The sequence below is a fragment of the Molothrus aeneus genome, chromosome 1 (assembly GCF_037042795.1).
Source record: "Molothrus aeneus isolate 106 chromosome 1, BPBGC_Maene_1.0, whole genome shotgun sequence".
In the NCBI taxonomy this organism is placed as follows: Eukaryota; Metazoa; Chordata; class Aves; order Passeriformes; family Icteridae; genus Molothrus; species Molothrus aeneus.
The window spans coordinates 105288956-105519723 of NC_089646.1; the positions used below are offsets into that span (position 1 = coordinate 105288956).

The 230768-nt window shown below is 39.9% G+C and overlaps 3 protein-coding genes across 5 annotated transcripts; 1 reads left to right on the forward strand and 2 right to left on the reverse strand.

Moving 5' to 3' along the window:
* Positions 1-23549: 23549 nt before the first annotated feature.
* GREB1L (GREB1 like retinoic acid receptor coactivator) lies at positions 23550-155018 on the forward strand. The gene is made up of 35 exons (XM_066562337.1): positions 23550-23572; positions 49920-49985; positions 79055-79155; positions 93953-94112; positions 94403-94600; positions 101626-101802; positions 104528-104704; positions 106601-106723; positions 109919-110056; positions 111912-112049; positions 112385-112504; positions 114239-114376; positions 116155-116340; positions 122541-122867; positions 123730-123858; positions 124441-124575; positions 126475-126672; positions 127524-127704; positions 129103-129295; positions 130700-130833; positions 132853-133192; positions 136181-136296; positions 136640-136884; positions 137907-138469; positions 138916-139018; positions 141856-142011; positions 142217-142356; positions 144080-144241; positions 144552-144756; positions 145441-145606; positions 146302-146529; positions 147870-148011; positions 149146-149346; positions 150826-150964; positions 152271-155018. The coding sequence occupies exons 4-35, from the start codon at positions 93956-93958 to the stop codon at positions 152432-152434; spliced, it is 5919 nt and encodes a 1972-aa protein (XP_066418434.1). The 5' UTR covers positions 23550-23572; positions 49920-49985; positions 79055-79155; positions 93953-93955; the 3' UTR covers positions 152435-155018.
* A 557-nt stretch (positions 155019-155575) lies between these two features.
* ESCO1 (establishment of sister chromatid cohesion N-acetyltransferase 1) lies at positions 155576-188575 on the reverse strand. Of its 3 annotated transcripts, XM_066562349.1 has the most exons (12): positions 188524-188575; positions 185806-185909; positions 185450-185648; positions 183495-184857; positions 182746-182857; positions 181517-181580; positions 179362-179476; positions 169908-170039; positions 162538-162627; positions 159920-160063; positions 158883-159070; positions 155576-156525 (listed from the first exon to the last, which is right to left on the reverse strand). In XM_066562349.1, the coding sequence occupies exons 3-12, from the start codon at positions 185644-185646 to the stop codon at positions 156378-156380; spliced, it is 2553 nt and encodes an 850-aa protein (XP_066418446.1). In that variant the 5' UTR covers positions 185647-185648; positions 185806-185909; positions 188524-188575; the 3' UTR covers positions 155576-156377. The 3 variants fall into 3 exon arrangements, 2 of the variants coding, with proteins under 2 accessions (XP_066418446.1, XP_066418454.1); XR_010784710.1 differs by lacking the exons at positions 155576-156525; positions 158883-159070 and adding an exon at positions 163259-163322 and having other exon boundaries at positions 159951-160063; XM_066562357.1 differs by lacking the exons at positions 155576-156525; positions 158883-159070; positions 159920-160063 and adding an exon at positions 163200-163322.
* Positions 188576-195030: 6455 nt separating this feature from the next.
* On the reverse strand, positions 195031-219305 carry ABHD3 (abhydrolase domain containing 3, phospholipase). Its single transcript, XM_066562373.1, has 9 exons — positions 219097-219305; positions 217392-217555; positions 214539-214721; positions 212788-212833; positions 209822-209934; positions 206238-206411; positions 205540-205588; positions 205290-205455; positions 195031-197112 (listed from the first exon to the last, which is right to left on the reverse strand). Exons 1-9 carry the CDS (start codon positions 219241-219243, stop codon positions 196934-196936), a joined length of 1221 nt encoding a protein of 406 aa, XP_066418470.1. The 5' UTR covers positions 219244-219305; the 3' UTR covers positions 195031-196933.
* Positions 219306-230768: the final 11463 nt, after the last annotated feature.

The window sequence follows — 230768 nt, forward strand, 5'->3', positions numbered from 1 at the left end:
TCCTTTTTCTGCAATAATCCTAATTGAATTTCAATGTTCTTCTGAAATAATAAAAAAAAGTGGTAGTTATGTTTATCCACAGCATATATCCATGATTGTTTAGGTTTTCTCTCTGTGTAAAACTACATTATCTGGGTGGAATACACGAATTATTTCGTTTGGTCATGAAACTGGTATCTTTGTTATAGTATTACTATACAGAGTTGTTGGAAATAAAAAATGTTGGGAAAAATAATGATATCAAACAAGAAGAATTACTGGACTGTAGTGACTGAAAGCTGAATCTTCATCAGAAATACATCCAGATATCTTAAAATAGTGTGTACTTCAAAGCTCCATACGTCCATATTGATGATGAGAAATAACAGCCATACTATGGCCATTCCACAATCACTACTGGTTCCTGAAATGCTTGTCTATCTGCAAGAGATGCTGTCCAGCAATCTCAGCTGAACAAACTGTTAAGCATTTTCTTCCAAAGCAAGAGAATTTGGCATCAGCCTGGATCTCAACCTGGGGTAGGCAGGATGAGTTGTGAGCTGGGTAGAGCAGCTGTTGATCCTGTTTTTGTTTCCACTGCTGCTTGCAGGGAGTTATTTACCCTGCTACACTTCATAGGCTGCTCCAAATTGCCATGAGGCTTTTCTTTCTTTCTGCAGCATTCAAGAGAGGCAGGTCTGTAAATTGTCTTCCTCTGACTACTCTGAATCACGTTAGCTTGCTCTTTTTTGTAAGCATACCCCATAGTGATAACAGAATTCAATCAGGCGGGCAGTGTTGCTGTGCCTGCCCTTCCCCATGTGCACCTACATTCCTGTGTTCACCACCTCTTGGGGAGCTCATACCAGGGAGCAGCTTTACCCCCAGCACCAGGGCAGCTCTTGGGACTCTCCTGCTGCAGGTGCAGGGAGGAAAACCCTACTCACCTCCCTCTGGGGAATGCATAGCCTGTGAGAAACCTACACAGCAGGGAGGCCATCCTCTAAGAGAAAAATCCCCTTGGACAGTTTTGTTTCTAGCTGCCAGGGAAAATACTGACATTTATCTGTGGCACTGGTGCCAAGTTACATTTAGGCTTGTTCATGCTCAGGAACTTTTTGGCTTGGAGAGAGAAGAAAAATAAAGCAGTTAGGCCACAAGGCTCTTTGCTGCCTTTCATTTTGTCCCTCTGGGCTGCTGCCTTTTTCCTTACTCCACAGCAATTCATGTGGGAGGGGAAAGAAGTGACTGTGGCAGAAAGGCACAACAGAAACTGGAAGCAGGAACCTGCATATTAGGGCACGGTGACCAGCAAATCTGCCAGGAGCTGGTGATAATACCCAGGGCACAGTAACCTACACTTACAGCTAGGAAAATTACTTCATGTGCTTCCAGCTTTGCTAGCTTGTTTGTGCTCTTGCACCTTCCTGGGAAAAGTATGGAGTTGCTGCTTGGTGTCAGTGCTGCTGGGCACCTCAAAAGAGTTTCTCCATGCGCTGAATACTTGCCTCTGGGAGGCTAAGAATTTTGGTTTGCATAAAATAGTACATATTAACCAATAATAATTTTAATGAATTATTTAATTTATTATTATAATGTGTTATGTATTTTATGTAGATATATTTGCTTCTCTAACTCTGATTTGGACTGCTGGCTTTACTTTCCCAGGAAGGAAGAAGCCTTGTTTTGGGAGAGTGTGTATCCACCCTCTGAGGAATCACCAAAGGCTTGAAACCCAGGTTTCTCCTGCACTATACAAAGTGAGGAAAATGCCCTTGGTGATTATTACCTTGGGCAGAACTGAGAATGAGCAACAAAATCTGAGGAACACAGTATGAAAAGGGGTGAATTTGTTTGCTTTCCCATCCTGGTATCCTCTTTGCTCTCTCTTACAGAAGGATGTTGGCCTGGATCAGTTTCTGTTTTTCTAGAGGGAGCTTGCCCTGGGACACTGGGGTAGCTGAGAACAACTGCTGAGCAAGGACATTCCCCACTCCAGTTTGAGCAAAACACTGTTTACCCCATTCTCACTCATTTGCCTCTCCCATTTCCCTGTTTCTCACTGGAGGCGACAGCTGCCTGAGGCATGGGAGTAACAACAGATCCCTCAGCTGCAACGGCTGTCAGACCAGGAAGGGCACAAGGAGCCCCACAGAGTGTACCCAGGTTCCTTGGAAATCTGCTCTTTGCTATATGGTTCTGTTACCCTGCCCAAAGTCCCTTACACCCTACACCCAGGGAGATGCCACTGCATGGGCTGACGTTCTTCATACACATACCCCACACTGACTAGGGCACTCTGGCATTCACTTCCAGGTGCCACTGCATGCTGTGCATGCTTATGCACAGCTGGAGAAGATCCTCTTCTTCCCACCACCCTGTCACTGCTTTGAGATACAGAGGACCCCTATGGATATGAAGAGGGATGTCTCTAAGTGTGGTTTCTGGTCTCTGGCTGGTGCCAGGACAAGTGTCCCTCATTCATGGGAAAGTACAAAGAAAGAGGCTCAGCAACTAGACCTGTGGCTGCCTGAGCTCAGAAAGTCTCAGGGTCTCAACTACTGGCACTCAGACTTGGCTTCCTTTGTATGTCTGGCCCCTTCCTGCTTACCCACAGTTCTCTTCAGTTTTGCCAGTCTTCTTTGCAGGAGAGACCAGGGGGCTTGGGCCAACAAGTTCTGCTTCCACTTGGTGACATGGATTGAGCGCTGGTTCATCAGGACTGGTTTCTGCATATCTGTAAGGTTACTTACTCATCACAGACACCACCACCCATGGTGAAAGCCCAGGTTCTCACAGTGGGCCATGAGGGAAAATACAGCTTGCCACTGCCTGGGCCAGATTTGTCAGTGGGACAACTGATGGCAACAAGAACAGGAAAGCTCAGGAGGGGGAGCCCAGCTAAACAGCCCTGGACATGGCACATGTGTGAAGGTAACTCTGACCTGCCTGCACAAACCATCCTGGCTTCCCATACTTGTGTTTTTTTGAGTCCTCCCACTCTTAAATCTGACTTACAAGATTTGCTGCACCTGTCTATGCCAGCTACATAGTGTGCATACACTGGATCCAACCCACATATCAGCAAACCTGCTGTGCACTGGCAGCTGCTGTTTGGCCTGCCTTTCCAACTGGGAGACAGATGCTTTTGTCTGTGCACTTGTGCCTTAACATGGCATTGGAGCCAATGTGCTGAGGGTTGTTTCTACATGAAGAAATTTGTGGTGGAGCCACTTTTCCCTGGAGTTGGTTACAAGACTGTTTCCTCAGATGGCGCAGAAGCCAACCATCAGAAGGCAGAGCCTTTGTTTGTCCTTACCAGCTTCTGCCACACAGAGCTCAGCTAAAGAGGCTCTTAATTTCAGTTTTCCTCAGAGACACATTCTCTGGTTTCTTCCCAGACCACAGGATCGAATAATCATTTGTTCCTTTGTTTCATAGATTCTCCCATCTTTTCTGGTTTTACTTTCATATATTTCCAACATGCACTGAATGTTGGCCATAGTTGGTTATTCCCTCACACGTGTCTTGTATGTCTGCTCTGCTACAGGCATTGACTTGCCCCCGTGTTTGGGATAGAGATTGCTATTGTTTGTATGGTCTAGCTACATGGAGATCCCCTATAGAACTATCTTAAATAAGGGGTGACAATTAGTCAAATACAAAGCCATGTAAAGCAAAAAAGGTAAGCAATTTAAAAACTGGGGGAATGAGAGGCTAGAAAGCAGTGCTGCAGAAAGGGACCTGGGGGTCCTGGTCAATGGCAAGTTGAATCTGAGTCAGCAGTGCCCTGGCAGCCAGGAGGGGCAGCTGTGTCCTGGGGGCATCAGGCACAGCATCACCAACCAGGCAAGGGAGGGAATTGTCCTGCTCTGCTCTGCACTGGGGCAGCCTCACCTCATGTGCTGGGGGCAGTTCTGGGGGCAATACAAGGAGTGCCTCAAATCACTTGGTTTGTTCAGCCTGGAGGAGACTGAGAGAAGACCTTACCACAGTCTTCAACATCCTCATGAGGGGAGGTGAAGGGACCATTATTGATCTGTTCTCTCTGGTGATCATTGACAGGACCCAAGGGAATGGCATGCAGCTGTGCCAGAGGAGGTTTAGGTTGGATATTGGGAAAAGATTTTTCACCCAGAGGGTGGTTGAGCACTGGAACAGGCTCCTCAGGAAAGTGGTCACAGCACCAACACTGCTAGACCTTAAGAAACATTTGGACAACACTCTAAGGCACATGGTGTGATTTCTTGGGTTTGCCCTGTGCAGAACCAGGAGCTGGACTCGATGATCCTTGTGGCTCCCTTCCAACTCAGCATATTCTATGATTATATGTTTCTAAATGTTCGCTCACAATTGTCCCAGACTGCTCACTCAAAGTTAAAAGGAACTTGTTGCTTTGATCCCCATGTTCTGCTTCACATATAGGGATAACAATCCTTCACTTCACTAGAATAGAAAGAAAGATGAAAAAATATATGTGAATCTCCCAGATATTATAATAGTGAGAAGCATAGAAAAGCCTAGGAAGAAGCTGATGGTTTTTCCTCTGATAATGGGACTTGGGTTAGGCAAACATTTGATGAAGAAAAACTCAGTTCTACCATGATTTTTTTTTCTTTTCCTGCCTTACATTCAGCCCATCTCCTGATACTGTGAGACATGGGAGAATGTGTAACCACATTACAGCAGAAGAGATCCCCTGTTCACCAGGGAGAATCTACTGTGGGAATCTCCAGTCAGTTTAAGTTCATGCTCTGCATGCATAAGCAGAGCAAACTTGGCAGGCTGAACAGTCTGTCTCTTGGGAATATTGACAGATGAATATAAACTCAATTACCTTGCTTTTTCATTCCAGTTGGGTTACTTGTGCTGTGTAACTAAGTACATCAGCATCTAGAGTCACTCTGAACAACAGGAGAAAACAATTTCTGGTGTTGAAACTAGAATTTTATACAGCATTTATAACTTGCAAAAAGTCAGGAGGCTGGCTGTGCTTTGTTTCCCACCATCCTGAAAAAAACAAATAAACCAAAGCCACGGTAGAAGGGTCACCATTGCCAAGGCCTGGGGTTTCTTCTTTTGGTATAGCTAAAAGGCTGTTAGCCATTTTGCCTATGAGCATGCACAACTGAAAGATGTAAAACCAGCTCCTGAATTTTCCTTACCATTCTCCCCACCACCACCATCTTCACTATCCATCAACCTGCCTCATTGCTGAAAGCTGAAAACACAAAAGTAAACATTAGTTAACGAGTTTTGCACCCGGGGGTGGTACACAAAACTGCTCTCCATGCCTGTGAGCTCTCGAAGGGAAACTCTGCTGTAGGAAAACAAATCTCATCACAGTAAGAACAGGTCTGCCTGGGGTAGGGTGTGTGTGCAGAGAATGAGAAGAATATTTTCATTTTTCTGATTTCATAATTAGGGAATGATGAGGTACAAAATCTTTCCTAAATGTGTCCCTCCAGTTAGAAAATACATACTTGCCTTATCTTTGTTTTCATTGTAGCTAGAAGCAGAAGTTGATGCTAATCTGATTCCTTACTCCTCTGTAGTTTAGGGCATTTCAAATACATATTTTTTGTCCTCAGATTTTGTCTCAAACGGAGACAATTGAGACTTTGTCTTGGACTAAGAGAATCAAGACTTTGTCTACAATGCAAAAATATGGTGCATGCTAAACAAAACAAGTCTTTGTGTATCATTGTTATTAAAACATTGTAGCAGCAGGAAATAGCTAGACATGGACTTTCCTTTGCTAGTTAACTGCTACTATAGATCTATCAAAGTTCAACTCATTATACATTTAAATCCTATTACAGTAGCTGAATACTTTGACAAAGAAAGAAACAGCCTGTAAGAGGGTTCCTTGCAAAAGAGTAGTGCATATATTAATTAAATCAGCATGTTCTCACCTTACCGTGTCCTTCATTCAGTCCACAGTTCCCTGAACGTGACTTTCACTCCTGCACCCGGGCGTGACCTCCTCCCGCCTGCCCAGTGGAGCATCACCAGCGAGCGGGCAGGAACCCCCCGGCAATGTGGCCCCCGGGAGCTGCACGACAGGGTCAGGTCCACCCCTTCGGCATCGCTTACCAGAGCCGGGCTCAGTCCCAGTCTTTCAGGAGCTCCCTGGGAGTCGTTGGTCAGAAGAAACCCCGCACGGTTTAATGCCCGGGGCAGGGTCTGCTCTCTCGGTCAGTGCTCTCCCCTCCGCAGGGCTATGGTCTGAAACAAAAGCAAGCTCTAGAAAAGCAGATCTCCCTTGTCATACATTCAGGGATGGATTTTCTCCTCTTCTTCTGGTGCTGAAATCAGGGAGAGGACTAATTCCTCTGAAGATAATGGAGCAAACCAACTCAAGTCAAAGGAGAATCAGACTGTAGCTCTAAGAAACACCTATTCCTATTACTTCCCAGGTCTTTGTTGGGGTTTTTTTTCTGCAAATATATAAATCTTTGTATTAGCTGACTTCAAAGATCATAAATCCGTAATTGTATGTGCAGACTACTAATGCAGTGTGCTGCTGATGCATAAAACACATGTAGATACTGCACAAATACACTCAGGCTGGGCTTAAATTTAGCTTCAACCACACAAAAGATATCTTTATAACTAAGAATGGTGGGAAGAAAGATCTCATTCCAGACCAGATGAACATCTCATTTTTTCATTAATCCTGGATTTGGCTGATCTGACTTAAATGTGTCCTAAGACATTTCTTAGTGCTTTGGAAATTACATCAACATACTTGGGTTGGAGATGCCAGAGTCAGAAAAAAAAGGGGGGATTCTATTTTTAAAATTCTGCTGTTCCTTTTAAAAATAGATCAGCAAAGCATAACTTTTGCTATAGCTGTAATTTTTCAGGCTAAGCAAACTCCAGTAATTTCAAAAGCAATGGGAACAAGGGGTCACCTGGGGCCAGCCAGAAAAACAAATTTAACTCCTTTGCTCTTTTCCAGCACAAGTTTTTGTCATGTTATTATTGTTGAAGAGTCAGCTTATAAATGAAAAGTTAAGCTTTTCCTTGCAAGAAAACAGAAACTGAAAAAAATTGCAGCAATAGTGATTTCAGAGCTATATGAGAACATTAATGAGGGAAGAGAAATATAAACAGGAGTTCAGCTGTGCATTTTCTCAGTACTTATCACCATAGCCAGACTAGAATTTGCTAAATGACATCTGTCACTGACAGCTGCTGTCATCAGGAGACTGCCAGGAGCTACAAACACCTTTCAGCAGCAGGAGGCTATCAGCCCATGGCAGTGTACAAGCTTTTCATGACATTGCCTTCAGTGGTGAGAGCTCCAAAGCCTTTCCCTAATAATATTGCTGCAAGTCTTCAGTTTAGAGGGGAAGAAAGCCATGGTACAGCAGCATGACCTGACTCTCTTGAAAATTTAACATGAATAGTACAGATCCTTGTTTCATGATTGTTTTGAATCAGACAGCTAGACTTCCATGACCTAGTGTTTTAGGTGATTTTTAGATGTTCCATTTTATACAAATATACAAATAACCCCTAAACAGTGAAAAACCCAAGCACAGGTCGGTAGGCTGTCCTTGCCATTAAGGTGTGTTTAGCAAAAGGATGGACTACTCATAGTCTGAATTCACACCTTTGAGCTCTGGTCATCTCAAAGATAAAATCCCCAGGAGTAAAACTCCATCTCCACTTAACCTGCCAGCTGTAGGTCAAGTTTGTTGATTTCAAGTGGAGCTCTACTCACATTTAGATAGAAGTTATTTGCCATCCTCCTGGCAAGCCATAGGGTAAAGGATTGTTTTCCCCAGATTGTTTTCCCCATGCATTTCCAAGTATGGGAATGGGGGTTAAAAAATCTATTGGTTTCCCAAGTGGCTTCCAACAGGGTAATGATAGTTTGGCACTGGAAATGCTTGGCCTCTGTAGTTTGAGAACCAAACTGGGGAAGCTAGGATTGATGTTCAGGCTTTGGAAACACCAGCTATCTTCTGTTTGTTTGTATCTACATTTGCATTGGGATAAACAGCTGTCAGAAGAAGAAAATGCAATTTAAGTATTTCAGCCAAAGTACCGCAATTATAAAAATAAGGCAGTCCTTTCCCTACCTTCAAAGCATTTGCTAGTGTCAATAACTAGGACCTGAGACCAAGTCCTGAGGCTTAAATCTCTTCTGACACTTAAGACATTCATCTCTTCCAGCTTGACAGTTAAGAGATTTACTATTATGCATTAGACATTGTGAAATGTTGCAAGCACTTTCTAGTTAGAGCTTTATTTTGTCCAATTGGACTAAGGAATAGTCACATTGCAATGATGTCACACTGCAATGATGTTTTAGACTCCTCCTTGAGAAATGAACTGCTTCATGCTGTAACTGCAGATTGTGATCAGTGGATAGACAGGACATCAATGAATCTTTAGTCACAAGCCATCCATACATCTCAGTAACACCCTCTGGAAAACCTACAGCTCCTCACTTGTCAGGGATGGTGTTGCCTTAATAAATCATACGAAAAATCCTTAATGGTATTTTAACAGCACTGAGCATGCATTGTTTCTAGGAAAAAAACCCCAAAACCACAAAAACTTGGTGATCTAAAATTGTAACCCAGGAAGGACAGCTCTGTAGCTACAACTCACAGTAGCTTCTGATGTTGGCATTGACAAAACAAAAGGGAGTCTTCTTCGATGTAACAAAGATTTCCATGAGTTGATCAGAACATACAGAACTATTTGACAAAAAGTGTCTTTTAAATAAAAAAAGTCTGCCATATTTAAGCTATTATAAAGAATAAATTTTAAGGGCTTAATCAAATAAAATTTCTTTCACAAAGGATAAATTTCTGGAGATTGAAAAGTGTAATATAAAGGTTAATTGTTTGTTTTGTGTCTGTTACTGAAAAAGTTCTGCTAAAATAATAAAAAATGCTTTAATCATTTTTTCTTCCTCTTAATTTTCAAGTTTTCTATATTTTCATTTTTGCATTTTCTCTCCAAAAAGCAGCTTAAATATTGGACCAAAATTACACTTGCAAACAACTCAAATTGGTGCGATGTAGTGGCTCAATGAAGACTGCTGTGTTCAAAGACAGCAGATGGATCCTACATGAAACACTTCCATGAAAATCTAGTCACCTCAGGCAAAGGATATTTTGAATTTTATAACCTAAATAGTGCCAGACAACCAGTCAGATGAGAAATATGCAAGGAAAAAAACTTAAGATATTTTAAGGAGCTGTCGCGTGGGGACACAGTAAATTTGGGTTTAGGACTTCCAGGATCAGATCAGAAGTTGGCAGTTACACACTGTAAAACATTTTGGAAAAAAACTTTCATGCTTTTAACAGAATTCTGTTTGAAACAATCTTAACTCTGTGCAGGTGGCACTTGGGCTTATATTGATTCTGTCAGAACAAATGTCATCAGCCAGTCTTCAGCTTCTTGTTATTTTGTTATCTGCAGGTTGGTGTGCCAGTCAGTGTCCTTTACTTTCAGATCCAAATCAAAATCTAATAATCTCTGTATTGCAGCCATTTCCATAATTTGCCACATTCTTTGTCAAAAGAATATTGCACATTCTTTTGACCTCTTCTTTTGCATCCACCCTTTGTCTCTCTCCTCATATGCTGAAGAAAGTGAAGAAACTCAGGATGATCTTGGGAACAGATATGGATTTCTATCCATAAAGAGGCACACAGTAAGTCATGTGCACTGTTTGTATTTCTCTAGCCCTGTCTGCCAAAATTCAACCCTGTCCCAGGTTGTCAGCATACATAATGATAAAGTTTACATCATGATGAAATTTACAATGCCATTTCTATGTGGATATCACAGGACAGACACCTAAGAGAACTGGAGCAGTGCAGGGATGGAGTTTTGAAGTGTGACTACAAGAAAGGAACAGATGACTTGATGCAATAGGGGGCTGCTGGTTCCTGAGGTGACCAGCTCATTCAAGGAAAGTGGGTACAATGGGATCTCGAGGGCAGACTTCAAACTGAAACTTTGAGCCTAAATGCTCTCTTATCAGAAAATAGAAAAGGATTCAAGGCTTTTGAGGGGACTGTCCTAGGGGCAGCAGCCAAAGAGTATATGGGCAGTACCTTCTTTGTCCTTGGGTGTTGTTTACAGCAGAATGTCAAAATAAAAGAAAAAGCAAAGCCAAAAAACTTGCTTCTAGCCCAAGTAAAGAAGCCATGATGTGAGCTCTCTTCTCCTTGCATTTTTTTATTTGTTTGCTTTATTTCTTTTGTGGGGTGCTTCAGTTTTCTGGGCACGTCTCCAGGGGTTGTGTGCTTTGCCAAGCGGCTGCTTCACATTGTCAGGCAGGCAACATCCTGGTTCCACCCTATCCTTAACACAGGGTGTGCTCACACACCCTCATCTGCAGTCAAGAACACTTTATTTCAGATAGATGTCTGGTGAAGAGAAATTAGACTAAATCTGCATTTCTCCCATGAACTGGCCTTATTTAGTGTACTGACACCTATAAATATGGGCTGTAGCTTGACATAGCAGTGTTGGAGAGATCCCAGAAGAAGAGATACTCCCTGAGATGTGCACAGGCTCTTTCCACAGTCGGGTTCACAATGTCTCCTCAGGCATCATTTGCTGTTGGTGCATTGTGGCATAGTTTGACTTGAGTGACAAGGGACTTCAGCTGATTAGAAACTACATGAATCACTGTCACATTCTCCAGCAGGGCAGAGGCTTCACTTGTGGACCATCGCCCACAGACATTTACTGTCTCCAGGGCTGGCCCAGACAGGGAAGGAAAAAACAGAAATGCTGTTTCTAAACAGAAAGGAAAATAGTTGCTTATCTGTGTAATAGAGGAGAAGTGCTTAAATTTTACAATACTGCCCCGGAACAGGGATAATTCAAGGGAAAGATGATAAATCCACACGTGTAAAAACTGGGAGAAGGCAGCTGGGGCGGCAAGGGGAGGGCTCAGCCCATCAAGCACATATCCCATCCCCGGCGCAGAGCTCTGTTCCCGGATAGCCATGGGCAGCGGCTGGCTCGCTCCCGCACCTCCCGCTCCCAAGGAGAGGAGAGAACAACCAGCTTGGTCAGGAGAACGAAACTTACTGCGGTGTGTGCCGCGGAGCCCTCACTGCCCGTCCCGGGCAGGCAGCGCCGGGCGGCGGCGGGCCCGGCCCGGCTCCCCGCGCTCTCTGGGCCGCTGGGCGGCGCTGCGGCAGCGCGGGCCCGGCCCCGCACCCTGAGGGGACTGGCTTGCTCGAGAGGCTGGGAAGCTGTGAAAATTATATCTATATATATAGTATAAAAAAAAATAAAGAAAGAAAGGAATGGAAAATAAAAAGGTGATTTAAAAAATTGGTTTAGGCGCAGAGGGAAGGTTCCGTGGGAGGATGACGTCCGCGGCACTACTTGCGTACGACAGCGAACCCCGGTGGCCCTGTCCCTTTTTCCCCCGGGAGCCCGGGCCACCGCCGATGCATCCATCCCCCGGCTGCCGAGGGTACTGAAGCACGTTCTCATGTGTCTCCCACACCGAGGCAGTGCCGGTGCTGGAGGGTTTGTCGCGATTTCCACGGACGGACAGAGTGACAGGCGGCAGGCAGCCAGGAGAGGCGGCTGCCATGTAGCACCACAGAAGGGCAAGGACGCCGCAGAGATGAAGAGCAGCATAAATACAGATAATAAACATTTCAGAAGAAGGTTTCTCTAAATGATGGTAACAAAGGGATTTTAATATAGTATTTAATATAATATTTAATAGTATTAATTGCCATATGGAGACAGTATATAAGTGGTAGGTAGCAGTGACATAGGGAGGGGTGAAGCTTCAAGCAACATAACAGTGCTCCAGTAGGAAACACTTCAAAGGGATTTGTTAAGACTCTGCCTCAGTTTTGACTCAAGTTTGCCCGGGATTTTTGCCTATGCACAATATAAACCAAACAAAGATTTGCAATTGGCCTGTTTTGGGAATTTCAATGACTACCTCAGTTCTGCATCTGGGAGTAAAAGCAAGTGGAATCACTGCTGTGGAGGAAGAGTGGATATGTCAAAATGCTCAGAACAACAGCCACTGATACCAGGCATTCTAACATCAGAAACTGTGTCAGCACCCCAGAACTTCCTACAAGCTGGCAGAAGCTAGTCATTAAAACTCACTTTCAGAAGACCTGGAAATCCAGGGGATCTCCACAGGGTCAAAAAAAAAAGTTCACAATGAAACAGTATTTGAAAGGTACACAGAACAACCCAGGCAATTCAGGCAGTGAAATTCTGTCCAGCCCTGACATTGCCTAGATTCTTCTTGCTCTGGGCCTGATGGAAGTCCACAGCCTGAAATGTGTGCTGCCCAAAATGACTATGTTAGTAAATACCAAGATAAAAGAAAGTATATTATTTATACTAAGTAGCATGGATTTGCAAAAAACAGATTTTGCTGAGATAATCTGGTACCTTTCTCAGAAGAGTAATACATTTTCATATAAAGCTGCTAGATGCATAAGGCTTTAGTTTTGTGCAGCTCTTTGATGGAGAGGTTATAGTATATCAGTATAATAGCTCACAATCCAGTTAACTCTATCTTAATGTTAAACAATCATTGTGCAGTATCATTCATTGTTCAGGGGTATTAACTAGTGAAGCTCCACCTAGACTGTCTCCTGGCTATTTTCCATTTTGATCTGTGGTACAGAAAAAAAAAACCCATAAACTCACCCTATGGCAACAGACCAGAGGAACAGAAACAAAAATAGGCCACTGATGTAATCAGATGGTAAACAAAAAGCAAGCATATCATATACTACCCTATAACAGGTAAACATGAGACTATATAGCTAAGAACAGAGAATGAAGGCCATAAAATTAAGATGGGAAACTATGCTTTGAAGCAGTGCCTCTGGAAAAGACTCATGAAAGAGGGACACAGGAACTGAACAGAAACTCCCCCTGAAAGAGGACCTAGAGGGATAAGGAAATTTTTAGATGTACAGGCAAGTGAATTCTTGAGTTGGGCTAAGGAAGATTTTGAGATTTGCTAGTAATCTTGCCATTATGTGGAAATATTGGGTCTAGTTCTCCTAAGTTTGCGTCTGGGAGGATGCTGTCACATTGGTGGGGGGAGAGGTCAGTGTGATTTTGCTATGTTAGACCCAAAGCACACATTAAGGAGCTCCTAATGGTCCAGGGACTTCTCTTATAGACAAGAAAATGGTGTAATGCAGCAAGCAGAATGCTGACATTGGTGAAAGCAAAGCTTTTTATACCTGAAGAATTGATTTCTGGTTGTTATCAAGTATAACTTTCCTGGAACTGAAACCATTCAATACGACTGAATTTTTCTCCTAGATGGAAGTAAATACCTTTGAGGTCAAGCTTTCTAGCTTCTACCTGTGACTGGGAAAAAAATTATGTCCCATAGGATAGTTGTGTGAGACATGAAAACCTTATGCACTTCTGAGGATAAATGTAAGACTATTTCTTTTACTGGACTTCTGAAAATAGCAAATTAAATCATAGAATCATGGAATCATTAAGGTTGGGAAAGACCACTAAGATAATTTAGTAAAACCATCAACTCAGCACTTTCAAATCTCCCTTCATTCTTTTTGCAAGGGTTTCCTCAACCTCAAGCACCCTTTCCTCTGTCCTCATAATTTGCTCTTGGACTGTTTTTGTGCAGAGCAGCCAATGTCAACACTTGCCTGTGTCCCCGTGTGAGCATTTATGTATTTGCAAGTTGCCTGCACCTTAACACTTCACCACTGTGTTATTTCTTTTCATTTTAGTGACAGGAGCACAGTGTATGCAACTAGGAGGCTGAAAGTGCCTAAAAGTGTCCTTTCTTTTTTACTGAGTCACTCTGCAGTTGCTTACTGATGATGAAAAAATGGACAACTGGAGAGCACCTGCTCCGACCCCCTGCTCAGGACAGGGCCGATTTAACACATGCTACTCTGTGTCTTTTCCAGTCAGTTGTAAATATGCCAAGGTATGAGATTCCTCAGTACCTCCAGGCAACCAGTGCTTGAAAGGACTTCCCACCCCCCCACCCCCCCCCCCCAATGTTGTGATGGAATTTCCATTCTTGTTCCCTGATAGGCAAGTAAGTGTCAACTGGTGTTTACAGGGAAGGCACTATGCTTGATGGTGATGAGATGAAGGACAAATGCAGGGAGGTGGCATTTACATTCTTCAGCTTGCTCTTGGTCTTACTGGTTGCTCCGCAACTCATCTCAGTGAAACCAGATAAGATTTGAGTAGCCACGTTGTTCTCCCAGTCAGAGGGCATTTAAACAACCAGGTAGTTGACCAAAGTGTTTGATGAAGTCAGAGCAGCTTCTGTTTTGGACTTTAATAAGCATTGTGCTTACCTGCCTCCATTTCATGTCCATCTTCTCAGGCCAGTTTTAGTTTTTTCTAGTTCCCTCCTTAGTTGCATCTCTTGAAAGATTTCATAAACTGTTCCCATTATCTGTCTGTTTTCAGCTCTGACTTGCTGACAGCACTGGACTTCTTCCTTGACTCTTCACCTCATAAGCGATGTGCTTTTTCTCCTACCCTCAGCTTTATTTGGAATTGAAAAGTTCAAAGTCTTGTGATTTTATGCTTGCACAATGTTCACGCTCCTGGTGCTGATGATTACAGCAGATGTAGACAGACCCAAGCACCAAGAGTAGTCTCTGGCAACACTAAAAGCTGCCACCACTTAGCTGGATAGCTGGAGCCACTATCTGTAAGGCATCATACAACTCATTTGGTACTTTAGGAAAAGTGTTACTCTCAGGCAGTCTCTTGAGGAGGTTCCTGCTGAGAGAGACAACAGCATGCCTTATTTTAATTTGGGGGTGTCAAAACCCAAGAAAATCTTTGGAATTTCAACTACAAAACATTATGTAAAACTGAACTTACTTATGAGGAAAAACCTTCCTCACAGGCTAGGGAAAATAGAACAAACAAACAAACAAAACCCAAAACCAAACAAGACAAAAACAAAAGCCCAATCAACTAACCAACCAAAAAGCAAAGGAAGGCAGGAATACCATATAAATTCATGGAGTGCTAAACATCATGAGTGAACATACTAAGAGACTTAAATGACTTTTTGTTAATTCAGATGAACAAAACCTCTTTTTAAATAAACTGGAAAAGCCAGAGGGATTTGTTTTGCGTAACCTGGATCTGCCCTTTCTCTGGAGCTATTGGAACACGGGCCATTCTATACAATACACATATAATAAGGGAAATGAATAGAGATTAACCCACAGCATTAATAAGTTCATGTTTTGTAGCCCTCAGGATTTTCTTGCTCTTTTTGTCTGACTGGACAGCAGCTTTTTCTGGAACTGTTTCTAACCAGCAGAGCAAGCAGTCAGGTTTCCTTCCCTGGGGACAGCAATCACAATCCTGTCTGTTTCACTGTCAGGGGGTACCAAGAAACTGGTTAAAAAAAGCAATATGGAAATAAAACATGACCTGAAACTACACATTGCAGTCATGAGGATCCAGCCGTGTCTGAGCTGGGACTGGGGGCCACAGATTGGCTGTTGTGGACTCCAGGGCAAAGCCATTCAGGGAGTTAGTGCAGCAGCCTTCCCTGCTGGGCAACCCACATATCCCAGATTGCTTTCAAAACACTAGCAGGGACTCTCCACCAACTCTCTTTCACTGATGTCACAAGAAGACCCACAGAAATCCAAAAGCTCTACAGCAAGTTGTTAGCAAAGGTAATAAACTCATTGTGCATTTTTTAGTACCATGTGCTTGAGAGATGATAATACAGTAAAAGACAGAAAATTACACTAATTTGATGAAACAGCTGGTTTTCCTGAGACACAGATGAATCTAACTCAGTATTAAACCCAGTAGTTTTGTGAGACATTAGCCTAAATTAATCTCCCATGAAAGTTACACACGGAGAAAGAAACAGAAGATGGATAGTTGGGCAAAAGTATTTATAATTAATACATTATAACTCACATACAAATTTATTTTTGCAATGAGATTTGTAGGCATATAGATACTTGTTTTTAGGTATTTAACTTGGTTTGTTTTCTTTTTCTCTTTTGTTGGAGAAACAGGAGAAACAGCTGGGAGATGAGTAACTAAAGTATTCTGTGTCTGCACACCTGCAGAGTGCAGGTTGAGACACCTCAACGCCAAGACCCTGGAAGCTGCCCAAGAGAGGGATGGTAGGCATCTGACATGTTTCTGAAGCTCTGTGGGAAACCTTCACTGTGGAAAACACAGTTGCTGGCAGGTCACACCCCATGGCACACACCCATTTTTCTTTCTGTGCTTCTAGAGCCAAGCTCTTTCTGCATTCATATATCTCTGTAAATTTTTCTGGAGAAGATGGAGATTTTATAAATATGGGAGTCAATATCTGTGTAGGCTTAGATGTTTGCCTCCACAAGACTAAGACAGCATTTGAGTCAGTTAAGATACAGTGAATGCTGGACTGAGTTCCCTTAGTGGGAAGGGAGTTTGGTCTACCATGATGTGTATGGAGCCAATAGGAAAACAGGGAGAAGAGTGAATTGCTGTTACTTCTGGCAGCTACACAAACCCAGTAACATTACCATAGGCTGCTTTAAGTAGGAATTTTTTCTCTGTAAAGGGAACAGTGACAAACCCATGAATAGTTAGGGCTTGTGAAGCCTTATCTACCTCACCTTAAAAGTATTTTCCATTTGTAAGAACCCCAAAAGCTCAAACACATCTGTGACTTTCCGGCAAAACCAAAACAAACTCACAAACCAAAATAAAAATTTGATACCCTAGATACATAAACCTACATAGGTAGTGCAAAACACTAAAAATTCTTTGCACTACAAATATTATACTTAGGCCATGGGTGACATTCCACTAAAGACATGGGTGCTTTAATTGTGAGATGACTGTTTTTCACCTCTAAAATTACCAATTTCCATGTTTTGACTCCAGTATGGATTCAGGGCCATTTTCTCTGCTATTGTTAACATACTTGTAGTTCATAAGCAGCACATCTTATGCAGTGCAAATATCTGTTTAAGAAAAGGGCAGCAAAAATAAAGTAGCAAAGGAACTAATTGCCATTTCCCAGCTGGATTCAGAATAAATATCCCAACAAATGTAAGCCAACACTAACGAGGCAAATTAAATGGAGCTCTGAGCAGCCTGGTCTAGTGGAAGTTGTCCCTGCCAATGGCAGGGTGTTGGAACTAGATGGTCTTTTATGTTCCTTCCAACCCAAACTATTATTCTATGATTCTATACCAACTTTTATGAGAGTTGCTTCTCTTAGTGATCACAACTACAAGAAACTTTGCAAATTTGAAATTTAAAAAACTAACTATTGAGCTTTACTCCTCAAACTATGTCAGTGCCATGAAAACCCCCCCACCTCTGTAAGCTCTAAATGTAAATGCTTATATGAAAATGCAACTTATCTTTTTTCTGTGTATGACTAATTAGCCAGGGGACTCACAGCCAGCCTGTGAGTGGTTCTGTTGTGCAAGTCAAATGGTGAACAACAGGGAGAAATTTCTTATATCCCTGTGGTAAATGATCAGGTGATCCCAAGGAGACAGTCTGCATTCCCCCATCATTGGTGATGTGTAGGTGCATAGACTAACCGAGGTCTCTAAACATGCTCAAAAGTCAATGAGAACACGAGAAAAAGGATTGCCTTTTGAAGGTGTTCATTTAAGAATGAGATGAAACTGCCAAGTCATTTTCACTGTCTATAAATAAAGATAGATTAGATCTCAAGTTTTATACCTCTAAAAGTTAGGCAAGACTGCCTCCTCTGTAAGTAAGCCCTATTTAAAAGGATTATTTCACTCTAAGCTATAAAATAATTTGATTCAAGTGGATGTGCTTGGCAATGGAGATGTGTCAATTAGAAGTAATGGATCTAAGTTTCAGTAGTGTCTCTGAAGGAGCAACCCATGGTGAAAAATCCAGAGCAGACTGGATATTTTATAGAATAGCCAGTATTATGAATACCTTGTATTAGGCATACCTTTTCCATTTTGTTGAGATTGCTTTTCATATGGTCTTGCACTTTGAAAACATTTAAACAATAGGTAGTATTATGTTTTATTACATACAATTAGCTAAGTAGCATTGGCAAAATTATTTTTTTTAAACAGTATTTCCTGACGAAGAAAAGACTAATCTATATCTAGATGTCCCAGGGGAAAAAAACAAATCTTTGATCTATGGGCCTCATGAGTATACTAACTATGCATTCAAAGATACACGGAAATTCTTTATAATGTAGTTAAAGTGAACAAATCCAACTAACAATCAGAAAACACTTCTTGAATAATTTCAAGCAGCCGCCATGCTTTTAATTTCCCTTTAAAAATGATGGTGGTATTGATAACATTTTGTTGTACAGTAAAAAAATCTGTCTGTATCTTCTCACTGAAAGAGGTAAAAATGGATTGTGCTAATCATATGGTGTATAAAAACCAGGCTTGATCAAAAACCTGAATTTACAATGTGATTAATTTTACTCAGCTATATTCTAAAGTAATGCACAGATTAGGTAACAAAAATGATTCCTTGATCAATAGCTAATAAAAATGATTCACTGAATAATCAGTGAATTCTGAAAGTGAAATATGACATCAAAATTTGTATTAAAAAAAACTTAAAAACTATGTAGACAGTCAGCTTTGACAAGTTCTCACTTACTTAGAGTTTTCCATAACTGAGAACATACTTTTTTGCAGTATGTGTGGTAGCACCAAAAAGGGGTAGTCCTTTTTCACTGCTTTATCTAAAACAAACATATTTAGAAAATTATGAAGAGACACACTGTCTCATGTAGTTCATTCACTGCCTCTCATGTAGTTCATTTTCCCTTTAGCTGGCATCCAGGCTGTTGTTAAGGACAGGGTTCCTAGCAAAGGAAATGGAATCCTGTCGTGCCTTTCATGATGGATGCTGTACAGTTGCCAATTGGTAAACCAGAGCTGACACTACTAAATATTTTATAGAAGTTTCTAAAAAATGGAGACTCTGTTGTAGTTTCTAGAGTCGGTGTGACTGAGATCTAAGTGATTAACTCCACAACTTTGCTACAACCATCCTTTTCTTTTTGTGATTATCTCATTAAGAGTAGTCATTCTAAATGACCTTAAATCCTATCAAAATGGAATAGAAAGTATATGCCTATCACTGACTGTGTACTACTGCTGAATTTCCAGAAAAGCCTGATGATGAGTTGCTCAATTTCTATGGAGTGAGTAATGGAAATATAAAGCAAATATGTCCTTACTAGTTGTAAGAAACACTCTTGTCTCCTCTATCTTGCTGTGCACTATCAATTTTTTTGGTAGGAGGTGTGCTAAATATTCATGCTAAAAACACGAATGCCAAAATATGGATTTTAAAAACATTACCATGAAATAATAGTGATAAGGAAGTCTAGATATGATGACTTGGAATTAGAATTACAGCAGTGTCTGAGCATCAGATCTGAATTCAGTTTACCTCTGCCCTCAGACTGTCTGCATTAAAGACACTAATTTTATGTACTTTCACACCCCATCTCTATCTCATGCTTTCTGTTTCATCCTGTCCACCTATTTCACCCATTTAGATTAAACGTTTTTGGGGCAATAGCTCATTTCATACATGCCTTGATGTTAAACAGACCAAACTGTATCGGTCCTAATCCTAATTACAATATTACAGCTAGGGAAAGATCAAAATAATAAAGGGGTAAAGTATAATGAACCTTAAAAGGTCATTGGTGCTTCATATAGAAGGATAGAAGTTATTTAGAAGGTTCAAACCAGAATTACCCATCAGGTTGGTGGGATTTGCTTTAGCCCCAAAAAAGAAGTCAAAGCAAAGTCTGCAATCGGATTTTAACGATGACAATACCAGGTCTGTGGAATTCCAACACTTCATCCAGGCAAAACTTAATACCAAAGGTTTCGTAGGCTGGATCAACTAAAACATTGATACTAAAACAAGATAGAAATTACTGGATTTAGTATGTATGAAATCAATAGTTTGCAAATAATAAGAAATTAAAGCAGAGAGTTCTCTTGTGTGACTATTTGTTTATTTCTTTGTGTTTTTTGAAACCTAATTCCTGAGGCTGGATACATCAGATTATCAGTGAATATTTAAATGTAATGGGCATGACAACAATAAATACCAGCTGCAGTTCAGAGAATGATCTAAGATGAACTTAAAACCTTTGCTTGTAGGATTGAGAAAAAAGGTTGAAATCTGTTGGAACTTTGCCTTTATGGCTTGGAAGAAGGAAATGGACTTCCAGAGCGCTATATCATAAAGGACCTTATTCCTATTGCTCTCAAACCCAGCGAATATGAAGAAAGTGAAGAGACTTTAACTTATATGCAGAGTTAAATGCAATACACAACGAAGGCTCAGGTCAGAATGATACCTATCAACTTCTGTAGTTCCACTGGGCAGTGGCCCGTCAGTCAATCTTTGCACAGTGTAGTATCACACAGCGTTCTTATACAGTAGTCCTTTACTACAGAATAAAGGTATCTTGCCTTGTGAGTATGAAAATGACCATATCCCAGCCTGTGACAATTTTCTTCAATGTTGCCTAGTCAGCAATCAGAAAATGCTGTTTGTTAGACAAGGTGCTTTTTTTGATGCTGCCTCTTTACATCAGTATTAATTGACCTTGATTCCCAAAGTGAGTCTCTAATTGCTGTGTGACTGCATATCTGCTGTCAATAATTCTGAATGATTGACTTCAATTTCTCACTGCTTGAAGTTGTGCTTTCTTTTTCCCTCAAATGTCCTTTTGTTCTTGATGTCATCATGTTCCTCCAACTGTGTGGTCTCTCCTTTATTTCACTCCAGCAGCTGCTTTGGCATTCTGCTTCTTCTGTTTCAGATACATGAGTGGCTCTGCACATTTGTGTTGTGAATATCATGGCTTGAAACCCTGAAAGACTTTTATGTCCCAAAACATTCTCTTTGCAGATTTTATCCTGCCATCTGATGTGCAATATGGCCCACAGATGGTACAGATGAAACCACCCTGCAAGCTGTAAATGTTGATAGTCAAAATAAGAAGTTAGAAGAAAACATATAATTAATGTCTCTTCCTTTTCAAAAAAGCAAAACAAAAATAAGTCCAAATAGGAAAAGAGTTACTGCATTAAAGCTACCAGAATAATTCTCACTCATTCAGTACATATCTCTAACTAAATTCAAACACAAATTTTCAGGGAATCTAGACTGCAATTACTAGGATCAATTTAGATATAATTAGGTAACCTGAGTTAGAGTTATCACAAGCTATAGCACAGTATTATACAGGCACCTTGATATGCTTTCAAATCTCTCACAAACCTTTAATAACAATAATAGTTACTATCTAAATGTGTCCAGTGCCACATGGCAACGCTATCTCAAAAGCACTGACACTGACATTACTTAATTCCATTATATTCGTGTGTAATATCAATAGCAGAGTTGACATACACAGCATAAAAATGTACCACTTAGAACTGGCAAAGTGACCAAAGTGTGATCCTGAAGCCTGACCTGCTTTGGTAAACTCTCTTAAACTCTGATTCAACTAAATTTTTAACTACCTGTTGTTAAGGGTCATATTATTAGCAACTTTATAAATGCAGAGATACCAAGATGTTTAGGCTAATGGAGGTAGCATGTCTTCAGGTAATCCATGGCAGAAGCCCAGTTCTAAGCAATTCAAGCATATGAATAGTTGTCTCAAAGACAACTGATACTGCTATTCACATAAAATTTGCATGAAATCAGAATCAAAGTAGTCAGTGAACAACCCAGTTGCAAAGCTTTATTTGGGAGGTGCCTTGGTTTTGAACATTAAATGAATCTAGCCTTTTTCTGCCTTGGCTATAGCCATGAGTTCCAGAACTTCCTTTCATTTATTCTCCTGCCACAGTTGTTCTCATTTCTGGACCAAGCAGCATTTTTGCAGTGCCACACTGTTGCTGTGCCACCTCTACTTTCTCCAATGGGTATGGACAGTTTTTTTCCCTTCCACTTTTTGATGGGAAGGATGCTGGAACTTAATGTTTTAACCAGCAAGTACAAAAGAAAAGGATGTGAGAAAAGTACTGGACTTCTTTTTCTCTATGTCACACTGCAGCAGGTTCCTGTCAAAGAAAATGAACAAACACTACCACTTTTTTGTCACTGTACATGTTTTTCTCAGGTGTTGAAGCAGAAAGATAAAACACTTTTATCATAGCATGGGATTGAGCCTATGGTCCCAAGAGATGAAAAAGACTTTTTGAAAGGCTCTCAAGAAATAAGTCCTGCAAAAAGCAAAAAGGGACATGGTTCGTACACTTAAACAATCCAAGGCAGAAGGAAGGAAATGCAAAATAATTTTTCCCCAGTTCAATGAATATTTACCCTCAGAGCACCTGGCTGTATTTCTAGTCTCTTTTCCATGCTCCTGCTATGTCTGACCTTCATCTTTGTACACACGAAGAATCCAAACCTGCTTCTTTCCCACCCACTTGGACACGGTTTACAGATCTAATTAAATGTTCCAGATCCTTCTGTTTCCAATCTCTCCAACACAATCAGACCCCCTCATCTTTACCCACCTCAATTTAATGTCAGACACAGTATCAGTTCCATTTAATATCAGACACAAATATAGGCAGAGTGTCCTTCTCCTCTTCGCCTCCAGCAACCTCCTAGCATGCTAAATCCCTTCAGCTTCTACTTCAGCACCCCTGGACCAGCTCCTTTGCTAACCAAACCCAAACACAACCTCCCGCCGAAATTTCAGCTCTGCCCACAGCTCTGACCAGCGTGCAGTGCAGGGCCGTCTCTCACAGGGCAGATGGCACTCCCAGTGCCATCTTCCTCCCTACCGGCCACCGAGCCACGCTGAATATCCGATAGGGTTTTGACATTCCTAGCTTGGCTCCTCTCAGTGCCCCTTTCCTCACAGACTGGAAGCAACCCAGTTCGCTCCGCTCACCGAGTCTCTGCCGCTACGTCCCGAGCCTCACCTGCCTCCTCCCCTCATGTCCACACTAGCTCCCGTTCCACCCCCTCGGTCCCTGACACGCCGCTGGCATCCCCTTCCCAGCCCCGCCGCCCTGGGGCACGGCCGGGGACGCTGCCGCCGGACACCTCCGCACCTGAGCGCGGTACTCCCGCGGGCACGGCTCGCTCCCCGCGCCTGGCGCCCCCCGACCCCTCTCCTCTCGCTGACAGAGCAGGAGGGGCGGCACCTGCGGGTCCGCCCCATTCTCCTCCCCTCGCCTCCCCTCCCCTCCTCTCGCCGAGAGAGAGAGCGAGAGAGAGAGAGCGAGACCCGGAGGGAGGGAGGGAGGGAGGGAGAGAGAGAGAGAGAGAGAGAGAGGGGGAGAGAGAGAGAGACGGTAGCACCGAGGGCTCCGGGAGGGACTGCCTGAGCGCAGTGCTCTGAGGCGTGAGTGGAGGGAGGGGGAAATTAAAAAGCCAAAACCAAACCCCCAAAATTTCAAATATTTAAATTTAAATAAAAAAGTGAGGGAGGTGTAGAAGGAGAGTGCTTCAACTTTTTCTCTCTCTGCCCAGCAAGGTAAGGGAGCGGCACGGGGCTTTGCTTCGCTTTCTCGCCGGTTTCTGGGAGGGCACAAAGGTAGCGGGATGGGGCGGCGGCGGCATCTCCGCTGGCGGAGTCGCGCTCGGCGCTGTCACCCCGCGGAGCGCAGCCTCGGGGGCGGCGGCGGCGGGCTGCGGGCTGCCAGCGGCGCGGCAGCAGCACCCGTGTCACCCGCGGGCTACGGGCGCCCGCCCCAGGGTGGGCTCCAGCCCTTTGTTACCGGCGTCTTGCATCGGGGCGGGGGGAATAACCCGAGCGGATGGGGCCGGGCGGGGGTGGGAGCAGCTCGGCCGGGGGGCTGCGGGAGCACAGCAGCCGCTGTGGCCGGGCGGGCGGCGAGCAGCCGAGCCTCGGGACGAGGCGGGCGCGGGGGGTGCAGGTGGCTCGGCCGGGGAGCGGGCAGTGCGCCCCCGCCCCGCGCTGCCAGGCGGGCGGCCGCCGGCAGAGGGGGCTCGGCCGCCTCGCCCTCCGCGGCCGCGGGAGGTGCGCCCGGGGCGGGGAGCGCCGGCCGTGGGTGGCCCGCGGGACGGGCGGGTTTGGGGGCGCTTCTGGACATGTGCAGGCCGGGTTTGAGGAGGGAGGGGAGGATAGGGCGCTGCCCCCCTCGCGGGGTGAGGGGCTGTCGCTGTGGCAGGGGCACGGCTGTGTTCCCGGGAGACGCGGCGGCCCCGACGCGCGGTGGCGGCCCGTGCCACCGGCGGCCCGTCCGTGATGCTTCCACCGCGGGGACAGCTGACCGACAGGGCTCCTTTGCTGTTGGGAAGTACGGGTAGAACGGGGGAAAAGCGGCTGGGATGAAGGCGGCGGCGGCTCCCCGCGGCGTCTGACAGATGCATCCAGGGGCCTTTAGGTACCGCCGGGTCCGGCCCTTCTCTCCCGGCGCTCCCCGAAACCTCCGAAAGATGAAAACTTTGTGTACACCATAGGATTTCGGCCAGCTCAGCGGGTGGGCCAAGCGTTGCTGTTTGTTTAGGCCCCAAGCCTGCAAATATTTATCCGTATTCTGAAATTTAGGAATTATCAATGGTTAGATGTGTTTGAAGTGCGGGAGACTCTTTCAGTTAACCCGTGGAAAAATATTTTCCATGTCTGCTGCTTGTCAGCATGTTTGCTTTGAATCCTCTCAAGATAGGACCTTTTTTTACATTATTCCATTTGCCTTTCTTTGAATTGGTGCCTCTTCATTCTTTTCCACTGAATGATACTTTCAGTATTATTGAAATAATACTTCATATTCTTCATACTTCATTGATACCTTGTTACAGAGAGCTTTCTAAAAGATGGAAATAAAAAAAGCTGAGAAGAAAGTGTTGTGTCTCATTGCCTGACTAGAAATTACTTTATTTTATTTAATATATTTTATTTTATTTTATATATTTTTACAATTGTTACTCTTGTTTGAGAGGTGAAGCAAATAGGTGCATAGTTCAGTTCCAGGTACAGTTATATATGTTGCTTCTGAGACAGGTAAAGCTTTCAGCACTTTTAAATAACGTAAGACACACCTAAGTTTGATTTTTATGAAGGGATATGCCCTCTAAAGAGAAACAAGGATGGGTTTTATGTTGATTGAAAAACTTATTACATATGTGCTAGTGTATTAAAAAAATCTTTACAGATTTTAAACATGATCCTGTTGAATTTGCTTGTGAGTACAACAAAAGCACTTATGAAGCTGGAGGATTAGCTTGTTAAATACCTCTTTGCAAAGGAATAGGGATTGTGTGAGTTTTCTCAGAGCTGTTGAGAAATATTTAGTTATTTGTCATTTTTAACATTGGTGGATTTTGTGCATATGCTTATTTTTCTCATGTATTCTCAAGTATTCCCAGCAAAATGCTCCAGAAAGTCAATGAATAATGCTCAATATGTGCCTACCTGTTTAAATGATTGGGTTCTGAGCCCTGAAGTTTTAATTCAACATCTGTAAATACAGATAAAAAGTACAGTGTTTCTTTCTGCTTACTGTTAGTAGTGCTTGTGCAAAACAATTTTTTTCTAAGGTGTTCAACAGGAAAAAAAATTAGCTGTAAAAAACAATCTGTACATACCAGGAATTTTTATTGGTTGGGTTTGGCTGTAGATAATGTAGCAATCATAAATAGTGAGGATTTTTTGGTAAGGCAGTTTTTAAGTCCAGGATGTATTACTAAAGGAAATACCTAGTAATAGGCGAGCTGATCACTGAGCTTTTACTGGGATAATTAAATTACGTGAAGTTTCTTAAGATGGCATGAGGACATCACAGATGAAAGGAGGGGTGATCTGACTGTGTGAAAAGTTTGTCTAGAATTCAAAAAAAGCACATTTGGTTCAAGGTCTTCCGAAACACATAGCTACTGGCATTGGTATTTGGCAGTTCAACGAGTCATGTCCCAAGTATTTTGCATATACAATGTAAAGAAAATCTGGAGTCCAATTTAGGAGACTCTAATTAGTTACTATGGGATATAGAGAATTAAGCTAATTTTTTAAGGAAAAATGTCTGTACCTTGGAGCCAGTCACACTATGAATGCTGGGCTGTTTATTCAGTGTAAAATTAGACTCAGTATAATGTCAAAAATATACTCCAGGAAACCTTTTAGTGAAAGCTAAAAAAAAAAAAAAAGATTGAATGCTTTTCTCTCTAATTTTCAGTGCTTCTAGGAAATTTGGAGTGGGCATAGGACTGTAAGGATTTTACTTTCAGTGGTGTAACCAGTTTTGTAGTACCTTTTATATTAAGCATGTGGTTTTTAAAGTGCTCTTTTTGCTTTGTACGGTTCTGTACCATATGTTTTGTATTTAATTCTTTGAATGACCACTGAAACGCAGCCAACTTTGGGTAAATGTGGCAACTGTTAACTAGCGCTTAGCAACAGTGCACAATAATCAAGACGGGAAGTGAGGAAGAATACCATGTCTAATTGAAACTATGGGGGGCATTTAGCTAGGTAGGACATAATTAACAAAACATGGAGCTTGGACATGATATTAAGGCATCACGTCTTGACTCTTGCCAAAAAAGGATTGTGAAATCAATAATGTAAAAAAACATTTCGATACTTTACACCTTGGAAGAACAGCCTCTTTGAGATGTATGTTCTTTTCCCTGTTCTTGCATAATCATTTCTTCTTGCATGTAATGCAAAAGATGCATTTTCTTTTGTTTCTACAACATAATTGTGAGCAAGAGAACTGTTGGAAAAACCAACAAATGAAGAAGTAATAAGCCTTGACATTCTGACAATCATGTCTTTTACAGAATTAGTCCTGTGAACTGGAGTTCATTAGATATAGTAAGCAATTAAGAGATCTCTAAAATCCTGAAACAGATTACAGCAGCAGTCATAAAACAACACTAAACTTTTACAATTAATGTGGGGTTTTTTTCAGAATTGTTAACTTTCCTCAAATTCTGTCTTGTCATTACTTTCCTTAACATGCTAAGAAAAGTATTTCTTGTAAGAATATATGTTCAAAATGCTTTTGCTGAATGTAGTCTTGGGTTTTATTTTTTAAAAAATCCAGACCTGATCATTTCGTTTCATGTTGTATTTTGTGTGGAGATACATTCATGGACCAATTTTATTTCTTGTATAACCCAAAAACATCTTGTTTCTAAGAACTCTGAAGATATCCTCACATAATAAGGAGAGACCTAGTGAATAAAGCTTCAGTGAGTCATTGCAAAAGCTTATCTGCAACTCTGAGCAAGCTAGTGAAAATGATCCGAAATCAAGGAGCCATTCTTTGAAGGTGCATATATTGGTGAACTATCCAGTAGCATTAGGCTCTTAATAATTAAATAGAATCATTAATGTTTTTATAATCTGGAAGTAAAAAACACAGGATATCTGTTGTAGGAATGTAGATGACAGAAATTTGGAGCAGTGTTTATTCACAATGAGGACAGCCAAATTTTGGACACTGTTGTTCTTGGCTTGGAAGTATCAAACAGAAGTATGGAGCTCTTACAGAAATTATAGGCTGGATTGATGGGCCAAGGCCAATTGTATGAGGTTTAACGAGGTAAAGTGCCAAGTCCTGCTCTTGGGTCATGATAACCCCGTGCAACAGCACAGCCTTGAGAAGAGTGGCTGGAAATGTACCCGGTGGAAAAGGACTCAGGGGTAATGGCTGACAGCCAGCTGAACATGAGCCAGAGTGTGCCCAGGTGGCCAAGAAGGCCAGTGGTATCCTGGCTTGTGTCATACTGTGGCCAGCAGGACCAGGGCAGTGATTGTTTCTCTGTATTCATCACTGGATGAGGCTGCACCTTTAATCCTGTGTTCTGTTTTGGGCCACTCAATTCAGGAAGGATGTTGAGGTGCTGGAGCATGTCCAGAGAAGGGCACCAGAGCTGATGATGGTTCTGAAAGTCCTATGAGGAGCAGCTGAGGGAGGCAGGATTGCTTAGCCTGGAGAAAAAGAGGCTCAGAGGGGACCACCTTGCTAGATGGGTTTTGATCTCATCTGCCAGGTAACAAGGGATAGGACAAGAGGAAATGGCTTCAACTTCCACGAGGGGAGGTTTAGATTGGATACTGGGAAAAATTTCTGCATGGAATGGTTTGTCCAGCATTGCAACATCTTTCCCAGGGAAGCTGCTGAATCACCAGCCTTAGAGATGTTTATAAGAAGTGTAGTCATGACATTTAGAGACATGGTTTAGTGGCGAACTTGGCAGCACTGGGTTGATACTTGGACTCAGTAATCATATAGGTCTTTTTTGACCTAAATCTTTCTATGTTTCTGTGATTCTAAAATGTAATTAGTTTTGGTTTGGGTGACTGCTGAATCCTGGTGAGTTGGTTTCTGTTGTCTTATTCTGTTACACAATAATATCACAATTTCCGTGAAATCCTTTTGGGACATGAGAGACCATAGAGAATTGTGTAAATTACTACTTTCATTGAAGTGTATTTAATGTTATTCTCATTGAGTTAGCATTTTAAGTTCCATGGCACCTCAGATGTTTAGTAAAAAACCTCCATGGACTTGACCTGAAATCTTGCATCATGTACTGTCAAGTGTTTTGATTAATTTGGATTTAATTTTTTAAAAAATATTTATATGAAATATAAAAGATAGGAAGAACTATATGTTGTGACATAAAATCACCAGAAGAGTAAGAAGGTAGGGAGCAGCCTGAGTCAGTATGACAAGATATGATTGATTAATATTGGTCATGTAAGGTTTTAGAGAGGTTATTTTGAGGTAGTTTTTCAAACTGCTGGAGCTGTGCACAGAAAACAGTGTGGGCAGACCTAAGATACTGTTACTTAAGAGATTACCAGACATCTGTTGTACTGGTTCCATGAACAAGCCTGGAGAGACTAGTTTTGTGAAATGCTGTGCAGAGATCCTCTTGTTCTCTCTCTCCTATCTCCATCGCTGCTGGTAATTAGCTCTTTTCAAGACCCTTGGTGTGATTTGATCAGAGCACTTTGAGGGAAGTGATGAAGGTAATTACTGAATGTAACAGTGGTCTGAAACAAACTCTATTCATGGTCTTCCTTTTTAAAATGAAGATTCATCTGTGTGTCTCACCAAAAGTGATAATATTTCCCTAGAACTTACAGTGTGAAGCTTCTTTAGATGGTTATTTCAAGCTGCTGAACATTTTCCTGGTACTCCTGTCCTTTTGCACCAAATTCTGCTGCACCTCCCTCTGCAGCACTGATTTCTCTATTGAATGGAGTGCACAGCACCAAAATTTCAGGGAAATCAGTAGCCTTTTTTGAAAGGCTCTGTTTATGCTGCTGTTTTTCTCTAGAGCCATAATAAATTTAAATTTGGCTTCATAAAGAAGAATTAATGTGCATATGAAACATTTTACCTCTAGAATTCTGCATATTTGAGAGCTATGATTCGTTCCTCCCCTTTCTTTTATAATGCTACCTCCAACTTCAAAACTTGCTTTCTTGTAGACTCCCAGGTCTGTAGGCATAAGGAAACCTAAGCACAATTTTTCTGAGAGTGTGATAGTTAAATTATGCTTTTAATTTGGTAGAATTCCCTTATGCCACCTCCCCTCCCCCCTCCCCTGCATTATTTCCAGCTGTCCTTTAAGATAGAGGTGGTCATATGCAATTGTAATGCCAGTGCTCAGGGAGACTTGCGTATACTCTGAGTTGTATGGTCCCTTGTGGTGTTATCACTCAGGAGTAATTGAGTAATTAGAGGAGTGTTTGGAAATTGCTGTGAGCCTGATCCTCCACAGTCTTCCTAGTAAAGAGGAAATGATCACTTATTAAAAAAAGTGAAGTGTGGCACAGTGAGATCCAAGCTCTGGGCTTAGTGAGATCCAAGCTCTTTCTCCATCACACCCACTTCAAAGAGATAGTGTAGTGGTAAGGAGCAGCAAATGCAGATAGCTGAGCTCAGCTGCCTCTGATGCTCTAAGGACTCTGGGCAGCTACCTCTTCTCACTGGAATCACTGGTGAAACAGAGGTGTTCACAGCAACATTTTATAAATATTACTGTTGCCTGCCCACGCTCAGAATGAAGAGCCTATGTGACAAAACTGTGCCTTGGTGGCTTGATTTGTGATTTGCAGAGCCAAGTGCTGTGTTCCGTGTCCTGAGCCCCGGGTCCTTTTCCTGCTGGTACAGTACTTCACTGCTATTAGTTCTCTTATTTATCTCCTTGGTGATAATGTGTTTCACAGTGTACGACTGCATCTCAGTTTTGCCATTCAGCAGAGCAAGCCATCTACTTTTACTGCTTTTGTTCCTGCCTTGCTGACCATCTCCCTGTGGCTTCTCAGGAAGTCTCCCAAACTCTGCGTTGCTTTGCAGCATTAGATGGCTTTATTCTCCTGCTCTTTTACACTTTCAGTGTACTTGGAAAACAGCTGTTCAATAAAGAAAGCTTAATCTTTTAATTTCTTTAAACCACTTATGCAGAATCAAATTCTCAGTGCAATTAGGTGATTCCTTTGGGAAGACTGCGAAATAGGTCTTGATTTTTACAACTACAATGCACTGAATCAAGAAGTGGGAAACAGCTTCCTGCCAGTCATGTTGTATGTGACATTTAAGAACATGGTGGTTTCCCATTCTTGTAAAAATTGCTTTCAAAAATTAATATGTATAGATAAGTTTTTAAGATACTGTTGTCACTCTTTTGAACCTTAACCTCTTAGAGGGAAATTTCTGGTTGTGAGAACAATTAGAAATTAGGTGGATTAGCCAAGTGATCAGTACCACCCCACAGAGGAGCAGTTATGAAGAAAATGTAGAGGAGAAGGGAAAGGCAAAGCCATCCAAGAATACTTTAATGCCTACAGGCATGCCAGAGGCACACTGAATGGGATATTTAAAGCAGAAGTCCAGAGTGAAAAATATGCATATCCTCAGAGTCCCTTTTGCAGCAGTTTTTGTAAATTTTGACAGTTAGTGCCTGCCATATTTTTTTTCAGTAGAGTAGCCATCAGTCAATTTCCAAGCCTTTTGAGCAGGATGAAGACAACTTGTCTGCCAGACTGTGGACTTGGAGGCAGAAGGTGAAATAACAATCATGATTATAGCAGATGTGGAAGGTGAACTGGATTTCAAGGGCACAAAGATTAAAACATTAGCAGTCACAAACTTTTATGTCAAGAAATGAAATGACAGGGCATCTAAACATGAAGATTGTTTTGTTTTGCTGCATTAACTTAGTAATACTCTTCTTTCTTACTACACATCTGAAAATGTTTTGGGTGCTGCATGGAAATTACATAGGAGTTGCCTTCTCCAGAGTACTCAAAGCTAGAGAGGATATTGTGTATGTTTGTGCATGTACATATATATAAATATATTAAAGAGAAGAAGATAGGAATTAGAAATGCTGAGGTCTAATATCATACTGGTCCAATACATTAGTGGGTCTTTAAAGAAGATTCTTTTTTTAAATGATTGACTGGCTGAGATTATTTATACTGGGTTTTTGTGTTGTTGACAGTTTTCCTTTAGAGACCAGAAGTTCTTAGTGGGTAGTAGATGTGCCACTAGTAATGTTATTCAAAACAGTATGCCTTGGAAGCTTTTAAACAAAGGCCACCACCACAAAAAAACAACAACCCAATTTAATTTTAAACAGCAGATGTGACCTTGTGGCAGAAAAGCCTGAGAAGGAAGGGGAAAAAAAAGGATTATTCTGGCTGTTCTCAGCTATCATAATGAACAGTGTTGCTTGTTGACTGTCCAGCTTGGCTATTTTATTGAGGGAAGTCTTGTGTCTGGTGTCTGTGCAGACAGATGCATTATTTTCATCTGCAGCACAGCTGACTGGCTTTCTGTCAAGCTTGGCTTTGGGGTGATTCCAGTTGTCACATGGATTTGGTGTAGAAGGAGGGAGGCCATGCTTGCACTAGGAGTTAAGCACTCCCCTACACAGTGCAGTGTAGGTTTTCAGCTCCATTTGCTGTCACTGTAGTAAATCCATTTCTGATTATGTGCTAAAGCCAGACAGATTAACTGCCAAGTTGAACTTGTGAAGTTGCATGTGTGTTGCCAGAGTCCCTCCTGCTGGAAAAGGCAGATCTGTATAACCCGTAGACTTCGAACAGTTGAAAATTCATCCTAACATTGTTGCTTTGATGTCTGTTTGAAAGCAAAAAAACATGTTTGCTTTTGATTACCATGTTTAAAGGATGCTGTCCCAGCAGTGTAATAAATGAGAATTGGATCTGGGACTTAGTTTCAGTAAAAAACAGTGTTCTTCCAGATGCTTTTAAATTGAATCTTCCTGTGAAAATGGGCTCAACTTTGAATTCAATAAACATGCAGTTCAGGGGTTTAGGGCTGAAAAAGACAGAGGAATGCAACAGATGCTGGGTAGTTTTGGTGCTTCTTATGTCAGAGTATACTGATACTTTACTGATACTGTTCTCTATTCTGATTCACTGTATAAACAAGAACAGCACGAACCTCAGTGTATAACCTTGACACGAGTGGATCTTTATAGGTCACTAACAGTTTGTCTAAATTGCAAAAACTGCATGTTGGGAAACAGATGAAGCATTTGCATCAATAAAATATTTAATTTCCTTTAACAAAAGCTGGTTTGTGCCTTGGGCTTTTTATTTTTAAGAAACAGACCTTCAGTCCTTGATTCATTGTACTCCAGCTGAGAATCACTGAGAACCTCACAGTTAGATTTGACAGGATAATAAGTCAAAACTATCAATGCAGATCAGCCATGAACCAAAATACATCATAATATGTGTTGTTTTAATGGTATTTCCAATATGGCCCTGCCAAGAGTGTGAGTTTGGACTGGTTGACCTTCAGAGTTCTGTTGTTTGTTGTAAAATGGTGTCGTACAAAACCCATAAAACTTGGCAGTATTACCTATTGGTAAGGTACAGCTTCCTGAAACAATTCATCTGGCCCAAGGCCTTTGCAAAAGTACTCAAGGAACAGGCCACAGGCAGCCTGAACTGTTTTGGAAACCTGCTTTCCACTTTTCTTCTTTCTGGCCATTTTTCTGCTATTTGCCAGCTGTGCTTTCTGTATATCATCAGAATGTGTGCTGGTTGCACATCCAGTCACAGGCATTGACAGAGAGACTCCATGAGTTCTGCTACTGGCAGCTCTCTGCTAGTCTTGTCACCTTGGTGGATGGCAACAGAAATGGTCTGGTGATTGAGGCATCGCTGGGCATGTGTTAATAGGAGGGCTGCAAAGCTTGAGTGATTCCCTAAGAGGTTGTTTGGCCTGTCTGGGATGGAAGATTGAGCATCAAAGGGTAATAATGATACCTGATGGATTGACATTGTTGCATTGTCTAAAATCAAGTCTGTCTAGATTCACGTTCATAATTGAATGTTTTACTCTAAGGAAACTTGGAATAAGCCCAGTAGTATTAATTTTAAACCTTTTTCAGGGCCAAAATAAAGCATGCAGAAAAAAGAGACAGTTGTTATTTCAGTCAATCACTTCTACTACTTATTTTGTTAATTAGTGAGATTTGGGTACTGCAGTTTTCAATGACATTCCCTCCAGCATCTTTCTGTTGAGTTGTATGTGTGTCCATATGTTTTATTTTTCTGGACATATTGATTCTTGTGTGATGATTCAGTTTGTGGGTGGCAGTTTCTCCTTGACATATTCTAGCTGAACACACTCCATATGTAGAGGAAAACCGGCCAAGTGTGGAAAGAAGGGGGTTGTGCTTTTTTTGTTGCAATTATGAAAAGAGGAACAGAGGCTGGATGATAAAATACCTTTTCCTGCTTCAAATGATTATCTGAATAAATTGTGGGAGATCGAGGTTTTGTAAAAAAACATAGCAAGGGGGGGAAAGAACCAGACATTTACAACTGCAGATTGAATTTTCTTTGAGAAATTCCACCTCAGGAAGAAGCTGACTGGCAAGTTAACAAGAGCCAGAAAGCAGAACTATTTTATGATTCATTGTCCCAAAGACAGAAGCAAGTGCATTTTGAGGCCATATGCCTGGAAGGAGGCTGGCCTCAGGATGAATTAATTGAAACAATTCTGTCCTCCCTGTTCTAAAGTGCAGTTCATGCTGAGAGAGACTGATAAATTTCTCATTAGGAAATGCTTGTTGAAAATGTGGTCTATTCTCTGTGTTGTCACACTGCCTTTCTGATCTGGAATAAATTACATAAACTGTGCTCCTTTCAGCCAGCATGCAGAGATAAGAGAATGCACGGGTGAATCTTGTGTCCATTCTGTCATTATGTGTGCCAGGAAAAATAGCCCCAAACGAAATATATAAGCAGAAAATTGTTTTAAGAGAAATGTCCCCTTTTAACACTTTGATGTCAACCTGGGGAGCAAATAGTTAAATGCAATGCCACCATATAGCCATATGAAGGATAATACTCAGTTTCTGATGTTCTTTGTTTTGGAAATTAGGCTTGCAATTATGTACTTGCAGTTTTTTACTGGCTTACCTATCCCTGTAGGTTATCCCTTTTGCAAATGCGTCTGTGTTTCTATGGATAAACTTATTTTTACTTAACAGAGCTTTTAACTGATGATCATAGTTCTTTAGTGTTCTATTCTTCTGCCCATCCTTTAACAAAAAGTGGTGCTATTATGATTTTAATAAGACTGAGGAATGTTCTTATGTTTTGAACACGGCCTATTGCTATTATATTTCATGGCAAAAAGGGGACTTGTTTGGATCATTCTCAGATACAAACTTTATTTTGCTGTTGAATGGCTTAGTTCAAGTTAAAGAGTCAAGTTAAACTAATTATTATAACAAACTGTGTTAGAAGACCTAGACTTCTAAACCAGCAGTTTGAGAGATGGAGAATCCAAAGAAAATCTGTTGTCATTTTCTAAGGAAAGGATACTGGAATGCAGTTTCGTCAGACCTCATTTCATAGAATCATAAAATTATTGAAAGAGATTTGAGGTAAGCTTGTGTCCTTTTACATTTCAACGACAAAACAGGCAATGTGTCTGGAAATACCGCCTTGGCCAGGGAATAGGGAAATTTCTTTGGTCACTGAAGAAAAAGCGTGATGGTTTACTTAAGAGGGAAAAGGAAAATAATCTTGCTTTCCCCTCTTAGGTGCTTCTCTCTCTCTTACCATGGCAGAGTGGTGTAAAGTACATATATTTAATGTAAGGGAAAACACCTCTTTTAAAACTATGTAAATTCCTATGCAAAGCTGTAATGTATGTTTTTCTCCCAGATGATGGTCTGTGTATTAGCAGGTAAAGAGTATGGAGCTTTTGCTACCATGGTATATTTCCCACCATTTACACTGATGCACAAAAGAAACAAAACCCTTGCAGTCCATAATTAATATAATATCTGTAGAGAAATTGCTAACTTGCATTAGGGAAGGGTTATAGTTTTATGTCTTATTTAGCCAAATTCTGAATGTGTTAGAAAAATAAGTGGATCCATTCCTGAATAACTCTGGGATGACTATCATTGCCTGCCTGATTGGAGAGACTAATTTTGGTAAAGAAATGGATTTAATCCACAGGTCTCTTGTTCAGCTGTGAAGAGGCAAAAAAAAACAGCTGTAAAAATGTTGATGTTGGCCATGAATTTACATAAATAACAACTTGCTTGTTTTCAGGTGCATACTCAGGGTGATATTACAATGTGGAATTGGGTCTGCGGAAGATCCGGGTTATTTCCAAATTCTGCCACTGAGAGATGACACATGGCTTCTACATGCCTCAGATTCCCTCCCTCTAAACCAAGGGTGTTCTTGGCCTGGGAGTTTTTGAAGCACTACAGGATAATAGTGATTTGCTGTTAAGGTCTTTTATGGCTGAGCCTGGAGGGCGGCCCTTAGTTCAAGTCTCCTGCTCAGGTCCCTGGGCTGCTAAGCTTCATGCTCCTGTCAGAAAGCTTTAGACCTCAAAGAACAAATGGTGTTCTTGGAATACGTACAAGCAGCTATTTGGCTTTTGTGTTCAAACCTTCTGTTTAATTTCAATTAACTTAATTTTAATTAATTGAATTTAGACATCACAATCTCTGTTTTGCCTGTGAAAACTATTTGCCATGTGCAGAAAGCCGGGGCGGCGTCTCCACTGAGGTGACTTTATGGTGAAATGGATTCGAAAGTCCAAGGCCTTTGGTCAGTGAAGCAGCCCATGGCCCGTGTTTACCCACCCATAGTGGTGGCAACCAGTATCTGCACTGGTGTCAAAGGAGTACATGAAATACCCAGTGAAAATAGGCTGTGTCTTGCAGAAGGTCTTCAGCTGGCTAAAGCAAGCAGTAGTTGAGGAGGGAGTAAATAAAGCTCTTGCAGACCACATGCTGTCACAACCTTTCCCCTCCCCCCACCCCCCCTTTTTCTCTTTTTTTTTTTATTGGCCATATGTTTTAGTAGTCTAAGTATGTGTCAGCAGTAATCCAGGCTCTGCTTTTAAAGGATGATTACCCAGTTTGTTGCTGAAGTGAGACTTTTTCTTCCCCATTTAATTAATTTCTGTGAGGGTTGTAACCGTAAACCCTTTTCTTTCTTTTTTTTTTTTTAATTTATCACAGATTACTCTTTGTGTGGCTAAATTTAACTCCCATCTATTTTTGCTGGCTGCCGATCTGTTCCCAGTTTGTATGATGGAGGTGGCGAGGGGGAGTCAAACAAACCGGTTTGTTCCCTGGATGCTAATCTGAATTTCAGAGGCGCTGTCCTTCACCCCCGGGCTCTGCTCCCCTCCCCCTACTCCCTGATCTCTGCAAACAGCCTCTTCGGGTCTCTTTCTCTCCTCCATCCCACCCCCCACTCCAGCCCTTCTTTCCTCCACTGGCTCACCAGAATAGTAAATGTTGATTATCCTTTCCTACTCATCCCACACCCCAATTCTCACTTAGGGTGTTTGATGTACTAGGGAATTAATGCTCCTGAAATTCAAATTATTTAAAAGCCCGCTAGTCTGTGTGTTGTATTAAAGATATCATGGTGCTTTTTTTGGGAATTAAATTTTATGGATTTTCATGGGTTAAAGCAGGTACAGGGTTTTCTGATGAATTAAAAAAAAAAGGTGGTGACCTTTTGTGAAGATGTGATGAGGGTCATCTTTGTTTTATATAAAATAGTGATTAGGAACTCCCCTCTTTAGGGAGTAATTTCTCAGGTCACCTTGGCAGAACAAGGAGGGGTTACTAACTAGCATTGGATCCCTGCTTGTAACCCGTCTTCATGGTAGTTCTTATAGCATGGATACAGTTAACCTCCTTCTTGCCTTAAAAAAAAAAAGAAACATGACTAGTGGGCATGCAGAAAGGCATTGTCCTTGCACAGAATAAACCCTCCTACCTGATATGTGGAAAATAAATAAACCCACAAACATACCGCCCTGGTAGATTGAAATGTATGTGTGTCGGGGAGGAGGGGAATAACACGTAGGAAAAGATTTATGCCTTCCTTTGGGCTGTTGCTTGGTAACAGAAAATGCCTCTTAAGCCTATTTTTGGAGAGGGGAGGGGTGAAACTTGATTCAGTGACCATCTGTCCCAAGCTGGTTGATTTCCTGTTGAGCTCTCCTTTGTTTCTGTCAAACAATTGATTCTTACCCTTTACAGATAAGAATACTGTTGGTGACATTGCTCTGAATCAGCAGGTTGCCTTGTGGCAACCACAAAACAGGCCTATTAATTTTAATAATTTTTTTAATGTTTAAGGGTTTTTGTTTTCTGGGAGGCTACTGACTGGTTTTACTGGGATTTATTTATCTGTGTTGTGGTTTTGGTTTTTAGGTTTTTAGCTCTCTGGGAATGCCTGCAGTACAGTAGGCAAGTGTAATAAATGTAACTGAAACATTCTTAGAGAAGATGTAATAAGCTGGTTTTTCACTCTGAAATTGTTGGGGGAAAGAAGCCATGGTTTGGGGCCCATTAAGCCTTTTGTCAGTGGGGGGGAGCAGAAGTTAATTGAAGTCACTATTGAAGAAATCCCCACTGCTTCTGTGAAAACAAAACCCAGATTCTTGTTGCAAATGGAATATTTGCTATTGTTCTTGCTTAATTGTCAGAAAATCATTCTCTGTTTGACTGCCTCCTGATGTTTGCTTAGTAGTAGTGTGCTGGATAGACTTGAACTTCAGTTATTTTTAAATCATCTGTTTTATTTATATTGCAGAAGCCCATATTTTTCCTTTAGTTTTATGCATGCAGGGTACAAGGCCCATGCATATGCCAATATGTGTGTGCCCTCTGTAGCTGTGATTATTTAAAAGCATTCCAATGCCACTTTCTTTCCTGTCCTGAATTTCAGCATTCAGAGAAGCATTTCATAGTTCCAGGTATCTGCTGAAAGGGAATTAAGGCATGTGTGACACAAAGAGACAGTTAATATATGCAAAAAAACTAGTGAAGTCACCCAATACAGTAGGAAAATGATAGTCACTGTTATTTCCTTCAGTCATTGAACCTCTTTCCTGGAGTATTTCCTTGATGTTGTGGTACAGAGGAGGGTGAGAAGGAAAGACTTTCAATACAAATGTCTTGGCATCTTACAGGTCTTTGCTTATTTGAGTTTAGCCTACTTGTCACTCAGTAGATGAAATTTGGAGGTAATTCCCAAAGGTCACTTCACAGACTTGGAGGTGTTAGAAAAGTTAATTTCCCTTTCTCTTCTATTTTTCCCATGTGCTTTCCAGATTGCTTCCCACAGGCAGGAGCCCTGTTGCCTGCAGCTTTCAGCATGGTCCTGGATGCATGTGGACTCAGCTCTTTTGGAAGCCAATGGCAATATGCCTACTGGACAGTGATTTCGTGCATGTTGAGTCAAGGGATACTTGAGAGATTTCCATCCTTTCAAAAGAAAGCTGCATCTGTGATTTGGCTCAGTAAGGGAGGTTCAAATCAAACCATGGGAATGAGCCTGTGGCTTGTGGTCCATCAGCCCTTGACTCCTTGTTGGTTGCCCATTTCCTCACTCCAGTCTCAACCTTTCCCCCTATTTTGCTGCTGTTTGTTTGGAGCATGGTGGGATCTGGCAGAATAAGTGATCCACTTGAAAAACAATGTAGTTTTCCAGGTTACTTTTCAGCTGGATGAATTCCTTGATCCAGTTTACCCACTAAGTGGCATGTCAAGCCTGACTGGTGCAGTGTAACACAATGGGGTAGAAGTGATAAGTACTGAGTAGATTAATTTTGTTTTTTCACAAACCTCTAGAGCCAAATGTACTGTGAAGTGGTTTTAAACATGCATTCTCTTTTAGGTTGAGAGATCCTACTTTTGGATTTTACACTGGACTAGTGTAAAATTAATTGAACCTGCATATGTGCATGCTGCTTTGTGCCAAACTTTTTTTTTTTTTTGGTTAGAAAGTGATAGGTACCACCAACATGCCTTTTGGGTATTTTCAGTCTGTCTTGAAATTACACTGAGATCAAAAAAATCATTTGTAGAACTAGTGCTAACTAGGTCGATGTTGACCTGAGATTTTAAACTTGGCAGTGAAGTAGCTGTTCTGAACTGTTTTAAGAACTGATTAAATTTTGTTTCTTCCTGCAGAGTTATTTTCATGAAGGGAAAAAAAAAAACCTGTAAATTTTATTTCAGGCTTAAAATAAATGAAAAATGGAGCCCTGGTCTAGATACTTGGAATTCATTTTTTTGTCTGACCTAGAGAAGATGATGAGTGGTTGTTCTTTTCCAGATTTTCTCGGAACCCTTTAAAGAGCATTACTAAGCTGTATGACTCAAATTGTAGGGAACTGACAAAAAGTCCAGTTCTCCCGGTATCTGGGGCAAGCAGCTGAGTCCATGACCTGTGCAGATGACACAGTTAGAATACAGTCCTGCACTTGTCTCTGTGCTTTCTCTACCTGGGTTGTACTGTGCTTCTCCCCTTAGAACAGATGTGCCATGCCCTTTGTTCCCAGATAAGAGCATCTCCAGGTATGCCAGTCAGGAGGCACAGCACCTGTGGCTTACCCTACAGACAGGAAGGCAGTAATTCTAGAAAGGGAAGTTGGTAGAAGACTGGCATCTGCTTGCATTCACCTTCTCATGTTGCTTTTGCAAGGATGGAATTATTTATGAACATTTTCTCCCATCTGAAGAGCCACTATTCAATGTCAGGGTGTTTGGCAGGGGTTTTCTTTTGGGAGGGGGAGCACAGAGGTAGGGTCATGATGAGCTGCTTCTCCATGCTGGGTGAGTTCATTGTATGTGCCTCAGGTATTATATCATTGTCATGCCAATGTCCCTATTGCAGTTCTGACTCAGTGCCATTTACAGAATTGAAGGCAGTGCCTCCCTTAATAAGAGTTTGAGAAATCTTCCTCTCCTGTGATAAAAAGGCCTATTTGTGGTTTGCAGGACAGAGTTTGGGCACTGTAGCAATGACTTTATGCTATAAGGATAAGAATTATGCAACCCTTGCCTCCCCAGCGAAAATCCCCAGCTCCAAAACCACGTGCATCAAAGGTGCAAGTGCCAAGCTTCCCTTCCAGGAAGGTATGGCCATCAGCACCACTGACAGACTCTTCAGGGAGGAAGCAACAAAGAAAAGGCTTTTAGAGAGGCTTTTGTTTCCAGAAAATAGCTTTCTGAAACTACAAAATTGAAACTTAACTTTGGGAAGGACAAACTCCATGTTCTTCAATGAAGTTACTTCCTAGTCTACCACAGCCCTGTTCTGTGTTAGAAGTTACTGCTTAGGTGGACACTCACCTTTAAAAGAGCTCCAGGCCTTGGGCATACTGGGCTGTGCCCATCCTCTAATCTTTGCTTGATGTTCTGAGGCCTAAGCTAATGTCTCAAAACCTACCTTCTGCATATTTCTGAATAAAATGTGCTCTTTTATAACCTACTGGCTCAATGTTCTTATGAGTGTGTTTTCCTTTGTAGAGATGAGCCCATTTCCCACTCAGGACTAGGGAATAGCCACTCCCATATATATCTAAAAAACATGTGAGTGGATCAGAAAGTGTTCTTCCATTTGATTTGATTTAATCTAGATCTTCTTTTTGATTTAACTCATAAATTGCAGTTGCCTGGAGATGCACTGCTGTTTTGCTCTATGATCAATGCTTTGAAAATGTAACTTTGGTGTTTACTAATAATGTTTAACATGATCCAGTCATTTCATATAATGCAGTGTAAAACCAGAGAATCTGGACTATTGCATGTTAAACAAGTGTTGCCTCTGTCTGGTATTGCTTTGTATATGTGGGTCAAGGATTGCAGAAGACTGTAAATAAGTGGAGGATGTAACTCCTACGTGTGTCTATGTTATCCTGGAATGGCAGTTTCTGTGAATAGAAAAAAAATACCTTATCAGTTGAAAAAGAAGTGAACCAATGTAAAGCAAGGCAAGGCCAGTGTCTCTGAACTACTGTTACTCTCCAGCTTTTTGCTGTAAGGATTTTTGTCATCACATGATGGCCAAGTAGACCAATACTTCTACTTTTTTTTTTTCCTTCGCTGAGCAAAGATATGTTCATTCCTTCCCCACCCTTATTCTCATGAGGTTGAATTTCTTGCTCATTTTTCCAATGGTTTTGCCAGGAGGTTTTTTCAGATTGTTTTCCTAAGTGACTAGATAGCAGCAAGGAATAAGGGGACAGAACTAAAATGAAACCAGCTAAAGCCAGCAGCTGGGAGATCTTTGTTCTGTTCGGTCTTGACCACAAGCTTCCCAACAGACATTGGTGGGGGTGGGGACATGGATCTCAATTCTTTATCTTCTTAATTTTCTTTTCCCCTTTCATGAGTAAAATGGAAATAAAGTGTTACTTAAATGAGCAGCTAAATTCTTCTTGGTGTTGAATTAACATACTCTGTAAAGCCTGTAATAAACTGTGGGCTTACAGAAATATCCTGGGAGGATGTGCTGACTTTTTTTTTGTTTTGTTTTTTTCTTGCAGTACATTTGTTTAAAGTGAATTATCTAAGTACCATGAAAGTGGGTCTTCATTTTACTCTTCTTTTTGGAATGCATTTTATTAGTGATATCCAGAGGGGTCAGCAGCATAAATAATGTTTGTTTCGAGTCATGTTGGGTGCAAAGGAGGGGGGTCCACAGTGAAGAGCTGTTTTGTTTGGTGTGGCTGATGAGGAGTGAGGCTGGAATTGCTCATAGCTGTCATTCAGGTTTTGTTTCAAAGTCCAAGGACCTACTGGGAAAAACAAAAAGCTAATGAAAGCTGACTGTATTTCAACCCAAACCCTGTGGAATCCAAAATGATGTCCTGACACTGCGTGTATTCTTATTCTCCTGCATTCCCATGGTTACTAAGGTAACAGGTTTTTAGAGGCTTTACATCTTCATTGTCAAGTATTTGCTACACTTATTGTTGCTGTTTGCAGATTAGGGCAATTTAAACAATGCCTTTTGAAATGGCGACCAAAAAAAAAATACAAAAAGAAATATAGTAGAAATAGATGTAATGAATCAATTACCTTCCCTTGTGTATATTTTCAGTGCTACATCTCAGAAGCTATGCACAAAATGTCCCACTGGTTTAGTGTAGGGATTTTAGGCAGAGGAAAATGCTTTCTTTTAAAGCATGCTAATTACAGAACTCCGAATACAGATGTGAGGAGTACCAAATGTGACTTGGTGCCTTTTTTGACTACAGAACTGTGAAGAAACTGAAGTTTGTGTTTGTGTCAGGGTATTGTCACTCTGCTTACAGTACATCTGAGACAGTGACCTGAATCTTGCAAGCTGTGTTATCTACTGCATCTGGGAAATCATACTTGAAAAATTAAACAGCTGGAGACTACTTTTTTTCTAACAAAGAAAAAGGCAGAACTCTTGTAGTTGAACACACATTATTGATGCTCCTCTGTCCATTTAGATCAAGCAGAAATATGCTCGTTCACATCTTCACTGTAAAATTGGATTATCAATGAGATGGTACAGCTTGTGAGTGTATCTCCAAGAATACGATATTTAAATTGATTTAGTACCTGCTGACTTCTTGCAAATTAGTGCATTGCTGCAGCAAAGATCTTTAGCATCTGTGCTAGGAGAATTGTTTTTTTAAAAATTTAGTGGAAGTAGTGAAGTCTACATCATGATGATTTGTGCTAGGCAGCTGAGATACGGCACATAATGATTCCACTTTGCCTGACAGAAATAAAATGTTCCTAGTTGAGAAGAATCCTGGTAGACAGGGGAGATACAGGTACTGTTCTCCCTGAGTGGCCTTGAAATGAGTCTTTTGCCATGGACTCAAGAGCCTTTTGTTGGACAAACCCTATGCAGTGGGTGACATCCCTGTGCTGCTCAAGTGAACCAGTGTCACCACCAGTGTCCATGTCTCCATCTGGGCAAGACTCAGAGTATGCTCTTAGACCACTTTTTTAATAAAGGTGGGTTATATGAAACAACTTTTTTGCTGCTTATTTGCAGCTAAATAGAGTTTCTTTGGAAGCATAAGTGATGGTGGTGGAGGGGCCCTGTTGAGCACCATTTTATTATGGTTTTGCAGATGCTGCTGATGGTGGTTTGTGCTCAGCCAGGCATTTGCCTGGTCTCAACCATCTCTACCCCCAATATCAGCAAGAGGTAACTTTCTTGAGGTAGACAAGACTTAGGAGTCTAGTGTTCAGATAAGTACAGAGCAGATTACCCCAGAAAAAGGGAGGTGACAGATGGGTGGCTGACGCCAGAGGGGTGAAGCCGAATGCAGACTGAATTAGTCCCTGCGACCAAGGACAGAAGGTGCTTGGCACGCAGCTCTCACAAGTTATCATTTTAAAGTGTTTGTAGGGAAGCCTTTAATGTGATTAGGTAATTTCCTTAATAGTTTTGTACTTGTGGTTTGTTACATTGCCCTGGACAGAAGTGTGATTTGACATCAAAATGGCTGCTAACATTTAGCTTTATAATAAGCCATTTATATATGACAAGATTTAATGTTTTTCTGGTACATACAGAAAGTTGAATTATGAATGTATATGTATGTATGAAAATAGGTATACTTTTGTGAGATTACTGAAGGAAAGGTCATCTTTCTTCCATCTCACTTAAAAATATGTATAATGCATAAGAGAAATAAGGTGTGCAACTCAAAAAATTATGTAGTGCATCATATAAATACAATTGTTTGTTAAATTTTTATTTTGTTTTTATGGGGTTTTTAAAACTTCTTTAAACCTGTTGTTATACTTTCAGCACTTCTTTAAGTTTTTTGAAAGTTGTAGAACAAGAGGGGAAAACAAATTTATTATTAGTGCTTTGCAAAGCTTTTGAGATTCAAAGCTACCAGTATTCAACATATGTCAGTTGTAAGCTTACTAGGAGGGGTTGTAAATTCCTTATTTGGGGAAAAAAGTCTCTGAAGTGTAAGGTTTTAAGGACAGGCTTGAATGCAGAAAGGTCCATGACAACTTATTTTTTAAAAAATAAATAAATAGGAAAGTCATACTGCTGTTTGCCAAACTGGGGATAATCACTGAAAACTAATGTGGCAGGAGGCTGTAGCACCCTCTGGCAGAATTTTTCCATCCTATAATAAGTATCTTCCTTCCCTTCTGGAACAAGGATGAACATCCACCCATCTCTGATGTATGGAGTGTTTTAGAGGAGTTTGGAGGAGGCCTCCACTTTAGGGAGCAGGGAGGATATCAGGGTGCTTTGTTCATGCTTTGGCATTCCAAATCTAACCAAATATAATTTAAAAGCATTTGTATGGGCCTCAAAGGAGCCTTCCACTTTGCTAATGAAAATCAATCCTGCTTCTTCCTTTTTTTGGTCTCCCATCCAAAAGGCAGGAGCAAGTCTTGCTCAAAAACATGTTTTTCAACCCATTTTTTTAATCAGTGCTACCTCTTTTGTTTTGTGGGGGTTTTTTTAAAGCATAATTTTTTCCCTTTTTGGTCAACTTTTTAGATTCCCCTTTTAATTCCTGTTGGAAACTTCTCTTTCATGATAATCTTAAGAAAGGTTTCTGTTGTATAGGCTCCTTTCTGTTCAAGAAAATTATTTCAGACAAACTGAAAGATGTTAATAAAATTACATGAAGTCATTAAGTTCATGAGTCATTTAATGAGTCATTAGGTACATGTTCTCATGTCCTTCCCTTCAACGTGCTGGTCACTGATTAGATTCTAGGAGATTCTACTGGGTGCTTCATATTAGGAGTGCCAGTCTTGACAGTGAATTTGAGATCAGAGTTTGGCAACCTTGATTTTTTTTTTAAGCATTGTGTTTGTTGTTGTTTGGTTTTTTAGTTTTGATTGGTTTGGGTTTTTTTTTTTTAATGGAAGATGTTTGCATGCCTTTATTTTTAAATAGCAGCCAGAAGAATTGACTTCTTACTTACCTCTAGATCTTTCAACAGTAAATTACTACCATTCAGTGAGGAAAAGGGTATTTACCTCAGTAAGAACCAGCTGTGGTTGAGCACCAGTGAAAACGAGAGGGGTTTCTTTTTCTGGATGGTTTGGCTGTTAAAAGCAAATTGAATTTAAACTCTTGAGATGACTTAGCTGTTTGCATTCTTATATATGGCATGCATTTCTGCAATTGTCTTAAAAGACTTTGAAGACTGAAAGTGTGGGTAAAACCAACAAGATGAATTAGTTGCTGGAATGTTTAGTGTGCTCCTGGCTGTAACAAGGGAATGACTTTTATTCTTCGTGGATAAAAACAACTTAATGCTTTAGCAGACATATAATTTCTAGACTAATTGCATAGTATTTATAACCCATAAATGGGTTATAAATTTGCATTATCTGCAGGAGATGCAAATTTTTTCTCCTGAGCCATTAGGCAGCCTACCAGTTTATTCCCATTGACAATGATGGCTGCTGAAGAGACACAGTCATTGCAGGATGAAGCTATAAATTTAATTTCTGGCACACTGGAAGCTCTTCAAAGTGTCTTTTGTTGGCAGAGAAAATTCTTGCAATATAAATAAGTATTGTATCTTGCAGCCCGCACTGAAGAGAGATGGAATGAAATGTAAGAATATTCTTTGGGTTTTGATGAAGTGGTTTTCTCTGGGAAAACAGAACAGAGAAATAATTCAAGAACCCTTCTAAGGCTGCAAGATTTAACTATTTTATATCTTCTTCAAGCAGCCTGTGCTGAACACCATTTGCTATATAAGAAACACTGACTGAATAAGTTGGGGGGTTCTCCTCAATAACCATGCAGTTATTGCATAAAAGAGAGACTGATGAAAAGCAGTACAAACCTATTCTGTTCTCATCCTCTTTTTTTCCTATAAACTGACTTTTTGGAATTTCCACACAAAATTCTTAAAGAATGTCCCATTTTTTGACATGGCAGCTCTCAAATCTGTGTGGAAAAGCTGTTGGTCGTGAACTAGACCTAAAGCAAATAATTCACTGGGTAACCTCTTCATCTGACACTTAGTGTTATAATAGAAAAATTATTATCACATCTCATTTATTCAGACTATCTAAATGGAATGTATCTAGTGATAATTAAATTGACAATTTTAAAAATGTTTGCATTAGCCTATTAATCTTTTTCTTAATTAAGTGTATGGGGTTCTATAGCCTCTGGTTAGATAGGTATTGGTTGAATAACCTTATGGGAAGAAATTTGGTGTTTTTCAGCTTTGTTTCACAAAACTAAAGTATTCCTAAGGCCAAACAAGTACAAAAGATCAGTTGCAACTAACTTTGGTTTGCAGCAAGGAAACCAGTGGAAACCAGAAGGCCAAGGGGGTTGTCTTCCATCTGTGCTGAAGATGCAAAGTCATGCTATCTATAGGAAAAGAAAGATGACATTGCCCTTTAGCCTGGGTTTAATGTAGGTCAGTTGGGTCACCAGATGACATGACTTTAATGGCCAAACTGCTTTTAACAATTGCCTAGGGCAGTGTTTAATTTCACTGATCCTTGCCAGCCTCCAGGAGAGGAGAGAGGAGAAATCCACCTTATCTTTTGGTTTTCACAGAGTGATGATTTAATCCTCTTTTGTACTGAAATTTCTCTAATGAAACTAATTACCTAGTACACACTTGTTATAGCCCAGGTTTGTATGAAATTTCAGAATGAGTTGACAAAGAGGTTTGTTTGTGTTCTTGGGCTGTTCAGCTGCCATGTTTAAGTTGACCTATGGTTTATCGTCTCTCTTTCACATGCAATATCTTCCTTCTCCCTGCAAACCACTGTAACAATCAATCATACTGTAATAACAGAAGAGGAAGGATAGAGCTGAATTCCAGTTGTCCTACTGTTTTTCCATTCTGGTGATGTACTGGAAGAGCAGTTGAGGGAATATACAATGTTCTCTTTTGGAAATATCTCAGTATATATAAATCTTAGAAAGTGCATGGATGTGTGTCAGTTTCTATAGATGCTCTGAATGGGCTACTGCCCAGAAACAGTGTGCTAACGTGCTAGCTTAATGGTCTGTACTGGTAGGGGGGGAAAGACAAAGAAAAGCAAATATTGAGGCATTAGTGGGGAAAAACAAGGAACCAAAGCAAAAAAAATTATTCTGCCATGCACATGCATCTTTAGGATATCTATATCTTGAAGGACACATGCAATTTGTCTCCTTCCTCTTGCTTCTGTGGTAGCACATATTAAGATTGAAAAAAATACAGAGAAATAAATAAGGTCAATCTAAGTGTAGAGCAACTACTATTATGTAAGGAATAACTACATTGACTAGACTTCAGTCCTGCTGAATCCTGAAGTCAGACAGCTGAGGTCCATAAAATGTTGTGGGGCAGAAGGTGAGGGCTGTTCGTATCTTCTGGAGGAAAAGAACTGAGGAGCATCAAATGAAATTAGTAGGGGCTATGCTGAATGCAAACAAAAGGTGATAATTGCCAGTGTGGGGTGGGTTATCACACTCCTTTCTCAGGTTCCAGGCATGGTACTTTCTAAAGCAGCTGGATAAATGTATGGTTCCTGTTAAATGAGCCTTGAGCTGCAGATCAGTGGAGGTTGGGAGAATATTTCAGATACTTACCACTGCAGGAACATCATGGAGTTTGTGTTCTTCTTTGAGTATCTGCTGTTGGCCACTGTGTGACCTAGGGAAAGCAGCCTCTAGTCTGACTTTTAGGTGTGTCTGCTTTTAGGTTGATCTGACCACTCCATTGTTCTTCTTTGATTAGTGTGGGTCACTGTGTTGGGTGAGGTGGGCTGTAGAAATGTAACAGGTCTGCTCTATGCTCACAGTGCATTTTCTGCAGGCAGTGAGCCAGATGAAAGCAGCATACAGGTGTCTTGTCTGCACCATGTTGGTTTGATAGGTAGTAAGATTAAGTATTAACAAGCAATTCCAGGTGTGCCAGAACTGAAGAAGCTAGTTTCCTAAAGATTTGTCTCTTTCTTTGTTAATAAACTCTGATTTAAAATGTTTTCTGTATTTAGGATGTGGTTAGGACCAGCCCTTCCAATGGCTTCCTGTTGTACTACCATTACACTGTCAAATGTCCTGCCTAACTGGCAGAGTTTCCTCATGAATATTGAGAAGTTGAAATATTTTTCAGAGCTCTGTTCCTCTGTTTCATTTGCATGGAATTGAGAGTTTAAGAGGTGGTTGACAGAAAACATGTAATATGAGCTATGTTTCTCTTGGAAGTCAGGCAAACAGAAATAGTGCGAAATAATTAGAAATAATGAAAAAAGCCAAAGAATCCTTCGTTGTACCATAAAATAGTAATAATATAGTTGAAAAATCACATGAATATAAAAATAGGTTAATGTTCATCTTTCTAAAGTATTGAGTGTAATACAGGTTAGTTTAATGCTCATGGCTGTGCACAGGAGCAGTGGGGTACGAGTGTGACATCCTATTTTTCTTACATTATTTAGTAACTGACACATGCTGTGTTCTTGCTGGTTGTTAACAGCATGTGAATTATGAGGCCAAAGGGGTCTTCCTCTTGACAATGGCTAATGTTTGCAGAAATGCAAAGGTCATGATCATGACTACTTTTTTTTAATGCCAACTGGATACCAATGACAATTACTGAACTAGACAGTTCTTAAAGGGTCAGTTTATTGACTTACCTTCCCTGCTTTGGGAGGGGTGATGGAATCAAAGCAACTGCCTGGCTTCTGTTCTGATTTAAGTGACTTTAGCCTTGGACAGTTTTCCTTCATATTCCCATGAAAAATGAGAGCAACTCTTTCACTAGGTTTATTTTTCTGTGTGGTGCTTCTTGATTAGCAATATTATTGTAATATTTAAAAGAGAAAAGAAAATTAACTTCTTAAAACATATTTTTTGGTTTTGAGATAACTTTCTTTTCCTTCTAACCTCTATAAACTTTAATGGAGGAAAAAAAAGGTGGTTTTGCACTTACAGATTGTAAGTGGTGACTGTATTGTACTTTAAAAAAATAAGTTTTTTAAACAAATTTGAATGTTGACATCTTCAAGCTAAGCCCAGGATGTTAAATAAAGCTCTTTATTTACCTATGGGTGAAAATATGTGAATGAATAGTTTTGGTTTTCTAAGAGACAGAATGTGTTTGGAGGAAATTGCAGCTGTAGGACAAATGGCCATGGGTTGTATCTTCTCTTTCCCAGCTCAGATGTTCAAAACTGTTCAAAACTGAGCTTAAAATTGTTTCTGAATTAATTCCTCTGTAATGCAGTGACCTTACATCTGTGGGAGGCTGGAAGTCTGCACTGCAGTGTGTTTAGTTACCCCTTACAGTGATTAAAAATTTGAAGTGGAGACACGAAGGCTATTATTTGTTACTTTGAAAACCATACTTTCCAGTTACTGTGCTGAGTGATTTCTGGGGTAGTAAAATACTAGACTAGTATTTTGAGAGAGGGCAGGTCATTCATCAGGAAGTTGAGTCACAGTTGGAGTAGACTCAGCACTAGGAAGTATCCTCCTTAATAGCCTGAGAAGACAAGAGGTATTAGATGACCTAATCTTTTTCCTGTGAAATTTTTGCTGTTGTGACTTTATTTTCCTGGTTGCCAAGACTAAATGTGGAGGTCATCTTTTTTCTTTTTTTTTTTTCTTTTTTCTCTTTACACAGGAAAGTTTCATCAATATACAGCTGGTTAATTTGAACCTTGCCTGAATTTATGGCCTTCTGAAGCAGGTATGGTAGGAATATGGTAGATGTGATACTAGAACTTAATTTTATCAGTTTACAAAACTGTTGATTAATGACTAAAAAGGAGACTTTGGCTTTATGATAAGAATCTTTGTCTCAAAAGAGGCTGGAAATTATGCAGTCAATGACTTTGTGTTTGGTAATAGCAAATCCGTATGAAATTTGTCTGAAGTTAAAGAAGTTGGTCTAAAGCCAGATGTATCAATGCAACAGCTGAGTGTAACCTTAAAAGTTCTTGTTTGCCTCCCTTTGGGAGCTGGGGAGTAGTGGTGGCAAAATGAAGGTTAAAAGTCTTGCCAAGGTTAAAACAGGCAGTGAAGGAAGAGTCACTTTCAAAAACAAATGACAGGAAACAGCAAATACCTTTCGACAAATGATATTATTTTATTGTTTTAAATAACTATGGGTGAAATTTATAATCTGCTGAGATTTGCAAGTGGTTTCTGTGACACAATTTAGTATCCTAGTGCTTTACCAGACTTCAGTCATATGTCTGAAATTTTGGCTTGTTGAACAGCTGTTGAAGGCTACTCTGTGCCCTTAGTTCAGCTGTTGGCAGTTTTTGGCATGAGGCACACAGCTGGAGTAATTGCTTTTCTTGCAGAAGGGAAAATACTGTGAAAACATTGTTCTTGATTGCTTTTGGTTTTTTTGTTTTTTTTTTTTTTTTCTTTAATCCTTGCTGTCTAATTACTTTGTACTTGGCAGGAGTAGATTTAATCTTGAGCTTACATCTTTGCTGTCTCTTCAGAAACTAGCCAAAGCTATGTAAGACCCAAAACTTCTAGTTTATTCATGCTCAGAAACTTCCTAGTGCTGCACTGCTAAAATTCTACCTCCCCTATGGTTCTGTTTCAGCCTGCAGCTGTACAACCTTTAGTTGTACCCCCTGATCCTTGGAACCCTTCTGAAGATAACACACTGAAGCTGAGGAGGTTTTTAAGGGTGGCTGTTGTGTGTGTGTGTGACTATATGACTTTACTGGTTGGATTTAGGCAATGCGTGGTGGAAGATGGTGAGGAAATGGGAATCATCATGGGGGGAGTAAACAAGGAGGCTGAGAAAGATAGGAGTCTTGGAGTGAAGGATGTAGAACAACTTGAGAAGGAGATTGGACTGGCCATGGAAGGGCTTGTTATAGTTGAGGGCTTGGAAACTAAAGAGAAAGCACATGTTAAAAGAAATCAAGATTGGTTGGATGAGGAGGAAGTGTTTGAGAATCAGAAAGGGAAGTGAAGGGCTGTTGAAGGCAACGCTGGGCAGTAAGACTGAGAATGTGTTGACAAGGAACCTGGGAACTGCTGAGATGAGGGCGGGGGGGAAAAGGGTACCGAAACCAAGTGTATATAAACCAACAGATTTATATACAAATAGGCAATGTCGTTTGTAATGAGTCTTGGGATGACGGGAGAGTTGCTGAATTGGGATAAAACTTCACGAGTGGGATGAAGCCCCTGTGGAATGACAAGAACTGGCAGAGTGTGGCCTAGGAAACAGGGTTTAGATTAAGGAAAGGGACTGGTCTGGAGCTTGACAAAACAGTTGGGAGTGGAAACAGTAGGGTTATATCAGAATAATACGTTTCCACAGAAATTTATCCATTGTAATGCCTAAAAAAGGATCAGGTTTTTTTTTTTCACTTTTCTGCTGTGTTTTGGGCTGACCCTGGCTGGACACTAGATACCCACCAAAATCACTCTTATCCCTCCCTTCTTGAGCTGGATGGGGGACAGAAAATATAGCAAAAGGCTTGTGGGTGGAGATAAGGACAAGAAGAGATCACTCACTCATTTCCATCAAAATAGACCTGAGTTGGGGAAATTAGTTTTAATTTATTACTAATGAAGTCAGGGTAGGGTAACAAGAAGTAAACCCAATTCTTTAAACACCTTTCCCCTACTCCACCTCTATTCTTGGGCTCAACATTATGCATCCCCTCCCACTCAGAAGTGATATTCTGTGATATTTCTCTCCCTGCTCCCCTGCAGCTGCACTATGAGTTCATCACATCTTATCTCTGCCATTCCTTCCTCCTCGGGGGAGGACTTCTCACACTCTTCCCCTTCTTCACAAGAGGGTCCCTTTTTCACAGGGTGCAGTCCTTCAGGAACAGACATCTCCAGCGTGTGTCCTCTATGGGGTCACAGGTCCTCCAGAAAATCTGCTCCAGCCTGGGCTTCTCTCTCCATGGGCCCACAGGTCCTGCCATGAGCCTGCTCCAGTGTGGGTTTCCCAAGGGGTCACAGACTCCTTTGAGCAGGGTTTTGGGTCCTCCATGGGCTCCAGATGGGTCTCTGCTCCACCATGGACCTCCACTGGCTGCAGGAGCACATCCTGCCTCATGGGCTGCAGGGGGTTCAGCTCCTGAGCCTGTGGCACCTCCTCCCTCCCCTCCTTCTGTAACTTTGGTCTCTGCAGAGCTTTTCCACGTGTTCTCACCCTTCTTTCCAACTGCAGTTGCAGTAGCACATCAACTTTTCCCCCTTCTTAGCTCTGTTATGCCAGAGGCTCTACCATGGTCACTGATGGGCTCAGCGTTCTTCTGCAGCATGTCTGTCTTGGACTCCACTGGCATTGGCTCTGTTGGATACAGGAACTTTCTAGAAGCTTCTCACGGAAGTCATCCTTGTACCCTTCGACCACCGTAACCTTTCCACACAACCCAAATACATGCTGTCAGTAAATATCATAAATCTTTTCGCTGACAGGGTCTTGCCTCATTCCTGGTGTTCCACATGAAGCACCTGACTCAAGGAGAGGAACTCCAAAGAGCTTTGCTGCTCCCAGCAGACAGGCAGACACAGGAGAAGTGAGCCACCACAGTGTTCTAAGCTGATCTGTGGGAATACTGGCAGTGCTGCTTGACTTGTGCTTGTCTGCATGAAAACAGACCATCAACTAATGGTTGCCTACCTCCTCCCCTGTTTGGGGGTTAATTATCCCCACAGATACTCACAGCAGTCTGATCACACACTGCTGGGGCCAGGACATTGGTGGGTTTGGCTTAGTTGTTGGGTCAGGCTGTGGCTGGGATAGAAAGGAGGTCACAGTCAGGGTCAGGAAAACCCAAGGTCAGAGACCAAAGAAGTCCAAACACATTAATCTTGAGGGCAAGGCAGAGGTGTGGATGCCCGGCTGTGATGTGGAACATGGGAAGGGCCGGTGTGCCAGAGTAAGCATCAAAGCCCAGAGTCTGGGCTAAGGCAGAGGCTGGACTCAAACAACACACCAGAACACAGGAATGCTGAAAAAGGAGGCTGGTGAAGCAGGATGGTTGTGAATGAGTCCCAGAGTATCAGAAAGGAGGACCAGGGATTAGATGTAGAAATTGCAGCATAATATATAGTTTTAGGAAAATTGGCAAGCCCACAGAAAACCTTCTGTTAAGATCTACCTACCACTTTCTGATGGTAGGGCTGAATTTGGGGCAGCTGTCAGGTGGGACACCACAGTGGGGGACTCCTTTCATAAGAAAAGTTCAATCAAAGCACCCTTGTATAAGTGTTTTTGTGTTTTTTCCTAACTTACTGCGGATGCCTAGGCTTCACTCTGTATGGAGACTGTTCTACAAATGTGTTTGTAATGTGTGGTGGTTTCCTTGTTTTGTCCTGGGTATGGAAGGTACGCTGGCACAGAGAGAAGAAAAATACCTTTATGGTGGAATCACATTCTGAGCTCTGATTTTACAAAGGTTTATGAAGAAGGTCCTGAGAGCACTGTTGGGAGAGTAAAATCTGTTCTCTGGGAAACAGCTAAAGCCACAAATTATTACAATTATACGCTTGGTTGTTTCAGAAAATTAGAATTACTAACTTTTCATTGAGGAAAAGAAGGAGGTGTGTGTGCAAGCTGGTCTGAAATGTTGAAAGAAGAAAATGTAATTGGTGAGGTTTCATGTAGGTGAAACCAATCTCACGAAGGCTAACTAGCCCCTCATTTTCATGACTGTAATAAACACTCATTTATTCCTGGCTGCTGGCAACATAAAGTAGCTGAACAATTAGTGTGGGATGGGCTCATCTGTGGGTGGCATGTGAAGTAATACCAGTCATTCCTGAGGAGAAAACTCATACCTAGCTACTTCTGGTTTTGCCACCAGTAGCACACTCAGTGGACTGGAGTTCTGCACCTCTTGCTCCAGTGTAGCCAGGATGGAGCAAGTGTGGGGTTTGAATCTGAATTTCCATGGGATTTTGGCTCAAACAAATCAAGTGGCTTGCACTGCCCTCTGTAAGGTGGAAGCTCAGGTAGAATTAAGCTTAAAAACTTGTATAAATAAATGCAAATTTACAGTTTTTGAGATGTGGGAATTCTGTTGACCTATTCAGTGTTAATTCAGTGCTCTGCGTGTGGAAGGAGAGTGTGGAAGGAGAGAAAGTGGAGACAGAAGTGACAGATTGTCTCAGTGTAAAACCAGGTCAGAGGAGTTTCCCAGTGGCTTTCATGCTAAATCTTGGGACACAAGAGAGGTATAATAATTTTATTTGATTTAATTTGGTTTTCCATTCCTTAAATGTAATAATTATCATTGGCTGTTTGTTTGCCTGGGTTTTTAAAGGCACACAGAAGGTGCTTTCCTACAATTTGTTTCACAAGACTAGACGATATTTGGTGTATGGACTTTGTGATTTTGTGGGTTTAGGGTGAGATTGCCTTAAAAATGTAATTTTTTGCTGGTATATCAGATTGAATCTGAGAAGCATTTCTTGTTAAATACAGTTAGCTTTATTTTAAAATATTCTTTCAATTTATTTATTTCTTGCTTTCTTTTCTCCTCCTCCCAACTCCCCTCCCTGAACTCTAGGAAAAGCCTATTCATTTGTAAAGCTTCATTCTTCTTTCAGGGCTGGTATTTTGGGAGGACAGTCATACTGTCAGTTGTAAAGGGGCACATCAAAACCTACAGTTTTTATTTCTTTTTTCTACCTAGTATGTTCATCCTGCCTGGTTTTGGTGCAGAGAGTGTAGCGTGTTGCAGAGGATGGGATGGAGAAGGGGAACAGTGACAGAGAAAAATACAGTGCCTAATTTAATAAAATTTCATTTTCTGTTTTAAAGCCTGAATTTTTATTATGTCCTTTTTGTAACACTGGCTTTAGAGAAATATTTAAAATAGTGAATCCATTTTCTAGGTTTAGAGAAGTGCTGTTTATTAGGCAGCAGTCACAGGCAACTAAAGCAATTTTTTTTGTGCCTACACACAGTTTAATAAGGTTCTAATGACAGTAAATTTTACTAAAATATTTAGTATTACTTAGGAGAACTGCCAATCCAGAAATTTCCTAAGTATGAGGACGCATAGTTGGTGCAGCCAGTGATTGTTGTATCTCCCCCTACCCCCTCCCCTTTGATTTACTAATAACTCTGATTCTCTTGAAAATTTTCTTCCTTCCCCACCCAACAACTGCTTTATAGCTGACAAAAATAAGCAATTTCCTAGCCTTATCCTCTGCCTACAGAGGTCATAAAAATTGCTAATGGAAATGCTGTTGCCTTCTGTTGTGTGATTCTAATAGGAAACGGATCACTGCAATTTATGGGGTACTTACCCTTTTCGGTACATGATGAATGGCTCACTTCAAATGATGTTTCCTCATTGATTTCCAAGTATTTATCACCAGAAAAGACAGAGCAGGAAGAACAGCATTTAAACATGAAGTTGATTTTGAAGATGTTGTCTTTTCACTACCGTGTGAATTCATGGCAATATAGCATTTGCTGTAGTAGTGAAGCAAAAGATGTGAAGTCAGTTCTTTAAGTTGCTCTTAAGATTAGGTCTCTAATTAGGTCTTCCACTTTTTGTTATGCTGTATTAGCTTTCTTGCCTGTTCTTTGGTAGGGAGAGTGAGAAGTTTACTCCATGTAGAGGTTTTGCTCACATTCTGCCTATTTGTTGCCAAGTTCTTGAAACAAGCTGATATTATATGATATTTATATGCCAGTAGTCTCTTTGCTGTCAAGCTTTTTCGGATATTTTCACTTAATTTACAGGAAAATCTATATGCAAATAAATTCCATGTAATATTTAGAAGGTGACTGAAATATTTGTATTGGTGTGGTGTTGTTTTATTTTACTGCATGAAGTATTAGAAGAGACCCTCTGAATCTATTCCATTTCTGGCTGGCTGGACTGGACTGAATCAAAATAAAAACCATCTCTTTAGTGCCTGCAGTGTTCATACAATCTATTTCTGTGTGTTGCTGCATGAATCACTGGGCAAAACCACATGTAAGCAAGGTAGGTCATGGGCAGATACAATCCCACAAAATATGTTTGTTTTTAAATTGCCAAGAGTAGAAAATTGATACATCCCTGTGCCAAGTAGGATAATTTGTTTCAATTGAGAAGCATATTGCAGTTTTGCAGTTTGTAAGACTGGCTTAAATGTCATTGACTTGACAGTCTTTGAATACTGCAAATGGTTATAGCTATGCAGTAACTAAAATTTTCATCTTTTTAAATGGTAATGTTAAAATTGTTTGCATTCTTCATTTCCAGAGAGTCCAATATTAGATAATTAGATAATATGCTAGCAAAAATGAGGCTATGTTGGTTAGAAAAAAGCGTGGAGCTTCACAAGTCACTTTGATAGCTACTACTGCAATTAGGTTTACTATTAAATGGATATAAACTGATTTTTCATTAAAGAACTATATGAAACCTTTGATGTAAAATGTACCCATTCCAGAGAACTTGTAATAATTTTAACTTTCACTGTGTAAGAGCACATATTTATACTATTCTCTTACATTATTTATCTGCTTCTCGAGATTAAAATTTTGCTCTTTCCTTTCTTATGGTAATGTGATTTACAAATTTTTAGTTTCAAATCATAATGCAAACAATGGAAGTGAAGAATAAAATCTGCAGATGATGACTGTGCAGTTTCCATTTTTTTCTCTTTTTCTGAAAGCTGTGTTGAGTAAAGCTCTAAAAAAGCTACCAGGCTGCCCATGGATGACTGACAAAAGCCACTCTGTATTGTCTGCTTCCATTGCCAAGATTTATAGAATTGGTCTTCAGATGTCTCTAGTGTAAACATACTGATGTCAAAAGAAAACAAGTGAAGACTGTCATACCTCTCTGATGATATTTGCTCTAAAATGGGGTTAGTATAATGCACAATTTCTTTCTACATGAAAAAGCACTTTTCTGTAAAACCATCCTTTTCAGCTGTCCTTTCCAAAATCGGTATTATCAAGTGTTCTGTTCTTAAGTTCACCTGTTTTCTCATGCCACACTGCAATTACTTTCAAAAGAAGAGCTCATATTTGTGAGATGTCTCATATAAAATAGCAACCAAAAACTAGTTAGTTACCAGTCTTGCAGAACACTAGATTATATGTTCATGTTCTGGGCTAAAAGTTGTCCTATAAAGGACTTCCTCAATTCTCCACAGTGCTCAAGTGGAACCACCACAGTCAGTGATTAATCTGTGTTTCCTTTGGAAGTAGATATTAATTGGTTGGACACTGAGTAATGGGTGATGGTGTGAAGAATAGGTGCAGCTTTAAATCTGTGTAATATTAGAACATAAAAGATAATTGAAATAGTATCGTCAAAACACAAAAATGGTGTCTGACTTGTTAGAAGGCAAGGAATAACAATATTCTTTATCTTGGGTATGTGTAAAGAGAAAAGGAAGGAAAAAAATATAGTTGTTTACTGTACTTCATTTCAGTTAAAAACAAGCATTATTCAATTCAATGTATCTGCTTTTCTTTGTAACTTAGGGTTTCGTGTACATGCTTGAGGGGCAGAGGACAAAATGTACTTTTTGAAGATAAGAAATGTTCTAAATGATGAGAACAACATGCACTGAACAAGCACAAATAATTCAGATACCTCTCTAAATTGCACAAGTTGAATTCAAGTGACTCAAAATTAGGTTGAAGTAACAATCTAAAAATACATAGAAGTTATTTTTTCTAAACCCTGCTTTTAGAATTTATGTTCTTATTGTACATCAAAGAGCTGTTGACGGCAAGTCTCTAAATGACTGGCCCAAATCTGAGTTGAATCATATTTTGGAATGAACTGTTCCTAGTCTTTGTTCTTCTAAACCAGCCTTGTCTCTGAAAACGATAAACATCTATATTTGCAGTCTTGCCTTTTGCTCTTGGTGGTGGCATGGCCTGCATAGGAAATCTCATGTCTGGAGATCGTGACATTTTGCTGCAGCTAATGAGCATCTGAGTCTTGATAGTCACAGAGCTGGAATGGGCTTGTTTGCAAGGCTGGAGCAATGCTGGTTTTGGATAGTGCTGGTGAGTGTTGCTAGAACATCTGTCAGTCAGGGGATTTCAAACAAGGGCAATTGCAGTAAAAAGTTGATAGAATTTTAATAAAGTTAAAATTGCTTTAAGAATGTTCAAACTTATTTAACTTGTCTTTTTATCGTATTATCTGCCTCACACTGTTAATATGTATATGTAAGAGCTGATTGCAAAAGAGATTATGTAGGTTCATGAAGTATTTTAGCAGTACTACCCAATTCTTTTATTGCCTTTGCTGTAACTCTTGGTAGAGCTTCATGGAAACGCAGACCTCACTGAAAAATATTGACCTGAATTATTAATGCCATGTACAGCTAAGAGTAGTCCTATGAAAGCTTTGGATATAACTTGGATTTTCTTTAATCAAATAATTTAAAATAATCATCTTAAATTATAAATCAGTAGTTTATAGAGAACTTTGAAAACCATTTGTATTGCTGTTTGTCTTTTAGAGCACAGGTGAGAGAGACTCATAATTGAGAGGAATCATGTTTTCTTTGGTAATTCTAGTGGGGGGTTGTTTTTTGAGGTCTTTTGTGGAAAAAGAAATTTAATAGGTGACTTTACAAAGTTGTGTTATCTCTAAAAACAATTATACTTTACTACTGGTCACGGTTGAAAGTAGTTATTTAACTGTAGTCTAAAAAGCTTTGGTTTTTTTCATTGAAGCTGAATGTTTGAACAGAGGATTCTGTTGTAAATGAGAATTGCTTATTGCTTTGAGTTTCAGAAGGGCAGATTGTATTTAACACCTGCTAGCTGTGTACCACAGAAGAGCACTCCACTGGGCTGCCTTCTTCAGGTTCCAGGTTCTGCATTGCTAGAAGGTACAGCTGTGGCTGTAAGCAAAAAGTCAGAGGAACTTTCAAAATTCCAGTTTGTTCCTTCCTACTTAGTGCTGTTAAATAAATACCAGCTAAGCCTGTTGTACGTACGGGGCTTTTATCTGTTTATTCTGTGCCTTGTTTTTCTTTCTGTGTTGTTTTCTGCTCTATCTGAAACAAGTGTTATGTGTTTGCTGTTTAGTAACTTGTAGTTTCCCTACTTTTATTTAGTGTAAAGTCAAAACTCCTGGCATATAAATGAGTTGGCAAAGAAAAAAGTTACGCAACCTGTCGTGAAACTTCATCACTGTCAGTTGCCTCTAGTACAGAAATACATTTTGTTTCCAAAAATGCAGACTAATGAGTATTTGGATGTTTAGTGCTCAGGGACCTGACTTTTATTTTTATGCATCAGAACTTAATCACAAGCTCAATAAAATTCTCTGCTCAGCTAAAGCTGCTAGCAGGTTCTTGCCCATCAGTATAGGGATGGAAAGCCAGGTTCTTTGCTCTATGAAGGGAAATGATCATATCCTACAAACAGCTGACTGGTGAAACCCCCCTCAGAGGGTCAGAATGGAGAAGATGTCAGTCAGAATATTCTTTTTCAATACTCTGAGGAGTCATTTAGCTTCAGGATGGAACTTCACTGCTGGAGTCAGCTTTTCCTTCAGTGCTCCTTCAGAGACTGATATTACACCTGCAGCTCCTGGTAATAATAGGACTGCACCTCCCTCTATCTGCAATTCAAACATCAGGATGGGAAGAAGCATTTGATCTGGTTAAAGCTTGTCATGGTGCTGTAAATTATGACTTAGAACCTTAAGCAAGCCAGAAAGTACTAGTGGAGGTTGTTAGTAAAGCAGCAAGCAAAGTCTTAATCCATAGCTTTTTCTTCACTAGAATGAATTCATTGCCAAAGTGCCCTTTGGCCTCATCTTTCCAAAGGAATTCTGTGTTTCTAGTGAAGAGAACCTCACATTCAAACTCTGCTAGCTGGTACCTAAGTGCCCAAGAGGTATTTCGCATAGGGAGGGAAATGTTTTGTACTCACTGTTGTGACTATTACTTCTAACACAAAAGGATCTACAACTCTGCTCCATGAATTTGCTTTAAATGAATGTGCATATGCTAACAATCTTCTGCTTAATATATACAGGGGAATAGCACCAGTAACAAATGCACTGCCTTCTTTTAAAGTGGCAATTGACTATAAGGAATTTCCAGTTTGTGAATGTCCTGATCCATTCTATCATCATACAGAAAACCCACAGACATGGTATTTCTTCACATGTTTTTTCAGTGCAGTGCAAAGGTACCCAAATGTGACTTTAGAGAAAGGTTGAACTGGGATAGACACTGACCCCAGGACAGCAAGGAGCTCCATGTGAGCTATCCAGTCCACTGCTCAGAACATGATGCCCTCAAAGCTGCCTGCAGCTGTGGGTGGGCTCTTTCTGCTTCTTGAGCTGCCTCCTCCCTCCAGATATCTTTGCTCTGCATGTGCTGGGAAGATACAGCCTAGTCAGGGCTGTAGGTCAGCTCTGTGGTTTGTTAACAAAAGAAACAGACTCAAAGGCATGTCTTATCTTCACAGGAGCTACTGCAGGTCCCAGTGCTCTCCCATTCCACCACTGGGGGAGAGCGACTCCTTTGTTTTCAAGAATGGAATGCAAAATTCATCAGTCAGATACTGAAATTGTTGCATTTGTGGTTAAACTTCACTTCTGACTGACAGCCACTCAGCTTGCTTTTGGGTTTTGCAAATAAGAAAGGGAATACAGACCTCTTGGATGTACAATGCTAGTGATTCTTGCATAGTTGGAGTCTCACTGAAAAATAACCCTTTGCAGTTCTCTGGTGATCTTTAATGCCCTTGTCCAGTTCCTGTGATGCAGTAATACTCTATACAGTGGCAGTAAACACTTGATAAATTTTTGCCACTGACTTGACACCAGAGAGGGGAAATGTTCAGCTGAGGAGTGGAGAGCTTTTATGGACAGAAAACTCTGTGATCTCCTCTACTCTGGGGAATTCATGTTTGCCTGGCCTGGACATTTTTAAAGCTTGCACTTACCATTTATTGATCTATGTTTTTTCCCCCTCTAATCTGACTCAGCATTCCCAGTTTTAAGAAAATAGGTGGGACTGCAATCCAGAAAATAAGCGTTACTATTTCTGAGGCAAAAAAAGATAGCTTGCATATGGAGGAAGACAGCTTTTTTGGTAGTTCAGCCTAGGGGAATGGGGAAGAAAGGAGATGGTCTTACTTGCATTTTCACATCCCTTATATGACAATCTGCATTAGTAGTGTTTGATATTTGGATTAGAGAATAACCTCAAATTTTGCAGCCTAAAGTTCCAATATTCCTTTTGTTTTCCATAGCCTTGTGTTCCACGGCCCTTTGTTCACATTTACCTTTCCTCTGGACTCAGATTGCCTAGCTTTGCTTCTCTGTGTGTCATCATTTCCAGCCTAGTCCCTTCCAGTGTAGAAAGTCTCCTTTCTTCTTTAGCAACATGCAGCAGAGACCACTTTGCTTCTTCCACCTATGTCCCTTTTGCCTCCCAGCTGGCATCCTCCCTGCATTTAACTCCAGGTCTTGGGATTTGGATGGTCTCTTCAGCCATGCCAGTGTTCCCCATCTCTCCTTCATCTATCCTGTTGGCAATGGTCTGTTGATTCCTAAATCCAGATGGGGAAACTACACAAGGAAAAGTAGGAGACTGCAGGTGGCTCTTCCCATTGTTGCCTCAACATCTGCAAGCATAAAATGCCAGTGAAGAGACAGGGAGATTTTCCTCCGGGTTGTGGCTTACAGTATTCTTGAGAGAAAGAATATGTAGTTTTTTTACACTTGCTCTGACATAAATAATATTTAACTGCTCCAGCCTGGTTGGTATCCCTTGAAATTGCGTGTAGTTTATGGCAAGAACACCATGTTCACTTTTTCAATGGCTAATTTTACTCATAAATAGTGGTAGTTGTTCTGGTATAAATGAATGAAAGAAGATTGCTTGGAGAACTGGTCTGGGCCAGATAGCACAGGCAGCTATTTTTATGGAACGGTAGGTCCTGAATGAATCAGTCAAGGTCAGAATGGTGTAGTTAAACCCAGAGGTTACCAAGTTCCTCTGACCCAGATGAAGGTCTTTTTCTTGGCAACTTCAGTAAGAAAACACTGGGTCTTGTATGGCTCTGCCTTGGTTGTTACATTGGTGAGACACAGATTGTGGTCTGATTTATATTTGAAATAGATCACCAAGAACTGAGTTGGACTTGCCCTGGCTGGCAACAGTTCACAAAGTGCCATGCCCTGGTCCTCTGTGACCTGGACTGGTTTGCTCTGTGACCAGCAATTATCAAAGAATTAGGAGTTTTTTAAAGGTATGATTAACACAATGTCCACCCTTTATGTAAGTATAGAAAATAATTAATTGTATGTATATACACTTAATATAGTAACATAGTGTTCTATGTAAATATAGAAAATAATTAACATACAATTATGCCCAAATATTTTGCTTATCTTTTTGGGAAGGTGAGGGAGATAAGAGAAACTACAAAATTTATATATATATATATAATGTGTGTATAAGAAAAATATGTATTTCTACATGCAAACCTGCAAAATACTTATATATTAAGTATCTGTTTCTGAGAAGCTTGCAGAATCTTCTTTACATCAGGACACCTGTTCTTTGGTGACACCAAATCAGTATCCTCAAAGATATGTTACTAATGTGGGGTTTGGTGTATTTTGTAGTGTATGGTATCCCCCTTTCAGGAGCCACTGTATAATGTTTTCCCCTTGAAAACTGGAATTTCTTGCAATCTTAACAGTAAGATATGTTAGAATTTGGGGTAAGTAAGGGAAGAGGAGGAAATTTCAACTGCTTTGTGAGAAAAATGATTTGAATAATTAGGAGTACCTAGCAGGCCCAGGGGGAGAAGGAAAGTGTGTGATCCTGCTCACAAGGGAGAGTGAGAAGGAACCGTAATTCAATTCAGAAAGCATAATCTGTGCAAAACTTTTTTTCTTCACAATTTCTGCTCTTTCAGTGCACAGTAATGCTGACTGTCTCTACAATTTGTCTGGATTTTAAATCGGATCAGTGTAATTAGCTAACTTTACTTATTAGCTTGAGCTGACTCTAGTGGCACAATGGTTGAATTGGTTGCCATTATATTTGTTTAACTGCTGTAAAGTAAGATTCTAACAATAAGTTCCTGCACTTAAATAGCACTGTCGAGCACTGGTGCCCTATCAATCAGTCAGACCTCTCCCTCCTGCTGTCTGCTCTGATAGACAGTTCTGCTGATGGGGGGACTCTGGAAGAAGAGATCAGGAAGAAGGGATGATGGATAAAGACCATCTCCTGTCCTGGGAGGAAATCAGAAAAATCCTTTCTTTGACTATCAACAAGCTGCTTTGTCAAGGTGTCAGAAGATTAATTATGCTCGTGCAAGAGGCGAGAGTGGCTGTTTTCCGTGCCGGTTTTGGCGTAATGGGGTGGCATTCTTCTGAACCATGGCAGAGAATTGCAAAGAAAGAGGCTTAAGAGATTTCAGCCCCCTAACATCACTGTCCTGTAAGCGTTTGTAAAGCCCTTAGGCACACATCCACAGTACTGTGAAGTTCTGCCAGTAATTGATTAATCAAAGTGTTTTGATTCCGAGTGCTGTATGGACTTGATCTCCTGAAACATTTGGTGCCAACTGCTGTTAAAGTCTGTCAGCATTATTGGTAGGTGGGACTCTTTATATAGAATAAGCTTTCAACAAAAAGATGCAGAAAACTTTTCCACAGCATAACAGTGAACATGAAAACATGCAACCACTCAATAGTTTTTGGAGTTTATAAATCAATGAAAGGGAAAATCTCCAGTAAGTGTTTGGAGTATTTCATATTGGAGCTGAGCAAATCTGCTTTGTGTTTTCTTTTATCCATCATCCTTTTGTATGTTTTTTAATAAATTAAATATAAATTATAATTAAAAATTATTGAGTTTACATTTTGAATTAATCTTTTAGGGAATAAATATAATGTGCTAGCTTTAATTCTGAGCAGATTAGATTTTGGTAAAAAAGTGGGGGTTTTTCTTAGAATAAATCTAAATTGTTGACTTGAAGAAATTCACTACTTGAAATATGAGGTCATTTTAATTAAGTCACTTGATATATTAAAAAAGTATCCTCAAAAGCTCTTTAAATTTTGAACAACCTATGTCAGTAAAAGGACTCCTTCCATCTGGTCTAATCTGTCTAACTTAATCCCATGCTCAGATGAAGAAGAGCATTTTTTGTAATCTGCTAATTTGATACAGTTTTTTTTCTTGAAAGAGTCAAGTCCTGAGTTAATAAAATGGAGAGTTAAAGAGCCACATTACTTTATTAGTTGGGGTTTAAGATGTTTTGAACTCTAGTACACTGTAGTTGAAACTGTAACAAAACCAAACATTTTAAACATGACTGTGCCTGACCTTGAAATGCTGCTGATAAAAGCTAATGCTGTTAAATTGCATGCCAAATTAACCCTCATTTCCAAATGCTTTGTGTGTGTGTTTCCTGTAGGATAGGCTTTGATCCTGCCAAGCAACACTTCTTTTACAATCAGTTATTTTTTAATGAAGGAAAATCAATGAACAAGTTTCAGTAGCTGATTTCAGTGGTAGTGAAATGAAATGTTTTGTTTTACATCTTTCTGCCACTGTGCTTGGGTGTGTTGTATCAGACAGCTGACATGATACAGCGTTTTTGTGTAGAGGTAATGGTGATTTTCATCTTGAAACTTTATTTTGATGTGTGTAAACCTTATCAATGATTACAAGTTCATGTGAGAAAGGCACAGGAAACTGGCTAATAGACTGGCCAAGGAATACTTTCTGAAGCAGTCTTTTTTTTAAGTCTTACTGAGGCTTAGCATCAGTAAAATGGGGATTTAATCTAAATCAAGAGAAAAAAAATGGTAATTGCCTCACAAGTGTTTTTTTCTTGAAGCATCCAGGTTCACATTATTTTAGCAGTTGTCCATTTTGGAGTGTTTATTTTTAATTCAGAAGTTACGTTGCAGGAGCATCTGTCTGTGCAATCCACAGGTTTTTCATTTGCATCTTTTGAGAAATATAGACTTGGTATGAGATTTCATGGGATATAATCATGTCTCTTTTTGGACCAGCAGGCCTTGTAGGTCTGGTGGTGTAAACTCCACTAAAATCAGACAACAGGCGTGAGCAGAAACTGCTCACATACAGATACTGGCTTTCTGTTAGTTCTTGTCTGTTGAGGACCTCGAGTGTTCTCCTTTTAAAATGGAAGTGGCTCTTTTTAACCTCTGACAAATGAACTGCCATCTGCATAAATTCATTTGAGGGGGACATTATCTTCCTGTGTGAACTTTGGCGGGAAGTGCTTTCAGGCCATAAAGTGAATCATTGGTCTCCCTGGGCTGGAGCTGATATCTTGGTCTCTCTCCCTGGCATCTCCTCCAGGATGTTTAGCTCCTCTTCCTCTGTTGTGTGTCTTTTTTCTTCCACTATGCACAAGCCACCCATACCATGGCTGTGTCCTGTGTAAGGTCTCTGACCTAGTTGTATTGCCTTTTCATTTGGAGAGGAAAATACCACGGTCCAAGTTTCCATCTTCACCACATCAGGACTATGTTCATTGCACTGGGCAGATGTCTCCTTATGCCTGGTCTGTGTGGCTGTTGTTTTCTGAGTGTCACCTTGATCGTGTTACCTTTCTTTTTGCACTTCTCTGCCAGCTTTTTCTTTTTTTTTTTTTTTTTGGTCTCTATAATGTTAGACCTAAGGTTTTTATCTTTTCTTTCAAGGCCCTCAAAAAAAAACCCCAAATCATGAAGGTTTTTTCTCTCTGTTATCTTCCACTTGTTCCCTTTTGTTATTGAGATATCCACCCCAGTGCCTAATGAGGCAGCTGACCTTGGTCCAGGGCCAGCTGACTTTGATCCAGGGCCAGCCCAGCACTGGTGAGCCTTGTTGGGTCCCCACTCCCTGGCACCATCTCACTTGCATGGTGCTTTCGCATATGCTGAGACATTTTGGCTGCAGGAATGGAATTGTGGCTGCATGGAACCTGCCCAGACAGCTCCTGAGCCAGGGTGGAAGAGCCTTCTCCAAGCCAGAGGTGGCCATTTGCTGTACCAGCACCAGCCCTGCTGTGGGAAGGGCTTTTCTTTCACCCTGACCTTGCTGCTGTCAGGAGAGCTGCTTAAACATCTCTGCTCTGTGGTCCTACTCTCTGGAATTGGATTTTCCTGTTAGCCAGTGTATTCCAGCACCCACTTCTCTGTGTAGTGGGGGTAACTGTATTCCTTTGTGTGGCCTGTTGGCTCATGTGGATGCTTGGGGTCAGGGCAGCCTCTTTCCCAGTGCATGTACCGCCAGGAACACAAACTATTGGAAAAGTATATTGTGCTTTACCTACATAAAGGTGCAGGCTATTTTAGAGACTTGTGGGGGTGGGGAGGTGTGAAGAGTTGGGCGCGAGTGAGCTCAGAGAGCAAGACTTGGGATTTTCCAAAGGCTCTTGTTTTGTTTGTGAGCTTTTAAAGCATCATCCCCTTTCCAACTCTAAACACAAGAATTAACACTACTCCAGCACAGGAAACTTTGGGGCACAGCTGTTTCTTTATGCAAGCTCACATGGCTTTCTGCCTACTTTGTAGGACCCTGGATTTGCTTCCAGGAAAATCCAGAGGCAAGGTTTCCAGTTTGTGCCTGGTGGTGGGGATTTGCAGGGGTGTGAATGGAAGCAGAGGGGAGGCCTTGCCTCTGGAGCAGCAGCAGATGCAGCTCGTGGGTGAGTGGATTGCTCAGGGCAGTGCTGAAGTGCTGCTGGAAGGGCTGTCTGGAGGTCCAGTCCAGCTCCTGCTCCTAACAGGTCTGTTGCCAGCATTTGTGATAGGGGAGGTTGAGAAGGTGATAGGGTATAACCAAAGATATTGTATATTATAGCTGAGAGAACCTTAGGAAATGCTAATAGTGAGAGGAAGAGGTGATGGGTTTGTTGTTGCCTCTTTTTAGCAGCATTTCTCTAAGAATTTAAGAGAAAATGAATTCTGCTGAAATGACCTTTTCTTCACCTCTTACTGGCTCTTGAAAAGCCTGTGCTCCCTGAGCTGTCCACACAAACACACAAATAATCCAAAGAAAAATCCAAGTGCACATGCTCCAAGGGATAGGTAAGCATGTCTAAAAAAATCCTCATCGCTGCTATTATGTTAGAGGGCAGTTGTTTCTGAGTAAAATTGATTTTTTCCACACTTTAATACCTTAAAAATGCTTTTAATCTATCCCTAAGGAAAATGTGATAAGTTCTAAATAACTAACTAGAAGCTTTTTGAAGCCAAGAATATCTTTGTTGTTCTCCCTGTGCATATGTTTTCCCAAGACTAAGGACTTTGTTAAGATGTAGAAATAATATTTAGAAAGAGATAAGGTATCTGATCTTGCTAAGTCCTATGCTATTCTGTAGAAATTCAAGGTAATTGAAGATGCTGTTTTTTCATTTTAAAATTGTGTGTACAGCAGATATGAAGTGAGCTTCAAAAGAGGCTATTCTGGAAAGGAAGTAACTTGAGAAAAATGGGCAATTGAACAGGAATTGGTTTTTTAGCTTTCCTTTGAGCACAAAGTGTTCCTGTTACACTTGCTGACCTAGTTGCCTCACCATTCTTTCAGAACGTACTTATTTTCTCTTTGGTATTTTTGTCTTTCTATTCTTGGAGGAGTAATGTGCAACATTTACCTGGTACCTGACAGTAGATCAGTCACATCTCTGCCTTCCCAAATGAGACTCTTTCTGTCTGATACTATTTTGGTTTTTTCAAAGAGAATAACCTGTATTTTTCTGCCTTGACAGATTAATGGCCATGAATGACACCTTGCAATAAAATCAGCATTCTGGCACAGTCCCTGTTGGCCCTTTTGTATTTGCAGGGTAGGAATCCCTGATCACCAGGTTGTTTTCTGTGCAAACACTGGGAGAATGCTGGGACCAACAAGGTTGAGCTGACCTTATGTGCTGGCCTGCTCACTGCCACTGACTGTCATGTTTCAAAGGTTAAACTAACTGTGGATGAAATGTAATCAGTAGTGCACTGGATCCTTTCCAGAGCTCACTGGAGGAGTGCAATAACCAGCATTGTTAGCTTTAGGGGAGCAAGAGACAGAGGTCATTACCTGTGTGCGTCTGAGCATGAGGAACCAACTGCCTTTCCTGCTACCTCCCACGTATGTTTATTTAAATCTTATCTGGAATTGTTATCCAACTGGCCCCTGCTTTTTTAAAAAAATATGTCTGTTTATTCTTCATACAATAATTTTCATCCTTCTGCTGCTTTCTCATAGTTGCCATGAGAAAAATGTGCTTCTCTCAAACCCTGTCATTAGATGGGATGAGAATTGATACTTGGGGAAGCAGAAAAGGCTGTGTTTTTAGATGACAGCCAAACCTAGGCCAGGGTAAACCAGACACTGCTTTTAAGACAGACACATAATGCACCAGCAGAGGAAAGATGATCATTGTAAATTTTCCCTCCTTCACTACTGGGTAGCAAGGTAAAGAGCTGGTAAAATAGGAAGCTGGCAAGGGACAGAGAGCAAGTGTGGGAGGAGGAGGCCAAACAGAAGCACTGAAGCAAAGATAGCATTTCTGAGAATTGATTTCCTGTTTCTTTCTATAGCAAACCATTCATTTTCTCCAACTCTCTGTCATTTGTGCAGTACTTTCAGTCCCCAGCATTCAGATCTTCAGCAGGAGTCTGTTCTCAGCATCAGATAAAAAGGCTTTCTGGAAGGCACCAGAAGCATATAGGATATGGTGGGGAAGTGCTGCTTGTTGTAACATTAGGAATTTCAAGGGTGACAGGCATTGAAGTCAGTTTTGTTGGGTTTTTTTTTACCTGTATAGCTTTTACACTGTCTGCCCTCTGAAAATGCCTGTAGAATAACAATAGATTTAAGTGAAGAGCAAAAAATTTTCTTCCTTTTGAATCCTGTGGAAAGATTATTTTTCACTCCATCAAAGCATTTTGTTTTCTTTATAGATTGGGGTGTGGCTATGGCCTTGAAAACCAAGACATTTAGCAGAAATGGAGACTTTTCCCTTGAAAGAAGAGAGGGACAGATGGGCGACTTCCATTTCAGAGAAAATCAGAGCTGTAGAGAGGATTACATTATCCTGATATATGTTTTGTTATACACTTGTGATTATTGGTTTATAATCAACTGGTTGGGGTATGAATGTCTTTTTCTTTCTGTATGGGCTTTTCATTTTGAGTTAGTTTATAAAGAAGCTGTGACAAAAACAGAGCCCTGTACCTGTTCATAGGAAAGTCAGCTCCATTCAGAAAAGCTCAGTGTAAGTTGGTTATGATGTCGTGAGAAGAAAATGCCATTATCCTCCTTAGCCCACCTTTATCAGTCTCTCAGGTTTATAATCACAAGCAGAGTGACTTCCTTAGGACTGTTTTTATCTGTTGCCCCCTCCTGTACTTCAAAAATAGAATGATCTTTTTTTTATTCCCAGTCTTCATGAGATCTCTCTACTTCAGTGTGGGTGAGACAGGACAAGGTATTCTCTTTCTACTTATTTTTCTTACTAAATTCCTATTTCTGAAATGCCTTTCTTTTTTTTCCATGGCCATTTTTTTTTGTTTTTCTTCATGCCAGAGCACTGGAGATGTGGAAGGACTGAATAAAAGCACTAGCAACTGTCTTTTCCTTGTGAATGCAGAGCAGTATTCTTTCCCAGTCCTGCAGCTTTCACATCTCTTTGTCTATGCTAGATTTCTGTGTTAATTGTTCAAAGAGCAGCTTGATTTCTCTTCCCACCTTGAGGTAGAATGCTTCCATAGCCACTTCTGTAAATATTCCTGGACTTCTAGCATGGCACTTCAAGCAGTGTCTGGATTAGATGTAATTTCTCTATGAATGGTTCCTAGTCTACTGGGATAACTATTCCAATGTCCAATATTTGTGGTCCAAAATTGTGCTCAAGGAAACTCTCTGGGCATTGTGCAAGTCTTCATATAAAGAGCTTCTCAACAAAAGCAGTTTTGATGTGAGAAAAGATGCAGACTTAAACTGCAGTCATAGAGGATGTAGATCAGCATGAGTAGTGAAGATGCCCTGGTCTGTTTGTGGTTTTCCTATCAGGTCTATAAGGAACCCATCCATTTTTCTATGTATGTGAGGGTCTTTCTAGAGACCTTGTGCCAGCTCTGCTGAATGACCTTAAGAACAAGAAACCAGTTTCTTCTACCTCACAGGTCTTGGGCTTTGATGGGTATGATGGCACAGATGTCCCCAGAGATGGCCATATTCTATAATTAGATGAGGCCATTACATCTTGCCCTTTCAGATGTGCTTAATGGCTGTGTATTTTGAAAAATTCACCAAGTAGCAGAAGCTGTTTGTAAAGCTTTTTCTGACAAGCCTTTCACTGAGCCAGGATTTCCAGGTCAGTGCATACCATATATTTGTGTCTGGACACAGCTGCAGGTTGTCCTTTTATGCTGTCCCCACCAGACTCTGCTGAGATATTTTTCTGGGTCTGTTTTCTCTGCATTTGTCACTGAGAGGAATCATGTGGCTGTGGATAGATATGCTACATATGTGAGATCCCATCCTTACTGATGCTAGCAGGTTCTGATGCTGTATGTGTTCAAAAACCTGGGAAGAAAAGTGAAGTGGTGTTCCAGGAAGGCTTGTTCCCTCACCATGTGTCAGCTTTCTGTGTTGTGTGCCAGCAGCAAGAGATGCAGAGAGCAAAGCCAGCAAGCTGAAATGTTCTCTGCATACCACAGTGTTCTTCAGAATATTTCTTCCGTCTTGTGAATATTTCATAGCAGGACAATTTACTGTCTTGTGAAGAAAGAAACAGACTTGTTTAGGCTTTGAGCATATAAGACAAAATTGCAGCAGATTTTCCAATTTTACCCTGGAAAGTTTTGACTTCTCTCTCTCTCTGGTGTCTGCATATTCTTACAGACTTTTGTGTTTGAGTTTTGCAGTTTGGTCGTTGTGGTTATAGTGTGCCTGGGCTTTCTTCAGAATAAAAATCCCTTTTTAAGCTTCTGCTAAGGAATATAATATGATTCTTTCCTGTGTTGATAGTAAGTGAGGCACACATGTGAGGAGATGGGGACTGGGGGGAGAAGGCAGCCTTCTTGTGTAATTATATGAGAATATTGTAGTATGTGAATTTTCTGCAGGAGACTTTTAAATACAGATGAAACCAGTGAATCTGTTCCTCAAGCCTAGCCATATGTGTTAAGTCTTCTAACTGAAATCTGTACAACAGATTTAAAAATCATTATTAGACCTTTAAAACGTCATAAAGATTCAAAGACAAAGAGGCCAGTTTGCCTCTTTAAATTATATGGCATTCAAGGATGTGTTATTTCAGGAGCTTTTCCAAGACACTGCACCATCACAGCTTCATTGCTTCAAATGTCACTTCAAGTAGGAGCAGTTTTTATAACTACACAGTAAACTCAAGATGCTTTAATGGAAATGATTTCTTCATGTGTCAAAATGACCCCTTTGTTTCTCATTTTACTCTTTTGTTGCCTGCAGCTAATCTGGTTTTTGGGTTATCAGATCCAAGCATCTTACAATGCTGACTCTAGCAGCGGCATTCAGCTGGAATGCTGCCTTTTGTTTACTGGTTTCACCAGGCCTCCAGTGCTTTCTTTGGTCATCTGGTGGCTCCACTAATGTGATTTGCACTCCCAGGCTCTGCAGGTAGTCATGGGCTTTTAAAGGGAATTAGAGGAAAGCCTGCCACCCTGGTTGCTAATGAATCCACAGGGTATTTCTTACTGGTGTTTTGTTTTTCCAGATTCTTTTTTCTGTTTTATGGTATTTTTCTTCTGTCTGCTTGGACTTCAGTTTCTAAAGTGGGTTTACCTGGCTGTGGTGTGGTGACATTCACTTTGCTTGAAATAGAAGTACCAAATCCTGTTGATTAGTGTGTCCATTTGGGGTTTTCTCAGGAACTGTAAATAAGTATGGAAAAAATAGATAGCTACACAAATACTCAAAAATTCTTTATTACAATATATATTTTACAAAGCTTGTTCTTGGTAATAGGGAATGTGGTAAAAAGAGACAAGAGACAGTGTAAACTTCCACCTTCATGAAAGCTTTATTAAAATAGCAAATGTTGGCTCATGTAGGGAAGTTGAAGTGTTTTGCTAATGAGGTGACAGTTGAAATACTGAATTTTTGCAAGCACACCAGGAGAAGATGCAAGTTTACAAACAGCCTCATCACAGTCTGAGAAATGTGAACCAGTGAAGGACAAAGTCAAAGAAATATTCTATTACAGGTTTTACAAAAAAAACAAGTTATACTGGAGAGGGTTTTTTAATATGAAAAGCCTATGCACAAAAGAGGATATATTATGAAAACATCTTCTACTCTTTTTCTGGAGCAAAGGAGAGTTTCAGACTCTGAGGAGTTAAGTTGAGTAGCATGTCAGATGCTGAGTAAGATGCCATTCCTTCTTATATCCACAACCTCTTACTTAAGTATCCTTGTGGATTTGAGTGGGGATTAATAGACTGATTAGGGTTGGTTGGGGTTTTTTTCCCCCAGATTAGTCCTGCAGTTTTGTTAGGGCCAGCATTTGGCTTGCACAAAAACAAGCACAATGTCAATGTTTTTGAAGCTTCACTCTAGTCTAATTAAGATTCAGCCTCCTGTGGCAGGATGTGCAATGTTTTTATATTTTCATAACGTATTTTTCATCCATTTCTGTTGTTTCAGAATGGAAGGGAAGAAAATCAGTGATAAAAGCAAAATCTGAATAAGACTTTGGAAATAAATGGGCACCTTCCATGCAAAAATACTTAATATTGAATCTATTCTTATTGTTGTTTCCCTTGAGAGCAAGTCTACCCAAGTCTTAAGAATTTAGACTGGTAGGAGTTGTGCCACTTATATGTGGTTTATAGGCTTGTGTCTTAGGAGTAGAAGAAAGCTTTAGAAAAGTTGAAGTACACAAACATGTTTCAGTGCCCTTGCTTTGTGCCCTTCCACAGTGTTGGTGCTGTAGGATTTATGTTTATATTATATGTGTGTGTTTATATTTTTAATATACAAACTGAATGTCACAGCATTAAATTGTGTTCAAAGAATGTCACTATTGGTTGGATTGGTATTTTCGCTTCAGAAAAAAAAACAACCCTGTAGAAATTTGGGTGCAGTGGTTTTGATAGTGGACAAATAAAGCAAGAGTGTATTGACTGAGTTTTAGTGGGCTGACAGCAGCACTCACGGTCCTCTTGATGCAGAAGTTTGTGACCCATGAAATCTCCATTTTCCTTCTATTGGTAATGTACCTTGAAGTAAAGAAGCCTGGAAAATGCATCCTGAGTGACCTAACACATTGATTATCTACAAACAGAAAATTATTTGAGCTTATTGCTAAAAAATGTGTTTAGTACTAGTAAATATAAGGGATAGGCTTAAATGAGATTGCTGAACAAGTGTTCCATGAGCACAAATTCACTAAGGCAACAGCCAGTCCTTACAGGTATGAATAAGATTTGCTATATTTTCCTTTAAAATGCTAATTTCAGATGCTTGGCCATTTTGCCGATTCAGCTTCATCAGCTTGCATGCTGGTGACCAAAAATCAAAATTTTCCCTTATAAATGGTACTTGTGTCTGATTGAAGGAAATAAAGGGCAGTAAGGAATTGAGCAGAGTTGTTTCTAAAAGGAGTAAGTATCCAAGGTTCATGAAAAGAAGCCTGTAGCACACAGGCACACCAGCAGGCAGATTTTACAGCTCTGTCCAGAGCACAGAAAGAAGATAAATCATGGCCATCCCCCTCTCATTTTTGAAATGGTTCAACCCTGGGGTTTAGCTGAAGGACTTAAGGAGTTTTTGAAGTGCAAATAGACTGGTGAAGGGTAAACCTTTTCAGAGTTTCATTTAGATGGATTTTTTTTTCTATGTGGATTTCTGGCACCAGCTGAGATCTGGAAAGCCACAGGATTGTTTTGTTTTTGATCAATCAAGCAAGCAGAACTTGCCATGGGGGTGTACATTCTCTGCATACATATTGATCCTATTGTGTTTAAAAGTAGTTAATTTAATCAGGGCTTTTTGAAACCTTCCCTGGTAAAACTTGCATTAATGAAGCTGTCATTTCAAGGTCATGTTTCAGTGTCAATAACTTAATGGTAATGACAGAAGTTACCTGTAAGTTTATTATCCATTTTTCGGTCATTCCATGTTAAACTTGCATTGAATGAGAACTGATTTTGCATACATGCATGTAAAAATGTTCAGCTTCAATTGGAAAATGTGAATCTCATGGAATGAGAGATTTCCAAAGCAGTCTAGAGTTACCAAACACATTAATGCTGGCAGTTCTGGTACTGTTCACTGCTGTTTGGATCACTACCCTTGGTCTGCCCTATTCCATATGGAGTTTGGTTCCAGTAATCTATTTTACACCTTGTCTCTTCCAGCAAAATGGTTGTAATATCAGAGGTTTTTACCAAGGCCCTTTCTAGTAGCTTTGACCTTTTACTCACATTTTGTCTTGTTTAAAAGCAGCAGCATGCAGAAGATGGACTGCATATTAATTATAAACACTTCCCTCTACTGTGATAAATATTTAGAAATAAAATGTGTAAGGCCTGACTGCTTAAGATGCCCATTTGGGTGCAGATTTTTTAAGGCAGGATACAGTTTGCTACTTTTTCATCCATATCTAATCTTCAGGTATTTTGGGTGAAAGCATTGTATATTTTCAAGCTTTTTTCCCTGTGAGGATGTTAAGTGCAGACTTCATTATTTGCTTCATTGATTTATTTTGGTTGGAAGAAGCTTCAGAAAGTTGTTCTGGACATGGTGACACTCAAGGTGTAGTGGAGTTAATGAATTCAGATACCACAGCAGAATGTCCCAGTACATTCCCCAGAGTCAATCTTCTAATTTCTTTTCTTCTTGGTAGTTGCAGTATGCCTTGAACCCTGCCAGTTGCTGAGATATGAGGTGGAAAGCAGAGTCTTGCACAAAACTTTTTCAGTCATATACCAGTAATGGTCTTCTGTAGATTTTCCTGTTCATGTTTTTCCCAACTGAAGGGGATTTTATCAAAGATTTCGGTGTCAGATCACTCAGGGGCTCAGAATGGGAGAGGAGCCCTAAAGGTGGTCTGAGGCCCAGAGCTGGGATCCTCTTTAGGAAGGACCAAAGTGGTTTTTAGTTTAATTTCTGTGTGTTGGATGTCCAAAATGGTACTACAGAATGGTATACTATGGGAAAATGGCCTATTTTTAAAAATGGTGTATTTATACATTAATTTTGCATTTACAGTCTGGTGGTTTGATGGGATCTGCTATGAGAGCACAGCAGAAACATTCTACATCAGAATAAGGACCTAAAATCATAACTCATCACAAATTAATAAATATGGCTAAATACAATCAATCAACAAATCTTAAGAAGCCCATGTTATGATTTTTCCTTGACTTTACACTGGACAGGAAATGTTTGGTTATCAGGCCCCCTATTTTATTTTACAGCTCTAACTTTACATTTGTACAGCTCACATGTTCTCAGTCTCATGTACTGTAATGATGGTTATTTCATGAATTGAAGGGTTTGGAAACTGAACATGAGATGCTATTTAAAGCTTTACTGAGAGACAGGGAAATTCTTTGTGTCTCACTGCAGAGAAGGAGTTCTCAGCTTTTGTGGTGTCACTTTTGCACGTATGTCACCAGGAGAAGCTAACATGACCTTTCCTTTTTTTTAAGTAATATTTTCTACCACCCAGGACTCTTCAACAAGTCCTGTCCCACTGACTGTATGGAGAATTTTGAGTGTGTTCTAAATCAGCGCTTTTTAGCTCAGTCTTACAGGCACAGAGGGCCGATTTTTGTTTAGGAACAGGCATCACTCTATAGCTGGATATGTGGGTGTTGGCTGGAAAAATCTATCATTCTAATTTAATTTTTTTTAAGTGATGCATGCTCAAATGTCAAAACACTGAGGAGTTTTTACTTACAGATTACAGATTCATCAAGCAGCTGTGACATTAAAGTAATCTTACTCTGGTTACAGTATGCATTTTTCAAGGGCACAGGCTTGCATGGTGATTCTGAATTCCTGTGGAATTTAACTGAGCAACAGCTGGTCTGTAGGATGTGTAGATTTTAACAAGGTAATGTCTGTGTTTTGCCAAAGGACTTGTGTGACCTTCTGCTGAAGCTGTTGCAAAGTGCCTTCTTCCTCCATTCAAGTCTGTAGGGGTCCTGAAACAGTATTTGTGTGAATTTTCTCCATTCTCTCTTCTCCTCTTGATTTTATCACAAGTAAATTCTACAAAATTCTTCAATGGGGTATTGGGGGGGGGGGGGGGAAGAAAATAAAAAGGTCATCAACACCACTAACTACAGCATAGGATGGAAAGAATACTCTTTTTGGCTTGTAATTGTGTCAGATTCCTTTTCCCCACAGTTGTTGGTTGGGGTTTTTTTCACTTGAGAGAGGTTTATGGTGCTGTCTCTGCCAGGATAACCATGTCTCAGGGTTGAAGTTGTATTTCTCCCGGAGTTCCTAGAGGTGATGTTATCTTTTGTTCACTCAACAGTATGGTCATTCCTGAGAGCATCTGTCACTTTGGGCATTGTAAGATGGATGAGTCTCAAGTGAACTGCTGGTTGAAGCAAATGGTAAAAATAAGAAAAGACGTGGGGGTTGGGGGTCTTCAGAGGGGACAGACAACAAGGAAGCACTGTTAAAAATCAAAAGTAAGCCAGACCATAGTGGAAGAAAGAGCCAAGATGTGGGTCACGTTAGCAGATCTCACAGGTCTTGGCAATGAAGATGAGTGGTTGATGAATTCTGAAGAGATCTTCTGCATCTTGGCAAAAATGCTGTTGATTTGTTTTCTATTTCGTTTGCAAATAAGGGAGGATAAGAAGGAGATGACCTGAACATAAGATGCAAAACATTTTTTTTGTCACGTTATGTTATATGGTCAGGACAAATTAATGTTGCCAATATTCAGGAAAAGGGTCAACGGTATTTTGTATGTCTTGAATATTGTGTGATTATCTGTCATTTCTGAGTGGGCACATAACAGTATAAAAATCAGCAGTTTAGCTTTTGGAAGAAAAAAATGGAAACTTAAAATTCATAGTTGATGGTATTTCAGAAGGTACTTAATATTTTTAAAAGAGATAAGGTTCCTTACAGCATCTCTGATTTAGCTGTACTAATTGAGTTAGACTTTTTTACAGAGAGAAAGTGGTGCAAAACCACATAAACCCCAAGAAAACTCCTTTGAATGCTCTGACAAGCAGATCTGCACCCCCCAGCCCCAAGCTGAGCAAAGGTCTGTGTTTGCAAAAGCAGCCAGCAAAGGACAAAAGGCACTTACAGCCCAGTGTGTGTCAAGGTTTGGGAGGGGTCCAGGAGGATCTTGGCTTGAAAAATTATTTTGTCACACTGTTGGCATTGGTCCATAAGGGGAAGCACTGGTTGAAAGGCGAAGAAATTAAGATGATTAGAAGCTTTAAAGCTTCACAAATGGTGGAGTATCTCTCTTCTCAATGGATATAAATAATAGATGAAAGACTGAGAGTGACAACAAAGGCTCAGGGCCTTTAAGAGAATGTGTGCAGCCTGAATAGAGGTCTGTGGCCTAGGGCCAAAGGTCTTAGCTTTGAGTGTAATTAGAAGAAAATACAAAAATGTCATTACTAGCAGGTGAAATGTTCAGCACGTGTCTGAAAAATAGCAATTTCAGAGCCAGGAGCAGTTGGAATTGGATTACTGACATTCTGCAGTGGCTGCAGGCTGTGCAGAGCCCTACAGTTTGGTCGGGGGCTGCTGTGTTATCCCTGTTGTCCCTGTGCTCCGGAGCCGCTGCCAGCGTGGCGGGGGCGCGCACGGGCGTGGGGGCAGCATCGGTGCTCCCTGGCAATAGAGCTGTTTAGTGCCTTCCTTCAGGACACAACAATCCTGCCCAAAACCTTCCCTGAGCCAGAGGTGAGGGTTACAGCTGCTCTCTTAAACAGGCTGATTTTTAAAATTGAGAGGAGGGGGAGGAAGCTTTAAGGGCGTTAAAGCCTGGAGTTTGAATTTGGGGTGTGCAGCTGAGTTCTGGTTTTGCAAGTGGGCCTGTGCCTGTAGTCCCGGCTTTAAGCCTTAAAATCCCATCTGCAAGCACCAGGGAAAACTCCTTTAAATCTTTTGGCAAAATATGGTCCGTTGCTATTGAGAAACCAAACCAGTTTGTCTGCCTAAGAAAGTCTTGTCAAAGTCCACTCAATGACAACTTAATTTAAATCTTTTCCTGATGTTAATTGGTGTTCTGTACAGCCCTAGGTATTTTAGGAGTTATTCTTTTGCTTGCTCCTTGCTACACCATTTTTACCATTCCTTGGGATATTTCAGGTGTATTTTCTTTTATTAAGTGCAATTTCTATTAATAATGTTTTCCCTTCAATATTTTTATGGAAACCCAGATAGGAGAGCAACCATCTAATTCTGATTTAATTTTGAACATTGATCTCCAGGGTCTCACTGATCACCCATTTATTTTGTTTCTTTATAAATAGTAAAATAATTACTTCTGCATTATCATATATTTTTTAATGGTTCTACAACAGTTAACTTTGTCATATTAATGTGATAAATTCCTAATCTGTCATATAGTAACTTCAGTGCCAAAAATGTGCAAATTCTGAGTTTGGACTTCTGGTAGAATATAGAGAAGCAACCAAGCACTTTCAATCAAGTATTCCTCTAAAGAAAAATGTGCTTTTTATAGTCACTGGCACTCCTTTTTTCACCCTAGACCAGGTTTCCACAGGAAGGTTTTTTTGTCTTGTTATAAACTATATGCTGGCATGAATAATACTGATTTTTTTCTCCCTTTTTATTTTGCAGGTGGTCAAGAGTTTTAAACAATGCAGCAAGGCTTCACAAACTCTTAGCTGCATCCTTTAATCATGACTGCATTTCAAATAGGTTGAAAGGAATCTGAGAAGGTACCGTACTTGCCTTTCCTAATAGAAAATACCCTGTATATTTGTGATCAGCATCTCGGCTTTCATTTCCATTGACTGCATTTTAGGAGCTGTGTGGACTTCAAATAACGATTTTATTTTTAGTTCTTAAAAAAATCATGAAATCCAGTTCATATAATCAAAAAGCCTTCAACAGAGGGCTGATTTGTGCTGCCATTTTTTTCTTATATACCCACAATGAGGTCAACTTCATTATTTAATGACACTTCTTTTGAAGCTGTAACAATCTTCTTCTGCTGTTTTACTTAGAGGCTCTGCAAATACCTAAGCAACTAGCTAAATATATGTTTTATGCACTTGGAGGGTGAATGTTTGTTTGTTTATTTGTCCTCTCAAAGGGTTTAAAACAAATGGGAAGAAGAATGCAGATCTTGGTAATGATTGGGGTAGATTTGTGCTTCCAACTGAGATTCTCACAGGTCTTTTTTTCCCTGACTTCTGAGTGGGGGGAGGCTTGCCTCAGTACACAGTATTGGGCTCACATAGTTTCTTGTTGCATTTAAATAGCCAGGGTACCCAGAAGGCTGAAGATCTATTCCTGCTTTATGACCTGTTGTATCCCTGGGGGCAAGGGCAGCCCTGGGCAGAGCAAGGGGGTCATGGCCACAGCCCAGGTTCTGAACAGCCCTTGGGGACTCCCAAAACCTCCCCGCAGGAACATTCTGCTTGGCAACATCTGGAACGTGGCATAAATCTGGAAGAGGGGGGAACCTCCAGGATTTTGCTTCACCAGGTGCTAGGAGGAAGCAACATTAGCCTTTTCGATGGGGGGGTGGGGGGAGGCAGATTCTGTGGCCCTGAAGTTAGGCTAAACAATTGCAGAGGTCAAAGGACAGCTGAGTGCGGTCAATGAGACACCCTGGGGTGTATTTTGTTACTTAGTAAAAGGAGCAGCATCCTAAAACCCTCAAGGATTCTCTTGAAAATCTGTGTTGTGAAAAGGTTTTATGAGTCTGATGGCAAAAAGTGCTGATTTAGCTAAGGAATGCTTGCTTTTGTCTAAATGAAAGGCTAATCCTTACCAAATGTTGGCAGCTATTATAGTGTAGTCAATGCAGGTCTGAAAGGACAGTTAGAGTAGAAGTGTACTTTGGGATCCCAAATGTTTATCATTTTAATGGTTCTGTAACTGAAAAGATTTCTGAAACTTTCACAATTTCTCCTAAAATTTAAACCATGAACAAATTATCTGAAAAAGTAATAAGTAACTCTTCACTTATAATTTAAAAAACTGTTCATAAGGGAGCTGTGCCTGCCTGGTTGTTCTTTATTCCCTGACAAATTTGCTTTAGATTTTCAGGGTACTGCCTGGCTTAAAGTGTAACTTCCTTTAATCTGCTAACACTTATTAATTGGCAGGAAAAAAGTGTGGTTTTTTTCTGGTCTTGAGTAATTTTTACTGTTCTTGTTTCAATGCTCAGGACAAAAAAATAAAGAATACGTTTGGGGTAATTAATTCCTATAATTTGTTTAGCATTATCTTTCTTTAAAAGGACAGCTTATTAACACTTAACATTTGTCATAGAAACAGATAAGAAATCAATGTCAGAGCCAAGACCTTGTAAATAACCCGAAAGGAAATGTAATAATGGCCGTCTTCACCACAGAGGTGGTGGGGGAAGGACTGGGCATGTGGCAGAAAAGGTTCAGTGCTTTTTGTTTTCCTTTGGAAGGGGGGGCTGCTGCAAGGCATGACCCAGAGCCTCTGACTCGCTGGCCCTGCTGTCTTACACAAACACTCATGGTTGTATTAGGAAGAAAAAGGTACTTGGGAGCCAGTGGTGGTGGTGTTTTTATAGTGACCAGCCTGGTGTTTCATCGTGATCTGTAGAAGAACTCTGTAAGAAGAGCAAAAAAAAAATAAACTGCATAATTTTCAAGGTGCGGGGAAGTGAACAAAGAAGTTGACAAGTTGGTTTGCTTTATTTTTGAAAGAAACCTTCTTGCAAAATAGAGCTCTTTGTAGAGTTTAACTTTTAAACTCTTCAGAAGTACTCCATACAGATGCCTAACATTGATTTATGTCAAGGTTAAGGCACCTTTAAACAAATAAAGTCGGGAATGGATAAACCTACTAAAATACAAATCACCTATTAAACACAGAAGATGTTTGTATAGCATTCAGGTTGCCACAAAACTGACACATGTCCAGAAAGTCTCCTGATAACCCCTTCTAAACTCATCAGGAAATGATGGCATGTGTTTGAGGGGTACACAAGGGAGCAGCCAGAGAGGATAGAGATGGAAGGTCAGGCTTTAGCTTTGACTTTCCAGGCTTTGGCTTCATGCTTTTGCAATAGGGTGATGGCAAATGAAGAAAGGATTAAGTGATTTATTTATCAATGAGATTGTTCTGGCTTCTGCTGTAGGAATTCAGTGAGAGGTCTGAGACTATTTTCAGCTTTATCCCTACAGACAATGACTATCACATTTTACATATATATCTATGTGGAATTAAGTGCTATATCTGTATAATTAAACTGCTTAGAAGAGTACATATTGGAGCTGTAATGCTTAATTTTGTTTCTAACTTCAGAATTTAACTACTCAGAGTACATAAAATAGGTTTAGATGTGTTATTATATTTTTTTTTCTCATCTACTGGAGAAAATTGTTCTGTGTTTATAAACTGTTTATTTAGCAGGGGTTTCGGTTTTTAAAAAAAATTTAAAGCAGATTTTCACTCACAGTGAGAATTTTATGGATAGTATTTATATTCCACTGTGGCAACAGTCACAGAAAAATATTTTGAGTATTAGTTTCTTGAGTGCCAGGATTTACTGGAAGTTTTATGTGTGTGCCATCAAGAATGTGTAGAACCTGTAAATATTCTGTGTTGCTGACTCATTAAACCATAATAGCAGCTTTGGGAATCAAAATTGCCTGTACTAGCATGCTTATGTTGCATGTAAATTAAGTCCAGCCTGTAAACATCATTAAGATTTTGGGGAGAAAAGTACAGAAGTGTATCTAATGCCTCCAACAAGTCAAATATTTTATTACAATTTTTTTTTTTCATGTAAGACACAGCTGCCCCTCCTCCCCCACCCAAATTTATCATAGTGGTTGATGAGTTGCATTACAGAACAATATAAGCATTAGAAATTGAAAATTATTTCCTTCTCCTATTAAGTGTTAATAGTATGTGATTTGAATTTTTGGATTTCTGTTTTGAGTAAAGATAAAGGTGGGGTTTTTTTTCCTAATGGTGTTGTATAAATGTCATTTGTGGACATTTATCCCACAAACAACTTTTGAGATTCCTAAGTACCTAGAAAAGGTAGCTTGAATGTCAAAACTCTTCTTTTTTAGCCCTATCCCTGGATCTGGTGTTCAAGTGTTGTTCTGTTAATTGCCTGTTTCTTGAAAATTTCATCCTAACTAAAATCTGGGGTATTGCAGATGGACCAACAGTGATGTGCATCTTTGATCTCAAACAGTGTTGCCTCTGGTAATTTCGGAGATTCTGGACAGAAATTTGTTTATTTTACAGAAGAATTTGTGGTATTCTGGGGAGGGAAGAAAGTAGAGTCAGCTTTGAGCCGTGACAAACATGTTGTGGACAAGGAAGAACTCTACAAAGCACTCTGCACTTGAAGTTCATTTCCACTAAAATTATCTATGAAAACTTTGGACACAGTTTCCCACCAGCAGGGAAGTTGCAAAAAGTGTCTGATTGATATTAAATTTACATTACTTGTGGATTTAAGCTGATTGTTTGGTTTTGACCTAGAGAGGGTTTTCTTGTCTGTTCAGAGCATTGTTTTCTGCATAAAAATGGCCATGAAAGCAGCTGGCTTTGCTGTGTTGGTCTTTTCTTGTCTCTGCTGAAAATGAGCTGAAAATGACTGCAGAAATGTAGGATGTGCCTCTCTATCTAGTGACTACATGGGAGTTTCAGATAAGAAAAGTCTTGTTCTGTTCTAAAACATATTTTGAGTCCAAAAGAGCAGAAGCATGATCATTTTGACTTATTTGAAAATGGTACTTTTGGAAAAGCTGTGCAGGTACGTGCTCTGAGTGAACTTGACAGACATTTTGGCACAAGCCTCTGCGAAAGAAGAGGGGCTCATTTCCACCTTTGCTGTTCCTTTTTAGCGATGACTAACCCTTGTAAAACTGAGGAGAACTCTTGTTCAGGCTTGCCTGTTTTCAAACTGGGCTCTGGACAGGAAAACAGCCCTTTTTTGGAGGATGTGAGGAACCAACAGCTTACTTAACCTTCTATCCAAGTGCATTAGTGAAGGCTAGTTTAATTACTTAAGTCTGACTTTATTTCTTGATTAAATTTTATTTTTAAATCTAGAAATCTGTGTTAGGGATTCTTTCAATAATCTATCTGAAGAGGGAGAGGAACAAAACTTGATGGTGCTTTTGGCAGAATTATGCACTTTACAAGTGAAGGAGAAGGGGGAAATGCCATGTGTGAATCACTTGGATGCAGGGTGTTACCCTTTGTAGAGAGTCAGAGACATGTTCTGGCTGCAGAGACTTTTTCTTTTTCTTTTTTCTTTTTTTTAATTGCTAACCCTGAAATTACTTTCAAGTTGCATATTTGAAGAAGTGCCATGGTACATCTCCAGCTCTGCCAACTTCATGGGGGAAAAAAAGTTTTGCTTGCAGCAAAGGAAAGGTTGAAGTCAACAAAGTTTTACTCCAGGGCTTTATTTTTAGCCTGTTGCAGCTGTCAGAAACCAGAGCATGGATCAGATAAGATGAATATGGTGGAAAAAGAAAGTATTAAGTGGGTATTTGTGAAGAATTGGGTCATCTTTGTTTGGAAAGTTTTAAGAGCCAATGTAATCTGTATTACCATTATGGCTATTATTCAGAAAGTTTTATTTTTATTAGTGTCAGTTTGTATGTGTTTCAGGAACTGAGAACTTTCAGAACCACTAATGTCTCTGTGAAATGAATAGCGATTTGTTTATATTGCTTGGCAATAAAAATATCTCTTCCTCTCTTATTTAGCAGCGCTTTCACGTGAGAAAACTTTAAAAAAAAGAAAAAAAGAAAAGAACATGGGGAAAACCACTTTTATTGTTGATATACATATCTGAAATTATCTTTATTAAGGATTTTCTTTTTAATGCTGTACAATCTGATGCTGAGATGTGTCAAAATGGATTACATTTTAGCTTCTATTTTCTGTATCTTAATAGGGATTTTTTTTGCTGTTTCCTATCAAGTAGTGTCATCTTGGTGAGCAGTCTTTAAAAATGTCAAGCATAAGTTCCTACGCAAATGGTACCTTCTGCCTACAATAAATAATTAGCATAAGCTGTGATGTTTAAAACTTTAAATTTTGCAGCCCAGTGACCTGAGCATTTACAATAATTTACATACATAAATAAATAATACATAAATGTATGCTAAGCCATAATGCACAGTCCTACTCCATAGTCCTACTGAAGGCAGCACCAGGCAGGTGAAGATGAACAGTACTGAGTTCTGAAATCAGATCAGGACAACTGGTGTAGAGACAACTTGCAGGAAAAAAATGAAACACAAACAAGCTGAACAAACTCAGTGGCTGGAAATTACTTCAATATCATGAGCTTCATATGGGGGTCTTTATTAGTCCAGTTGTGTTGAAGAGTTGGTCCACAAACTCAGTTGATAAGGCATTCGAAGTATGCCTGGGATTGTAGGCGAAGTGCTCAGCTTCCAGGTGCCCCGTCCTAAAGTGCTTAATAGATGATCATTCCTCTCATTTTCACGAGCAATGCCAGCTGAGATGCTATTGTGATTGCTTCTTTTTATGGCATTACAAGGCTCTTCTGAAACATTGGTGACCTTGCCTTTCAATTTCTCAGGATAGAAGCAACTGGGAAAAAAAAATCCAAACAAAAATCCAAACAAAAAATACAATTCATAAAAGTCAGCAATTAGTGATAATTACCAGCATTAAAATTGGTGACAAGCACAGACTTGTGTTTATTTAGAAGGACCATTCACTGAGTTCCCAGTTATGGATTTTTTTTTCTATTGGTGGAATATTAGACAGTGTTCTCTTGAAATGAACACTAAATCATAATTAGAAACAAAGCTTTAAATTAATGGGTGCATCTGAGAGTATAATTTACTTCATAGATTTTTGTAAACTACCTAAATAGATTTTATATCTCTAATGTTTCTGAATAGTTTGTTTTAATTGGTAAATACCAAACATAGTTGTTAGCTAATAACTTACAATAAGATCTGTGTATTAACAGAATATATGTTGTTAGTGACTAAACGCATATATGGAAAGTATATAAAAATAACCAAGTTTCAATTAAAATGTATTGGCTTTGGGAACAGTTACTGAGTTTGAATACATTATTTGAGGAACAAATTTGTTCTTATTTTATTATGTTAATTGCCTACATACTATATTAATTTTATCTGCTGTGTTATTATGAGTGGTAGCTAAATGAATTCATAGAATCATAGAATGGGTTGAGTTGGAAGGGACCTTCAAGACCATCTAGTTCCAACCCCAGAGCCTCACCACCCTCACAGTGAAGGATTTCTTCCTAATACTTACTGTAAATCTATATTCTTTCAGCTTAAAGCCATTTCCCCTTGTTCTGTCACTCCTTGCCTTTGTCAGAAGTCTCTCTCCAGCTTTCTCCTAGGCACTGGAGGTCGGCCTGGAGCTTTCTCTTCTGCAGGCTGAACAGCCTCAACTCTTACAGCCTCTTCTCACAGAAGAGGTGCTCCAGCCCTCTAATCATATTCATGGCCCTCCTCTGGACCTGCTTTACATCATTCTTGGTATGATGGAGACCCCAGAGCTGGATGCAGCACTGCAGATAGGGTCTCACCAGAGCAGAGCAGAGCAGAGGGGCAGAATCCCCTCCCTTGGCCTGCTGGCCACACAGCTTTTGACAGAGCAGGATGTGGTTGGCCTTCGGGGCTGCAGGTGCACATGGCTGGGTTGTGTTGTTCTTCTTGTCAACCAACACCCCCAAGTCCTTCTCCTCAGGGCTGCTCTCAATCCATTCCCCATCCAGCCTGTATTTAGGCCTGGGATTGTCCCAGCCCATGTGCAGGACCTACATGAAGTTTTCATGGGACCACTGAGAAGTGGTGAGATCCTGTGAAGCCTGGAGAAGCCTGTGAGATCCTTCTGCATGGGATCCCTTCCCACAAGTCTCACCCCATTGCAGAAGATTACCAAATTTTCAGGCACAATTTGTCCTTAGTGAAGCTGTGTTGGCTGTCACCAGTCACCTCCTCATTTTCCATGTGCTTTAGCAGAGTTTCCAGGGGGATCTGGTCCATGATCTTGCTGGGCACAGAGGTGATTCAAATATAACTGCTTGACTGTGCGAACACGCCAGGTTGTTAGAAGAATAAATTGTAATTCATGTCTGCTACTAATTGCAAAATCAAAATTACACAGCAAAAAAATGCCTTGATCCTATGGCTAGGATTAAGCATTGTTGCTGATTTGGTTGCATTGCACTGGCATTAATAATGTGGTTAATAGTCCTGTTGATTTAGGACAGAAAACATAAGTGAGGAAAGCTATGTATGAGCATGCCTGTTTTAAGGAGGCAGCCTGGGGTTTTCAAAAGTGCTCCTTGGTGATTTATTTGTGCCACCCCTGCCACAACTGTGTGAGCATATACTCCTTTTAAAATAATGAAGTCTTTTAACAATACCTAAACTTCAAAATCAAAAGCGATGTTTGTAGGTTGATAGCCCTTTTTTTTGCACCTGAAGGTTTTTCTATTGAAAGCAAAGTGTATCCCTTTTTTTAAGGGTGCATAGCAATGTTCCTTTTCCTATGTATACTGTGAAAGATCCCTGCAGCATAAAAGGATTTGCTCCATCTTCTACTAATTTATTTAGAAAACCCTACAAAACCTCCACAGTAACTTATCTGCTCATTTCACAACCATTTGAAAGGACTGCAAAAGCTTTGCAGTCAGAATAGGCTAAAGCCACATAATTAACTCCTGAAAGCTTTTATATGTTTTCCTTCATCTGCTTATTACATCTGTTTTTTTAGGAAATGGCATCAAATGAAGTTTGGAACATGCTTAATCTTAAATCACCTCAGTCCTCACTAGAGGAATGTGTTGGTGCACTGGCAGCATCAGTTTTTCTCTCACTGTGTTGCAAGATTTTAACCCATCCAGAATGCAGCATTTTTTTTCTGAGTGGGAGCCATAACCTGGAGAAAAGTAAAGCCAGGGCCATTTTGTAAAACTTGACTTGAGCTCAGCTTGCAGTGCCTTCTGTAGCATTGTGTCTCTCAGTGTACTCTGTGTTTGATCGTGGTTGCAAACTGCTCTTTGTGTGCACGGCTCAGTGGATAACACTGTTAAAAAGAACTAAAGAAACATTTCAAATTTGAGGTAAAAGAGATGAGATGGTGTTTCAGTGCTATTTTTTGGTGGTTTTCTTTGCCAGCCTCAATGTCACATCACTAGTGGTTTATCCTGTGAAGCTGAAAACTCCCAGGTCACTGAATTTCTAAAACTGCAATTCAGATCTAATTTTTGCTTTAAATCACTTGGAGGTGATTTGAAGTTCATTCATGTAAGTTCAACTTAGTAACACCATCCTGCATCCAGCTGTTAATTTTACCTTTAGTACGTTTATTGTTTTGTGAGCTGATCCTGAGGACTGTAGGAATAGTCTTGGGGTGGAAGAGATGGAGCAGTAAGGGCATAGCAGTCTCCATATTAAGACCACTTGTGATTTGCTTTCTGTTTGATGTTGTGGGGAAACAGCTGCCCTCTTCCACCACCCTGCATGTGGCTCTGTAGTAGATGCATTTTTCTGTCTCTGTGCAAGGAATTGTCCAAATCCCAGATAATCTGATGCAATACACCAAGTACAGATACCATTAATTGAGCAATAAGAGAAAAAAATCTTGTCAGGAAAAAATATATGTTCTTGATCCTTCCCATTACTTTTACACAGTAGTGGCAACATTAGACTGAATGATGAGACTCTAAATGGTATTGGATGCAAACAATATTTTCTTAAAAATAAAACAAAAAATAAAGATGAGAGGAAACTGCACTGCAAATAGGGTAAATCCAAACCAATAATTCATTTTTCTTAAAAGACATTGTGAATGAGTTATTTATCTGTCACTTGCTACATAAGATTGTAAGCTCTTTTACAGTTGAGTTTGAATATCCCTAATGAAGACAAAACAGGGTTTAAAAGACCTTGAAAAGACCTTAAAACCTTAAAAACCTTTCAAAACCTTGAAAAGACTGTGAGGAGGGAGAAAAAGGTATCTTACTGTGATTATGAAATAAGGCTTCTATTCCACCTTACAATCTTGTTTTAAGTCACACATAAATCTTCCCCACTGAATACTACAGTTGATGCTGTACATAGACTTTTGACTTTGAAGTCTGCGCTTTTAGTGAGTGTATATATTTGTTATTGTCATTATTACCTGACATTCTTTCTGCTGTATGCATGTTCAGGGTACATCCTAGTGATGCTCTAATGGGGAAAAATAATACTCCCAGAACATGACTAAGAATGATGTAAACAATCAAAACCACTAGCTGTACCTGAAACAACCAGTTCAGTTTTTCTGCAGCACAAATAAATGCCTGGTCTCTCTTTGCCTGAGATAACCCTTTGAGATACAGAAGCTGTGCTGGGCCTGGCAGTGCCTTTGTGGAGGAACTTGCTTTCTTTTCCTTTGAAGAGAAACTTCTCTGTGGGGTAGGCCAGATCAGAAGCCAGATTATGTGTTTTGGAGAACACAATTACATTATTAGGTTAAACACAAAGTAAGGACTTGATAGAGCTGACTTAATGGAGGGTGTTTGCATCAGATTCATCATTCGCTATCAGGTAATTGTGAAATTGCTTTAAGCCATAACAACAACACTCACCCCCTCCCTCATCCTCCCCGCTCGGTTCCTCTCCTTTAAAGTCTCTGGGGTCATGACCCACCTGGAGGCCAAATATGTGGTATCTGGTGTACTGAATGATCTGACTATATTTTTACTAGCAGAGCCTTCAACTCAATGTGCAGTTCTGGCTCCCAGGAGTTATTGAGTCATGATCCACTTTTCAGAGGTGACTTTTATTTTTGTTTGTTTTAATGCAAAGAAGCATAGTCACCTTTTTTTCTATCTAAAAGTGGGTAGTGGTTACTGTACTTACACACTGCTGGACCTGGGCTCTGGTTTTTCTCAAACATCCCATGTCATGTTTCTGCACAGATCTTTTGAAACCTGGGTGACCACATGGAACAAGATTATTTGCTTGAATTGACAAGGTCTTTTTGTAAATTCAGCTTCTGGCTTTGAAAGAGTGATTAGAATTTCCCTGAGTCCTTCACCACACAGCGAAGTGTTGCAGTGTTAAATCAATTCTCTTTGAAATTTTGTTTTTGTTATTTCCATTTCTGTCTGCTTTGATAGAAGCTCATGGCAATTGTAGCTTTGCTTTCCACAATGAATGCCCATATTAATTGTTTTATTTAAAGCTATAACAATAATCCTCCTTTACCTGTGGTCAGGTTAGAGGAATTTCCCAATTGCTTTGTTCGTGTGTCTTGGTAAGGAGACAGATGGAAATGTGAGGGCTGCCTTCCAGCTCTGTTTTAAGGCTGTTCTCACTCCAGCAAATCTCATGGTTAATCCTCTAGTTCAGTGATGGGCCACTGCAAAGAAGACTTGAAGTGAGTTTAGGAAATTTGCTTTGAAGAAGCACAGCAGAAATGGAGATGTGCTGGGTGGTGCTTTAGTATCTGAATCTTTTCAGAGAGAACACTGAGAGTGATAGAGCCTGGAGGTGAGGGTGATCTAAATTTTAGGAAATTCCCCTATTATTTCATGTTTTCTTTCAGATTTAATTTTGAAATTATTCAATTCTGATAATGTCTTCTAATCCCCATAGTAAGTTTTAAGGAAATTAAATAAAATTCATCTCTGTACAGTGGGAATGTTGTTGTGGTAGAGGGGAAGCCTTAAGAAGGAGTGTTGCCAAATTGGCCCTCCTTCCTTGGTAGGGTGCTTGGGAAGGAAAAAGTATAAATACAGCTAAATACACATACACTTTGCACATACTAACATTCTGTAAAGTTCAATCCAAAACAGACCTTAAAAGGTTGACAAGAGAAGTAGACAACTTAAGAATTACACTGGGATCCATCCAGTGGTGCAGGTAAAAGGAAAGGTGAGGGCTGGAATACTGAATTAGAGATGTGCAGATGGCTCATTGCCAGGAATCTAACCAGCTCTGTGCTGAGTTAGCTACAATTAGTCTGCAAGTAGATATGGAAATGATTATTTACCCTCTCACCAAACCTCCTGCCCACTGGAAACATCTCAGTGCACACAGGTTGCTGGAGACTGCAGCTGGTTGGCTCCAGCAGAATTCCGTGCCATGTTGCTGGGTGTGGAACAATGGACACAAGGGTGAGCCCTGATGTGCTAGAGTTGGCAGCAAAAAAAACAGAGATCAGGGAGGAGCTCCTGATCAGGGAGAAGCTCCTGAGTCAAGTCCAGCTCTGTTTTCTCAGTCACTGTGTCAAATTGGCTCAGATGAACTCAACAATGGAATGTCTTTCCCACATCCTCCCGAGCTCACTGATGCATCAGATGGGCAGAATTTTAAGAAAACCTTATCTTAATTTCACTATGAAAAGCAAGAGGGGTTGGTTTGTTGTTTTTTTTTTTTTTTACCAAATGACCTCATATATGAATGTTGGGTGGACATATTATTTGGGTAATTTTTAAACAACGAACATTAATTTAGTTATGTTAAATCATTGGCTTTGGTCATATTTAAATGCAGATATGGCAGATACATGTGTTAATAAGAGAAATGTTCTTTGGTTTTGGTGGTTTGGTTTGGGTTTTTTTTTTTTGCCTCCCTTTAAATTCCATCAATTTATTTTTCCTCCAGGCTCTGCTGCCTCCTCAAGCCCCCTCAGCACACTGAAGTCCACTTAAAGCACGTTCTCTCCTCTCCTCTGCTGCTGCTGAGGTGTGCTCCCATTTAGACTGTGAGGAGGAAAATTAACCATTTCCTAATTGCACCAGGCATTTAGGGCTAGAATCAAGTGCAGACACACTAAGGAGTTACTCCCTTGAATTGGTGCTCCAGTTTTGGGGAGGCTGGGTCAAGCACAGCCTGACCCAGGCAGCAGGTCACTGCTGGAGGGTCTTGCCACCTCCTCTCCCCTCCCCAGCTCTATTGAGCTCCAAATGAGGCCCAGCTGCCCTAATGGCCTCAGGCAGTGTTAGGAAATCAGCTGCCCCGTGCTGTTCTCCAGGGCTCCCAGCTTCCCCAGCCGCAGCCCAGCAGGACCCGGGGCCGCTCTGCCCCGACACCTCTGCCTGCCCCATCCTGCTCAGGCACATCCCTGCATCCCTGCCCTCCTTCCTCCCGCCCTGCTCCCACGCTGCAGGCACCAGAACTCACACCAGCTGTGCTTCCTGAGCCTTTCTTTACTTGGCATTTCCACCAACAAGCTTGTTTTCTCCTGGCAAGCCAGAAACGTCCTCTGGTAACATTAACCATTAACCATTTCTCTGGTAAATCTCTGACAGTCTCCATCCACAGGCAAGTCTCCTTGTATTACCAGGGAAGCAAATCAAATTGCCAGCACTTTTTCTGTGTCTGCGCTATCCTTTATTAATAGCTTCCCATCAAAATTAAAATAGTTGTCATAGATGTTATACAACAGGTAGGCTGTAGAAAACATGGAGAGTGAAAAAACTTCATGCAGATGTGCTGTGGGAATTGCAAATTTTCTGATTCATGAAGGTTGATTCATTTTCATTATGGTGTTTTAACTAAAGTCTTTTAATGTGAATACATTCTTGAAATCTTACCTTAAGCACATCATAACTGAGATAAATAGCACAGAAATTAAATTTTATTGCATGAAATTTAATAAAAGTCTGTAATGATTTCACTTGTATTTATGGAAGTATCATCACTGATTTCAGTAAAATAAGTGTTTCAGTCACTTAGCTGATTTCCAGAAATTCTTTTTTTCAAGGGCACCTGACAGGCTTTAGCTTACTGCAACCTTTATACTGCTTCAGTGTAATTTTTTCCCTAACACACTTTGTAGTTGTGTGTTTGTACACAGTCCCTACTGTTTCCAAATCTAATGAAAACATATAGAAGGGGAAAGAGAATCTACTTATCTTAGGTATCTCACTGCTGAAATAGCAGAATGTGTCAAGCTAAGAAACATTTTTTTTCATCTGGTATTGTCTCTGGTTAGGGTAGAGAAGTGTAAATTTTGTAGTTGCCACAAAATTTATTTAAAGCCAGTCTAGCTGGAACTGACCTTCTCTCCCAGGTTAGAGGTGAATAATTTGATTTGTTTCACACCTGTGTATCCAGTAGTGTAGTAATAATTAGCTCTTAGATATTTGTCTACACCAGCAGACCTCAAAGGCTGCTGGAAATGGCTGTCACTAGTATTGCCCTTTTACAGGTGGCCCTGAGCACCTTGAGCAACACGGTGATAAAGCAGGAGTGGAACTGTAGGTTTTCAAAATGCCAACTTATCTTCTTGGCCAAGGTCTCTTCCTGTTTGTAGGGCTAGGTGACATCTATTGAGGAGAAGAACAAAGATAATGTTATAAGGTTTTGTACTTTTGTGTCTGTTGGTTTAACTGGGAAAAACTTGTTTCTTTTGAAATAAATTTCTCTGAAAGTTGAGTTTTGTGTTCTGAATATTGGAAAATTTTAGACTGCTGTTTCTTTGGAACAAATGTCATTTGATATAATGATCTAGAAAAGTGGAAAATTTCATATTTCAGTGTTCCTTAGCTCATTTTAAAACCTTCCATGGCCACCCTGTTACTAAATGTTTAAATTTGAGTGTCCATATCCCAGTGCTGGGTGCACAAGTATAACAGTCTTTGGGTTGTGTGATGCCATCCAAGGAGAAGAAATGGTCTACAGGTCTGTTTGTGCTTGAATATTTAATTAGGTTCATAAATTCATCATCAATATAAATAGAAATATTAATTGTTAAAGCAGATATTTAAATGATTGTTATCACTCTATGAGTGTAAAGCATAATTTCAAATAAAGATTTTTACTGCATTTGCTGCGTGTGGTTTAGAAGTTATTTATTTCTCTCTTTTTTATATATTTTGTTATAATTAGATCCTTTGATAGGTCAGACTACATGTAAATCATAATATTACCATGAAGACAGAAGGTGAAGAGATTCTGAAAAGACAGAGAAACTGACCTTCCCTGTAATTTCAGTTAATATGAACAAGAGCAAAAATTCAAGTTATTGGATGTCTTTGTGTAAAGTTTTTCTCCAAATAATGGCATACTGACAAGTGAAAAATCGTGTAAACATACTCTTTGACAAAAGAGTATGTTTGCTCTTTTGACAAGAACTGATGAAGCCCAAATTGATTTTTAAAATTTTTTTTTGTTATATGTACCCTTCTGTATTCTACCCTGAATATCCTAAAAAACCCCAAATAATAATGATTTTATCTATCCTCCATTAATTTTTTTATACCAGGAAGGTTCTTGAGGCTGTTGAGAGGCCATGTACTCAGAAGACACAGAGCAGTGTGTTGGAGATGTGCTAAAAGCTTGGTGGAACAGAAGGATGCAGTCTGCCAGACAGAGAGAGAAACACAAACGTGTGGTGCTAGTTAGAGATGTTGTTTGCACAGCATATTTCCTTGCTGACTTTATATCACTGACATGCATCTGTCTTCGTTTGTAAATTCTCTGTGCATGGGCATTCCCATCCCCTTATCAGCTGTTTCCTTTGTGTTTTTAGATCATGGGGAATTCATATGCAGGGCAACTGAAATCCGCCCGTTTCGAAGAAGCTCTCCACAACTCCATAGAAGCTTCTCTGAGATGCAGCAGCGTTGTCCCACGGCCAATCTTCTCCCAGCTCTACCTGGATCCTGACCAGCCTCCTTTCCTGCCGGAAGGTAACCATGAAAGTATGGCACGTTTCAGTTGTTTTTCTGTGCGTGAAAAGGGTGGGGGGGTGTTTCATTAAAAAAAAAAAAAAAAAAAAAAAAAAGGCAGAAACTGCCCAGCAGTTAATTGTGTAACAAAATCTGAATCTTGGGCATCGTTAAGGGGAAAGAATGGCATGCTGGTTATTTTAAAAGGAGATAGATGTTGTATTAAAAGGAGATACTGTTGAAAAGTTCAATTTTCTAGGTTATTTTTATCTTTACTATATTTTATTATTTTTTCTATTTTTATTCTTCAGATGTGAAGCCAAAGGTAGAAGAGTTGGATAAAGAGTTAGTACATCGCTATTCACAAAATGGAAGCCTGGACTTTTCTACCAACCAAACTGTTAATGAAATGGAAGATGAAGAAGAGGATGAAGAAATGTCAGATTCAAGCAGTCCACCAATCCCATACTCGCAAAAACCTGCCCCGGAAGGGTCTTGCACTACTGATGGTTGGTATCATTGTGTTTTACTGTATGATCTTCACTACTGAATGATTCTAGTGATAATGTGCACTCTCTGCAGATCTCTTACAAATCCTTAAGCTAGAAAGTCTGAAAATACAGTTTATAGTCAAAGCCGTAGATCTGACAAAATAAGGATTAGAAGGACTTGTTTGAGAACATAAAGTTTAGTTTATCATTTGAAAGCAGTGTTGAGAACTGGCTGTGGCACGTCATTAGTTTCTGAAAGCCCTTTTTTGTCTGTCAACCAGGTAACCTCTTTTGATTCACTGTCCTCAGAGAGGTTACCTGAGTTGGCATCAGTATGGCTGGTTCTCAGTCTGTTCCTAAATGATTCTCAGAAACATTGGCAAAGCTGGACTTAGTTGCTTCCATGGGTAGAAAGAAGAGAAAGAAAATAGGGAGGACACTTAATGCACTTTCTGCTGCTGAGGTGATAAGAAGGTTGGCTGTGGAAGCTTGTCTGTTTTGTCTTCCCCACGTGCCTGCTGGCCATTGCTTCCTTACCAACTGAGCTGCCCTGGTTTGCTGTTGTTCAAGATGAGCAAAATTGTTGACCATACTATATTTGTTTGGGTTTAAATGTGTCAAAGAAAGAACCAGGTAATTATGCATGAACCTACTTGCCCTAAGAAAAATCGATGTGATTGGTTCAACTTACCCCAAAATTGTTCTATTCTGAAGGTTTAACTTCCTCAAAAAAGGAAGACCTGCTCATAGTTATTAGATGTGCTTCTTGTTAAAACATCTCCCTGCTGACTTCAGACACCTGAAAACAGGAACTGTTCCCACCAGGTCCAAATGCACTTTTGGACATTTTATTCATTATCCCCCTGAATCATGGAATTCCTTGTCCACAGTTCATCAAAAGCTGTAATTTTGAAATGGTTTTGCACCTTACTGAAGTATCTGGTTATATGAAATGACAGAAGTAAGGATCAACCCCTGGTAATTCTTTGACATTTGTGGGGGGCAGGCATTAGTGGCATGTGTTGTCATCTTTGCCTTTTCCATTTCCAAATGCAGCTCACGTTTACCCTCTGTAACAGCATACTGCCCGTTCCCTGTAGCACAAAGAACAGAAGGGCTGGTTGGCTACTGTGAAAAGATGGGGAATATTGTTGGGAGAATTCGTTATTCACACAGAAGTGTGGTTTTCTGTCCTTTGAAGTCTTGTGAATTTGAAGAAGGAGGGAAGGAGAAAGTATAAAACAATGTATTCCTAGGAAAGTGTTCTCAGTTGAGGACAAGTATCAATAAAGTCTGCACAATCTCCTATGGAGAGCAGGAGCAGTGCCTTTTTCACTTCACATATTATATGTATGTAATGTTAAACTTCTTAGTATGTCCTGGGATTGACCTTTCAGGGGCAGTTTTGTGTTTTGATTTTTATCTATAAGGCTTTTATGATCAAAGCACTCTAGAAGAAAGTTTCATGTGTTACATCTGCAGAATTTTAGGGTTGTTCATTCCTCATTTTTAAGTTTACCATTCTGAGTTTACAAATCTGCCTTACTATCAGATGTTCTCAAGGAACCAAGAGAGCAGAGTTTTTGTGTCTGGAAAAGGAATGGAAAACAGATTTTTTTCCAAATACTTCTGGTGATCTGTTAGGACAGTTTTGCATAATTGTTTAAAATGCCCTGGTTCCCAAACATTCACACAGCAGACCATATCTCAACAAGATATTAATCTGATAACTCATCTTTCATCTCATGAGTATGCCTTCCAGAGATGTAAGACAGGATCACTGTCATTGTTTGCATCCCTTATCTTATTTATTTAATTGCAAAGGTAAATGACATTATGAAGATGTTAAACAATACTGATAGACCATTTGAACTCACTGTATTTGGATACTTTAAACTAAGCCTGTGTTCCATTGCTTATCCAAGAGCAAAATATTGGTACTAGAGCCTGCAGTTCATAGCTCTGCTTGCTGTAAAATCTGTTTCCCACCTTTTGGATCAGGTGGGATGAAATCTTTTTCCCTTTGAGGTATTTGTGCTGCTTGCTTTTCCTGAATTCAGGATGTGTGCCATAACCATCATATTATTTTCTGTGGTGACTTATTCTTTTATTCAGATGCATTTGTCAGTCACACGGGTGCAGAAAGTAGATCTTAATGCCTTTAGTTGTCAGCTAAAAAAAATAAATGCCTCATAAGTGAGTTTGTTGGAAATTCTTTCTCAGCTAGTATTAGATGTCTTAACTCTCTTCTTAGCCCATTGGAAAGAGCAACTGTATTTGCCACTGAACCTTGCTGTTAGTCATGAAAGTAATTCACTTATTTTCAGGGGCTTTGGGGGTTTGTTTATGTTTTTTTTTCCTGCTCAACACAAATTTTTGTAACTAAAATTTCCATGAAAATAGGGTTTCAAGAAAAGTAATTTATCTGTTTTCATATGGGTATCTCAAATTGTCAACAAAATTCTTGCATTATCAAGAAGCTGTTCTGAACCGCTGGCTTGCTGTAGCTTTGAAAGAGGCTGCTTCTCATTTGTGGAATAACATTCTATGCAAGCTGTGGGAAACACAATAGTATCACCTTTCTTTTGTTAGCAAATCCTCAATTTACCTGATGCTTAAAGAAAGGCCAAGGCAGTTTCAGAAGCAATTAGGTAAGCAGGTACTTAACACCTGATCAGTTACTGTGAGGTTACAATAGCGAGTGACAGTGACCCCTAATTCATATGTAATTCCTGGAAGCTAATTCCTTATGCAAATACCCCATTTATTACAGTGCAACAAGGGGCTGGTGCCCCACATGGAAACTACCTCTTCTTACGGTGGGGAAAGGGAAGACAGATACAATTTTAATTTTTGAGAAGATTCTAGGACTTGTAGTCGTTGACAGCTGTGGGGATACATTTTCAGGAAGATGGGATTGGGTTACTTTAAATGAAGTGATGTTGGAGAATGCAAATGTGCTTCTCAGAAGCAAAAACTAATGCAGAGAAATGCAGATGTCTGTAAAAGCTGTTAATATTTTAACTTTTTGGTGAGTGCTCCTGGTATTTGCAAATCTTTAATTGAAATGTAAGTGCCTGTTCCTCTGTTCCTTATTTGAAACAAAGCTGAGATCCTGTAAGAACATGTTGTTTGTTTTGTTTTTGGTTTTTTTTTTTTAGCAATTCAGCAGTTACATGTCGATAAAATATTTCACAAAAAGGAGTTGGTTTGGTTCACTGACTCATGTTTTCTTCTCTTTGTACTAGGATTTTCATAAAAGGTACACAAGTAAATTAAAGTGCTGTTCTTTCTTCTTTAGAGGAAATGTTTTACTGCTCTTTGACATAGAAGTGTAGGTGCCAGCACAGTTATAAATGAATAGCTATGAAATGTAAATGAATTTTAAATGTTCTAAGTCTTACACATTGGCAGCACAAGTTCATCTAGTACTGAGACACTATGTCTTGTCTTTCCTAATGTGGAAATTATTATTTCTAACAGATAATTAATTACCAATGCAAAAATCAGGCAAAACAGAAAAGAAAATAAGGTTGGGGTCTCTGTGGTGCTTGGTAGTTAGAAAAAGACAATGTAACAGGGAGAGGGTTAATCTCCCCTTCATCTCCCCACAGTTACTTGCTTCCAAATCAATGTGTTTTGGGTGGAATTTCCTCATTCAGTTTCAAAAAGCAGCAGAAACTTAAAAGAGTGCTTTTCAGGCCTTAAAGTCAAGGCAAAGAAGGATAATGAAGGGCTCTTGCTCTTTCCATCTGCATGTCTTTGAAGGAAAATTCAAACCTTTTACCGCACAGGAGCAGATTTGCATCCTCTCCCTATCTCCTGGTGGAAGTAAATCCCAGCTGTAGCTGGCCAGGCTCTGCAGCCCTCCCTGCTTCTCCTGTGGCAGCTGTTCCATGAGCAAGAGAAGAGTTCCTGGAGGCTCTGGGGGTCTGTCTGTGCTGCCTCTCTCCCTGCCCACCCATCGGGATCCCGTTCCCTCTCAGAAGGGGAGCCAGAGGAAACCATTCGGTGTCAGCCCTGCTTATTATCTCACCACCTCAGAAAACGAGGTTTTGGCAGTCGCCTGTGAGCTCTGAGCTGGTGGCTGCTTTCTGCCGTTTCTGGTAGTGAATTATAAAGGCAGTGAATTTCAGCAAGATTTGTGAAGTTCAGGAGCTGGTTGGATGACATCGGTGTCCCCAAACTTAAGTCCCCTGGGGCAGCACGGTAATTATAGCTCTCTCACAGGCTGAACATCCCAGAGGCATGTGCTGGCCAGCCAGTCTGCCCGTGCATACCTCTGTGATCCAGAGATGTCGCCAGCCAAAGCCAGGAGGATGCCAAAGGAGATTGTGAAAGGAGGGAGAATGGGGAGAGTGCAAGGGGTCTGGGAGCACTGACTGAGTAAGAGATGATACTGGGGGTGGTGAATCATAGGTACTGCTTGCAGATCCAGTAGGATACAGCATTTCTACAGTCCAGTCCCACATATTCTAAATGGTGGGAAATATTAAGATCTACAGCCTCTCAGCTAAGAGGCTGCTGTTCCCATGATAGCAGGCAGTTACTGAATTGTGCTTGTAAACTTGTTAAGATGTTTTTTCTTAGGACTCTCCTGTAGCTTCTCCCTTGGGGACTGATGCAGAATGGTGACACACCGCTGCTCGAAGCATAGCTGAAGTTGTTTTGCACATAGCCCAGATAAATCTGAGTCTTTTCTTTCACCTGGGGTGTCGTGGAGTGCTGCTTCACTTCACTTCACTGGGACAGCAAAACCCTCAAGCGGCCCAAAGCTTCTCATGTGATATTCACACTTCTCAATGTTGTGTGCTCCTTCAGAAAACAAGTCTGTATTGACACAAAACAACACTGACAACCTTGCTTGTGCCAGTATTGCTATTGCTAGCACTTCCTTCAAAAGCCTTCTCCTGTTGGAGAAGCACCATTTGTGCTTCTGGGCATTTCCGGAACATTTTTAGGTAGAGACTGGGCTAGAAGCTAATTGTGTAAAGCATGGGTTTAAGTCTGTGTTGAAATCTTACTGCACTTGCTGTTTCATAATCCTTATCTACAGATTTCCTGTTTGCCCACATTGTCAGCAGTGGGCAATTTTTCTGCTTTAAATCTAGATGTAAAGTGGTATTTTCTGAGCATGTCAACTACTCAGATTTCGCTGAATGCCTAAATATTTAAGGCCAGCTTCGAAAATTCTGGATTTAATACATAAGTGACATTAACATTTGAATAAGCAAACTTTATTTTGAATGGAAGGGACTTTTCTCCTGGGTTTATCTGAGACTTTCTTTCTAAATTACATCAAAAAGTCTAGATAATACTTAGCCTGGTACCTAGCTTTCTATTTGACTATGATCAATATGTTTTTAGAGAACATGCCTTAAGAAGAATTTAACAGATTAAAATCAAATGACACCTAATCAGAAAAGAACTAATTGTGCTTTAAATATGCAGATTTAATACTTCTCTCTTAAAACATATGTAAGTTTTTATTGGTAAGTTATTGATATGATCCACTGATTCATACATGAAAACTTCAGGAGCTTAATTCAATTCATTGCCTGGAAAAAGCAAGTGTGTGAGGGGTGAATTTAAGCTAGCTTTCCATGAGCTGCTGCTGGAACTGAGGTGATTGAAGAAGTGAAGAAACCATTCAGCCAAGAACTGGTTCGGCAGATTGTGAGTGTAGGCACAAGACTGAACCTGTATTGGACCCTGTTTTCAGCAAGCTGCTGCTTGTGAGGAAATTCATGCAAGCTGATTCTGTGCATTCCACTTTGCACATGCTCTGTGCCTGCTACAGTGCTGAGATAAAACCAAAACCCAATAACTTCCATAATTTTTGCTGAAGTTGCTATAGGTTTTGGCCCAGGAGCTAAGAGCACAGACATATGTATCAATAATGGCTGAGGTGGCTTTTGGTTAAGCTGTGATCACATTGTGTTACCACATGCTTACACAAGGTCTTTCTCCAGGATTTTTTTTCTTAAAATTTCTGTGACAATGAATAATATTTACATGAGTAATATTTTAAATGAAGTGTAAGTAATAGGTATTAATAGCTATTGCAGTAGTTTCAAATTTAACAGTAATCTTGATTCTTGTGATTGTGATTTCCTTTATTTATTGTTTATTTAGCCTGGACACTGCTCTGTGTTGCCTTGCTATGCTTTTTGTGTGACCCAGCCTGCTACCTGCTCACTGCAGGGCATAGAACAGCAGAAACTCTCTCAGGTCCCCACTTTTGCCCACTTCTGCTGCTTTAGCTCTACACTGATTAGAAGCCCAAGAGGCAATGTTATGTCCTTATTTTGTGGGCATATGTGTATTTGAGTGGGGAAAAGACTTAACTGGGGACTTGAATGTCCTGCAGTCCACTGAGACTTCAGAGACTCAACTGGAGACGTAGCAAAACATGATTCACATGTCTAAAACTAGTGAATTATTTATTTGCTGGAACTTCTAAAATGTTTGGAGGATTTAAAAATTAGATATTTAATTATTTTAATGTAATAAAATGATTTTTAGTAGCCACTACTAAACTTTCATCATCAATTTTTATCATTCTTTTGTATTAATGGTGTTTATGTATCAATGCTCGCCTTCTGCAAGCAACTAAGACAAAATAGTTTCTCTTGAAAAAACTGTAGACTGAAGTTTGGCAAAGAAAAAATAATCTTTGGCATCTTTTAAGAGCTGCTTTCTGTTATTAAATCACAACCTTATCCTCTTATTTTGATTGTTTTTGAAAAATTGGATTTTGGAGCCATTTGATGTCTAATGTTTGGGCACTTAAATTTCTTTTGTGCCTGTATATGTTTAAATATGTATATTTAAAATAATGTTGTCTATTGCCTCTGAAACTCTCAGCTAGTGGTTCTGGTGGGATGCTATCTCAATTTCCTCTATTTTCCTTAAAAAGGATATATGAAAACTCCAGTTACAGCATCAAGTTGTGAAGGCCATTTGCTTTTGCAACTGATCAAACAAAGAGAATTAAATGAATTCTTCTGAAGAGTTATCATTTGTTTTGCTTTGTTCTGTAGGTTTTTGTCAAGCAGGCAAGGATTTACGGTTGGTGTCTCTGTGCATGGAGCAAATTGATATCCCAGCAGGCTTCCTGTTAGTAGGAGCCAAATCTCCCAACCTTCCTGAGCACATTCTAGTCTGCGCTGTTGACAAGAGGTTTTTGCCAGATGATCATGGGAAAAATGCACTTTTAGGTAAGAGATCTTTTTTTCCTTTGTGCCATAATAATTCAGAGAAAAAAAAAGCCAGTTGAAAATTATCTAATGTCATTTCAGCTAATGACCTTCTATTAGAAATATGTTGAGGAGAGGACTGACTTCATTAAATCAAATCTGTAGATGAACCTGCCTTAAAAGCCCATTTTAAAACAAGTCCCTGATTCCACAATTAATCACAATTGAATCTCCCAGATTTTTGTGTGGGCAGAAGTCAATTGCAGCCCTGGCATTCTAAATGTGAACTATCCATATTCTGTTTATCTCAGCTGGAGCTTACAGCATTTTCATTTAAGAAGAAATATGCTCATGCAAGTACTGAAAATGAACTATATTATGTTTTGGGTTTTTTTTTAATTAAGGGATGATTTCTGCCCTTGGCTTCACCAGGATCATTGATCTCAGTAGAAGTTCTGGGAGCAGTTTGCTTCCCAAAAACCAACACATAGGGACACTCAGCCCTACCTTTCCCAATTATGTCATAATCTGTTACATTTATGAAGTTTAAAATCTTAGTACAACAATGCCTCTTGGTAATTGAAGACAGGCCTATGTACACCTAGATTTCCTGCCTGGGTCACAACTGGTACACATTTTAACAAGGTCATAGAAGTGATTTAATGTATTTTGGCTCCTTTAGCCTATTTTGAATTTACTCTTTCATTTCTGCCTCCCGTCTTTGTTCTGCCTAGGATATATTCAGAAAGAGCTTTCAACAGGAAAGAAATTACAACAAAGGATAAATACCCTGATTTACCTGCAATGCTCAAATTCTGGTGCAGACCACCAATATTTTGTGTAACTATTGGAAACAGCTTTGTTTTGTGCTTTAACTTTACGTCTCCATTAAATCCATTTGATAAATCCATACATAGCAAACCTTTGGGCCTAAGGCAGAAATGCCCCTGGCCTGAGTTGGATAGAGGCTGTGGTGTGATGTGCCCTCACTGGTATGACTGGGGATTTGGGATAACAGGGTACACTTCAGGATTCAGAGGAGCTTCTCCCCTGCTAAGCTGGGGAAGTGTCAGGAGCTGACCAATAAGAACTGATAGGCAGATGGTGTTTAAACCTGATTAAATGTGGTACTGCTTGTCTTTGATGGTAAGCCTCCCCCTCCATTCCAGCTTTGTATCCATCCATCCATCCATCCATCCATCCATCCATCCATCCATCCATCCATCCATCCATCCATCCATCCATCCATCCATCCATCCATTCTCTCTGGTCTCATTTGTTAAGGAGCCTGGTGACTCACACCTCTGGTATTGCTGAAGTTTCTGTCACTGTCACCTGTGAGCAAAGAAAGAACTGACTCAGTAGCTCTGAGAGACCCTGGTTACTCTTTCTGAAAACTGTGGAGATACACTGGTAGATCCTGTGGGCTGCAAGAGAGTAAAGAAGGAATGATTCAGTCCCAGGAAAAACAGGATGAAGAGATTTGCATCTTGGCATCCTCATCGAAGCTGATAATGAGGTGTAGTAAGGCTAAAGACAATGGCCTTATTATTAAGAGTTTTATGGATAAGGGATTTTGTCAAAAACACTGAATATCTTTGTCATAAACCTGTTACTTTGGCTGACAGGTGAGTGTAGGAGCCAGCATCCTCCAAGGTGTTTGTCATTGTGGAAAATAACAATAGTAGCAAGAATGAAAAATTGATTCTCTTACAGATCTTGAACTGATTAGTAAATGGAAAAAACCACAAACAAACAAAAATAAAGCATTTCCACTAGGTATTAATCTGCTAGCACTTTTATAAATCATTATTGATATTCTGTAGAAAATCTGTTTCATTAAGGGTTGAAATCAAGTCAGAGATAAGTGGCATGACAAGTAAGACAACAGGGCTTAATTGTTCAGCATTAGATAATAGAGGGCTGATTCAAACAACAAAGGTTTTAAGGCAGACCCATTTCAGAACATACCCTGTGCTTTGTTCTATGAAATCTGCCATCATTATGCCAGATTCCCATTAACACAGCTGTGAATGGCACTGGACATCAAGGCTACTTAGAATTCTTAGTCTGGATTATCCTCCAGACCTCAACTCAAAATTTCACCCTTTTCTGTGAAGCCTTGTTGGAAATGTTGCAGAAAAACAGTCTTTGTCACTAAAATGGTTATTTTCTTGAGAAGCTATAGGTTTTTGAAACTATTTTAAAGCACTCCTAACTCTGGCCATGCAAATCTTGTGGTTGCTTTCAAGACTGTAATAAAATGTAAGGTTCAGTTTACTTAGAAAGTATTCTATGTAAGAAGCCTCAGGGAAAATTTATTTGATGTTAATTTCAGTCATATGAAATGCTCTGATGAATTAGCCACTGTTTTGAGAGAGATGTCTGCAGTTTGGAATCCATGGTTTTTTTAATATAGAAAAAATGTGGGGTTTTTTTTCCTAATGGAAATTTCCTAGTGTGACAACATAGAGTTGTCCCCCTGTCAAGAGGTTATCCTTCTCTGCACTGTGTAGAGTGGAAAACTGGTGGCAGGATTTTGGCATGAGTCAGTACTTCCCAAAGAGATGTAGGAGTTTCAGAAGAGCTCAGACTGACACCCATGTGCTGTGTCCACAGAAGCTGGCTGGCTGGAGGCTTCCAGTCCCCTGGAACTGGATATGCAGGTAGGTTTAGATGGCCTTACTCCTAGCAAACAGTACAAGACATTTAATCTGCTTGTGTATCTTCTGCTTCCTTCTTCCAGGATTTTCTGGGAATTGTATAGGCTGTGGAGAAAGAGGATTTCGGTACTTCACAGAGTTTTCCAATCATATCAACCTGAAACTAACCACTCAGCCAAAGAAGCAAAAGCACTTAAAGTACTACCTAGTAAGAAGCTCCCAAGGTGTACTGTCAAAGGGACCCCTTATTTGCTGGAAAGGTAATAAAGGTGCCCATTCAATTAGGGGTGGTTCATGTTGTTAGGGTGATGTTGAATGAAAAGTTGAAAGTTGCTGTTGAAAATGTATGCATTCAAAAGCAACTGCTTGAAGGGAGAACTCTTACTGATTTCTTACTGAAGTTTGGATTTTGCCAAAGAAGTTAAATGTGACTGTAAACACTCTTCTTTCATCCCCCCATACTTTTGGTGGTAGCCCTAGATCTTCCCATCTTAGAGTGTGCAGCCATCCTGGTAGAAGATAAGAGGCTACTCAGTCTGATTATTCTTTTATGTGCCTGAAGCACACAGCCAGGGCTGCAGCAGTGGTTTTCCACTGATATTCATCTTTGCAGGTGCAATCCAGTCTGTCTCATGCCTGAGGATAGCTAGCATGCTGTAAGATTAACAAAGCTCAGGGCACTGATCTCAGGGAAAGAAAAGACTTGGGTGCTCCTGCCATTTGCAGTGTTTTACACTTGGTCTTACTCTACCAGAGCAGCATGTGTGACATTATGTGCTACAGGAGGGTGCATTTGTGACCCCAAGGCAAGGTAGCCATGGGGGTCTCTTATGGGAGGATGCAGGGTTTTGGAGCTAGAACCATACAAAGACTCAAGGAAAGAGTGGTTTACCCACCCACTGTCTGCCAAGCTGGTTTATGTGCAGACTACCTGACCTTTTCATCTGTGGTCTCACTCAGTGGAGACAGAGTTTGATCTGGGCCCTGTTGTTCCAAAAAGTTGATGTGAGGAGAGGGGAAGCTCTGCAGGAGAACTGACATCTGAGGAGTCACATCCTCATGTGAATAGCAGCATGACACCAGAAAGAGATGGTTATCACTGAGCTGTATGAGTGATTATAGTTTGTATCAGTTAGTGGGTCAAAAGGATCTTGGCTTCAGCTGCTTTTCTCTGTTACAAGGAAAATTAACTGCTGCTTTAGAGGGCATGTGGCTTTTCAACAGCATTTTTCACAAAAATGACACAAATATTTGATTTGGTAGTAAATTTCCAAATAAAGACAAAGGAAGCCTTATTTTACTTCTGGAATCTTTTTTTCTGAAACCCCTCCCTGGTACTCATGCAGTTGGAGTTGGTGTGTGTACTGGTAAATGCAGTTGGGAGTAATGCACGTGTAGAAGAAGCAGATACTGGTTCCACTTTTGGTTATATGCTACTTGCAAGTGTTCTGAGCACCCACGAAAGTTCAGAAAATCAACCAAAAGTCAACCTCATGGGCATTACTTTGATAGGTCCTGTCCCCATATTGCTGTCATCCATCTGGTAACCTTTCACTCTTCACTTAGATTATAGGTCTAATTAGAAGAGTGCTTTTAAACATTTAAACCCTTCTCCTAAAACAAATCTTGATTAGATCTCAGTTTTAAAAATGGATTAATGTGTGATTTTCAACATGACTTTCTCCTCCCTCAACTCGGTTTTCATCCAGACAGACACTAACAGCGCTGAGATCTCCCTGAAGGTTTGTATAAGCATATTCAAAATCTGGGTTTCAGCACAATTTCTCCTTTTAAAGGGCAACATATGACCATTTGTATACAGGTTGTGCCACAGAAGTCTCTGAGTGTTTTCTGGGACATGTCCAATACCTTCAAATCTCTTGGAAGCTGTGATCCGAGGGCTCTTGCCATTTTGCAGCATCTGCTCTGTATTTGCCTGGCCCCCTGAGTGGCCCCCAGGGAGGTTTTCTTAATTAGAAGACAAAGTTGACAAAACTGCGAATCCCTATTTTCCTTGGATGCTGCCATTTGCCGCTGTTTGTTGTACGTGCTCTCTGTGTGCTCTTAACGTTTTGTCGCCTTTCGCCACCGCGTTGCTGAACTTTGCTGCTGGGAGGAGGCCTTGTTAATATGTACTGTAGCTGCTTCATTTGCAGAATGTAGAAGCAGGCAATCATCTGCTGCTAGCCTCTCTGCTAAGCCAAATCCTTCGGTGTCACCGTCCACGACCCCAGAGGGTGGATCAGCTAATGGATACAAGTCAGGGTTCACTCAGACAGGTAGGAGCTGAAAGTGCTGTAAAGATAACCATTGGGGGTGGTAAGTTACCTCAGCCACTGCTGGGTCAGGGATGCTGTAAACAACTGGGTATTTACCTTGAGCCATGTGGAGATTACACTGGAGAGGATGCCTTTCAAAATTTGCTTTGGCAAAGATTAAGACCCAGGTGAGGCTGAAGGTTAGATCAGTCTCAAAACAACAATTGATGTAAAAGCATTAAATGGTCTTTTGATTAATTTATTTGATTCTGTGCCTCCTTGTCTTTGTTTCATTAATTTTTTTTGTGCATCTCAAAAAACTTCAATGACATGTTTATAGGGAAGTGTTTGCTTAGTATATAAACTAGGCTATTTGTCTGGAAAAGAATAATAATCTCCTTTTAGGGAGAGGGGATCAGATGTTATTTTATTTACTTGCTAATTTCCTTATTTATTTAAATTTTATTGCACGCAAAGGTGTACTTGGAATTGCAATTTCCCCATATGCATACAGTGGGTTTTTGGTATGTGAGCTAACCAGTCCCTCACAACTATTCTAGAAAGCTATTAATGATATCCTTAAAAAAGGAGAAAATATATAAATCAAATAGACATTGACTGACAAAGAAGCAGCATCTTAATATCATGTATCTATTTATTTATTTATTGCAAGTAGACAAAGTGCTTTTGTTTGAGCTTTCTTCCTCATTGCTTTATTGCAGCTTCATCTATGCTGTTGTATGTTTTTGTGTCTGTGCTATTTCTTGAAAAATTAAAAACAAGAGAAAATGACTTGTTAGTTGTTATTAATTGATATGAATGTCCAAAACCACGTTTCTTTAAAGGGAATGAAATGCAGATAGAAAGCTAGATGGTTAAAATACTTTTTACACCTAGAAAGTTTGTCAAAAGGAGTAATAAACAAAAGCTGAACACAGGCATTCATATGAGACTATAATCATGGATTAGTATTTACAGAGGCACTTGTCTCAGGTGGTTGCCCCTGTCTCTGTTGAGGAAGCAAAATGCTTTGGGCTTTGGGTAAAATTAAATGACAGTGTGGTTAAAACACATCTGCATTTCATTGCATGATCCCTTGGCTTCCAGATCCAGGCATGAGAACTGTGCAGATGCATGAGAACCTGTTTATTTGGAGCAACAAGCATTCTAATATTTACACAGCTTTGTCTTCTATTGTATCTGCCAAGTTAATAGATACACCTTTTATATACGGCTTTCTCCTTATCACTCCCTGCCATTTTCAGTCTGCTTGGTGTTTCTGTGTGTCACTGTTTGTACTCCTAGGTCATGCTCGTCAAAACCTTTTCATCTCCTTCTCCTGTTATCTCCTGGTGAAGATAATGCCACATACATACACATGAATCCCCTGTGACTGGGAGAAGGGGGGAGAGCACCTTTTATTCAGTGGCATAAATTCTGATGTGTCACCTATGATGTGGGGCTTTTCTGGCTTTTTTTCTTCTAGATTCTGCAAAGCTCTTTCTACTGGAGTTGGCTTCTAGGTTGTTTTAAAACAGGACTACTTATTAGCAGGTTGTTTTCTGAAATTGTTTTCAGCTCATCATCAACTCATATCCCTTTTTTTCTTTAAAAGCTGTGTAAATGTTTCTGGTGAGCAGTTCAGTCTCTGAGTTCTACAAGATATGTGTAGGTAGTTATGGGCAGACAGTATCAAAAATATGGGTTTGGGCAGACACTTGAGGGGAAAATTCAATTCACGTGTTAAGCAACTAGAAACAAGGCTTTACAAGAGAAAGATGAAGAATTTTAATAACTGGTATTTTAATAAGTCCTGATTAGGTAACAGAGTGGTGTTTAAACATATACCAGCCACACCCACATTCACAGATAAAATGTGAACATTCAAGAGAATGTATTACAATTAGAGATGGGGGACAAAAATAATCCCCAAAGCTTCTGGACAGTTTACTTTAAAGAACTTTTAACACTACATATTTGCTACATCATATTTAATGGCAGACCAGCATCTCCCTCCAAGGGCCCAGACCCAGTGGTCTATTTTGTTAGCCTTTCAGTGTATTTCCTATGAGCATGGACAAGATTTTCTGGTGGGGCAGCAGCAGCAGAGGCTTCTGTGTTTGCTCTTCATGTCAGCTACTCTGTCTGGCAAAGAAGAGCTTCCTCCCACCCTCCTCCACCAAATGGTGTGTGGCCTGAGGGTGAATGTGTTTGGCAGATCAAGTTGGTCTTTGTCTTCTGTTTTCTTTAGCTGGCTGTTTTACTGGGACATCTGTAGGTGAACTTAGACTCCTTTGCCTACTTGTTGCAAACTACTTTCTGGACTGATGCTGAGTTAATATTCTTTCACTCTGGTCATAAGAATTTGGATTTGCCAGTGTATCAGCATCTGAATGCCAATTTTTTCTTGAAGTAAATTGCAACTATGAAATGCCTGATGTTAAAGGGATTTACATGCTGAGAAGTTTGGAATCAGTTTGATACTGGGCAAATATTCAATTTGTTTGTTCTTCAGTTTATCCTTCTATAAAATAAGATTTATAGGTTTTAGCTGTGGTAGAGTGCTCCATGAAGTTTGTTAATTTATGCAAAGAGGTTGGGGTCAAATGCCCTTAATTTTTTACCCAGATTTATAAACGAGCATATGCATTTTATAGTTTTGTAGACAGTAGTGCTGTAAGGAGGCTATGTTTTTGGGTGTGGTTTTTTCTGCCCTTAGTCAAGCTTAGCTGTGTCTGATAGAGATTCAGTAGCTTGTTGTTGAAAATCTCAGGTGATGGAGATGCCACAACCTCTTTTAGGTAACTTTTTCCAGTGCTTATTCCCTATGCTTGCTGGCTGCAAGTTCCATAAGCTCTTCGTCTTAGCTTCCTCATGTGAACCATGAGGAAACTGCATTTACTTGCCTATCCCATGAGGCTATTTTGAGGAGCAATGAGATAACCCTTTCTACAGTTAAAATATTTTTTGAGTGTGTGCGAGTGCAAAATACTGTGGGAGAGATCAGTCATGGGTTCAGTGGAGTATAAGATTCTATAGAAACACCCAGTTAAGTGTTAAAACTCCTGAAAGATACATGGTAATTTCTTAGGAGTGTAAAAAAATTGTTTGCAATTTATGCAGAGATGAGTGTTGATAAATGTGTATGCAATAAAAAAATCATATATATATATATATGTAAATTTTAATCATTAATTAAACAACTTCTGTTCTCAGATTCTTCAGTGTTCAGTCCAGCAAAATCATCTTCTGCTGCTGTTAACTTAAGTGGAACGCAAGACCCATCCCGGAACAAGAACATTGTGAAACCTCTGGCTCTGTCAGTACAGCTCGTAGGAAAGGCATTTGCTGCAGGTATGGCTTTGCTTTCCAAAACATCTGAGAGCCAAGGGAATAATCAGCTTAACAGCTAAGAAAAGAGAGTGTTCTTTTTTTGGTGGAAAAGGGAAAGGAAAACATTTGCTAGCATTCTCCAGAACTCTCATATTCTTGCAGTCTTTGGCACAGAAATTTTTGCAGTTAGTACTGTCCCCAAGGTTGAGCCACACCTTGGCTTTCAGATGTAACCTCTTGGTAGGAGTGCAGTGATATCTCTCTCTGCCCTTCCTAACCGTAAGAGAGCATAAATGTCACCTCTTGATATCACACTGATTCCTGCCTCAGTAACTGAGAGTTGGGTGCAGTTCTGCATTTCTAACCATTATAGTTCCTCCACATACATGTGCTGGAATTTAGTCTCATTTCAAGGAATTTTAATATATCTGCTGTTTTAATTGCTTATTTCTGTATTGTGTGTTTAATAAATTGTAGCCCTCAACTGTAACATCTAAGTCCCACACTGACACTGTTGGGATAATCTGATTGTTTTTTACTTTAGGTGGTTCATCTTTGAGAAATAAAAAAGAAATCATCACACTTATTGCAGGACAGTATGCTTGAATAAGAAAATATATCTATTTATTTGGTTTATATATGCACATGAGCATATATATATCATTTTATACATGATGTATTACATCTGCTATTTAATACAACATGGTATTGGTTATGGTACATAATACAATTATGTTGTATCTAATAAATCATTAACAGTTCTTTGTGCAAAACATCTTTCCCCCTCCATACTTGTGTGTTTTTATTTTGCACTGAAATTTCTTCCGAGCTTTTCAACAACTTCTGTAACTGACCCATGCCCACCATATCTGTCTGTACAAAATTGTTGACTCTGAGTAGATATGAGGAGCTTACAATGGGCAAGTGAAATGATTCATATTTTGTAATTGGCAATTGTACCAGAATTTATTTGGATGTCTGCAGCTGGGGAGTTGCATTGTTTTGAGCTACATACCCACATCTCTAACACTTGCAGTTGCAGCTGCCATCAGCCAGCTGCTGCACCATCCCCTGGTGTTGCTCCTGGAATGTGTTCTTGGGAGCTAAATCCTTGTGAAGCTGCCTGATACCAGCAAGGAACTGCAGTTTCCAGTGGCCTCCATGTTGGCAGTTTATGCCATTTTTTTGATTCTGCAAAAACTGAGTTCTGAAAAAGAATGAGAATGATGAGTGATGGTAACTTCTGGTGATCATCTGTGGTGGATATAGCGGGTCCTGCCAGAGTGTCAGACTTGCTGGGACTGGAGAATCACCTTAGGCAGAGGTAGCAAAATTAAGCATGGTTTGCCTCAGTAATGCTCAGGCCATGTACACTTTGCAGCAAACTGCCCTGTCCTCCCCTGGCCAGTGTCCTTTGCTAAGGCTTTAGATGAGAGTCCTGTAGTGAATTACTGTGCATAGCATAGGGATGACTGGGGGAAATTGTGTAGGTACACACAAGTGGCTTAGAAATCTTTTCAAACCGAATTCGTGATGTATATTTAAAAAAAAAAACACTGTGTAAGAAAATATATCAAAAACTTCGCAATAAAATTGTGTGTGTGTAACTTCTTATTGTATTTTGGTGGGGCTTTCTTTGCATTTTTTCTTCCACCTATCCCTCCTCACCTTGAAGTCTGGACACCCCTTTTCAAGGCTTGGATTTTGCAATCTGCATGTTTCTCTGCTGAGTGCATTTCATGATTTCCCTGAAGTATGTTTTTTTTCAGTCACGCATCTTGCCCTGTTCTTTTGCATCAGTGTGTGGCTGTATTATTTTATTTGTTTGTTTTTAAGAATGTCTCAAGCCACACACTCTGTATTTTATTATACTCAGCTCCTCTTTCACTGCGTGCCACGGATGTTGCTAATGGAAACGCTAATGGAGGAAGAAATAATGCATTGAGTACTACAGTCTCTCGGCCAATGCCTCACTCGACATCTCCAAGTCCTGGCTGTGCAGCTGGAGATCAAGGTAAAGAAAACCTCTCTGTTTTTTTATTCTAAGCTGCATTGGATGGTGAGCTTGAAATTTGTGATTTTGTTCTTCTTCCAATTGTAGCTGTTCCTACTGTTCAGTCTTTACAGATCCATTTGCTTTTTGGCATGACCATTAATGATAATGCTGGACATTTTAGAACAGGTAACAATGTTTTTCACATCACAGTCTGGTTTTATGTAAATCTAGGTATGAGCCTCTTTTGCTTTGCGATGTGATACCCTCTCAACACTGATGGGAAATGGAAGGTGGGCTGGAATTTGGTCATTTGAGAGGACAAGGTTTACAATTAGTTTTTGCTTTCCTTCCAGCATCCATGTCCAGCTCTGGACCACCAAAGAAACGCCACCGAGGATGGTCTCCTGGGTCCCCAGTCCCACCTCCTGGTTTAGCAGTACCTGTTCCTACGATCCGACCTTCGACAAGAACAGGTAAAACTTGAATGACACCGAGATTTCATTTGTTAAAACGTGAATTCAGCCAGCCCAGCATCCCTGTGCTGCACCTCTCACGTGTTGCACAGCAAACATAACTGATCTTGTTGAAGTATTTAAGCACACCATGGAGTATTTAAGTACACCATGCTCCCAAAAAGCACACAGGATGCTTGGTCCTGGTAGTTGTAATCTAAGATGCGACACAGGGGAAGTAAAACTGCTGGGGGAGAACGAGGAAAGGAAGAGGCAAATAATATTATTAAAACTATAAAGCTAAAATAAATCCATGGTTCCCCCAACTGTAACTCAGTTGTTCTAAAATTGTGCAGGTGTATGGATATATGAATATATTTCAAGGATTTTTCATTAGCCTTCACCTTGACTGTTGTGTTTCAGTGTGGTGTGGGATGCTACAGAACCTGTACACTCCGTTTCTGCATGGGAAAAACAGCTTTATATAATTTTGGCCTAACAAAGGACACTGATACTGATACACTAGATGATCTTCAGTTAAAAGCAGAAAGTGAGACCAAATGTTAGTCATGTGTGGAAAAGCTGTTCGAGTTTAATATCATGGCAGGAAATAGAATTAATTACAAGTACTCATTGATATCCATGTAGATACCTCTTTATTCATAACTGTTAATAAAACTGTTCCCTATTTGAGTACTTTTCAGTCGTGAGATTTAGCATATTTTCTAAAGGGGAATAAAGAGTTATTTATTCTTCTCTCTATAGAGTGAAAGAATAAGCATCCAAGGAGTGAAAAAAGCCATTCATCAATATGCACAATGCTTTTTTAACTCTGCTCTTGAGAACTTGGTTTTAAGATGTTTTGGAATTATTTTCAGAGATATTCATCATAGGAAGAAGGGTTACATGGTAATGCAGGCCTGCTTTTCTGAACACCTCAAATTGCAGATTTAGTCGGTTTCTATCTTCAGAAACCTGCTGAAGAGACAGGTTATAAGGCATTCTCCCCTGTTTATTGAGTTTGTCTCCACTAATCTGCTACCTCTGTTGTGTATTCCATTTTCTATGAGGCTTTAGTAGTACTTTTTTCTGTTGGATAGACAGCTTCCCCTGGTAAAACATTCAGGTATGCATTCATTCATCCTGACTTTGATGTTTTTCTATTGATGGCATGGTTCGAAAAAGTGGTTGCAAACCACCAAATGAAGCCTAAGAAACTTGTGAAGCAGGCCTTACTCTGAAACCTGATTACAGATTACAAAATTCTTGCACTTGGCTTCCTTTATTTATGAAAGCTGCTGCTGCTCTTTCATGAGTAAAGCCTGATTTTTATCCTTGTAGCAACTATCAAAGGGCAACTTTGAGATTTTGGCCTGCTTTTATTTTTCTTATCTACATATATTCTAGGTCAGAAGTTGAAGCAGTTTCTTCCCTTGTATTGAGAGGCAGTATTGGGGGGTGGCCTTTTGGCTTAGTACTTGGCATTGTTTAAAGATGCATATTCAAACCTGTGTTTTGCTCTCTCATTCTCACCAACAATACAGTGGCCAGAAAAAGTTTTATTTTAGGGATGGGGCTACAGGAGGATATAGGCTCTTCATTTAAATTACTTAAAACTATAGCAGGAAATGCAGAGACCTTTTGAATTTTATTACAGTTAGTGATTTGCAGTAATTTTTTTCTTATTTGTTCATAAGGCCAAATCACAGTATGAGCCTTTTAGTAATGGAAGTCTCTCTTTTCTTTACTTTATAGAGCCTCTTTTGTCAGTCCCAGTTCCTCAATCCATGTTAACTGGAATTTTACAGCCTCAACCCATCCCAGCAGGGGAGACTGTAATAGTTCCTGAAAACCTGCTGAATAACTCGGGAGTCAGACCAGTAATTCTGATAGGTAAGTCTTACACTGGGGAATCAAATGCTGCATTTTGTACTAACACATACTCCCCAGGACAAAGAGGGGTTTATTTCTTTTTGTTGGTTCTGGCATTCAGTACAATACAAAGTTGGTTTGTCACAGATATTTCCTTTAGTTGCTCAATATTTAAAACTGAGAGTCAGGCAATTTCTGGAGAACCTGATTTGCAAACAGGTCACCACTAGGTCAAATTTATGCAGAACCACTGGCCAAATCTAAGTTTTATACAAATAAGATTTTTGTAAAACCCAGGGAGAGAACAATTTCCAAGTAATGAAAATAGCTTTCCGGTATAAACAACTTATAAACCAAGCAAATATTTCCTGCAGCATTTATAGTTCAGATCTTGAAGCCCCAGAATTCTACATGAGAACCAGAAAATTGATTTGCACTGACTAAACAGAAGTAAATCATACTAACTTTTTGTCATTTATAGTCCATAGTTCTTGTAAGCAATTGAGATAACAGATCAGGCTTCAGGCTTTTAAAATCCTTTAGGTGTATAAAGTACTTTGTTAACCCTTAGGAAGACATTTTATTAAGAGTATGACTTTTAATGTGAATATGCCTTTCAACCTGAGCTATTTGGGCATAATACATTAAAATAGATGGGTCAGCTAGTGCTGCCAAATTTTTCATGAGTGAATTTTTTTTTTAACTCTATATTTTATTTAGGTCCAATATAGTATAGATGGTCATATAAAGTAGCTTCAGTGTCAATTGAACATGCTTGTCAAAACAGTCTGTGGAATCATTTACATGAAGGAATGGAGAAGTTCTCCAAGTCCTGACTTGCACAGATAATTTTAATACACACAGCTCCTGGAGAATTAACAGGGCCATGTACACCAGTAAATCTGTCAAGGATAGGGTTACGCTTCTGGTTTGTTTTGCTCAGCGTTGTTTCTGGAAGCCGATTATAAAGCTCTAGCGCGGTGCTCTAATGGTTTTCAGAGAAACACTTCCTTATTAAAGATGAGAGTGCCTACAGCCATCAGCTTAAGTGCAAATTGAATGCAGCCCTTAGGCTCTTGGAGAGCTGCCATTAAGTCCTCAGTTAGGCTAAACTGTTAGTGGCCCTGAGAAACAGCGTCCTATTAATAGTACAGAACCAGATGTACCCAAAAGGATGGATTTGGCAAAATCTCTGTGGAAATGCTTCTTTTGAAATGAAAAACATTCTGAAGGAAAAGAGGAGTTAGCCTGTGCTCATGTGCTTTACCTTACAGAATAGCATGTTTAGTTGTCAATGTTTATTTTACCTGTTTATGAAAACAGAATGGGGAGGTGGCAAAAAAAAGTGAAATCAATCACAGCAATACCACAGTGGTTGAATCAATGCTGATGTGACTTATCCTGCTTTTATAATGTTAAGATCAATGTACTTTTGCTTTAATTGATTTTTCTTCTTTGTACACTATATTATGGCGAATCTGTATTTAAAGGTCAGGGTAAGACCCAAACAGATAATATTTTCATCTCTATTTGGATAACAATAGTTATTACCCTGCTGGATATCATGCAGTTAATGTTAGTTCTTGCAAATGTATGTGATCACTTGTTGTAAAATGCAGCAGAGGATCCCTGGCCTATAATTTATTTTTTAAGCTATTATAATGCCAAGAGCAGTTATTGGTGCAATGTATTTTGCCAGACAGCTTTAAGAAAATGTTTAGAAATGTATTATTGTGCAAGATTTCATGTAATGGCAAATTTTATGAATTTCTGTGGGGGTTTTGTTTGTTTTATCATAGGCTATGGCACTTTACCTTATTTCTATGGAAATGTTGGTGATATTGTTGTAAGTCCCTTACTGGTGAACTGCTACAAGATTCCACAGCTGGAAAACAAGGATTTGGATCTCTTGGGCTTGTCCAGCAGTCAGCTGCTAAGTGTGGAGAATATGATACTTTTAACTATTCAGTATCTTGTCCAGCTAGGTAAGCAATTTGTCATAAGTACTTGGTTTTATTTGAGACTGTCCTTTTTTCTTCATACCTTCTTTATGTCCCTTTTAGGGCCAGTTTTCTGGCTGCTTTTGTGGCTGGAAGAGGCAAGTGGCTCCATCTAGTGTGTGTGACTTTGCCACTTGGCTCCTGAAACGGAAGAAGTGAAGTGAATTTAAAGGCTGATACTGCTTCTACTCTCCATATGGGGATTGACCAGGTCACCTTTGTGAAATGGATTTGCAATGCAGATAACTCATTTTCTTAGGGTATCAAACCATCAGTTATCACAGCCCTTTCTAAGGACACTTGGTCTGTTTTATTCAGTTTTGTGACAAATGCTGGCAGATGTGTGATGGTTGTCATTGTTTTGGTGACAGCACTGTTTACATGAAAACCACATTTGTTATTCAGACTAAGGCAAGTGATTCAGTGAATATCTCATTCTTGTAAATGTTTTTGAAATGGACTTTTTGCAAGTTTGAGAGCAAACCAGCAAGTCACATTTTTTCCCTCTTATTGCAGGTCCAGTCATTTTCCCCACCTTAGAATGAAAAGAGAGTGGTAGCAGCAAGGTTTTAGAAGTTAAAAACGCAGGATAGTTTTGGGAAACTTCTATGGTAGTCTCACCCTAACTTTTGTATTTGAAAAGATGCCACTTATCACAGGAGAGTGTGAAGTTACTTTTGTGAATAGCACAGTGCATCTGTAATACATAATGGTAAGAAATATGCAGGTGTTCCAAAAGCAGCACAACTGCTGATAGCCTTACAATTTGGGGACCAAATGTGCTCCAAACCCCAAACGGGCAGGTTTCACCCATGAGTGCTTACACTTCTCTGCAGTTTGTGGAGGAGACAGGAAGGAAACCATTTTCCATGTTGTAATAATACTCTCTAAGTGACCTGTTAGCTTTGTTTATCATTCTCTGCCTCACTAGTTCATTGGATGCCATGTTAGAACTGGCAAGGGGTTTCTTAATTTTTTTACAGGATGTTTTTCTGTTACCTTCTTTCAGTGGCCTAAATTTCTTATTTGAGATTTTCATCTTTATTGGGAAGTTGTAGAGTGTATGTGGTAAAAACAGCTGCTTCACACAATTCTGGATTGATAGAGGCAGCTTGCAAATTTGTAGCCAGCTGATAACAGCCTTTCCAGTTAAAATAAACTATTTGTTGAAACCTGTGAGTCAGTGAATCATGCTCCATGAGCAAGTCTAACTTTAGATGGATGTATCAAGTCTGTACTTGCTGCAAACTAGAGGAGGCTTCATGCAAAGCTTCTGTAGCTGAACTGCGTTCATTGAGCACTGTGACTTCAGCATAAAGCAGTTCTCTTATTAGCAGGTGTTTAGTTTGGCTTTTGTTCTTAGCTGGGCAAAGCTGGATAGTTTGCTACTTGACCTTATGTGGAGATGTGTGCCGGTACTGTAAGATGAAAGAGCCTAATGAGGAGAAAAGTAAAAACATTCTGTAGAGGAGGGGATGAAAACATGCTGCTGGTTTGAATATTGCTGTAAACTTAAAGCTGTTGGAATTGTGACAGCTGCACTGAAATGTAGCCTTTGTCCCAGGTTGTTAAATCAAAGCAGATTAGAGATGAGTGGAGGGTGGCCAGATTCAAAAGTTTTTGACAAGAAGAGACAAATACACATATAAATTAACAAGTTATTAATCTAAACCTCTTTTTTTAATTGAGAAAGTAAGACTAACATGTTTTTCTTTTCTCCAGAGTATATTGCAAAAGAGTAAGATAAAGGCAAAGATAAAAAAGCAGGCAAAAGCATGAAAGAGAGGCTTACCTAATTTTTTTCAGATCTCACTACTTGTATAAAATATATTTGCAGATGACTGTGATCACAGATAATAAGAATATTAGCTATGGAAGTGCTCCTTTTTTGGAGAAAAAAGGATATAGCAGAGAATTTCTGTTGGCATTCTTGTGAAATTATGATAGCATTAATTGTAGGATGTTGCTATTGTGTTTTCAGAAATCAGCTGAGCAGCTCGTGATGATATTACCAATCAAAGTAAAAAAAACAAATGCATTTCTGATGCTTTAAACCTTCTTTGAAGACTATACATAGTTAAACCTGTGATTGTGAGCTGTAGCGTGGCTATAAATAAATTCCACTGACTGTGATAAAGAAATAAGTAAAAAAAGATAGAGAAATGTGTTTGATTTTAGTCTGGTTTTTTTTTTTTAGTCTACCTCTGGGTTATCTTGTTATCTTTGGCAGCATTCATGGTGAAGTGTTCTCAAGTATTGTTTTTATACATCAGAATGCCCATATTTGCAGTATGGGTTACATTCCACCATCTGCAATCATCAGCTTTTTACAAACACCATCTCAGCCTATGCAGTGCTAAGGTGGTTTGTGTTCTGGTTGAAAAAGATTTCTGAACCCTGTGGTGTACCTCCTGTTTAGGATTCTGAAATCATTCCCCTTTCTCTCTGTGCATTGTTGTGGTGCATTTGAGTCATTTTGACTCTAGATTTTGTATGCTGTGACACCCGGAGGTGTTTTGTAGTTTTAATGTCCAAATGCACATCCAGACTCAAGGCTCTTGCAGGGCTTTGCTTTGAGTAGAAGGGATTGTGAGAAACTAAAAGCAAGAGCTTATTCCAGTAATTATCTTGTCTTAGGTGGTTGGAGAAGTAGTTTCTGTGGGATGTACCCTGAAGAAGATGAGTGTCATGCAGAAATGGATGACATTTGAATATATTGACTTAAACTGTATAGAATAATGGAATAGAATCATAGCAGCATTGAATCATTTAGTCTGAAAAAACCTTTAAGATCAGTGAGACCGATCATTAACTCAGCACTGCCAGGTTCACCACTAAACCGTGTCCCCAACTGCCACATCCATGTGTCTTTTGAATGCCTTCAGGGATGCTGAATAGGTTCCCTGGGCAACCTATTCCAATGCCTAACCACCCTTTCAGTGAAGAAATTTATCCCAATGTCCAATCTAAACTACCCCTGGCACAACTTGAGACCATTTCCATCTGTCCTGTCACTTATTATCCAAGAGAAGAGACCAATCCCCACCTGGCTACAGCCTCCTGTCGGGTAATGGTAGAGAGCAGTGAGGTCCTCCTGGCCCTCTTTTTCTCCAGGCTAAACAGCCCCAGCTCCCATTTCCCACAGAACTCGCGCTCACCAGCTCTGCTGCCCTTCTCTGGACACGCTCCAGCACCTCAACACCCTTCCTGTAGTGAGGGGCCCTGAACTGTACACAGGACTCGAGGTGTGGCTTCACCAGTGCTGACTACAGGGGGATGATCCTGCCCTGGTCCTGCTGGCCTCGTGACTTCTGGTGGAAGCCAGGCATTGGCCTTCTTGGCCACCTGGGCATGTGCTGGCTCGTGTTCAGCCAGCCATCAACCAACAGCCCCAGGTGTTCTTCCAGCAGGCAGCTTTCCAGCCACTCTTCCCAAGCCTGTTGCTCTGCTGGAGGTTGTTGTGACCCAAGGGCAGGACATGGCACTTTGTTTTGTTGAACTCTCTGTATCTCTCGCTGGTCACAGTGACCCCGAGAAAAGTTAGAAAATCTGTTTTCCCAGCCCCGGCATTCAAAGAAGGAGTCAGAGCTCTTCATTTCTTGGTCTCTAGGTTGTTTATTGTATCTTATCTATGAAATTCTTTCTTCTGTCCAGCCGAGGTCCATTCAGCAAGACAGTTCAGGCACTCTGCCTGCCCCCAGGGTGGTGTTATGTCTTTATACTAAAAATTACATATACAATGTTTACAATTACTTTCCAACACCTGTCACCTATGTTAGACAGTGAGCTTCTACTCTAAACCAATCTAACAGTGCCAACATCACAGCAGAAGATGGAGGCCAAGAAGAAGAAGGAGAAAGGCTGGACATGCCCAGATCCCTCCATCTTGCCCCCTGAACTCCCATTCTAGAAACCCCAAAAATCTACTTTTTCACCTTGTGATAACTTCACTATCATTCTACTTAAACTGTCATGGCTTGCAGATCTTCATCTAAGGTTGGTAACTTGCTCCACGGGTCATAATCAAAACCACAGGCGTTTTGGGCTCTGTGCCAGGGTCTCTGAGACCCCTGGCGGGGGTCCTGGCAGTCCAGGACAGCCAAAGGGATGTCCTGGGTTCCGACATTGAACCTCAAACCATTGTCCTCAGCCTATTGATCCAGCCTGTCCAGATCCCTCTGCAGAGCCTTCCTGCCCTCTGTCACCTGCAAGCTGCCCGAGGGTGCTCTCATACAGAATTACTGAATACTGTGAGTTGAAAGGCACCCATAAGGATCATCAAGTCCAGGGAATGGCCCATATGGAGTTTGAATGTACTACCTTGGCATTATTAGCACTGTGTTCTGACCAGCTGACCCAATCTCATTCAACCCCCTTGTCCATATCATCAATATAGATATTAAACAGACTGGCCCAAACACTGAGCCCTGGGGAACACCATTTGTGACCAGACACCAACTGAATGTAACTCAGATATTAATATTTTATGATATTGTTTATTTTGCAGTTTTGTTTTTGAAATCAAGATGATCATTTGCATGCTCATTTCTGTAGAGAATCTTCTATATATTCCCTTTTAGCATCAATATGTTTTTTTAAGGAAACTATTCACAATCAAAATCAATATCAATCATTTTGTCTTACATCTCATTTGATATTAGTTCCATTATTTTTCTAGACTGCTGTACTTTTTTATAAGTAATCTGAGTGAAGTTCTGTGTATTCTCATACTGAGAATCTGCTTTTCCATTTCTACCATTATTTTAATCTTCTTGGATTCATGATGATGACCCTTGTGTTTAGAGCCTATCTCTTAAGTAGCCTCCCTCAATCAGCAAAAGCTTCCTTTAATTTCTCTTAGTGGGTGACATCATTTTCATTTGTTACTTTATTTCTGCAGAGGAACATTCTTCTCTACTGTTATAAGTCTATTTTTTTTTTAATTTTGAGGTCTTCAAGGACCTAGAATGTGTGATGTTTTCTTAGAGGGAAAAAGAAAATCCATTTCCAAAAGAGAGCTCTAAAAGAGAGCATTATGCCCATGCTGTGTTAAATTGGACTCTTCAGAATTTTTCAGTTTGCGTCAAAAATGAAAACAGCCTTGCACTTACAAGTTTATAGTTGTCTTACCATCCTGTGGTGATTGGATGGTGGCACTTACCATATGTTACTTCTCAAAAAGGCAAAAATGACAACAGCTGGCAGTTTTTACAGATTCTCTGCTGTGGGTTATTTACCCACACCCTGTTTCTCACACAACCTTTCTGTTTCCTGGCCTGAAAGAAAACATAAAACCAAACCCACTATTTCACATCTCTCTGGTATTTAAGCGTCCCCCCCCCCGCCCCGGTTTAGTCAGAGAAAAGCAAGATGCTGAAGTGTGAAGCTGCCTCCTTTGGCACTGATATGAGATCTTGGCAATATAAGCCATGGTTACTTTTTACTCTGTGTTCATGAATGTTTTTAACTGTTCCTGAGTATCTTTGACAATGGGACAAAGCTAACTGAACAGAATGTTAATTGAAGTTCAGTTGGAGGACTGATGCCAAGATAGGATGCCTTATATTCCTGTTTTCCAGTTCAAGTTGACAGTACAGTTGACAGAGTCTGGGGAATGTAGATCTAAGATTGCATATTCTTCTTTAGGTTAGGTGCTTGCAGATTTGCTAAATTAATTTAATGAAGCTAAGGAAGAGGTTAAACGTGTTTATTTGCATCCATGCTTAGTTGATTAGTATGCAAGATGAGAAAAAGCAAAACAAAGAGCACTTAACAGGCTTTGTCAGGCTGCATGGCTGTGATTAGGGTACAAGGATAAGCATTTTGGTTTTCTGCTGCAAAAACACATGGCTGCATGCTTAATCCTTTTCTTCCAGGCAAAAGGCACATATTTTCCCACTCCCTTGTTTGTCCCACCAGTTGCTGAAGCTAGGAATGAGGTGGAATACCTCATTGTTTGGAAGAGGAAAAAAAAAGGTGGTGGTGGTGGAAGAGAAAGGCTTCTAAAATAAAAAAGAATAAGCCATGTGGGTAGATATCAACTGAGCAGCAAGTAGTTTTTTTTTTTAAATATAAAAAAATATGGTGAAGGAGCTTGTCAGATCAAGACAGACATGTAATTATTCCTGGTTCAATAACATTTTTATATGAGACACTGTTCTTCTATTTGTTTGTTTTCATTGTAGGTCCTGACCAGATACCCCTGAGGGAAGAATTTGAGCAGATCATGTTGAAAGCTATGCAGGAGTTCACTCTGAGGGAGAGATCCTTGCAAATGAGTGCACAGTGTATCTCTGTGTCACCAGGTCAACTCCCTTGGCTTGCCAGGTTAATCGCCAGTGTGTCCCGGGATCTCGTGCACGTGGTTGTCACCCAGAACTCCCTGGCTGAGGGCATCTCAGAGACCTTGAGGTCTCTCAATGAAATGAAACATCAGCAAAAGCTACCAGATTATGTAGTTGCCATTTGTGCATCCAAGATTAGAGGAAATGAATTCTGTGTAGTGGTTCTAGGTGAGTATATTTGCAGACTGCTTCAAATGGCAATGCCAAATTCATTTTCTTGAGTTATTGATCTGGTTTTTAAATCCCTTTTGTTCTTTTTATTCTCCTTTGTATTGTTGCACTGCAATATCAAAGCTTACTGTATCTTCAGCAAGACTTGGAGTACTGAAGTCCATGAGGATATAGAAAAATATCTTTATGCCAGTCATTACTACTTCTTGAGAGGCCTGAGACTTTATTGTTTGTGTGATTGCCTTAGAAAATATCTTGAAGTGACCCAGTGACAAAAGAGTTGCTTTGACTTTGTTTTGTGTAACAACTGCGATATTTTACGTGGCAGGGTCTTCTGCAGACTGCTTAGAACAGAATGTGCTTTTCATCCTTTTTGTCCTTATTTTTATCCTTTTTATTCTGCACTGATGACTGGCTGTGCTGTCTGTGTGTGAATGAGTGTGTCTGGATGGAAATGAACTTTGACTAGTCATCTTTCCTTTGTAGGCAGATAAATCCGTAATGCCATTTTTTACTTTTTTAATCTTTTTTCTCCCACACTAGGGATAATTACTTTTTTCCTATTTATCTAGAATCCTCCATTTAGTCTAAGGTGCAAAAACTTATTTTGAGTATCATTTGTCATACAAGTATGCAAAACGATGTGTAATCGCAAAGAACCTGCTAAAATTAGTTATATCAACTAATTCTCCAGTCACTGATGAAGTAGACTTGAGACTGCTCTCCCAGTCTACTGGGTAAAGGCAGTGGAGATCCATGATTGAAAATCAGAGTGCTCCAGACTTCTAGGATGAGGAGGTTGTGTTGACAATAAATTGTATTAAGGTGTGCTCTCACTCTTTCCCCCTCTCTTCTCCAGGTCAGTATCAATCTCGGGCACTTGCAGAGAGCATGCTTACCACCAGTGAATTTTTAAAAGAGATCAGTTATGAGCTCATCACAGGGAAAGTTAGTTTCCTGGCATCACATTTCAAAAATACATCTTTAGGTGAGTGATTCTAAGAAGCAGAAGTTCTAGCCAAGACAGTCTTGTCTTTAGGGTTGGTGTGTCTCCTGTTCAGCAGTTAAAATGCACATGGATATAGCTCTGCTCTTTCCATTGAGAGGCATTCTGTTCTCCTCCTTGTGTGTAAAAGAGTGCTTGTCTCCTTCACCTGTGTGGTGGCAGTTCATAACCCTCTAGCAAAACATTTTTAACCCTGTCTCAGCTGTTGAATATAAAGCAGGGCATGTAATACTTATGTAACCCATAAGTACACAAGTGTTTTCTAGTTTGTGCTTTTAGCAAGGTTTCAGAGGTTGTTTTATGGTGTGTATTTCTTGGTAATCATCAGATGTCACCAGTAGCTGTAAAGCCACAGACCTGAAATTATAACTGTGGCTCCTTTAAAAAAAAAAAAATCCAGTTGGTAAATCAGTAGATAGGAAAGTATTCTCCCTCCTCTTCCCTGTATGCCCAGTCCCTTGCCCGAATGCAGATTTGACACCAGCTGTGGGAGAACATGGGTGTATGTAATGTTCAATGGTGTTTCTCTGAAATGGTTTCCTGGTGTTGCTCATTCTGATCTAGGTGATGATTTGGACAAGCTGCTGGAGAAGATGCTACAGCAGCGAGGGGAAAGTGTCATTATTCCTTTTAATGGAGATGTTAGTGAGTGTGTGTCATCTCAGGAGGCAATTGCCATGGTTTCTACACAAGAACCAGGTAATTTTTTTTATGTGCAAGATATTAAATAAGTGAGTAGCTCGCTAAACGTCAAAATGCCTACACCTCAGGAGAATCTGAGGGCACATTTGCAGTCAGTGTGCCAATCTTAAAATACTAATACTGCCAGCTAAATGTAGCAATACAGCAGTTGCTCAGACAGAAAATCTCTGTAACAACCTTCAGCAAATTTTTTCGCCTGATGTTTCTATATTCTATTAGCTAAAACATGTTATCTTCTGTTAGGCATCAGGCAGACTAGGGAAGATGTTTCTTTGTAGCACTGGCAGAGTGGATTCATCTCATCTTTTTGCTCAGAGAAAAGGAATGTAACCTTGAGTTTAAGGCAGAGGGGAATTGTGTCCTCCTGATCTCCTCAGCTGTCCTCTTGCTTGGTAATATGCATTAAAGGCTTGTGCTCTGAGGCTTAAACTTTCAGGGCATGTGTTTTAAGATCTTGGGCTGAAAGTGTTAGGCAAGTGTGATCTGTAAATTGTTGATCTGAGATGTGTCTTACTCAGCATAATGTGATGAGATGCTTAAGTGCAAAAGGTAAGCTAGGATTTCCTGTCTAAAATTGCTAATTTTCAGAATTATTTAGCTATTCAGACTTCTAAACATACTTTCCTTTTCATATCACAATACTGGCAAAAATACACTGAGCTGTTGTGAACACTGAGATTCTTTCAGGTCCAGTATCAAAGCAAATTCAACATCCAGTAAGCTTTTTTCTGTGAAAGAAAGGTATGCTATTGGTTCATATTCGTTAACTTAAATTCATCTATTTGGTATTAAATCTAAATGAAAGCAAAATGGTTTATTGTCTCCACATGGATCAGGAGATCCAACTAGAAGTGCTGCCAGGCACTGTGTTCTGGCACCCTCAGAAGTACAAGTCTCAAGCTTCCTCAGAGGATTAATTTGAAAGGAGAATGATCTTTAGATTCTGGGTTTTTTTTTTCTTCTTACTGTGTACCTTTTTTTAAACCTTCATATTTTCTCAAACAATTGTTCTGAGTTAGTTTTGTCCTTAACATGTACAGTGGTTGAAGCTCTTGAGAAACTGCCTGAATAAAAAAAATAAAGAATTAAGTCTCCTAGGCAATGAGAGGGACATTTCTTCCTTGGCAGATCTGCTGAGATGGACACTAAGGCACATTTGAATGGGAGATGATCACATGTGCATATGCACACATGAAAACATGTCCCTGTGTAAAACCAACACAGTGGTAGAAGTGGCATTAACAAAATTGTAATACTATTACAGGATTTAATCTGGTAATCTGCAAGTTGAAAAGTGGTTGATGAAGCATGGATTGTTGGACATAGAATTTACCTCATGGAAATACTGAAATGGAACATGCTTTTTATTTTGAAGAAACATGAGTGCTCTGATCAGTCTCTCAGTTCTCTGCATCTAGAGTGATATTGATGTTCATTAAGTCCAAATAAATCTGAATTTCAGGAGAACATTAGAGCTTTGTACCTCTCTCTCTCTCTGCTTTTTATTATGTGTACACATGCACATCTTTATATATATCTAGGTATGTGCAGCATATTATGTATGTGTTGGTTCATTTAACAGAATGCAATTCATTGTGTTGGCGTTGAGTTTCCTTGGGTTAGAAATCCTTAAAACACTTTGGGTATTTTAAGAAATGGACAGTGCTATACTTGAGGTCATCTGATATATTACCACATTTTTACCAAAGATAGAAAGTTGGCATTTGTGATCTGGACCAAACTTTCCAGAGAGTAGAGATTTATTCTGGTGAGTGATGTTTTTTTCCTGATAATAGAGGGTAGGCTGTTTGGAGGGTCATGCTTTGCTGGGGGGGTGGGAAAGTAAACATGTTTCTTGCTGTGTTTTGTTTTCTTTTTCAAACAAACACACTCTAGATTTGGATGTTGATACCTTCCAAATTTACCAGCCACAGCTCACAGTTGCCAGAAAGCTCTTGTCCCAGGTTTGTGCTATAGCAGACAGCGGCAATCAGAGCCTGGATCTGGGCCACTTCAGCAAGGTGGACTTCATCGTTATAGTGCCCCGTTCGGAAGTCCTGGTGCAGCAGACCCTTCAGCGGATTCGACAATCAGGTAAAAGGGAGGGGAGGGAAAACAGGCTCATAAACCCCAGTATGGGATGTTATTACATCATTACTGGTATATGGGGAAAAGTAAGCTGCTCCAGCATATCTTTTGTCCTCATAGTTTGTCTTTTATTGCACTCCTCAAAAAAAAAAAAAAATTACAAAATCATTAAGAACCTGAAAAATACCTAATTGATCCATGTTTCAGAGTAGTTTACTTTTTTAATTCAAATGGCATTCAACATAATATACATTGCACCATGCCTAATTTATGAATATGACAGCAATATATCTTTACAAAGACTGGTTGTATTGACACAAACATTGAAGCAGAGCATGAAAAGTATGATATGATTGATATGATATGATGTATGATACGATATGATTATGATATGATATGATGATATGATATGATATGATATGATGATATGATATGATAGTAGGAAGAATCAATTTTACATGAATTAATGATATTTGCAAAGGAAAGGTCAGGGTGACTTTTTCTGACTCAAACAATATTAATATATTAGCTTAATGTAGGCAAGTTTGGCCTAGGATCAGTCATGGAGCGTAACCAACTGAGTGCTCTTTTGGAAATGTTTGTGGAGTCCTGATGTTTTGCCCCCACTTTTTGATAATGTGAGAAGTTTTTGAAAGGTCTTCAGGCACTTTCTGGAGGAAATCCAGAAGCCAAGGAGCTCATTTTGGCCTCCATTGTGAGAGAAATCACATTTGGATAATCGTCTTCCTACTGGGGCCTATCAGTGGTTTGGCAGACAAGTGGCAACTTCCCATTGACCCTTCATTTTTGGATGCACTCAAAGGAAAATATTTTTGTTGTATTCTACTTTTTGACAGGTGTGCTTGTGGACTTAGGCCTAGAAGACAATGGGACAGCCTATCAGAGAGCTGAGAAATACGTGGTCCGGCTGGACAATGAGATTCAAGCTAAATTTGAAGTTTTCATGAGGCGGGTGAAGCAGAACCCCTATACGCTCTTTGTGCTGGTTCATGACAATGCCCACGTGGATTTAACAAGGTAGCTGCTCCAGTCTGCTGAAGGCAAACCATCCTCTCCCAGCATCTTCCCATTAGGTTTTTCAGAAGACTTACCATCTTAGACACATATTGCTTTGCCTAGGCATTTTTAAGGCATTTTGTGCCTTATAATCCAAGAGAATCTCTTTTGGTTGCCCATACTTATTCTGATTCAGCTGAAGGTAGGTGAGAGTAGTTTCAGATTATTGGATGCCTAAGAGGACTCTTTTTAGGCTTGTGTGCTATGGTGCTGAAATCTAGGGGAAAATGCTGGATTTTGCAAATTTCTTTGTTCTTCTTGTCTTTTTTTTCTGTTCCTCTTTTTTTTTCTGTGCTCAAACCCAAATGTGTCCGATGCTCACTAGCTGGTTGTGCTTTAATTCATGTTTCTATCTCTGATAATAGTGTTGTTTGTGATAAGAGAAAGCCTACAGGCATTTTAAGTCTGCATCATAAGAAAGATGCCATAGCTTCTGTAAGAAAAGGATTTAAAGAAACAGCTGTATTGAATTTGGCTTTCGGTCTAAACACAACATGTATACACGTGCAAAAACATTTATTCACACCAAATCACAAGTTCATATTGAAAGAAGAAAGAAATAAGTAAAGCTGATTATTCTGTTCTTGTTCCATGACTAAACTAAGGAGAATAATGTGGTTTAAACATGATATATAAGGTTGTAGGATTCTTTTCAATATTAGAAAAGGTGTCCCTTCCCATGGCAGAGGGGTTGGAACTAGATGGTCTTTAAGGTCCCTTTCAACTCAAACCATTCTATGGTTCTATAATAAGCAAAATACTCACCTTGAAGGACAGCTGAAAAGAGACAAAAGCAACATTATTTCTACCTGGTCTTCCCATTCACTTTTTTTTACTGTCCTTGCTCTACTTTGAATTTGGAATTTCTGAATATATAATGGAAGTAAAGGCAATTTCAGGAGCTCAGAATATCAGTAGACTTGCCAGCTCCCCACCCTTTTATAAATTTGTTAATTCAGACTGGAAATGCCACTGGATTACATAAAATTGCTGCTATATCCTATCCCCACAGCACATGGAACAGCGTTTCTTAGTGAGAGGGGTTTAATCAGCTTTGGCTTAGTTTTGGTTTCCTCTGTGTGATGCTTTTTTAAATTGTCACACTAATCCACCTTCTCACTGTCAACGGATTTTGATCCTTTATTTAGATGTTTGTTGTTTTCCCTTGTTTTCCTGAGCTCACCCACAGAGAACAGTCAAACATTTTTTGAAGTCTTTTACCTTTCCAAAGAGATTTTTGGAAAAAAAACCCGTGGTTCTCTGTGTCATGTTAATTTAGACATTTTTCTGTAGGAAGAGAGTAATCCATTGAATTTCAGGATGTCTGTAAAGCAATTCTTTGCATTCTTATTTCTGCAGTGCCATTTCAAGTTCCCTGTCACATGGTGAGCCTAATCATGGTCTGGCTGATAGAGTTATTAATTGCAGGGAGGTGCTTGAAGCGTTCAACCTCCTTGTTCTTCAGGTCAGCTCTTTCCCTTATGCCCTGCAAACACAGCAGTCCAGGATCAGCTCTAGCAATGAGGTACATTGGATACAATCTGACACTGTGGTAAGTATTTAACTGTTAATTTTAACTGTGAGTTTTAATGTGGAATTCATGCCTAACAGAGTCTAGAAAATGCTTGTGTTGGGAGGGAGCTCTTTCTCTGCTGGAGTTCATTATCTCAGATTCCAGATGGACAGCGCACCTGATATTTAGGACCAGGAATTAATCAGCTTTCTTTATCCAGTCATGGAAGATGAGAATCCACTTTCTGTGCTCTGGTCAGACAAAGCTATGTAGACATGCCATAAAGCTCCAGAGCTGCCTTTCCCTTTTCAAGCAGTCTGACTTTTGACTGTAAGTTACATGTCACATAGCCTGTCATGTCTGTTCATTACATTCCCAGTCCTAGTTAAAGTTGTGTGCTAGGTTAACAAGTTTTGTTGTAGCAGGTGCTGTCACTGTGCAGAGGAAATGTCCTGTTGGATATTCTGCACTATTAACTTTTTCCATCATTTCAGCCAGCTGATTCTGAGGATGTTTTGGATAAACCTGCTAAAAATAGCATTTTCTCCTATTACTTGTTTGGTGTGTTTATATCAGATTTGACTTTACTGTGCTGAGTGGACCATTTATTTCTGCAAAGTGTCTTAAAATGAGAGCTGTAAAAAATAGTTAATGTAAAATGACAGAATGAATGAATGTTCTAAGTTTGCTTTTTGGTTGATTGTTAATATAAACCATGTGGTGACCTTCTAAAATGGTCTAGACAATTTTTTTGTTTCCCAAAAGTAAAAAAATTACCAACTTTCAGTCTTCTGATTAAAAAAATAACCCACAAGAAAGGGGGAGACTGTAGGTGGTTAATTACATTCCTAGAGATTACTGCTGATATAAATGCACTGGAGAATATGCTGTGCTTCCATCAAAGGCTCATGAAATTTGAAACACAAATATTCTGTCTTTCTGATAGCTGAATGCAGATTTACATTCCAACAAAAAAAAAATTACTAATTTGTGGTTTTCATTAGAAAAGCATGTAGACTCTGACAATCAAGAACAACTTTGGAAATTAATAATCCTTCTCTTTTCAGGTTCTACTCTAAATAGAAATGAGATGACAGTTGTCAGTAGATTTAAAGCCAGAGATAGGGGATCAGAAAATGAGTAGCAGAATTCTAGAAACCCCGTGCAGTCACAGGTAGTAGATAATACTGAAAATTTTGCAAGGACCTACATATGTCTTTCCTAGCTGTAGGCAATTAATAGGTTAAGTAAAAAAATTAAAAAAATAAAATTTACATTTTATTGTATTCATTGAAACAAATAAATAGCATCACTTAGGGAGAATGGATAAAAAGAAAGGATTCTTTGGTTGGGAACGTGCTTTCCACTTATTTTTTTAAATGACACAAGAAATAAAAATTTGTTCTGGAATACCTATATTTTTGCTGTTTGTGCATGAAACAGGATGATGCGGCAAATGAAGAAAAGCTATACTTTGGTTTGAATGAATACAGCAAATCCCTCCAGTGGGGAGTCACAAGTCCCCTTTTGAGATGTGATGAAACCTTTGAAAAAATGGTCAACACGCTTTTAGAAAGGTAAATAATAACATGGAAACTTGGGATTCTGCCCAGTTGGGATCTTAAAGATACATCTTTATGAGCCCCATTACAGGGACGAAGACATGATGACCTTTGATGTTGATCTTGGAAAACATGAAGTAGGTGCAATTTTAATTTTGTAACAATTTTAGTGCAGTTGAAGAAGGGAGTGGATGTCCTTCATTTGTTTATAGAAGAGATTGGGCCCATTCAGCAGCAAGCTGAATTCAGCTGTGCTTCTCTCTTCTTTTGGCTCAGCCCTCACTGAGCTCAGAAGGTAGCACAGGTTTCATGCCTTACCACTTCTGGTGTCTCTCTCGTTGGTGGTGAGGGTGTTTCTAAAACAATTTTTGTTATTTCAGTAGGTGGCCATGGTTTTGGTTCCTGCAGCTCAGGGCCTGTTAGTACCCTGCAGCTGCCTGAAAAAGCTACTTTCATGGCACATATCCAAGATACAATTAAATGTGTCCATTTCAGGAGTGAGGGGAATACTGTCATTTCCAGCAATGTGGAGTTAATCTGCTATGCATATCAGCAGGACAGATCCCTTATAGCACTTCAAATAATAGGTCTCGTGTTTTCATGTTCGCTAGAACAGGATTGTTCTGTGTTCAATACTGTGTTTTCTGTTTTAATTAGGTCAATATAATAGTTGTAAATGCATCTGTATTTATTAAGTAAAAGTATGTTAAATTAGCAACATTAATAATTAAGTATATCATTAATACTTAATTTTGTTATTATCTACAAATAGGCAATAATAATTTGGTCAGTTCCTTAGATTTCTTCTATTCTTTCTGGTCAAATCCAGTGGAAGAGATAGTGGTCACTATCACTCTCTTTCTGTTTAAGTGTGGGTGAAAAAAAGGATGAAGGAGGATTTATGTATGTGCAAATAATCATACGAGATTAGGATAATACTAGAAACTGATGGCAGGTGAACCTCTCTACCTTGGAGCCAGGCTATGTTTTTGTGTGGCAGTTTATCAGTTTAGGCTCTGTTTTCAAGAAACTGGGCTATTCTGTCTGGGTGGATGAGCCATTCAGCCTTACGAGCTGAAAATATTGCTGACATTTTTGTATTATAAGAAAGGCTCCATTTGTTTTAGTAGCAGAAGTGCAGTGGGTACTTTTATGGCAGGAAGAGTAAAAAGTATTTTAAAAATTAACTGGTTTAATGACTGGCTGATGGTATCCAGAACAAACTACTGTATCTACTGGCTAAACACAAACCCAAAACTTTCTTTAAATGGGTATCATATTGTCTATTAGATTACTCAAGAAAGACACCAGAGAAATTTGGAACTTCTAGTTATTTTAGTTATTCGGACTTATGTGACACAAGACCAGCACTCAAAGCATAGTAGTGTGTTTTTCTGTATTATGGTGGCAAGGGAGCTCATGGGAAATGTCTAGAAATTGAGTGGGTTTTTTTGCTTGAGTAGGTTTTAATTTTATTTCTCTTAAAATTTTACTTCATATTTGTTGTCACTGCATGTAGCTGTAATGAAAGCAATGATGTTGGCTGTGTAAGTTAAAAAGCAAAATGGGAGTTCAGATTTGGCTCAGAACCAGCAATTCCTATTGGTAAATCCAGCTTTCTGATGAGAGATTGAGAGTTGTGAAATTATGAAGTACTTTTCCCACTAACCACTTGAAGCCACAATGGTCCTCAAGTTTGTAGAAGAAAAAGCTTGTGGAAAGCAAAGCAATTATAAGCGTGTGTTCTGGGAATAAATTCGATCTGAGGTGTTCCTTATCTCCATCAAGCCAAAGATCTTTAGCTGAAATTTTGGACTAGATCAGAGTAAGAGAAGTTTATAATTTCTGTTACTTGAGCTCAGGACTTGGGCCAAATTTGTTCAAAATTTTTGTCTATGAAAATGGAAGACTTCATTTTTTGACCACTACTGGAAAAAATAGTCACTTCTTCACTGTGCAGTCCTGCTTTTTGGATGATTTTCAGACAGTGCTGTGATTTTGCACGTGCTAATGCAGAACCGTGTCTCCCGCAAGGTACCCGCGGCTGCACAGCATGGTGATCCGCTGCTACCTGCTCATCCAGCAGTATTCCCAAGCTCTGATGGCCCTCACCACCATGGCCTCTCTGAGGGATCACAGCACACCTGAAACACTCAGCATCATGGATGACCTCATCACAAGTCCAGGAAAGGACAAGAACGGCTGTGGCCACATGCTGGTCATCCGGGTGCCATCAGTGCAGCTGGCCATGCTGGCCAAGGAGAGGCTGCAGGAAGTCAGGGACAAGCTGGGGCTGCAGTATCGCTTTGAGATCCTCCTGGGGAACCCTGCCTCGGAGCTCACTGTGGCCAAACACTTCGTCACACGGCTCAAGGTCAGCAGGAGCTGAATGTTTGTTTGTTTGTGTGCTCACTGTAGTCATCTGGCTGTTGTAGCTGTTTTGTGGTTATTCCCACGTGTTTATAGGTGAATTATTCTGTAGGGAAAGGGCAGGTGTTCTGTATCTGTCACTATGAATGCATTTCTGTACTTTGAGCATAAAAGGTAGAGAGACTTGGAGCAAACCTGAATTGTTACTGGTTCATGAAGTCAAACACCAGCTGTTATTTCACTTCTTAAAGTTGAATAACAGCATGCATCAGATAGGGTTCACCTCTAAAAGCAGAGCTCAGATCTCTGTAGGCAAACTAATTATTTCCACCAACTTATCTGTCTGTCTAGTGTATCTGTTGTCTGCTCTGTTCATCTATCTTCTGCCCTTCTGATAACTGGTAAAGTATACTATTTGTCACAGATTTCTTTCCTCAACCCCTGCATGCTGAAAGCCTAAAGAGTCTACATGCATATATGCCTAGCATATCTGCACCAGCCTAAAATTTTGCATGGATTTAAAAGAGCATGGTTCAAGTCACAAAACCCACTTCATGTATTGACCTCACTACATTAAACAAAGGGGAGATGAGTTGTCTGCCTTAGGTATCAGCCTGAAAGTAGTACTGGTTATCTGTCCTGAACTTTGCTCACAGAGAGCTTAATTTTCTGCTTCTACTGTGAGTTACACACTGTATTCAAAGCCACGGAAAAGAGGGATGAAAACCACAGAAAAGAGGAATGAATTTTTTGAGCCTGTCTGAGAGAGCTTGCCTACAGCCAAAAGCAGATAAAATGTCCTTTAAAGAAACTATGACTCCTGCTTCTCAAACTTTATGTGCAGCAGGAGAGGGAAGAAAGTAGTCATAAATGAGACAATGGCATGTGAGATTAACTGCTCTGTGCTGGTGGATTTTTTTGGATAGGAATGAATCCCACTCTTAAATAATTCTGGGTTGAATCCTGTGAGGGCTTCTTAATAGTGCTTTGCCATAATGAGTTGCAGCCCTTACACAGTGCTGAAGCAGCCTATGAGGCCTTGACTGTGGAGCTGTTGCAGGTGGATATCCATGTAGACATTGGTCTGGAATAGAAGAATTTTATCAGGTAGAGAGTGAAAAATCTTCTTAATAATTCTTCTTGTTCCTCTCCCCAAAACATAGGATGTGGTTTTGGACTGAACAGAGCTGTAGGATTCTTTCTTCTTTTCTTGCAGTTTACTAGAAGAAAAGCCCTCAAATCTGAACCATGCATATGAAGGGAGTTAAGGAGAAGAATTCAGTTGCCCAAATATAAGCCTGTAATGTCTTTTTAGGTGGGGTGTCCCAGTAGTATTTCAGAATAATAAAGGTCACCTGTGAGGCTGGTGCTGTGCTACCATACCTGCTAGTCTGGTGCCTGGGATAACACAAGATTTCTGACGTGGTGTGAGCATATGTTTGGGGAGCTGATTCCCATTATAAAATTCATCAGCCTGGGTTATTGCAGACAAATTTGATTTAGTCTCTATGCTGCTGGGCATTTGTTCTGACATTAGGTGGAGTACTGAAACGACAGGACTAGAGTCAGTGGAGAGCTTTCAGTATGAGCATCCCAGCCCTTTTTTTGATGTGTGTATGGGGAGAGAGCAATATGAGGCTACTGAGTGCTGAGGCTCAAAATGCGGTCCCACCAATAAATACTCTTGGTTGCAGGAAGGATGAGACCTCATCATGACCATTTTCAGAGGCAGGGAGGGAAGCTTTACAGGTGTTAGTGAACCCAGCTGAAAAGTGTGACTTTACTTGGTCCCTCTCTCTGATGGCATTAGCAGAGTGTGTGATGCCACAGCAGGGCAGGGAGGGTGGGAAGCTGTCTCTGCAGTGCTGGTGGCTGCATTGTTCTGTCAGACTAGCCTGCTGGTCAGCCAGACCAGCCAGCCAGGTTGTTCCTCTCCATCAGGGAGTCAGAGCTACAGAATGAAACAAGAGATGGAAGACAGTTTAAATTAACTATTTCACTGACAGGGATGCTGTCATGGCATACCCTTTAAGTGTAACAAGAATCAAACTGTTTGGGAGACATTCAGAAGTGAGGTGCCCTGAGGGTTGCACCTCTCTGACCTTCCTGAGAAAGATGGTCAAGAAATATATCTTCTGGATGCAAGTTTACATCTCAAAACCCTAGGCACTCATTATTTTTAGGTCCTTATGCTAGCAAAAAAGAAAATCGAGGAAAATCAAAAGAAAAATTGTCTTCCCCTATTTCACTTTATAGTCATGCACTTTCACAGAAACTTTGTTTTGTGGAGAGGCAGAGGAACACACAGCTGGACTAACCCTTTTGAGCCAGAAGTTCTCTCTCTGCTGCCAAGGCTGCTTTCCCAAGTCATTAGATACTGCTAGTTAATTGGGGAAATAAATTTTTTCAGTAAGCTCTGCTGGACTGGGGGGATTGAAGGATGTAAGGACATGAGACTGATGCAACCAACCTTTCCAGTGCTAAGGGAAAATGGTGCAGTTTTGTGGTCTCAGGCCTTGATAGACTGTGGGTAAAGAGTTCTTTCAGGGGGGGATTACCTCCAGGGAAAGGTGAAATGTGTTTCTGTCATGAAATCTTTCCTTGTATAAAATAATTAAACAAGGTTCATTGGCCCATTTTCACGCTCCACTTCAAAGTCTTACTTTAGCTTTACATTAATATCTTTTATCTGTGCAAACTGAACGCATCAATGGCTTTTTTCTCTGACAGCCCACACTAGTGCCACACCTGGTGAATATTTCCAGCACTGAATAACGTATGCTATGCACCCATTTTTCTTTGCATTTAATGCTTGGCTAACAGTTGGCTACCAGAAAACAAATGCATGCCTGCACCCAAGGTCTCCTTCCTGTTGGCCCTTGAGTAAGCAAGCTCTGTATAAAAAGCAAAAGCAGGAACTGGTGAAAAAAGGAAACAGCAGAAGATTTAGAAGATTTCATTTAGGTGTGACTGGAATATTCTCTGTTCACAGGCTTGGAGGGGCAATGAGCAGGATGACTGGATTCCTCGCACCTATCAGGATCTGGAAGGTCTACCTTGCATTGTTATTCTCACCGGCAAAGACCCTCTGGGAGAGACTTTCCCCAGGTGCTGTTATTACTCTTTCAGTGTGGTTGCTTTCTAACATGTTTAGATAAGTTGGTTTTGATTCTATCTAGCTGTCTTTTCACAAAAGAAGCATATTTTTGCAGACTTCAGTTAGAACTTTTAAAGGTTTGAAAAGTATAGCTTGTGAAAAGTCATGTGTGGGTCAGTAAGTGTCTGTGCAAAGTATGAAGGAGCACACCTTATGTACTGAATATTTAAAAATAATTTTATATGTATGGGCAAATAAAATTGTTAATGAATTTTTAGTAACCAGTTAAAGATAGGGAGTGTTCTTCAAAGTCAGAGAAAACAAAACTTTTTTCATTTGAGTTGGCTTTCCTAGGTCGTTGAAATACTGTGACCTTCGACTAATTGACTCCAGCTACTTAACTCGTACTGCGTTAGAGCAAGAGGTGGGCCTGGCATGCTGCTACGTCTCCAAGGAGGCAATTCGAGGGCCTATTGTAGCTCTTGACCTCAGTGAGAAGGAGCAGGAGAAGGCAAATGGCAGCGAGAATGACTCTGACGAGCTGCTGATAGACTTGGACCGGCCCCAGAGCAACAGCAGTGCTGTCACTGGAACCTCAGGTCAGTTATCCTACTGTTGGTCTGGAAAACAAGTCTTTATTCCTGAGTCACTGGAATTTGGATGCAAACAGTGAGATGTTTTCTCAAATGTGGGTTGCTTAGCTGGATTCAGCTGCAGGCTAGACAATGAAATGTTAGTTGCAGATTCTTCACACAGTGAGCAATTTTCCTGTCTACTGCTAAAAGGAGACGGTGTTTCCATGGAAGGGATGGTGTGCCATAACCAAGCGTCCCTTGTGATTTTGATTTTTAAACTTGTATTTCACATTTGTTGCTAGCTTTGTTCAGTGGATCCTGAAAAGATCTTAAAAATCAGAGCAAAAAGGGCTAGCATAAAATTCTAGGAATAGAAAAACACTCTGTAACTCTGGGAATACCTATGGGTGAGGATGGATATCTGCCTCCTTGCCAAGACCAACAGAATGGTTGGGTCTTGTCCTACCTCTTCAGGCATCACCTCCCACCAAGCCTTCCGTTCTTTGCATTCTGCAGACACTTCTGGTTCCTTCCCTTTATTTCCCTATGAGTCTGAGGTATTAAGGCAGCTGAACTGGGTCTTTGCTGTGCACCAGGTCTTCCCATACACTAACTGAACCTGACAGGTAGGGAGGAGGAGGGGACATAGCCCAGTTCATGTCAAGTTGCAGTGAAATAAATGCTCTGTTCTTCATAGAAAGGAAGATACAATTGATCTGTGTATACAGTGGTTTGTTAAACTTGACTTTCAGAGCATTGTACCATCAAATTCCAAATCCTAGATGGGAAATGATAGATAGCATACAGAGATGAGAAGCGAGCACTTGGAGTCTGACCCCTGTTGCAGCAGGACATTTGCCTCCCCAGCCAAAGGGACAGACAGATATAAATGATTTCTTCTTACATGGTGAAACACTGACCTAAGCCACAGCAGCATTCACTGAACAGAAGTGTTTGTGCATTAGGATTGTCACATAGATCAAATGAATTCATGGATTTCTTTCATCAGTCAGTAACTTTTCATTGCTTGCTATTTGTTTTCCCAGGCTCCCTGGCTGACAACGGTGTGAGCTCCTCAAGTGCCACAGACAAGTCTCAGAAGCAGGCACCATCCCTGAACTTTCAGGCAGTGGCACACAGCTCAGTAGACGAGGGAGCTTACTCCAGCTTTACAGCCAGAGAGACCCTGAAACAAGAGTGTGACTCGCTGGGTAACCAGATGGCCAGCAGCACCACCCCCAAGCTCTCCTCGCTGTCATCAGTCTCCCAGACTTTCCAGTGGCCTGCCCAGTCAGCCAAGGACAGCAAGGCCCTCCGTGTGGCACTGCCGCGCATCGTCATCCTGTCCAAAGCTGCCTACTGCCTCCTGAGCTCGCAGAAAAATGGGAACTTGCCTTCCTCCTCTTCCCTCCTGCCTCACGCTGACGTGTCTTGGCTGAGCTCCCTGAGGCCTCTGCTGCACAAGGACATGAGCAGTGAGGAGCAGTCTCTGTACTACAGGCAGTGGACGACGGCCCGGCAGCACCACGCGGACTTCAGCAATCAGGCCGAGGCGTCTGGCACCAGGACTTTTCACCCCCGGAGGCTGCTTTTGACAGGGCCACCACAAGTAAGTTCCTCCTGCCTTTTCAGCAGTCTGAGGGGGGCCAAGTTTGCAGTGATGTGTTCTGAGGTCAAAAATCAAAGTCAAATTTTAAGGCTAAGTCGATGCTGAAAGTGGTAAGGAGAGGAAGGGTGATGCTTTATGTCATGTTTTAGCCTAGGTGAAACACATGTGGGTGGCACTGGGCATAACATTGTCAACAGGAGAGAAGCAGTTATCACTGCTGATCTCCCTGCATACCAAAGTGACACAGGCTGTGACCAGGTTGTGCTCAGAGAGCAATTTAGTAGAAGTGTTTTCAGTATAGTGGGCAATATTACATCTTGCAGTGTTTTCAGGCAGAGCTGAAAACAGAGCTTTGGGGTAAGCCCAGAGGCATTTATCTGAAATGTACCAAACTTCCACTGTAGTACTTTGGGTTGGCATTTAGACTTTTTCCATCTCTGGCTCAGGTTGGAAAGACTGGTTCATACTTGCAGTTCCTAAGGATTCTCTTCCGCATGCTGATCCGGTTGCTGGAAGTAGATGTGTATGATGAAGAAGAAATTAATGCCAGTAAGTATTTAGTAGGTATTCTTAAGATGTATTATAAAGAGCCTACCTGTGTATTAGTCAGCAAGGAAGTTTTTAGGCTCATTAAAAGACTATGAATTACACCTACTACATGTCCTCTCCATTGGTGTGTAGCTAGGCTCTAGGTGTCTGCATATATTTCAGTATACATTGATAAAAAAGTGAACTTTGTAATGGGCTTATCTGAGAACTATTAAATGTATTTTGGGTTGATACATTTGTGTAGCACTCAAACAAAAGTGAACACAAGGCTGTAAATGGGCGACATCTGTCCATGTTTTCTCTCTCCTTGCAGGTTTTTAAGTGCTGTCTGCTTTTAAGCAGACAGGACATTTAAGAACATTTTGTTCCTGGCTGAAACCTAACTATTATTTATGTTTATTTAGAAGTTATATACCCATTTTCAGTAAGATTGTCTCCTGTCTGCAGTTTGCAGGTTTTATGCTGAGGATAAAGGACAGCAGGATCCTCTTTGGATTTGTGCTCATTTGTCAGATCCCACAGATCCATTAACTGCCATGGCAGGACTTTGCCTTGAGAAGAGCAAAACCTTTTAAAAATTAGTCCTCTTCATGATGTTCTGGTACATAATTCTCATGACCATTAGACTGGCATCCTGAAAATGTAGTTGTTGTTGAACCTTTGAAAAGACTAATATTTCTGTTCATACAGTGTTATTAATGCAAAAAAAAAAAAAAAAGGAAAAAGATATTTTCCTTTGATTTGGAGCTTTGGGGCAGTACCTCAAAAACTTAGGATGAAATATCAAAATGCAGGAGATGTTCTGCACCATGCTGACTGGCCTGTTGAGATCATGGCAATGTATCACACCCCTGCGAGGAATGCATGGAACTCCAGCAGAAGGGCAGTTTGGGTTTGGTTGGGGTTTTTGGTTGTGGCTTTTTTGCTCCCACTACTTCTGTTGGAATGCTTCTCCAGAGCCCTCGTGTTCTCATTATTTTTAATACTACTTTATTCTCCACGCCATATATGTTTCTGTCCCATTTATATGCATTCTGTTTGGAACCAAAAAACATAATAATTTAAATTAAAATACTTTTTCTCTTCTTTGAGGTTTGTTTCTTTGGAGTGGTCAGGCAGCTATCTTACCTCCCCTTCAGCATTCACCTAGGTAGTCTGGATCTTCTTACAGGATTCTCACAAATGACAGGCTCTTTATTCTCCTAATCAGTTTGGTACTCTGGCCTGCACATCTATTTTCAATTTATCCTTCTGGTGCATGGGTGAGCAGAACTGAATGTTTAACCAATCCAGCCTACAACAGCTTATGTGTTTCCCTGCCCCCACTGAAAGCCCCATGATTGATGAAACCTGTGAATGGTCTTTTCCATTCTCCCTTTTCAGTGGCATTGATGCTAACTTAGCTGGTACTCCAGGTTTCTCAGCAACTCTGTCATTTCCAACCAAGGTGCTCCCAACCTGCTGCAGAAATGCTTATTATTAATCCTTCAATGTACATATGACTCACATTTTTCCTGTTAAATATCACCAAGTTACAGTTGTTACAGTTGTTGAGGCCATTGAATTCCGTTGCTGATCTTTGATTCCTTTTGCATGTTGACAATGACTTTTAGGAGTGTGCCACCAGCAAACTTAAACCAATTTTTTGTTTAAGCTGGTGAGATTAGTGAAAATATTAAACAGTGTGCCCCTCTATTGAACCTTTAACTTCATTGGTAATCTCACCTGCCTTTATGCTTGCAATGTTACATACTGCCATCTTCTATCTAGTCAACTCTTTCAATTTACAGACCATTCTCCATTTTCTTCAGCTGTATTAATAATTTGTCCTATAGTATCATACCAAGTACTTGAGTCTAGAAGGATAAGATTCATTGCATTTTCTTTGTTCAGAGAAATAGGGATTTCATGGCCATGAAATAATGAAAGTAACACAGGATTTCTTTAGTCAACCTATTTGCATTTTATCATATTTTTAATTTAATTCAACATCTTTAATTACTTCCTTCACCCTCTCCAAATTTTGAATATTACCCAGGTCAAAGTAATGGACTCAGAGCTCTTTAGATTACTGTCTCTTCTCTTGCAGCAGAGTAGGGTGAGCATGTGCTCATCCATATACCCAACCTTCATTTCACCTGAGTTCACTTTTCTAAAATCAGTAACCTCAGTTATACACCTATTTTCATGTGTTCTTCCATCTCATTTTAATCTGAATTGACTCATGTTCAAGCTGCATTCCAAAGCTGTTTTTTTAGGCCAGTGTTTTCTACCATTCCCATTGCTTAAACTTGATTTTCTACTTTAGACTTATCTCTGTTGGATCAGTACAGAAAAGTTTCATTTGATCCTTGTTGTAATAGAAGCGTTTCTTCTACTGCCTTTATCATGTACCACCAGCTACTAGCTCATAAATATACACAACCTCTCTTTCCTTGCTTTCATCCTTCTGCCTTTGGATACTTTTGCTTCTCATTTACCCAGTGCTCTTCATTCCATCACAGAGGGGCTCAAAACTACTACACCTGTGCCTTCTGCACAAATAGGACCATTCATCTGAGCATTTTAAGCTTAAACCAGAGTGAATTATACCTCAGCAGCATGAAAGATACCTAGGAGGCCTCTCCTCCTGCACACAGTTTCTAAGGAATTGCCATTTCTTTGGAATGGCTTTGTGTGGATTGTAATTTCACTGGTAGTATTTATGGTGTTCAGAGATGTTGCTCTGTGTGTGTGTGTGCCTGTGTGAGTTCCAATGCAACTGTAAAGCAGCAACCACCACATAGGCATCATTTAGTGAGTATCTGATTCTGCTTACCTGAAGTGTGTTGTTGCAGATCATACAGAAAACAGTGAAGTTACTCAGTCTAGCAATGACCACTGGCCAGACATTGAGATCTTCAGCAAAATATCTTTCGACCTGAGTGTACATGACCCTAAGTACAGAAATATAAGTCCTGTGTACACAGAGCAACTCTCAAGAGTGAAACAAGGTAAGTAACATGTAGACTTTTAAAGGAATACTTTCCTGCAGAGATTCAGTGTTTATTGGTTCATTTGAACACAAGTTCACAAGAACCTTTAATCTCCAGAATGAAATGGAAAAAAATAATTTATGTATTCTTCACAGTGCCAGGATCACAGTATCTGTTTTTTAACGCTCCTAAAATTTCAGGTATTTCTTTTCTTTGTGCACAGAAACAAGCAAAGAAACAAAATCAGAGGAACCTAAAAAAAGGGAGACCGTGTCCATGATGCTGACTAAATATGCAGCTTACAACACCTTCCATCACTGTGAGCAGTGCCATCAGTACATGGACATTAATCCTGCTGCACAGGTTGGTGTCAAGGTCTAAGGGTAAACTGCATCCTTGGTTTTTTATTGTGGTCTCTCCAGGCATACTGCTCTCATCTCAGGACTCATGCTTTCACCTTGCCTCAGATGGAATTGTTTAATTCTTCCATTCTCAGGGGAGATATTGAGCTACAGACCCAGGAGCATCAACTGTGTCTGCCACGTTCTGAATGAGCAGTTTTTCTCTGCAGCTGCCTCTGGCAAAGGGTGAATATTGTGATTAGTTTTCTGAAGCCAAAGCATTATTCAGCCTGTCCAGAGGGCTTGCAGTGTCTCATGGGAGAAGACTGTAAAGATTAAGAGAAATGCTTGTCTAACCTAAATGCCAGCCATCCGCACCTGTGATGGGAGAGGGCAAGACCTCCTTCTTCCTTGCCTTGTATGTAACTGTGCATCCTTCTCAGCAGTAGCTTATGAGTCACTGGACCGAAATGAACATTTTAATCTGTTTAGTTAAAAAACCCTTTCATTTCTAAAGCAAACAGTTATGCTCACAGAAGACTGGCAAGTAAGATTATTCCTGGTTAATAGCTCACACATTATTTCTTAACCAGCAGCAGCAATTTACCTGGAAGTTTCTTATCTCCATTCATTCATTCCTTGCTTGCTAATGTTTTCCAGCAGCTTGCTATTAAGATATGGCAGTGTAGACACCCTGACCTGGCAGTGCACAATGCCAGTTCCCTCAGAGCAGCACCAGCAGGTCTGATCTAAACCTCATGCTTCATTAAGTCCATTGACAGAAGCAAATGCTCCCCAAGGACATCTGTTGTTCCCTCCACTTATCTTTGTGCATGTGGTTAAACATAACTAGTACTAATAACTATAAACACCTACTTCTATGTGTCACTGTGAGCTGTGTATATAGAATTAAGATAATTAAGCTCAGGGAAATTATACTTGCAAAGGGGAGTCACTGGATAGCAAACATTATGAAGAGAGAGGGATTCTTAAATGCTTTAACAAAACCTAAATAAAGTTGCTTTCATTTTCCATCTTAGGCTAATTATTTCAATTTTTAGCAAAATATTATGGAAAGCTCATTGGTAAGAGTAATTGATTTGACTTTGTAGTAAGACAGATGCTTTTGTAGGATGACATCTATCATCTGTGTAGGCATTTGTATACACTTATATGGTTCAGTGCAATGCTGGGCAAACTTAAGCTCACCCAAATTCTTCATAGCCTTGTTAATGGTGCGGTCTGCTTTGGTCACACTACTACTTAGGAGAGTATTGCCACAGGAAAAATACTATACTGACACCAATACAGTAGTGCTCCTGCTGAGGTGTCTGAATGATGGTGCATGCTGCTGTGGAGGCACCCCCACATACTGCACTGCTCTTTGAACCTTCTGGGTAAATTGATTTGGACAGTTTTTTTCCTAGTATGTATGCATGTTTATGTATGTGTGTGTATCTGTATATTTGACTTCTGTTTGTAAATAATGAGAAATAATTCCTAGCTGAAATGGACTTCAGAAGAGTCCTGTTTGGCCAAAGACCATTACTGGTACAGAAAGCTGATTCCTTTAATAGCAAGGCCTCAATAATGTACGTTATTGTGAGGAACATGATTACTGAAAGAGTGGTTTGGATGTTCTTCTGTGATGGCTTCCAGTACTGTGACTGTAAGAACTCCTCCTCCTTGTTACTCCTTCTGTGTTACCTGCTGGAAACCTCTTTTTGCTGCTTGTTGGTCTTCAGGTGTCTGACTCCACTCTGCATGCATTCACGTTTTCATCCTCGATGCTGGGAGAAGAGGTTCAGCTGCATTTTATAATCCCCAAGTCCAAAGAGAACCATTTTGTCTTCAGCAAGCAGGGAAAACATCTTGAAAGCATGCGACTCCCACTCGTTTCTGACAAGGTGCGTTTGTGTGCTGCTCTCACCCATCTGCTGCACGCAGGCAGCTTGGTATACATATGCAAATTAATGGGAGGAGGTTTTTTCTGTTGTCTTTTTGTTTTGAAGTCCTTTGTGTAAATCTTTCCTGAGTGCCCTTAGAATGGGTTTTTTGAGGGCAAACATCCTTTTTTCTGTTCCCAGTGTCCAATTCATGTGTTGCAATAATCAGTGATGTTAAAATGTGGTGTAAAAAATAAACAAATGGAAGTCCCTACCAGGAATAACCTGCTTTTTCACCCTAATGTTGCCAAAATACCTTGTGTTCCAGCAGAATTTGAATGCAGTCAAGAGTCCTATCTTCACCCCATCGAGTGGACGTCATGAGCATGGACTCTTGAACCTCTACCATGCCATGGAAGGCATCAGCCACCTGCACCTCCTGGTAGTCAAGGAGTATGAAATGCCACTTTACCGAAAATACTGGCCCAACCACATCATGCTTGTCCTGCCAGGCATGTTCAACAACGCTGGAGTTGGTAAGAGACACCGTAAATGCATTGCTGTGAAGGTACCAAGATCTGCATTGGACAGTGTGGATCATGCTGTTGCAGGAAACCATGCAGCAGCTCCTCACATACCTGCTGTGATAACAGCAGCAATGTCTGTGCAAAAATGCAGAAGAACTGCTGTCAGGGGCATGGAATATATGTTTGCATGGATCACTGCCTTTTCAGCTTAAAGTCTGATGTTTTGTGGGCCATATTCACTCATTTTACTCAATCTTGCTGTGTAAATTCTAGATGTTTAACACATATTCAAATTGCAATGTTTTAGTTAGCAGAAGGTAAATATTAACTGCAGCTGAACACTGGGGGCTTGAACTTTGGAATTTGTTTTCATGGATGCTGAGTTTATTTTGCAAGAAGTTTTAAGTAGCTTCAGTTTTAGAATCTTAGCCCTTTCTTGGTTCAAATTACTTCGTTAATGCCCAGAGAACTGTGTTCTGCAGAGCATCTTAAAGCATCCAGTCTTCTTGGAGTCTGCCTTGTGGATTTAATCACACTGAAAAAGGGACATACAGATTTCTTTTCAAACTAAGGTGATATGAGCACTAAGTTCAGAAAGGGTAATGACTGCAGATGTTTGTGTTACCTTTCTCTGGAAAGAGTGATAAAGTCTAATAAAGATGTCTGTATATCTTCTTTATGGTATTTCCTCAGGTGCTGCCAGGTTTCTTATTAAGGAACTTTCCTACCACAATCTGGAACTGGAACGAAACCGCTTGGAGGAGCTGGGAGTGAAGCGCCAGTGCGTGTGGCCCTTCATCGTGGTCATGGACGACTCCTGCGTCCTGTGGAACATGCACAGCCCCCATGAGCAGTCCAGGTTGGTGCCCACCCACGCTGGCTCCTTGCACTGCTCCAGCACTGCCAGCAGCACTTCTGTGACCAAGGTCCAACATCTGGCAGGGATGCCAGCATCAGAGCAGTAGGAAGGCCGAATGTTTGTTTTGTTGGCCACCAACATTCAGTTCAACACCTGCTGTTGAACACTTCCACATGAATGTGCCCTTACATCTGTGTCAGTACCTCCAACAGACCCCTGCTTGTGTTTGTTCTTTGCCTAGAGCCACTCTTCTTTCTAGCAACTGTTTGAGGGATTTTTCAATATGTTACTTTCTTTTGATTCAATTTATGTTTCTCAGAGCAAACAGTTTATTTGTGGAACTTAGAAGGCATTAAGCTCTTGACCTTCTCAGTGCTTACACTGTCCAGTGCAGAGAAAATAGCATTCCAAAATTTATGTGTAACATGACTTCTTTTCCCTTCTTAAATTGCTGTGTAAGAACTTTGCTGAAAGGCTCATTTTCTGATTGGTTGCCCTGATGAGGTGAAATTAGTTGCCTGTTGCTAAAAAGTCTTCATTTATGTATATATTTTTACAGCATCTGGAGTAAACATTCTCAGTTGTCAATCGAATTTTTTGGCCCTTTTTATACACACACATGTATATATTTGCAGGGTATGTAATACAAAAATAATAAAATATGTTTGTATGTTGTGTATGATGATGTTTTGCAGCCAGTCCCTGGAGCCTGGGAGTTTCAGCAAGAATGTGTCTTTGAAAAGTGTCCTCCAACACATTGAAGCCACCCCCAAAATTGTTCATTATGCAATACTGGGTGTTCAGAAATGGAACAGCAAGCTGAACACCAGGAAATCAAAGGCTCCGTTCTCCAGGTGCCATGTGCGTGATTTTATACTGCTCAACATAGACCTGACCCAGAATGTGCAATATGACCTAAACAGGTAGGCAGCATCTCTGTGGAAAAATAGCATCTTGGCTTGATAAGAACCTTGTCACAATGTTTCTGAATGCTCTTGAGATAAACAGAAAGATCCTACCTTAGGTAATGAAATGAGTGCACAATCACAAAAATAAAACACAATGTGATAAATGTTTCATCTGAATGAGTAAGGCATCAAAATGAAACTGCTATAAGCCAAGAAAACCTGGGGAAGACAGACCAAGGGCAAGGAAGGGCTTCAGAGGACTGAAAAAATGAGGAAAGAAGAAACTTGAGGAAAAAAAAATAGTTGGTTGTACCCAAAGTCCAGGAAAGGAGCCCAAATGGCCTCAGTTACAGGAAGAATGGGGAGTTTCCAGAGTGCCTAGAGGGAGGGATTCTTGTATTTCTTTCAGAGATAGCTGTCCTCCCTGCTGTCACTTGAGTTTGCAAAAAAACCAGATGAAAACATTTCTACTATTTCCTTCCTCCCCACCCCTGCGCTCACCTAACTTCATCCTAAAGCATTTGCAATAAAGCAGCCATATCATGGGCCTTTATTGCTAGGTCTCAGCACAGATTGAAGAAATACACAATTCTTCTTCTCCCCAGACAAGTGAGTTCCAAATAAACCCCGTCTCTGCTGGCCATAAATGGCCCTGGGGCTTTTCACCTTGGGTTCCTGCTGCTGTTTTCAGGGATCCTGTGTGTTTCAATGAGGAATTGTAGCCTGTCAGAGCAAGCTGGTGTCACTTTCAGAGCTCTTGATTTCACATTCTGTGTCAGGTTGAATCATGAGGTGGGTGTCAGTCCATAGAAATGAACAACATCATGAATAGTGGAGGACTAGGGTTACTTCCCAGCAGCTTTTTCTCCCATAGCCAAGTATTTGTTAAAGCCATATTTTTCCCCTTGATTCCAGTTTATGGAGAAATATATCATATGGAACTGGTTTGTTCAGAGGTGGAGGTTGGTCACTGCAGAGCTTCTGCCAAGTCCAAAAAAAAACCCCAAACATAAAAATAATTTCAAAAAAAGAAGTAAAGGGTGGGGAGGAAATGACTGATGCCAGTGTGTGACGAGCATGAGTGCAATCCAGATTGGGTGTGGGGAAGAAGCACACAGGCACACTGAAAAGTGAAGACTAGTTTGGGTTTAGGGTGACCAGCAGCTGCTTTCCTTGACCAGGAGCTCATTGAAGGAATGAGTCTTTGGAACTCTGCAGAAAATTTGTGGCACCATATCAGATGATCTCCAAAAATCTCTGCTGAGCCCACAGTGGTGCATTTTAGCAGGGGGTTTGTGAATGTTTGTGCACAGCAGCCACACAGCTGCTTTAGTGATCTTGTGTTTAATGTCCAGGTACTTCTGTGAAGATGTGGATTTTAATCTGAGGACCAACAGCAGTGGCCTCCTCATCTGCCGCTTCAACAACTTCAGTGTCATGAAGAAACACATTCAGGTTGGAGGACAAAAGGACTTTGTTGTTAAGCCAAAAATCATGGTAAGTCTGGTATACTTAAGTGGTAAAATCAGGACCTGTTTTCCCTAGAAATAATGAATTCTTTAGTTCCTTAGTCTTTAATTCTTTAGTCTTTAGTTCTTTAGATTTATTTTGTGCTTATTTGACATCTGACATTTATGGCTTAATCCATGGTTGGGCTGCTGCATCAAAAATAGAAAACGAGAAACATTTTGCTATTTATAAATCACTAAACAAATCCTCCTAATCTATTAGAAGTTGGACAGAGATTGGGAAGAGTTTGGTGTAGTTTTTCAGTGGTATCTCTGATAGATGAAGATTTTGCAGACTGATCCAAAGCAAGCAAGTTGTACCAGATTCAGTTTTAAAAATTCAGCACAGCTACAAGTTTTTGGTGTTTGCTGATTTGTGATGAGTTTCAGTCCTTGCACTTCCTAACAAAAAGAGGGCTGAAGAAAGGCTCTGAAAACTACAACCTTCTGAAATCCCCCCACGAAATCCAAGTATTTTTAAAAATATATAAAATATTTTACACAGAGTATGTTACACCTGTGCCTATGGAGATGTATTTCAAAGGATTGTCTTTAATCTAGGAATCTTACAGTTTGTGTTCCTGGTGGTTTTCAACACATCCCACACCATCTTCCTTTTAAAAAGACACCTCCTGTACTTCACAATTTAACTGACTAAACTCTGCCTTTAAGTATTTTTGGGTTTAAGTATTTTTTAAGATCATTTTGTGATTTTCCTTTTCTTGTGGTTGCAGTGGAATCTGTAGTAACAGACTGGCCTATGAGAAAACTCCACAGAAAACACTTTTTATGGATGACTCCTCACACGGAGTATGTAATATCATGTAATGCCCACAAGTAAGGCAGGATGAAGGCCACTGTGACAGTTGGAACTCCACATTTTATGTCTCTTCTTTAGGCAAGCAGATATTCACAGAAGTACATAGCAATCACAGAACGAGCAATTAATTTATTTCTGTGCTTTGGTGCTATGTTAAAATCGAGTGGGGAGTTTTGATCCTTTTGTTCCTTTTCTCTCTCTTCCTGTTCTGTCATGCCAGTCCCTTCACCAGTTAGAGGAACTCCAGCAGATCAAATACACAGAGTAGGTGGGTTAAAAGGGTTCCCCTTGGTTTCACTGCAGGTCTCAGACAGCGTGGCACCAATAATGCCTCTTCAGTACGTCTGTGCCCCAGACAGCGAGCACACATTGTTGGCAGCCCCGTCTCAGTTCCTCCTGGAGAAATTCCTTCAACATGCAACCTACAAACTCTTCCCCAAGGCCATCCACAACTTCAAGAACCCAGTACTGGCTATCGACTGCTACCTGAACATCGGGCTGGAGGTACAAGAGATATGCAGGGATGATGGGGACAAGGAAATGCAAACCTTTACTTCAGTATCTCTGTTGTGTTGAAATGCCCTTCCTCAGCTTCAAGGGTAACATTGGAAGACTTTGGTCTGAAACAGATTCTGCTGCTGGAAGTAAAGGACCAATCCACTGGAGAAGCTGGTGGTGAAGCCTCCAGCTGGCTGGTGTGGGTAGAGACCAGAGGTCTGTGATGGATTAATGTGACTGCTGGGCTGTGCCAGGTCCTGCGCTTGGGTCCAACAACGCCATGCAGTGCTACAGGCTTGGGGAAGAGTGGCTGGGAAACTGCACAAAGGAGGAGGATCTGGGGGTGCTGGTTGACAGCAGCTGAATGTGAGCCAGGGTGTGCCCAGGTGGCCAAGAAGGCCAATGGCATCCTGGCCTGTGTCAGCAACAGTGTGGCCAGCAGGACCAAGGAGGGGATCATTCCCTTGTACTGGGCACTGGGGAGGCCACACTTCAAATCCTGTGTTCAGGTTTGGGCCCCTTAGTTCAGGAAGAACATTGAGGTGCTAGAGTATGTATGTCCAGAGAAGGGCAGGGAAGATGGTGAAGGGTCTGGAGCACAAGTCTGATGAGCAGCAGCTGAGGGGGCTGGGGGTGTTTAGCCTGGAGAAAAGGAGGCTCACCTTATCACTCTCTGGGTTAACAGTTGGAGTCAGTGATCTTAGATCTCATGGACCCATGATAACAGTGGGATCTCAATGAGTGTAACCTAAACAATTCCATAATTTGCAAAGGAACTGGGCGTGTCTATCTGAAATAATATTTCATACAAAGCAAAAACCCAAAAGTGATGCCATTCTTGACAAAACCTGATGTTCATCCTTTGATGCTTCTCTTTTTATCAGCCTGGGTTTCAAGGAAATCAGATTTTTGCAAATACGTTCTAGATGTCTGTAGGTGGGGAGTTCAGAATTTTTGAATCCAGTGGTCAGCTTGAACTGGGTCTGGAGCAGGGTCAATGTCTAACAAGACATTTGTCTGTTGTTCAGAAAAATTTTATGGAGGTCAGTGGTAAGATAGAGGAGGGACCCTTTGTTATGGAACAGCCATCACAGCACTGAGACACAAGAGTGCTTGGAACCACAAGCACCAGGATTTCCCCTACTTATGGAATCACTTTTTTTGATAAACGTATCCTTATTAGAATAACCTGTATAATCTATACAGTTATTATAAGCACGTAATTTGTAGAGGAAAAAAAATCAAACTGAATTAGAGAGCCCTGAAATAACGTGTTGCAGACTTGGTGACCAAATTTGAATCTAGAGGCTTGTTCTGTGTGTTACTTCTTTGGAAAGTTTGCTCAGTACTGCAATCTTGTTCAATTGGATTTTTATCAGAGCACCAGCTGACTTGCCTGTTATCACTAAGTTATATTCCATTCCATATAAGTCATCCTTAGACATTTCTGAGACAGAAAGCATTTCTTTCCCCCTTGTGTTTCAGGTGGCCATATGCTACATTAGCTCTCGCCCCCACTCAGTCAATGTCAACTGTGAAGGGGTGTTCTTCAGTGGACTTCTGCTCTATCTCTGCGACTCCTTCGTCGGTGCAGACCTCCTCAAGCGGTTCAGGTTTCTCAAAGGTAATCTCACTTCTCTGCTGGGCATCCTGGCTGCCTCTCTCCAACTAATAATAGCATGGATGAAAAGGGAAAGGCAGAGGAATAAACAGCTTGATTAAATAGCTCCATTATTTTCACAGTTTGTTTTGGCACTGTTTTCAAAAGAAATAGATGGAGTGGTTTTTGAGGGGTGTATGAAACTTCGGTTACTGTTGGCAGATAATTGAACCTTAGGTAAACGTTGATAAATGACATTCTTTAAGTTATTTTAAAGGGACATCAGCAAGGATTTTGGAAATCAGGCAATGAATTGTGCAGTCAGCAACTTGAGAGTTGTGAGCACAGATATTAGTGATGAGGACGGGAAATTCTGTTCTGGCAATCAGTCTATAATGGCAGTAAATCTTCAGTTCTGTAAATAAGGAAGGCTGTTAGCTGATGGATGATTTGGTTTGCCTCACCAGAACTTGATAAATCTCATAAAAATCTTTATTTTTGTCTTAATGCTGGCAATTAGCAAATTGCCAGAGGAATTCAGTAATGCTGAAGTGTGTTGCAGTTGTGGTGGCACAGCTGAGCCATTTCCCTCTCTTGCTGACTGAGGATGGTCCATGTGCAGGGTTACCATAGGGATGACCCTCAGCCAATTCCAAGAACCACATTTTGAAGTGTGCTCCTCTGCCCTCTTGGGCCCTGCAGGGCAGAGACAGAGGAAGAAGGCACAAAGACATGCTGGGGATGGTCCTGAAGGTGTCCAGTTCTCCTGCTTATTAAATGATCATGTATAACACCAGGTGGAACGAAGTTTGTAAATTTGTTAAACCACAGAAGAAATTACAGACTAAGAGTGCTTTACCTAGGGCAGCTCTCATACTTAAGGAAGTCAGCGGATTTTCTTAAGTCAGTTGTGAGACTGGTTTGGCTTCGTAGAATTTCATTGTTGACCTTCTACAAACCCAAATGTCCTATGAAATAAACAGAAAAGTAGGCTTTATTATTTGGGCTTAATTATCAGTAGTAATTTAAAGATCTAGTTAATGTTCTTACTGCTGCAGTTGATGATATTAACACTGCTGTCAGACAGTGACATCCTGTGATCCAAAGCACATCCCACACCATCCTTGCATCTCCGTGTCTGTGCCTTCGTGCAAATGGACACATTCAGATGGATTGAGTCTGGTGATATCACTAATTGGTGATAGACTTTTCTAATACTACTTTTTTTGCCCCCTAGCAGCAGAGATTTCTCTAAAATATCTTAGGAAAATCAGTGAAGGAAATGAGTTGTTATTGTACCTCCAGAATCTAACATGCTTTTCAATTGAAGGTGCCACCCTGTGTGTCATATGCCAAGACAGGAGCTCGCTACGGCAGACAATAGTCCGCTTGGAGCTGGAGGATGAGTGGCAGTTCCGACTTCGGGATGAGTTTCAAACTGCAAACAGTAGTGATGACGAACCACTCTATTTCCTTACGGGACGCCACATATAAGCTTCTCTGAGACACCGCTAACAAAAGAAAAAAAAGAACTTTTTTTTTTAAAAAAGTACAATCACTGTGGAGCAAAGTGCAACCAATATTTATCTTGACTGCTCTAAAGGATTCCCCACATTCTGAAGTAGCTTTATTCTTTGGGGTAAAATTACCACATCGGTTATGATCTAAAGGATCCTGGATTCCAGTTATTCTCACATCATTCACAACCACCGACACCAACCAAGCTGTAGGATCTGGGAAGAGGATGTTGTTTTGTCAAAGAAGAATCCTTTTTATATTCAGCTGAATTAGGGGAAGAAGCTGCTCTCCTCTTGCAGCTGTAAGCTTGAATGTGTTACATGAAACGCACCCTAGCACGTGAAATTTATCAAAGATAAGTGGAGGAGAGCCCACCGTGTCTCTTCAGCTCTGTGCTGTGGTACAGGAATACTCAGGGGTTTGAAACTACAATATAAAGTAGATATTTGTATTATGAGGAATAGTCTTGTTCTCTGTGCAGTGTTAGTTTAAAATTTGTAATTGTGTACGTATTGAAACTGTCTTTGGCAAAATTTCCACAGGTGTTCGAAGTTTACTACTTAAACCTGAACAAATGGGCAAACGCATGGCAGGCACTGTGCACCCTTAGCAATGGTATTTTGCCCCAGCAGGCACCCCCTCCTCAGCTCCAGGGCCCAAAGCAAAAGGCTTCTCAGAGCTGCTCTCTCTTCAGTTACAGGCCAGAGTAACTTCCCAGCAAATCATCCTCAGTTTCTCACTCTCCTCAGAGCTTTGGAAACTTGCAGTCCATCCCTCTTTGTGTATGGAAATGCATCCCCCTGTTCGTCCGGTGCCTTTGTGGTGGACAGACTGCCTGCAACTCCCTCTCCGTTTCCTTTACACTCAACTCCAGTCGGCTGCAGAGCGGAGCTCAGGTCTGAGTTGTACCCTGTATGAAGCAACACACCAAGAAATGTGCAGGAGAGTAACAATGCCTGAGCTGGACCCAAGAGAAACAGAAAGTATTCCACAGTAGCTCCAAGGCCGGGAGCAGAGGAGAAATCCCAGGGAGCTGGGACTGCTCAGGAGGGACTCTCCAGAAGCAGAGATGTGTGATCACATCACCTGAAACCATCATCCACGTACCTCTGTAAACACTGGCTCTGCAGCAGTCACACACTGTTGTATTTCCAGCTGCAATACTGCTCCTTGTGAAGGTGATCCAGAATTAGCTCGATGCCGCAGCATTTGGCTCTCAGAGGTGTATGTAGCAGGGCTCTGTTCCCCTCACACTCAGCAGATGTTATCTCACTGAGGCTTGCACACACACCTCCCAACAATCGTCTTTCTGCACATCGTGACCCCCTCTATCAATAAGAAAAATGCAGAATGTTCTTAAAGGCTATTCAGGAATATGAATTTACTCCCCAAAAAAGCAATGAAATTAATGCATCTTTATACCTGACTTGCAGTCATTGCAGAAGGACCTGCCAAAGCTGCATTTTTTTTTAAGGCATAGTGTTAATTAAGCAACTTTTTTTATCTTGTGAAGAGATGTTTACAGATGAATAAACATAATATATTTGACAGAGGCCAAAGTAAAATGGTTTGCATATGTCTGTGTTGATGTAGCATTATTTCTGATGCTGTAAATTTAGGAAATTTCACATGAACAACCCCTTTCAGTAAATCTATTTTTACTTTCCTTCAGATAGAACCTGCCTTACCTATTTTAACACTGGGAAGATGTAGGAATATACAAGATCATTCTTGCAGCGTTTGCTACATGCCTGAATGTATTCCAGTAGCTCTGGTTTTGCCAGAGGGCTTAAGGCCAGCCCCCAGTCTTAGCGTGGTGTAGAAAAGTGTCAGGTATTACATGTTCAAAAATGGTTTCCTTTTTGTTCGTGTGTTTGATGTTTGCACTAAGTTCTTAAAACTCCAGATGCTGAGACTACCAGGAGGATCTAGCCCACTGGTGGAGCAGAGCAAAATCGTCCTGAGGGCTGAGAGTGCATTTAGAAAATCAGTGTATTTGCCTGCCTTTACCAGCTGATAGTAAACCCATTTCCTTAGTGCTGTCCCCTATGGAAGCAAGGAGTTTTGGTAACGCTGTGGCCAGAGTGCACAACACCAGCCCCAACAGCATAAGCCTGTCCTATGAACACTTTAAATTGGCTGCCTGTGAATTCCTGGCAAGGAGACCCTTGGTTGACAGGCACATGATTGCTATTCCATTTTGGTTTTAAGCCTTGCCATTAAGGCCATTCTTATGAATGTATGAAAATTGGCCAGCGTTATATTTTACCTGTAGATGTTCTTGTCTATTCACAGGTTAAAACTGAATGTAAACTAAGATTTAAAGAATCATATGCAGATGCTTTTTGCTTAACTTATGTAATTGCTTTTTGTGACTTTTGGAAGAGGGTTAAAAACGTTGCTTTCCTAGTGTAAAGTTTTCTTAACCAAAAACTTGGTGAATCTAGCTTCACTAGTCAGTCTACCTCATGTTACTGTTTATGAACTGAAACTGTCTGAAGTTGTGGCTATGGTATGTTTATAATGTGCTTTCATTAAATTTGAATATATTAAGTTACCATTTCAGACTGCCTCTCTCTTAATGGGTCCTGCTCTTTCTTTCTGAGCCCACCACAGAGGATTGCTTCTAGAGTTCCTGTGCACCTGCACCACTTTTCTGACAAAGCTCTTTACAGGCTGCTCACAGTCCCCAGGAAAATTACACATGGCAGCTTGGAAACAAACAGCCTCTGCAGCCCAGAATCCAGCACTGTTCTGCTACTCCAGCTTTAAGTACTCTTGAGTATTGTTTGGGATGTGGTGCCAGGTCTTTGCTTTAGCTCTAGACCAAGGCTAAGGACAGCACACCATGAACAAGTACATCCTGACTGCACACAGGTTCCAAAATGGAAACAAATGCTAAGTTTAACCTTAGCTAAATCTTTCCCATATTCCATTAGGGCTTTAAACTGTTACTCAGGACTGAAGGCATCCCCACTCACCTCACTATAAAACTTGTATGAGGATTGTCTTGATCCGGAGCTCCTGGGGGCATTGATCATCAGCAGGTTATTTTTTTCCCACCAAGAAAAATATGAAATACACTAAAGATTCATTCACACTTAGTATTATACAGAGTAACTTTAAAAAAGCTATCAAGTATTTTATTTTTAATCTATCTACATTATGTACAGATCAAGAAAGGCCACAGCAGTTTTTCAACATACAAACCCTTTGAAAGAGGAGAGATTTATGAAGGAGTGACAAGTATCAAAGTGAAGTCCACTAACAAAGGTATATACTCAGTACAATACTTGAAGAATGATGAGTACACCAGTCCTTGGGCTTTTCATTCCACCTTTTACTCCAAAACTAATCTGGGGGAGAAGGGGACAGGGGCCACAACAGGATTCTGATGCTGCTGCCAGGGAACAGGGTACAGGGGCACCCCAGAAGGCGCCGTACAGCCTGTGAGGGTTGTTGCCCACACTTCCTGCCCCAATTCCACTGGGCACAGCCTGGAACTCTGTCAGACAAGTGCTGGTAGTGGGAGCTAGGGCAGGAGCCCAGCGCTCCAGTACTGGGAAGCACTGGTATATCACCTCAGTAAGAACTTCAGCATGTACTCATCAGCCAGACTAGAGTCTTTGCATTAGTTTACAGTCCACTATGAACAATTTTCTGCTGCATGTAAACATGAATAACTAGATAAAATACAATCAAACTTTTGTAAAAGTTAATAAAATATCTTTCTTTTAAAAAAACAAAGTTAGCCTATTACTGCATTGTTTACAATTTTAATAAAATAGTACAACCGTTTGGTTGTTACCAGTCCTGAGTTCACTGTAATAAAAATGGCCCTGGCTTCTGCTGAAGGTCTGCACCCACTCCATGCAGTTTGGCAGAAGTCTCCAATAAAAATGGAATTCCTGCAGAGCAGTTAAGTCTGGTGCTGTCCATTGAGGAAGTTGTATACCAGGAACTGGCCAGTGCCACAGTATTGTGTTGCAAAGAGCTTTCCATCAGGAGTGGGGTCAGAGAAAGCAATTTCTTCCTTGCTTAAGTATGAGCCATATATGAAGTTGCTCCTGTTTAAAAAAAGGGAAAAGGAAAAAATAAAATATGATAATTACTCTCAGAGAATCATGAAAATTATTTATGCTATTAGGTGACAAACCATTAATTAAGTGGCACAGACACTCAAAAGGAAGAAGTTCTGTTAGGAGGAGATGGGTCTATTCATAGGATTTATCTCCTCCTTCCAAAGAGCAAGAAGAACCACTTGCTCTGGGAGGGGGTTTTATAAGGGTCTGGTGTTTTAGAAGGAATATTTGTATAGAACAATTACATCAAGAGTTCAAATCCAGAGTTTAAAATAAAAAGTTTGAATTAATTCCAAAGATTTTTTAATAGAAAAGAGAACACTAGGGCTGCAACTGCAATCACTAGGAATGAAAACAAGCTATTAATCAAGTTGGGGTGCTTATGGAGGGGCCTCAAGGGACCAACCCCAAGGCATAATTTCTAAATACACATTCAGTAATTAACTATACAAAAAGAATTAACTTCTTCATGAAGAGTATTTCCTGTACGTTTCAGTCTTATTTGAAGGGAGAGTAGGAATCAAGTGATAGCATTCTAATTCTCTGGCTGGCTGTGCGAGCAATTTTAGAAAACCGAATTCACGGTTTAAGACCTCAACTGGTCTTAAAGGGAGGTGTTATTTTATCCTTAGAAACAGAAGAAACTCCCTGTAGACTTAAGTTCTTTAGTTTCTATAAAATAACCAGAAATGTACTTGAAGAGCAAGCAGAAGCTTCACTCATATGAACATCACCATTAAATACTGAGGAAAAGACAGAAAGAACAAAATCCTTTTTAATTACTATCAGCTTTATTTTCTTCTCTTTCATGTGTTCAGGAAGATGATTTTGCAAGGTTAAGACCAAGTGGATTTCTGTGACTCCAAGGTACTGTGATAGCCTGGAGTGAAATGGGGCAGACATTCTCAAAATGAACTTCAGTCTGTTATGATGCCTTCAACATTTGGAAGTCAGGATTTAGCTGGTTACCAAAATTATCCCATTCCAAGTACCTTTTGCTATGGAAAATGTTTAGGTTTAGGCAGCTGAGCAGATGTAAGTGCTTACTGCCATACCAAAGCAAGTCTCACTCCTTTCCTTTGCCTTCTGTAACTTCCTAGGCTCCCTCATCAACACCAGCTCTAGAGCTTATCAGACCTTTCAACAAACCAATAATGCACCAAAATAATGCAAAACTTTTTAGTGAATACAGCAATGAGCTAATGGAAGGCCAAACAAGCACCAGAGCACAGCAAAAGGGGAGGTGCTGTGCACAGTAACGAGGAAAACTGAGGCCTCACTATCTGCAACAGGTCATCATAATTTATTCTAAAGATCCTTTAGGGCTGTAGCTGAGGAAGTAACTTCAGCATCATTCTGGAAGAGAAATCTTTCCTTTAGAAATAGTTTCTAGGAAGTTACAGAACACACTATTAAAAATCTGCCAAAAACATAAGCAGATCATCAAGTTAATATACTTGTGTGAATACAGCTTTACTGTCAATAGGTCAGCCAAAACATGATCTGACCATGATTTACTCCACCAGCTGGGAAAGATGAATTGAGCAGGGCAAAACAGCTTTGCTGAGCTCTCCAAATACCCAAGGGGGTGAGGACTGACAGAGGCAGCAGTATCTGTTCAAGAAACTCCAAAAAGATGAGGTGAGCACAAACCTGACACCCCAGCCATCATTAAGATTCGAGCACTTCTTGCCATTACTTAGAACTGACATTTAAACTTCTTGGAAAGAAACCTAAGGTTTGGAGATTCAACATTTTTAACATTTATCTAGACAATAGCACAGATGTTTGAGTCCTTTTTATGGACTCAAACATTCAGCTGGAATACACTCACCACTAGCTACTAAAGCTCCATGGAAACTGAAAATATCCAGAAGGTTCAGTGAACCTGAGTATATATAAAAGAGCTAAAACATAACAACAGCTGGAACCACCAGAGTACACCCAACAGTTTGGTGCACTGGGTCTCTGTTGCTTCCCTCTTGCTACCTGTAAGTAATGGACAATCAGCCAATGGTTGGGTCCCAGTCCATGGGCAATCTCACACTTGGACCAAAGACAGTCCTGTGTCCTTTACTCATAATTACTGTGGAGGAATTTCCCCCAGGAATCTGCCAGGGTGACCTCGTTACAATTACACTCAAAGGTTTCTGCAAAAGACAAACGACTGTAGAGTACTGACATTAGTTACTGAACTCCACCTAAACTGTCAACTGTGCTCAAATCCATATCCCCAGTAGCACCAGCAGCTTGGAAATACAAGCTTGGGACACACATAACAATCAATGTCTTGCAGGAGTTCTGTGTAAACCACGTGTGGCTGAGGAATGTTTCCCTCTTACCTGAGACACTCTATCATGCGAGAAGCGATCTTCTTGCGGCGCATCATGCTGAACACCCAGATCCGACTGATCCCGCAGATCGCGGGCTCTGGAGAAGTTGAACAGCACCATGCTTTCTGTCTTTCAAATATCACTTTCTCATTTTCTGAACTGATTTCTGGAACCTTCTCTTCTATAACTCTGTAGCCCTGCAGATGATGTAAAAAACATTCGTCACTTAATAAAAGCATCACTAATGACTGAAGAAAATAATTAATGTTTAATTTATTTCAGTTAAACACACTTGGCTGCTAAAATGCCTTACCAAAAAGACTGTATTTTTGCATCTCATTTAATTTCTCATAACAGTTCCAAAAATCAAGAAAAATATAAAAGATTAAATAAAGAAAAAACCATCTGAAGTTTCTCTCACTTAAAATAACAGCAACAAATAATCCAATCCTTATTACTACCTGTATTAAAGTGTTTGCATCAATTTCTCTGGCTTTGGCTAGGATTGTTTTGCTTGTTGTCTGATACTCCCAAGGGACAATAGAAAACAATACAGTTTGGAATGAAGAGACAGTTTATGTGACATCAGTGATTAGCACTACAATGACCTCTTGTACTGCCTTCCAGTGCAGTTCTGTCCACTGCATTTATTTCCTGTGGAGCTGTTGGACCCTGCGATGATTGAACTCAATCATACAGAACATCCACTCTTTCATCCATGTTGGATTTCTGTTGGGTGGGGAGTTGAACCTGCTTGTTGACAAGCAAGAGCACAGCCAGAGCTGTGTAACAGCAGAGGAAGAAAAATTCCACCCCTCAGCTATATCAAGTTTTTAAAGGATGAGGGTCTGTCTGAGCCAAGTGTGACACCATCCATGTGTCTCTGCTCAGTGTCAACCACACAAAACTGAGTAACCACACTTCAGAATGCTCCAACCACCCAGTCTCTTCTTCTGTGGAAGAGGCACACACAGAATAATAATTTGCTGTGTAAAACAGTTATTAAGCACTGACATAGATTATCTTTCTCCAATTCAATCACTTACCCACTGGATATGTTCTGCAATTAAGCAGCCAATGACTTTTTTGTCATTAGAAATAAAAAGAAGAGTTTTAGTTCTAGAGTAGCACATGAGAGGAGTTTGCTGAAATCCCAAGTCATTGTCTACCATTTCTCTGATTTCTTCAACCTGTCAAAATAATTTTAAATGCTGTATAAGAAACATGTCTAAATGCACATTTTTATAAATTTACATTAAAATCACAGATTTGCAGAAAAATATTAGGATATCTAGAATACTGAAAGCTATTCCAAAAGTGAAGGATCAACCCAAGTACCCTGCAACACATCATCTGCAAAAATGTTCCTTCAACAATACTTGTCTGGAAATAGGAAGAGTAGAGACCCCTCAGTCAGCTTCCATTAAGTCCAAATTTCATTAGACAAAGGCTAATAGAGAGAATGCAGATAATCAAACTGTGAGCTCTGATATTTTAGAAGTCAAGTAGAACTGCAAGGAAAGTTAAAGCAGTTTAGGATTTTTTGTTATTTTTGAAATCTTGAAAGAACTAATCCATTAAGGGTTTTGAGCAGGTAACAGCAGACACAGTGCCAAGGCAGATAGAAAATATAGGCATTTGTTTTAAAGGAGTAAATATTTTCTCTTTCCTTCAGCTTTTTACTCCTCCATTGGATTTTCAAAGAGCAACTGAAACTAAAAATAAAATTTTATTTCGTATTAGCAAGTTTAGAAGAAACAGATAAACTCCAACATGAACGTAAATGAAAGCTTATGCATGAGCTGATTTTTTACTGAGGCATTCCTGAACCTGCATCTGGACATTGGAACAGCCTCTGTCATCCCTCATCTCCTGTAAGACAAACAAGGTGCCCTCACCTATGGTGCATTAAATGGCATAAGCTTCTTGAATGCAAGCTGTAGTTACAGCAGTAATGCACAAGGAGAATTACTGATGCTGTGAGTATCACAACCACAGAACAGGTCAGGTTGGAAGGTACCACATTTGGTCCAACCTCCCTGCTCAAGCAGGGCCATCCCAGAGCACATGGCACAGGATTGCATCCAGACAGTGCTTGAATATCCCCAGTGAGGGAGACTCCACACCCTCTCTGGGCAATCTGTTCGAATAAACAGGCACCCACACAGTAAAGAAAGCTGTGTTTAAAATGCTTTAAAATTATTTTTAACAGGTATGAATTACTCTCTATTTTCTCACCTTCAGGTACTAATCATTTAATGACACATCCTATTATCTGAAACATCAAGTAAAACTATTCTTGAAATCAGGCACCCATGGTTATGACATGGTTATGACAGTAAGATTCTATTAGCTTCAGCTACACAGAACTACAGAAAACGCTGTCCTAAATGACAATTCACTACAGTCTTCCTTCTTTTTCTCCTGCCATTATATTAAAAAATGAATGCACAACAAATGTACTAAAATTAGGGGAATCCCACAAGAAAAATAAAACTTAAAGAATAAACTTATCTGCATCAAATGTGAAAATTTGTAGTTTCATTTTAATTCAGTAACTTAGACTAAAGAAACCTGCTACAGCCACAACAGCAGCAAGAGCTGTCTTGGGCATCCATTCAGCCTCCAGAGGTCCCTTCCAACCTCAACCATTCTGTGACCCTCTGACAGGGATACTGTAAAAAGTCCCTATTAGCCACAGCAAATCCCCAGCTAAGCAGAGTCAGTGCCAGGCTATTGTGAAATGACACTTTCAGATGTATGAACACAGGTTAGCCAGCAGGACACTGAAGTACCAACTGCTTTAAGTCCCCATTAGTGTGTTGAGACCAGTTTTAGATCTTCAAGGAAGACATGAGTCATGGCACAAATGGAGATTAGCTAGAAAAGAGCATGATAATGAACAGAGCTCTAAAAAACATTATTTAGGAGTATAAACTAAAAAAAACCAGCACATCCAGTCAATCTCCTTAAGGAAAAAAAAAATCAGTTTGTTCAGGCACAAAAAATCTGCTGCAAGGAGGAAAAGAAGAATGTTTTCTTTAGCTATGGCAGAATGATTAGTAGTAATGAGCTTAAATTGCAGTATGGAGATTCTGTTAAGACAGACATTCATCCTAATGTTATGGTTAGCAAAGCACTGTAATACAGTCTGAAGAGGTCAGACAAACCTTTAGTGGTAGAATTTTTAGAAAGTTGTCAGATGCATCATAATCAGAGCAAATTCTGCTTTGGACATGGCAAGGGACTAGATGACTTTAAGGCCACTTTCCACCTAATTCTGTTTTTATCAGAAAGTTGCCTAGAGAATGCTGCCACATTTGTGCTGTGTTATAAAGTTAATAAATGTCACTTCATTTAAATAAAACAGGAAGTTTATATTACATAAAATATCTGTCAGACATTCTGCAAGGATACTTTAAGAAGTCCGTTGGCTGATGCTCTTCCCACCCCTGCCCAAGCCCAGCCTCCCTATGAAGAAACCAGCAGAGTTTAAGAGTGAGGCACCTGACCTGTCTGTGGAAAAGGGAACAGAACCACTGCAGTTTTGAGTCCAATTTCAACTGTTCACATGTCAATGACACCAACTTTTCTATGAACATTTTCATTTAGATGAAAACATCAAACAAAGCAAGAAATACAAGTCCAGTCCTTCTCACCATACCTTTTTAAGTGCATACTTTGGGTCATCAGGTAGAACCATTATAATCTTTCCATCAGGATATTCAGCCAAGATTCTCTCCTTTTTCCAACCCTAAATAAAACAAACACTTATCTAAATCATATACATGATGTCCTTCTATAAACAGAAGTGGCAAATTATCGTTCTAGACACTGAATTTATGCAGATTTCACAGAATTTAGCAGTTGCTTTGCTAGAGAAGTAAACTTCATCTAGCCTTTTAAAATGAGCATAACAGATAAAATATGTTATTTATACAATAACCTAACTATATCTAAAAACAATGTGAAAGCATCTTGCAATTTCCCAACTAGATTTTCCCCCAGAAGTGCAGTGCAAACTCAATTTTAGAACAGAAGTAACAAATTCAGCTCACATAACTGATTTCCAAACCATGTAAATACTTATTTTTCAAAGTCCAGTGAATGAGAAGGCCCTAAGTTTTATTAGAAGACTTCTTTTTAACATAGTTACCTCCACAAATACACACTCAGTTTTAAAAGTCTGGCATGCGAAAGACCTCCAGGAGGTTCTAAGTGAACTGATTGGCATGCAGCTGCCCAAAATGTAAGGAATAATTTATTTGTTACTGATCATAATTGTTAAAGCCACAAGAAGGATACTAGAAAAAAATTTATAACTACCTTCTAAGAATCTAATAGGGAAGGAGACTACGTTGTGTGTATCTGAAGTATAAACATACTCAAAAAAATAGAGGTAATTAACTCTTCTTCAGATCCACACTCGTGGTGAATAATGAGCAGTACCTGCATGGAAAAAAACAAAACAAAAAAGCCACTTAAATCTAGCAAGATGGGACTGGTAGATATTAGAACTCAAGTTGCTTTGATGGGACCTAAAAATATTGAATGCAGAAGTAACTTCAGCCACTAAAAAGGCTGATCTACAAGTCTTACTTCAAAGCAACTTTAAATAAAAAAGTCTTTGAAGAAACAATACTGATGGAGTGATTCTCATTGAAATCTGTACCTTCCCAGAAAATAACGTTTGACTGAAGACCAAGCAATGGAATTTGGCACTACATGAATGCCATATATACTACCACAAAAAATGTTAAAATTCAAATGCTATAATACTTGATCTGCACCTCATTTTATTCATATTGATTTTACTCCCTTACCCCAAGGAGCACATGAAGAGAAAAATTTTAGAAATGTATCTACTTGCTGCTAGCCCTGAAACTATTTAAGTATTAGTTTAGCACCCAGCATGGCAATCATCACAACACAGACACAATTTTAATCCTGTCTGCTTTTTTTCTCAGTAATAACTGAACAAATGAAGATTCTACTTGAATTTATATATATTATGGTCTGAACACAAAGGGCAGTAAACAGCAGTTTACAGGGGAGCAGGAAAGTGTAATTTGTGGGATTTTGACATGCTTTTTGAGACTGTCATCAGGAAAGGCATCAAAAATCAGGGAAAGATTACTGCTCTCCAACCTCAAACCTTACCTCTCTAATTTTTGTCTTTTTCTGCCTTTTGGCTACCTGTTTGCTCTGCAAGAGCTTTTTACAGCTTATTTTAGATCATCACTCAGGATATAAATGCAATCTGTTTGATAATCCTGCCATTACAGCATCCAGACTGCCACAAGACTAATGAAGAAAATTCAACACTAATTTTTAGGTTAAGGTATCCTGTTAATGCCAGGTACTTCCAGAAAATGAAATCAAATAAAGAATAGAACACTTCTCAACATCACAGTATTTATGCCTTTAAGCAACAGTATATTAGCACAAGTCTAAAAATCTCTAAAAATGCAGTAATTGATTCTCAAATGTATAGGACTCATTATTTTCATTGCTGTCCACCTGTTCATCCTTTTAAGTGATCTGTATAATATGGAGACTGATGATATTCACAGGAGGGGTAGTTTCTAAATGGAAGTATTTTGGAATTCAGAAATGCATCTTTTAGATGCAGCTTTCCAAAAAGTTTCTGCAAAGCCTAAGCTCATCCAGATTTTTAGTGAAGCAATTTCACAGCCATATTGAGCCCTTAAAGTCATAAGCAGCTCTAATAAAGGTATAAAGAAAAACTATGATTTCATATATATATCTGCACCTTATTGCTGAGTTTTGCTTCCTTTAAACCAGACAAATGGAAGCAATGCACAAGACTGGTCACAACTCTGTGATATTAAAACATTGAAGGAAAAGTGCTACAGCTGCAGCTGGGACTAATCCTATTAGATATTTACAGTACACAAAATATGCTTTAGTGTCAGCATTTTCATGTGGTCTGAAAATTATTTCCCTAAATACACCTATTAACAGTTTTTAATCAACCCCCACTATTTTAACACTACTAAAATACTACATTCTGCCAGCTCACTGAGAGCTCAAGTAGGACTCTTTCAGCAGGCAGATAACAAGAACACCTCAGTAGATTACGAAACAGAAGTTTAATGTCTGCAACATATAGTATTCTACTGCAATGACAGAAAAATTGCTTTCCCTTTTCTTTTAATTGACATTACTTTAGGACATTAAGGCTTGTTTACTGTTAAATCAGATGCTCATTGATACACATCCCCTGTGATGACCAAAGAAGTTAAAAGGGAAGCTACTCTTCCACAGGGAAACATGTTCTGGAGTAAAAGCAGATGATTACAGCACTCATCCCTGATGCTGCAAGTCTGTGCCCAAGAACAGATTACCTCCAGCCAGCAGCAGCAAGGCAGGCAGAGACCCTTCACCACAGCTGGGCAGGCTGGTGCTGTATGGGGGTGTGTAAGCATTGTAGCAACACCTTCCTCCCTCGATGTTGGGACTACTGGTCCTACAAATATTTGTAACTGCTTGAGAAAGTAAGGCAACTCTGCAATGCACTGTTAGCTCCTTCTTAGTCTACCTCTAACTTCCTCCCAGTTCAAACACAAATAAAGGCTGCTTCTGCTGTGTTTATTAAGGGGCAATGGCAATAGGAGTACAAAAGACATCATTACAAAAGGGCAATAGAGAGAAGCACCTGCTACCAGATCATGAAATAGTGTGGACAGTAGTTACTACTACAGAGTGCAGCTCATTGTTTTCACTGGATATGCTGTATGTATATAAAAAATGAGGTAGAACAGAGGTGTAAAGATGGCTCCAACATTAATCGTACAGTAACTAAATGTTCAGTGCTCTGTTTTTCATGAATTACATTCTGCTTATAGTTTAAAATAATATCTGATGTAGATTTGTCTTTAAAAGTGTAAGTTACCAGATGTGATAGCCTGCTTCCCATGATACTAAGTTTTTAGAAATTCTTACATATGAGTAGGAAATGATACAGCAATGCTGATGCCTTTCTGTTTATGCCAGTTCTGGCTTTTCTGTACTCACTATTTCTCAACCGAATACAAAAGCATGAAAAAAAAACCCTGTTTTTTTCTTATAAAGCTTTTTTCCTCAAAAATACTGAGTTACTAAGGAAAACATGGTTAATACTGTATAATTCTTGGTCTTCACTACAAAAAACATTTATGAATTTTTTCCCTAGTAATGAAGTCTAGTGTGAAATTTTGTAAACTATTGTCCTTGACAATTTGCAGCAGAGAAATGCACCTGCTGCATTCTTCTTCCTGACAAGTACAGATATTCTGCCTCTCCTTCCTAGGCATGGAATGTAGAGAATGAGTTTTTGACTGAAGAACACATTAAGATCCTTGGATAAAACTTCTAAACTATTAAAACTTCTCACAGAAGAATCTAATGGTAAGAACTTCCTTTGTAACATTATTTTTATGTCATACAGATGCACTACTTTTGGAATTAACACAAATCAAGACAAGTATGAAATCCTTCTAAGGTAACATGAAGTTCAGCACCATCTTCAATCCTATTAACTTCAGATGCCAAGAAGTCAAATATTGCTTTTCTTTAAATGTGAGAATCCTAAGAAGCTCAGAGACTAACTTGGGTACAGTTACAGCAGAATAGCTATAAACTTATCAAGATTACACAGCCCAAATAACAGTTTCCCCCATTTTCTTAAGCTCAAGATATTTTTAACCAAGAAGATGAGCCTGAAATACAAACACATTAACTGCAATCACATATGACACCTGAATCCACAGGCATTTACTAACAACGTTTTGGCTTTGCAACTTCAGAACACCATTAAAAATGCCTTGCTCTCACAAAAATATTTTGCAGAAATACTAAGTTGATCCTATGTGGTAACAGAGAGAGGATGCAGAATTGATATGGTGTGGTATCACAGCTAGATAATTTTATAAAATGGAATCATTTATCCATCCCACAGAGTTGCCCATCCTGCTGCTGTAGCTCCAGCCATCCTGCTGGAGCTAACACCTGATGTGTACATCACTGCTCAGTGCACACTCACACAAACACTAGAATGGCATCATTTGTCTGGAGACTTTCAGATGTCTGAAACCAGAGGAAATTGAGACAGATTGCTCCATTTGTCTGCAGCTGGGGACATCTTTCATTCCTGCTCCAGTGCTATCCTTGGCTATCTTACCTTCTTGCTAATTTAATCTGCATGCTTCTATTAATAGAAAATGTCACCCTTCGGAAAACAATCCTTGCCAATCTTCTGTTCTCAAATCTAGAAATTGTCATTACACTTGTCAAATTTCCTCTCTACACACAAAGCCTACAATTACCTTACCATCTCTATCAGACACCCATGACAAAGCAAGTATCCAATACTAATTCCTTGTTAGCCTGTCCTTCTTTTGGGGTCACCATGGCATTTCTAGAGATCTAAACAGAATTTTTTACTACAGGGAGTAGGACAGGCTTTTAAAATAACCCACTGAACAAAGTTGTATTTTGTTGACGATAATAAGTAATTTATTATTTATATGCAAACTACCTTCTGGCTACTCAAAACGTTTTAAAAAACCTACAGAGCACCTCCAGGCAGGTGGAAAAGACACTAACAATAATGTCCATTTTCACAGTTCACAGCAAGGAGGTCTACCATGACAATGTATACAGACCTACTTTTTTTGAGTCTGTGAAATGAATCATTCATAGAACTACTAAGCCCATAACAAGATACACTTAAAAGGGAGAAAAAACTGAGAAAAGTTTTCTCCAGTCACACTGGGACATCATCATATGGCATGGAGAATGTGAATGACAAGAGAATGACAAATGCTTATAAAATCCCTTAGAATGGCCTCTGAATCACAAGTAATGCCAAACATATTAACTACTTATAAAGAGTGTCTGGAGAGCTAAAAAGTAACATGTCAAGGTCACTGAGACCACGTGTTCCTGGACCAAGATGTCTAACCAAGGAGTTACCAGGACTTTCCCAGTTAACCCCCTGATGCTACTGTTCAGTTAACACTGTCAGGGCAAGTTAAAATTTCTATGCAGTTAGCTACATACAAATATCCAGAAACCATCCTTCCAACAATCCCCACTAAAAACCTCCTAGCAAAACCAGGAAAATTAACAATCATTCCAGTATTTCTGGATGACTAAGAATTAACAAGTAGTCACTTGGTGTACTAATTCGCTGCCAAGAAGACTTATCTTAAATAGAAGTTATTTTCTAAGAGGAGGCGAGAATGTTTCTGTCACAATACTATCAACCAAGAACCAGTGACTCCAGATCAAATGACTGGTGGTAAAAACTCATCTATTTAGAATGGCAAAAGTTACTCATCCATGCAGAAAACAATGTTAAGATTGTTAAGAGGGGAAAAAAAACAGAGGGGAATTTGAAGACTCCTATGAGTTCTTCTTTCACCTCTTACTCTAGTTTCCATTCCAGAATAACCATCTAAATCATGGCTCTACAGTCATCTACAAAATACAACAAAAGTCTCAAAAGATTACAGAGAGACAACTCTTTACTCACTGAACTATACAAATAATTTGCTTGAGTACGCATTGTTGGAAGTTTTAAGAAGATGGTTAGCAACTGAGAAAACAATAGGGAAAGCTTTTTTCAAATTAAAAGCATATGTAACTCTGTATGAAATTATTTATGGCTGGTTTAAGGCAGTCCACTCATTCACTTTCATGTTAATTATGTAGCTACCCTAGACATACATACAAGTGTGAGATTTCAGCTCTTTCAACTTCCAAAATATCTAAAACTTCAGTACAGCTTCTTACCTACATGAAGCTACTGAACTCATGTGCCAAAGAGCTTCTGTCCAAAAGAACTAAACATCATCTTCTGTGAATTATGTTTACATCTTTGGTAACATTCAAGATCTGAAAGCACTTGAATGGGTGGGGAGAGGGAGGACAAACAGGAATAAAATGGGGAAACGTGTTTTATGCTGCCATAATAATGTAGTGAGTCCCATCACAATTTCTGTCCAGTCCCACCCAACGATGTACCTAACGTGTATCAGAAGAGATCTTTCCAGATGTCCAGATAATTTGGCAAAAACTAACCAAGGACAGAATAAATACCAAAACTATTCACCAGAGACTTTCAAACACTTTAGGGATGAAGTTATGCCTTTATATCTGCAAACAGTGGGATAAAAGTATGGTTGAGATTTAAGAGTAGCCCAACAGCCATTTGGTGCCTACATGAAACAAATAGGTGGCCTCAGTTCAGTTATCCTGGAGGTCTTATCTACTCGAGTGTAGAGTACTGAAGGTAACATGTATGATAAGAAAATAGACTTTGTGGATTCTGTTCTGGATTTCAGACATGTGAACAGGCATTTCCTAGGTCTTGTAATATCAGCTAGTGTGAAGTAGCTGATTTTACAATTTACTTGAAATTACACAGAATTTTTCAAATCTGAGATTTAATGAGAGATACTCAGAGAAAGCATATATAATGAAATTTTCAAATACATATATTAAAGATCACATTCTCATAAATTCAGTATAGCTTCAATATGCTATGAAATCGTATCAGTTGAATTCCTAAGCAGTGTTTCCTCAAATTACACACAATTAATGGAAAAGTAATTTCTAAGTCTTCTTAGATCACACACTTAAAAAAACACGACAGTCAGCCCTTCATCTAACTATTAAGTCAACTGCTGCTGCGAACACCAGTTGTAGAGAAACCTGTATTTAATACTTTCAGAACAGTGACATTCCTTTGTTTTCCTATCACTACCCTCACACCTCCCCAAGATCAGGTAATTGTAGCAGAAGTAATAGTATGGCAATGAAACACCATTATTGTACTAACTATTTTTATACATAATATATAACCTGTCTACCATGGCTCTTAAAAACATTTATTTCCCAAAGTGAATGATTTATGCCCTACTGTGATAATCATTTATTAAAACGCAACTTAATGTAATATGAATTGTAACTAGTACAGAGCAAACAAAAGATGCTGTTTATGTCTTTTAAAAGAGAAGGTTTTCTTACCACATATTTAACAGCACTTATGAACTGGTTGTGGAATAACAGATGTTGGGTTTCATCCTCTGGATTTGACACAGTGTAAAGCATTCCACAAATATTACAGGAAATAGCACCAAATCTCTTCTGTCCTCCATCCTATAAAAAAAAAAACAAAACCAAACCAATAACCCACAAAGGAGGAACTTATCAATTCTTTGCACAGTAAATACAATCAAACAGAACTTTCATTGAATCAGGTATCCCTCCTAATAGCGTATCTCCTGGAAACTCAACACAAAGACTAAAATGGGGTGAAATAGGAGAAACAAGCACAGAATTTAGAATTTCATCTTTCAACAACCCATATACCCTTAAAAGGCACAGGCATCAATCACAAGGCAAACTCTACCTTAAAAATAGTAGCTCCACCCCCATTACTTTTGAACAAATTACTTTTATTCTGTGACATATAAAAAACAAAGATTTCTTCCTTCATTTCACCATCTGCTGAAATATAAACATCTTCCACAAAGAAAATTCCCATATCCAGCCCCACACTACTTGGTTTTTCCTACACTTCTGCTGCCGCCTTTGGTTGTGAGCTGCTTTGAGGTAGGCCACAGGTGAGCCATTTTCCTTAAAGTCTGGAAGCTTATCATAAAAAAACAAAAGTTATGGAAAAAACTATTAATATCAGCAATATGTCTGCAACAGCTGATCACTACCTTCTTTGGTTTTTAATAACAATCAAATGTTTCAAAGCAATTTTTGAGATACTGCATAGCAGCTACACTGCAAATGGAAATTAATACCACTTATGACTTCTAGGTTCTCCTGCTACTCTATATGCAAGCAGTACCAAACTCGTGGTGCTACCCAATACCTACTGCTTTATGTTTATGCATTAAAAGTGTTATTAATCTGGGAACATGCTGAGATTTTGGAGTAAGTGCCTAATGAAGAGTGAAGTATCAGGTGCTGGGGTTGCCTTTTGCAAAGAACAAGAGAATACCAGTTAGAATAAAATCTCTAGCCAAAAAAAGCATGTTTTAGTCACAGCTTAATGCTCAACTACTTTTCTTCCTCTTTAACTACATCTGGAAATTGAGCTTATATAAGCAACAATAAATGTCACTTTTAATTTATTTTAACATACATCACAAGCAATAGAGAAATAGGAACTTGCTGTATACTCTAAACTAGTATACTACACAAGCAAAAAGAGATTTGAGGATGTTTTTTAACATTAAATTGATCTGTGTGCACAATTTGCAAGTAAACAGATCACATGAACGTAGTATTGTTTTCTAAGAGCTGAAAATATTCACAGTAAAAAAACCCCCTACTTTACAGAAGAAAGCATTTTGCAACACAGAAGTGTTTACAAAACATTTCCTATTCCTTCCACCTTCAAAGACACATCTACTAGCTAAAGAACAGTTCAATTCTCTACACAACAGCAGCTTATTTCAAAGATACATTAGTGCCATCTAAAGTGTAGGTACCAGTTTTTTTCCACGAAGAGACTAAAGGCACAACAGGCCAGACAAACTCAGAGTTGAACATCTCCTTAGGAGCATATCTATGGAACTTAGCCAAAAGAAAGAAGCTGAATCTGGGAAGTCATTGCTTTAACCATACATCAATGTTCAGATCCCTATCACATACAGAAGGAGAAACAGGAGTGCATGATGTTTCTGAATGAAAAGGGAAAGATGAACCCTGAGGTTAGATTTGTCAAGTCAGAATAAGATGAGCTTTCTAGAAGTCCAAAAATTGAACCAAACACATTTTATTTCACTTGCAGTTTCCCTTTAAAGCAGCAAAATAAAGTACCCAACAAAAACAAAGTAGCCACCAAAAGACACTGCATTTCAAGGGTTAATACAAGAAAGTTAAAAAAGGCAGTGCAGCTGACTATCTGAATATGAACCCACTGAACCAGATTTAAGAATCCTACCTTGAAGATGGAGAACATATCCCCTACACCTAGAGTAGGATAAGTGAAAAGGAAGTGTATTTTGATGCTTGGAATAACTGTCAAAAAAACACCTCCACCACTTAAATTAGAAAACTGCCTACATAAAGCAAGTCTTAAGTATTGGTACTGCATTAAGACTCATGACACAATTTCTGCTCAAATCATCAAGAAGCTAAAGGGATTAAACTAACCTGTAAGGTTACTATCAAAAAAATCTCAAGCCAAAGAAATCCTAACTATGCAGGAAGTAATCAGAAAACTCAAGGCAAGGATGTCCTCAAAGCTGTCCAGCTCCCTAGCTCACCCCATCTTGCCTAGTCAATACAAACATTGTTTTGCCAGTTTCCAGGAACAGATTAGTTCCCTGGTTTACAATCAGACTTTCTCAGATGTTGCTGGTATCAGTGGCTTTGAGTTTTGCAGGGGGAGATTTTTTGTTTGGATTTTTTTTTTAAGGATTTCACTGATATTACTATTCTACACACGTTCAGTTGTATCAATGGGCTACCCACAGAGGTTAATACGAAAACCCTGTTTCATCAATTATCAGAAAATACACATTGTAGTATATAAAGCAATCTTTTGAACTCTGTACCCCTAATAAATGTGGACTATAGCATTTAGGGAATATTTCACAGTCTCCTGAAGACAAGGAAGATTTTTGTGTAACTGAAGTACTATTTCAAAGCCACAGCACAGGACATAACGCTTCAGGCAAAAATTAAACGCAGAAGGTTTAAAATCCAATACAGACTGCAACAACAAAAAAAGACATGCAAAATAAAGTCAGGAATTATGATGAATGCATGTTTGTACTTCAACAAAACAGCTACAGGATGACTATTTTTAAAGTGATGTCATTGCATAAGCAAAAGTGGAAAGGGCATGCATCCAGAGGAAAAAAGTGCTCCCAAATCATAATACTGCATTGAAGCTTGCCAGACCTTTCTAATGGGAAGAGATCAACAACAACCACCCAAAAAACAAAATGAAACAACTCCAAAAAAACCAAAAAACCAAACCAAAAACCCCAAACAAAACAAAACCAGAAACAAAAACAAAAAAAAAAAGAAAAACCAAACTCCTACAATCTAGGAGCACCTTCTGTACTATGTATGAGAGTAAATGTAACAGGGATTTGAAAGTGGAGGGGTGGAATCTTCTCAGCAAGCATCAGATACTGAAAAATAAAGTGCTGACTTGTCACAACTAAAAAAAATTGGAAGAGGTTTGACTCCCAGAACTTAATGTTTTTCAGAGCAACAATATTCAGGAAAATGTGGGTTTTCAGGCAGAAAAAATGTTGTTATTCCATTTACAACTCAGTTTTCCAAATAACAATAAAGAGAAAAAATACTTTTACCTCTTAAGCAAATTCTGCACATGTACATGGCAATTAATTCCAGTATCTCAGGCAATCCTAAAGTACAGGATATCCACTGTTTTAAGGCTAACTGTAATTGAATATTGAGACAATACTGCCTTAACTCCAGAAGGTTTCTTAATTCTGTGATAGAAAGAAAAGTCTTACCAATATCTTCTTTGAGAAGATGCATGTCTGCTGATCCTCCATATGTGCAATAAGGAACCCTGCAAGCAAAAAAGGCATTTGGTGCCTCTGTAGGAGATGAAAAGGGGCCTTTTTTTTTCTTCCTTCCTTTTCTGTCTCTTCAGTCACAGACTGGGTCACCTCCTTCTTGATTACCTAGTATTAGTTAGAGGAAAACTGCTTTTTCCTCTTTTCCTCTAGCCTTTTCACAGAACAAAGAATAAAGCCTAGCCAGAGAAACAGGCAGGCTGGAAAGGAAATAAAAGAAATGCAGGAAGAAACAACACAAAGATTTTGGGGCTCTCCACAGAAAATTAAAAGGTCAAAGAATGCTACTTCAGTGAAAGATGCATTCAAGGCTGAAACTGATGGATAGATCCCCTTGCTGACCAGGAGGATCAGAAGACATGTCCCAACTCAGAATAAAATCCAGTCTTCATTTTGAATAAAAAACCCCAACCAACCAAGAAAAAAATAAAAAAAATCCCAACCAATCACCAGTGCCCATCTTCCTTACAAAGCTATTTTAACAGAAGGATATAAATCAACTTGAAGCTTTCAAAGCTGTGATACATCTAATTTTCCTTAGCATATTTGAAAAAAAAAATGGAGGGTCATTATCCATCATGAAATTATATCTTCACTGGTCGTTGGCTAAAGCAATACGAAAAGCAATACAAAGTAAGAAAATAAATCTGTGCAGGATTTACGATGGACAGGCAATCCATTCTAAACTCATATAAAAATACTGAGCAGGACTATTACAGAAAGTGTTCTGATGAGCACAGGTTTTGGCTTGGATAAGGTTAATTTCCTTCACAGCAACTGCACTGGTACTGTTATTAGATCTGTGACCAAAGAGGGCTGATAACACAGGGATGTTTTAGCTACTGCTGCACAGTGCTTACACAGCATTCAAGGCCTTTTCTGTTTCTCACACTGCTGTGCCACTGAGGAGGAGGGGGGTGCCAAGAAGTTGGGAGGTGACAGAGCCAGGACCAGCTGATCCCACCTGAGCAGAGGGGTATCCCATGCCATATGGCATCCTGCCGAGCAGTAAGAGCTGGGGAAAGAGGGAGGAAGGGGGGGATGTCTGGAATTAATGGAATTTGTCTTCCCAATAGTTACACATGATGAAGAGAAGGCTGAACATCTGCAAGCTGACAAACAGCAGTGAACGAATTCCTTCTTTTGCTTTGCTTGCACGCACAGCTTTTGCTTTACCTGTGAATCTGTTCTCCCCCACCCTACCTGGGGCTGATGAGGGAACAGCTGCATGGTGCTTAGCTACCTGCCAGGGCTAACCCAGAGCTCAGTGTTAGCAGCCTTGGTGCCCGAATTCCTGTAGCAGCTCAGTTACAAAGCATTCTCACCTCCCTTCAGGACAAAGGACACCAAGTACAACCCACCTGAATTTGCAAGACAAAGCTGGGTTGCTGCAGAGGAGAAGAAATGGGAAGAGGTGATAATAAGAGAAGATACTATCCCTGAAAGAAGAGAGCACCATTTGTGTGGAAAGAAATAAACCTGCTCACAACTACCAAAATCCCTCCCTTTGGCATATGAAGCAGTCACTGTCTCATTTTCTCTGGGCTTAGAGGACAGGAGAGAGGCAGTACTTAACTAATGAGAACAATTAAAGATTGCCTAAAAGCCATTCTCTGAATCTTCAGAGAAATTGCCTAACCAGACTATACCAGTTTAGGGAAAAAATAGCAACTTTAAATGATTGCTATGTAAGTTTCTTCACGAATTATTCTCTTAAGAAATTACTCTTACACTTATTCACCTTAAAGAAAAATATTTTTTTCATATATAACCTATTTCAGTCAAGCAGGAAACTATGCTCAACTTCAATCAAAATGTAAGGAAAAATTCAAACATGATATCCAAATGTGTAAACTGGATTAGCATGTATATCACATCCACTTGTAGCACCAAATCAAACCTCAGAATCAAAAACACCTTCCATCAAGCAATCCTGATCCATGCACTTGATGATACTTATAAGGATCAACTACATTTAATCACATTTGCTGGCATCCAGGCATTAACTCAAGAGTTCTAGAAAGGCAAAAAAGTCCCCGTAACTCAAAACTATCCTTCTATCACTTCAGTGATTTGTTTTCACTGTTCATTCATTTTAGATGTGCTCTCCTAAAACTGGTAACTTATTTTCAAACTAGTCAAATGCAAAGGAACAAACCTCAAAATGGAACAAGTATCCCTGTGCTTCACAGGTAATCATTTAGGAGATTTCTTTGTAGCATTAATGCTTTTATCAATTCTTATTTTTATGGTCAAAGTTTTGTCCTAGGTCTGAGAGGCAAGCAGAATTTTTACAAGACAAAAACAACTGACTTTCCTTGTCCTGCTTGTACAGCATCTCTCATTTGATGAAAACTGAGAACACATGCTTTGTGCATTTGTATTTCTTTCCATTTCAGAATTTAAAGGAACAGATGATTTCATATTCAAGTTCTCATATTTGCAAATCACATTCAAGTAATTGCAAAGTCAAGAACAATTTTAGTGCATTACTCTACAAAGCTTCCTATGGTGCTTCATGCAACCTGACAACCTACCAACTGAACATTTAAATGAAGTGTAAGAGGGTGAAGTTCACAAATATTCAGAACAGACTATTTCACCAAACACCAAGTCACGGATTTGGAACACAATGAATTTTCAGCCTTGATCTTAATTTCTTTCCCCCAAGAGTGGGGAAAGAAAGAGAGGGATTTCTTTCCCCTAAAAGAGATAATTTCAGACTCTCTTTAATCTGAACCTATGTCTTTGCATATCACTTCAAACACCAGTGTTTTCTGGCACTGCTTGCCTTATGAAGTGTCTTGGAGCATTAGATGCTTTTCTGTTCTCAGCTAAGTTCTACGCTCTGAAGAGACTTGCTTTTTAAGATGTGTGACAGCAAGCAAATCTGAACAGAAAAAACTCATCATTTGACTCAGATGTACTTCTACAAAATGAGATAATTTTATGTTTGAAAGCTGCCCAGATAACTAGATGATGTGTACTAGGAAAGAAAACGGTGCAAGTGCAGCTACTAAGTATTTCTTCTACAAACAGAATTTGTGTTATTTTACTTCTGTTACTCAAATAGCCTTAAAGCTTGTTAAAGATTATATTACTTAAGAAAAAAAAGAAAATTAATCTATTCATTCTAGTAACCATATGGGAGAAGAAGAAAGCTAAGATACATCTTTAAGGATTAAATATAAAAAGCCCAAAGCATATTGTGAAAAACAAAGCCCAGTTTTACCACAACACATCTCTAAATATAGCTCAGGGACCAAAAAGATTAGAATACACAGACAATACTGTAACATTCCAGACTCCGAGCCTCAGATACCGCAAAAAATTGAAAAGGACAAGTGTCAAACTTTTATATAAAAGACAAGGAAAATTCAGCAGCAAACGAGCAGCAAAACAAAAATTTTTCATTATGTCACTAGTCAAATAAAAAATTAGTTTTCAGCTTTGGTTACAAAATGAAAAAAGGATTCTGTACATACATTAAGATGGACTGGCTTGACACATCTCCAAAAGAATCAGATCTCATACTGGAGAGCACTAAATTGCATCTTTCAGGCATTTAGTTTTTTTTAAAAGTGTAACAAAGCTCTAATTAAATGTCTCTTGCTAAGAATAAAAGCATGACTTCCCAACTTTGCTCAAGGTAAAGAACAATGAAACTCCTTCTCTTAATACACCATGCCAGAAACTTGAAATAAAAATGATTTCTAGCTATTAACTATAATTTTTAGACACTATAAATGCTAATTTAAGTGATTTGACCTTGCATAGTGAGACTGTTCTCCACATAGGAGAAATTTCAATCTCAGTAGTTTTTAAACCAAATTACTAATTTCTCTGTTCTCACAGGAGCATTGTGGAACTACATAAACACCTTTGAAAATAATTACTACTAATAATAGAAAAATAAGCCCAGCCATTCAGAATCCACCTCTTAAAAACTCACCATGGTTTTGCAAGCAAAACCATTAATTACAAAAAGTACCACATTTTATTATATGCATTTAATCCCAAATCTTTTGAGTATTTGTAGGAGGGAAGTCTGGTAATTTAGACATTAATTTAGCCACTTTTCACCTCTAGAAGCTGGCACAAACTATTCTAAACATAGCTATGTCTCATCCCCACTGTAACCAAGGTCAAGGACAGTATTTAACAAAGTGGCTTAACTAATATTTGGGTTCTTCTACATGTTTTGACAAAAAAAGCAGTTTTCCCCAAGGTAAAAGAATAACAGACCAATACTCTAGCTAATGTTGTCTTGGTAAACTGAAATATAGACATTATTAAAATTCCCTTTCCACACAATAAAAAGCTTACTCTGAACTCAATGAAATCAAAGTGAATTGGATTTGCATCAAGTGCTGAAATATGTAAGATATTGTGAAGCTGTTACTTACACATTTAGAAATTAAATACCCACTTGCATTTTCCAGAAATACACATAGAAAACCACAAAACAACTCTTTCCCGTTCTTCCTCATTTTCTCCATTGTTCTTCATCAATGAACCTTTCTTTAAAATTTTGCTTGGTAAATAGCTTTTATTGTTGTATACCTGAAGAAAAAAATACTACTCTCCTAATTCTAGCTGAATATAAGGATACTACCAGCATAATCAGTAACTTGCAAAAAATCTCTTTGTATAATAAACACTGCAAAGAGCTACACAAGTCCTCTTCAGTAGCCAAGCAGGAAGTTCTGTATTTCTTCATGTCAAAGATCCTAGCAACTTTTCAGCCAAGTTCTATCACTGTATGAGTAAAAATTAAGTTTCACAGAAATGAAAAGGGATATTCTGACAGACCTTTTAATGTAGTTAAGATATTTAATAACTCATTTTAATTCTGTTGGTAAAATGGATTTCAAAGAGATAGTAACTGAAATATCTGTTAAATGTTAAGACACAGTTCAGTTATTCTGTGGCTGGGCGTTCACATGCCTAGATTTGTATAACATCAGACAACCGGAGGATATATTTATCACTTTATATCTCACAAGCTCTGATTTTAAAATGCCTCAGTATGGATATAACAGAGTGTTCAGAATTCATTTGGTTCTATTTCAGTTAATATTTTCACATGTATAATCCATGTATTACATGAAAAAAGAAGAATTTACTAACACATCCTACAATAAATGTTAGAGGTGTAATTTCATAAGAAAACTTCTTCCTTCCTAATGGCCTGGATTCCTCTCCCTCTCCAGCTCTTCATTTCTCAAGGATTATCTGACACGTGCATTATTGAAAACACAAACCAAAACAAAATCAAAAACTCCAACTGTCTCACAATCAAGTTGTGTGATCCTGCACGACAACAAAACAACTGTGTCACTCCCCTTCTCATTTCACGTTTTCTTGTTACCTGTATTTTGTAGCTAATAGCCAAAAGGGTAAGAATAAATAACCCAAGTGGTACTACTGCTTAAATAGTATGGTAAAAATACATGCATGCACTGGGAAATCTTCAGGTTGGTCTCAGAAAAATGGACACTTAAATGACACAGGAACAAATCTGTTGATAATAATTCTGCACACGATCTACCAGATGAACCTCCCCCTATAATTCTGAAATTTTAAGAAACTGAGAATTTACACATAAGTAAAGGCATATTCACTCTCCCTGCCTATTTTCAATGAAAAACCATTCTATTTAAAAACTGCAGAAACTTATTTTAACAAGAAATATAAAACATTAAGGTTTGCTGACACCATTTTCCCATCAACACTGAATGGCAATCTAGTACAGGTTCTACTTTTACAAGTCATTTAAACAGTGATAAGTAGTATGTATAAGTAACGATTTTTAGACAAGTTCGTTAAACCACAGCACTGCAAATTCAGAGGTAATTTCTTCAAGAAGCTCTAAGCCTTTCTAAAAGGGTATTACTTACTGTGATCAGCTGCTTATCACCATCTTTTCCTGCTTCTTTTAGCTTCTGAATAGGTTCCTCAGATGATGGCAAGTTACTGCATTTTGATGCTAATGAAGGATTTGACAATGGAGCCCTTGAAATACAAATATATTTCATGTTAAAAATGGAACTGCTTATACACGTCATGCTAGATACTCAAAACTTTGTGATTAGTACAAACTTTACCAAGATGCAAATCCAAATTAATTAAAAAAAATACAGTCCTGGTATATCTTAATGTGCAAATCAAATGGAAAAATAAGGAAATAAAAGGATTAATCAAAAACACAGTCTGTAACTAGCCTAATTACAAGGTTTTTTTTGGTTTCTGAAAAAAAAAAAAAATATTATCAAGCGGGTAGGCTTGCCTCAACCATTAATACCAGCATTTAAAAGAGGCACTATCAGAGCATGACCAATGGTGCCTAATGCTTTGTATTTCCAAAGTAAGATTTAGGTATTACACATCAGGCTGCTAAAGCAGACCACGCAAATATATTCTCACAAATCTAAGTCAGATGTCAAATCCCTACAATTCAAACTTGTCCTCTTCTAACAGGTGGCAGTGAAGGGAGGAAGACCCAAGGAATAAATGCATCGGTGTCGCTGCGATCTTACTCAGTTTAAACCTCTCCTTGTCATAGCTGAAAGAAACACTGGAAAATAAAATAAACTATCGCCAAAACCATTCTATGAACGTGCTCCTATATTCAGGGGGAAAAAATTGACATTTGTTCCAGGTTTGGATAAAACTCGTAGAGATTGCCAAAGCAAAGCACACACAAAAATACACATACTTCAACTAGGTATTTACATATTTTTCTGTTTCTGAACAAACTTAATTGTGGCACCTCCTGTAGCACAGGCAGCAGGTTAATCTAGTGAGCTTTTTAAAAAATTAACTCTTCCAGACATTTTTAAAACAGCATTTTGTGCTAAATCAGGAGTAATTTTTTTATTCCCTTCATGTGCCCTAAAATTGCCTTATATAGCTACTTCAAGGTTTGTCTTTTCCTACAAAGCCCTAAAGAGAGCTACATGGTAGATATGCACACAGGTAACAGATTACTCTATTTTATGGCAGGATTACCACAGGAAGAATGATGGCTTAAATCTTGGATATCATATAGAAAGCAGGGTAAGAAAGGTCTCAGAATTAAAATATATATCCAGATTAATAGTAAAGCGATATGAGCTTGTTCAGGTAATAAAGGTACTAAATTTAAGTATATACCATAAACCTGTTTGGCAGTTGAGAATAAAAATATAAAGAATCAAAGTTATTGCAGTGCTTATCAGTACATTTTAAACTACTCATTTAACTAGTTTGCATCTACCTTACCAATCATCTTCTGTGAAGTTCCATAGAAGTAGAGTTTTTCAACATGTACAAAAGGGCTGGTTAGTCAAAATTGTTAATCTGGCTTCAGAGAGGTGTACTGAAAATTACCTGAAACATTTCTTCTTGTCCCCATTATGAATACAGAACAAAGTAACAACACACTGACCACTGCTCAAGGTATCAGGTACAAAGAAATTTTTGTCTTAAGCTTGTAATTGGCTAAAACCAGAGCCTATGTCAGAACTGCTCAAAAATGGTAACAGTCAATGTGATTAAGGCTAAAATACAAACTTGAACTGTAAGACAAATTTAGTACTAAGAACTTTTTAAAATGGCTGCTGACATTTCACAGCAGTCACAAAATTCTGAATTAAACCTCCTCCTCCTCACCTAAAAAAGTTCACATGTACAACACTCCCATAGTACAAGGAGTAGAAAAACTCCTCCAGATGTAAGTGAAATAATTCGGTACATGAAAATCACATGGCAAATCCTTCCCCTACTCCCTGGTTCTCATCTGATTTGAGGAAGAAACCAGTATAAATGTTTTCCCAACTCTGTTAAATAATACTTTTTGAAATAAATGTGCAGCTACAAATATCTTAATTATTTTCTTACCAAAGCAAAATCATCCCTAAACAATAGGATAAAATGAAAGTCTGTTTTTCCGAAGGACAAGTCACTTATTTGAAACTGAAAACTGAGGCTGGGAGGAACTGTTTTATAATAAATTCTTTCATAACTCTATCCATGCAAGGTTACTGTAATTTCATAATGTATGAAATACCATACCTGTTCTCAGATTCAGAAGTTTGACTTGTTACTGAAGTTTGCATCAACTGTGTGGGAGCCAAATCTACAATTAATCAAAGATTATAACTTCATTATAAAGTTTTTAGTTGCAAAACAAATTTGAGTTACACAAACAGTAATTTTCAAAAAAGATATTCAAAACAATTTTGCAATCTGTTCATGGCCAATAAAAAAATATTCAAGTTTGAGGCAGTATTCACATGGTTCTCCAAATACACTTTAGAAAAAAGGCATTTTTCTCCAACATTTTGACAGCAGTTCTGCAGGACAGTTTGCCAGAAGCTAAACAAAGCCAGCAGTAAACTACACAGGAGTTTAAATATGTTTACACTGACACACATATAAATAGCTGTCTGTATTTTATTAGAATCATAAATGTACAGTATGCCCCATCTGAGGCATGTTCTACAACACTTAAGGAAAAGAAACAATCAAAAACAGCAAAAGAAAGAATTTTTTTTTAATTCTGTAACAGAAATGAAGAGTAGTTACCCTTCAAAAGTATCCTACAATGACAGGCAAAAAACTCCAGCTATTTAGTAAAGCTAGATAATAATACAGTGCACTCAAACTAAGGGTCAGATTAAAAAAATACATGAAAATCCAAGAACATACCCCTCACCACTAAGAACAGAAAAAAAAAAAATAATGAAGAGACAACTTAGTGATTTATTGACAGTATTTCTTAGTCAAATGCACTTTAGTCAAAATATTCACATCACACTCATCATAAACTTTGACAAACTGCATTCACAGGCTGATAAATGAAGACTACATAATAAAAACAGGGGAGTGATTATTCAATCAATAATTTGGTTAAAATCAAGTAGAAAATTTTAGAAGAAACAAATGTAGATACTTATTCAAAGGAAACAGAGCAGAGAATTAAGAAAAACCAAGCCAAGAGAAGAAGCCAACTGAAATATGCAAGCTTTACTGCTTTATTACATGGAAAAGGAAAGAATTTGGTTGGGTTTCTCCTCTTTCCTACTCCACAGCTCAGAGAAGAAAGCACATTTCAGTGCTACTCAAGTGGCCTTGGGTGTGACACAAAGGAACACAAAACCCCCTGGTCAAAACTTCCAACTCCTGAAGTTTAGTTCTGCACCAGCTAAGCCTTAGTCTGTGAACCATTCCTCTTAAAGGGAGACTTATCATTCCTACAGAACTGAACAAACCAAGTAGAGAAATCTGCAGTAGAGCGTTACCTTGAGGCTCACTTTCTCTGGGTTCTTTTTTTAATTGTTTTGGTGGTCTAGGAGCTGTAACACACTTTACAGGAGAACTTTCTGGACTTGATTCCAAATGTAATCGAAAGTTCTAAGCAAAAGAGAAAACATTAAATTAAAAAATGTCCAAATTATTCAATACTTTTAACCAATTAATAAAACCTCTAATTGAACTAAGTATTGAAGTTTTGAATACAGCGTCAGTTTTATGCTAATTTAAGTAGACAAAATGCAACTTATTAGCTAGTTGATAATGAAGTTTGTGATATTAATTTCAAAAAATCTTTTTCGTTTTATATGTAAGCTTGTAAAATATTTTCTATAGAGTACAGTTATCCTTAAAATCCTAAACTTTAGTAGAAACACATTCAGATAAAGAAATGAGAGGAAAACAAGTTCATTTACTCCAAAGGTGTAATACACCTTTGCAAAACAAAACAGAGAAGCTGAAGTGTCCATATGAATCCATACAACCTTTGGCTCCAGCACAAAATTTTATTGATCAACATTTAGTTAAACAACAGAATCTAGGAGGGTGAAATCAATTAATTTTTCAGCTTACTATCACCCGTCTATAACAATACAGCAGTAAATTTCTAATACATTTGAAAATTTTAAGTTACTGTAAAGGAAAGTCATTGTTAAAACAATTCTGAGCATGGGATTCTCAGAAAACAGAATAGATTTAGAACACCCTCCCACTATACACCATAATTAAAATAACTTACCTCATCTGGTCTTGGCTCACATAAATGTTTTGTCAAGTTAGGCAACAGACCATTTTCTGCACCTTTCCTTGTGGGCTGCTTTGTTTCTAACGTCACTTCTTTAGCTTCAGCTCTTTCAGATGAAGGATGTGATTTCTCCTGTGCACAAGCTGTACTTTCATTCTCAAAGAGTCTTGTTGACAGCTTGCCTTGTGCCTTTGAAAGCTCTGCTTCTGCAGCCATTTGACTTGCCTCTGAAACTTCAGGGAAATCTTTTAAAAAAGGAAGCCTGGGGACATTTGGAAAATTTGAGTTACTTTGCTTGACATTACTAGCTTTCAGCAATTTAATTTTGGTCCATTTAGAGTTTTTGTTTGAGGAGTTATTTCTACCATTCAGAGTGCATTTGACAGGCATTGCTTTTTTGCTAGGGAAAAACCGTTTGCACTGAGTACTTTGACTGGGTTCTTTCTGAGTAAGCATTTCACTTTGCTGTAACTGTGTGTCATCATGCTTTTCTTCTGCTTTGCTATCCTCTGCATTAGGGGAATCTTTTCTCACTTCCACTGTATCTGACTCAATTTCACCTGCAATTTCTTCACAAAGTTCAAGGATGCTCACCCTTTTGGATTTTGCATCATTCTCTGGCTGGTCAGCCACATTTGTTTCACTTACAGATGGCTGTGAAGTATTTTTTGGTTTTGTACTGGGTTTTATGTTCTGATGTGTTTGTTGCTTTTCCTTAGATGCTGAAGAATTTGGCTTAAGAGAATCAGTTTCCACTTTCTTTGTGTTGCTAGAATTAGGAGATACATGGCCCACTTGGTCTTTCTTGACTTCTTCAAGACTCTCAGCAGGACATGACGAGGACCCTTGAACACTTTGTTGAAAGCTACTGGAATTATCCTTTTTATTGTCTGCTTTGCACTTTTTCAGAGAGCTGGTCACTCCTACACGTATTTCTTTATCCTCATTTTTATTGTTTGGCTTTATCTTTGTGTTTTTCTGTTCCGTTTTCCCTCCAGCAGATTTCAGTGGTTTTGCTGCAACACTGTGAGTCTGTTTTTTTGCCTGGCTACTGTGCTTAACTTCTGGAACTTTTTCTTCTTTAACTTCTCTGCTGCGCAGGGATCTTGCTGGAACATGCACATGTGTTAACTGCTGCAGTCTCTCTGATCTCCTCGTTACTGGCTCATTTGGTGCAATTAAGCACTTTGACTTGGAAATTTCTTGCACAGATTTTTTCTGGCATACCTCCTTATTTTTTGCAGATTTAGGCTGCTGCTGTTGAACTGTTTTGCCAGGTATTGTTTTATTATTTGAGTTGAGTGCTGATGATCTTGTAGTCATGCGTGTTCCTGCTTCAGGTTCATTGGTGTTATTACTGAAAGAGTCAAACAATATTTTTTTCAGCATCGAGAAAGTACAATCTGTCGTAAGATTATTTTCCTTCCTCCTCTGACTCTTTCTTTTCTTTTTAAAAACACTGGATCTTATACTTTCAGTATTTTTGGAATAATTTGCTCAAGAATTATCCCAAAAAGGCAGTCACTTCCACCTAGTTACTATTAAGTGCTATATTTAATGTTTTTTATGCATGGCAAGACTGAACTATGAACCCCAGATCAATACTTTATAACATTTCTAGGAGTTTTTAATCACTGATGCTTGTGACTTTCAAATGAAGTATGAGTTACATATATACAGATAGATAATATTAGATTTATTTTTCCTTCAGAAACTTTTTTGAAAGAGGTCTTTCTCGATTTCAAGGCACTCAGATGGTTGCAGGGAAAACTCATGTAGCAGTCAGCATACATAATGATTTAAATCTGATCTCCATTCTAGCACTATTTAACTATTTACTGAATAATTCAGTAAATAGTTTTAACTCAGATTCCCTCTGCTTATATTGTTTCTGCACTAATGTAGTCTATCAAGATAATGCAGAATTATGCAATTTTTTTGTCACTCACCTGTTTGGTTTGACAGAGGTTTTGAGCACAACTTTCTCCTGCACTGCACACTGACTGGGCTTTGATTTATTTGAGCCATGTTTTGTATCTGACACTTCTTTTTCCTTCTTTGACAAAGATGGTTTGCTGTTCTTGTCCAGCTTTGGACGTTTAGCAGAAGGTTCTACTAACGTAGACTTCCTTTTCTGAGCTGCCATTTCTGTAAAAAAACAAGCAACTCAGCTTTGAGACTCTTTGCCAAATATCGTAACTTTTCATTTTTATATATTCACTTTCCTTTTACAGTCAGATCATGGTGTGATCAGAAAGTAAATCATTAAAGCAATCTCAAATCAAATTACACTCATTTTACTTACAGGTTTTTACAAGAGGCAATTGATGTTTAGGCCAAAGTAACTTATCAAGGTGTGACAAGAGCATTCCTTATGCATATGCTTGCAAACAGGATGTTTCATGCCACCTATGAAGAACAGAAAATGTTCATGCAGTAAACACTTCATAACTTCCTATTCAAGACTGCATTTCCACCCTCTTCCATCCCCTCAAACAATGCTTAGCTTTAGAGTTTCATTGATAAGGAGCTAAAAAAAAAAACCCAAATCAACAACCAACCAAAAAACAACAGACAGATTTTATTTTTTATTTCCATATCCAACAATTTTTGGCACTTTGCTGTCTTAAGTGCTATCCTTTTACCTTTTGAAATGTGGTAAGTAACAGTACAATTCAAAAGGAAGTTTCTCAGTCTTTCACCCTTTTCCAGAAAATAGTGTGCTGCTCTCTTTCAGAGCTGGCAAAAAACGTGGGACTGCTGTCAATCCTGTGCTTCACAGCAACAGGGAATAAATCCATTAGACTCAGTTACCAAGTTTTGTGGCTGCGACAACAGAATTTCACAGACATCAGCAACCACCTACAACTGTTCCTTCTAATATGACTTAAGCTACAAATCAGAGATGGAAAGCCTAAAAAATAGCATTGTTAGAGACATTTGCCTTGGGCAGTTAAAGACAATGTTTTCATGAGAACTGAAATGATGTTAACGATGCAGAAGTTACTCTGCACAAGAGTCTGAAAGCTAACAGAGATTCTTGATAAAAATATCTTCACAGATTTGGCTGATCATCCCTTTCTTATACATTTCTGACTTGTGAAACTTTTCAGTTCCCTTATTCAAAGACACCGTTATTGTATTATGATATAGGTAATAATTGTTCAATAAAGTTTCACTAACAACTTTACAAAATAAAGTTTACTGGAAGACTCAGGGGTCAGAACTTCCACAACACCTTTTTCAACCACGAATTACCTATTAATTTTTGTCACTGACAGACTTACAGATTATATTATATACAGATTTCTATAAAACTACATTGCTTTTCAAACCTTAACTGATCTGATGTTAAATCTGACACATTTTTAAAGCCAAACAGGAACAATTCACCAGTTTTGTAACACAGACCAGACACTTTCAGTTCATTACAACTAAAGTATGACTTCCAGTATTGACAAATGTATGTCTTTCTCCAACAACTATAAAGATATTTATGTTAAGCTCCTTTTAGTAACTCATCATTATCCAAAAGGAAAAAGCAAACAACTGTATTTTTTCTTTTCTTTAGACTTTATATTGTTCTTAACCTCATTTTCATTTATCCACTTATGAAAGCATTTCTAACCATGCAAAATCAGTAATTTTTTGTCTTCTGACTTTCTCCTTTAAAGAAAATACATGATAAACAACCCATATTTGAGGTATATTATTTTTAATTCTACCCAGGAAAGCAATCTCTAACAGCACTTTTTGTGGTACTATTTTCATGTCTCTCCTAATGAAGTAGGTAGCAGAATTTGTGTGCCTACGTTCTAATAGCTCATGAACTCCACGACACCTCACATGTCTATGGGTTTCCACCAGTCAAAGGAAACCCATCAGAGATGCAGTATGGTCACTCATCCTGAAAACAGCAGCCCTAGCTGCTGAATAGGTCTGTGGTCTCTTTGAGCACAACACCGACCCTCAGAATTTGAGAATATCATGACACTGTATACACCCGGACCTTCTTTGGTTTTTTCCAGACATGACATGGCACACTCGGGGAAGACTTACAAGTACAACACAGAAAGTACAAAACTTCCCTCGCTGGTACTCCTTCTCAGGCAACTAAAAAATACACTCTCCTCCCACGGACCTCTTGAACGTCAATTTCTTTCCTACTAATACTTTGTACAACAGAGCAAAGTCTTTTCCAGACATTCCAGAACTGGCAGTCTCTGCCCTGGAGAAGTCACCCTCGAGTAAAAGCCGGATTATGGAAAGCAGGGAAGACACAGAAGTGCAGGAACAAACCAGAACGCGAGCAAAGAAAGGTTTGGTGCAAGAAGTACGGGGCGGGGCGGGGGGGAACCCCGAAAATAAAACAGAGCAAACAAAAACCTCAAACCCCAAAAATCCAAACCAACAAACGAACAAAACAGAGAAACGCGAGCCGCACAGCTCCCAGTCTTTAGAGCAGGGGCTGAGGCAGGTTGCCCACAAGCTGGACAGGGCGCGGGGATCTCGAACCTGAGCCGTCCCGGCTGAGGGCCACGGCAGCACCTGGCAGCCCCTTCGGCACAACTCAGGACGGAGGGAAGGGAAGGGAAGGGAAGGGAAGGGAAGGGAAGGGAAGGCCTCCAAACGTGGCCCGGTGTCAGCCGCCCCAGCGCCCCGCGGTGACAGCCCTTCCAGGGCAGGGCCTGGCGGCGGGACCCCATTCCCGGCCGGGAGCTCCCGCGGCCGGGGCCGCCGGGGGCAGGGCGGGGGTGCCGGGATAAGGCCGGGCGCCCGCCACGGCTCCCGCTCCCGAGCGGGCACGGCCGGCCCGCTCCCCCCGCGACAGCGGCGGGCAGGCCCGGGGAGGAGCCGCCGCCGGGCTCTCGGCCCCGGGCGGGGGCGCGGGGGGCAGCGGGCACGGGGCAGCCGGGGGTGACGGGACCCGGCGGGACACGGGTGGGGTGGGGGGGAAGTGTGGGGGAGAGCAACTTCCTCAGCGCCCCCTTTCCCGCCCCACGGTGTGCCGGCGGCAGCTTACCTCGCGAGGGTGTCAGCGACGTGCCGGCGCTGGCGGAGGCGGCGAGCCCGAGCCTCGAACCCGCCCACAGCCGGGCACCGCCGCGGCACCGCCCCGTCCCGCCCGCCCCGGCGCGCTGCGCCCCGCCCGCCGCCGGCCCAGCCTCCCCCGGCGGGGACGGGGCATCTTCCGGCGGGAGTCGGAACGGGCAGGGCGGAAAGCGGCGGGGTTCGCGCATGCGCAGCCGCCTGTGAGGGTGGCTGCCGTGTGGGAATGTTAAGGAATGCAGAGACGGTACTAATTAGACACGCATCTAAGGACTGGAGGGGGTTTACAAGAACGCCTATTAACAGGATTAGGGGGAATGGCTTCAAACTGAGAGAGAGTAGGTTTAGGGTAGGTATTAGGAAGAAATTCTTAAATTCTTCTCTTGCCCAGAGAAGCTGTGGATGCCCTATCCCTGGAAGTGTTCAGGGCCGGTCTGGATGGAGCTCTGAGCAACCTAGGCTAGCAGGAGGTGTCCCTGCCCACGGCAAGGGGGTTGGAACCAGACCATTTTTAAGCTCCCTCTCTGGCAGCAATGTCCCAGTGGCTCAGCCTGTTCGCACCGCTGGGCACCCCAGCCTTGTCCTTGGGCCAAAAACAAAAGGGAAAAGCAGCGCCCATGTGTTGTGGGGCCACTGGGTAAAAAGTGATTGCGGTGGCGGCCTGCGCTGTGTCAGGGGCTGACACCTCACAGCTGGCAGCCATAGTGAAATAAAGAGAGTCGACTGGGAAGGGGCCTCGTCAATGTGTATAAATATCCAAAGGGAAGGTGTCAAGAGAATGGAGCCAGGCTCTCCTCGGTGGTTCTAAGCAGTAGGACATGAGGCAATGGGCAGAAACTGATGCACAGGAAGCTCCATGTGAACATGAGGAAGAGCTTTACTGTGTGGGTGACTGTGGAGAGGGACAGATTGCCCAAAGAGGCTATGAAGTCTCCCTCACTGGAGATATTCAAGAATCATCTGGGCACAATTCTGTGCCATGTGCTCTAGGATAACCCTGTTTGGGCAGGAAGGTTGGACCAGATGACCCTCTGTGGTCTTTTCCAACCTGACTGATTCTGTGTTTCTGGGATTCTGAGTCCCACCAAGTTCCTGGTGGTATTACAGCAGATGTGCTTGCAGCAGTGTTTCCTTAGTGTTTGTGGGCCCCTTGTCACAATTATGTTTGCAGACAGCTTTGAAATAGGTTACTCAGCTGCTGCTCAGGTGTGCAGTTGTGCAGACAGCTGCCTGCTCCCTTGGCAGAGGTGTGTCATGGTGTCAGTGTATGTCACTTAGGTATAAAGCAGGATGGATGCTTTTCTGTGTCTGGGAGATTAAAGAGGGTTCTTGAGTGTGACTTGGTCCTGCACTGTGTCCACTCCTCTCTCCAGAGCACTGAGTTCACTCAGTGAGCTGCCTTGTTGAGTCCACTTGTCCAACTTGTTTTGCTTTCCTAAGTTCAGCAGTAACTCTGAAGGTGCCATCTAGCTCCATTCTGTGTATTCTGCACAGCGTTTCACAATTCACTCTGTAGCATAGCCATCTATCTGTGATTATTGCCATGGTCTAGGATATTTCAGTCCTTGCAACACTTGTGTTTATACCTCACCAAAACTTATGTCATGGCTTCTTTGCCTCAGGATATTTATGTGCCTGAAATTGTTGTCTGCATTGGCATTCTGGGGTGTAACTGTGGGTTTGGTTTCCTTCAAAAGGAAACCATTATGCACACTCCAAGACCCTGGATGGTAAGTGGGAGCCATCAGAGGATTCCCTTCAAAAGTGAACTGCTGATCCTATCTGGAATATTGATACAGAGGTACCTCATGCATACTTAGTGTGCTCCATCCATATTACCTTCCTAGGGGTAACCTGGAGTAGGTCCTACCTGAAATGCACATAAGTGTATCAAGATCTCAACATTTGGTATCTTTGCTCTGCATGCCCACTCCTATCAGTCTTTACTTGCCAGTACAGACACAGCCTCAGTTTATTTGACTGTGAATTCACCTAGTGATGTGCATACACCACTGGAGAACAGTGTGATGAACCTCAGCCAAAAGCCATTACAAGTTTTAGAGGAAAAGGTAGTATTTGTGACGGGGTTTCTCACAGAGATTTCTGATTTCCTTCACAATTTCTGGTTACAGTTCACTGATCTAAAGGAGATCACGGAAGTATTTTATTATTTGATTCTGTAAATATTCATTTGTTAGTGCTTGAAGTATTTAAAAAAAGGCTATTTTTGTTTTTATAATAAACATTCTAGGTCTGTTTTATAATCTTCAAAACATTTTAGTGATTTCTATTGTTATCACATTTATGGGATTGTTGGAAATTGCTGTCAAGTTTCTAACTAGCATAAATTTGTTTATTTAAATATCAAATTTACCTGGAGACACTCTGTTTTGCTTGTAAAGTTTTCTGTCTCTTTGTCAGCTGGAACACAGAACTGCTTTCCTTGATAAGTCCTCTTTCTGGACACACTTCACTGAAGCACAGTTTGTACTGGATAAACGGGAATTTTCAGCAGCTGTAGTTTTTTTTTAAAGCCGATAGGAGGAGATGTTATTTATAACTCCCTGTAGCAGCTCCTCTTTAATGCATGATAATCTTCTGTGACTTTACAATGAATGCAGCCACATGTGGTCTCCTGCTCTCCTTCAGTAACTGACAGAATATTTTCCAGATGAAGGATATTTTAATCACTAGCCTGCATGTAAATTTCCTGAAGGATGATAAAAGCATTTCTTTATGTTACCATTATCTTTATAAATTTAAAATTATGTTTTCCCATGTCTCTTTCTTAGGAACATGAAGCAAATAAACTTAGATTTTCTTCCATCCTTCTATGAAATAGTAATTTGCTGTACAGCTGGGAAATAGTAAAGTAGCGGGCATTCTTATAAAGCATTAAATTGCAAAATTTGGAAAAACTTGTTTCACGGGATAGAAGAATATCAGTAATTTTCCAGTTTTCCACAGAAGGTGGCAGCATTCTGAAGCACTGATGTCAGTGTGAACTTGCTAGCAAATGCCGCTGTTGAAAGAACACAAACTTTACAGAAATTTACTCTCCTTGGAGGTTGTGGTGAGTATAAACAGGAGTGCTTGGGCATGAATTGTTGTTGAACTGGGGAACCTGGGGAGGGAGGAGAAACTGCATTCACATAGGAGTAGGACAGATTTAACCCCAGAAGATTTAACCCCTTTGTTAATTTAGCCATGTTTATTTACCACTGCAGTAATACTGCTGGAGTGACTCTTGTCTGAAGCTATGTGAAAAATTACTTGGTTTTAGGTTATGCCTTTTTTCACGGAATAACTCAGCTGATAATGGATCACTCCACTAATTGCAGAGAATGTCCTGTTGGGCTGCAGCTTTGGGAGATGAATGTCACCAGAGAGTGGAAGCTTCTCCTATTATTTTCTCCACTTCCTTTGCCCACTCCCAGCAGTGTTCTCCAGCTCCTTAACCATGTCAGCCTCCATCTAGCACCTGAGGGACCCCCATTGACATGCAAATTTAACCTCCTGAGCTAGCAAAAAAACCCCAAGCAAACAAACAAAGCCAGTGGAAAAACTATCATATTCTACCAGACTAAGAAAGGCTGCGGACCGTGTGACTGGAATCAGGATAAGAAAAGACGGGAGGAGGAAGCACGAACCTTCCCCTTTTGGCATGAGGGAGCTGTTACCATTGACAGCTGCTTGTGAAACCGCAGCCTTGGGGCGGGCTGCACAGTTACAGGATTGAGCTCCTGATCCCAAACTCCATCCCAGCCGTCCTACCAGCACGTGGGTTTTACAGCCCCCTTTGACATGCAAACGCACTTCCCACCTTGCCCTCCTTTTTATCAGACATCTCATCTCAGCAAGGAAGTGGTGACAGATAACCAAAAGGCAGGAGCTGCTTAACCTTTCACCGGTAATTAACCTTGCAAGCACCGCTCGAGCCTCAGAATGCCTCAGACAGGTGAGGTAAGGCCACACGGGAAGCTCATTTAAACCAGTGGCTTTCTAATCACTTCATATACAGAATATTTAAGGAACTGGAGGAGCTGACACAGCACAGGGCTCCGATTTTCCTCCTTTCAGCAGATTCAAAAAGTCCCTCTATCCTGCAAAGAAGGGGGAAGCTGATTTTTGCATCTCCAGTAGAAGGAATGAGACAGGAAAATTGGATCCTTAAGAGGAAGAGATGCTTGTCAATGAAGAACCACTATCTGCTTACCAGATTTTTCCTTTTCTTCTGTTGGAATGAAAATTAAACAACAACAACCAAAACCCAAAAAGTGCCTGAGATATTCCACAGCAGATTGGCTGCAGCGGAGTTACCTGGGGGGACCCAGCATGTATGCTGGAGGTCAGTAGCAGGTCCCCAGGGTGAGACTCTTGGGCTTCTTTCTGCCTTTCTTATTCATTGCCATGAGCACTCCAAGGCTCTTTTTTACAAGCTGGCACGCTGGGATGAGAACCCCAGTAAGTGGCACAGGTTGAAGTGTGCCTGTGTGTTACAGCAACTCGATGACTCAGGGAACAAATGTTTCCTTTTTTTCCCTCGGGGTGATGATGCATTGAGCTGAGGAGACCCGGGGAGAAGCAGACTGCAGGGTTAAAAGTCTTCTTCCTGGCAAGTGTGAGTCACTGGCAGGAGCCAGGTAGCTACAGGAGTTGTAGCTGGAAGAGGCAGTTCCCCTGTGAAATTCCTGTGTAGATGGCACATGGGACAGCAAGGAATGCAGATTGTCCTGGCTGCCTGGAGCTAAAGAGCTTTACAGGACAGTTCGTTGAAAAAGTGGGGGGCCATGTTTGAAATGGGGAGAGGGAGAATTTGAATAGTTGGTTTTCTTTTGGTGTTTTTCTTTTTGCAGGGAAGCAGGAAAAAATATTGGGCTGGGACTTGTCCACTTTGCTTCATGCTGAGTGTGAATTTGGGATTTTTTGTTTTCTTTTTCTTTTTCGGGGGAATAGGGTAGCAGGAATTAAAAAACCTGCACATAGCTACATCTGGAGGGGAGGCTGGTATAGTTGGCTTACAGAGATTTGGCTCTGGGACAGAGTTGATATATGTGTGAGTGGTACACAGGGGTCTAGACCATTGCAGAAAAAGGGAGAAGGCTGTTGTATGAAACATTTGGGAACTGCTGAGATAAAGTAAGCTGCTCCATTCTGTTGATTTGAAGGGCTCAAACACTTGACTATGAGATCTCAGCTGGAAATTGCAACTTGCAGCATGGAGAAGGTAAGGAGAAGCTTCCTGAACCACATCTGGGGAGTAATTCTTGAATGTGGAGCCCTTTTCCAATCTCTGTAATGATGAGTCTAGGCCTCGGAGTGACTGCACTCTGCAACAGTCAGCATGTTGGTACCTGAAGTGTGACACTCAGTGCCACGTTGACAGGACCATGTTGAGATGCCTGGAGTCACTGCTGCTTTATTGGCATTTTTTTGAAACCAGCTCTTGGGGAATTGTAGACTTTCATCCACAGCCCTTTCTGCTAAGTATTTTAAATGGTGCTGTTATGTGTCTTGGTTTCTGAAAAGAGCATTAATTCTTCTGTTTGGTGTGAAACGTATACCATGGATTTGTTTCTCTGTATTCAAAGAACCATATTTGCCTATTGGATATTTTCAGGTTTTTAAAGTATTTTCTTTTTTTTTTTTGCCAAGAGTGGACATAACAAATTACACCTTTTTAAGTCTTGGTCTTTTATGATCTGGTGCTAAGACAGCTGAGGCCACAAATGGCTCTTGGGTGACTGAAGGCCTCACAGAGAAAAAGAACTGTACTATGCATTGACTCCAAGGGATAAATGTTAAGAGGTGGATGTTCTCAAGCACGTATGTGATATGTCCTGTCTTAGTCAGGAGGGTGGAACTAGATATCTCTAGAGGACCCCTTCAACTCCAGCTGCTTTGGAATTCTGAACTAGGAAAAAAGTTTTTTTAAGAGGTAGGTGTCTGCAGCCTTCATGGCCTGGATTTTCATTTTTGTTCTACTCCATCTTTTCAGTAAAAAGTACATTGAGAACTAACAACTTTCTCCCACCTTCAGCATTACCTAGCTCTGTTGATGCCTGGATACTCAGATCACATGAAAAGCCAAATAAAGACCCTGTGAATTCACACTGTTTTGAATAGAGGGCACACTGTGGACTTTGGCTCACTTAATAAAAACTGTGTGTGAGGTACAAAGTTACTACACAGCAAAAATGTTTATGGCATTTGCTTCTAGCTTGTGTGTACCCTGTAAGATCTGAGGTGTCTGCATTTTTTGTTTCAGAAAATCTGACTGGGAAAGCTTGAAGATACCCATATTAAAATTTGATTGTTACCACCTTGCACACTGTGCTTTTTCCCTAATGAGGTATAAGGACACTGTACATTGGGGGGCAGGGGGGAACACTGGCTTTACAAATTTTTGCTTGATGCAACTTTAAAGATAAATGTCTCATGGAGATCAGGCCTAAATTAAGACAGTGCAGAGAGACAGAAATTCTGGCATTAATCATAATACTTTTATTTAAATGGTAAGGTGTGATTTAATGTAAGTGGTTTTATTTTTATTAATACTATATGCTGAATTTTGAACAGTACTGTACCTAAACAATTTTACAAATATAACACTAAATACACTGTTTATTGCTCTTTTTTTTTGCATGAACATAAAACCTGGAAATGAATACAAGAATAAATAAGGCACCCTACTAATATGCTATTTTTCTGTATTGTAGTAGCATGCAAAAAATTTCATTTTGCTTTTGCAAGTCACTTTCCTCATTTTTCTTACTAGAGAAAAAATAAGAGTTCATTATTTGGGGAAGTGCCTGTTTGAAAAGTCAAAACTTGAAAGCACTTTTTAATTTTCTTAATTCAACAGTCTACCTTACAAAACAGCTCTCGTATAGCATGTCCTAATTTCTTTTTCTAAAGACAAAAAGTATTTTTGTTCTTCCTTTGCTGTTACTAGGAAACATGCCTTGCCAGAGGAGTGTTCACGTACTGCTTGAGACAAAAGACCTGACTTGCTTTTTTTAGCTGCATTTTCTTCTTGTACTGACCCCGCTCAAAAGATAAAAATAAAAATGCAGAGGCATCTTTCCTGACTTCTTGTACGTGGCTGGGCCCAAATCAGTGATCAGCAAAAGATGGCAGCTTCAGAGATGCTGCTTAAGGGCCTGTTCTAAATTTCAGTATGCCCTAAATTAGGGCTTCCCAACAGTTTCAAAATACGTTCTGTCCAACTGTCCTTTCTGCACGCCGGCTGTCACTCTGTCAGGGCTCCGGAGAACAGCGATGCCTCGGCCACCCTCACAACTTGTCAGCTGCTAGGGCAGAAGCTGGTTTGCAGTGGCTCCAGTGATTTGGCAACCTACTGCCAAAATGGTGACAAATGACCAAATAAACAAACCAGAGGCATGACTATGACCTCCAGCCCGACTTTCTTTAAACAGTTTGTCCATTCTTTTCAGAAATTATATTAGACAAAAGGCTTGAATTTGTTTTTCTTTTTTAATCTAAAGCAGATTATATAATAATTTCTTGATGCTCTAATATTTATTCTTTAAAACTGAAATGTTCTTGCAAGGTAATATAAACATAGCAGGTTCAATCACCAAGTTTACCAGTTATATGAAGTCTGTGTTACTTACTTATGTGACAACACCCAGCTTTACATAAACTCTGAAATGCAAAATGTCTTTTAATTACATAAGTTATTACAGTACTGTTTTAAAGGAATCTTTTGGTTATATGTAAACACTATAAATTAGCTCTTTAAAAAATAACCATGTAAGACAAGTATGGCATTGACAGTTTAAAAAACAATAAACAGTCCTAAATCTGAATACTCTCAGGGCAGAACAGCAAAAGCAGGTATCAGTCTAATGCTGTGGAATAACATGCTGAAATTTCAACTTATTTGAAGAATCACTACTTTTATTTGATCCCTCCTTTTGTTTTAATGTTTTAACATTTTCACCTTTAGTGCTCTAAGGAATGGGCCAAGTGGTACTATATGTGACAGGATAATATAAGCTCTTTTGCATATTGCCATTCTAGTAGTAAAAGCCATCTAAATAAAGTCTCCTAAATACATACTGATTTAAATTAAAATCCTGAGGAATTATAATCTCTCTACTTGATAGTTTTGGTTAAGTGCAATTTGATGTATGCAGAACACTGTTTCATTTAAGGTCATTCTTAGTAAGGCATATTAAAAATAAATATAAAAGTGACAACATAATATTTAGTTTCTTGCTACAAAATCTTAGGCAAAAATATTTTTGCATGTAGTAATAGACTTTATCCATTTGCTGGCTTACAGGAGTTAAAATTTGTGCACTAAGCTTATCTGCCCTTGTCAGAATGTGCCACTGTGCTATTACAGTGGTCCAAAGCTACATGCTAAAGATTTTATTTCCATGCTCAAACACAGCTTGCACAAACTGCTTGAAGACTCTGTCCATGTAAGTGCACTTCCTTGGCCATATTCCTTCCAGAAAACCGATATGGCCTCCGCATGAAGTCAGAACCAAAGCAACATTTGCGTTTTGTTTGGCAGTTTCTACTGGTATAGCTAAAAGGGGGGGAAAAACGTTTTAAGTCCTTTACCTTCTATGAAACGCCAGCCATTGAAAAACTTCTCTTAAACATTTCTCATGTTATGTATGAATAAATAGGCACAACATTAATATACACTTAAATGTCTTACTTAATATTCACTTGAATGTCAGCGTTTAGAACCACAGCTGTATTAAAAGCCATTTTTCTCTTCATCATTAACTCACCTTACCTGTGTGATTTTTTTTTCCCTGGCTGCTGTAAAAATTCCAGCTTCATCTGTCTTTCACTCGCACTGATGGAACAGCACCCATGTTAATGCATACTTAGGATTTGCTATAAATAGTGTAAGTAAAAGGACAATCAGCCCTCTTAATTTTTTACTGTTACTGCAATATTCAACTTTAGAAAAGCTGAGGAACTGGGACCTCAATTGCAATTGTGTGAGCCTCCAAACACAGAACCTTTAATGTCAGGGTAAGATTTATTAGGATAAATCTTTTTCTGTAGGATATCCTATCAGCTAATATAAAAGATTACATTACATCTGATCTGCCATATGTTTACACCTGCATATTCAGAGCACACCATGCAAACACACTGGGGGATGGTTCTTGCCCTGAGGAGCCCATAATCTAAGACAGAAGGTAAACAGAGAAAGAAGAAGGGGGAAACAACTGTACAAGGACACAGAAAGGTGATCCATGCCACCCAGGAGATTAGTGGCTCTCTACTGAATAGTGACTGCTAGAAATTATTTTAGAATGTAGATTATTAGAATGGATAGTACAAGGATTTTTCTTTTGCTGGGTTAGTTTTCCTGATCTGATTAGCACCCTAATTCTAGTTCCCCATATTAATGTCAACATCTGAATAGAGGCAGCCACAGTCAGCCTTCAGTGAGGTGGCAATGGCCTACAATTAGCCTAAAGTCATCAGTAAATGACATCTGAGATATGCACTGATCTGAAAATGTGTAGGAGGGAAGCTTCAGTGCCTCCTGTTTTGACTCTGCATAGATGTGTGGCTTAATCAATTTCACCACCTGGGCAGTTCCCTTTCTGAAGGAAAATAGAGGTCACTTAGCACAGACTGACATCAGAGGAAGCATATGACTTTACAAAGGATACTTGGTGTGATGGGATCACCCTGGTATCATTTGAACTGGCTAACACAGCAGTGGAGCTTTATATGAAGACTGCAAACACCACTGATCTATAAAAATTAAGTTATTTAAGGAAATTCCTCTGGAGTTTTAGGTATGCTAAGAAGACATCTGAATGAGCAGAAATCTTGGCACATTTCAGTAAAGAATGCATTTCAAATTTCCAGTTTTCAAGTAAGAAACTTTATGAAACAGAAAAAAATAAAAATCATACAGATTTTTGGTTATTCAGGATTGACAGAAAAAGCAACAGCACAACAAAAAAGCTTTGTCCAAAGAAGGGAATAGTAGCAGTTTCACTGTGTTGTCTAAAAAAGGTTATGACAAAATAATTCTGCTTTTAAGTCATATACGGCTCAACTAAAAATGCCTTGTCACTACAACACTAAGCAGCAAGTTGTTCACAAGATTTATATTACTTCATTTACTTTAAAATATTTTTGAATCAGATTCAATTTTGGTCATGTTGAGTTGTTCACATCCCTTTCTGACTGCACTTCCTTCAGAGACACCTTCCACTCATTCCTGTTTCTAGGAGTCTGTTCCTTTACCCCTTTATACATTTGCTATCTCAAAGGTGATTATCCTTGAGTAGTCTCTATCTCTGCATCTTACTGCCTTCTTCATAGATGTGCTCCTTAATTTAATTTGGATGCTGGCAAACTCATAGCTGTGTGCTTGAGTTGCCAGTTTGCCTTCATTTTCAGCAACTGGAGTAGGAGCAGAGTAACCCTTTGCTTAGACAAAAAAGGACCCCCAGCCAGAGTAAGTCACTCAAGGAGAACTTGAGTGCAATGACTGTGGCGAACAGCTATGCAACTTAAAATAGATCAGGGCAGAAGCACTGGACCTGTGGAGCCAGGGGAGCAGCCTGTGCCTCAGAGGTCCCTACCAGCAGGGCCTGGAACGACACGCTCTGTTCCACTCCAGGGCCTCAGCATGGATGCAAAACCAACTGCCTGCAGAGCTGGGTTAGTGTCTCTTGTGAAGATGTGTTACCAGCTCCCTGCCCATAACATAAGGTACCTGACCGTACCCTGGGGGAGCACGGACTGAGCTCCAGAGCAATGGGGGCTCTCCTGCCATGTATGTGAGGGTCTTTGCTACTCAGTGCTATCCATTTCTCCCACTCTTTCCCTCCTTTCAAAATTGCAGGCATCTAAGTAGTTTGTAGATTCCAGCATTTACTAAGTGATTTTGATTCCTTACTAGGAAGAAGAAACTGTGCTTCCTACTGTTTCTACAAGAAATCCTTGGCTTTTCTTTTGTTCAGTTGGAAAACTGAAAATACTGTATGCAGGATCTGGCCCTTTTAAAGCAGTTCTGTGGCCAGACTAAAAAGTCAATGATGTGAAAGCCTAGACTGGGGAATAGCACATGCTGAGAACATGAGATGCAGAAAACAATGTGTTATTTCTTGCAATCCAACACATGCATCATTTTCAGACTCAGCACATGCTTGTCTGGAGTTTTGCCTGAGTTAATCCGCTCAGCAATCTCTGATCTGCCTCTCTTGGATTCTGTGGAGGAACGCATTGCCATGTACAAAGAGAGTGGCTGCAATTCATGTCACCTTCTGCTGACTGCATAGGAATTTGCCCACTTATCTGTACCAAGCCATCTGCTCTTCTTCACTCCAGTAGTCTGTGGTCCATGTTAAACAGAATCCCAAGAGAGAACTGGGGATCAGACACAAACCCCATGCCTGCTTCAGGCAATGAATCACACTTTCCATACCCGTTCTGCAGATGTCTGCCTGGTCACTGAGGGGACTAATAAATAGGCTTCTGTGCAAGGGTATGAGAAGGAATATGTGAGGAGAGACAGATTTGACCTCCAAGTATCAGAGATAGACATGAGAACCCCATCAGTCCTAACAGATTCAGGATCAGCTGCTAACTGGCCTGAACGTACCTCTTCACTCGCTGAAATGGGCAAAAACATGACAGTCATTCAGTTTGGCAGACTAGTGGCAATGTGTAGGGAGAATGTCCCTTCCTGATAAGAAACTGCTTTGCTGGGGGATTAAAAGGGAGATCATAATACATGTCTCCTCTACTTTGCCAGCCCGGCTGGGGAAGCCCTTACAAGCCACCAATCTCACCATGACCTCTGCATGCCTGTCATTCAGAGGTTGCCAGTGTAATCATAGCTCCCAAATCAGTTTGCTGGTGGTCTTTCATTCCCAGACTGGTTGGCAATACTGTAGTGGGTGCCACATGCTGCCTGTCTCCACACAGCTACAGTGGCTTTTTACTAGAAGCCTATCAGTCCTGCACTAGGATGCTGATTATTTTCCATGCCTGGAAAGGTGCAAGCCACATGCAGGTCTGTACAAATGTGATCCTCCCCATCCTGAAATTCCCTCTATTTGTCCATGTAACTCCTCCCCAGCAGAGTTTCCTGCTCTGGAGGTTCTCAGAAGAGAATTGAGTTGCTCCTCAGTGCCAAAATGCAAATGATGCTTGGCAGTGGTGTGGTACTTTTCTCAAGGCTGTTGCTAGGGACTGGTAGCCATCCAGTAAATAAAACCACAATGCAACAGAGTAAATTTTGCAATGTAAAAGCAGATGAATGGAGCACTGGATGTATGCGTTCTAGGAGATAGGACTGCATGCCAAAAGATACCACTGTTCATTTTTCTCCACACATAACCTTGTACTTAAGTTTCTTTTGGGCAAAATCTGTACTGCTGTTCGATCCAGCAAGCACAGACCTGATTTGTGATCACAGAACCACAATGTGAATACTTACATGCAGAATTACTTCATTCAAAACCAATTTGTTGTACATTCTTTGCCAAAAAGAAGTTGTTATTTTCTTAAAGAACAAAAGAAAAAACACATAAGTCACTGCTGTTGGACATTCCATTTTTTACTTGATTTCTCTTTGTTCCTTAAACTTTTAACCAAATTACTATCTGTCTGTCCACTTCTTGGTCATTTGGTCTCTTCTGGCAACTGCATTCAACTGTGCTCTTTTACATAACAGGATGTACACTAACACCTAAAACAATTCAAGTTTGAATTCAGGGGGACACAAAAGCTTCAGAGAGTTCAATAAAATATATATAACTGAGCTCAGACATACACTTATTTGTCACAGTGGATCAGGAGGGAGCTGCATGGTACCTAGCTCCAAGGGCAGGCTTCCAGCTCGGACACAATGCTCATCAGCAGCAATTAGCTAAGCATTAGTATAGTGAAATTCAAGTCAGATGCCTAATACACTGCTTAAAAAGTCTCTTCAGAGAAAAATGCCACTTCAGATAAAAAGTTAAATGTGACAGTGATAATGAATGCTATCACACCATCTTCCTGGTTTATTTTTCACATTTACAAAATGCAAGGGCTTGACTTGGCTTTATTACATATTTCCTGAAGCAGTGGTTTGTTTAAATTAGTTATGGTGAGAGAAGTGTCATGCAATGAAGAAAGCATTTGTTTTCATTAGTCAGTATTATGCAATATGAGAATTGCATTCCAGAATTAAACTACAGATACATCAGCTGCCAAGCTCTGTGAACTTTAAACAGCAACATTAAGGAAGGACTGCAAATTGATTGCTTCTTCATAATACTGGATTGAGGTCAAATGGCACATTTTCACAATATATTTAAAAATAACTGCTGGGAAGTACAAAGTGTACCAAGAAGCACATGAGAAGAAATGATCAGGTAGTAACAAGCAACTGAGGCAGCATCTGCACTTTTTAAGGGAAGTGTCTCTTTAGGTCCACATTATGTAGTGACAAAGCAGACTTGGGTTAGTATCCCTCAAGCTCTGTTACCAGAAGATAGATGTGCCTGGCTTTATGGAAACTATTTAAATACAAAGGAATTCTGGCACAGCTTTCTCCCTGGTGAGTTTTCTAGGCCAGTTTCCCAGCTCTTGGAAATTACAGCTATCTACAAGAGAACTGGAAGGTAGCTTAAAAGCTGGTGAGTATTACTGGGAGAAATGAGGCATGAAATAACCAGTCCCCAAAGTCAACAAAAGGCTGGGGTTTGGATGAGTATGAATTTTGTGGCTTTGAATCCATGATACAGTTGTGAGTGGAAACTGCCTTTGGTTGCCACAGGCTTCTGTGTGTCCACACATAGAAGTTTTTAAGTTAGAAAAAAAAAGCAAATTGCTAGAATAAAGTCACCTCCAAGAGTAACACCAGCCCTTTATGTTTGCTAACATAAAACAGCTCACAGAAGATGTCAAGATCAACAAACTCCATTAACTAATGGTAGCAGACATAAATCCCAGGCTGCTAATTGGGGTGCTCCGTGTCTCCTGCCAGCATGATTCCCACTGAGGGTACACAGCACAAATGAAAAAGAGCCAAGGATAGACAGAAATAACAGAGTCATGCTATTAGCAGGAAATCAGCATCGTCCTGGTGGCCCTTTCTGAGGTAAACTTGTCTCCACAAGTACAAGGCTTTACAGCTAACAGCATTAACTCTGTGTACAAGGAATAAACGAATGCCTAACCACCCAAATATCTTCATGGAGAAAGGCTGGTTACTGTTAGAGTTTTAAGCGAAGATGGACAGTCATTACAATAGACTCTTATCACTTCTTGTTTCAGAAGTGCTAGTGTTCTACCTCACCCCGCTCTACACTTCAAGACTTCTAAGGCATCCTCACAATAGTTTCGATACCTAATTTTACACAAACAACCATCCCACTGTTCACCAAGACTTGTGTTAGTTTTACAAAAGAGCTTCAAGGATTGAGAGATCTATTACAGCTGTACTCTAAGGGGACTCAATCTTGGAGTACTCAAACTACACATTACAGAACAGCTGAGGCTGTAAGAGACCTCTTGAGATCATCTACTCTAACCCCCTGCTCAAGCAGGGTTACCAACAGCAGGTTTTCTAGGGCCGTGTCCCATAAGGTTGTGAGTATCTCAATAGATAGAGACCACACAAACGATGCCAGCATTTGACCACTCTCACAGTAAAAAAGTGTTTTCTGGTGTTCAGATTGAATGTCATAGGGTCAGATGAATAGCTGGCTCTTCAGAGCTGGAGATAAAAAGGCGATGGAGTATCTGCACTAATTTTCATCTAGGTAACAAATGTCCCTGTCCCAGTCATAATGGGCTGGGAAAGGTTAAGAAATTTTTTCAGGAACTGAGGCACACTGACTGGTTTACTGCTGCTGTCACTATGCCAACTAGGTAGACCTTGCCACAGTTCTTACTTAACTTTAGACAGAAACCACAAACTAAGCTAATGCTAAACAAAGTGGTGAAGCTATTGTTCTCTCTCTCAGATACTCTGTGAAAGAAAAACGGCACAGCAGATGAACTCCCTGCAGTGCTATGGGGAAAGTCATCTCCAGGGTCCTAAGACCTATAAAAATTATCTTCAGAATCACTAGCCAGATTTTATATTTGGACATAGATTTTAGGGTCACAGCTCATCCATTCTCATTTTCAGGCCATTATAAGCTTATGAGAGAACAAGCAACTGTCTGATTTCAAGGAAAAAAAAATCCCACAGAGAAAATAAATACAAAGGGACTAACTCTGTTTCAGAAAGCCTTTGAACTGCAATTTTTTAAAGTTACATACAGTATTCCACTTTAATATTGCTATGTTTACCCAGACCTTATTTTTTTTTAAGCCTCTGTTTTGGCCAATGTAAGGGATAGGTAGTTTGGCTAATCTAGAGTCACCATTTTTTCCCCTCATACTAGGTGTCTGTCACCTCTTTACATTGTTCATGCAAAGCATGGATGCTTTTTGTTCTAGAGAAGAAGAAATCAGACTTTTTCTAGTGCAATCTACTGGAGTGGCCCTTTTCATGTCTCTAACATTTGTCTCTAACTGGTCTTCAAACTATAAATAGTAACACGTGTGCATGTTTTTGCATGTGTTGTACATCTGCACACAGATAAACAGTACACACAAAGAGTCTCTTCAAGTTCTTTAATTTCTGCTTGCTGTTCTGATCTGTTTGCCTGCTCACTTTGGTTTCATGACTCATTCTGCAACAATCTCACTCCACTTGTGAAGAAAACTTCCCTGAAATAAAGCAGCTGTATAAACTACATTTTTAAAGGTGTCAGGTGCTCATTGCTAAAGACTGTTGCCTCAAACAGCTGTTCATTTTAGTGGTTTTCTTCTACATTAGCTTTTGTTCTCCTTCTCTTCTCAGAAGCTATAACCAATACACACACACCACAGGAACAAGCATATATTTTCAGAATAGTTAACAACAGGGTTTTGATTTTCAGAGGAAAAGAAAAATGTTCATAATGACCACATGTTTGGCATGAAACAGAAAGAAAATGGAAAATGGAGTTTTCAGCCTGTTGCTTAGCTGATATTGATGGTTCTTATTCATTTCAACCTGCCCCCATCTAGGAGCTCACCTTGTGTGTATCTTTTTCCTTACCCTAGATTTTGGCCTACAAGATTAGATGTAAATAATCTAATTTAGTTGGTTTTTCTTACTTTTAATTTACAGGCATGGGGAGGTGACACTGAGATCAACAGATGAGGATTTCATATCATCTCAAACATAAGCAACTCCCACACATTCTTTGTAGGGACTCAAAGAATCGCAATAAAAAACCCCACTTGTTTACAGTTTGAATTCTGAATATCTACATCCAGACAGAATGACATCAGAATCCAAATTCCTTTTTTATGGGTTCTCTTCATACTTGGTGAACAGAAACAGGTGCTTCTGAGAGGGCACTACATCTGGTATCTTCCTTACCGTAAGAAAACTCACACCCTAAATGTTCCTATTTCTTTCTTTTGACTGTAAAAACTCCACTAATGCCTAATGAGGCCATCCCATATACTTCTGCATTCTGTACTAATCAAGTCTCTCCATCATCATCTGTTTTATATGTGTCTTAACTGCAAAAGTGAGCCCTCCATGGAAGTTTTGATCCTACGTGCAAGTAATATTTAAATACACTTCTACACATAGGTCTGAGTTTATTCTCAAACCTATGTGGTTTGTCTTAATGACTGCATATACAGATAAATATATTTTAAAAAGCCTAAACTTACCATGACCTGGTGAGAAAACATCATCCACAGAGTTTAGACATAACACTGGAATTCCTACTGACTTCAGCTTGCGACATGGGCTAGCATCTTCATAGTAATCATCAATTGAACGGTAGCCAAACATGACTGAAGTGAACTGCTTATCAAATTCTCTAATAGTTCTAGCCTGAAGTACAGAATTCAAATAGGGAACTATGTCAGCATTTGGAAAACAGCATCCAGCTCAAGCAGAAGTAACATTTTCACATACCTTCATCACAAGATCCATATCAAATAATTTCTCCAACATTTGTCGATGCCTAAAAAGAAGAATATAAAAATTGGAGGGCTTGTATTTTTGTTATATAAACAAACATAGAAGTTCTCTGCTTTACAGATACATTTATGGAAGCAACTGTCTAACATGCTTGTTTTTAGTTTTCTCTCATGAATAATCTGGAATCCAAGAGCAGAATAATTGTTCATCCATATGTAGGTACATCCAGCAACATAGTAAAAATCTGCATAAGCCATGAGAAAGATGCCAAAGATAAGAGAATTTAATATTTGGGAATACAAAATACACCCTGGTTTTATAAAGCCAATGATGAACTAGGTCTTTCTGTGCTTTTGCAGCCAAGACAAACTTAAAAATTATTATATATGCAAATCTACTCAAAGTGAATATGTACAAGTCTAAAAATTTTAAAAATCCATTTACTTCATCTATAGATACAGAAGTAAATTGGGCTTGTTGTGAGTCCCTTGAGCAGCATCTAAATTTAGTCACATTGATGACAAACTTTCTTGAAAAGATCTTTTTGATTTCAAAACTTACCAAATAATGCATGAATTATCATGTAAGAACTAGAGTTCTTACAGCATTAATTTTGCCAATATTTTTATACCTGCTGTCCATCTCATGTTAAAATCCTTCCACCTTGCTAAATAGTTCAGAAGACAACTCACCTGCTGATAGAGGATTGTAGACAAGTGGTCAAGTAATAGTTGAAAAGAAGCCAGTTTAGTGGCTTCTCCAGAGATTCTATAGATTCAAAAACATTCCAACCCGCAGAGAAAATTGCAGCTGCCATTAAAGGAGTGTCTCTGCCAGTTTTTCCCAGGTAATTTAAAAGAAGCATGCTACAAATGAAAAACAGAAACATACATACTATCAAACTGTTTGCTTCAATTTAGAGTAAATGTAACAGCCATGTTTTTGTCTATTTTTCAATAGTTTCTTGTATGAGTCCTACAGTTGTGCCTAGTACACCTAGAAGGCAGTCATCTAATCAACATATGACTCATGAAGTTTACTTTCTCCACTATCAGAGAGGAACAGGGTAGGGTGTGAGTAGGAGTGCATTTAGAAATAGAAATGTACTTACTGGTCTTACTTAAATCACTAAAGGGAGGAAAAAGTCAAATGATTCTTACTCATGGAACAAGTATTCCCAAGTGTTAGTAACTTTTATCATCTTACAAGCACGGGTCTTCCTGATGTGATAAACCTGATCAGCGTGCCTGACAAATGCAAGCTTCCCCTGGCACACCTGCCTCACTATGAAGAAGTCTTCTGAGATTAAGGTAGTGCCATTACCTCACCTCACACATAAGAAAGAACATAGCTCTTCTTTAACACAAAATACGTGAAGTCTTGGGTAATGAAAAAAACTAGAGAAACAAAATTATGACCCAAATAAATGGCTCAGGTCTTGTCTTTCTGATCAGTTGCAACTCACAGTCTCTACTGCTAATGTACACTTGAGTTGAAAATGGGGGGAGTTCACAAGTATCTACCCCTCAAATGTAGAAAAAATAAAACAGCACAAAGAGAGTAAAACAAAAGTACTGGCAGAAAAGCTCTAAGTCTTACTTTACTGCCTGAGACCATAAAGTTTACAACAAGCATTTTAACTCCAAATCTTCAACACAAACAACTGCAGTTGATTAGTAACATTAAGATAGCTCCCTGGATTGCCACACTCTGTACCTTGGCTCTACCGTACTTCCAGAGACAGCAACCTTTAGCAAAGACGTTATGAACCAGTCTTCCATCACAGAGACTTTATCCCTCTGCACTCCCTACCACGTCATAGGATGGCAGTCCAATAAACCAACCAAAAAATGTTGCAGTAGCAGAATTCTAACTTCCCTAACAGAATTCACAGAGAATATGTGGTAGAGAGAAGGCATAGGAATCTTTATGTTACAAAATGAAGTCCCTTTCCACAATAATACCTACAGAAGACAGTAGAACAGGTGGTCTTTCATTTACATTTATATATGTCTGTGAAGTGAGCATCTATTTTAATTCTTAACTGGGGCAGATCTGTCTTATATAGATTATCTGACTATTCAGAAAATTCTGAAAAGCAATAGACGATAAAAAATCTGTAAGCTTTAGACAGGTGGATGATTTTTGCAGTATTCCCTGTTGAGATCTTTGCTCCTGCTTAATTTTAAATGTGCAATGCTCCAATTAATTTTGAAGCAAGGAAACAGTTCTCATGTAGACGATTATTGACTATTCCAGTGTTCTGTACAATTAAGCATACGCTTTCTGGTTTTGGTTCAGGATTTTAAAAACATATTGGAGGGGGGAGGTGGAACACCTTGCCTAAAATTGCCCAGTAGTGCTGGTTACATATAAACCAGGTACACAACACAGATTCCCTGTGCCATTGTAACAGACTTTGCCAGTATTTTGGATAAGCCAAGGACAGAAATGGGCTGATGTGGCCTTTTGTACCAGTCTCAGAACTGCCAGCTTCTACCACACTTTCAGCTCTTCATAATTGCCAGGCACAGGGAATTGTAGCCATCCCAGCATCAAATGCCACAGCAAGGCACAAGCAGACCAGATTTCTGGAGAGTGTTGAGGACAATATTTTTATATACAATCAAGGATCTAAATAGGAAAAATATTCTTTGGATCTGCTATTCATATGTAAGGAAGAACTGGTCAGGTAGAGAACAGTCTTGGCCACTGAGATTATTTGATAGTGGATTTTTAAGATGAGAAGTAAGTGGGTAAAGTAAGCAGCAGAATTATAATACTGGAGAGAGTTGGCTTTCATTTACCCAGGGATCTGGTTGGCAAGATCTTACATAAGATGGCCCTGATGAGCAAAGGGGACTTTAAGGATAACCAAACATAAAGCAGAAGTCTGATACATTCTGATATGCAGGAAGTTGAGCAAGAGTAGCAGAAGACCACATGGAGGAAAAAAACCCTTCTGACCAATTTCACGGAGGAAGTATCCTTAAGGTGGAAGACAGGTCATCTATCTGGGAAAACAGTCATTGCCCAACCATGCAGGGATGCAATTAGGAAAACTGAAGTTCAGCTGGAGCTGGAACAAGCAAGGGATGTGGAAGACAACAAGGGAAAGGTTTCTGCAGCAAGAATAGCTTCTGCAAGTCTTTTGGTACAAAAGATTACTCAGAACAAACAACATTGGCTTCTTTCCCCTCATCAGTGAAGCCAGTCATCTCCTCATAGAATGCAATCAGATCACCTGGCCATGTTTTGTCCTTAATGAAAACAGTCACCATTAGTCCCCATATGCCTGGAAATGGCTCCCAGAGATCCTCCCAAAGAACTGAAGTTAGGCTGACTAGCCTTTTTCCCTCCTGGAACCACTGTTTAACAGAACAGGGAACCTAGTGACTAAATATTTATGAAAAAGCAAAAAATACCAGTTTGAACAAATATGTATTTATCCCAAAGCTCCTACAAGTCATGGATAGATTAATGTCAATATATAGTAATCTATATTAATTTCAATATATGTGGGCTGTATCTGCCCATTCTCCACAAAATTTATCAAAGAAAAGTGAAGTCTCAGGAAGTTACCACTGTGTCTGCAGTATTCCTAAGGAAAATTCTCCTCTGCTACGATTTTTGTTAAAGAGGCTGCTGGAATATTTCTACTAGCTTCTAGCACTGTTTTTTTTTTTTTTTCCTAAGAAACTGTGCTATCATTGTTCTCACTGTGCTTTCTGGAGAGAAGCCAGGACACAGCAAGTCTTAACACCACATGCTCTACCAATCCATATCAGTTTGAACAACAATACTACTTTTTGCTTCTGAGCCAGACAGAGCAGATATCCACACCTCTTCCAGCCTAACCTACCCACACACTGCAGAATACAGAGTGCAGACAAATCTTATTGCCAGAGGTTGCTATGAAACCTGGTGTATTAGCTCAAGATCCTGTTTTATATCCCTCTGCTCTGAAGACAGCCTCCCTAGTTTCTGACAATTGTATTGCCTGTTTGCTGTCAATCTGCCTGTCACTGTTTCCTGTCTTTCTCCACCCCCCTCCCCCCAGTTTTAAAATGTTAGCCAATTTCAACCTTCCCTGACACAGAGGCAAAAGCCTCAATGATACAAAGTTTCTAAAAGTCTTCTGCATATTAACTGTTGGAGAGAAACCCAACTTGCTTGCAGGTCAGTAAGCAATGCAAGTATTCCAGAGTAATTTACAATCAGGCTACACCAGTCTTATGATCACAGTTAAGCTGAGGCTTGTGTTACACAACCTTACCCTCCCATAGAAACACCTGCTGCCATAAATGGAGCTGAGGGGTGCAAGCTGTGCACATGATGAATAACAGTCTCTAAGTCCTCTGTGTTAGCTGCACAGTAAGTCCTTGGTGTCTGTAAGGAGTCAAGAGGGAAAAAAAAATGCCATCATAAGCTTTTGTATTATCCTTTAAGGACAAAGCAAACTGAACAGTGGATCATTATATAAGAAGATAAATTTAGCATTTATTGTGAGGCTTCACTAAATGGCAAATAGAAATCCAGAACGTTTCACAAGGAGGTGAAGGAAGGAGTTATACTTGTTATCATTACAAAGTAAAAGCAGTGACAGGTATCTTCAGTATCTGCAACCTCCAAGTCATTAGACAAAATCTGAAGAGAGAACAATGTGCTAAACTAGACAGAACTAGATCAGAACTAGATAGACACTGATATTTTTAAAATACCCCAAGGAAATGGAAACATTATAAAGGCTATAGTTTACAGAAAAGGAAGTTATAACAACAATTTTACTATATTCACCCACATTCAAATGCAAAAGAGAGCATCAGATTTCAAGTTCTGTCAGCCAGCATTTGAAAACTAAGCCATATTTAGATTTTATGTACAACACAACCAAATAAACAGGTAAATAAATTCTCCAGTGTGGTTTACCTAATTTAGCGAATTATTCAATTAACTAAAGGAATGAAACGTATATTATCTGTTCTTTATCCATCATTAGTGTCTCTTTAAATCCTGAATTGAGACTTGGAATGACTTCTGCTGGCATCAGGTGGGTAACCCCTTGGGTAAGATTTGGTTAGCCACTTCCCTGCTGCTGAAGGAGAAGCACAACTTTTGGGCCTCCCCTGCACAGACACCTGGAACAGTCCAATCTGAGGGACTATCTGGAGCAGCTTGAGGGAGACAAGTCCATTTAGCACCATAAGAATCAGTGACATGTGTTTTTTTCTAATGGTGTTATCCAAACCTCATCTACAGAGAAATAAAGTTTTTAACTTTAGAGCTGCTAGGAACATGTTAGTGACCTGGACTTAACTATAGGTACTGGCTGAACTGCCAAAGTTCAGTGAAATAAATATAAAATACATAACTATGAGTGAGTAAATAAATATAAAAATACATAACTATGAGTGAATGGAACTTTTCTGTTTGCCTGAAGGAACAATGGATTTCAAGGGTGTTTTTTTAAATTGCTTTCAGTTAAACTGCCTGGCTATTTGTGGGTGATTTTAACAACACTAAACTAATTACTTAGAACACATTTAACAAGAATATTGAAATGTTGACGTCAAAGATGAAGAAAAGGAAAGAAAAACTAAGTCTAGATAATTAAAACTGAAGACATTTTTAATTTCCATTTATGTTGCATTTCCATTTCTCATCCACATTAATTACTCTTCACTGTTTAACATCCTATTAATTATAAACTGTGAATGTGTTTTATTTCAATTAAATTGTCAACCTTACAAGGAAAAAGAAATTATTTTTGGTAACTAGCATCTAATGCATTCTAAGTAAAAGTGTATTTGATTAAAATTTATAAAACTAAAGATATATCATCTATTTTAAATTCAGGTAATTCCAGACAGTTTAATGTTTAGCCATTTAAATTTGTATGAAGGTATTTTAAAACACCATCTTAGCTCACAGTGGCTGTAGTCAATATGATATTTGATTATTCCAGAGCAATAATTCACAATAGCTTTCAATAATCAAGGAGTACAGTATTCTTTAGATAACTATTATTTGTTGCAAATTTAAATCTATCTTTAAAGTGACTAGAAAAATAACTGCTTACATAACTAATTTCTACTGTGGTGCTTAACTATGCTTCAGACTCATTAAGTAGGGATTTTATACTGAAGTGTTGAAACCTCTTTGCAGAAAATGTGATAATTTTAGCTGGTTTGCTGCACCACAAGAACTTATAAAGCTTAAAGATGTAAATCCGATTACAGTAAAATACACACAATGTATCCAAACAAGGGTTCTTTTCTCTAAATGATTCAGAAATTCATCAATAAGGACTTTGTGTGTCACAAAACTGCTTTGTAGGTCCATCTCCAAAAGTATGCAGAAAACTACTCTTAACATGGCAATATTTGCATTGAAATGCTTTATCTGATTATGGAAAAACATTCTGAGCTTTTTAAAGTTTGAAACCAGGGGATTAAAAAAATGCTAAACAATACCGAGTATTATGCACATTCATTCCAGCTGCAGAATTGTCAACAGAACGCATATGAAAAAAACAAAGCTTATTCAGCAATATTTCATCATGCCTTGTCCCTAGCTGCAGAAAATGTTTAGCTTCAAGATTTTTTCATCTGAGGAATGGCCAGTTATTTCTAAGCAAATATGAAGTGTCTGTCCCAAAAAAAAAAATGTCCTCTGTAGCTGAGTTTGTGTCATGATTGCTGAGAAAAATACAAGAACGCATTTAACTTTCAGGATACAGATATCCATGTAAAGCTGGTTCATTAATTTACTAACATGTAGCATGGATCAATTTTAATGGCACACCTTTTTAACCATATCAAAAATATAGTTTAAACTGGGAAAGGAATCACAGTGGATTATATTTGGATATGTATGCTAAATCAATGGGAGAAAATTGAAATGACTGAGCAGAGATGTGCACATTTTAGATACTGCACTATTTTTGGAAAGAAAATGTAAAGATTGTTCATTTTAGTGTTACAGATATTATTAATTGAATAATTTCCTAAAATGAAATGTTCAGAAAAAATTGTGTGTTGACCAGCTGACCCTCTAGGGTTTCAAAATAAAAAATTAATATTGGCACATGATTGATCTACCAGATGGCTGAATTATCTTCTCTGCATTTTCAACCCATGCTCTGAGTTTCTCTCATTTAAATCCAACTGTACAAACAGGCACAAATGATTTCATAATTACCACTTATAAGTGAGAGATGTTTATCTTAGAAGTCATCCTTACCAAAAGCTCCTCGCCAGCAATTCCCCGATTGTTAAAAACCACGCATCTAAAAATTGAGACAAATAAATTCAATTGTGCACATTGTTAATTTCACCAGAAGAGATAACTTAAGCACACAAAAAAATGAAAACGCATAAAGAAAAATGAGCCACATCTATGAATAAGTTCAGCACATAAATATTTACAGACCTACAGATTCAAGAGGCTGACCTGTGTGGAACAAGCTTTATACCAAAATGGAGTTCACGGAGGTCAGTGGGACTATCAGACCTCTGTGATTTGTCGAGGTCAGATTGCAGGGTGAGAAGCCCAAGGCTTAGCTGAAAGTGGTACAGACATGTCCTGCCTGCACTCTGCAATGAGCTCTGACACTGCAGGGCCCAGCCTAAAGCTGTGTTCTGAAAAAAGAACGTCAGAGATCCGTGTGTAGACATCCCCCAAAGCTACATAATTCTATTAAATTGGAAGAAATGAGCCAAGTCAAAATTATAATGACAGCTGGATCTAAGTTGCAGGTTCTTGGGAATGTTTTTTTTTTTCATCTGGTACAGCAGAAGTTTCTGGTCTCTCTCTGTTGGGAGGAGTCTCTGAATCTTCTAGCAGTATTACCATGATTTAAGAATCCATACTTTCTCAATAAATATTACTTTTCTATGGCTCTTCTACCATCTCACCAAAATAATTTTATTAAATAATATAAATACTTAGATGGGTTAAAGGCATGAAAGAATATTTATTTTTATGTTTTTATCAAATGTTGCTATTTAAAAACAAAATTAGAGCATTCTCTTGAAATCTGACCTAAAGCTCCATTTTTTAATATTCTACCTTCTTCCCTTAGGGGGTGAAATGCAGATAAAACTTCCAGTTTAAAAATTAATAGTAACAAGTTGTTGATTTCAGGGCTTTCCTCTGATATTTTTTACTGCTAAGTTTTAAGGTGATTTAAAAAGTACTTTGAACAATTAAATACTTTCATATTTTAGTAAAGTAGTTATCCAAATAGAGAAGAGATAGCCAAGCATGTATATAAAAGCTAATATATACATAGTCGAAGAACTTACTGGAGTCAGCACCAGAAGCCAATCTGCAAAGACAAAATCTAATATTCCAAATACAGATCCTGGAACAATGACAACTTATTTTAATGCGCAGCAGCAGCAATATGGTCACATAAAGGAGTCTACTCATCGACTAATCCACTTATTTTACCCAAATCTGACCAGAAGCCTTAAGAATGAAACTAAATTACACAGTGACAATGAAGATGTGACAGACCCCCTCAAATGGCATCAGTAAGAGTAGGCTAGCTCTCCTTTCTGCACCCAGGAATTTGAGGCTGCTGAATCAAGCAATTTTGGCATTCAGAAGCTGACCTCCTCCAAGGCCTACTGCCAGCAACCCATCCACACAAGTCTTCTTGGAGCTGAATACAAACCCTTTCTCTAGAAAGTGGAAAGGTTACCACCTAATGTGATATAATAACTTAAGAAGCAGTGCAAAGCTCTGTGCAGACTTAGCTGGCATTCACTGCAATCTCTGGGGCACATCTGTAGATATTAAAACAAGCCCTTCCAAATGTACTGCCTGTTATATAATTCCACTATGATTATTATTACTAATAACACTTTCTTACATAAACTACTGTGTTCAGATCTCATTTGCCTTAGGAAAGCATCTGATACATACACATACTGATACTGGATCCTACCAGAGGCAGCAAAATGAATAGCAATGAAAAACAACAGTACCTATATCCCAGTGTTTCACTTTGATGGATCATATGAAGAATGTAGGATTCCTTGCTTGTTCCTGTCAGGCCAGGCAATAACAGGACAGTGGGTCTTGTGCTGGCATCGGGATAGTATGAGCTGTCATTATTATCAAACCAATCCAACGAAATCTGTCCTCCATCTGCTGTTTTAATGAGCTCACTGAAAGGTACATTTTAAGACAACACTGATTAGATTGAAAAATACCTACATGCTATTAAGAGTGCTTGCAGTCTACAAATTAAGAGGTATGAATTCTGCACTTTTCATTATGTTTTAATACTCAAAGTGCCACCTGACTAGGCATGTCTGCAATCAGAAAGAGTTACACCTACAGCTGACAAGAGTTAGAACAGTCAATTTGCAGGGTAATTCCCGTTCAGTAAATGAAGACAGTAAATGAAGACATGGCCTTTCATAAATTGCTGCTGATGTACTGGAAGCTTGTAACTAATGTGATTTTTGGCACTGCCTTGAGTTTTATACAGGCATTTTTGTGTACTGCAGATTTCCTTTGAATCATCTAAGAATCTTTTGATAGCACACTGGGTAATGTGATAAACATTTTTCACTTTCTTTTTTCCCTCTTCATCCAAAGAAGTAGGATGCATAATGGATTGTTATGTTTTAAACATGCAGAACACAGACACACACACTACTGCATATTTCACCCCATATTACTACAAACTGTGCTAGAATGCACTTTTATAGCATATATCTTAATAATGCAACAAATATGGTAATATCTCAGTAAGATAGGCATGCATTGAACAATGACAAAAAAGTTACATTCTTTTTTTTTGGAAACATACAAATCTTCCCACCTCCTGGAAATTTGAACAGTTAAAATGCTACTTTACTTTCATAATTTAGAAAAGTAGTTATCCAAATAGAGAAGAGATAGCCAAACATGTAGATAAAAGCTAATATATTCATATTTGAATGGTTTGAGGGAGTTGGTGTGGAAACTGCTGAAATGTAAGCCTACCTGGCATTTGATTTTTCTTTTGAAATTCTTGGTAGTAACTACTGCAGATTTTAAAGGCGACCAGCCTTGATGGACTCATTAGCTCAGCTTTGCCCTTTTTCAGTAATGGGAAGTAGATGCACTGCTAGTGAGTACTGCCAACACAATCTAAAATGGTGCAAAATAAGCACTGCTCCATGGAACTATGTTTCTTTTCTCAAAACCCTTGAAATAAAAGTGTACAAGAAGGACTAGAAGAAGTGGACATGGCCATACCACTGAAATGTTTCCTAGTTACTAAAACTAAGGGAAGCTGCTAAATGCTAAATCTATTCTACCGTGCAAGCAGAGCTGAAACAACTTGTGTTGCATCCAGGTTCCGGCGCATAAAAGTCCTTCTCCTTAGGTCTTGTGCCAAATGCCTCATTTGCCAGACTAAGTCTCATTTCTGTGTGAAAGAGATCAGCTGAGGACAAAAAATAAATATAAGGGATTTTTCCCTCTTAGAATGAGGGAAATGTTACCTCTTTAGGCATGCCTCTTAGGCATGAAAAAACACAGCACAAAAACTCCACAGGTAAAAGTTACTCTGAAAATCCCAGAAGTTCTGTATATTCAAAACAAGGCTGAATGTGGCTGTGCTACGGTTAGGTTCAACGTGTTGGTTTAATGGACAGATACAGTGACTGCATGACCTTTGCAAAATTATGGCATTTGAACACCAGAATGTTTGATAAGCCAAGTAACTGTGCTGCCATTCAGAGGGGCCTCTACACCTCTACAGGCTGCAGAAATGGATTGACAGGAATTTCACAGAGTTCAATGAGGGGAAGTGCAAAGTCTTGAGCCTGGGAAGGAACAACCCCACGTACCAGGAGAGGCTGCCCATCTGGAAAACAGCTTGGCAGAAAAGGACCTGAGGGTGCTCCTGGTGGACACCATGTTGAACACAAGTCAGTAATGTGCTCTTGTGGGAAAGATGGCCAAAAGTCTGGAGGCTGTGGAGGCTTAGGAGGACTATAGCCAGCAGATTGAGGGATATGATCCTGCCCCCACTATGGAGCACTGGTGAGGCCACATCTGGAGTACTGAGTCCAGTTCTGGGCTCCCCTGTCCAAGGGAGACATGAACATACTGGAGATAATCCAGCAAAGGACCCCAAAGATGATGAACAAACTGGAGCCTATTTCCTATGAGGAAAGGTTGGGACAATTGGGACTGCTCAGCATGAAGAAAAGGCTCAGGGGGAACTTAGCAATGTGTTTACATACCTGAAGGGAGGGTGCAAAGAGAATGGAGCCAGGCTCCTTTCAGTGTTGCCCATTGACAGAACAAGAGGCAATGGGCCCAACCTGAAGCATGGAAGGTTCCCTCTGAATATCAGGAAACAAATTCTCAATGTGAGAGTATGCCACCAAGCACTGGCACAATTTGCCCAGGGGTATCATGCAGTCATCATCCTTCTGGAAATCCAAAAGCTATTTGTACATGATCTGGGGCAACTGGCTCTGTGTGAACCTGCTTGAGCAGGGCAGTTGGACTAGGTGACCTCCAGAGGTCTTTTAAGACCTCATCCACTGTGTAATCCTGTGAACATATAACCACATCAGTTCCTATATTGTCACCCATATTTCAGTGCTACAAAACTCTGAGCTAAAATAGGCCCATTTGGGAACATTGACCTTTCAAACCTACTTCATATTGAATCCATGATAAAGGTAGTTCCAAGTCTATGATAAAGTTGTAAAGGTGGGCATAAAGCAAAAAATAACAGGCACGAACTTGAGCAAAGACAGTGGGTGTGACACAGAGTAAGAGAACAGCTGGATATCAAATCAATCACTTTCCAAAATAAAGGCACTTACTTCCTGTACCGTACTTGGGGTCTAGATGTGATAAAGGGGCGCAGGAGTGTCTGCACCCGACCTTCCCAGCACCAAATCGTGGGATAGTAAGTTTCTGTCACAACAGGGCAATATTCCTCGAGAAAGCGGCAGAAACGGTCATTGCTTGCCACCAGCTGGGGTTTCTAGGAAAAGAGACTACAGTCAGACATGGACATTCTTCTAAAACAAATTAAAAAACAAAGAAATAAAGCTTATTTAAATCCTCTCTTAGTGAACTAATTTATTTCATATAATCATTTGCAATGCTCTTACCTTTAATGGTACAGAGAGAAGTAAATTAAAACCAAACAAAATGCCAAAATGCCCAAGCAAAAAGTGAAACCCATTAAGCATAATGGACTCCTTACCCATTTCTAATAACATACTGATCTATCTCTAATTTTACCAGCATTGTATCTTCACTGACATATTAAAATCACACTGTTTCTTAGTAAACAAGAAAGGTTTTACCAAGTCTGTTTTCTTGGACCACACAAAAATGTCATTTAATTCATGCATGCACTTTGACGGCAGTACCTTTTTTAACCTGGTAGGATGCTTCTCCTCCCATCTCATTCTACAGTACACAAGTGCATCGGTTTCTCCTCTCTAATAATGCTCTGCATGCAGACAATTTGCTTACAGTTTCCATTTGTTTACCAATTAACATGGAAAAGTCCCTGTATTCCAAACAGCTCAGGTTTTACCAACTATGTTTCTTATACCTCTCTGTCACAATGATTCCTCAACATACAAGCATTAATAGGACAACAATACATGCTTTGAGGAAAACCATTCCACATAAATAGCTGTAATGGCACATCATCCCTTCGTTTTTCTCTTCTGACCAAAATCAAGTACTCTCTACTCTATGAAGAGGAAGGCTATGTTCCCAGCGGTACTCTGAAGGACTGTGGCAACACTCAGGTCCTCGACGGTCAAAACCCTTTTGATATGCGTATTTTCAATTGATTACGCATTCAACGAGGCGCTCTCACCAGGGGGCCACTTCAGATCTCGTCAGGCTCGCTGTATCCAAGTAATTTGCGATTGCCTAATTCATCTGTAAAACTACTGCTGATGAGGAGATGCCCAAGAGTGCTCCAGCCCCCAAAACGCTGCCATGGTGCCCCTAGAGGTACTTAGGATGGTACCGACGGGGACACAAGGGCAGCAAAACTACTTGATCGCTTGCCCTGCTAGTGAACCAAGTAGGTCGGGTTTGTGTTGTGCAGGGCAGTCTCCTAACCTCCCTTTCCAAAGCATGGCACCCGGCCAAGCTCTCTAACTGGTACAACTGCATTTTGGGGACTGCCGAGACCGGAGCCCCTTCCCCTCCCAGACGGAGCAGGACTAGGGGAGCCCTCCCTCACCGCAGGCCAGCGGCCTCCGGGGGTCACCGGCGGCCCCTGCGGAAGACGCAGCCCCGGGGGCCGGTGAGGCTGCGCTGCCGGGCCCGTGTGGGCTTCGAGCGGGGTTTCGGCCGGCCGGGACCCCGGGGCGGACCGTCCAGGGGACGGACGAGGGATTTGAGGACAGTGCGGCCGCAGAGCCCTGCTCTCCCCCCCAGCCATTTCAGGTGCGATCCCCTCGCCTGCGGGCGGTGGGTCGCGGTGACCTTCGGGGCTGTCCCCATCGGCGGGACACCTGCGGAGCCCGCCCGCCCCGCCGCCCTCCCGCTCACCTTGGCGATGCTGTTGAGGTAGTAGCAGGCGTAGGCGACACCGAAACCTAGTACCAGGGACAAGCCCACGCCGGAGCCGAAGAAGCCCACGCGGACCTGGCTCTCCAGGTAAAGGGAGAGCTCCCTGGTCAGCACCTGCCAGTCCATCGCACACGGGGGACGGCACGGCAGGACACCACACCCCGGCTGCCGCGGGCGAGCCCACCCCGGCGCTGAGGGAGGAGGAGGAGGAGGAGGAGGAAAGGGAGAAGGAGGAGCTGGCGCCCGCCTCCCGCCGCCGCTGCCCGCGGCCCGCTCCGCGCTGCAGCGCCGCCCCGGGACCGCCCCCGCCGCGGCCACCGGGGCCTGGGGCCGGTTCTCAGGGGCCGGGGCTAGGGCCGGGCTGGCTCGCAGCTTGCCCCGCAGGGGACGCAGTCCTGAGTCCGGCTCCTCCGCGGCAGTGCTGCCGCCATCGGCCGCCCCACGGCAGGTGACATCTCGGTGCTCCTTCGGTGTCACCTTGCCCCGTCGCTTTGCCGGGAGGGCGGGGAGGGCGTGTGGGGGTGAGCTAAGAAAGGGACCCGTCCCAAACCGTAAGGAGCAGCTGATGCAGGCGTGTGGAAACTCAGTCACTGCCGGGCAGGGAAGAGGGAACACGGGCTTCCAAATGCAGCAGTGGTTAATCAGCAATCTCTCTAAATATTTTACGTGAGACAGAAGTGTGCTACTGCTCTTCCACTTATCACTGCTGTTACAAGGCATTAGTGAAGACCAGAGAGGAGTAGAGGTATCTCCAATTCCCAAGAGAATTTCGGCTAGCTCCTTTTTCAGCTGTATGGATTGTTGCTTGGAGGCCCTCGTGTTTGCTAACTCAGATGCTCCCCCCTTCAGCTTCATAAAAAGATACACAGTATCTGCGTCTTTTCCTTGGCAAAATCCTAGCACAGCTGATAACACGAAGATCCTGGAGCTGAGCATCTGCTATTTGAGATGCATCCATGCACCACAGTACACGGAAGTACTTTCCCTCTCCTTATTTTATGGCCCAGCTCCATGAACTGCTGAGAGAAGACAGACGTTGCTCAGTGAGACTCTTCACTTCTTGCCTTATCTGTGTTTTCCTACTCTATCCAAATTTCAAAATTTACAAAATTAAAAAAGGAAGAAAAAAATGTAACCACAGAAAAGGAGATGTGGCCTTTTTCACTTACTCCTCCTAATTAAGACAGAGTTTACCAGAGAGATTCTGCTCTGATTTAAAGCATCTCGGTCCAAAATGTTCTTGTTCACCATGGAAAGACTAATAAGAGTCTATTGCAGGCATCTGAAGAAATTTTAAAATACCTATTCTTCCTATACAGTCAGCTGTCCAAAGTTGAAAAGAGTATGGGAGTTGATAAGCGGAGGCAGGGATGGTCTGGGGTTTGGTTTTTTCCCCCAGAGCTGTTACAGAAACAGGAAATCGAATGGGTGGAAAGCTACTGTCATCAATGCTGCACTTCCTCTGCTGATGGAGAATAACCATACCCAGGTTTTGGTCCTGACTTGCTGGGAGTGTATGCTGTACACCCCAGATAAAAGGATTTATCATGAAGGGAAACTCTACTGGGAGAGCTGGAGTAGATAGCTCAGTTTGAGAACATGTAGGCTTCACCTGCAGTGTGAACTTAGGAATCTTCAGAGACAATAATTTGGCCAAATTGACAACTAGGTTTTAGGTTGCAGAGGAACCTGCTACATCTGAAGGGGGAGCTAGTTTTGCTTGCAGCAGACTGTTCTGTATCTGAGTCCTGTCCTCATTAAGCTGAAGAATCCTTGAGTCACCCAAAATCTAGAGAAAAAAAAAATCCCAGATGTCTGAGAAAGAAGAGGACACAGCCTGTGTCCTTGGGTCTAGAAGGCTTCTATATGCATATCCACTCATTTGAGGCTGTTGATGGTTAGAGAAAGGCTTTGAGTCATACAAATCCAGTAGTTTAATGATTTGATCAACAATCAAGAGAGATTGAATGCCTGAAAAAACATCCGGACACAAAGGTTGATGACGTTTATCTGGTCTTGGACTTCCACCTACCCTGCGTTGGTTACTCATGGGAATATCAACAAGGTTAGGCACATGTGACATGCTGCTGGCAAACTGAAACAAAGGACACCTACTGAGAAGGGCTGAGGGGTTTGGGTTTTTTACTGTGTAAACATGTTGCTACATTGACAACAGCAGAAATGTTAATAACTTCCTTCTTCCTCAAGCAATTCCCATCAGATCCTCCGGTTCTGGTGTTGGGCTTTTTAAGTCTTTAAAAGGTTGTACTTTGGCCTACAATGCATTTTGCAGAGCTGATAAAGAAAAGGCTGTATTGTGCTCATACTACAACCACTTCCAAGTGATTGAGTCATTGCAAATTGTGCATGTGTGAAAAAACGAGGTGGTCCCTACAGTGTTTTGAATACTTACTGCATTTTTCTTTTTCAGAGAAGGAGGGTGCACATTCCCAGAGAGAGTTCCTGTTTGCAATATGCTCTCTTCTTTCCAAGTGCTTCATAAAACGATTGCCTCAACCCAGTACTAATGGATTATAGATTAAGCAGAAATGAAAAGGCACAGGACTGTTCTTTCATATTGTCTCCCAATTTATCTTGCTTAAGCAATAGATAATAATTGACAGAAGCAATTGAAGAGTCACAGTCTGATTTGCTTTTATCACTAGAAGTCTGCACTATGTTTATGTTATCTTTTGTTTAGGGAGGTGGTTCTACGATCATCTGGAGATTGGGGCAGAATCATTATGTTCTTTCTGACATTCCAATGGACAGTTGCAAGTTGGCCCCACTGCAGTTCTCTGGAATGGATTTCAGTGCAGTACCTCTGAGGAGGGGCAAAGTGACTTTTAACCCCAGAGCTCTAAATTCAAGGTTCTGTTTGATTATATTCTTTTAATGTTTGTTTAACTTTAGTATTCATCTAACAAAATGGGATAAATACCTTTGTGTCAGCATAAACTATCTTGGGATACTTAAAAAGTGAGAAGTCCATGCATAAAACGTCTGAAAAGTTTTTTTTCCATTAAGGAAAAGGCATCCAGTGTTGGTGATATTTATCATCAGCAAGGGAATGGGAGAAAAAAAGTGCATTTGAAAAATTCAATTCAGCATTTCTCAAGACTTCTTCATGCATATTATTTATTTGTCTTTCCTTAAAATATGAATGAAGTCAGTGAAATTGCTCTGTGTTGGAGGCTCTTCAAATTTCAGATGGAAAAGGCCAGGCTGTGTTTGTGTTTGTACTCTCGGTGCTCATGAAAAAATCAATGATTGCGGCATTAGGAAGGGCTGCTTCTGTTGTCCCTTTCTTAAGCTTTGCTACTTTTACTATTATCTTCATATTCCCATGCATCCATATATTTTTCTTCCATGGTTCTTTTCTTCACTCCATCAAGGAGTATTTCTTAGCCCTTCATGATGGTAAAATTGGAAGGAACAAAGGATTCAAAAAGAACTTATTTGGGACACGTTGGTGGATGAGAAACTCAACTTGACCTGGCAATTGCTTGCAGCCCAGAAGGCCAACAGCATCCTGGATAGTATCAAAAGAGTGTAGCCAGCAGGGAAGGGAGGTGATTCTCCCCCTCTAATTTTTCCTTGTGAGAGCCCACCTGGAGTGTTGCATCCAGCTCTGGAGTCCTCAGCACAGGGAAGATGTGGACCTGTTGGAGGGCCACAAAAATTACCAGAGGCATGGAGGACCTTTAAAGACAGACTGAAAGAACAGGAGTTGTTCATCCTGCAGAAGAGAAGGCCCTGGGGACACCTAAAGCAGCCTTTGAGTACTTAATGGAGGGCTACAACAGAGCTGGAGAGGGACTTTTTACAAGGGGGAATGGCTTTGAACTGGATGAGGGAAGATTCAGAGATTTCAGAGAAGTTGTTGATGTGCCCTCTCTGGAGGTATTCAAGGCCAGGGTGGATGAGGCTTTGAGCAACCTGGTCTAGTGGAAGGTGTCCCAGCCTATGGCAGGGGGATTGGAACTAGATGATATTTATGGTCCCTTCCAACCCAGACCATTCTATGATTCTATTATAATTTATCTTCTTCCCTTAACTATGTTTCCCTCAATAATAAATATATTATTAAATATATTTCAATTCATCAGGCATAGCAGGTATTGTTTTGCTCTCTGTTTGGGTGACTGAAGATACCTTCAACAGCTGCAACAGGAAGACTGTTCAATATTTGTCTCCCTTGGGATGACTCTTGCAGGATCTGATTTGCATGAAATCAGCTCCCTGCCTTTGACTACAGCTGGCAAACTGCTAAATACAAAATCATGGTCAATAGAGGACCATTGAAAGTGAGCAACTATATTAAGGACATTTGTCTTATCAATTTTTTCATTAAAAATATTAACAGAAGCTGCTACAGAACTTAGAGAATTTTTGAAAGAGCACAGTAGAACTGGATGTTGAATCCACGTTAAATTTCTTCCCGTCTTCAAGGAAGATTTATTGCAGTAAAGTCTTCTCAGTTTTATTTACCTGTTTTCATTCCTTCATAATCAGTTCAAAGAAGTGATTATAACAAAAGGATAAATAGTTGCATTTCACACAAAAGACCAAAATATCTTAGAATGCTTTATAATCATGTAACACCTCCCTCCAAAATGAAGTAACTTTCTTATACATTTGGTAAAATCTTTTTCTATGTACATCAGCACTATGGCACCAGCTGAATTCAGTGGAGTCAGAAATAAGCTCAATGAATCTTCTTCCTTTAGGCAATTTCTTAGATTTTCTTTAGCATGTTAAGAGTGAAGATTATTTCTAAGAATTGTATACTAATGTAATTTTTAATTTTTAAAAAATTTCTAGCCATATTTTAGAAAAATATAGATTTCAACAAGTCTATCACAGTGTACTGCAAACATTACTTCTTAGAATTTAGGATTTCATAATGTTGTGACTGGAACAATTTTCTTATGACAAAACATAGCAAATTTAGATTCTGCTTGAGTTGCTCAATGTTTGTTACTATTTTGAAGGATTGTTAAAATTAAACAGAAGTATTTTTTGGTACTGAAGTAATCTTTCAGGCATTACTTAGTGCATATTAAATGCCTTTGTAGTACAAGACTATCCTGTACTTGACACAGGACACTGTATGCACATTATTGGCCCCATTGATTGCAACAAAAATTATCATGCACATAAAGTAGGAACATCCTTAAAATATCTTGATGACTTGTGGAGATGGTTTATTTTCCTATCAGTCTAAAAATATGACCTAGCTGGTTCTGATTACATCTTAGAATTTCAAGTAAGTACTTTCTTTACAATCTTTGCAATCAGGAAATGTAATACCAGGAAGAAATTAATCCCTCCTTGCAATGCATCACCTAATTTAAAAATCATCTATAAATTAAACAATATTTGGCTAAACCCTTGGAAACATTAGGTAAGTATATGTTTTTGAATCCTCTAAGGTGTGCTAAAGTAGGAGAATTTGTATAGCTGTGCAGACATCAGTACATGGTATTGTAGTATGTATGCCCTAGATTGCTACATAATTTTTAGTTTTTTATTTTCACTATTTAAAACTTCAGGATTAACTTCACAGGTTTCTGGTTTTCTCTCCACTCAAAAGAGTTCAGCACAGTAAAACTTAAAACCTTAACCAAGAAAGAAGATTCCAGGATGCTCATTATTATTATTATCCTAAACCACTTTTTTCAACATGTTGAGGTTTTTAGCTACATTAAGAAAAAACAAAAACCAAACCAAACCAAAACAAAATCAAACCCCAAACAAAAACCCCCCAAACATTCTTTTTTAGCAGATCTCCATAAGAGTGCTTCTGTTTCGCTGCAGGAAAATGAAATTATGTCTTTTTATTCTGTTCTCTGCTGTTTTTCTTTTCTAGAAAAGGAGGTAAAACTCCTTAGAAAAAAAATCCAGTGTCATAGACATTGTGGATTAATACATCTCTTCTAATTAACAGTTTCATAGAGGATGCCACTAGCATAGTGAAAACCAAACCCACCAAAGCAATTTGCTCTGGTGCATGACAACTTGCTCACTACCTGACATTAAAAATATTTTAATCTGCAGAAACTAGGAAAAAAAAGCAATGCCAATTATTCATGACATTTCTGAAAATTGAGGAAGAAAATTGGATTGTGCCGGGGTAATGATACTGGTAAATAAAGCAGAGGAAATAAGAGTGCGGCAAGTGCAGACGACGGGTGAGTTTTAGCATTAATGAGAGATGGTTCAAGACCACGCGATGGCAGCAGAGGCTGCGGAATGAGGGCTGTTTTTAACACTAAACCACGGATAAACACGATACGCCCTGCAGTTCCTAACTCGTACTTCGGGTTCCAGAAAATATACATTATGTACATTTGCACTTAAAGAAGTGGCATGTTTATCAGACCAGAATTTTCTGTGGAGTGGGGCTACATACTTTTTCATTACAAAAAAAAAAATACGTTTGGGGCAATCTTTTTTTCAGTAAGACAGTATTTTTTATCTCGTTTTCCAATATTTCTGTCTGTCTTCCTCAGTTACTCGAGTTAGTTACACAAAGAATAGATAACTTCAATAAAAGCAAGATAGTTGCTTCCTTTTCCCTCATTTTTTTCCTAGTACTTTTGTCCACAGGAAAGAACTGTGGTATAAAATCCCTTTTGGGCAAAACCAGAAAATGAAAATCTAGAATGCTGTCAGTTTTCAGGAGGAGGACTAAAAAAACATGCTTGTTCTAAAATAGAGTCTTGAACTAAGGAAGCAGAATTTTTTGACTCAGAACAGTATAGAGTAATAAACTCTATCTCTGTAATTTAAAAAGAAAACTGCAATCTGCTCATTGTATCCAAACTAGATATTCTTTGTCAAGTCATAGGCAGCTATTTATATATATATCCTTCATATGACAAGTTCTAAGAACTCAGGATTTGTGCAAGATAGTAAACAGAACCTTGCAACTCTACAAGTTAAAAAATACTTTTCCAAGAAGTTGAGATTTTTTTTCTTCTGAAATGTATAAAAGCAAGACTTTCCTATAGAATTCTTTCCTGCAAAAGGCACAGTCCCCTTTCTGTGTTCCAGATAGCACAGTTCCCTTTCTGTGGTCTGTTTCCATTATGTGTTCCAGATACTACACTGCAAGTTCAGCTTTAATCAAACAAGACAGTCCAGAGAAACCTCAATCAAAGCCTCTCTTCAATCAAGGCAAATACTTATATTAGAATTTCCTGCTGGAGCATGACATTTTGCAGATCTGAAAGGCAGCCAGGCAGAGTTTGGACAAGCAGCTTTCTCTATGGCTTTGATAGGCAGGAGCATGCGCTGGATGTTCTCCAAAGTCCTATTTCCTGCGACTCTCTGAGAGTTGTCTTGAGAGTTGCCCTACCCTTCAGAAATGTGGCAGCTGCTCTTACAGAAAGTCATTCTTACAAAAGTGTTTGCTTTCCAACAAAACCAAGGAAGCTACAGGGTATGCACAGCGCTGAATGCTGCACAAACCAGAGATCTTCTCTCTTGGCCCCTTACTGGATTGCTCCAATATGGCAGAAAGTGGTGAGGAAGACCATAATCACCAGCTGGAGGACTGACTCAGCAATATACATAATTTTGGGTAGCCAGAAGACAACTTGTTCACTAGTTCATATTGCACATCCAAACTCTTGCACTGGATGAATATGAATGAGTCATTGCAATTAGAGTTTGCCTACAGCACTGTGGATTCCCTTCCTCCAGCTTCTGATTCAACTGCTCTGCCATGACTACCTGAGGTGTTCAAAGCAAGCACTGTCTCACAGGGCCAGCAACTCTGTAAATAAGCCTTTCACAGATAAACCTTCCTTGCTCATGATGCAGCAGCTTAAGGCATTACTGCTCTGCCAGGCTGAATAGTAGAAAAAACCCCATAGTCCCATTCTTCTACTGGTCCTAGGTTGGAGAGGGGTTATGAGTGTAATTTTGTAGACCTGAAAAGCAAAGAAATAAATTATCTGCCAGATCTAGTACTGATGGTTTAGATAGAATTTTCCCCTACAGTCTGAGGACTGGTAGATTAAATTACCTGCACTGTGAGCACATAGATTCACAAGGGACAGTACTGTTCAACCAATTTGGTTATGATACAGTCACACATCTATTGGCTGAAGGGAAGATAGTGAATGCAGTTTTTCTGGATTTTAGTAAGGCTTTTGATATTGTCCTTCACATAATCATTTTGGACAAGTTATCCAAACATGGGATGAGCTGGTTCACAATGCACTGGGTGAAGAACTGGCTGAAGGACAGGGCTCACATGGTTGTGGTGAATGGGATCACATCTGACTGGTTACTGGTCAGCAGCAGTGCTCCTCAGGGCTCAGTCTTTCTCTTCTCTTCTCTTCTCTTCTCTTCTCTTCTCTTCTCTTCTCTTCTCTTCTCTTCTCTTCTCTTCTCTTCTCTTCTCTTCTCTTCTCTTCTCTTCTCTTCTCTTCTCTTCTCTTCTCTTCTCTTCTCTTCTCTTCTCTTCTCTTCTCTTCTCTCCTCTCCTCTCCTCTCCTCTCCTCTCCTCTCCTCTCCTCTCCTCTCCTCTCCTCTCCTTTCCTCTCCTCTCCCTCTTTCCTTCTCTTTCTCTTTCCTTCTCCTTTCTCTTCTTTTCTGTAAAATGGCTGTTCTGTGCAATAAGGAGCAAATGCAAGTTCAGGAGATATGAGAAGTTCTCAGCATACATCAGGAGAAGATAACAGTCCTATTCAGGGACCAGAGACTTGTCAGAGACAACTGCAAATCTGCGTGCATTTATTCTGTGTACAACAAGCCAGCCAAGGAGCTAACTCCTGCCTCACAAAAGGCCTTAAGCCTACAAGGGTTTTTTTCAGCTGAAAAATGAATATGAGTTCTTTCCTTAAGGTGTTATGGTAGCTAGTTTCCCAGTTTCTAAAGAAAATGCTGACACATATCTGAAAATGCAGTGTCTGTCTCTTTTCTTGGCACAATATGTTAATTGGATCCAACTTCCTATGGAATCTCTATCTTGTTTATACTTTTGCTTGTTTTATTTCTTATCTTAGTTCAGCTTCTTTTCAAAACTCAAAGCTCTCTTCTTCCTCTTGCTATTACATTCTGATTCTTCTATCTACATCCTAATGTGAGTCTCCAATAGACTTCTGGTCCTTACTCAGAATTAGCTTCTCTTGCTTATTATTCTAGCACTAATGCTGTTGTATATTCTTGTGACTGATACTAGAAAAATATCAAGATAGGACCACTAACTGTCCAACTAACTTGAAAATCTTTCCCCAAAGCTATATCCTTTTTCTATGCCCTGATGTAACTTTTTAAATCTCCATTTGAAAACAGTATTTACTTCTTATATTGAAGGCTAATTCAAATAAAATATTTAAGAGCTAAATATCTTTTTTTTTCTTTACTAGCTGGTGAAACAGATGCACAGAATATGGAATATAAAGTATGATTCAAAGAGATAATACAATAAAATATTTGGGATTCTGGAGAACTGAGTCATGTAGCCAAGGACAATTTTGCACCTTTCACAATTTTCTGGACATATACGAGTAGAACTGACAGGAGATTAGAGTGCAAAAATTAGTCATGTACTCATTGGCATGTGAATGCATCAGCCCAGTCTATCCAGCCTTTATTTTCTACCACTCAAATAAAAGTAGTACAAGGCTCTGTATTTTGAGCTGGGAAAGAACTCCCTGTCAGCTATTGAGGGAGCAGTCTCATTCAGTCCAATAGATACTGGGTTCCAGTTATTACTTATGTTCTTGTGTGTGTAAGACACCTCTGAAATGATCCAGGCATCCTTAGAGATTCTGGTTTTTGCAAGTAAATCATCTGATAGAAAAAGCAGGTGAGTAGGAGGAGAGGCACAGGTTATTGTGATAGAGCACGAGTTGTCAGAAGGATTATTGGGAGAGAAGAAGTTCCAGGATAATATCTATCCACATGCATTGCTGCTGAACTGCAGCAGCAGCAGCAGATTCTCTTAAGGTCTGTAACTTAGGATATAGCCTTTGTGGAAAAATTAATGTAATGGATGAGCTTCTCAGGTTCTCTCCAGGAGAACTAATTCTGATCTCAGACTTTATTAGTTATTTCTGGCATACCTTTCCTGATTACAAAAAACCTTTTTAATGTAACTGTACCAGAGAGTAATAGAAAATCATGCTCTGGGTTATCCTTAGGCATGTGTGAAATTTTTACTTGTCCATAGCTATCAAAGCACGAAAAAGTAGAATGAGGCAGATAGGCAATTTTTTCCCACAAGAGCCCAGCTAGATCCTTTAAAGCATCAAGAAACCTCCAGAATTTCTGGGAAATTCTGCCATGTGCCAATGTAATAAGCTAGTACAAGCTGTGGGTAGCTTTTGCACAAGGAGAAGCATCTGCCATAAAACCCACACTGCCTGGCAACTGTGTGGTATCTGTTGGGCTTCAAGGTTTCCACTGCAGGAGCAGAAATCAGACACTGCTTGGGATTGCCCATTGTCAGGACACATCACCATGTTTGAGGTAACAGTCTTTAGCCTTAGCAGAGTTTAAGAAGGAATAAATTATGTGAGGAATGTGGTGGCCTGGTGGTTACATGTTCATATTATTCTGCTGTGTTTTACCTTTTGTAAAATAATGCACAAAAGAAGTCAGGATCTGACATCATAGACTATTCTGGCTGTATTAATAACCACAGAGGGGGAAGAAAGCACAGAAACAGTAAAAATACCCAGAACATAAGGTAGCTGGGCTGCCTTTTTTCAGCCATATCCCTGTTGACTAAGGGATATGGCTGAAAAAAAAATAAATAGTTTTCTTTTGTCTGTTTCAGACTTTTCTGTCCTTTAGGATAGATGCTTTTAAAAAGGTGGCATAAAAAAAAAGGAGAGACAAAAGCAATGGAGGACCATTTTTGAAATGAAGAATCATATCTATAAAAGATTAGCAAGGTTGTGTGGCATTAAAGGAAATCCTTGAGTGTCACGAGAGTGCTCATGAAGAGGGTAGTTTATGAAGAATTGCATTGCAGGTATGGGCTCAAAGTGTTAGCAGATACATCCCCTGTGAAGGATCCTCCGAGGTGGGAAGGGCAGGTGGAGGCACTGGTTCCTCCCTTTGGCAGACTGGAGCACCTGAACACCAGCTTAAAATGCTCCTGGGTAGCAAAGTGTCGACCCACCAACCTCACCTCAGTAGTACACAAGCCTCACACCCACAGTTTGAAAAGAAAATGGGACGTGAGGACACAAAAATGAATTGAAAATGAATAAACCAGTACACAGGTTTAGAAAAATAGAATTGTAGGTTCATAAAATGCCCCATCCTTGGAAGTGTTCAAGGTTGCTTTGGATGGGGATTTGAGTAACCTGCTCTATTGAAAGTTATCCCTGCCCATGGCAGGGGGTTGGAACCAGATGATCATCAAAGACCTTTCCAACCCAAACCCTTCAATAATTCTATGGTTTACCTGAGGTAGATCGCTCATGACTTAGTTGATACAATTGAATTGATAATCCCTCTGCCACTGAAGCATGGGCGATAGAAGCACCTTGCGGATGGAGAAGGAGGCGGGCGGCTCGGCCGCCGCATCATCACCTCAGGGCCGGGCGGGGCGACGCCACAGCCCTTGGCGGCAGGACGCCGCGATTCCAGAAGGAATGGCCGGGCTGGAGACCTGGCGAAGC

Bases quoted from the DNA above. Each gene is read 5' to 3' on its own strand.
- GREB1L (XM_066562337.1), top strand. From the start codon at position 93,956: ATGGGGAATTCATATGCAGGGCAACTGAAATCCGCCCGTTTCGAAGAA. The intron at 123,859-124,440 runs GTGAGTGATTCT...ATTCTGATCTAG, and splicing joins TTTCAAAAATACATCTTTAG to GTGATGATTTGGACAAGCTG. The intron at 129,296-130,699 runs GTAAGTATTTAA...TGCATGAAACAG, and splicing joins GGATACAATCTGACACTGTG to GATGATGCGGCAAATGAAGA.
- ESCO1 (XM_066562349.1), bottom strand. From the start codon at position 185,646: ATGGCAGCTCAGAAAAGGAAGTCTACGTTAGTAGAACCTTCTGCTAAA. The intron at 162,628-169,907 runs GTAAGAAAACCT...TGTTTTATTTAG, and splicing joins TAAGTGCTGTTAAATATGTG to GGTTGGAAAAAGGAGAGAAT. The intron at 160,064-162,537 runs GTATGGTGAGAA...TTATTTTGACAG, and splicing joins CAAAGTATGCACTTAAAAAG to GTTGAAGAAATCAGAGAAAT.
- ABHD3 (XM_066562373.1), bottom strand. From the start codon at position 219,243: ATGGACTGGCAGGTGCTGACCAGGGAGCTCTCCCTTTACCTGGAGAGC. The intron at 212,834-214,538 runs GTACTGTTGTTT...CTCAATTTTTAG, and splicing joins AGTGAAACACTGGGATATAG to ATGCGTGGTTTTTAACAATC. The intron at 205,456-205,539 runs GTATGTGAAAAT...TCTGTACTTCAG, and splicing joins ATATGGATCTTGTGATGAAG to GCTAGAACTATTAGAGAATT.